The sequence below is a fragment of the Ruditapes philippinarum genome, unplaced genomic scaffold (assembly GCF_026571515.1).
Source record: "Ruditapes philippinarum isolate M1 unplaced genomic scaffold, ASM2657151v2 ctg1384_1_1_1_1, whole genome shotgun sequence".
Lineage (NCBI taxonomy): Eukaryota > Metazoa > Mollusca > Bivalvia > Venerida > Veneridae > Ruditapes > Ruditapes philippinarum.
In genome coordinates this window covers 2,658-291,015 of record NW_026852092.1, presented here as the reverse complement: position 1 = coordinate 291,015, position 288,358 = coordinate 2,658, and the positions used below count along the sequence as shown (strand labels likewise).

The following is a 288,358-nucleotide window of genomic DNA, read 5'->3' as shown; positions in this document are numbered from 1 at the left end:
TGATTGCGAATAGATAGATGGTTGTGTCCGGTTCATGACTTTGTCATTCATTAATCTATTTTGGAAACACTATGTAAATGTGTTCAGCATATAGATCTATTGTATGGCACGTTTAAAAAAATTCATTAATGTGTAGTGATGTTATTGTCCGGTCAACAATCCTATAATATTTATTTAAGGGGGTTTTAAAACAAACTTGCATAAATGTTTTAAATTTTTAAGATGAGACCAGGGTTGGACATGGCGCTTCCTGAGTCTAATACAGCTTATGCAGCTTTTTAAAAATCCAATAAAATTGTTATACTTGACAATATACATATATAACACATTCTGTGCCGGTCTTGTTCGGAGAATATATCTTGAAATGTACCAGTGTTGAAGGAATTTGATAAAAACTTCAAACAGTTATAGATATTATTAAGAGGAAGTGCAGAATACATAAATATAATTATACATTCTTTTATCTTTTAACGCATTGGTTTCTTATGTTTGATATCATTAGATTAACTTTTGTCAGTAAAGTTTAAAACGTGCTTTTAGGTCAAAATTCATTGGCTTTTTCTATAATCCAAAGAAAGATCCGAATGTCCCTCGTCGAAACCATTTGAAGGGGAATAATTAAATGCGTCCAATTCCATAGCGTTTTGTCCATTTTAATGAAACTTAATATGACTAGGAAATGAGAATCACTCTACCTATGGGTTTTGAGTTACGGCCCTTCGTTACTTATTGTGGTAAATATCACCATATTGTACAATTTTTTACAAAGGGTTGTAATAGAATTTGGCATGAATATAATTTTAATACAACATGTATTTGAAAAATGAAATGATATCTCATAAGTATATTTTTATTTAGAAGTCTCTTTGAACTTTTCTTTACATATCTAACATGTCGTGGTCTATTATAATTAGATGATAATTTAACGTCATTAATCCACGTTTAGAAATTCTTACTTGCTTATGGGTGTACATGTACTATTACATGTTTATGTTGCTACTAAAACGTACCTATTTCTTTTAGATATGATAGCTTTCACGTACAGATTCACCTGATACAGCAGATAGATCTCACTTCATTTGAAAATGCTTACATGTACTTAATTAAATGCGCAGTAAAAACAGTTTAAAGCCGATGAATTATCCAGATGGAACTTGAGAAGTGCAACTAATACTAAAAACTCCTAATATTACATTGTATAATGGGAACATAAGTCCCATGTAACAGCAATGCTCGTGTATTAATTGATGATAACTTCTTGACCAACAACTCATTTACTCGACAGTATCCTCTAAAATAAGTTGGTTTTAATTCACCATAATGCTGTTGAACAAAATTACTAGTAACAAGACAGTCACGTAACTCTAGCTTCCATAAACGCATGTGTTCGAATTAATGTTTGAAAATTTCATACAAAGTTATTTGGTATTGTATCCATTATGCATGTAAATGCATCGGATGATACACCGTTTTATGAGCAAATATAACATTTTGCTCTCGGTGGGGAGAGGGTGAAGATGACCTATTCCATATCAAACTGTAGATTACTGCCATACGGGTGACTTTCGGTCTCAAACTCTTTCCCAGGGTAAAACAACTTTACTCTTGTATTTTTTTATTCTCATCTATTTTTACTGTTACAGTACTGTATTAACAGTTTACCCAAATGTTTTTTCGGAATGGATTCTGAGGCTTCAAAAAGTGTGTACAGTACATAGAGGTCCATGGTGAGTATTTTGAAGGACTCTACTAATAATTTTCACAGGTATGACTTATTTATAAAAACGTGCTGCCCCACATATTCAGCAGTAGGGGCGTCCGTGGCCGAGTGGTTAAGGTCGTTGACTTCCAACCACTTGCCCCTCACCGCTGTGGGGTCGAATCCCGACAGGGACTTTGGATTCTTTCATGTGAGGAAGCTATCCAGCTAGCTTACGGAACGTCGGTGGTTCTACTCAGGTGCCCGTTCGTGTCTGAAATAATGCACGGAAGGGCACCTGAGGTCTTCCTCCACCAGTAAAGCTGGAACGTCGCGATATGACCTATACTGTGTCGATGTGACGTAAAACCCAATCAAAACAAAACATATTCAGCATATAAACATATTACTGTAATAAGGTAGTCTATTTAAGCATGTTTGTAGCATATATTGTATATTTTTGCAACATAGACGTATTACCTTTAATCCTTACTGATGCGAAATAATTTTCAGCCTAGTAACGAAGATCAAAGTAAAAGGAAATAAAAAAATAAGAAAACTAAATCTACCCCCCCCCCCCCAAAAAAAAAAAATAGAAACGAAGAAACACGCAATCATTTAAGTTGTTTTCAGAATATTGAACTGAAAGATAGTTTGTGACGGAAACACAAATTGCACAAGTTTTATTTTTGCACAATTAAATTCCAAATTGCACTTTAATAATATATAAAATTCTACTGGAGTCTGGAGTTGTTTCTTTTACTTTACATTATATAACACCAGAAAATGTGTTAAAGGCTCTAACCCTTGTAACGCTGCAAAAACTGCAAATATCAAAATTTAATTCAGCACTTTTAGTCATTTTAGTGAAGTTTTAAATTAAATTTTACATCTGTTATTCAAACTAGTCATGTTCAATGATATATATTGAAAAACAATAATACAAATACTTGTACAACATGAGTTTATTTATTCAAATCAACAAGCTATTTGCCACCTTTAACAGCACAACCAAGACCAGCTCAAGAACAGGCAGCGGCCACTTCCGCTCCACATAAAAGGCCACACAAACCCCCTGTGGCAACGGCACAAACAGCGCATCCACCTCCAATTAAACCGCAGCTAACTCCAGCACCAGTGCACACTGGGTCTCCTCGTTTTGCTAAGAAGCCTGGCATGTGTTTGTTCACAACATTATCTCCTAGCATCTTGGCAAAGGAAACTAGCTCGCTCTTCTCGTTTGGGCATTCCTCATACTTCACATTGCATGCCTCGCTGTTACTACTCTGACCAAAGGCAATGGCGTCAATGACCTTCGAAATGTGTGGATATTTTGCAAGGAGACCTTTAACCTTTTCAAATGCCAATGGTTCGATTTCTTGGTAGAGGTTTGTCAGGAATCTTGAGTAATGCTTTAGAGGATTTTTAGTTTCTCCAGCCATCTCAGTTTCCATAAGGCAGAAAAGTTTCTCAATGCATTGTGTTTCATCTTGGAGATTGAACAATTGTTCCATCATCATAAAGGAAGGATTCAGAAGACGAGTTTCTCCTCAACATTCCCGGAATGAATGGAGAACGCATGCGTTGAAGCAGCAAGAAATGCGACAAAAAGGAGCCCGGCGTTCATGATAGATCTATTGAAATGTATTAAAAAGATTTCTTTTTAAATCGATGAATATTTTTAAACAATACAAAAAATATATTCGGATCTAGTAAAATGTGTGTTATCAAAACATGTGCCATGCCCTCAATTCAGCCACTTTGTCTGTCGGTACATATGAAGAGAACAAACTCAAAAAAAATAAAATGGTACATTTTGGCTCTTTTGACCCATAACGCTGGCTTTTTATTCTTAAAATCAATAAATGTAGTACAGTGTAGGAATGAAAACACAAGGTATGTAGGTAAAATTTTATTTTTATTCACAAAGTGCGGAATATTCTATATTCATTTAAAGACCTGAACTATCGAGTATTTTTCCTATTCCTGTAGCAGTTGCTCATAAAACGTTGAAAAACGTAGTGTGAATATTACAAGTAGACATAAAATTTTCACCAAACAAATTATTCGATTACTTTTTTAAGTGCAGTTTATTGGCAATTTTGAACATACATCGAACGCTTTTATTGAAAAAGATAATTATTCTTTCAATGGAGCTACTTTTGAATGTTTCATATGACGATGCAACAATTATTCGACCGATTGTTGACAGCTCAATGTGCCCTTTAGGTAATTAAAATCTCATTTGAAAAAAATCAAACCATAGCTGTCCATCAACTTGTCAGTGCTTTGGAAATTTCAAACGGTTTAACAAAGCTCGCATAAGAATGTTTCTTGACAGTAATTCATCGTATATCCATATCAACTATTCAAATATATAAACTTAAAAAAAAAATCAATTTTTCAGAGCTGATTTACCTGCCGTACAAACGTATTTACAATAATGTCCGAAAATCCAATGTGATAAAATATTTAAAAATATTGAAACAGATTAAAACCGCCTATTAAATGACCTGATCATTGTAGGAAAATGCGAATGCCGCTCATGAAGAGAAGCAGTATTTTATTTACTCTATAAAACCACTAGTTATACTTTCCTGACACTGTACTACATTGTCATATTGTTAGAAATGATTATCAGAGCAACAGTTTTTTGGTTCCATAAATGTTAGATCATCTCATCTTTTAGTTTGCCGCCCTTGCTATTCAAAGAGAATCGGTTGCTTTTGCGAATAGAGGGAATATTTGTTTGAAACGCAGAATACCTTAAATCTGCTTTTATATTTAAGAAAAGATACAAATAAGAAAACGTGTATTAATAAAATAACAATTCATGTTTCGTACTTACTTTGGTTACAGGTAATCTTGTATAATATACCAAGACTTTGCGGGCATTATATATACTCATCTTCAGTATACATGTTTAGAGGTCTGTTCAAAATGTATATAAGAAGAATGAAATGTTATTCAAAAAATAAACAACTAGCATTACTGTTTGTATTTTCCTGACCGATAACCTGTTTCTTTGACCTATAACTTGTTTTCATGACCTATTAAAGTATCTAATCAAACGTTACGCAAGTTTTTTTTTTTTGGCAGGCCATACCTATTTTGGCCATGTCAACTGTTAAACTCTCACACTTAGTCTCCGTTTTAGAAGACTTTCCTATTGAAAAATGTATACCTTGATTAAATTTTAAGGACTTGCCTGCAGCAATAATCTTATCTTAGGACTTCCTTTTCAGTTTTAAACATTTTGGAAGCATTTTTTTTACCTTTGAGAAGCTCAAGAATAAATGTATATATATGATTAGGTACTTTATGGCCGTCCGTGAGTTAAATTGTGCTTTTTAACTTGTTCAGTTAAAATGAGGTAAACATACTTTTCCTATGTTTGAATATAAGAGTACATTTATATCACTCTAGAACGAATGAAAAGTTCGGACAAACTTTTTATTTTCAATTTCTTTACATTCATTTTCTAGCTATCTCACTTTTCATGTATTTTATATATTGCGCGAACTTTTCGTTTTTATGGAATTAAAAAATTAATACTTATTTTTTTAATATTACTACTGTATACAAGTCGAGAAAAGTCGAGAATTAACAAGTTATAATGCCGGGGCGCGGAGTGAAATAAAGATGTCATATATTCAGTATTGAACTTACACGAATTTGATATTCTATTTATCAAATACCCAAAATAAAGACCGTTTAAAGTGAAATAAGTGACGCGCCTATAGTTTAACGCTAACATTTAGAGCGTCTTTACACTAATGACGTCACGTCAAATAGAGAATAACATGCTACTGTCTTTTGATATCAATTTTATCAGGCGAGGCTGATATGGGCTAGAAAGGGCGAGGCTTGCCGAGCCCTTTCTGCCCATATCAGCCGAGCCTGATAAAATTGATATCAAAAGACAGTAGCATGTTTTTCTATTTATCATGTAACACATAATAACTGTCAAAAAGACAAAATAATCTACTTTTAAATAGCGAATTTCGTTAAAAAGGGGGATTTTTATTCAAAGAAATAATTCTTGAAAACAAATTCCTCCGCCCCTGAAACTTAGAATTTGTAATTGGCGGCCATTTTTTCTTTCGACTCGGATAAAATACAACAGAATGTAGCCCTTATACGATAACATTCTTACCTTTAATTTAAACATCGATCCAAAAATCCGCTTAGAATCACATAAACTAAACTTTACTGCAATTTTTGTCTTGAATTTTCAAATTCAAAAGTTCACGATAATTTCAATCAAAGAAAAGTCAAATCGGGAATCAAACACAAGCTACACAAACATGCGTCTTATTTTTTAAACGAAACAATTTGTTCACTTATTAAATAATAATCCAGCGAAATAAAGTAAACATTTACAAGTTCTCAAAGAAAATCGTCTAGCCTGTTTTGCCTGTTTGTTATGATTACATGTATAGTATGACGTGAACATCGATGATGTCATTTGCAATATAAATTATGACGTCACTTCAAACTATTCGCTATCTAATTTATTCGTAATTGAAATCGAAATAATAAATAAATAAATTTCGCATATTGATTCAAGACTTGTAAGGGTATGAGATTACATTGTAGAATTCACATGCTGATGAAAATGAGAATATAAGCAATTGAAAAAAGTCCGTTAAAATGGGCGGGGCTAATTTTTGATATCAGGTTACTGACGTGATATCAAAAATGATTATCAGGCAAGTGTTATCGGGCAGTTACCATAGCAGTTGCATGATAAAATATATGCACGGCCGTGCAATACCATATTTACGGAGTCTTAAAATCTGCACGGGTGTGTGATAAAATGTGGTACTGATAGTATAAATTCTTTCTCTCTTCAAAAACATTAAATTATTTAAAGAATTCAAATTGTCGCTTGAAAACGGTTATGGTTTGATAACTTTGCTTCAAAAAGTTTCCGCTTTCGAGATATGCTTTTTATACTACGGAATTATTTCATCCACGTTATATATAAACATATAGGAGGGAAACACATAAACAGCTTGTCGTTTTTTAGTACAATCGCAGAGGCCGGACGTACAGGATCACGGGATTTATCTGAAACACTGTTGTGCCACATGACCATGCTGAAACTATTTATGCCGACAACTGCGTTAGTAACGCAATATCATATGCAAAGAAGAAACGCGTAGTTGTATTAAATATATATTTCTATAATTGTGTACATTTTACAGTCTGGAGGCGAGTGGCTTTATCAAGTTCACTATATGAAATGACAACGAATGCTAGATTTATTTTATTGCATATATCAAGGAAAGTCGACACTGTTACGCCTGATTTGCACGTATACTTCTCAACGAATAGAGTTCTCTGGAGAGCTTTATTCATCGACACCTTACTACAACTGCAACGAATATAACCCTTTTAACATTTAATGTTTCCTAAAAAACGGAAGTATAACACCATTTATAAAATATTCCGTAAAGGTTTACGAAGGTTGGCTAAACTCACAAAGCATTGAACTCCTGATTTAAAAACATGAATGCGGGTTGTACATGTATGGATCATATACTCTTTTTACTAGATTGTGTAGTTTGTCAACCTTTGCCAAAGGAATTTTGTATGCTGAATATTGCAAATGAAATATTGAATTGAACATCTCTTTTCTCTCTAACTCAAAGGCCAATTTGTTTACAGGTAACGTTATCCAGAAAACAGCAGCTTAGTGTGACTTTAAGCAGTAATAACACATAATATAAGAAAATTTTAATTTTAGGACTTTATCAAAACAAAAACAAGAATGGTTCAAATGTGCATACATGTAAGCCCTCAGTTGGCTAAAATATCTTTTTTTTATTGAAACAGCAGGGTGTTAGAGATAAAAAAAATTATCGTGATATACAGAATATTAGATACACTGCAGCCCGTTTTAACTCTCATGTTGGGGTCCAAGGTACCAACACTGCGTTTTAACGAGGTTCTGATATATAACACTCATCTCGAAAGAAATTACCACATTACCCAACCCACCGCCGATACATTTAACGCTAAAGAGGGGGGGGGGGGCGGACAAGGCCTATTAATATTTTTAGCATTATTGATGGTCTATGCTTCATATGAGACACATGTTAATTCCACATTGTACATGATGATCATCATCATCAACAACAACAAAAACGACAATAGCACATAATTAAGATCATCATAAGATTACATTATCATTATTATCAGTACATAATCATCATCACCATCATCATTTTCATTATAAACAGCAGCAGAATGTGAAGGTATACAGTATCACCTTTATCATCATCAGAACATCACCATCATTAGCAACATCAGGATATAAGCACCAGTACACCATCATTATTCTCACCACAAGTTCATCATCATACAAAGATGAACAGTTGTTGAAAATGAGGATGATGATGATGACGACAACGATGATGATGGTGATGATGATGGTGATGATGATAATGATGATGATGATGATGATGATGGTGATGGTGGTGGTGATGATGATGATGATGATGATGATGATGATGATGATGATGATGGTGGTGGTGGTGGTGGTGATGATGGTGATGATGATGATGATGGTGGTGCAATTTAACAATTTCTTCGTGTCGCCTTTGTTTTTTTTCTCTATCCAACTTCATGCGGAGCTTTATTCGTAAAAGGGAAGCATCCCTTTTGAATGAATGTATTTTGTTAGCAAATAAAGATCCGTGAAGCTGGCGGGAGCATTATTCGTACGATTACGAATATAGCTATATGCGTTACAGCGCAATGCATAATGCTCCTCGGACTGCTATATTGGTTTAGAGCTTAATGCGGTATAACATGGTGCTTACTTAGATCATGTCAACTAAAGTTTAAAAATAATTATTTTAAAAAATTTATGCACCGTTTCAAGTAATGACTTGTTTGACTAGTCCTACTTCAATACCATTTTATATATAATGTAACTTTGCTTGACGTATGAGATATTATAATAGTTGTTTACTAGTACATGTGTATATGTATTTTTCAGGACCTCTTTTCCTGGCGGAAGAGTCAAGATGTAATACAAAACATAATATTTTACAGTTTAACTGAACACAAAGTAATTTAAACATGATGACGGAATGACATAGACAGATATTCCATTCTCTGTTTTCCGGGCCTCCGATGGTTTGGAAAGAGATGGAGCACTACGTCATATAATGTATGAATCAAGTAGAATCCAGAATTACCCGCAAGATATTACTGACTTACTCTTGAATACGTTGAGAAAAAATGGAGTGGACTGAAACTATAACAGCAACGCTTTCAAACCCATAGGAAAGGCACGGTGAAGTAACTGAACTGAAATTGAGATGTTTTGAGAAACTTAATGTTATATATGACTAGATTTTTTCATATACATTGCTGAAATCAGATTAATTGAAAGAAAGAGAAAAGAAACATATGTCAAGAGATGCAACTAAAAGTCTTTAGAAAAACATTTTATGTTTATTTTGCTGTATATTTAAAAGTAATTAAAAAGGAGGATTAATCCTTCCTTACTTGAATATATATCTTTTTGAAAAGGGCGGGCTGGTCCTCCCTATCGTTTTAATTTTATTTTGCTTTGAATTTGAAAATTAATAAAAAAAAAAAGGAGGATTAATCCGTTCTTTCATGTATTTGTTTTTCAGACTACTTAAAAGGCGGACTAGTCCTCCTTTTTCCTAATTATTTTATATTGTTTCAACTTTGACTGATTATTGAAAGAGGTTGATTAATCCGTCAATTAAGTTTAATAAGAAATCCTGAATATATTTAGTCTTTGGTTTGATTCCCATTATAAAAAAGGCGGACTAGTACTCCCTATTGTTTATACTTTTGTTCTGCTTCAGATTTGAAGTTAAAGCAAAATAATTAATCCGTCTTTTCATGTACTTTTTCAGACTACCTTAATGTATAAAGTCTTTTTTAAAAAGGCGGACTAGTCCTCCCATTTCTTAAATTATTTATATTGTTTCAGTTAGACTGATTATAGAAAGTGCTGGATTAATCCGTCTTTTCAGATAAGTCTGTAAGAAATCTTTGCTATATTTAGTCTTATGTTCGATTTGCCATGCAAAAAGGCAGACTTGTCCTCCTTATCGTCTTACCTTTTTCTGCTTGAGATTTGAAAGTTGATATAAAAAAGGAGGATTAATCCGTCTTTTGATACTCTTTCTTTCAGACTACTGAAATGTAAACAATATTTCTGAAAAAAGGCGGATTAGTCCTCCCTTTTCCTGATTTTTTAAATATTGTTTCAGATTTGACTTATTATTGAAATTGGAGGATTAATTCGCCTTTACAGATAAGTTTTAAGAGAAATCGTAAATATTTTTAGACTTTTGTTTGATTTAAATTGCAAAACGGCGGACTACTAGCATTCCTCCTTATCGTCTTTCTTTTATTCTACTTTAAATTTAAAAGTTAATAAAAAGGAGGATTAATCCGTCTTTTTATGTTCTTTTTTTCTGACACAATCTTTCTGAAAACAGGCCGACTAGTCCTCCCTTTTCCTGTTTTTTTATATTGTTTCAGTTTTGACTGATTATTAAAGTGGAGGATTAATTCGCCTTTACAGATAAGTTTAAAGGGAAATCGTATATATTTTTAGTTACATTGCGAAACGGCGGACTACTAGCATTCCTCCCTATCGTCTTTTTTACTCTACTTAAAATTTGAAAGTTAATAAAAAAAGGAGGATTAATCCGTCACATGTTCTTTTTTCAGATTACTTAAATATATATAATCTTTCTAAAAAAGCGGACTAGTCCTCCCTTTTCCTGAATTATTTTATATTGTTTCAGTTTTGTCTGATTATTTATTTAAAGAGGAGGATTAATCCGTCTTGTCAGAGAAATCCTAAATATATTTCGTCTTTGATTTGATTCCCATTATAAAAGATGGACTAGTTCTCCCTTTTTAAAACTTTTGTTCTTTTTCAGACTTGAAAGTTAATAAAAAGGATTAATCCGTCTGTTCATGTATTTTTCCATATTGGAAGTCTTTGGTTTGTTTTAGATTACAAAAAGGCGGACTATTCCACCCTATCGTCTTGCTTATATTTTTATGTAGATTTAAAAGTTAATAAAACGGAGGATTTATCCTCACGTTAAAAATACCCTATCTGTCCGCCTCTCTTTTCAGTCTCTTGGGCCCGCCAAAGCTTGCCGGGTGAGACGGATCACTGTAGATCCGCTCCAGATATTCGAACTTCGTCTCTTCTCCTACATGTTTGTTCCTCATCAGGTTCAATTTTACCCAGACGTTGTCTGAAGTGTTTTCCTGTATTTCAGTCCGGGGCTAAGGAGAACGTACCCGACGGCAGAGCTCAGTAGTGCTATCCACAGTTCTTGATTTGACCCGTTCTGAATCGAAAGATTCACTGCCGACAAGATAATGATTAAGTATATGGCAACAATCTGAGCGATGAATGTCACGCGGTTTTTCGGTAGCCTCTTGCCACAAGTGTCGCAGTCGCTAGAGGTCGACCGGCCGTCACGATGCTCTTCCCCCGCGCCAATGCTGAAGCTTCTGCACTCTGGTAGAATGTCTGAGCAAGTCGTGTTCAGTGAAATCGATCTTTCTTTAATGTTGGCCATTTTAATCTGTCAAGTTTTCTCCGCCAATAAGTAATAATGACTGCCAAATAGCACAGACCGGCTGTCCAAGCAACGGCATCCAGCAATTACTATGTCTTATTATTGTTATATATTATTTTTATTATCGTTATTCATGTCATGTATTGTGTGTATCGAACTTTATTAGCATTCCCTGACAATAAGGCGCCATTCATGTCATGTATTGTGTGTATCGAACTTTATTAGCATTCCCTAACAATAAGGCGCCATTTTTAATCTTATTTAAAAATAATTTGAAAGGCTTACCGCCATCTTTAATTTAATTTGAAAAGAAACTTAAAGGCTTACCGCCATTTTGATTTTAATTGAAAAGAGCTAAAAAGGAAATTGGCATCTCAAGAGCACTTGATAACCACGTCTCAAGTAGACATGATAAACACTTGAAAAGGATTATCCTAATTTCAAGCGGATTAATTACGTCACTAATCCCTGATCCAGATCCAAAAAAAAAACTAGAAACCTTTCGCTATCCGACTGCCACTACTAATAGGTTTGCGGAAATATTTCCTTGCGGCAAAAGTTTGATCAAAAGATGTGGTAACATTGTGTCGCATTTCTGCAAGTATATCGGGAAAAATACAAGAGCTAAATTGAAGTTTGGTTGTACTTTTGGAATAAGAGAGGGAATATTTGCCTTGAACATGGTACGAATTTATTATTCAAATACTAAAATATAAAACGAAAAGATAGCAAATACATTTGAAGTCATGGATGAACCAATGTTACCGTAAACAAATGTCATATGAACAGTCACCAGGAATCTGTTAAGTTACTGAGGGGGGCAATACACAGTTTTCCAGGCTTCTCGGCAAACAACTGACTGCTTCACAATCAGAACCTAACACAAAAGCCTGTAATTACACAACTGAAATAAAGGCATTTCATATTGTGTCTCACACCAAACAATTAAAAATACATGTCCACCTTCTAGTTTTCTGGCACCTAGACCTGTGTTTTTCATTGTTTTGGTCGCAAAAAAATATATTAACGTCACAAAATTAAATCACAAGCTGTAGTGTTTCTTCCGTCTTAAACAATGCACAATCTGAAAATAACATACAAACAGAGGGTCATGCAATAAATGTTTCCACTATTTTATGTCTTCTGCATAGCCTTTAAATTGAAAAGCTGATTTCCGAGTTAGCTTTATGGATCATACATTCGAATCTGACAGGTTCTCCCCAAAATGTATGCGTCAAACACCACAAAAATTAATTTTGATAACTGAAACACAATACTAGCCACTGTGACTTAGAAATATCCACTTTAATTACAAAATGGTCTCTTATTTGTAAATTTGACCAAGGCTAAAACGAAACTAAACAAGCAAAACAGTGTACTGCCTCCTGAGGCGACGTACAAGATAAACTCTTAGGGAAAGTTTATGATTCGAACAAATATATTAATGTAATGGAAACATGATTGTCTATTATAATGAATTTAAAGAATAAGTAATTAGGCTAAAGTCTTTCATGTTGAAAAGATGTGGTAAATGACCATGTACTTATTCTCGTACCTGAAAAGAAAGAATTAATAATTAGTATTGTAATCATTAAAAGGAAGTCACACTAAAGAAAGGGGAGTAACTCCGAATTAAAAAACGTTGTTACAAATGGCGAACGCCACTACTTTCTTCCTCACAATGTAACTGCTTAGTATTTCACGCAAAAGGGAATCATTATTAAGCAATTGCAATGAATAGGTAAAATAGATTTACAAAATGTAAAAAGATAAAATGTTATAAGCTATTTCTGTGTTCAATTGTGATATCACAGATGGTAACATTATAAACCAAACAAGAATGAGAGAATCGTTTGAAAAACATTTGACGTTACGGAAAATTTAGGAAAATATACTATACATATATGTTTTCCAGCATTCTATTAAAATACACGACCACATAGCTTTAATGCTACGTTTTAGGGAGGATGATTATTCGGCGTCACTTCATCGTACGTTCTCGTCATTTGGTATCCACATTTTGCGTCTACAGGAAAGTAGACACGACTATTTTCCTTGTACACAATTTGTATCAATTGTTGAGGTAAGTCTTAATTTCAAGATGTTATGGTATATAAAAGTGCAGGAATAGTGATAAATGCCTACTATGAAATGGTCAGCTTCATTGCAATGTTTCACAGTGCGGCGTTGTCTTTGTAAAAATCTAAATAACCAGTCCCCAAGCAATATCTGAATATGTGCCGTTTATTACAAAAATGACACATTGTTGAAGACACTTAAGAATATTTTTTCGCTTTTAAACGACTTTCAAGCATGCAGTAAATGTTTACATGTAACATGGTAAGTGTAGGAACACTCCTGGTAACTAAAAGGAAATTAGAAATCTTAAATTCAATTAACACAAGTCAAAAACGGTTTATCACAAGGTATTAAACTTACGCCTCAAAATCTATTTGCCCATTTCTCAAATACAGCTGATTAAGTATAAGTTGATTTTGCATTTGCGTTAAATAACAGAGACACATTTCGGTAAGTCTTTCTCCATATATAGATTGCAGACTTAGTTTTAGTATGAACATGAGGAGGGAGGTAGGTCTTTTACATTTAAATTCTATTCTGTTCAATGCATAATACCAAAATACTTGTGATTTAGCTATTCTAGCAGTAAAATATGCTACAGTGTGTAGATTTGTATTTCCTGACATTGAGATATTAAGAGCGCACACATAAATGATCCACAAGTATATCTTGTTTTCCATCAGTTTAAAATGGCAACTTTGGCAAACAAGATGTACTTGACTCCGATGAGAATGTTGATAATATCTTTAATTTCCTTTGTTTAAGGTTAACAAAAATTCGTTAACTAAAGTGTGCGTTAGAAGCATAGCAAATTAAGATTCTGTCAGCGATATTAGCAAACCATGAAAATAATGAAATAAAGTAACCTGATAGACATACAGGATTGTAAGTGAATGTTTGTATCAAAGTTCCGTCGAGTATCTATGTTTATTTCCCGATTATATTGTGCACCATATTTCACATAGCATAATGTACTTTGAGTCCTTAATACTGGTAAAATACAGAAATATCAGTGGCCGGATTCAATACATCTTAATAGTGAATTTTTAATAATTAAATATTTTCGTATTTGTCAATAATCATAATTATAAGATGTCTGTCACAAAAACAAGTTTCATGCTGTTAATGCACTTTAAAGACAATCAGTCATTTAAATCCAGAATGTTCACTATATCCAAGGAATCTTCATTAGTCATTCGAAGCGGTGGCGTTAATTAGTGTGGTGTGCTACCTTTAGGAGCACCATAGTATTGATTGTTAAACTTTATACAGACTTTTTCCTTCAAAACTATGCATATTTCAATAGATAGATAAATAAATAAATAAAATGATTTTATTTTGCTAGGAATTGTTTGCTTTTCTTAGTATGTACCTTTAATGAACAACACTGTTCCGTCGGCAAGCTTTTTAGTACTATAGTAAATGAAATAATTCCCGATGTAAAGTGAACACAATCTGGGTTTGATACTATCTATACAACTAATTTGCACACAAATATCCTTATACTATATGATAATGAAGAAATATTCAATAAATTGCCATACAATTTAATTGATACTCTAAAGCTAAAGCTTATAGAAATAGAAACACGTTTGCTGCAAGACAAGAATCAAAAACATATTTTGTTTATGACATTGTTTATAACTGACTCGGCAAAGATTAACTCAGCAAAGTCAAGAAGCTAACATATAGTTAGCAATAACTTCCCTAACTATTCATGATAAACGTAAGCGTTTCTACAGTGAAAACAATCATAAAATGGAAAAGTGCGTTATTATATCACATCACTCCAGACGAAAAGCACAAACGTAATAATCGTTTAAAACAGATCGCGAAGCAGAGTAAGTTTTTTTATTGTTACACTTAACGTAAATTGTATTTTTTATAAAAAGTTGTTGTAAACGTAAACTAGGTAAACACATCTTGTAACGTGTAATATTAAAAGTTCATTTTGAAACTTAAAAAATGGCTTAACATTAAAGCTACATTAAATAAATATGTAAAAATATTTTTGCCGTCGACCTAAAAACCAAGCATTCTACAGTTTCATTAACCTTTTTAACAGTATTGTTGAAATATTGTTCATAAATTAGGATTTTAAATGGAAAACCCCACGGTAGCATTAAAGTTCGAATTTTAACATGCAAATGAAGACTATAATTCGCTACGTCACGGTGTTTATTGCTGCTATCCGGAACACAGCAAATATAAGATTTTCTTGTGAAAACACACTTTAACCGTTTAAGCTTCACGGTGCACTAGGCATTGGGTTCAGAAAAATAATCTTCTCATAAAAAAACATTAAATTTGTATGAAAATATCCGTTACAATGCGGAAATATACCGTTAAATTAGAACTGCTACTTATAGTCATGTTTGTTGATTTAAAATTGATGTATGGAAGGCGGAGTTTCTCATGCAAACAGAAATGGTACTATGAAAAGTTCTTTTTGAAACTTAAAAAATGGCTTAACATTAAAGCTACATTAAATAGATATGTAAAAATATTTTTGCCAACGGCCTAAAAAACAAGCATTCTACAGTTTCATTAACCTTTTTCCCAATGTAAAATGAACATAATCTGGGTTTGATACTTTCTATACAACTTATTTGCACACACATATCCTTATGCTATATGATATGGAAGAAATATTCAACAAATTGCAATACAATTAAAGAATAAACTGGCTTCATGTGACACTACTTTCATAGCAACCAATGTTGCATTTCGCGCATGCGCATTCTGCGTAGGGCAAAAGCGCAACAGTGTATGATACTTTAAAAGTCGTGATTCCATGTTATATAAACCAGAAAACAGTAATTTTGGGATGACTTAAAGCGGTAAGTACTTAAAACGTCAATTGATATTAATAACAGATATAATTATTATGCAGGACTAAAAATCCAATGGTCAAAAGGCGCATACAAAAGACGTCTGTTTAAGGTATCATTAGACGACTTTTTCATCCGTAATTTAAATTTAAACAGCAGGGTGTTAAAGATGATATTTTATTACCCCTGTACAAGGCCGTCGTCGATGGTCCGGCCGGTCCGGCCTTGGTCGGACCAATATTTTGGCAAAAAATGAGTAAAAAAAAAAAAGAAAGAAAAGAAAAAACACGCATCGCATCACGCAATTTGGCACTTAACTGGCCCCTTATCCAATGCGCGGTAATATACAAACATGACGCGAAGAAACAACTGGACCAGGTATATGTAGGGGTCCTAAGAAGTCAAGTTCGAGAACTTTTTCGGTGTAATGCTCGCACACGACACCCTAGCATTGACAGACAACCTCAGCAAACTTCCTCAACAGTTTCACTGTCAGCATCCGAGGGCCAGCGGCTAGCAAAGTGGACTCTATATAGCTTGATAGACATGATGTCAGACAACAGTTTTGATTCTTTATGGATTAAACTTCAAAGTGAGAGTGGTCGCGTCGGTGTTAACGATATTAACCGAGACATCTTAGATGAGCAGCTTCAGCTGCTACGTTCACATTTTGACAAATCATAAAATAAAACTGTTACTCTATCCGACATTTTGAAATTTGCGTCAGAACAGTCGGTGCTAGAACGAGCACTGTTCTCTGAGTGCGTTGTGCTGTTTAAGATTTTGTTAGTAATGCCTGCTACTAATGCTACCAGTGAAAGGACAGTCTCGGCGTTCAGAAGAATTAAGACATACCTGAGATCGACAATATCTCAAGTGCGTTTGAACAATCCACAGGAACTTGAAATTCTATCAATATTAATCTGTTAATGATAATATCCAAAATATAACAGTTTATTTATACTGTATAGGGGGTACATTTTGGATATTATAATTAATATTGATAGAATTTTAAGTGAACAATCTAATGGTGTTAAATGGACAGATCCAATCAACGTACATGTAATTGCCGATGAGTTCATTACTACCAGAGAACGACGGTGATGTGTTTTTGGAAAATTTACATAAAATGAGACCCTTTGTTGTGTAAGATTATTGGTAACACAAAAAACAAGCTACTGCTAAACAAAAAGTGGTTATTGTTGACTCGTTATGTACTATTCTTCCATCATGTCATCGATTGTTATTAAAGCTTTTACTATTGTGTGATTTATGCTAAACAATAATCCACGTACTGTAATATTTCTTTAAACTCATCAGATAAAAATGCATCTAAAGAATTATAATAACATCAGTTATTGTTTATTTTTCATTTGCCAAACATCAATTACATATGCATGTACACCTGTCCGTCCGTCATGCGAACCTTAAATTTCATCCTTAAAACTTACGACGCACTTGAATCTGAAAACAATCGTTGAAATATGACTATAACATGTACTAGCGGCAGGCTGTAAACTGTGCCAAATATACGGGAAAACGCCCCTAATAGCATCCTAGAATAAAAAATTTTCCGGGGGAGCATGCCCCCGTACCCCCCTAGATTCTACCTTTAACCAATCAAATTGGCCGTACCAATCACAAAATCGTGACGACGGGCCTGCTGTATTACATAATATTACACAATGTGTATTGTACACTTCCTTTGGATTGGCCAGGCGGTAAGTGTCAAACAGATTGACACGCGACCGTGGTTGTTTGTTTCCAGCTAGATATTGTATTAATATCATTCAACCGGTACGTTTTAGAACCCACGTACAATTATGAAAATCGTAATTTAAGTAACTTTTATATATACCGATCTCATCAATGTTTATTAAGTTGTGAAGTGACAATTAGCTTGTTGACTTGCATTAAAAAAAATATTAACATGTATTACGAGGAACCGGATAAAATGAGAGTTATTTCACTTTCCTTAAAGATTGTGAAATAAAATAACTACTCAAAATATATTTATGTGACTTAAAAATTATCTGTTTTGCATCACAGTCAAACAAGGGATAAATCAGGTAAACTGAATACTAAAATGCATTAGTGTCCAACTTTATTCGTCATCCAATGGATATCGCTCCCGTCGAAGTTTCTAATTTCTGTAATTTCTTTTACCTTTTTTATGAACTATTTCAACAACAATTTAGTTAACTCCTATTTGAATAAAAGATATAATTCCACATTTTCTTAAAAAAATCTCAATGTCATGTCCGTGACCGTAAGCGGGCCCACCGTAAGGGGGAAGTCTTAAACATTTTTCTTTTCCATGCCTTTTTATGGCAATCTTGGCAACAATATTTCTATGTTAGACTATGCTTTTTTGCCCTACTGTTGTAGTTTTAGCTATGCACCTGGTTAAGGTTTGATTCAATGATTGAGTTTGTATGAGAATTGAGACCTCATTTTGTTGTATCAGACTGTGTATCAGTCTGGGAGATTTTAGTATAGTAACTCAGTCAACAGTTACCTGCATAAATTATGGACAAGAGGCCTGCAATTTTTGTGTTTAGGGAATTCAATCATTGGTTACCATCATAAATAGTCCAGGAATCAGTCTGTTTGTTTCTAGTACAGTTACTTGTCGTCATAAATATACAAGGCTTAAATTTGTCAATTAACACTAAGGTAACCTCCAAATATGGAAAGTCAAGGTATTTCATATAAATACTGGGACAAGATTTTCTGGGGGCATTCAAGTTTCTAGATTGAAGAGTCAAGATTCAGAATTCGAGATTGAAGTTTCAAGAATGAGATCTTAAGAGTTAGATATAAAATTCTCAGTGACTTATCGACCATGTGTGAGGAAGAAAAACTCTGTAACTTTAAATATTAATTGTAGATAAGACATTTAGGACACTTTCAAATAAAAAATGGTGAAATGAAACGGAAAACAGTTATTGTTTATTTTATGCAAATATGTGAAATTATGGAAGTAGTAGGAATTATAAATTACGAGAGAGAAGAATTTATAACACTACACAGATTGCGCATGTGCGGGGAAATACTACTTCCGGTCGATTTTTCATAGCAACGGACCGCGTCGTAAAAAGGTCAATATGTGAAAATTACCATTCTTCTTTAGCTGTCTCTTTTAGAATTAGTAGGCATTATCACTTAAAGCACATATCAGGTACTAAAATTCTTTTATACATTTCATAAAATATTTCTGGTATTTGAGTTACCCTTTTTAAAGCTGGTTTTCAAGTAATGAGTGTAAAATTTTTATGAAATTTCACATCATTTTGGTCAGTGTGTATTGTAGAGCATTTACAAAAAGATTAATGAGAAAAACAAACATTGAAAAAAATTAATTTTAACTCCTAATACATGACAAATATCACATAGCAATATTTGCTTGGCCTTGTAGATTGTTTGCTATTGCTTAAAGTGTGTATGTGATTTGTTTTCGTATTTGCCAATGATCATTGTGTATGTTACAAAAACAAAATTCATGCTGTAAATGTACTTTAAAGACAACCAGTCATTTAAATCCAGATTAGTCACTTTATCCAAGAAATCCTTCCTGACCATTCGAAGTTGTGGCTTCAATTAATTTGGTGTGCTACCTGATGCAAGTTTATCCAAAATTTACAAAAATGACAAGTGCTAAGTACTTACGCACATGTAGCGGGATTTTCGGAGCAAAGATTATCTCGACAAAGTCAAGAAGCTAACATATAGTTAGCAATATCTTTCCAAACTATCAACGATAAACATAAGTGTTTCTGCAAAAAAAACAATCATAAAATGGAAAAGTGCGTTATTATATCACATCACTCCAGAAGAAAGCACAAAGTTAACGTAATAATCGTTTAATTAGATCGCGAAGCAGAGTAAATTATTTTATTGTTACACTAAACGAAAATTATATTTGTTTAGAAAAGTTGTTGTAAACGTAAACTAGGTATACACGTCTTGTAACGTGTAAATAAAAAGTTCATTTTTGAAAACATGTAAACTAATAGCACAATTGTTTGACATTTAGAAATTTAGATTTTTTTTTTCACAACTTGGTTTTTGTTCGAGATAATGACTATCAGACAACTTTGCTGAACTTTATTTCAATTATAATTCTTAAAATTTTTATTATGTAGGCATATCTTTAATTTCACAATTTCACTTTTTGGGGATTTCATTCTGAAATGTATTCTAAACTAAAACTTCATATAAAAGGATAATCTTATTTACTTTTTCATTATCGTTGGGAGCTACAGTGGTAATATATGGTAATATGTATATGATAAATCTGTTACGGTTTCATATAGAAATAATATCCTGAAATTGTATAGAAAAAAATGCATCATTATTTTTGTTTGAAAGATCATGCTTAGAAAACAGATTTCAAACATAAAGACTTTAATTTGATATGATCAACTTTCAAATGAAGTATATTGTACAAGTTTTTATATAAAATAATGAATTGTAATATGGTATATAATTATGGTAGTTGTAGTCATCGTACAGTTGGTATTTGTAAATGTTTGTAATTTTGAAGAAGTGTCTATGGCCATCAGAATAAAAGGAAAGTTGAAAAGTGTTCTTAGTATCTTAAAACTTCATTGTGAATTTGTGTGAAAATAAAAACTGACCATGTATTTTAGATATTGAACATATAAATGATATTTAATTTCATGACCGTCACATGTTGCCATAGTTATTCAGAATTAAATCTGATTGTCATGAATGTTTTTAAACATCACGATTTTGAAATAAACAATATCATTCTTCTCAGACAGGATGATATTTAAAACTGCAATTTTTATAAATATGTAAAAATATTTTTCCGTCGGCTTAAAAACCAAGCATTCTACAGCTTCATTAACCTTTTTAACAGTATTGTTGTAAATCTCATCAAATATTATTCAAAAATAATGATTTTAAAAGGAAAACCTCGAGGTAATACTTCAGTTCGTATACGCATTTTAACATGCAAATGAATACTTTGACCAGCTCGTGTATGGGCTTCGTCACAGTGTAAACTTAAAAAGTAATAAATAGTAGTTGCTATCTGGAACACAGCAAACATGAGATTGTCTAGTGCAAACAAACTTTTACCGTGCATTAGAACTGGCGTTCACAAAAAAGTGATCATCACATAAAAAGGGATTAAATTTGTATGACAACATCCGTTATATAATTCGGAAATATACCGTTAAAGCCTGACGACAACTACTTTTCTATTGATCTAGTAAAAAATACGGATGACCCGAAGGCGGAGATTGTACAGAATTTGTACTTCCGATTTCGCTATAATAAAGTTGCAAATGTGTATGCTTATAAAATTCATTACGGTTGTCTGGACACGAAAATAAGAACAGGCGTCGATATGAAACCCACACTAAGAAAGAAATGTCGCTTTTTCTGTAGCGTGAAGAAAAAATTATAACCAGTCCGATAAAGTTCATAGATTAAAAAAACATATTGCAGGTCATTGCCACATAAGAAATGGACTTCGATCATCCATGTTTTATGGAATGAATATCCGAAACTATGTATATCTATAGGAGAAACTTTGTATTTCTTTTCCTTATATGATGTATGTAAACCAAGATAGAAAAGAAGATGAAAGATCATTTAACTATTTTCCTTACTGTAGATTTTATATCAGATAATCATGTCTGTTGAAATGCTCACCATTAGACTCAAAGAAAATTTAAAATATAAAATAACTTAATTATAGGCTACTTGAAACGACTACTAAATATATATTATTGCCTCTGTTGTAAGTCAGTGTCCAGTCTGACCCAGCAAGCAGATTTTAACTTTCATTAACAGGAGAAAAATTCATACGTAAGATATTATTGGCACGAATAACTGCAGCACTTATTTCCTGAATTCCAAACGATGACGTGAAGAGTTTTGGCTAACAATTTTCTACGTGTTTTCTGTTTCACACCGCATCACTTAACCCAAGTAATCATCATTAAGAAATTACCAAGTATTCTTTTGTTATTACTGGTATTTATGATTTATGGGAAAATACATCTGTTGCTACATTTACCGTCTTATGAATGCTGATAAAGACATAGTTTTCTTAATTTCGGTGCTACATATAATTATATAATTATGTATTATACCAAACATATATATTGTATAAGTAAATATTTGCTTTTTGTTCATACCTGTTTGTATTGGTTTTAATCTAGTTCTTATCTATTCTATCCCATCTAGAAAGCAAAAATAATTTTTAAAAAGTTAAATTCAAACATTGCTATCAGATTAGCTAGACATTGTACGTATAGCAGCTTCTTTTTTGAAAAAATATATTTATCTAGTTATTCGTTGGTGATTAGTTTAATAATATAGCTAATTCTATAAGGAAATTTCTTGTATAATATCTATGAATACAAACTGAGTGGACCTCATACTTCAAATAATTACCATCTTGAATTGTAAATATGTAGAGACAAAAATAAGTATAAAATATTCCCAGAAATATTACTGTTAATTACTATACAATGCACACTGATGAGTCGTATAGGCGAAGCATGTTCGGTTTTCTAATTCATAATCAAATAAGTAATTAAACGTACAATTTTCATATTAATGATAATTTTCCTAGACGTTCAAGTATTGTTCATATTAGGAAAGTATATTTCTAGAGTGCAAAAAGTAACTTAAGCCAGCCACAAACTGGTTAAATACAAATACAAAATTCGGCGGAAGTAAACAATAAATACATAAAACCGATATTCAAATTTTATAAAGCCAGCGCTATGCATCATTTCAATATAATAAGTGAAAACTTTTGAATACAGAGTGCGAACATGCATTACGCAACCGATTACAAAGATGCCCTATCTTGAAAGACATGATAATATATATAAATAAAAGATAAAATTGTCAACGCCCATATAATATGATATTTATGATTGCTAAAAAACGTTATTATGTAAAGTCTAACAGCTGATCTTAATGTATTTTGAAAATGATTTTTGCGTAATTCAACACTTTGACGATTCAACAATTAAAGATAATTAACAAGAGCACCGCTAGGCGGAGCATTAATGCATATGCCCGAAAGTGTTTTTTTTTAGTAAGAATGAAGCATTTGTAAGACATGGGACATGGCTGTTCATCCTATAAAATTTTACAGCTGTAGGTTGATTAATACTTAAGTTATTGAGCGGAAACTGTTTCCAGTTTTAAGGTAATAGTGATCTTGACCTTTGACCTTGTGACCCCAAAATCAATAGGGGTTTTCTACCCAATATGGACAATCATCCTAAGAAGTTTGAATATTGTGGACCAAATGGAACTTAATTATGCTCCGGAAACTGTTTTTGGTTTTTTGGTAAATGTGACCTTGACCTTTGACCTAGTAACCCCAAAATCAGTAAGGGTCTTCAACTTAATATGGAGAATAATCCTATGAAGTTTATATATTGTGGACCAAATGGAACTTAAGTTATGCTCCGGAAACCGTTTTCAGTATTTAGGGAACAGTGACCTTGACCTTTGACCTTGTGACCCAAAATAAAAAAGGGTTTTCTACCCAATATGGACAATCATCCTATGAAGTTTTAATATTGTGGGTCAAATGAAACTTAAGTTATGCTCCGGAAACTGTTTTCTGTTTTAAGGTAATAGTGACCTTGACCTTTGACCTTTTGACCCCAAAATCAATAGGGGTCTTCTACCCAATATGGAAAATCATCCTATGAAGTTTGAATATTGTGGATCAAATGGAACTTAAGTAATGCTCCGGAAACCAAATTGCTAACGGACGTACGGACGGACGGACAGACGGACGCCAGGGGGTATAACATAATATGCCCTTTCGGGCATATAATTATTATCATGTAATAGTTTGACAATGTAATCCCCTCAATATACATCTCATTCTATAGGCTTATAAGTCACGTGGTATAATGGCGGTTGTGTTTTTTTAGCGGACTTTAAAAATCATAGAAAAACAAGGATTACACGTTTATTTGTGATTATAAAATTAGTATTTTTGAATCAAAAGATTGAATATAGTGTTTTTTATATGTAACTTATGGGAAATAAACAGAAAAGCAGGCAAAGTAGTGATAAAAGTGGTGATCAAGATAATGGAAAGTCAGAGGAATCAGAATCATTAGTAGTAAGTGACATTTTAAACGAAACTAACAATGTACATGGAAAAGGTGATTAATCTGACATAGATATTGTTGGCATGTTGGCTTATTTAGAAATAGACGGATTGGAGAAGAAAGTTGATAGGTTCGATCTGGAGTTGAAGAAAATAATTATTGGCAGCGATGGAGGAGAGAAATAAATCATGAGATATTAGAGTTTCGGATGTAGAAGAGAAAATTGAATGTGTTGACTTTAATGTAGCTGAGCTTTCTAGTAAAGAAGTTCAGTATGAAAAAGAGAGAGATTCTTTGAAAGATGACGTCGTTTACCTCACTTCACAATCTATGAGGAATAATCTCATTTTTACAAATGTCGATGTAGTTTCACAGGAAGATTCCAAGAGCACTGGAGATATATTGAGAAGTCATCTGGAGAACCAACTTAAAATTGCCAGTGATATTGTATTACATTTGAAGTTCGAACGTGTGCATAGATTTGGGGATACATGTAAATATATTCGTATGTCTCACCCAGAGACGCATCGGTCATTGATTATTTATTTACCAGTGAGCGTAACTTTTCATCCATACAAAACTTTACTATTCAGTCTACAAATGAATGGAGTGACCATACACCTTTATGTTTTTCAATATCTTGTAAAAAGTATTAAAAAGGTGCGATAATAGTCACCGTAGTGGAATAATGACCGTAGAAATGAATTTCGCAGTGGTCTTATGCCTGAGTTTAACAGTATTATTGATAATATTGATTTGTCCAACCGTGACTGTGTAAGTAGTGTATAAGATAGTTTTACACCTGTGTTACGCAATGTAGCAGATCCATTATTTGGTTATTGTATCATAGTTTGGGGACCTTTCTGTTGAAATTTGTCGGAGTTAAATCGTATACATATACATGCACAGTGCGTTAACTGGAGTGCAGGTATTACTTACCCGCACTCCAGAGCATGCCCATTCATTGGCTCATTTTTCCTGGGGTTTACATATTGTGACGGCAGAGAAAGGGAAAGCGACAGAAAAATCATATTCAGATGTTCGTTCATTGGTTCCTTTTTGCTGAGGTTTCATATTGTGACAACAGTGAACGTGTTTTTATGTTTGACTATGATACAAAAGAGAAAGAACATCAAAACACTCGGCACTCTGATTATTACTCGGGGGCTACGCCCCCTCGTACAAATCAGATAGCCTCGTGTTTCGATGCTCTTTCTATTACATTTTGTACATTTAACGATGTCGTCTATTTTAGTGATATATTTAATGTTGTGTTAAACAATGGACAGAGGGAATTATTATCCCTCTTCAAAAGAAGGTGCGTACTGATGACGTCAATAACTATAGAGCCTCAACATTAGGAAGTTGTTTGTCAAAATTATTTACCACTGTACTTAATGTTAGAATATAATCCTTTTGTGAAAGTAACAATATCATATCAGATGCACAAATTGGTTTCCGTAAAGGGCGTTCAACTACCGATGCATTTTTTTTCTTATGTCATTCATTCAAAAATTTGTTAATGAAAATAAACGTTTTTGTCGATATGATGATATGTTTTTCACAGTATACATAGAAATGTACTATGGCTGAAAACGTATTAATTAGGAATAAAAGGTAAATTGCTGCGTATTATAAGAGACATGTATCTTGTGACAAATCTGGTTCGAATTATTCTGATTTTTTTTATTATGCTATTGGATTACGTCAAACGGAGGTAATTTCACCAATTTTATTTTCTCTCTTTGTAGAGGATTTAGAGTTATATTTGCAAATTGGTCATGAATCAGGACTGTCATTTGATGATGTTATGTTGATTTTATTGTTATTTGCTGACGATATGGCCATCTTAGGCAAGTCGCCATAGGAACTGCAATGCCATTTGGATCTTTTACATTCATATTGCTCTACGTGGGGATTAAAAGTAAATACAAGCAAAACAAAAGTAATGTTTTTTTCGAAAAAGAGGGGGGGGGGGGGTTATTACAAAATCAGAACTGGACCTATGATGGCAACATTTTAGAAGTTAAATTATTTAGGTACTGTTTTTAATTATACAGGCAATTTTTCGCTTAACCAGGAACACTTGGAAGGGAAAGCTTTAAAAGCGCTTAATGTTTTGTTTAACAATTGTAAAAAGTTTGATCTTAAACCTAAGATACATGTATTATGTCAATTATTTCATGCTTTCATTTGGGTCTATTTTAGGACATGGGTTTGAAATTTGGGGTTACACGAAATCTAAAGAATTGGAAAGAATTCACTTAAAATTTTGTAAACGTTTGCTAAATGTTAGAACGAATACTTGTTCTGCTCCAGTATATGGTGAGTTGGGGCGTTATCCGCTGTATGTGACTCGTTAAGTAAGAATTTTCAAGTTTTGGTGTAAATTGAAAAACACTGATAATATTGTTTTAAAAACTATGTATGAGGATGGTTTATTTTATTGTAATAAAGGACACCGCAATTGGGTTTCAAATGTTAAAAAGCTACTCTGTAATTTGGGTTTGCTGAAATTTTTAATGAAAATAACGTTGATGCAAAAGTGTTCCCTATCAGTTATAGACACTTTTAAACAAGAATGGGCAGCTACGTTAGAAAGTAGCGCTGTTTTGTTTAATTACAAGAATTCTAAGCTTAATTTTGGTTATGAAAGTTATCTTGATATTCTGCCTCGTAAATATAGATATTATTTTTGTAGATTAAGATTATTTGTACATCCTTTAAGAATACAGACTGGGAGATACATAAGGAATAATACACCTCGTGGTCAACAATATTGTTTATGTTGCAATACATTTGACATAGAAGATGAATATCATTTTATATGTGTATGCCCTTGTTTTAATAGTCTTCGAATGCAGTATCTTAAAAAATGTTATTATGTTAGACCATCTGTGTTTAAATTTATAGATCTACTTTCAACGCATTATTAAGTTATCAAAATATATCCTAAAATCTTTATCGTTGAGAAACGCAATCATTAACTCTTAACATAATTGAATTGTTATTATCTTCTTGCATGAAGTTTGTCCTCTTTAATCATTGTTAATCTATTTAAAAATGTTGTTTATAATTTGTATGTTTTCGCATGCCATGTGACTATGTTTAATCAAATCTTTTGTTAACAAGACGATGTACATATTATAAGTCTGTAAATAAAATTCTGTTATGTTCTGTTCTGTTCTATATCTCTTTGCCAAACAAAATGTTTTACATCTTATATAAGTTAGACACGTTTTCATCCTGAAGGGTTTATAGGACATAAAGTCATAACTGTTATTTAATAGTGATGATGAAACAGGCGTTTTTGAAACCCTGCGGTTTAACAGTTTTTTAACGAGATTGGAAGTATTCAGTAGCAATTTATGAAATATCTTAATATTAAGTATTTCCACATGTCATCCAATTTAAGCGTTGTTGTGCTTTTATCCTCTATTGTGTATCGAATAATCTGCAGGCAATTGAAATTAAGCAGGGGTTTGGTGTTACTTGGTAGTTAAAATATTGCTTGAAGTTCGTTCTATTCTAAACATCAAAAAATAATAATATGCCATGCAACTATACAAATATGTTCTGGCTTATAGAACTATCATTTCCGGAGGTTGGTCCGTCAAGATTATTACTTGGATTCTGTCAATTTATTTTCAATTATTCACTATATTCTGCAATAGTCAAAATATAATCGGTCATTTTATAATATTTCTATTTTTGCTGGTATGAGTACATGATGTCTTATGCTTGGGGTATTACATTCAGAGGCATTCTAGTAATATTTTCGTTGAAATGTTTTCACACACGATGGTTTATTATAACTGATTGTTATAACAGGTAACTGCTTATTCAAATTTAAGTTGGTGAAACCATTCAACATTTAAATGTTTATAACTACACTAAGATTACCATCGGGTGTTTGAATTTATGAAATTTAAAAAAACAAAGTCAAATTATGTTGTATCTCAAGCAACGTAAGAATACGAGGTAATGCAAAACTATATGTTTTAGCTATAGAATCTTTAAATTCTAAACCAGTAGATTTATCATTACCAAACAGTGTTTTTAAGTCATCAATAAATAAACTTATTTCTTCGGAATAGATATCATATTGGGACAAAGCTGTATTTAACAAGCTTCATGTTATCAATTATTGTCTTGAAAATTCACCATCTCTATCTCTCCTCAGCTGTCATGATTAAGTTGTTCGTCTTAGATGTAGAATTTTTCTATAGCTTGCAATGAATATTTTACTGTAGAACATTTCCTACATGTATGCCATGAAATTGCACATGTTCGTGATAGACTTTATCGAGTCAGTTTACTTAGAGATCTTTTTGACTCAGTTCCATCCAAAACTCTGACGGAAGTTTAATACCTTATGTACAGACTTAATCAAACCGTGTCTGCAATTTTCATGTAATTGTGTTGTGACTAATGCCTCCGACTCGTTTAAGATATACTCATTATAGTATCTGGCGCAGTATGACCAGTAAATAGAGGATATTGAATGAGTGTAAGTTCAATACTGAATTTATTGCACGAGTTGAATAAATAAATATTATGCTCGCCTATTGCACGAGTTGAATAAAATTATATTATGCGAGCCTCTGGCGAGCATAATATTATTTTATTCAACTCGTGCAATAAATTCAGCAATGAACTTACACGAATTTAATATTCCATTTATCACATACCCAAAATAAAGACCGTTTAAAGTGAAATAAGAGTCATTTTTCATTGACGCGCCTAAAGTATAACGCTAACATTTAGCGCGTCTTTACACTATGTTTGTAAAACGCTAAAGACGTCACGTCAAAATATATGCACGGCCGTCAATACCATTTTTACGGAGTCGGAAAATCGGCACGGGTGTGTGATAATATGCCAATCTTATCCGGACACCCAAACAAACAAACAAACTCAGTACATTTACTTTATTTATATTCTGTTTGGTTCAAGCTGAAACTGTAAAATGCCATGGCTACTTCAAATGAATTATTAATAAAGAAACTGAACTGTGAGTTATTCTATGCAAGACAGGGCGAGGTTGATGCTAAGATTAACTTATGTGTCGACAATGTTCTGTCGATGAAATTTATATCGCTAATATCTTCCAGATGTCAGAAAATGTATTTATTATTGTGCATTTTTTGAGAAGGTCAATAAACTTTTGACATGGAATTTTTGTAAGTCCTTTATAATTGAATTTTCAATATACTTTAAGATATTATAATCAATTTATTTTGTTATTTAATTTTATTTCCAGGCAATTTGCTTTGTCATGATGACAAACAATAACATTTTTAGATTTGTTTTAAATCTAGCAACTTTAAACAACGTTTATTGAGAAATATTCGTCTGATATAACTTGTAAATAGTCTAGTTTCAAACAATATTAAAAGCAAAGATGATTTCATCATGTGTCTTTTTAATTTTATTGTAATTTTGTAGTTACTTAAAAGGTAAAGAAACGATATTAAGTTGTCTGTTACTTTCATTACAATAGTTTGTATTGCGATGAGTGCAATACCAAAGTACCTGAAATGAAATAATAATGTTTGTAAACTTCCTAGATATAGGAAGCCGGATTTACAATATTATCACAGAACCTACGGAAAATATCAATATAAATTTTGTTAGGGAACGTTTTATTATTTTGAATTTCTGCTTTTTATTTAGGTTAAATAAACTTGTAGAACTTACTCCGAAAATTGCCAAAATAGTACTTTTCCATGTAGTATTTCGATAATAAAAAAGATAATACAAAATTGAAAATATTGCACGCTCGGTTTAATTTAGTCTGTTCATGGACGGTATTAGAAAGTGCAAGTAACCGTCGTCGCCCCATAGAATCGCCTTAAGCAGAATTCAACATTTTATCACGTTTAAAGTGAAATTTTAAATTTAGAAACATCCGCATAGATATACGTTCATACGGCGGTCATCATAGAACCTCCAATGTGACAAGTTCTTGCCATTCCTTGAATCACGGCATATAAACCCCAAGTAAAAGAAAAGCTGTGCCCTTAACATGAAAACAATGGGCGGAACTAAATAAAATGGAATTTTGACAGAGGGTTTGGGGGTATTGAAGCCTGCATATCACAGTCATGACGTCAAAAGACAAATTTAACTAACCTAAGGGTGATTAAATACTTGAACCAACCAAGTTGAAAATGGTCAAATAGAAGGAACTAAAACAAATAAACATGTTCATGTACACACAACAAAAATAGAATATATAGTGAACAATTTCTTCTGTGCGCAACTTCTCTTACATTTTACAAGGGATTCACAGAAGTTTTGTCATCAAGTGCCCTAGCGCATATTGTCGGGGTTTTGTTCTAATTATGACCCTTTGTTATACCATATAATGTAATATATAATGTAATATCCTTTTAATCACAAATACTATACTACATGTTACAAAAATTATATAGTTATGAATAGAAACCATTAAGTTTGATGCACGCTTGTAAGCTTATCTGCCGGCTTTTTGGTACTTTAAGTCAATGTAAATGTCAATGTAACTATTAATAGAGAATCTGTTTCCAATCAATAACTAGAGTAAGAAATGAAATATTTCGATTAAACTTGGTGTATAGCAAACCTATGTATATAGACCTTGCTTTTAATTGATGTTGGGCCTCCTAGGGTCAAGTTCATGGTAACTGTTACTTAAAATAGAAAATCGGTTTCAAGTCAATAACTTGACTTAGAAATGACTTTTATTTCTAGGTCCAAATCTTAGCTAATTTTATTTTTTCCATCTGCTGTTATTACAAAAACTCACTTATTCTTTACAATGGTGATAATTGAAAACCTCGTTTCGTGACATTACCATGTTTATTGTTTTGTTATAATATTAGCTCTGTGGAGTCCAATATAATATAGTTCTCAATAATGTATTATTAACTTTATTTCACGCTACCTTTTTTTGACATTTTGGCATAACTTTGTTATTTCAAGTGCAAGAAGGATTTTATATGGACTTTGGACGAATCAATTTAACACTAGGCCAGATAATGTGTGCTGTGCAATTGATATTCTAAAGCTAAAGCTTATAGAAGACGCGTCCGTGGCCGAGTGGTTAAGGTCGTTGACTTCAAACCACTTGCCCCTCACCGCTGTGGGTTCGAATCCCGACAGGGACTTTGGATTCTTTCATGTGAGGAAGCTATCCAGCTAGCTTACGGAACGTCGGTGGTTCTACTCAGGTGCCCGTTCGTGCCTGAAATAATGCACGGAAGGGCACCTGAGGTCCTGTTCCACCAGTAAAGCTGGAACGTCGCGATATGACCTATACTGTGTCGATGTGACGTAAAACCCAAAACAAACAAAACAAAAAATAAAGCTTATAGAAATGGAAACACGTATGCTGCAAGACAAGAAACAAAAACATATTTTGTTTATGACATTGTTTATTACTGACTTGGCAAAGATTATCTCGGCAAAGTCAAGAAGCTAACATATAGTTAGCAATATAGGTAGCAATATCTTTCCAAACTATCAACGATAAACATAAGCGTTTCTGCAGTAAAACCAATAATAAAATGGAAAAGTGCGTTATTATATCACATCACGCCAGAAGTAAGCCCAAAGTTAACGTAATATTCGTTTAATTAGATCGCGAAGCAGAGTAAGTTATTTTATTGTTACACTAAACGTAAATTATATTTGTTTAGAAAAGTTGTTGTAAACGTAAACTAGGTATACACGATTTGTAAAGTGTAAATCAAAAGTTAATTTTGAAACTTAAAAAAATGGTTTAACATTAATAGTATTTGAACATGTAAACTACTAGCACAATTGTTTGACATTTAGAAATTTAGATTTTTTTTTTCACAACTTGGTTTTTGTTCGAGATAATGACTATCAGACAACTTTGCTGAACTTCATTTCAATTATAATTCTTAAAATTTTTATTATGTAGGCATATCTTTAATTTCACAAACCTTTTTTGGGAGGGATTTCATTCTGAAATGTATTCTATACTAAAACTTCATACACAGGGATAATTTAATTTACTTTTTCATTATCGTTGGGAGCTACAGTGGACATATATGGTAATATGTATATGACAAATCGTCAGTTACATAATCACTGCGGTATACCGTACCCCGGATATTGCTCGATATTATGAGGACTTTCATCCCATTTCGCGACTTTGAACGGGGAACGAAGGTAAGTTCAGCGACGATATTTTCCAAACTAATGGCTATTTCATTTATTTCAACGGGTTTTATATATCTAGAGGTATTTTTGTAGCTCTAAAAGACGTAAAAGTATTACAGGTATTTGTAAAATTGATTAAACTACCCCTAAACAATCCGCTGCTCACTAGAAAATACTGACCACGATACTGTAGAATCGTTAGAAATTATTATATTACCAATATAAAAAAAATTGAATCGAGCAATTTTCTTATTCACAATCCAAGTATGATAATACATTAAGAAGTATTTAGTTTAAAAATCTTTATTGCATACATTATATAATCAGACTACAACATACACATATTTTAAATGATTTATTCGACTGAAATAAGTAATAAGTGGTAAATAACAAGTTATAAATAATAAGTAAAATATTATAATTGATAATTAGGTTAAACATATTAAGTAATAAATAATAAGTAATAAATAATAATTTTCCTTCCAGGGCTTCCGTATTATATGACCTTCTACAAAAGTTCCAATAAATATATTGTTTAATCTTTTTGACTCGTATGTACTTTCTGTTTTAAATTATGGCGCTGAGGTATGGGGTTATATAAATCCAGAGGTTATAGAAATAGTACATAAGAAATCTTGTAAATGGATACTAAATGTTAAGCAATCTACACATACTCTAGCTCTCTATAGTGAGTTAGGTAGATATCCACTCTATATAGAAAGACAAGTTAACATGGTTAAATATTTTCTGATGATTAATACCGTCAAGTCTGAAAATTGCATACTTAAGGCGGTTTTACAAAATCAAATCAGAAGTCTAGAGCTTAACGAATCAATAAAAAATTGGGTCTCATATATACGCGATATCCTTCAGTCTTCTTGTCAAAGTGAAGTCTGGTTATATCAAGAATCCGTTAAAATAAATGTATTTGTTCCAGTCTTACGTTGTAGGCTTAGAGATATATATATAAGTAATTGGAGAACGGGGTTGCAGATGTCAAGTTCCTTAAATATTTTCAGGGAGATACAAGATACGTTTGAGCAGACTTTTAGAAAATACAAAATTTAGAAACGCACTGGCTAAATTACGTCTCTCTTCACATAAACTTAACATTGAAGTCGGCCGACACTACAATATTCCGCGCGATGAGCGAAAATGTACATTATGTAATTTAAACGACCTAGAGGACGAATTTCACTTTGTTTTAAAATGTACAGCTTATGTCGATTTAAGAAGGCTCTATATACCCAGGTATTATTATACCCACACAAATATAATTAAGTATATATCATTAATGCAAAGTAGTTATAAGAAGATCATAAAACATTTGGCTCTATATTGTTTTAAAGCTTTCAAATTAAGAGATTCACAATTGTAATAATATAAATGTCGTTCTCAATCTGAAATCATTCCTTTTTTGTTAATTTTTTTTCCATGTAACTTTTGAGTATATATAAATATACTTTTTCCTTGTTACATTCTCACGATATATGTGTTTAAGGAAATAATAATTCATGTATTATATGTAAAATCTTATATGTCATACCAATATATATATATGTTCTTTTTTCATTGTTAACGACGATGGGCTTGTAATGTAAATATTTTTTCTGTTCTGTTCTGTATAAATGATGTTCTACTTCATCTTTTTCACTAATTGTCTTGATGTAAACTACGGAAGCCCTGGAGGAACATTTATTAATTAAAACTTATTACTTATTACCTATTATTTATAACTTATCACTTATTATTTACAGATTATAACTATATTTAGTATTGAAACGCGCCTTGTTTGGCAGGTAAAACTCTGTTTACATTAAGAGAATAGTAGGACATCATTAGCCCTGGAGGGACATTTATTATTTAAAATTTAGTACTTAAAATTTATTACTTATTACCTATTATCTATAACTTATAACTTATTATTTAAAGATTATGACTTATTATTTACATATTATCTGAACCGCGCTATATTTGGCGGGAGAAACAAGATGTTTTAATTGAGGCGATGACCGAAAAGGATAAAGTTGAAAATCAGTTACAGATGGTATGTATGATACATTAATAAGTCAATAATTAAATGTAACTGAGCCCTGGGGTCAAAATTTGGAATTGGGCCTGATCCTGGCTAGTGGTAATATGGACAAAAAAGCTTTGTATTATAAGTGACCAAATATTTTGAGTGGATGTCAAAATGTAAATTTGTTTACATTTTGCTATATCTAAGGTAAATTATGTATTACACTTCAAGCACATAATTATCTCTTTCCAAGTAATTTGCTAACATGCACTAAATCCATTCTTACATTACCAAACAAATTTTGCACTTTTTTAAAACAAATATTTGTTTTCATATCTGAGGAATATGCTTTTAAAGTAAATAAGATAATGGTAAAAAGAAGTCGCTACAATAAAGATCTTTTTGAATATTAAAGGATTATCTTAAATATTTTAAAATATTTAAAGTGACATTATGCCCATCCAAGAGTATATAGTGAGTGAACGGATAAAGATCAAAATAAGTTTTCATTTTGCCATAATACCTTTTAATTTAAACATTAAGTGCACATAAACAATAAATAACACACAGATCCAAACAAAATTTCTGTAAATATCTATTAGAACTTACCCATAACACTTAGTTAACAAGAGGGCTATGATGGTCCTAAAGTCGCTCACCTGTATATAGGCCCCCGGAGCGGGGCCAGTTTAAACCCCAGGGCTTTTATTTGAACAAACTTGGTAGACACGCATTAGAAAATGTTTCATGCTAAACATCTAAGGTCTACCTTGTTGGGTATTTTAAAAGAAGTTTTTTTTATGAAGCAGTAATGAATAATTCAATTTAATATAAACATACTGAAAACATGACTTAAAATAACATTTTTAGAATAATTTCTTTGTTCTCCTTTTTGCCATTGTTGCAATTAACCAAGTCTATAATAGATCTATAACTCCTACAAATAACAATTTAGTAACAACAAATAAAAGTATAGAAATAAGTAATGATAAATTATATTTACATGGCTTCTTTAATTTATAAACTAAATATTATTCTGTTTTTAGCACACGAGTCCTTATACTAGAAGTGGTCGTGGGCGTGGAAGGAGGTCAGAATACAAGGTGCCCATAGGTTGGCAACATTTTAGCAAAGGGAAATACAGAATTGTTATGCAAAGGACTGGAGGTGATACACGATATATATACAAGAATTCTGATGAAGAAGTAACAGTAGATGAAATACTCGTAAAAGGGAAAGCATTTTACTTTAAGGATGGCAAAAGCAAGTTTGGTTTATTAGAGGAAATGGCTGTTACCCTTGTGACAGCTTCTGGACAAGAAATTTCAGGCTTCACAGACAGAAATGGTCTGCCCTGTTGCTTCACAGTGTATGTTAAAGCTTATGGACTGTACCCCATCTCAGTGTCATTTATACTTAAGAACGAAAATCAAATCAGAATCCGGATACAGATAAATGTTTAAAAAACAAAAGAAGAAAGTCCGTGTTTTCTTGTAAACAACATTAAAGCTGGGTTGCTGGAAATATCATATGAGAAAAAAACACAATCTGTATATGCTGATACAGGAAGTTCCATTTTCATTAAATCATACAGAACTGCTATGTCTTTGGCAAAAGATGATTTGAAGAATACAATGTTTTCAATGATGGCTATTCAGTAATTAGTGTACAGAAAGACAATAAAGAATATTTGGTAGACAAGGAAAATGTTTACTATTTCCCACAAGTCAATTTTGATCCAAATCAAGTTGTTTGCTTCATTCATGGACCGAATATTATTCATGGGAGTGAAACTGACGACTTGAATCATCTTATTATAGGATGCCTGACAATATTTCATATTATTTTCAATATAACATGCTAAAGTCCTTTTAAATACAAAAAAAACTCAGCTGAGTTCCTTTAAGAATTAGCTTTTGAGCTTACAGAAATTATTAATACACACTCATGTTTATATACTATACTCGTTTTGTTAAAAACCTTGTGTTAAATAAAGGTATTATAAATTTCTACAAATATTTATTGTCATTTCTTAAGAGAAATTGTAACTACATTTCATTAAAATATTTATTCCCATTATTGCACTAAATCATCCCTTACGAGTGAAATATAAGAAAAGCTGAAAGAACTTTCGCCATACTGAAGTCATTTTATGGTAGTGGGATCTCGACTTTTAATGTTTAATTGTTTTGAATAGATTGTGTATTAATAATTTTTGAATAGATTGCAGATTATGTTTTGCTTGGTCGTGTGGGGTTGTGTTCATTGAACGCTGCCTTTCTTATTATTCTGAATTATATATTGTAGTTTTTATGTAGGAAAAGTTGTCGGTTACATTTCAAAAGCTTAATAAAATTTTAACTATCGATTTTTTGTGCTTTGTTACGAATGCGCTTTAGAGGCACTATCTAACGCTTAAGCTTATAAGTAAAAATTATGACAAAATTTAATAATTAAAATAAGTAAGTGAAAATTAGCGAAATATTTTTGTCTTCTTTTGATATTTTAAAGTAATCCTTATCACATGTACAAGCCAAATCTCTGGCATTTACGACAACTCATTCTGATCGCTGCATACTCTATACCTATCTACAGTCCTTAATCTCCGCATTTCTTCTCACGACTTGCAAATTGCCTCTGCCAGCACAGTGAGACCTGAAACATCTGTCATTAATCTTATATCTTTAGGATTAGAGACAATGACAATCTTATCTTCTACTAAGGGAATTGTCCTTTTAACAATATGAACAAAGATATTATCCCTCTATCCAACTAACTAACTAGAAAGCGACCATGAAACTGTACTCTTGGAAAAGTGCGACTTCCCAAAATTCAACAGAGACAGTGTATTAACGAATTATCACCACAGAGCATCCTTGTCAATCAAGCATCATTAGGGAATTTCATTTGTTTTATGCCATGATAAATATGAACCCTGACACTATGAACAATTAAATGCAACATATTTTAATACATCCTTATTACACACTTAAAAGTTTCACAGACTGCGAATTTATACCTACAAAAATAGTAAGAATAATTTCTAAGAAATAGACAGCAAAAGAATAAATAATTTTGTACCATGAGTACTTCCCCTTAACTAGATAAAACCTGAAACAAAGAACACCCCAAACAGAAATATTAATGGAAATGCTTCGCAGGAAGTTATTAACCCATGCAAAGTAATGGTAAAGTATTCATAAAAAGTTAGATGGCCATGTGACAGCAGTAATTGCAGAAAATCGGATAACTTTCAACATCCGGATACTGGTACACTTTGTAAAAACAATCATTCTGTGCAATAGATAAACGTAATATGGATAAAAACCAATAGGATAATCGTTTACAACAGTTCCAATACCAATCTTAATACTCATTTTTACAGGTGAACGTTCTTCTTGTAGGAACATTTGATTATATATAAATGAATTCGGGTTTTAGTATTGCCAATAAAGCTAAGGGACAAGCTGCAATTTCGTGAAAATAATATCACAATGCACATGCTTTTTACATAATGTTATTAAATACAAATATAACAACATATTAGTTTACTTGATTTTTACGAATCAAAAATAAAACTAATTAACACAACATGACATTAACTGCTTATGATAAACAGCTCCTTCCATAGGCCAAAATAAAAAGCATTTCATAAGAGACGACGCCGCTCACCGGTGTCGCCAATAAAATCATACATCTGAGTCTTGTACAAATTGAAGCATTACTCGTTTATAAACAGACTAGAGACCCTGGTCCGAATCCTGGAAAATTAAATTTATAATTCTTTATGCCACGGCCATATTTTGCGTTTGTGCGTGCATATGTTATAGTGAACTTAAAAAATCCTTTTGTTAAAACCCACAAGTCCAATTTCAACGCAACTTGCCATGATTGTTCCTTGGGTGAAGGGTGTCTAAAATTTATCAAAGAATTTTATTCCTGATAAGTTACAGTAAAACATAATATTTTTTAGGAAAATGCTATGTTCAAGGGGAGATAATTCTGAAAATATTGCATTTAGAGTTATGAACCTTAACACATAAAATGTGGTTGATGATATGGAACGTATGTTTGAAGTTGATAACTCAAGAAAAAGTTATAGAAAAAAATATTTAACTGCACAAAATCTTTAATCTGAAATCTGGACGCGGACGCCTGGCTGAATTGGACAGATGTCCATATACTTTGAATAGACGAGCTAAAAATTTAATACTAATAAAAGATTGAAACTCGGTTAAATAATCTTGCTGAATCAAGACATGTATCAATGGTTTAGTTGTATATACATGTAGAGGATATTGAATGAGTGTTTACAAGTTCAATACTGAATTTAATGCACTCGTTGAATGAAATTATATTATGCGAGCCTCTGGCGAACATAATATTATTTTATTCAACGAGTGCAATAAATTCAGTAATGAACTTACACGAATTTAATATTCTATTTATCACATACACAATATAAATACCGTTTTTAAAAATTGAAATAAGAGTAATTTTCCATTGACGCACCTATAGTATAACGCTAACATTTAGCGCGTCTTTACATTATATTTGTATAACGCTAATAACGTCACGTCAAAATATATGCACGGCTGCGCAATAGCATTTTTACGGAGTCTCAAAATCGGCACGGGTGTGTGAAAAATACATTTATGAAAATGATGCAATATTATCTTTTGAGATAAATTCCGTAAATATGTTAGCTAGTCGAATTTGGGTTACATAGATTCCAGTGTCTACAGACAATTGTTCATTTTTGGTAGTTGTCGAACAAAGAAACACTTACAATACAAAAGAATACTTCGTAACTTAGATATTAAATAACACAAGTACCATACAAAAGTGTATTCTTATATATCTCAATTGTCAGTAAAGCAAACCTTTATAATGCAAATAAAGACTAAAGTGAAAATTATAGTATTTAAGAGGCTGTATAGAAGTAATGTTAAGCAAAAAAATTGTGTCCATTTAATACTCAAGTTATTGAATATATCACAACTTTATTTTAAATTATCAAAAGACATTTATGCAATCATTCGTATATATATGTATATGTTCAGTATGCTACTCTTCATGCGCATATGCTAGTCACATTCTTGATCGTAAAGCGCATATCAATTCTTCATATAACTTTAAACCATCATTTGCATTACACGGGATCTGTAGATTTGGCTTAAGAAGGTATGCCAGTTCATGGAATTCTGCTCTCTCTTTTTGTTTGGAGGTAGCATACATTTCTTGGCAAAGATTTAGTTCAATATCTGTCAACACTTTTCCCCATTTCGTATCCACCAAATAATTCTGGAACGTAAAATAATATATCTGGCTTACCAGAAGGAAGTTCGTTTACACTTTTCTGAGGTCGGATATTGTGTAAATTCCAGTGTTTTTCAATACGGCCTAGTTCTGCTTGCAGAACATCCATAAGTCAAAAACGGACACACTCTATATGTATCGGATTAAGTGCATTAAATTTGCCAGTATCCACGCAAATCTTTCAGTTTATTTATCCACCAGTGTATTCCTTGACGTCGCAGGTAGCTCCACCAGGCTTCGATTCGTTGGTTCGAGGTACTTCTCCCAAACATAAAGCTTTTGGTTCCAAACATTGAATCATTGTGGTTCCGTCGAAGTAAGGGTTGTAAGAAAACTGATGTGTGTGTTTTCAGTGCCACAGTCAGCTCTTACAATACGAGGGACAAGTTTTAAAGTCTTAATCGATTCAATATAATAATCAGCGATGCATTTTGATCGCTATTACTGCCCAACTTCTAACAGATCAATTCTACGACTATACCGTCTATTGCTGCAATGAAATACACAAACCAAATTGTTTAAGTCTTGTTCGTATCCGTCAACGTGCCAATATAATTTGGGCCTTGTGCACAATATTTCCTTCTATTAGGCCTGTGGGCCTGCTCAAGCGTACCCCTTCAGGATCTATTTCTCTCATTAACCGCATTACATCTCATGCCTCTTAACTTTTAATTATAGTCGTACATTAAACGACGCCACATACTTCTATAGCCGATACAATTTCCACTGTACTTAAGTTCTTTCTCTATCAAATCCTTTAATAACGTCATCTTTTTGCGGTAAGAAACATCTCTCGGCGGCATAAACTTACTCGCCATTCAATAGTTTCGTCAGAGTGCCGTAGTCTGATTTTGATCTTGTGTGGAGAAAATAAAAGAAACGATTCTCAAGACTTAAAACCATCCTAAACTTATTCTTCACCAACTTAGTCAGACTGTTTATTTTGTTCACTGTGTGGTTTTATCGAGTTACAACAGCTCTGCAGGCTCTATACAGAAGTTTTGAGACAGTAACAAGCCCTTCATCCAATAAGCATTCCATCTGACTGCACTTTACAAAACAAAATTGATAAACCAAACTACATTAATAATGCCTTTTATTATCATATTCCCTTCCATTGTGTAACATGCATAAGTAGCACAAAGGATCGATAACTTGCCGATTTTCAAGTTTATTTTTACCTTATTTAACTATGTTATAAATCCATTACTTTAGAACCCAGCTGACTTATTTCTGGCATGCCATGAAGGCCGCCAGAATGAAAATCATATAGAAGTTGTAGAGTTGGTATAAATTGGCATAAAATTGATTTATCTATCTCCGATGTAAAAAATACTTAAATAAGACAGAAACGTACGATACTTGAAATAACAAGAGCAATCAGTAATCACATGTGTCGCCTCGTGATGGCCAATTTCATGTTGGGACAAATTTTGTGACAGACAGACAGACAGACGGACAGTGCACAACTAGACTTGGTACTGATCATTCCTGTAAAGTTTGGATAAAATTGCACCAGTAGTTTATGAGGAGTAGTCCGGACAAGCTTTTGCGTATCTGGCAACACACAGAAAAAAAAGACCTTTTTATCAAAGGGCCATAACTCGGCCAAAAATCATTCAACCGGAAAACCCGTGCAATATGCGCAAGGACTTGAGCTACAGATCAATCCTGTAACGTTTCATTGAAATTGCATTAGTGGTATAAGAGAAGTAGTCCGGACAAACTTTAAAATTAAAAATTATTAAAGGGCCATAACTCTGACAAAAATCATTGAACCGGAAAATGCTGACAATATGCACAACTAGACTTGGTACTGATCATTCCTGTAAAGTTTTGGATGAAATTGCACCTGTAGTTTATGCATGAGGAGTAGTCCGGACAAGCTTTTGTGTATCTGGCAACACACAGAAAAAAACACCTTTTTGTCAAAGGGCCATAACTCGGCCAAAAATAATTCAACCGGAAAACCCGTGGAATATGCGCAAGGACTTGAGCTACAGATCAATCCTGTAAAGTTTCATTGAAATTGCATTAGTGGTATAAGAGAAGTAGTCCGGACAAACTTTAAAAATAAAAATTATTAAAGGGCCATTACTCTGACAAAAATCACTGAACCGGAAAATGCTGACAATATGCACAACTAGACTTGGTACTGATTATTCCTGTAAAGTTTGGATGAAATTGCACCAGTAGTTTATGAGCAGTAGTCCGGACAAGTTTTGTGACGGACGGACGGACGGACGGACGGACAGACAGACAGACAGACGGACAGACAGACGACTCCGTAGAGGCGACACAAAAATGCATTCTTCATTATTTTTGTTTGATAATTACCATAGTGTCAGGAGGATGTTGAATAGAACAGCCAAATGTGAAAATTGGCAGCGGAAATAATATCCGCTTGAAAAAAAAGCCTCAATAATCTCCATTACTTTGCTCTTTGTGGTCATGTTAGAAACAAAATAACATCGATCTGAGCGGTCTTTATCGGCTATTAAACACCTATTTGTCGTTTTGATGCAAAATGTTACCACTCAGGAAAACGGCCTTCCTGGTTAATTTGGTGTTTAATAACCGATAAACACCGCTCAGACCTATGTTATTTCTCAAGTATATACAATGTAAGACCAAAAGTTCTATAGTACCAGCAGTGATCTTACTGCTCTATATATGGTAACATGTAACATTTAAGATACACCAGCACATATAGGATTTGATTTAAAAAAAAAAACAAAACAACATTACATACCCTCTGTTACTGGTTTTTGTCTTGTGCTGCGTAACAATGTAACTTTTCAAAGAAGTGTACTTTTTGACATCTATTTTGCACCATGTGTTCATTATTTCCCGCCACTGGCAGATAATAAGTTATAGATAATAGGTAATAAGTAATAAGTAATAAATTATAAATAACGGGGTATATGTGCTAAATAATGATTGTTGGTTTTAAGTAATAAGTAATAATTATTAAATAATAAATGTCCCTCCAGGGCTTCCGTACGTTTCAATACTAAATATAAGTAATAATATGTAAATAATAAATGATAAGTTATAAATAATAGGCAATAAGTAATATTTTCTAAATAATAAATGTCCCTCCAGGTCTTCCGTATGATGGTCATGCGATAAACAGTTACAGAATAAATACTCGGACTTTACCGGCTGATCTCGACGTTCGATTAATTTCCTATGATTGACCCTTTTTGTCGCCCCATGCGCTGATACCAGCCGGTAAAGTCCTCGTATATATTCTATAACTATTACGTGTAAACTTAAAAATAATAGCTATCTGTAACACAGCAAACATGTGATTGTCTAGTGCAAACAAACTTTTACCATTTTAGCTTCACAGTGCATTAGAACTGGCGTTTAAAAAAAGGTAATCATCACATAAAAAGTGACAACATTCGTTATATAATTCGGAATTATACCGTTAAGTCCGACAACAGCTACTTACAGCTCGTTGATTTTCTATTGATGTACTAAAAAAAATACGGATGACCCGAAGACGGAGATTCTCATGCAAACAAATATTGTACTTCCGATTTCGCCACAATGAGGTTGTAGATGTGTATGCTTATAAAATACATTTTGGTTGTCTGGACACACGTCGATATGAAATACAGTAAACGGAATCCCTAAAGAAAGTCCAACACAACATTATTGAAAATGTTGCAGGCTCGGTTTGATTGTTCATGGATGGTACTGGAAAGTGCAAGTCACCGTCCACGACCCCTAAACGAGAAAACAATGGGCGGAACAAAATAAAATGGAATTTTAAAAGGGGATCTGAGGTTACGAAGCCTGTATATCACAGATAAGATGTCAAAAGACAAATTTAAAAAGCAGGCAACATATCCTAAGGGTGATTATACAGTATTCAAGTAGGAATACTGGAACCACCCAAGTAGAAAATGGCCAAATTGAAGAAACTTAAAGTACCACATAACATGTATACACAACAATAATGTCGTGCTGAACGATCTTCAAGGATCGAAAAAATAACATCATTGATTAAATGTACGGGGAGACTGAAACCCACCAATGTCGCTTTTTCTGTTCTTATGAAATTTGTAAAAATTCAGCTTAAATAAGACTTTTTTTTCAATCCCCGCGGAACTATTGTCCAAATTTTTATTCCTAGAGGCCGTTCTGTCACATCTAGGTATGGTAGAGATGTAATGTGAAAAAAAAAATTGTAAACCAGTCCGATAAAGTTCATAAACTGGAAAAACATATTACAGGTCATCGCTACATAAGAAATGGACTTCGATCATCCATGTTTCACTTATTGAGAGGTATACCTAATAAGGACTATATTGAAGCATCTAAAATGGATTGAACGTCCGAAACTATGTATTTTTATAGGAGAATCTCTGTATTTCTGCTCCTTATATGATGTATTATAACCATGATAGATAAGAATATGAAAGATCATTTAACTATTTTCATAACTATAGATTTTTTATCAGTTAATTATGTCTGTTGTGCTGACATAGGTCGCAAAGAGAATTTAAAACATAAAATAACTTAATTGTAGGCTATTAAAGCGACTACTATATATAAATTATTGCCTCTGTTGTAAGTCAGTATCCAGTCTGACCCAGCAAGGAGATTTTAACTTTCATTAACAGGAAAAAAATTCATTTGTAAGATATTATTGGCACGAATTTCTGCAGAATTTATTTCCTGAATTCCAAACGATGACGTGAAGAGTTTTGGCTAACAATTTTCTACTTGTTTTCTGTTTCATACCGTATCACTTAACCAAAGTAATCATCATTAAGAAATTACCAAGTATTCTTTTGTTATTACTGGTATTTATGATTTATGAGAAAATACATCTGTTGCTACATTTACCGTCTTATGAATGCTGATAAAGACATAGTTTTCTTAATTTCGGTGCTACATATAATTATATATGTATATACCAAACATATACATTGTATAAGTAAATATTTGCTTTTTGTTCATACCTGTTTGAATTTATTTTATTATTTACTAGTTCTAAACTATTCTATCCCATCTAGAAAGCAAAAAATAATTAAAAATATATGAAATATGATAAACAAGTTCAACAAGGAAAGGCGGCGTTCGATGAACGCAACCAAATTTGCTATCAGTTTAGTTAAAAATTTTACGTCTTTTCATTCTATTAAAATTGTTGAGAAAAAATAAATTTATCTAGTTATTCATTGATGATTTGTTTAATAATTCAGCCATTCTATAAAGGAAATTTCTTGTATAATATCTATAAATACAACTGAATGGACCACATACTTCAAATAATTTCAATCTTGAATTATTAATATGTATAGACAAGAATAAGTATGAAATATTCCCAGAAATTACTGTTAATTACTAAACTACACACACTGATGAGTCGTATAGGCGAAACATATTCTATCTTTTCTAATTTATAATCAAATAAGTTTTTAAACGCACAATTATCATAATCATGATAATTTTCCTAGACGTTCAAGAATTGTTCTTATTAGGAAACTATATTTCTAGAGTGCAAAAAGTAATTTGAGCCAGCCAGAAACTGGTTCAATACAAATACAAAATTGGACGGAAGTAAACAATAAATACATAAAACAGATAATCAAATATTATAAAGCCAGCGCTATGCATCATTTCAATATATTAAGTGATAACTTCTGAATACTTCTGAGTGCGAACATTCAAAACGGTACCGATTACAAAGATGCCCTACCTTGAAATACACGATAATATATATAAATAAAAGATAAAATTGTCAATGTCTAAACTAAAATAGCCATATCATATGATATTTATGATTGCTAAGAAACGTTTAAATGTAAAGTCTAACAGCTGATCTTAATGTGTTTTGAAAATTATTGTTGCGTAATTCAACACTATGACGTTTGCAAGTAATTGATTCAACAATTAAAGATAATTAATTATTATCATGTAATATACTGAAACAAAAAAGAAACTTTCTCCAAGTTTGAATGTAGATATGTTAGTACAGTTTTTTTCAATCCTTTGAAACTCGATTTTTACGTTGAATAAACATATCGGGCTTTTATTCGGGGATTAGCTGACCGATTTTGCAAACAAAACGAGTTTTACAAGCTACTACATGTATATAAGTGTGTACATCTAAGTGGTACCCTTGAACAACTGGCACATACTTTGCGAAAGTTTCTTTTTTGGTTCAGTATAGTTTGACACTGTAATCCCCTCAATACATCTCATTCTATATCTCTTCGCTAAACAAAATAGTTTATATTTTATATAAGTTTAACACGTTTTCATCCTGAAGGGTTTATAGGACATAAAATCATAACTGTTATTTAATAGTGATGATGAAACAGGCGCTTTTGAAACCCTGCGGTTTAACAATTTTTTAACGAGATTGGAAGTATTCAGTAGCAATTTATGAAATATCTTAATATTAAGTATTTCCACATGTCATTTAATATAAGCGTTGTTGTGTTTTTATCTTCTATTGTGTATCGTATAATCTGCAGTCAAAAGAAATGATGCAGGGGTTTGGTATTACTTGGTAGTAAAAATATTGCTTGAAGTCCGTTCTATCCTAAACATCAAAAAATAATAATATGCAAGAAAGCTATACAAATACGTTCTAGGTTATAGAATTATCATTTTCGGAGGTTGGTCTGTCGAGGTTACCTCTTTGATTTAGTCAATTTAATTTCAATTATTCACTATTTTCTGTAAAACTCAAAATATGATCGGTCAGTTTAAATAAGAAGTATCTTTATAAAAGGTATCCGACCGAAGTAAAACTGGTTAGCATGCAAAATTATGCTATTTTTAAGTTTTCAATACAAAAAGAAATGTTAGCAGTGCTTGCATAACAATGACATAATTATTATTTCTTGTAGCTAAGAAAATGCCCATTTTGTAAACTTTTAAATTAAATTATAGCATATTTATATTGATGATTTTTCAAAGTAGGACAACTTCTGTTTTAGGTTTCTCTTTAACTTATTTTACGTTTGATTTGATAAATTGTAATAATTTACAAATTAACCAAAGAGTTGAAGAACTATCCTCATTCTTGTACATTTTATTTTAGAACTATCCTTAAAATTGTATTTTAGAATGGTAAGAACAACTCTTTACATTTAATTTTAGAATGGTTAGAACTGTCCTTTATATTTTATTTAAGGTTGACCAATGAGATTAAACGATTTCAGTTTGCAATTCTAAACTGACCAATGATAATTATTTTCGTATTCAGTCCTTTCCTGTTAATTTTACAGGAAGTCCAACTGACAACAGACGGACTTCGTCCGAAAAAATGTAATTTTCATGTGTACATGATATCTTAGGCTTGATGTATTACCTTCAGATACATTCTAGTAATATTTTCGTTACAATGTTGACGATGATTTTTAATAGGATGGTCCTGAAATCGCTCATCTGAATATAAAAACTCTCACGACAAGGAACAATTAATATTTAAACTCTAAACGAAAGCAGATATAATATCACAAACTTCTAATTTGTATCAGAAATAGTGCATGTATAAAAGCAGTACTGCTTTTATTTAAGCAAACTTGGAAGACACTCACTAGAAGATGTTTCATGCTAAATATCTAATCTCTAGCTCTTTAGATTTTTTCAATGAAGACTTTTTAAGTTTTTACTATATACATATAAGGCGTGACAAATCTTTGGGTTTTTTTTAAAGAAGGTTTTGTTGTTGTTGTTGTTGTTGTTATTGTTGTTTTTTGTTTTTTGTTTTGTTTTTTTACTATATACATTTTAAGGAAAATCAATGACCCCCAGGGTGAGGCCAATTTTGACATCAGGGCTTTGATTTGAACAAACTTGGTAGACATCCACTAGAAGATATTTCTTGTTTTATATCTAATCTCTAGCTCTTTGGGTTTTTTAAAGAAGACGTTTTAAATGTTTACTATAAACATAGAAGAAAACTCAATTACCTCCTTGAGCGTGGCCAATTTTGACCCCAGGGCCTTTATTTGAACAAACTTGGTAAGCAACCATAAGAAGATTGTTCATTCTTTATATCTAACCTCTAGCTTTTTGAGTTTTTTAAAATGAGGAGTTTTTAAGTTTTTACTATATACATATAAAGAAAATCAATGAGCGCCCATGATGCAGCCAATTTTGACTACACGGCTCTTTAAACAAACTTGGTAGACATCCTCTAGAAGATTTTTTATGTTCAATATCAAAACTCTAGCTCTTTGTATTTTTTGAAGATTTTTTTGTCATAATTATTTACTTATAAAGAAAATCAATGACCCCCCTGGGGCGGGACCAATTTTGACTTCATGGCTTTGATTTGAACAAACTTGGTAGACACTCACTAGAATATATTTCATACCAAATATCTGAGCTCTAGCTATTTGGGTTTTTGAAAGAAGAGTTTTTAAAGCAGCACGCCTCCAGATTCATGCTCATTTTCATGAAAATTTGAAAATGTATTTAACAGTATAATATTGTTAAGTTGCCAAAAGAATGCAATTTACACATTAATAATGGCACTTGCAACCTATAAAAATTACTGTAAAGATGACAAACTATGCCAAAATAGCCCTAACTGCGTTAGTAACGCAGTAGAAATATAGTTATAAATACTGAAAAATTTGGTCTTTATTCGCAAATTACATGTAAATTATTACTAGAATTTTGAATCTTTATACCCTTCCTAAAATCTTATTACATTTTTCTAAGGTTTGATTTTATCGAAATACTTTTGGTTATCTGGAGGCGTGCAGCTATATACATATAAGGGAAATCAATGATCCTTGGGCTGGTCAATTTTGACTCCGGGTTTTTATTTGAACAAACTTGAGCAGATGTTTCATGCTTAATATCTAAGCTCCAGCTCTTTTGGGTTTTTTTAATGAAGTTTTTTTTAAAGTTTTTACTATATACATATAAGGAAAAACAATGACACCCTGGACAGGGTCAAATTTTACCCAAGGGCTTTCATTTGAACAAACTTGGTAGACAAAATCTAAGCTCCAGCTCTTTGGTTTTTTTTAAAGAAGTTTTCTTAAGTTTTTGCTATATACATATAAGGAAAAACAATAACAACATGAACAGGGTCAATTTTTCCCAAAGGGCTTTTATTTGAACAAACTTGGTAGACAACCATAAGAAGATTTTTCATGCTAAATATCTAAGCTCTAGCTTTTTGGGTTTTTTAAAGAAGATATTTTACGTTTTTCTTTCGGTTGCCATGGCATGGAAATAAATCTTTGGTTTAAATATATAACCTCACTGGTAGTAACAAACAGCCATTTAATACAGGACGGCTCAAATATTCGTTGCAAATAAGGTGCAGCCGCCGTCTTTGAAGATCATTCATTATCTGGATTAAGACTACTTGATAAGGCATCTATATTTACTGCAGAAGCGTGCATTGTCATACGTTTTACAGCATAATGGTAAATAAAATGTTATTCTTTAGTTACTACATATTAGAAATCTCGGAAGTCGGATATTATGATTAAGAATCTATTTTTTGCGATTTTCATACTTAAAAAAGTCAGTCAAATGATGATGAATCTCGAGCTACGAAGGAGTACAAGGTAATGAAAAAAACAAAGATGTTTTGGCCAAAGAATACTTAAATTCTCAACCAGTTGATTTATCGTTACAAATAGTGATTTTAAATCCTCAAGAAGTAAACTCATTTCTTCTTCATGGAAATCAATTTGGAGCAAAGCTGTATTTAAAAAATATACTTGATAAGCCTGACCGTGCTCTCCCTTGCGCCCTGTCCTGTTTTTGTTTGGGATCCTATTTGGCTCCTTGCCACTGGTTCTTGTTACAGGGTCGTGTGGGGGTTGTCTTCATTGAACGCCGCCTTTCCCCGTTTAAACTTGTTTATCATATTTCATTATATCAAACTTTGACTTGATAAATCGCCATCTCTACATCTCCTTAACCGTCATGATTAAGTTATTCTTCTTAAATGTAGAATTGGAAATACTCGTGTTACACATGCTTACCTATTAACAGGAGACAATGCTCCATTTTGTATAACATGCTATGAATATTTTACTGTTAAAAAGTTCCTTCTTGAATGCCATGTTCGTGAGTCAATTCACTTAGAGGACGTTTTGTCTCATTTTTATCCAAAACCCTAATCGATTACTTAAAGGAAGTTAACTTTTATCTTAAAATTTAATCAACTCGTTTTAGGCCTACTTCTTATAGTGTTCGGCGCAGTATGACCATATATGTCAATATCGCCGTTAAACCCAAACAAACAAGCACAATACATGTACTATATTTATGTTTTGTTTGGTGCAAGTTGATGACGACTTTAAAGCATTAGTAATAAAGGAACAGCGTGAAATTCTAATTCTATGCATGAGAGGGCAAGGTTGATGCTAAAATTAACTAACGAGTCAACAATATTCTCTCGTCGCTTATAAATTCCAGATGTCAGAAAATGTATTATTCTGCTTTTTTTAGATAGTCAATAAAGTTTTGACAATAAAATTTATATGTCCTGATAATCGAATTTTTAATATACTTTAAAACATTGTATTTGTAATTTAGTTTCAAGGCAATTTGCTTTGTCATGATGACAACAATAGCCTTTTTATTACTCGTCTTAAATCTAACAATTTTAAAACACTGTATGTCGATAGATCTCGTCTAATATGACTTTAATAGTCTCCTTTCAAACAATATTAAAAGCAAAGATGATTACATGTATCTTTCTATTTTTATTGTAGTTTTGTAGTTCCTTAAAAAGTAAAGAAACGATATTGAGTTGTCTGTAACTTTCATAACAATAGTTTGTATTGCGATAAGTGTAATACCAAAGTACCTGGAATGAAATAATAATGTTTGTAAACTTCATAGAAATAGGAAGCCGGGTGTACAATATCATCACTAAACCTACGGAAAATATCAATGTAAATTTTTGTAAGGGAACGTTTTATTATGTTGAACTTCTACTATCTATTTAGGTTAAATAAACTTGTAGAACAAACTCAGAAAATGGCAAAAATAGTACTTTCCCATTCGTGGTATTTCGATAATAAAAAGATATTCCACGTATGGCGAGAATAATGTTTTCTCCCCAAAAATGAACTTAAATATTATAATATTGTATTCTACACCGTTGCCTGGTCTGTTTAGTATGATAAATAAGCACGTGTTTGATATGGGGTATGATATATCATCATTTTCTTCGATTTTATTGTTGAAACACTTAAAATAGAGAGAAACAGAAAGTGCAAGTAACCGTCCACGCCCACTAGTAACGCCTTAAGCAGAATTCAACATTTTATCATGGTTATAGTGAAAATTTGAATTTTTAGAAACATCCGCATATGTGTATATACGGCGGTCATCATAGAACTTTCAATGTGACACGTTCGTGTCATTTCATGAAAGCGGCGTATGGTCCCCAAATAAAAGAAAGCGTGAGCCCTGAACGAGAAAACAATGGGCGGAACTAAATAAAATGGGATTTTGAAAGAGGGTTTTAAGGTTATGAAGCCTGTATATCACAGTAAAAACGTCAAAAGACAAATTTAAAAAGCAGGCAACATATCCTAAGTGAAGGGTGATTATACAGTATTCAAGTAGAAATACTGGAACAATCCAAGTTGAAAATTGTCAAATAGAAGGAACCAAAACACCACAAACATGTACATACAACAATTATGTCGTGGTGAACAATCTTCAAGGATCGAAACAGAATCCCTAAAGAAAGCCCAACACGACAGAATTGAAAAGGCTCGCTGTGATTTAGGCTGTTCTTGGACGGAACTGGAAAGTACAATTTACCGTCCAAGTCCCCAGCACCGGCTTAAGCAGAATTCAACATTTAGTCAAGCTTATAGTAAAATTTTGAATTTAGAATTACCATACGGCGGTCATCATACAAAACTGTTTTTCATTCTGTATTATAGACAAGTTCCTTTGCTTGCCAAATGCCTGTGGCATAATAACAGATATACATATAATATAGATGCTTAGGTTACGTCATGGTCTGATGTATGCACTTTCCAAATATTTCATTCACATTTTGGCCTCCAGATCAGGTTGCATACTTAAAAATATGCGCACATATAGAGGTCGGTACGAAAACCAACGATGAATTTGAAATGTCGGATGCAGTAATGTTTATGCACGCAAAACTTGCAAGCTTTAATTTGTATTCAAAACGTTAAAGGACACAAAATGCTTAAATATACATATCGTACTTCAGTAGAACGAAAAAAAAATTTTTTTATTTATGTTCATTTTGCACAACATAATTTAACTAAAAACAATAATATTTTCTTGTTGCTAAAATATATGGTTTGTGAGTGTGTTAAAATAAAGTTTTAACAACGCTACTTAGTAGGTACATTTCGCGCTAGGCTGTAACACAATAATACAAAATACCATAGTATGTTCCAACACATCATTTTTAACATCAATGATTGAATTATGTTACTAATGTGTCCAATTGAAGCTTTGGCCCTTGAATAATAATGTTATGAAATACATGTAATTTGAGGGCAGACTTTAGAAAAATTATTTATAACGTCTGAGGGCAAACAGCCAAACATATATCAAAGAAAACGATACATTTCTATAACTATTTCTTGCACAATATTACAAGTTAAATTCTAACATGATTTCAGGATTTGCATTTTATAAACAAAGAAACTAACACGTTAAAATGAACATCATGGTTGATAAAAAAACACTCACCACAGATGAAATGTAAAAAGAAACCATGAGACTTTTCAACCTTTTTTTCGTACAACTGGCTCCTGTATTAATCTTTGTCGGATATTATGTGATGTTTGCACGAAGGTAAATTATTACAACATTATTTATGCTTCGAAATAATTCCCTTTCGTTGTGCCTTAAAGCGCGGATTGATTTCCCGTTTAGCCTGGATAACATTCTATACATACATTCATATGTAATATGTACCCCTTATTAAGTGTATGCGATAGCTTCGTAATAATTTTTAATAATTTTATCATTATAAATAAAAAACATTTAATCACATCGACATATCAGTATTAAGGTATATGCAATAAACATGATACTTATAAAATGTGGAACTCATACAAATAAGTCCTTTGTATTTATCCTGTCATTTAAATTCGTTCAAAATAGATCTCAAACAACATATGGTTTGGAAACATACTTGATTATTGTCGGAATATAGATCTTTAGACAATCTTCAATCATATCCGAAATTATTCACTCAATAGCATACATTAACCCATTACGTTATATACACGCCTTTTAACGCCTTTTCACCCCCTTTTTGTTGTCTCAAATGGTGAAAAAATGCCTTATTTAGGCCCCCAACACTTGTTTTTGTTTGAGAAATGTTGTTAAAAAAAGTGATCTCTTTTTCGGCGCGGCCCGCCGACCAAAAGATACATCAGGGGGTTGCCAGAAGGGGGATGTGCCCCCTTCTGTCTGTTTGGGGGGTTTGAAGGGGGGGGGGGGGCGGAGTCCCCCTCATCGCCAAGAAAATTTTGGACTTGTGAGAGGCTATAAATGACCCCAGATTGATCATAAGGTAACGTGTAACAAACGCTGAAAAGCATTTGACTCTATTTCAATCCACTGAGAAGTTGCAGCACTTTGAAATCAATTTTGATGGAAAAAATCAACGCAAAATAGTGATTTATGGCAATTTTGAGTTGCCATGGTAACAGAAAATTTAAGCCTGAGCATGTTGTTGCAAGGGCAATGGTCCAGTCAGCATTTGTGCCAAGTTTGATTAGTGTTGAAGCAGTTTTTATAGTATTATAGCAATTTGAACTTGTAACGGGAGACTTTTCAATGAAAACAGCCATTTTTCACAAAATGCTCATGAAGTAATGCGTTAAAATTTCTTCCCAGCAAATGAACGCGATATCAAATTATTAGAATTATCAAATTGATACTCAGTTGTGAAAAATTCATTTTTGCAAGGTTTTTTTTTTAACACCCAATTGTGACAATTTTATTGAAACAGTTTTTTTTTTGGTTCAGATTAATATATACACACAGTACATTCAATAAGATTAATAAGAATAATGTGAACTCGATAATGTCTGATATAAAATTTAACAAGCAATTATCATAGTATTGCAAGCAATCCATAAGTCCCCTACCGGTAAGAGCCCAAGCAACATTCTGAAGGGTCACTGGCCATTCACTTAGGTTCCTATGTTAAGTGTTGAAAAAGTTCTTTAAAAGTGATCACACAAAACAGTTTTTATGTACAGACAGACGGACTGAAGGACACTCTAAAGTTATTTTTTAAACATCCCTGTTATCAAAATATAACATTTTTAAAATCCTATCATGATTGAAGAAGTTGGAGTAAAAATTACCAATTTCTCAAAAAAAAGTCTAAGTTCAAAAGGGGCATAATTCTGGAAATAGTCTTGCTAGAGTATTGAACACTCACAAATGTTGAGTGATAATAAGAAACATTTATATGAAGTTTGAAGTAGATACATTCAGAAAAAGAAGTTATTAAAAAAACAATGTTTTTTTTTCATGAAAATTTTAAGTTCAAGGGAGGTAATTCTGATAAATTTTGTGCTAGAGTTGTAAACCTTGTCACATATGATGTGGTTGATGACAAGCAATTTATATTTAAAGTTTGAAGAAAATACCTTAAGAAATAAAGAACTTATAGTGAAAAAACTTAAAAACTAGAATCAGAAATCTTGAAATTCAGTCTATTTGTTGCCATAGCAACCAGAATTTTCAACATAGGAAGATAAGAAAAGAATGTGCATAATTTCTATACTGCCGTCTACCCATATGTCAAGTTTCATAAACAAATTTTCAGTACTTTTTGTGTTATCACTGGATCCAGGTTATGTGTAAAATCTGCCATATTTTCAGTCTATTTGTTGCCATAGCAACCAGAACTTTCAACATAGGAAGGAAAGAAAAAGACGTGCATAATCTCCATACTGCCATCTATCCATATATCAAGTTTCATAAAAATATTTTCAGTACTTTTTGCGTTATCGCGGGATCCAGGTTATGTGTAAAATTTGCCATATTTTCAGTCTATTTGTTGCCATAGCAACCAGAATTTTCAACATAGGAAGAAAAAAAAAAGACGTGCATAATCTCCATACTGCCATCTATCCATATATCAAGTTTCATTAAAATATTTTCAGTACTTTTTGCGTTATCGCGGGATCCAGTTTTGTGGACGGACGGACTGACGGACGGACAGACGGACGGACTGACGGACAGACAGACAGACGGACGGAGGGTAAACCTAAAGTCCCCTCCGGTAAACCGGTAGGGGACTAATAATACACGTCTTGTGGTAAATAGGTTATAAATGTGTTTTCCTTTCATAAATGAGTGCTGTGACGGACACAGTTTTGGACGTTCTGATTCTTTATTTCTCTCTTTTCTAGCTGTAGCACAAGAAGTGTTGTATTCAATGTATAAATTCATACGCAGTTAACAGAAATATCAGGATGCAAATAATTGTTCAATTAGAAGATGTTATAATATACTTAACTATAAAAGACTAGCATTGTATGCCATATCAATACAGTTTGTATTAAGGTGTAGGAGGCACCCGAAAGGACAATGTTAGTACACATGTATATCTATTTCAAAGGATAATTTAATACAGCGCAGATAATTTTCTTAAACTTTGCATGATTTAAGAGAATCACTATTTAAAGAAATTGATAAACAAAATGGGTACATAGGTCACTCACCTATATACATGTATTTAAGTTACCTGCCATTGAAAGTAATGTTTTGTTGTTTCAGGTCATTTCAAGAGTAGATAGAATAAAAATATGGCAAGCAACACCTCATTTGATTTTAAACTTTGCTGAAATCCTTTGCCAGAGATTATATTCGACAGTTCTTATTCGAAATGATAGACATTGTTAATTATTTTAAGAAAGATTTGTTTCAATTTTGCATAATGACTGAAAATGAAGTAAAGTAAATGATTTAAATCAAATTAAGTATCGGTATGCTTGAGTTTGAGTTATCTGCTACTGAAGAAGAGGTGCAGATTACTCAAAAGAAAGCATGGTGATGCACGTTTTTACAATTTTATAATGTTTTTTTCTTCATTTACATGTATTTGGTTTAAACATATTCATTTAAGCTCGATTGCGAAACAAGTTCTTGGAACTTATATAAATATCTCTTTCGAGTCCGCTTCCATCAACCAACCAGTACTTGTGTCATATGAAAAAAAACATGGTCATGACCCGATTAGGACTCGAACCCATGATCTCTGGATTGACAGGCAGACGCCTTACCCACAAGGCCGTCGCTCCCGTCTTACACAAGTGTAACATACACAAAACGGCTTTAAATTGTTCCAATTGTCTCGATTTAAACATATTTTAATAAAGCAGTATTATATCATAATATTTACACAATATTCAAATTTCTTGTACTTGTTATATCCATAAGCATTAATAAAATCTTAATTAGTAATGTCCCTAAACATTATAAAATGGCCGAGGATTGATTTATTGATAAAGAAGGAAAACATAATTTGAATTTGCTGTCAACTCTTCTTTTTTTCTTCTTCCAGTGATTAAATCAAATTGAGACCAATCGATTGGTTAGTTACAATAGTCATGTGTACATAATGTGTTTGTTTAGCACTTTATTAAATTACTAAATGCAATACTATATTATATTTGTTTATAGTTAGCACAGGTAAATTATATGACTTGCCAGGTTGATTTAATGTTCTCAAATGGATTGCCAAAAACGTTCAACTTTGCATTAGCATGTATGATAATTTGATATTTAATTATACAATTGATAGAAAAATTGACACAAAATATTTTGAAATATTTATAAACATTGTAATGCTCAGTTACATTTTTTGTTACACTTCTAATCGATATATACATACATATTTTTATAACATGCATGTATGTACTTTCTATTTCATATTTATTTGTAAATATATACATTTGTATTTCTAAAAACAAACACACCACATTGCAAAAGTTGTTCACAATATAATATCTGATAATGCTTAAATTTTGTATTAATTAAATATCATGTAACCCACTTTTTATTTTATGTTAAATCAGTCATATTGTTATTATTGTGACGTGGCTTCTAATAAAAGTGATTGTTGTTGTTGTTGTTGTTGTTATAATTGCTCCCAAAGAAATTGTTCATGAATTACTTAGAAACCAAAACCGAAAACAAACTATTTTGACAAAACAATTTAACTCAGAGACAGTCAACATCGTGTTTTATTTCTGATAATTGAAATTCATCGTTACAAAGTATACGTTGTCATCAATGTATTTAAGTTTCCAATTTGCAATGTCTAGACTGGTGTGAAACAAACATAAAGGTTATTTTTGTCTCAAATAATACAAATCAGTTTATTGTACATACATTCATGAAAACTTGTCAAAACCACACAACACATTCGTCGCGATCAGGGATAATATAAGTAAGAAATTCAACACACAAAAAAAAATTATGAAAACGAAAATATATATCTTAAGTCAAACGAATGGTTGACAATGCCTAATTTAACCACCGATTTTAAAACTTTAATTGTTAATTCATAACAGTTAATGTTTTCATTTCATTATTGTATAGATGTTTCGTTATTAAAATAGTGCCAGTGCCTCTTGTGAAGACGTTGAAACTAAAATACGTTTAGCTAGAAGGCTAACGACCGTGTAATACGTCATAAATACTGAATAGTTCCAGGAAGAGGACTCGAAAGTGTTTCAAATTAGGTATAAACTTTCTTCATTATGGTGTTCTTAAAATAGATTATGTTTCGACAAAGTCTTTCAGTATACGTGTATATATTCTGTCGAAGTTAATTATACATGTATTTATTTTTTTGTTTCCCTTTTTAAACACAATGATACAATCTGATCATTTTACTTTTAATAAGAAGAAACTCATGTAATGGTGACCATATGCCACTTTTCATGGAATGGCACTAACGTGTCACATTGAATGTTCCATGATAACCGCCATATGAACACATCTGCGGATGTTTCGAAATTCAAAATTGTACCAGTTCATGTAAAATGTTGAATTCTTCTTAAGCCGGTGCTAGGGGCGTGGACGGTAGTTTGCACTTCACAGTACCGTTCATGAATAGGCTCTGCAACATTTTCAATTTTGCCGTGTTGGGCTTTCTTTAGGGATTCTTAGTTTCTCTATTTGAACATATTGCAATACATAATCATGCAATGAATCTACGAGTATTAATATTTGTTAGCCCTGATGCTCAGAGACACCCCGAGATTTTTTTTCAAATCGTAACTTGAGAGTTTCATTTGATTTCATCACCTTTAAATATTCCAATCTCGTGATTCAGATATCATCATATTAGTGACAGTGATGTATCATTACACGTATGGTAAATGATAATTTATAAATTGCTTATTTCACATTTGAAGAATTTCTGTCTAAGGGAATTGATACCAAGTTCTCTGTATGCGAAAATTATGATTGTATGTGCTTATACATGTATAACATATGTCGTAAGCATACAGCGGATTTCATGAGATTCTGAGCAAAAAACATTGATGAAAAAATTGTAAATATTTGTTTGAAATTGATCGGTCGTTTAATATATGTTTATCTTTTATACAAATGTTGGAGTATTATCACTTGTAAACCAGCATATTGCACATGTACATAATTGCATCCAAACTTGTATGTTTCATTCATTTATTTTAATTGAAATTATATCAAACATATTCAATAATTTAATATTGAAAATTGGACATTTTTTAGTGTTTACAAAAAAGATTAACCTTTTACCCCATGAGCATAATTATTACGAAAAATGGCCGTTTTCATTGAAAAGCCTCCTGTAACAAGTTCAAACTGATATGAAACTATGAAAAATGCTTCAATGCTGATGAAACTTGGCACAAATGTTAACTAGACCATAGCCTCTGTAACACCATGCTCAATCATAAATTTCCTGCTATCATGGCAACGGGGGACGTCTCAAAATAGCCAAAAATCACTATTTTGCATTGTTTTTTTCCCTTAAAAGTGCTGCAATTTCTCAATGAATTGCGATAGAGTAAAAGGCTTTTCAGCGTCGGTTACTAGTTACTCTAAAATCGACCTGAGGCCATTTTTAGCCTGTCAAATGTCCAAAATTTTCTTGGCTAGAGGGGGACTACGCCCCCCCTTAACCCCCCCCCAAACAGAAGGGTGCAAATCGTGTATAACGTTATTTATCATAGCTTATACTACTTTGTTAAGTTTAATGTCAATTGAAAACTATTATAAACAGAGAAAATGACGGTACCTGGTTTATAAAAGCAGGTTATGTGCCCTGCACCAAAGATTTACAATTTTGAACACTTTCAAAAATGTGGTTATTTCTGCCAAAAAACTATGTTGAGTTTTTTTATTGCACCAAAGAGTGACTAAAATCAGGCTAAATCAAAATATGATTTTGTTATAGTTCAAAGTTATGCTGAACTTATCTAAAGTACACACTCGAATAACCGTTGCATTTTAAGGAAGAGACAATAAAAACAGTTTGTCATGTATGGTTGTTTTATAAAGACACACTTCTACCAAATTTTATCTTTATTCAAAAACAAATTTACAAATAATGTAAAAGGTCTACTTCTATTGGAGTTAGAAAGATTTTATATGATAAACAGATTAAATGTCGAGTGTACAAGAAAAGTTTTACCCTTGAGAGTGATTACAAAGTTTACTATAGACTAAAGTCTATATAACAACTGCATACATTCTGTTTTAAATTTCTTCAAATGTTTGCATTCTACAGTATATTCTAGTTATTTAAAAAGAAAAAAAAACAATGAGTAAAAGACATAATAATGTAAGATCATCTTCTAAACCAAAACTACGTAGAATGAAAATAGATTTTGAGGTTGAAGCAAATAAATATTTTCTATTGATTGAATACAGTCATAAATTCAAGTAAATTGTTTGTTTAAATTACTTTTTCTTTCCCAAATGAAAAAAGAGTAAGTAATACAGAAACATTATGAAGTAGAAACTAGGTTTATATATGATACTTTCGAAGTCAATACTAAATAATGGGTAAACATTAGTTAATAAATGTAAGATTGATGGTTGATACTAGAATAATGAATCCGTAATAATATATGACCATGTGCATTAAATAACACAACATCTTGTGATAGCTTTTTGTTTTATTTGACTGTTTTACCTTTTTTTAAAACACAGCATTCTTCGAGGAACAACTCAACTCCATTCATTCATACCAATTCATACCTCTCTTCCGTGTTTACTTTTTACACTAACGACAACGTCAACGCCAAACTTTAATGCAAGTAAAATGACCGGTAATCATTCAAACAGTTACATTGATATTTTACTATCAATGGCAATGCTGCGGATTGACACTGTATACTACTGTATTGAACTAAATAGCGTACTGAATTTTCCTTTACTTAATTGCTCCATAAATAAAACATTTAAAAACGCATGAAAGTACGGGGATAGAACTTATGGATCGATCTTAAGGCCGTCGAAGTTAACTTGTATAATTATATTTGTCATTTATTCAGAATTATACATATTACTAACATTACGCTTTATGTTACAATAACAAAATGTATATACATATCATAATGCACTTGTCTACATCCTTTTCCTACTTCGATACACATAAAAATATTCCAAATAAATTTATTATAATGTGTACATGGCAAAACAGCTTCTTTATAATGATTATAACAAAATAATCATAAACGTTTCTATGAAATCATGGTGAAATAATAAATGATTTATCAGTTCATGAAATTCTAAATCTCTAATGGTTATATACTTGGTATTCCTTGATTTGTTTCCCTTACATTATAATGGAAGGTAATGTACTTTTAGATAACTGCAACGTCCTTTCTTGCTTTCTTTGCTAAATAAGTATATGTTTTTGGCGATTTTCTTCGAATATAACACTAGCAGATACATGTTATTTTATTACTTAGAACTTTATAAGCGTTTAAATATGAAACAACAGGAGTAAAGTAATAAAGAACATTGTATAAAACACAGGTTATAAAAACTCAATGGTAATATCGAGTGTTTTGAAGTGGTAACAATATTAATGTGAAAACATGCTCCTTTTCATTTTTATTAAAATCGATATTAAATTTAAACCTTTACATTTAGAAGGATCTCCATATACAATCGTTTGATAAGCGGCTTGCTTTCATGTTCCAAAATGTGTTTCGGCAGCAGTATGTGAATACTATCGTTTGTCGGGATTTTATTTCAATGTGTTCGGAGTTACGGACAATAACATATTTATTTAAGCTCGATAGAGATGAAAGGTTGAAACAATGCTTCCAATAAAAGACCAGAGTCCATTATTCTGAAGAAATTGCTTTGTTCATATCTAAGGTACATTATTTGATTGGTTACAGACCAGTACAGAGTAGAGTGAACATTGTGCAGACAGGTCTCATGACAAAGTTTTATCACACCGACGGCAGTACTGGTATTTATGATGAAACGGTGTCGTGTACCAAAGTAGGGCTCTAACTCGCGCGTCAATATAAGTTAGTAAAACTGGGAGATATATGTTGAACATCTAAACTGATTCCATACTTTCTCAGATGATTTCAACATTAGCTTTTACGATTTTAACAGTTATCCCAATGTTATATTCACATTTTCCAATTTTCTTGGCGGTACTTTAAACCACATTTACAGTCTTACATTATTTTTTTATTTACTTTAACTTTACATCTATCATAAATTACTATTTATCCAACTTACTTTGCATACAGCATAATGTCATTGCTGTAACACTTTCAAATATTGAACAAGATTACAATTTCAAGATTAACCAAGACAACCAGCGGAGAAAAAAACGTTACCAGTAAAAAAACGACTTTCATCCGAATAATTATCAAACATATTCATTTAAGCTCATTTTGAAAACTATGAAAACTAGCAGGTCTTTAAAACTACTCTTTTGTCTTCTCCTAGGGACTAGCCCGTGAGAGAACATGGTCATCATATAGAAGCAGTTGATTTAATAACATGTAGAAACTGTGCAGTACTTGATGTTTACTATGTTGAAGTTTTTTATTTTATTATCATGTTGACATTTTAAATTTAATAAAGTTGCCATCATGTTGAAGTAACAGATTTATTGTCATGTTAAAGTTTTGTTTTATTATCTTCCATTTATTAATTATCATAGAGCATTGGGTTGATGATCATTCTAAAGTTATGCTGTTATTATCATGTGCAAAAATTAACTTTATAACAGATTTTTAAATATATTTTCAAAATTTTTATGAAATTTGCATGAATCTAGAGACATGCTGGTTTAAACAATATCATAATAAATCCAATGCTTATGAAATATTTGAGTAATATATTAGAGTTCTTGATTATTTTCCTGTGAAAGTTTGTCATACATGTATCACATTAAAAAGTTGATAAATCATTATCATGTATATTAGTTAAAAACCACTTCTGTATCTCCATGAAAAATCCTACAAGAAGACAATTTTAGAACATATAAAATAAACAACAAGAAAACAATGTTGTAAAATATTTTATTTTCAAATTGTTTTAACCCAAATATTTGTAACAAACCCGATTCATTGACATACATACATTACCTAGTACAAACAATCATGACAAAATGTTTATATATATATTCCATATATTTAGCATTCTTTCACTTTCATGCCTTAAAAATCTCATTAAAAATTTCTCATATATACAAACATTTTTTTTATATAAATTATCTGCCACAAACTTGAACATACATTTTTACTTAAATTTTAAACAATTAAAAAAAAAACATTCAAAGAATTTTAACAATTAGTCAATACATAATTCATAAAAAAAAGAAACAGTTATCTTTCTCAAAGTGATGATTTCAATTTTTTTTAAAAACAAGTTTTTCAAAACAAATAACTGAAGTTTTTTGATTAAACATAGCTAGTGAGGTATTATTTTAGGAAACCAAACAAAGATTTTAAGAATTTGATTGGATATTTCAAACAAACATGACTTGATGGAAAAAAATAATTGCTAGAAATGACAGATTGACAGCACACATGACTATTCTCAGAGATAGTCATATATTGAGATAGCCAATTATTGAGATAGTCATATATTTAGTAATTATCTCAGTTCAGAATCGAGGAAATTCTCATTAAAAACAATGCAAGAGTTATGGAGATTGTTCAGTTAAACAATTTTTACAAAAGTCAAACAAAAACTTTAATCAAGCAAGCATTACACTGGAGATCAGACAGGGGTATAAGGATATCTCCACTTTTATTTGAATATATAGCACAAAACATATTAAACCAATCTTAAATATACTGAAAGACCAAATCTAAGATTATTCATATAAAGATATGTAAATGTCTGATTTAATTCACTTATATAAGTAATATAAGCACATGTATGTATAATTGATACACATGAAATCCACATAAACAACTATCATGTGAATAAATGATAAAATTCAACTTTCATTATATCATACTTTTATAACCAGGTATCATTCACTTAAAAATCTTGCTTTTACCAGCTTCATATTATAAGACATTTATTTTATAACATATAACAATTACATCACACTGTCAACAATTCATAGAGATACTGTCAAAATTTTAATACACATAAATAAATGAATATGTTAAAACTTTTGAGTTTTTCAGCACTTTGAATGGATTAAGACATCATGAACTAGAAATGTGTCATCATGCCACGGATGCCCCCGCATGCAGCCAAAATTTCAGATGGTGCTTTAATTATTTTTTTCGTTTTAAGTTCAAAGCCCTTAAAACTTTTCAATGTTAACACAAACCATTTTCATACAATGTTCAAGGCACTGAAATTATTCAGTCTAAACCTTTTAAAAATAGCATATTGCATATTTGTAGCCAAAATAATGGCTAAAAGTAAGAGTGCTGAAAGTGAAAGTTCAAAATTTTTCCAACATTCAGGAAAGATAAGTTTGTCTTAAATCATTGAACTACAACCAAATTCAAACTTAAACTGCTTATTCCTAAGATGTATCTATATTATTTTCAAAGTGAAAGGGACATAACTCTGCCAAAAAATCATCAAACCATGACCAAATTCCAACTTGACCTGCCCATTCCTTTGACATATCCATATGTCAAATTTAAGTTGCATATGTAACACTGTTGGGTAGATAATGAACAGAAACTGTAAATTTCATATTATTTTCAAAGTGAAAGGGGCATTACTCTGCCAAAAATCATTGAACCATGACCAAACTCGAACTTGGCCTGGGCATTCCAAAAACATATCCATATGTCAAATTTGAGTTGAATGTGTTGTACCACTGGGGAGATAATAAACGGAAACTGAAAATTTCATATTACTTTCAAAGTGAAAGGGGCATAACTCTGGCAAAAATCATTGAACCATGACCAAATTTGAACTTGACCGGCGCATTCCTTCGACGCATCCATATGTCAAGTTTGAGTTGAATGTGTTGTACTTTTGGGGAGATAATGAACGGAAACTGAAAATTTCATATAATTTTCAAAGTAAAAGGGGCATAACTCTGCCAAAAATCATCGAACCACGACCAGATTCGAACATGACCTGTATTTTCTCATGACATATCCATATGTCATGTTTGAGTTGAATGTGTTGTACCGTTGGGGAGATAATGAACGGAAACTGAAAATTTCATATTATTTTCAAAGTAAAAGGGGCATAACTCTGCCAAAAATCATCGAACCATGACCAAATTCGAACTTGACCTGTATTTTCTTATGACATATCCATATGTCAAGTTTGAGTTGAATGTGTTGTACCATTGGGGAGATAATGAACGGAAACTGAAATTTCATATTATTTTCAAAGTAAAAGGGGCATAACTCTGCCAAAAATCATCGAACCATGACCAAATTCGAACTTGACCTGTATTTTCTCATGACATATCCATATGTCAAATTTGAGTTGAATGTGTGCAACCGTTCTTAAGATAATGAACGGAAACTGATGATGACGGAATGACAGAATGACGGAAGGATGGAAGGACGGAAGGACGGAAGGACGGAATGACGGAACAGGGTAACACTATATGCCCCGGCCATTACATGGCGGGGGCATAAAAATCAACATTTACTGTTGCTCTGTAATTAATTATTGATGAAACACTGAGCACTCCATTTTTCATTATAAGTATTGAATAGTAAGATAAAAGATGGTATAATTCTACAAAAACTGCCTGGCAGAATAACCTGTCTAAATAGTAAACAAGCATTTTAAAATTGAAGTAAATATCTTTCAGGGTTATATGCCCTTTACCAATAAATGCATTTCAGTTTTGAAATGAACAACAATTCAATGTTTAAAGTGTATTTGTTGATTTTTGAAATATTAATCTTACAAAAAAGGAAAATCTAGGCAAAAACAAAAAAAAACTTATTTAAAACCGGGGTGACTTTACAAAATATAATAATGAATTATCTGCCCTTGTGATATGGGATCACATTTTGATATAAACTTGTAAGCATATCAAGTTTAAAGGGAATAGCTTTGAAATGAACAAAAACTTCAGCAAAAACATTAACGATGTCCAGTCTGATGATGGTCTGCACTGGTTGCAAGTGTAGAATACGTTATCACCAACAGGTTAAACATCAAGTCTTTCAATACATGAATAGATGGAAAAAAAATCATCAAAAACAAAACATATCCTCAAAGAAAATAAACTTGAATTTCAATAGCTGTCAAAGGAAATAATTCCCTTCATAAGAAGTGGTCCTTCACTTTATATGCCTGTACTCTAAACTTACTAACAGCCACTTGTCATGTTTTTGCAACATAATATAAAACAAGAAAATAGAACAACTAATTAACTTATAAACTACATGTATGTAATCATTCCTATTGAGATCCATCCATTACACGACCTCCAAGTTGAAAATTAAAAACATAAATTAAAGGATATAGAAAATTATATCAGATATCCTACAATAAATTTATGTTGTTAGTTTGACAGATACAATAAATAAAGTGGTCAAATGATGAATGTTCATTATAAATTGATTTATTGATGAATATTCATTATACATGTAAATTGATTAATAATATTGGTGAACGTTCATAATTAATTGATGAATGTTCATTATAAATTGATTTATTGATGAATATTCATTATACATGTAAATTGATTAATAATATTTGTGAATGTTCATAATTAACTGATGAATGTTCATTATAAATTATTTAATTGATGAATAGATTCATTATAAATTAATTGATGAATAGATTCATTATAAATTAATTGTTGATGAATTTCTATTGTTAATTAATTCATTGATTAATATTTATAGTACATTTATTTTATATTTACTAAAACAAAGGTATTTGATAAAGCTATCATATTATTCTTCATATGTTATTTCTAGATTACTTATTTTTAGTTGATAAACAGTAAAAATGTGCCTTACTTCTAAATGAACATGTTATATTGTTTGCTTTCTTCAACAGTTCCTTGTTTATGTCAAAATTCATTTTCAGAACTGTGAATTATATTAAAGCACCTTCAAAAGAACAGCTTTTGTTTCTTAAAATCAATTAGGTACAACATACATGTATATAACCAATGCATAATTAATTAAAACAACAGAAAATAGATATGCATATTTAAGCCTTTATCCTGCTTTCAGGACTTGTCCAGTTTTCATAATATTTAGGTTCCATTATCAATCTTTTGTGGGGATATATATATCAATTTGCAAGCAATTGAAAAACTTGTCAGACTGCACATTAGTGGACTTAGGTTTCCACATTTTAACCCTTGCCATGCTGGAACTAAGTTATTAGCCTTTGCTACCAGTATAGAGCCAGTCTGGAAATTTTTTTTATAATTGGCTAACCTAACTTAAAGGCACATAATGTCTTAGAAATCCAGATTTTTTTCATTCTTGAAAAATATAAAACATGTGTTTAATAATGTTTATATAATGGATTTAAAGCATGTTAGATGTTTAACAACTGAATGTGCAGTAATGTGTCATAAAGGAAACAAAATGTAAACAAAGTAGTATTTAACTTCTATACAAAATACTTATTCACTATAATTATACCAATTATGAATAGAGCAAAACAAGCAAACAGTTATTTTCGGAAACTGTAAAAAGATACAAAAGAAAAATGTGAAATAAAAAAGATAGTATTTCAGAGGCATAATAGGCCTTTAATTTTGATATCGCCTTGTTTGATAATGGAAGCTGGAAAAGTCCATTTAAAATAGTGCAGGGAAGTCAGGGTTAAGGGGAAAAAATCTTAAAACAAAGAGAATCACAACAAGGCAAGGGTTTATAAACAAACTTTCTAAGCTCAAACTCAGACCTCCAGTATTTGACACAAGCACAGAATGTACACAAACCAATGAAAATCCTGAGATATGAGACTGAACTCAGAGAAAAAAAGATTTATAACCTTGAAGCCAGAACTGAAAATAATATTTCTACATTCTGTAACACAGTAATAATCTGCTGTGGACAAACATTAATACAATACTTTTACTTCAACAGCATCATTTCAATCAGAAATAAAAAATAGAACAATAACATATTAACAGCTTATTTCTCTATGTTACCACATTTAACATGGACAATTGTTTATCCCCATCCCCCCACCCCAAGAAAAAAACATTAGGTACTGTTATTCTCATATTTTCCCCTAAAGCTGCAAATAATTTTTCTTTGTTTTCATTGAAAAAAATTTAAAGGAAAACATTCTTGTTTTACTTCAAAGAAATAAACAATTTCTACACAAAATATGTAATGTTGTTCAGATATATTCTTCTTCTTTTATCTGATGTCCTATTACCCCAGGCAAACTAATTTACCCATATCATGCTGAATAATAATCAATCCATACAAAAGCATTTATCATTTTAAGGGAAAATTTCAAAATAAGTACCGAGTGAATCACAAACAGTTCCAGCCATGACCAGACAACATGTCCGGTGTGCTGACTTGAATCTTGGACTGTACTGGTCGTATGGGTAGAAGCAGTTTTCCCCAGCAAACTAACATTTTAAAATCGTGTTAACTATACTTTGACTAAGAAAAACACCTTTCTATACTGTCTTATTTTTGTCTAAAACATTTTATCTGTGGTATCATTTGGTATAAACACTTCTTTATAGCTGAGTTACCAAACAATTTTTAATATTTTCACTTTGTTGGTGTTTTTTTGTTGTTTTTGCTGTTGCTGCTGCTACAGAACATTCACCATTAGAAGATATTAAATTTAAATTTGTTACACCTAGTCAGTCTCACAGAGAAAAACAACACATTTCATAACTGTTGTTGCAATGTCGATCATTCTTTAAAATATTCAAGTTTCCATTGTTTTTGCAATGCAATAAGTACAGCAGAATTTCACTGTTGTTCCTTTGATAAAATAAGATGCCTCACAACATTCCTGATTACAAAACCAGTTTTAGTAACTTCATCAAAAGTAAAAAATCCCAATATGTTAATTTCTTAAAATTCCTTTCTTCGCACAAGGTCTTTTTCAACAGACAAAAGCTCGCTATTTTCTTGATGTGTCCAAGAGCTGCTCTTCATACCAGGCTGTATTTCAGACATTTCACTTTTGATTCCAGCACAGGGTTTTGTAAATGCATCTACAGAGTGTCTCAATCCAGCACAGGGTATTAACGATGCATCAAAAATACTGTTTCGTTCATCCAATTCCGATCTCAGTTTTTAAGTTTAATATGATATGGTTATATTTTCTATCTGTACACATCAACATGGCTCCCTCACCAAGGTAACACCTGAAAATATATGATGTCATAAAATTATGTTACATATTTAAGTAATAAATTCTTAAGCAAATATGTTTATTATAAACAATTCTAACACCACCCGCATTTTTCCCTATTGAACATCGAAGAACCGAAAGTGTGTATTATTATGCTATAAAATAACTGTTTCACGTTCTATATTTAGACATGTGACGTAATCATTATACATGTGACGTAACATCTACAAAATCCCACGCGCTGACACTAAGTACGGAAACAAATTAGGCACAATTTTGATAAATATTAGGTACAGCAACATTTATTTGTTTATGTCGTGTTATAATCGAAATAATATATCCAAATTGGTGATTTTATAGCTGGATAACATCACTGTTTGTCGTTCGGATGAGCATGGCTATGCCCTCATGATATAATTCCTCGCATCCGAACTCCAGACAGTGATGTTATTGAGCAATAAAATCACAGTTTGGGATATATTATTTCTTAAATCAACCTTGATCTGAAACTTGCATATAATCTAAGCGCATCTTGCTTGGTCTGAGGATTTCAAGTGTGACAAGTATGAAAATTGTTCTAAAATCCATGGCAGCAAATTACTATAGTAACAAGTTAATGTACTCATAAATCAGCTCTTACAATACATGCCTCAAATGTATTAATTAAAACTGTATATTCAATTATAATAAAATGACGTTTTGTTGTAGATCTCATTCCAGACTACAGTTTGTATACAATTTGTGTTTTCTTAAAGTCATAGATATAGCAGAACAGAAATGTTCTGTTCTGTTCTGTTCATTAGACTATAGCACAATAATAATGTACAAAAAGCTTACAAATAACATAATTTACTATTACAGTCTTGTTAAGATGGACCAGCAAATAAAGAGGATAGTCTTTTGTTGCCTGGAAGGTAAATCTCTCATTTTATATAATAAATATTGCTTCATATAATATATTGTTTAAATGGGAATTTGAATTGATAGTATACTGGTATTTAAAATAAGATTTTTATATCAAGTCTGTGAGGGTGGTTGAAACCTGCAATGTATTTTTATAAATATTTTCCCCAAATGTTTCCAATAAATGTGATGATATGTCTACATGTTTTGAGACTCACAGTAAAGCAAATTTTTGTGCTTATTTTTATGACTCATTTTTTGCATGAGATTTATCTTTAAACCTCTAACATTACTCAATATCTCAAGAAATTAATCTTTCTATATACTCTTGACAGGTGTTTTGTAAGGCATCAAAATAATGATCATAGTTTTTATTTGCTTTAATTTCTTAATTGCATTACTAATGTTGCAATTATCACTAATATTATGTTTTCAAACATTATATTCTACTAAAAACAGAAACTAAAGACCATTTCCTAGCCATTCAGAATGATAGAATTTATTTTCAGAACATTATATATCACTGCAAGAGCTCAATATTACAAGAACATGGCATATTCTGCCAACTAAAACATAACGTTTTTACATTACCAGAACAGCAGAAATGTACATTATTGCCAACTAAAACATAACAAATTACCAGAACAGCATAAATGTACATTATTGCCTACTAAAACATAACAAATTACCAGAACAGCAGAAATGTACATTATTACCAACTAAAACATAACAAATTACCAGAACAGCATAAATGTATATTATTGCCCACTAAAACATAACAGATTACCAGAACAGCATAAATGTACATTATTGCCTACTAAAACATAACAAATTACCAGAACAGCAGAAATGTACATTATTACCAACTAAAACATAACAAATTACCAGAACAGCATAAATGTATATTATTGCCCACTAAAACATAACAGATTACCAGAACAGCACAAATGTACATTATTGCCAAGGCACAAATGTACACTATTGCCAACTAAAACATAACAAATTACCAGAACAGAAGAAATGTACATTATTGCCAACTAAAAACATAACAAATTTACCAGAACAGCATAAATGTACATTATTGCCTACTAAAACATAACAAATTACCAGAACAGCAGAAATGTACATTATTACCAACTAAAACATAACAAATTACCAGAACAGCATAAATGTATATTATTGCCCACTAAAACATAACAGATTACCAGAACAGCACAAATGTACATTATTGCCAAGGCACAAATGTACACTATTGCCAACTAAAACATAACAAATTACCAGAACAGCAGAAATGTACATTATTGCCAACTAAAACATAACAAATTACCAGAACAGCATAAATGTACATTATTGCCAACTAAAACATAACAAATTACCAGAACAGCACAAATGTACATTATTGCCAACTAAAACATAACAAATTACCAGAACAGCATAAATGTACATTATTGCCCACTAAAACATAACAAATTACCAGAACAGCACAAATTTACATTATTGCCAAGGTACAAATGTACATTATTGCCAACTAAAACATAACAAATTACCAGAACAGCAGAAATGTACATTATTACCAACTAAAACATAACAAATTACCAAGACAAATGTACATTATTGCCAACTAAAACATAACAAATTACCAGAACAATACAAATGTACATTATTGCCAACTAAAACATTACAAATTACCAGAACAGCACAAATGTACATTGTTGCCATCTAAAACAAAACAAATTACCAGAACAGCATAAATGTACATTATTGCCAACTAAAACATAACAAATTACCAGAACAACACAAATGTACATTATTGCCAACTAAAACATAACAAATTACCAGAACAGCACAAATGTACATTATTGCCAACTAAAACATAACAAATTACCAGAACAGCACAAATGTACATTATTGCCAACTAAAACATAACAAATTACCAGAACAGCATAAATGTACATTATTGCCAACTAAAACATAACAAATTACCAGAACAGCATAAATGTACATTATTGCCAACTTAAACATAACAAATTACCAGAACAGCACAAATGTACATTATTGCCAACTAAAACATAACAAATTACAGAAACAGCACAAATGTACATTGTTGCCATCTAAAACAAAACAAATTACCAGAACAGCATAAATGTACATTATTGCCAACTTAAACATAACAAATTACCAGAACAGCATAAATGTACATTATTGCCAACTTAAACATAACAAATTACCCGAACAACATAAAAGTACATTATTGCCAACTTAAACATAAAAAATTACCAGGACAACATAAATGTACATTATTGCCAACTAAAACATAACAAATTACCAGGACAACATAAATGTACATTATTGCCAAATACAGTATAACAAATTTCCAGGACAACATAAATGTACATTATTGCCAACTAAAACATAACAAATTACCAGAACAGCCAACCATTACTAACATGATATGATAATGCTCAAAAACCATTATAATATTTTATTTGGTTTTATATGTGAGTTTGCTGTTCGAAAAGATGTTTAACCTTAAGACACCTGGCAACCACAGATTTTTTCTGTGTGACCACTGCAGACCAAGATCTGAGCCAGAACATCCGTGTCAGATGATCATGGTCATATTTTGACATTTTTCCTAAAAAAATGTGAATGGTTTTGTCTGTTTAAAAAGATGAAATGTTAAAAAATTACAAGTATATGAATATTCAGTCTTAGTTTGTATTAACAATGTAAAGTTTGAATATTCAGCACCTTTCTGAAACTCTAGTTTGATATTTTCAAAAAACTAAATTGTTTTCACAACTTGCAACGTGCAGCTTTAAACATGATATTAATAAGCTGAGAACAAAAATAAAATATAGAGAACATTGAAAAATAGATAGTGACATTATAGACATGTTAAGGAAAAGTAATTTTCCAACATTCAAAATTACAAAGAACCAATTTTCTAGAAACTGTGAAATGGGTAATCACTGATAATGATTCTCTCTCTTTTTGAAAAAAAAAATTCTGTTCCTATCTGTTAAAACGATGTAGTGGCTAATAAAACTCTACAATACAATTTCAATAGTATATGTAGGCAGTAATTTGTGATCATCAAAGTTTTGATGAACTGTTCTTACAACTAGATGAAACAGACTGGGAGGCAACTAAGTTAGAATTTAAGAACATTCATTTCTTGTAGACTGACAATTCCAGGAAAATCTCTGAAATCTTTACATGCAATAAAAAATCAGTTTTCTATAATCTTGTAGATAATAGACAATACAGTAACTTGCAGCAAATATATAAAAGTAACAATGCTGCTTGAAACAGAGAGAAAAATGCTGTTTGAAATAGAGAGAAATAGAATCATCAAAGAACTTCCAAAATTGCAAAGTTGAAAATGTTGCAGGGTCAGTTTTATTGAGCCTATTCATGGATGGTACTGGAAAGTGCAAGCTTAGGTCTTCCATCCCCATCCCCCCCCCCCCCTGACTAGCAGAATTACACATTCGACAATCATGAAATTATAAAATTTTGAATTTGGAAAAATCCAAGACTAAAAGAACCAATGAAACATAATTATGCCCTAAGATCAATTATAATTTTCTTTTTTGGAAAACCTAGTTAAAATATTGATCTCAATTAAACAATGATCATTTGATAGTTGATAAGAAAATTAGCCAAATTTTATATAACAATTGACCTGTTCTTCCCAATCTTTGATATACAATGGAAATGTGACACAGCAACAAATTCTAATATATTCCTATAAAGAACTGATAAAAATTTTAATCTGAATTCTCATGAAAAAATTAAGAAAGATATTATAACGATTAATACGATTAATACGGAAGGTATTCCTAAAAATTATGTACCAGGTGCAAAACAGGTAAGTGTTATAGAATATACTATATAATTAATCAAATAGCACTTTAATTTGTTTACTTAAGATTGTTTACATGGTTTTGCCAAGATTATATACAATTTACAATAACCAAAATATATGATAGAGGTTTTCCTATATACAAATATGATTTAGAATTTATTTATTACTTCATGGTTAGAACATCGCACATTCCTTTCTTTTTATTTATTTATTATATTTTATAGATAAGAATCACATGACAGATACATTAAAGGAACATATTTGAGAACACCTGGTTTGAAAAAGATGTTATCAGGAACTTGGCAAATGTGGGGTTTTCAAAGATGAATCCCTCCCTAAAGCAGGGCACAGATGGATGGATATATATATATACAAAGGAATGAAACCCAATGGTCTGTCTAATCCTTTTCTTATTTTCTTCTATTGAAAAGGGTCATTAAATTGTCACAGAATGGATCTCACTATGTTCTTTTAATCTGTTTACAGTTACATGTCTCTTATAGCCCAGAAACACAAATATTATACTGACTATAATTGAGCCGCGTCATGACAAAACCAACATAATGGGTTTGCGACCAGCATGGATCCAGACCAGCCTGCGCATCCGCGCAGTCTGATCAGGATCCATGCTGTTCGCTATCAGTTTCTTTACTTGTTATAGGGTCTGTAAGCGAACAGCATAGATCCTGATCAGACTGCACAGATGCGCAGGCTGGTCTGGATCCATGCTGGTCGCAAACGCACTATGTTGGTTTTGTCATGACACGGTTCAATTATGCTCTGCTCCTCTTTTTGGGGGTGCATAAAATACAAAGATATAACATAATTTTGACTACAATTCAAAAATAATATGCAAAATAAATTGATTACCATTACATACAATCAAATTAAAATTCATATACTTTTATATGTAAATAAAGCATAAGTTTCCGGATATCAAATACAATGGTATACTGATCAATATAAACATTGTATGTTTGAGAAGTAAAAGAAAACATATTCTTCCTTAATACAAGAAAGAAAAAAAAATGTCTGATTTTCTCTAATGTAATGTTTATATCTCTGTTCTAAATAAAGTATTATATTACATTAGGGAATTATAAGGCAAGAACTTCCTATTATCTATGAAGTAAATCTGACAATGTTCCCTTCTCAATTTTTCACAACAGAATCTTGATAATGCAATCTTTGACTTGACAGAAAGAAAAAAAGAAGCTATTTTCAATCTAGCCAAATTCAGATAAAAATTTTCGTTTTTAAGTGTTTAGTTAAAATGACTTGTACCAATGTCCCCTTAGTATGGTCAGAGACAAGCCAGAAAGGCTAACATCTACCCATCCTGACAACATATTTTACTATACATGTATATGCAACATTATAGTCATTTCATAACAGCAACATTAAGTCATTTCATAGCAACAACATTCTAGCAACTTGTAGCTTTATAAATGCTAGCAACTTTACTTTCATGCCAACCTTGAAAATAATTCCAACAAGTTTTAAAAGACCAGGTTGCTTCCCTTGTAATAGTTCACACTATTTTAATACAGCACAGTGGATAATCATCAGAGGCTTATAACAACTACAACAACAACAACTAGAACTCACTCACTGAATGCGATTCATACCCCCACCAATGTTCTTGACAGAAGATGACTTGGAAAGGTCACCCGGTTAAGGGAATAACTTTAATGGCACAAACCCCGAATACATAAACATAAAAAGAAATTTTCTCTGGTGAAAAAAAGACAAATTGTACAGCTAATAGTATAAATATATATTGTCAAATCATATATTGTCATCAGACATACTGACAGACCAAATTTAGAGGTGCAGCAAAGTGATTTAAGAGTGGCATGAGTTCTGCAAGCCATGTGACCTTGTTAGCGGAACATCTGAGAATTAAAGCCTCTACCCCCATCTATATGATGGGATCTATATAAATTATAAGCATTTAATGGTTCTGATAAGCTTGCTTGTAATTCTTTAAATATATTTCAAATTTCAAGTGAATATCTGTTCTAGTTTCAGAAACATTTAAGTATTAATGGTTATATCAGAACATTTTCTAAGCCTTAAAGGGGCATAACTTGTGTCATAATTCAATGGAATTGTAGAATTTTCGTCATCTGAGCTTGCTTGTAACCATTCATATAAATTTTAAGTTTCATTCTGGTTTAAGAAATATTAGAGTAAATAAATTTAAAACAACAATGACCACTTCCAATTAATCCACAACACCAGGACAACGGGAAGTTTATATTATTCAAATTAAGTAGTGAAAATGTTTAAACAAGAGTATCCATTCATAAATCAGTAATAAAATATCATTATATCAGTAATAAATAATGATTTGTTGTGAAATATATCTTGTACAAGTCAAGATGTTCATGGTTTTATGTCTTTAAGAACAAGAAACAGTTCTCCCTATTTTCCCATTATAAAAGCTGAATATATAGTGAACAATGGACATGAACAAAATGTAAAGTATACAATAAGGAAACACTATAAATTTGAGATGTTTCTTGTAATTGGATACAAATATCTGGCAGACAAAGAGAGGATGTAAAAATAATCAGTCTCAGTTTTCAATTTGTTTTCTCATAATTATAAGAATAATTTGTTGTCATGAGGGAATCATAAAACATCATATTCTAGAAGTTTTACTTCAACTTAAATCATGGATGCCATATGTACAGTATACAGTTTAATTTTATGATCATCATTTGTATGATAACTAAGGCAATATAAAATACAATACATATACATCACTTCAGTCAATATATAACTGAGGTATGTCAGTCAGTGTATCAGTTAAAAATGTATTTTAGTTAACAAAAATTATTTAGGTTTGACTGCACATTTTATGTTTATTAGACATAGTATTACATTAATTTACTATCACAAATTGTTAATTCATCAGTGACTTTTAAGTTTAGTTTCTTGTTCTTTAACTAAAGTTTGCTTCAGTTAGTTAGTTCATTAAATGGTCTTTTAGTACTTTCCTTATTTTTAGTCAATTCATTTCTCTTTTAAGTTTAGATTGTTTTGGTACTTTGTTGGTATTTAAAGTTTAGTTAAAACCTAGTTTAGTTTTAATTGTACACATGTCATTTATTGTTCTTAAAGTGTAGCTAAATATTTCTTAAATTGTACACAAAAGTTCATTTATTGGTCTTTTAATATTAAGTTTATATGCACCTTTATTGTCAGATATTGATTTATTTATTGTTAATCCTATTTCAAGTTTAAATCTGAGTTAAGTTTGATTGACTTTAATTCTTAGTTTGTTGAAAAGGCTTTGAAGCTGTATACAGCATTGTAAGCTGGCTGGAATGGGTTTTGTGTGTATTCTCTAATAGCTTATTTGAGGTTTCCCTTTGTTTACTTGGTATAAATTTGGCATAAAGCTTAGATGAAGGAATCTCTTTTTGAAGCATTCTTCTTTCATATGGTTTTTGTTCTCTTTGTTCCTCCCATTTGAATAAAATATGTCAAGGAGCTTTAATCATTATTTACAGACTCTTGTGACACAATTTCTAAATAAAAGCCTCTTAAAAGCATTTAATGGCAATATTCATAACATGCTATTCATTATTCAAACCTTAAGCTATTCAATATGAATAGAAACAGAAATAGTTGAGTTATATCATAAAAGACTGTTCTTAGAATCGTTCATGGTAAAGTCTCATTACTACATATTTAAATATTGCTATATTTAAGTGTATATTGACATTCTGTAGATATCCTCACAATACACTTGACAATATAAGGTTCTATATTCAAATTATTCCAGCCATCAAATGGTCTGACACCTACACATTGTATTACTTTGTAGTTAAATTGCTCAACTGTTTTTGCTCTTGCACTTTTATCACAATTAGTCAAAATAATATACATTTGATGAATTCTGTATATTCTAACTTAAATTGCTAAACATGCCTGACAAAACCTTCAAAAAAATGTCATTAGAATCTTAGCTTTTCATTATATAAGTTACAGTTCCAATCGTAGTTAGCAATGATGCAGCAATGCCTGTATCAAATATAATGATTTGCACCATATGCTGTGCCAATAAAATCATTATTTGATTCAATCTTATCGATACAGCCTTGTTTCACTTTCTTGTCCAAAAATTCATATCAAATGCATCAATAAGCTTCACTTTCATTTTCAAACTCTGAAATACCCATATCAAATCCATATTTGTATATACTGTTTTCAATGCTGCAAACCTAAACTGGACGAGGTAACACTTAGGTTTAACATCTATGAAGTCCTCCAGTCTTTAGTCAAGGACATGACCAATGTGCTAGGTTAATTGAATACAACACTTTCAATTTTTTTTTATCTTTGAAATATTGAAAAAACTTATTTGCTGCAGTATAAAACCTCCTTATACAATTGTAAAGTTACTATAAATAGAAACATAATACAGGTTCAATCAGAGAAAATCATTCCCAAGATGCTCTTAATTGTGTAGCTACATAGTTACTGACATTTGGAATTTTACTGAAATATTAAGTAACCAGACATTTTAAGGTGTGAAATATTGATTTTTTTATGACTGTTTTCTGTGACTATAATTTGTCATCTTCCCAGTGCAGTAATGACTTAACTCCAATTAAATTCAATAGGAGTCAACACTTTAATGCACTAAGGTGACAAATTGTTGATTTAATACATTATATATGTACACTTCAATGTATTGGGAATTTAATTTTGTTTTTGTTGTTGTTTTTTTTTATTTGATTTTATTTTGAAACCCCTCTGTCTTTAAATGATACATTTAAGAATGAATTATATATAGTTAACGGCCCATGATGCCCCAGAAATGCCTTTATTTTTGTTTTTCAAAAACATCATTCTTAATTTCTTAATTTAAGTGTCCGAATTACTTTAGTGATTACTCTTTTGCAAATTACCTGAACAATCTTTTGCTTCTACTAGATTATAATACTTTGTTTACATTTTACTACTTTTATGACAAATAATTTCACGTCATTAAGCTCTATTTTTCTGGTAATAAGCATCGAGCAATTACTCTTACACCAGTTTTGATATGTTATAAAACTCATATGACATATTTTTTCTAAAGAAGGAAAAATCTGTTTGTCTACAAGGCATTATGTGCCTTTAAACAAAAACATACAGATGCCTCCTCAAGCTTGGTATTGAAATACTGTCAACCAAGGGATTATAAGGTCAAGGCAGAAAATCAGCAAGAGAAATATGGATAAAGTATATATAACAAGAGCTGTCCGTAAGACAGCGCGCTCGACTTTTTTATTGCTTGCCAATAAAAAAAGTTTTTGCAGTAAAAGGCAATACAAGAATCTCTGTATTTTTAAAGTGAACTAGTTGTTTGATACCCTTGAATATTACAGCAATGTTTATATGACATAATTTATGGTAAAGTGAACAAGTGGATAGGAATGAATTTTTTTAGATTTTTTAAGTTTTTTAGTGCTTGCCTATAATACAAAACATTGACAGTTAAGGGCCATAATTCAAATAAAATCTTTGACAGAATTACCTTCTCCTGGACATGTTTGGGAATCATGATTGTAAACAAGTATTCCAACTTTCAAATTAATATCTCAAACAGTTCAGTCAAAAAGTGGACTGGTACTAAAAACTTAACCAAGATTCTAAGTCGATAAAAGGCCTTAATTTTTAAAACAAATCCTTGACAGAGTTACCTTCTCTTGCGTACAGATGGGGGTAATGATGTGAAATAGCATTAAAAGTTTCAAAGCAATATCTCAAAGGGTTAAGGCAATAAGTGGATTTTACCCATATTCAATGTATTTTCTAAGTCAAAAAGGGGCATAATTCTGTCAAAAACCTTGACAGAGTTATGTCCTCTTGTCTGTTGATGAAGGTCGTGATGGTAAACAAGTATGGTCAGTTTCAAAGCAATACCTCCAATGGTTTTGAAATAAAGTGAGGTGGTACAAAAAACTTAACCAAGCTCAATACACTTTCTAAGTCAAAAAAGGGCCATAATTCTGTCAAAAACCTTGACAGAGTTATGTACTCTTGTCTGTAGATGGAGGTTATGATGGTGAACAAGTATGGTAAGTTTCAAAGCCATACTTGTAATACTTCTGAAATAAAGTGGGGTGGTACGAAAAACTTAACCAAGGTGTGACGCCAACGCTAACGCCGACGCCGACGCCGGGGCGAGTAGGATAGCTCCCCTTTTCATAGAAAAGTCGAGCTAAAAATACATGTGTTGGACATGTATAGCACACATCACAAGTTATAATATCCAACATCTTTGTGGCCTGAATCAATAAAGTAAGAAGCTTATACACCCTTGTTGTATGATTTATATTAAAACAAATAAGACATATTTCCTGGTAATATTCATAAAGTATTCAAACATAATCTCACAAACTCAAGAGGATTTCTACATATTAATATGTCTTACAAAACACCCAATAGTTCCCCCCACAAGATAATTGCATATAACAAAATGTCATTCGAGATTGTTATTTGCAAAACAGAAGTTAAATAATTTAAACAAAGAAAGGGAAGTTCTCTCATTTTACTTTATATGATTTTATATCTTTCAATTTTTTTATTACATGATTACAGCATATTTCTTTTTTTGTATGAGACAGCTAGATAGCTTTTAATTGTGTTCAAAATTATAGCTATGGTGAAAAAACAACAGATTTGTTAAGGATTTAAGTATAGGGCTTTGTGTAATTCTATTTGGTAACCATCTTACAGTCTCATATAATACATTTATCTAACAAGGGTAAAAACATATCAAATCACATACTAAACAGATCAGGTTCCCAAATTTATGACTCCTGTCTGATCCTAAAGAAGTAAAACATTTATTTTTTGCTCTTGTTTTGGACCTTTTAACCATTTATTACCCACAATACACTTCATTTGTGGCACATGCCAGCCTACACAGTCAAAGACCGCCTAGGGGGAAATTAAAGAGATGCTTAATCCTTCAGAAGCACTCTGTCATGGGTGGGGTGTCATAAAATTCTTCTTAGGTTGCTAGATATATCATGTAACAGCATTCTTTTTTCTGCTTTAAAAGCCCAAACATAAATCTTTACTTATTTAGTCAGAGAAAATCACACTTATTTTATTGTTTGTTTTGTACATAACCATATTAAGATTATGATACTATTACAATGATTAATTACAGAAAAAAATTACAATTTCAATGTGTAAATTTCGACAAAAAATGTACAATTTTATTGTTTATTAATAGAAACTTAGTTAAATTTATTCTGTTTATTCAGTAAATTATATCATTACTTTTAATACATTTTAAACATTCTTGTAAAGTTTCATGACTCTATGTCAAATCTTTTTTGAGTTACATGCAACACAAGTTGAAAATTGCAAACTTTACTAAGTCAAGGGCAATAACTCTAAAAATACTAAATAAATCCAGACGAAAATACCCAGGTGCACAACTACACATGCTGATCAACATTCCTGTAAAGTTTCATGACTCTAGGTCAAATACTTTTTGAGTTACATGCGACACAAGTTGAAAATTGCAAAGTTTTACTAAATCAAGTGCAATAACTCTAAAAATACTAAATAAATCCAGACCAAAATACCCAGGTGCACAACTACACATGCTGATCAACATTCCTGTAAAGTTTCATGACTCTAGGTCAAATACTTTTTGAGTTACATGCGACACAAGTTGAAAATTGCAAATTTTTACTAAGTCAAGGGCAATAACTCTAAAAATACTGAATAAATCCACACGAAAATACCCAGGTGCACAACTGCACATGCTGATCAACATTCCTGTTAAGTTTCATGACTCTAGGTCAAATACTTTTTGAGTTACATGCAACAAAAGTTGAAAATTGCAAAATTTAACTAAGTCAAGGGCAATAACTCTGAAAATATTAAAAATATCCAGAAGAAAATACCCAGGTGCACAACTACACATGCTGATCAACATTCCTGTAAAGTTTCATGACTCTAGGTCAAATACTTTTTGAGTTACGTGTGACACAAAAGTGAACAGACGGACGGACATAACAAAATTTGATGTTTATTAGGCAAATTTAATGAGCTCATAAACACCACCTGGACCAACGTCCATAAGCAAAATAAGCTCATAAAAACAAAAAAATAGCTCTTAATTTGAATTTTATGAGTTTATGTTCTTTATTTAACTACGGAATGAAGCTCATAATAATTAAATGTTGGCTCGGAAGGACAGACGGACGGACGGACAAGGGTAAATCTAAATGCCCGCCACTAACGTGGGGGCACAAGAATGTACAATTTTATTGTTTATGTAGAAACTTAGTTAAATTTATTGTGGCCTATATGAAATATATCATTACCTTTAATACATTTTGAATACATTGTATATATATGTATGGTACAATTCCAAGTTAAATTTTAAAGCAAGTCTATGAGTAAGACACTGATTTGACTATTATTATGAGTAGCTTGCCTTGAAGATGGGAAAATGGTCAATATCTCAAGGGTATAGAAAACTAGAAATGTGTCATCATGCCACGGATGCCCCCGCATGCAGCCAAAATTTCAGATGTTATAATATTTAGTTCCAAATTTGTTTGCACAAATTATTTTTTTCATTTGCAGTTCAAAGCCCTTAAAACTTTTCAATGTTAACACAAACCATTTTCATACAATGTTCAAAGCACTGAAATTATTCAGTCTTAACCTTTTGAAAATAGCATATTTCATATTTGTAGCCAAAATAATGGCTACATACATTTTCACAAAAGTATGAGTGCTGAAACTGAAAGTTCAAAATTTTTCCAACATTCAAGAAAGATAAGTTTGTCCAAAATCATTGAAACACGACCAAATTCAAACATTCCACAAAAGTATGAGTGCTTATTCCTAAGATGTATCTATATTATTTTCAAAGTGAAAGGGACATAACTCTGCCAAAAAAATCATCGAACCATGACCAAATTCCAACTTGACCTGCCCATTCCTTTGACATATCCATATGTCAAATTTGAGTTGAATATGTAACACAGTTGGGTAGATAATGAACAGAAACTGTAAATTTCATATTATTTTTAAAGTAAAAGGGGCATTACTCTGCCAAAAATCATTGAACCATGACCAAATTCGATCTTGGCCTGGGCATTCCAAAAACATATCCATATGTCTAATTTGAGTTGAATGTGTTGTACTGTTGGGGAGATAATAAACAGAAACTGAAAATTTCATATTATTTTCAAAGTTAAAGGGGCATAACTCTGCCAAAAATCATTGAACCACGACCAAATTTGAACTTGACCTGCGCATTCTTTTGATGTATCCATATGTCAAGTTTGAGTTGAATGTGTTGTACCGTTGGGGAGATAATGAATGGAAACTGAAAATTTCATATTATTTTCAAAGTAAAAGGGGCATAACTCTGTAAAAAATCATCGAACCATGACCAAATTTGAACTTGACCTGCGCATTCCTTTGATGTATCCATATGTCAAGTTTGAGTTGAATGTGTTGTACCGTTGGGGAGATAATGAATGGAAACTGAAAATTTCATATTATTTTCAAAGTGAAAGGGGCATAACTCTGCCAAAAATCATCGAACCATGACCAAATTTGAACTTGACCTGTATTTTCTCAAGACATATCCATATGTCAAATTTGAGTTGAATGTGTTGTACCTTTGGGGAGATAATGAACGGAAACTGAAAATTTCATATTATTTTCAAAGTAAAAGGGGCATAACTCTGCCAAAAATCATCGAACCATGACCAAATTTGAACTTGACCTGTATTTTCTCATGACATATCCATACGTCAAGTTTGAGTTGAATGTGTTGTATCGTTGGGGAGATAATGAACGGAAACTGAAAATTTCATATTATTTTAAAGTAAAAGGGGCATAACTCTGCCAAAAATCATCAAACCATGACCAAATTCGAACTTGACCTGTATTTTCTCATGACATATCCATATGTCAAATTTGAGTTGAATGTGTGCAACCGTTACTAAGATAATGAACTGAAACTGATGATGACGGAATGACAGAATGACGGAAGGACGGAATGACGGAATGACGGAAGGACGGAACAGGGTAACACTATATGCCCCAGCCATTACATGGCGGGGGCATAATTAGTTAGGCAGTATGAAACACTTAACCAAAATTCTCAGTCAAAAAAGGGGCACAACTTTGTTAAAATCCATCACAGAGTTATGCCCTCTTGCCTGGAAATGGGTGGGTGACAAACAAGATCAGTATGTAAAGTTCCAAAGCAATAATACCTCAAAGTGTATAGGAAATGATTTTAGTCGACCAAACACCTGGATTGGTAGAATTAAACTCTCCCTTTAATTGTCAAAATCAAATATCAGTAATATAAAACATAAATAATCTTTTATTCGTTTTAAATGTATGACAGAAATTTTGGAAATTTATTAAATTATATTCAGAATATAATCTTACGATTTAAGTGAAGTGACATAACCCTCTCATTTGTTTCTGTTTCTTGTTTTGGTAAGAATCTTTGAAAAAAAAAATAATCATTTTAATTATCAGCAAAAAATAAGAATGTGATTGAAGGATATAATTACATGTAAAGACAGTGAAATTAATTTTCTTGTGGCAAAAGTGTCCATCATGTGGCAGGATATGTCAAAATTTATGAGAGGGAAAAAAATTACCTGTCTTACAACCGAGGATTTTTATGTAACATTTAAAATAAATTTACATAATTATTTGAATGCAAAAATTTTGTCATGTTTTCTAATTTTGCTGACATACAACAAAAAAATATATAGAAAAATTGCAAACAATGTAACAAAATTTATCTTTCATCATGATTCCTGTAGGTGGTGGTTTTTTTTAGTTTACATTCGGGACCAGATCAGTAAGCCACATTGATTTCACCAGAGCACAGTTCAGCTACTGCATCGCTTCCTGAAGCCATTGATTGGTGGATTTTAATGTTTGATTTTATATTGACATGGATTTACCCTGCTTTGAATTTGGAACATTTTATTTGAAATATGAAGGAATTTAACAAAAATTGAGTTACCAACTGTATTGAACATGGTCAGACTGAACAAAAGTTTCTTTGAATAGTTCAACCTTTTCATATAAGAAAATTCTATAATTCCTGACTGGTATTAAACTACCTGACTTTGAGGCCTTAGAAAGCTACAAAACTGTGAACATTCAGGTCACAGACTACTGTTTTGAATTATTTCCTGTCTGTTCAGACACTGGTAAATTATGAATTACAATCCAATATAAAAGCTTTAAAAGTTTAAATTTTCATTACATTAATAACATGATGCTCGTGTTGCTTATGAAATATTAATTTGTTTGATACCCGATAATATTGATATAAGATAAAATAAAAATTGTGTATAAATGAATAATCAACAAGGCAGATACAAAAATAGAAAACTACAGGAAATAAACTAATGCATTTTATTGACATATCCTGTCCATTTATGAAGCAGAGTGACAGGTTTTTTATAAGTTGCCTTGAAAAATTACTGCGCCCTTTTGTACAGCTGACTTATTTTTGACTACAATGTAAATTCTGAGGCCTCTATAGAATTTTTCTGGGCGACTTCCTTTTTCTTTTCAAAAAGTTATATATATATTATTCAAACGCTAAAAACTTCAATGAATGACAATTTATATAAGTCATTGTTTTAATAAATGAAAGCTTATGGCTGTATTTCAAATGACAAACAAATTCAAAGAGTTATAATGTTTGATTTATATAATGCATAAACACAGGATAGCCTATTTAAATATTTTCAGTCTAAAACAATACACCCTTGCACATAATAATAAAAACTTTAAATGGTTTATTTTACAACGCAAAGAATCCTTTTATAACCATGTTGATATAAGGTACAATTTATTAAGGGGTTGCAATGAACACTTATAGTCTGATGCCTAACAAAGTTACATGTTACGTTTCTTTTGCTATTGTGTTATAAAATAGGAGTCTTTCAATCATAATAATAACAAAAGGTTTTTGTACAGTTTTAATTCATATTATTCCTGGAGTCTGTATCTGGAACATAAAGAAGGAAAATCTACTTATAGCCTTAATGACCTTGACCATATTGGTCTGAAAAATCTATTTTTAGCCTTACTGACCTTGACCATATTGATCTAAAACATTCTACTTTTTAGACCATTTTAGTCTAAAACATCTATTTTTAGCCTTACTGACCTTTACCATATTAATCTAAAACATCTACTTTTTAGACCATTTTAGTCTAAAACATCTATTTTTAGCCTTAACATTCACGATCATATTGAACTAAAACATCTATTTTTAGTCTAAATGACCTTGATCCTGTTAGTCTGAAACTCTCTCTACGGGTAAAAGTCCATGAGAGGTAGGATATCACATCAAATACCTCCAATTTCAGTTAATATGACGTCATTGCGATATGAGAAAGTGTCAGTACCCTGATAAAATTACTTGAAACTAAGTTGAAAGTTGTTTGGAAGCTTTACTTGAACGGCATCAAACTGGCATGATATCATCTCACTACCCATGTTGTGATATTGCAGCAAAACATTGATTTACTATAAATTCTTTATAACCCCTTCTAGCTGATCTTACTAATTATCTCGTCAGGTTTCATGCTGTAAGCAAATTGTGAAACACTTTTAGTCAGGCAATAATAAAATTAGATATATTAGAACACGAGTAAGTCAGACATCATGAACGAGCATTGCAAGATGCTTTTAATTAGCAACAACAGTAAAATAAAACAAAAGTTATTGAGACAGCATTTTCTTATCATTTATACAAATCTTTTTCCTGGCTTTTAATTAATTCCCTCATCTGAATACTGCATCTCAACAATAAATGTGTTCATATTAAAATATGGTGTTGTGCTGAAGGAATTCAAATTAAAATAACAACATGAGGGCCATGATGGTCCTAGATTGCTCACCAAGGGTCCATTGCTAGAAAAATGGTTTTTCCAATGCAAACGTAGATCAATTGTCAAATTTTGATTTCACACTCTAACCAATGGTTCAAACTGAAGCAAAAACAAGTTTGAAAGTAGCTTCATTGTCATCATACGCATGTGAGTTTAAAACAAGCCATCTATAATGGAATAAAGAGTCAAATAAGACTAAATGAATATACATGCAGAGTTATCTGGCTCTAGTCTGAGGACAACATGCAAGTCTTACTGCTCCTTGCATTAATCATTATGATGACATAAAAACAAATCTATGTAAAGAGCCTATAATTGTGAATTTGAACGTTAGTGGTGAAGGAAGACCCCATATAACTTTCTTTGCATTATTTAGGAAATATTTGAGCTCACATTCAAATATCTCTTAATCTAGCTGTATTATAAATTTCTCACATGAAATCATCATATACTCCCTGAATGTAATCAAATGAACACTTTAAGGTAACAGATTCAAAACCAGAGACCTTTAACCATTAGTCATTGACCTTTAACCATTAGACATTGACTTTTAACCATTAGTCATTGACCTTTAACCATTAGTCATTAACCTTTAACCATTAATCATTGACCTTTAACCATTAGTCATTGACCTTTAACCATTAGTCATTGACCTTTAACCATAAGTCATTGACCTTTAATCATTAGTCATTGACCTTTAACCATTAGTCATTGACCTTTAACCATTAGTCATTAACCTTTAACCATTAGTCATTGACCTTTAACCATTAGTCTTTGACCTTTAATCATAAGTCATTGACCTTTAACCATTAGTTATTGACCTTTAACCATTAGTAATTGATCTTTAACCATTAGCCATTGACCTTTAACCATTAGTCACTGATCTTTAACCATTAGTGACATTGACCTTTAACCATATGTTATTGAGCTTTAACCATTAGTGTTTGACCTTTGACCATTGGCAATTGACCTTTACCATTAGTCATTGACCTAGTCATTGACCTTTAGCCATTAGTCATTGACCTTTAACCATTAGCCATTGGCCTTTAATCATTAGTCATTGATCTTTAACCATTCGTCATTGACCTTTAACCATTAGTCTTTGATCTTTAATCATTAGTCTTTGACCTTTAACCATAAGTCATTGACTTTTAATCATTAGTCATTGACCTTTAAACCATTAGTCATTAATCTTTAACCATTAGTTGTTGACCTTTAACCATAAGGTATTGACCATTAACCATAAGTCATTGACCTTTCACCATTAGTCATTGACCTTTAACCATTAGTCATTTCACCATTCAACCTCTTAAATAAATAAAAAATATTTATCTCTCCTAATCTGGTTAGACTGCTCAGTTATAAAGAATGTTTTCTTTTATTTTCATATTTAAAAAATTAATATAAACATTGTCTTCTTTTAAGATTCAAAGCAACTGACATATGAAAGTAATTACAGTTAATGTTTTTTTAAAAAGAAAATGATAATTTGGCCCATGTTAACAAAATCTGAAACATATGAACCACTCACAGCTTATTATAGAGCAGATTAGGTACATTATTCTCTATCTAATGATAATTTTGAAGCCTTTGTTAAAGGTAGGTTGTAAATTGCATAGAAAATGATCAAGACTTAAAGAAATATTTCAGTATACATGAATATTTATTTGTACAGAAAGCAAACATTCAGTTTTTTTCAGGATGTAGTGAAAGAAATATCTTTTTATTCTGGAAAATTAAAACCCATTCCAGCAGTTTCCATGTGACTGGAACAGTGTTGGTGTCACTTAAAACCCATTTTAGCATTCCAAGTTTGACATAATTTAGCGTGTCCCTAACACCCCTTCCATCATTCCCAGTTTAACCTTAATGTGTTGGTGTGACTTAAAACCCATTCCAGCTATCCCTATTTGGCTTTTACAGTTAAAACCCATTTTACCAGTTCCTAATTAAGTGACCAAAACAATTTTGGTATAACCAAACATTTCAAACCCATTCCATCTGTGTGACTCTTTTAATGTCAATATCACTAAAAACATTCTAGTGGTCACTGTGAGAGTTCCTTTACACATGTGTACTATTAATCAACCCATACTTAGGTGGTGCCCATATAACTATTACAGTCACTTAGCATACAGGATTGTGACCTTGAACACTGAAGGGCAGCTGTTATTTTGATAAAAACATACCTAAAAATGCTATATTAAAAGAAGTAATATGCTATGGTACATGCGAATGCATTGTTGTCTTATATTACCATATTTCATTTGGCTCCGAATTCTCATAGCTCATTCTTTAGCAAATAGTAAGTATAAACTATACCCATGAATAAATTGTAGCCAAAAAAGTATCATATCTTCAGGCTATGCATCAGCCAACAAAACATTATATCTTAAGACATGAATTAGGAAATAAAACATTTTCTGCTACAACAGATTCATTAACATACCTCTTTAAAACATGGTATTTTCTCATCATGCAGTCAGAAATAAAGACTAATTTCAATAATTGAATGTCAGTCCAAATGACAAAACTAAAAGAATTTTTGGCACATAAAATAGATAAAACCTAACTCAATTTACTTCTTTATTCTCTTTGTTGAAGATAAAGAAGGCTTTGTGTGCATTAAACAAATTGTAATGTTTCTGTTCTGTTCTATTGTGTATAATGTAACACCTGTTTTCAATCATATCTACCTTTAATCTTGTATAATCTTAGATTCTTAGACTTTCTTACTGCAGTTCAAAACCTGTTAGCTGCTTTTACAATACATGTGTAAATCACATGAGTCAAATAAGCCTCTTTCTGCTGCTGGTACAAAGTGACTGGCCATCCATGCAGTACGACAAGGCTCTATACTTCTGTACAGACTCAAGGCCAACAATTGTTAAATTTTCGTCAAGATATCCCCCCAAAATTTATAATGGTCATTTCAAAACTGGAGGCTGGATTGTGAAGTTCACTCAGGAAATTCAGAAGTATAAGGGTTTAAGGACAACAAGAATAAATGGCAACACCTGCAACAAGTGCTTTTTGATGTTGCTTTCACAAAGCTTAAACCATTGTCTTAATTACTGGAAAAACTAGACCATAATCACCTTACCTCAAAGGGAGTCATCATCTAGTCATGACCAACCTCTACACCAAATCTTAGAATTGTAGTCCACACCAAATCTCAGGACTCTAAACTTACATTGTCTAGCTTTTGGTCAGACATTAAGCTTCTAATTGACCTTGACTTTTTACCTTAAAATCAATAAGAGCTACCTACTGGCCATGGGCAATGTCCCTATCAAGTTGCATAAACTTAAGCCTACATATATTCCTTGTCAAGTTATTGAATGGACAAGGAACTTAGGTATGTAATTGTACCACAGACATATCCTGTCACAGTTTGCTCTCACTTTTATAGAGAGTGCAAAGAAATGATAAGACAGAATAACTGCAGCATGGAAGTATGAAAGAAGAATCTCAAAAACTATATTCTCAATAATTATCTGCTGGATATATTCTGGGAGGAACCTAAAATTTCTTTATATAAACTTTTCTGTAGTAACCTAATATGTCTTCAACAATTAACTTCATTTTGTGAATTTCTGTAAAAAATGCAGAATTACAAAGCCTACAATATCAGTTATAAAAAAAAATCAAGCTAATTACATGTAAGATTATACAGCTACTACAACTACTAATTATTTCCACAGACACAAATACTGTTTTACAAAATCGAGTTCCTAAGAAGCCATTGATTTGTTTTAAGACTTTATATAGCAGCTTGCTTAGAAAGCAAAAATAGAAATACATGTACATTTTAAAATTAGATAATTATCAATTGTTCCTATGTGTGTTATGTCAGCATAAAATTTCTTACTCAAGATATAAATTACAGAATGCACAATTAACCAAAACTGCAACGAGAATTTAAATCATTAAAGTAATAACCTTAGGGTGGGTAATCTTATAAATAAAACCTTAAAACTTACTAGCATCATAAATCAAATTACAATAGTAAAAGAAATATTCTTAAAAGACAAAACATGGGTTTGTAGACAGATACAAACATGAAACAACTAAAGACAATACTCACATATAAATTTTGGAAATTTGGTCAGTGCGCCAAGCTGCTTGCGGTCATTCTCATAGCCTGTGAGACAATGGGATATGAGACCAGTGATGCGTTCATGTCAATGTTCTGCGCCAAGCTCTGATTATTGGACGGTTGAAGCCCAGACAGGGTCTGTGGTAAGGATACTGGCACAATTGACGGCGGGTTCAAAGAAAGGGTGGCCGTGTTGAGCGTGGGCGGAGCAGCTATACTACACTGCGCCTGACCCCCGGTCAATTCACGCACCATTCGCTGTTGCAAGGCCTGCTGTTGCTGCTGAGTAATGGTAGTTAAGTCACTATTTAGAGCAATTTGCTGCGCGAGGCTTGTATTTAGAGGATTTAAAGTCGAAGCCTGAATTGCCGCCTGTACACCGGCAGCGTTTAGAGTCTGTATTATGTTACTTTTACTCACACGATATCTAGCATTTTGTTCCAGGAGCACCTCGTTAGTAGCAGTCAAATCTGCCACTTGCTTTTTTAACTCTTCAACTTTTTTACGCAGCATTGAATTTTCATCTTCTAATAACTGATAACTTAATGGTTTGGAATTTGGAGACAGAGGTGGGTAACGATTTTCAAATGTTCTAAATCCATCGGAAGGATAATCCGGGTCAATTCTCCTTCGTTTAATATCCTGCTCAAACTCATATCTTTCTATCGGGTGTTCCTTTCTGTACAGTTCATTACGTCCCTCTGATTTCCTTTGCAAGAATTCATATTCAGCACTTGATATGTGACGATATTTACATCCTGCCCCACGATGACAATCACCTTTCAAATTATCCTTACATATAGGTACACCACCTTTTGCAACCATTTCCGCATGATTAACTCCAATTCCTAATGCAGCTGCCTGCATAACACGTGAAGGTAAATCACCAGTTTGCCTCGCTTGTTCCTCTTCTTCACGTGTACAGTGAAGGAACTTACAGTTTGCTCGTCGGCATCCATTATTTTGAAAATCGTGACAGAATGTATATTCCGATATTTTCTTAAATTCACTAGTTTCTTGCTCACCTGGATGACGATATTTGCATCGCTTTCCACGCCTGCATACATTACGCAGAAAATCGCGGCATATGTCATTATTATTCCCACTATCGCTTCCGCTTTCACTATGGTCAGACATTTTCTCGCTACTTTCTGACATTGTTTTTTTTATTTTCTTTTTTGTAAATCACTTAAGCTGCATGTTTTTTTTTCTTTATTGTTAAAATCACTTAAGCTGCATTACGCGCTTTTGGGGAACACAAGTATAACACACAAATATCAAATGTATATGAATATAGACTGTTAGTACAAAATAAAGTCAGCAGCTCTGGTCATGTGATCAACTCCTCATAGACTGGCTTACAATCTGCAAAGAAAATATACTTATTTTATATATTATTCTTAAATAAATCAGTCAGCAAACCATTCTGTGTGACTTTTCATATTCTCTAATTTATTCCTAATTAAAACTGCTGCTTCTATATTTAATTTACGACTTTAAATTTTTGCATGAAAATGAAGTGACATTGTGTCTTACATCCTCTAAAGATTATGACATTTTATTTTGAAATTTCAACAAATCTGACAAAAAAAAGAGAACATCATTTATTCACTGTTTGTTCATTTTGTTTACTTTATGTCTCATTGCAAAATTATGCACGTAAATATGACATATAAAACTATTTTTTATTTTCACGATACCATTTTGTTTACTTTCTCATTTGCTCATTAACAGAGTAAGTTAAATCATGCTCTACGCTGTCCTAAGATTCAAGGAAGTTTTGAGGGTTCATTTTATCACTCACACATAAAATTATTATTGTTGTTTATGTACAAAATACTATCATATCTTGTTCTATATGTAAACACTGTCATATCTTGTTCTATATGTAAAACACTGTCATATCTTGTTCTATATGTAAACACTATCATAACTGTTCTATATGTAAAACACTGTCATATCTTGTTCTAATTATGTAAACACTGTCATATCTTGTTCTATATGTAAAACACTGTCATATCTTGTTCTATATGTAAAACACTGTCATATCTTGTTCTATATGTAAAACACTGTCATATCTTGTTCTATATGTAAACACTATCATATCTTGTTCTATATGTAAACACTGTCATATCTTGTTCTATATGTAAACACTGTCATATCTTGTTCTATATGTAAAACACTGTCATATCTTGTTCTATATGTAAAACACTGTCATATCTTGTTCTATATGTTAAACACTGTCATATCTTGTTCTATATGTAAACACTATCATATCTTGTTCTCTATGTAAACACTGTCATATCAGAAATTGTTCTATATGTAAACACTATCATATCTTGTTCTATATGTAAAACACTGTCATATCTTGTTCTATATGTAAACACTATCATATCTTGTTCTCTATGTAAACACTGTCATATCTTGTTCTATATGTAAACACTATCATATCTTGTTCTATATGTAAAACACTGTCATATCTTGTTCTATATGTAAACACATTTAAAAATTGTCTTATTATGTTGTGCTTAACATAGTCTACAGGTACAAATCTAATATTAAAATGCCATGGAAGACAAATAAAAAATCAAACCATAAACAAACATGCTTTAATCATAAAATCACCATATATTGTAACATGTAACTATAACTGCCAACATGAGAGATTTTAAATCTCTTTTTCACATTGACATAGTAAACATTTTGTTTTATACATAATACATGAATAATTTCCACCTTGGATATAATTCAACATTAAAAATTAATTATGCTTAACTAAAATTAATAGAGAAGTTACGAATCTTACAAATTTTATTCATTTTTCATAATTATAATCACATTATGTACTCTTGTAATCTTTTATAACAATCAGAATAATATGAATTGTTTTGTGACAGAAATAAAGAGCTGTTTTCAGATGAAATATATATCTTCATTTATTCAATTAATACTCCCAAATATTATATTACTGTTGTTGTTTTTTTCATTCTATACTTCAAAGAAATCATTAATACATGAAGTTTTTTAGACTTTAAGTATAAAGTTTGATTTTCTTTTCTCGATCTAACTAATAGTACAGAGTAATTGATGTACAATGTTTTAAAGTCATTACTGGGTTATAATAACCTGATTAAAATCTTTGAAAAATAAAGAAAATGGAACCAAGACAAAAGTTTTTTTATTTACAGAAATAACAGAGAAAATTTATGTTTAATGTCATAATTAATAGACATAATTATCCATCTGAACTTTAACACTGGTAAATTTTGAATTTCAAGCTGTCCACTTCAAACTGCTGTATTATTCATGGTGGCTATATTAGAGTCTGGTTTAAATGTTTACAGTTTTGGGGCTTAAATAAGCTTAAACTGCATAAATAAAGAGACACATAAAGGAATGTTAAAGATCATGTCCAACAATTGGCTAAATGTTGCAGGCTGCTTATTTTCATAATTTCGTGTAATTTCATGTTTCAATTATTGCAAAAAAATTGTGTTGTTTCCCAGCAGCCTATATAAATAATTTAACAGGAAGCATGATGACAATTGTGCTGGATTATTCATAATTACATGACAGGTGTTCTACCCTTACATAAAATATTCATGATTTAAAACCTAAGTATAAAGTTTCCAATAATTTTTCATAGGAAAAACCTCATACAACTATAAATTGTATCCCACAAAAGTCATTTACTTAAAAGAAAAAAACCTAACTACAAACCTATCTTTGATAGTTAAAATTATCTATTTCTTTATGATAATAATTATCTACCTATATCAACTTCAATATCATAATTTGTTGGGTTTTTTCCCCCACTAAACATACACTTTAAGTATCATGATAATAATATAATTCCAATAGTTTAAGGGTGATGAAATCAGGTAAGTTTATTTAATCCAGGAAACTTAGAACTGAGGAAGATCCTGATAATTAAATATTAGACTGTATTATAGGATATTATAGGATATAATTTTCCTAATAACCACAGGTGAAACCTAAAGTAATTAGATTTTACTACCATGTAGTATACTCTGACTCAGGCAGGCCAGCTTGCACCTCCATATAGTCTGACAATATAATCTGACTATAATTATATTGTTGGCTGACCTCAAGTTTTGTATTTTTGTTGTTTAAATCATAATAAAATTTGTCAGCAGGAAATATTCAATTAGCAAATAAAGGGTTAATTAGCATCTGGTTTAAATTTATTTGATTCTTTAAGGTCACAGAATCCCCGATAGTTCCCTGGTACATACATTGATAAACTTAATCACATAATATTAAATGTATAAAACATAGACAAAACATGTTTTTAACAATTCCAGCAACAACCCACATCTTAGATAGCCAAAATAACCTTTAATGATAACCTATTTTAATGATTTAATATTTTTTCCTTTTCCACTTAGAAAGTATATTTGTATCGTAATGATGAAATTATTCCAAGGATTTAAAGGTGATGAAATCATATAATAAGTTATCTAATCTAGAAGAAAGATTCTGTGCTGCTAATTAAATACAAAGTATATTCCTTTTTTTTCTGTACAGTTTATTTATGAAGTGATGGTATTAGGGTGGAGTGTTAAAATTGGGGGGTGGGCGATGAGAGAAGAGTAAAAATCATAATTTTCATTCCTACAGAATAATTATCTCAGTATATTAAAGGCTAAAAATTCTTTCAGCAAACAGAAACATGTGTTTTTCATTTAATACTATATCATTAGCATCCACATTTTACCTGTAATTACATCTGTACATTTGTAATTGGTTCACTTACAAATCTAGTAAAACATTACCGTTTCTTGTATGACTGAATTTATATAAAATCTTTATAAAATGACCTGAATGAATCTTCATACAAATGACCTGACCAAATCTCTATAAATTGTATTAAAATAACCTTACTGAACCTTCATAGAATTTTGGTGAGAGTCAATCAAAGCTACAGTTTGACATGGAAGAAACAACAGTAAGAAATTATGCTCATGCACAATGCTACATTTATATAATGGACTTCATAATCCTGTTTAAATCACAATAAGGAGAGACCCATACTAATGCCATATAGGCTGTTCATTATTGTTGTGATCAAGGTTTTCTTTCCTATAATTATTAGATTCCTTATTTCATCACAGGAATATTTCAACTTTATTTTTGCTTTAAATTCTGCCTAATGCATTTGATAATAATTATAAATTGAAAGGTTTTTTTTTTTTTTTTTACAAATATATATATAATTTATACATGTGCAAGAATTAACAGGAAACCATCCATCAAAAATGCTGGGATATTTGTCACATATACGTCATGATGACTGTGGCAAAACAATAAAGAAAACATGAATACCAATTTAGAATAGCTATATGAATAATAAAAATTTTATGTCAATTCAGTTTATGCATTTCTAAATAAATGTTGAGTACTGAAGAAAAATATATAATCAATGACTGAGATGTCTAAGCTCCATAATAACATTACTTGAAACATGACCTATTAACAATGAGGAAAAATACGAAAATATATATTTAGTAATAGTGACCTTGACCCAAATAAAGTCAAGAAATGAAAGTATAAACCAAAATCTGCATGCTACATCAATATTTTGGAAAATTAAGTACTGACAAAAACTTGAGCAGTTGGTGTGACAATGTGCTTGACAATTTTCTGTGTGTGTCTTAATATTAAATGTAGAATTTGCTAAGTTCAAAAAGTCAGTCATATAAATTCTGTCAAAATCCCTAGTTGAGCTATTATTTGTGCCTCAGAACGTGACCTCCTACTATGCTCTCATTAAAGCATTGTGTAAAGTTTCAACCCATTCCCTTTAGTAGTTTTAAAGATATCAACTTGCACCAAAGTGAGACAGTCTAAAGATGCACATGCCTGGGCAAGAAGTAGCTTTCTCTATTCTTCAAATAATCAAGCTGGTCAAATTAGACAATTTATTATAGGCTTTTAAGGTGCTGTATCATAGTAACTTGATTTGATTTATTCAATATGAAACACTTAATTTGCGTACATATTAAATGTTCCCTAAAACCTAATATACAACTAGCCTAAGACTTACGCATATTTTGAATTTTTAAACAAAATAAAATCTATAAGCGAGTTGAGTAACAGTGAAATAACAAAATAGAAATATAATACAATCTTCATGTATTGTGTACATCTTTTTCAAACTTTACATTTTGTTGTTTCCTGTCATGAAACTTCACACTTTTGACAGCCCTCCATCAATTTGACAGAAGGAAAACAGTGTTGGTGTCCTAATTTAAATGTTGATCACAATTTGCTAAAATGAAAATTAAAAACAAACAATTTATAATGATTTTATTTCATTTCAACAACATTATAAAACGCATGTTTTGCTCTCTCTACAGAACAAATAATTATTCATTTCTGATGCTCAATGTACCTATAAACAAGCTAGCCGTGCTGAAAATATCACAAGTCCATATCTATTTGTAACACTTTCTGAATATAAAAATTAAGAAACTCTGATTCCACAATGTTTGTGATCAAATTTGGAAAATGTCAAATGATTGTATTTGAAGTCATGATATAAATTATAAATTATATGCTATGTAAAAAAATTACATTTATACATACATATGCACATGTTTTATTGTATTAAACAGTAATGGGGAGACGTTTTATCATATTGTAATATTATAACATTTCTTTTACGCGCCAAATATGACATCTATTAACTAGACGTCTGTTTTGTATGTTTATATGTATCAACTGAGGAAGCTGAATAAAGCGAAACATGTTTTGATACTTAAATTTGTGTTGGTTTTTGATCCAATTGTCCAAGTCATGATACACTAAGTTATCATTTACCAAATACATGTAATTATTATGCTGATATTATGCTTTAACTCCTGCACAATTGAAAGCCAGACTATACACTGTCTTACAAAATACAATTCTTAAAAAGTTTTTTTTGTTTGTTTTTTTCTCTCCAAATTTCTCTTTTTTTTCATGGTTGCTATCACAGAACCATGATATTATAGAATCATGACAGATATGTGTGCTACATCTCAGTTAATTACGTCTTTTTCAAGTGATTTAGGGGATACAATTTTTTATTTTAAAGATTTGTTACGGTAATTCAGGTCACAGATTAGGTAAATTTTGATCTTATTACATATCTTCAATTTATATTTTACCAATTTGTGTAGCTCAGTAATATGTTGTTCATCATTTTTAAAAAAAAAATAAAGTTCCCTGAACCCAGCGTATAAATACATTTTCGATTGTACAAAAAAACAACAGCACCACTTGAAAATGAAAGTTTTCTAATCTGCCAAAGTCTACCTCAGCGAATCAATCACAAGATTAGCTAATATAATATTTCAAATTTCCAGACACTTTAAAAGAAATCAATATTAATCACAATCCTGAACAGTGATTCAATCCTGCCAAATATAAGACATGTTATTAATGGAAAAACTAATTGTTCCTCAATTTCAGCTACTTTACTCAAATACCGTGAAATTATTTTGATTATTTATTTTGATTGCAGTTTTGGCGAATAAATGATAGTTTTATAGATTTTTTTGTCAAAACATTAAACTGATCTGAAATAAATACCCAGACTTTAAAGCTGCATGCCTGGGCCAGATGAACCAAAATTTTTCAACAAAATCAAACTTGAGAAAAAGTAAAGAGATTTTTACAAAAGTAAAAAGATTCAAGATAAAAGTAATAATTTCTATGTAAAGTGCAATTTTTTAACTGATTTTTTGCAGTATTTTTCAACATATTTTCTATTGCGTTACTAATATTTTTTCTAAATTTTTCTCTTTTTAAAAACTAACTAACACATCTTGAGGCATGTCACTCTTAGAATTGAATAGATTTTTTATTATTAATTTTAATAAATTTAGACAGTAACTAATCCTTAAACCATGTTATTTATCTTAAATTTATTGATATAACAAAAGCAATGCAACTGGCCAATCCTAATTATGTCTTGTTGTTTATTATGTATAGTAGCTTTCAAAGAGAATAAATAATTTATTTTCATTTGAGCAAGCAAAATTAGAAAGTAAGTACCTTAAATTTGCCTTGTCCAGCTTTTAATTTTGATAAAAACGATGGAAATTTTTTAAAAATATATACCAATTAAATAGCTATCAATCATGCAGACCATGATCAGAGGGTATGGGTGTGCCAGCTGATCTTGGCCTGCACGGATCACACAGGTATATACTGTTGCTGCCAGCTGTCAAATTGGTAAACAAAATAAAACTGGGAGAAAAATTAAACTGAAAATAAATGAATACAATTAAACATAATTATAATGCTTCGTAACATTCCGCATTTATTGAAAAATATATATTTCCTCTTTATATCAAATTTCAAAATGAAACGTTTCTAAATTCATTCTTCCTTCTATCTATACATCAGCATCAATGATATTCAACATTTACACATAATTTAACTGCATGTGTATTCAATAAAGCGTCTCAGAAAAGTGTCGGCTCGACTTTTTCAGTGTAATGCAAAAGATAGTAATATCAACATTCAAGTAAAAAATATCAGGAAATAAAACAATTAAACGTCATAATTATGTAATATTACAACAATTAACATATGATACATTGTTGAAAAAAAATACAATGATTTATAATTAGTGCTTTAAGGTAAATATATCTTAAAATAAAGCATTATATACCATGAAAACATATTTATAAATCAAAGAACAGTGAGAAGATGTGTAACCATATATTCATTTCTCCACATTTTATACAACATACAGTCTAAATGTTTTATAACAAATCCTTATCAAGCAGATATAACCTTCCAATAACAATGTTATGATACAATTATAATAAGGATCCAAACAATAATTATTACGCATTCCCTAAAATCAACAAAACACCTATATTATAAGGCAAAAAAAACACTATCCAATAGAAATTCATTCAAAATAACTTCTCACATAGTCTTAAAGTTTGAAATTTCTAAATTAGCAAAAATTCAAGCTACAGTAATCAGCTACTTGAGTCGACTCAAGAAGAAAATTCCAAGAAAACACTTTTTTTGCAAAATGCCAATAAATTACCTTCCTTAGTCAGAATTAACCTGTTTTTATGAGACTGAAAAAACCAGGTTGAAACATCCCTTTAAAGACTTAAATGCCAGCTAATTAATACTCATGTGTTTTATTGACCAAATAACAGAAAAGAAACTATGGTGACCAATAAATCGTAATAATTACCTGCAGTCCATTATGATGGATAACAAATTTAAACCAAATCCGATAATAAATTATAATTCCCTAGTCAATTAACAGTAACAGAGTTAACCAGTATTCCCAAAACTGTTGTAATCTTCACAAAAACACATGTTCAACTGACGGGGATGTTACTACAGTAACTATAAACTGATTCAATGTAGTAGAAAATTTTCCTCCAATATTATAACAGAGCACAAAAAAAACAACACAATAATGATACTAGAATATCTTGTGCTGAATATATATCACCAGTTTACCAATACACTACCTCCGTTTTATCAAAGGCAGCTAAATAATACTGCCACTGAATTTATTCCTCATCTCCGAGTGTTTCAACGATTAAAGAGGCTAGTTATTTGAAATGAATCACTTACATGATATATAAAATGTTCATAATGTAACAGAGAATATTATTAAATTCAACATAAAATATAACATGGTTAAATATGTTATCATAGGAAAGAGTAACAAGATAAAATGTTCACATTCAAAATGCCAATTGACCTAACAACAACATAAAAATACAAAAAGAAATGCTGTGAAGTTTTGAGGAGTATAAAATTATCTTTTTTTTTTAAATATTTTGATTTTTTTATGAAAGGATAATCCTTCATATAACAATATCAAAATGATATACATGTATATAGTGTTAGACTCCAAAACATACATTTTGATTAAAATTGTTACTATGGACAACTTCGCCATCATTTTAAGAGTAATCACTGAACTATTTGAATAAAACCTTTGACCTTCGTGATTGGAAAGAACACAGTGACCTTGACCTTGTTTTAGAGCCATTAAGCCATTATAAATACAGAATCTTGTGAACTTTACATGTTCTTAAAATTAAATCTATTTTTTTCCTAAGGCTAATTTTATTAACCAGACATTGTAGATTGGTTAATCTTGCAGTAAAGTAATTTTCCTACAAATTACTCAGCACAGAAACACTTGCAGAATTCTTCTTTCCTTCTCTATACAAAAGACCCATTCTTTATCTTTGTTTCATGTAATCAGATGCTAGAAAAAGACTTGATCAAACAGAAATAGAACACAGTCTTTGTGCTGTCATTAATGTAAACGAAATAACTCATGCTTTTATCTTATATAGACACATACAGCATCAAAATATTATATCACTATCTATAAATGACCTTGACCTACGGTAAACAAACACTTGTGACTATAAAATACATTTAATCTTCTAGGCTAACTTAGTCATATCTTCTAAATTTGCAGTTCCTTCAACAGTATATAAAATACTGATATATTTCATACTGTTATGAGATCAAAGTAAAATATTTTTCTTTCAATTTAATTCATTTCAAATATTATACACTCATAATACATATTTACATGGTCGTTTCATGCATGTTTACAATTGTTGTTTAGTACATAAAAGTAGTATTTTAAAGAAGTTAAAACTTAAAAGAAACATGTTTGTATGAACAACTGTGACATTTTAGTTCACATTATGAACATAAATTATAACACAAAGTAGTCCAAGGCTTTACTTTGTCATTGAATATTAGGCAGGAATGTGCTACTGAATTAGGCAGTCCTTTGCTAATGAATAAGGCAGCCCTTTGCTGTGGAATAAGGCAGTCTTTGGTCATTGAATAAGGAGGTCCTTTGCCATTGAATAAGGAGGTCTTTTGCCATTGAATAAGGAGGTCCTTTGCCATTAAATAAGGAAGTCCTTTGTCATTGAATAAGGCAGCAGATCTTTGAGCTAAGTATTGAGCTGCCAGCTTTCTGGTTTTTGTCCACATGCTATTAGACATGAGACTCAGTTTACTCATTATATCAAGATTTTATAGTTAAAAGATTAGTGTAATCCCCTTTAACTTAACATGTCAATAATAAAAAGCAAAATGTTCATCGAAATGTTAAAATGTAACAGTATATAAATTACATAGTAACACAATCATCCACTCATGATAGGAAATCAATTGATATAGATGGTTCAACTCATTAAAATCATACAATCCTTATAATATCTTTTTGAACATAAACCTTTGTCAGACCGAACAACTGACATGCAGCAATTGTGTTACAAATTGATAATCTTAGCTATATTAACACAACAACAACAAAAGGAAACAGGTTAAAATAAGAACACTTCACTTTATTACATTAATCAACAGCATTACTTTAGAGTGAGGTCTGGGGGACCTGTAATTACTAAAAATCCTCTCAAAACTTATCAAAATCATAAAACGGTCTAATTAGAGAGTCTTACAAAGGTTTTAATAATCTGGATCCCCCTGGGGAGATCTCACGTGTGGATTTATTTTTATTTCCAGTAATAATAACAAAATAACATAATGTGGAGGGAGAATCAAAACAAACAAATGAACTGAATTAAGTGCTCTGGCATTTTTGTTCACCACTTAACAAGATAGGAGAGTATACTAAAAGATTTGGAGTAAACTCTATAGAGGTTTCCTGTATTTCTAATCTTTTTTTTTTTTTTACATGTCACTGGTGTACAACATAATGCACAATTATTGTGTTCTTAATGGGTTCTAATAATAATGTTAAGTTGTTGTAATTAATTGAAGAAATACTGGTGCAGTTCAGCACATCTTAATAAAATAATATTAGAAAATTATTATAAACATTAGTGTTTGAAAATTCATTTTTGTCCAATAGGAGTATTTCAAATGAATTGTAACACATTTACTTTGGTAAATCAGCAAACTGTTAATCAGTCTAGTAAATTGACTGTAAACATAATTTAAAACACTAAGCTGGTTAAAATTCATTAGTATGCATTTACAAGATTTACTTGGTTGCGTGACTGTGCCGCACCTGACCAATTTATAATAGGGATGTGCCAGCTGACCCTGGTCTGCACTGATTGTATGGGTAGAATCAGTTGCTACAAGCAGGCTATGTTAAATGTCTTTTGTGAGATAAGCAAGCTTAGAAAACTCAGAGGTAAGCAAAGCTTTGAAAACTGAGGTAAGCATGATATAAGTAAACATTGAGAACTGAGGTGAGTAAACTTTGAAATCTAAGGTAACTGAGGTAAGCAAGCTTTGAGAACTGAGGTAAGCATGAGGTAAGTAAACATTGAGAACTGAGGTAAGTAAACTTTGAAATCTAAGGTAACTGATGTTACCAAGCTTTGAGAACTGAGGTAAGCATGAGGTAAGTAAACATTGAGAACTGAGGTAAGTAAACTTTGAAATCTAAGGTAACTGAGGTTACCAAGCTTTGAGAACTGAGGTGAGCATGTAAGGTAAGTAAACATTGAGAACTGAGGTAAGTAAACTTTGAAATCTAAGGTAACTGAGGTAAGCAAGCTTTGAGAACTGAGGTAAGCATGAGGTAAGTAAACATTGAGAACTGAGGTAAGTAAACTTTGAAATCTAAGGTAACTGAGGTTACCAAGCTTTGAGAACTGAGGTGAGCATGTAAGGTAAGTAAACATTGAGAACTGAGGTAAGTAAACTTTGAAATCTAAGGTAACTGAGGTAAGCAAGCTTTGAGAACTGAGGTGAGCATGTAAGGTAAGTAAACATTGACAACTGAGGTAAGTAAACTTTGAAATCTGAGGTAACTGAGGTAAGCAAGCTTTGAGAACTGAAGTAAGCATGAGGTAAGTAAACATTGAGAACTGAGGTAAGTAAACTTTGAAATCTGAGGTAAGCAAGCTTTGAGAACTGAGGTAGGCAAGCTTTGAAAACTCAGAGGTAAGTAAACTTTGAGAACTGAGAATGAGGTAATTAGCAAGCTTTGAGAACTTAGGTAACTTAACTTTAAGAACTAATGTAACAAAGCTTTGAGAACTAAGATAAGTAAACTTTGAGAACTGAAATAAACAGGTTTTGGGAACTGAGAGGTAAGCAAGGTGTAAAAACTAAACTTACCAAGCTTTGAGAACTAAATGTAGAAATACAAATACTAGAAATATCAATTAGGTGTGTTCTTACGGACTACACCATATCTAGTTTGGCATGAATTTGATGTGAGCTTCTCATCTCTAGTAAAATTGTACATTGGCAGCATGCTTGTAATTATTTACAATGTTTCCTAAGCAGCATCAGACTATAAACAGCCTAAATAATACATCAAAACAATTTTACCATTTATGTATTTGAAATTCTTTTTGAAACAAGTTGTTAAGTTTTAGCCTTTTAAGATTTACAAAGATTATATTTCCAAACCTTTATGATGACCTAAAATTGTAAATATTTCATATCATACTCTAAACAAGGCTCATTATTACATGAAGCTTAAATACTCTGCAAGTGACTCGGTGCTTGTTCACTGTACTTGTTTTTAAACAATTCTTCTCGAACATATCTTTGGAATAAAAGAGTTGCATATCAAATAAACATGCTGCATTTTCAAAATATATTTTTTAAGTGTTTTATTACCATCCATGTTACTTAATAGGATAAGTCATTTGGGTATTTCTCTAATCCGAGGTCTAGTAGTAAAATTAATAATTTAATCTCTCAACTGAAAGAAACAGATATCAATGTGCATGCAGTCAGCGGTGATCCACTCTTAATTCCTATTCTGTCTGTGATATACTTGTACAAAATCAATTATGTAATTTGTAAGTTTTGATTCTAAGGAGGATATTTGTTGAGAACGAATTTCATTACCAATTTTAAAATGTTTGAAGTCTTACCCATGGGTATAATTGTAACTAAAGTGACTTGTGACACTTCAATAGTCGTAAACTGAACAATTCATTTAGTAGTTTATGAGCATTTAAAGAACTGTTGTTGATAATTGCTTAGCAATCACAATGAATCTGCAGCTATTCATCTTTTTTTAAATCTTGTTTCACATAACACATAAATAAAAAACTTAATATTTTTAAATGACAATTATTATATTTGTATATAGCTAATCATTGACTAACATAACAACTTGAATATGTTAAAAGGCAACTTATTTTAGATTTAAAACAGCCAAAATCTGAGACCTTTATGGCCATCCAATATAGGACAACATTGAAAATGTTGCAGATTCAGTTCAATGATTGTTCCAGTTCATACAGTCATAACAATGGGACCTTCAATGTGACACTTTCATCCATGAAAGCAGCAAATTAGACCTCAATGCAATATTAATTGGCAGAATTATGAAACATGCATATAACAGACAAAATGATGTTAATTCTAAAGTGTGATTTTCAGATATTTTTGGTTGAGTATATGGGGGATACCTTATTTCAAGGGCACCACAAGCGCATAAAATTGTCAGTTTCAACTTGATGGAGATTAGATTAAGTACACTGTCATCTGTTATAGGCTGCCCCTCTAACCTCATTTAAAATTGCTCCCAGGCCCTATAGCCAGCAGGCACCCCCTTCCCCACCAACCAATTGTATTTTTCATTTATCATTAAAGAGTAACATGTGGTATCCGGACAATTCCCCTCCCGGACGATTCCCCTCCCAGTAAATTTGAATGTTTTTTCACAACCCGGACATTTCCCCTCCCGTTATTTTTTTACGGCGGACAATTCCCCTCCCGTTCTTTTATCAACCCGGACAATTCCCCTCCCGTTCTTTTAATAACCCGGACAATTCCCCTCCCGCTGTTGTCAGAGCGGACAATTTCCCTCCCGTGGCTGTTAAATATGTATATTATAATATTGTTTATTTGAAAGGTATTTTCAATCGGCTTTAAATACATTTTGCTTATCTCTAGGGCGGACATGGGAATGGTATATCCCCAATTTTTATACATTAATATAAACAAAACAGAACGCATTTTTTAAATAATCTTTATTTCGTCAATACATTTTGCAGCGGCAAAACAATAAAAGAACAATTGATAAGAACAAATAAAGCAATTAAGCTGTAGATCCTTGCAAAGAATATATTATGCACATGTTATAGTAAATTGAACTGTCATCATCGTCATTATGATTAGAAAATCATATTCACCATATTGAATCAGTACATGAAGTCCTAACACAAAATATCAGTGATCATTGATTGAACACATTTGTAGGAATATTCCCCTTCATTTTTAATTGGTTTTGCAATCAAGGACACATTTAATTAAGGGCGGCAATGATTAAAGATTTTTTATTGACAGTTTGTTTATCTTAAGCAGCGGCGCCAATGATTAAAGGCGGTATAATGTCACTTTTGTGAAATAATGATTGTTAAAAGTTCCGATCTTTAACAGTTTATTGTTAAGAGTAAAAACTGTCATCTTTAATAAGAATGGTTTTAGATTTTTTTATACGCAATGGCGGCTATGATTAAGGGCGGTATAATGTCACGTTCCGCTCTGTGAAAAAACGGGAGGGGAATTGTCCGCTCTGCTAAAATAACGGGAGGGGAATTGTCCGCCCTGTAAAATTAACGGGAGGGGAAAAGTCCGCCCTATTATAATAACAGGAGGGGAAATGTCCGGGTTGTGAAAATAATATGGAAGGGGAATCGTCCGGAAGGGGGATTGTCCGGGATTCGTAACATGTATATAACATGTCATATCTGCTATAACAGTTGTCTGATGTGTTTGACAAGGACAATGAACAATGTAACAAGGACACTTGTAGGTGCAGAAGGTGTGAAAACATACACAACTAACTGTTATAATCCATCTATTGTTTGTTTTGACCTTGGTCATGAACTGCTCTTTAGAACAAAAAGAAGAACAATCAAAACAGCATCATTACATTCTCCTTATTTGCAAAGCAGCATAAAAGGGGATGACATTCTTCTCATTACAGGCAAAAAGCACAATAAAGGTATGAGACATTCTCACTGGCACTTAAAATGTTAATTATTAACCATTAAATCAGCATAAACAAAAACCTTCCTACCTGGTTCTATAAGTGTAGATTTCAGCTCTTCACAGAAGTAGGAATAAAACACCTATTATCAGATACTATTATATTAACCTAAAATTTCTAAAGAGCTAGAAATCTCCATGAAATATCTGAATTAAAATAAGCCAAAATTTTTTCTCAAACCTTCTATACAATGAATAAACTGTGGCAATCTTTCTCTCCAAAAAATCACCAGGGTGAATATCCTGATGGTACAGAGATATAGTTATATGTTTTTCTTCTCCTTATCACAAATGAACAACATTTTTTTCTGTATCAAAAACAGTTCTTACATTCATTTGTGTCCGAATGGCCAGAACATACATATCTTTACAGTGTTAATGAATTTACTGACAAGTCTAAAAACATGGAATGTACCGCCAAATTGTTGGTCTAATTTAATGATAAATAGTTGATTCACCCTTACAGTCAGTGAACTAGCAAAGAATTACCTGTTCATTCATAGTTCCTCTGTCCATGATTAAAAAAAACAACTTTTAAATCACTTATTTACTGTACAACTCAGGGCATCCTTGCAGTCTTCCACCAGGCTGACTATACTGTTTGGAAGCTTAATTTTAATATTTTTAAAATTAAAACCCTAGTTTAATGATTTGGATGGACTGTTCCGACAAATTCATTACACAAATTCAGCAAGTTGTGAATAAAATTATTTTTATAATAAAAATTATGAATATTGATGTTTGCTTTGATTACTCAACCATGATTAGGTATATCATGTCCTGACCATGGTCTAAAATTATGTTTATAGTACACCATGGTATTTCATGGTCATTTACTGTGAGTTATAATGCTTTAGTTTTTACCATTATAAGTCTGTAATTTTGTTACATGGTAAACCATGGTTTTTCATGATAGCTTACTGATAATGCAGATTGACCATGTTATTACATGGTCATACTCAGCACTAAGACCATGATGTGACCATGGCATTTGATGGTTTTTCACTGACGACCAGGAAATAGCATGTTCAGATACTAAAAACCATGAAATACTACGTTGACCATGGTGCTGTCATTAATATATATTCCACATACATCAGCATGTCAATAATTTAACAGGAATTAGGCTCTGTTGAATTTTTATAATGAATTTGTCATGCTTTGAATTTGGAAAAAGCTTCAAAAATTTCAGTGTCAATATGCAAAATTGAACTACCAACAGCAGAGATCTTAGTCAGACTGCACGGTTGTGCAAGTTACTGGCCTTACTATATTTTAATACTGGTGATACAGACTTATCACGTTCTGTTCTAAACGTTTAACCGTAACCTTAACACGATAACAAACTGCACAGTAATATTAACAACTATAATATCTAATACAATTGTGGTTTTTTCACATCTCCAAACTCTAACAAGATTTGTCGAACAATTGCGATAAGCATCTTTTTCTTACCATGAAATGCCAACATGTGAATAAAAAGTCTTTTTGTTCAGACAGCGTTATCAAAACAACACAAACACTGCATTTACTGTTTTATTTTTGTCTCTGACAAAGATCATTATCTTAGTATAGATATTAGAAATATATATCTATATAACAACTTCAACCAATAAAGATACTTAACTCATGTGGAACAACAACGTCATTTTGAAGACAATATTACGATAACATCAAATTCTTTCAACAGAATTCCGCAACACGTGAATAGAATACTGTATAGAAACAAATATTGTTCCGAAAATCAGATTCCTTCAGTATTTCCCTAAGAGACAGACTGTGTCTCAAGATTTTGTTAATCAAACTATAGTCAATAATTCATCACATACAACCAGTCCACGATGTACAAACTGATGTTAAGTCCCCATCAATTATTAATACCCCTTAGTCACATTAAGGAGAAAGAAGCTCAGAAACACGGAAATGTTACCAGTCATATTGAGTCTATGTGTTTGCTAACGGCAGAAATCATGTAAAAATACTAATCCCCATGAGATAAAATTATACATGTGTATATGTTTTATGCATGTAATTTACAGTATGACTTGAATAATAAACAGATTCTAAAGATCAAATCACTGTTATATTTGGTAGTAAATAAAGAAACAATCAAGCCTTGGAAGGCTATGGTCCTTGAAGACATTTAAATAAACACTAGATGATCATTTTCTTTCCAGGGTGGGATTAGGGTGTTTGGGGGGGTGGGAGGAGGAGTGTGCTGGCTTTCAAGAAGCAGCACTGTTAAGATCATAATTATGGTGATTCACCTGCTGGAACTTAGTGTTTTAGCCTTAAAAATGCCACTAGTATTGAGCCAAGCAAGCATACACATCCATACAGTCTGACCATGTTCTCGTAATGTTGGCTAAGCAAATTCAAATTTTTAACTCGATAACCCCAAACATTGATAAAAACAGAACATGGGAAAGTCTATTAAACAAATTCAGGAAATTAAGCGGTTAACTGGACAAGAATGAAGACCTTTATGCACTGAATAAGTTAAGACAATAGCTGAGGCAACAAACTTGCTTAACTGAATTCAAAAGTCTCTGGAAGAATTCATCCCATATTTGTGATGGGCAAGTCACAAATTCTAAGTCATATAGCTGCCTTGAAATTTCATCAGGATGAAATCTTGCATTTAAACACCATCATGCTGAATACTATTATATAAAATTATTCTCTTAACTAATCAGTCCCCCACATCAAATCTGTGATCTTCAAATAATCTACTACATGCAGTTCACTTCATCAGCTGAGAGAAAAAAATCTAGAACATTATAGTGAATGTTTTATCTTCCTTTGAAGTCAATTTAAAAAAGATCACTGGAACAGAAAATTCCTCACCGTTCCTTCTCCATTACACCAGTACTATAATTTTACCTCATTTAACATTTTCTAAGCTAGATGACATTAAAATGTCATTAATGCCATCAGTTAATACTCGTCCAACATCACTTTTATTTCTCTCATTACTATTTCTCAGTGTAAAACTATCCATATATTTAAGGAAGTACAGAAAATAGTATTGTGCTAGGATGTCAAAATATAGCAGCAAATTGCTTAAATGCTGTTTGAGATAAAAGAATTTACTCATATTTTAGCACTTGCTTAAAAGGTCATTCCACTGAAGATTTATGATAGGAATGAAAATATTTGTTCATGATTTTTTTGTGCTATTTGATGTATAAGACTTGACCAATAACTGAATATCTGCTAATTTTCAGCTCATAAACCCGAACCCAATTTTACCAATAATAATATTTATTGTGAAAAATGACGCAGAAATCCCAGCATTATCGCTCAAATTTGGCAAAGAATGTTATAAAAAAATTAATTTATTTGAAATTTCTTTGTTATCTTTTGCATAATTTTCCATTTTAAGTGTTTCATAAGATATTTTTAAGAATTACATTTTTTTAAAATAATTTTATTCCTTCGGACCTCAGTAGAGTTCCTTTAATTTGTAAAATGGGGGCCATTGCTGGACTTGCCTTGCTTTGTTTTTTGAACTTTTACATTGTTGTTTTAATAGGTTTAAATATAGAAAGCTTAAATTTAGCCAACAGTCAGACATAATTATACTGGTGGCAAAACTCAGGCAAGCTAGATGTGGCACTTTCCACTGATCTCTCCTAAACATAGTCTGCAATTGTCAACTATTTGTTTTTGATTTCATTTGGTGTCACAGAATCAACCTTTTCCAGAATTTATGCCAATTAACCTTTAAATTGAACTTGTCCAGCTTCCATTTTTGGAACTGATTTAAATGATATTCAATTTTAGCGATATTTGAAGACGAAAACTAATAATTTACACTGACCAGGCTCCTATTAAAACTGGTGACATTGAAGGGTGATCAATATGTTATGCTCAATATGTTTTAAAGTTATGCTGATACAGTCATATACATATATATGTATTACAAATGATGTATACAAAGTCATTTTTAAATTGGTTTCCTTAAATTCATAATTTTTTATCTGCATCACAAGACAAGCATTTCCTGTTTGGTTTTAAGCAATTTATATCTGACTTTTTTTATTATCCAGTACCTTTGATAGACTGATGCATTGGAATTGCAATATCCCAAATATTCAGGGGAAAAACAATCAGATAAATAATGACCAGAAAATAGGAGTTTGAAAGTTAAATCATTCATGCTCAGAATTGCAAAAATATTTCGATGTAACATAGCAACAATCCTTTTTTATTGGAACTGTATTCTGAAAAGTTGAGAACTTCTATTTGAATCAATTAGCACAGCACATCAAATTTCAAATCATGACATTTTGTTCAAAGGCAAGTTTATTCTTAACTATTGTGTAATAATTGCTTTAATCATAATCATTTAAGCTTGATAACCATGAATGCTTACAGATTGTTCGAACAACTCTCACACTTAAGACAACTTCCTGGAACAAATGCCATTTAAAAACACATGGTTATGACACCAATTAAGGAAATGAACTTACCAGTCGGTGCAACCGATGTTGGTTGAGAGGTGGACACCTTAACCACTTGTAAGGTCATCTCCCCTAAGTACTAGGGCTGTCATTTGAATAGTGTTGTATAGATATATAGAGAACATATTGATATATCAATTAAAATAGCTTTAACTGAGGAAATCATTTAAACATGTGTTATAGTCTGTCATTTATGGTAACTTATACATGCCTGTTGTAATTGTCATAAATACAACATTATATTTCATAACTAAAATAAAGTACTAAGAAACAGTGCCTTCTCCCTTCCATATATCAATATCATGATACTTAATGACATGAATTGAATAATGACAACCCTAATTTTTACTGAACATACTGAACATATATTTAAGAATGACAAACAAGCAGATACATGTTAAAGTCATTATTCTTACAGAAAAGTTACAAAGGAAATAAAAAGAATAAATCCTATTATAGCATACATAAAGCTCAGAGATAAAACTGGCATCAATGAAAAAATTAATTAATGAAAAGGTATTAAGATATGTATCTACTTATTTATCAGGTATTATTAACTCTTAACTTGCTGCAACAGAAAGTAACTATAAGCCTACATGTATGCCATCAAAGTTAGGCCAGCAGTTCTTCTGTGCAGCCAGGTCAGAGAGTAGTAGAACCCTGTGCATGTCACTTTAGTCATCCTCTTAAGTATTAGTTATTACCTTATTGATTTGAATTCAGTAATTCACTGAATGTTTCCAAATAATGATGCAATTATTTTCCTATGTTTGCTCAAAATAATTTGTGGGAGGTCAATAAGACCATTATATGTGTATTGCAGCTGCCTATAAATAAAAGATTTTCTTACGCGGACATGCAAGTACTAAGTTGACATTAGCAATATGCCGACAGACTGACCGGGTTCAGGCTTTTATCCTGTCAATTTTTTGTATTTTATTAACTTTGAAAGAACTGCTCAAAATTCTATGTATGGCAAATTTAATAACAGTTAATTTAATGTTGTAACAATTAGATGGCTATCAAAATTCATTTTTTAATATTGACCAAAACTTAAATCAAGGGTTAAACTTCATGAATGTTTGTCAAGTACTTTAATATTATCAATACTTTATAAAGTTTACCTGTGCTGCATATCATAGTATCTTATTGTCAATTCCTATAGTCATTTGTTATGACTGAAAGCTAGCTGTATCAATGTTCCATTTTTAATGCAAAAAATATTTTTTTCTTTTTTCTAGTCATTATGATGTTGTCTTAACTTGTACTCAGTTTTGATTATAGATTTTCCAAATTTATTCATAAAAATACTAACTGGTTTTGTCCAGATTGAAAGATAGACAAGTCCATTTCAAAAATTTAGCAAGGTAAGAATTAATGAAAGCTAAATGAAAGCAAGCTAAAAATATCAATATTAAACAATAGCTTGGGATTTGAAATCTTGTAATTTAAGGTTGAGAAAGCTTGAAACAGTATAATCTCTTAGTAACTAAATATTTCTGCTTAAAAAATATTCTCTTAATTGCATGACAAAAGATTTTTTTGGTATTAACTATCTAATTAACTAATTAATAATTCATTAAATCTAAAAAGAATATGCTGCAGATGGCTATAAGTGTTCCCATCTACATGTTAAATTCATCACATCAAAATTGTATTTTATAACTCTATGTATTACTAAATCTTCAAAGAAAATTAATGTGAACAAAAAATTACTAAAATTTATCATAACTATCACAAACAAATTCATAAAATTTAATAATCCCAGCATTTTAATATGACATAATGTCACTCTTTTTTGGCCTTTTCTTTTTATATGAATAATAAATTACATTTAACTTAAGATTTCAATGTAACACTGTCACATCTCAACTTCCTTTGAAGAAAACGATAAGACCATATTGCGATAAAAACTTCCAAATTTTACTTTCTAATTTCCTCCTCCTGGCAAGCTTCTCATTTCAGGTGTTCCTTGTTTAAAAATTATCTAAATAAACATTTGCCATAATGTATACATTGTAATCTATGTATATTTACAACAGATTGAAGTGTTTTATAAACAATTGATAATTTTCTATCTTCCTGACCTTCCAAGGCAACATTCCCCATGTAATGATAAGATACAACAATGAATTAGACAAGGTGTTTAATTGTTCATTTAAATTAAGACTTTGTTACAATAAATCTTAACTTTAAAAGTAAATATGATTAACTTTAGCAACAGTTTTCCCCCTATTTTTTGGACATTAAACTCCATCCTGCTCCCTCATCATTATCTCCCTTTAAAATTAAACCACCTGGGACATACCAGAAACACAATAATGGCTAAACCCTGCTGGCTTTAATGGTATTAAATACAATTAAAAAGGATATATATGACATGAATTTGAATTAAAAAATCAGCATGCAAGGGAAGCCTAAAGTAAAAAGACAGCTTAACTAAAACATTCATATAGACCTTTAAGACCTTTTCACACAAAAAGTACAGTAAAACTTCTCTCCTATCAGACCCTATGATGTTTTTGTGAGCTGCTTTTCCATAAAGCTGTCTTTATAGCTCAAAATTGAAACCTATCCTCTAAAAAATAGCTAGTTAACTTATCTTAATGTCTTTAAGGCAGAGCATATTCATTTTTCATGGAACAGTTTGTGAATGGTTAAAATGATAACAAAGTTCAAAAGAAAATTTTATTACAAGAAATCCTGATCGTAAATTCTAGAGCCAAGTTTGATAAATTATGCATCTGTCTATGTGCACAAATTAAATTGAAAAAAAAGAAGATTTTTTGTCTACCCTATATTAATTGAATCTATAATCAATTTAAAGTAATATCAAATTAAAAAAAACACTTGCTGCATTAAAATTGAAAAGTGGTTTTCTAAGTTAGAAAAAATATATATAAATCAGAAGCATAATCTTTCCACAGGCTTTGAACTAAGTAAACCTCCATCCTGCATGGCAGCAAATGATTCTTACCCATGTGATCAGTATGGTCCAAATCATTTGGCATATTTATGCCTAAGTAATGGCGCATTTGATCATAGTCTGTACTGTTTGCTATTCAGTGATCAGTTACCTTTTTATCCAGTATGAAAGATAGACAAGAATTCAGTCAGATATTTAGCATGGTACAGCTTAAAGAACAATAAAAAAACTCAGTTTTAAAGGTGATGCTAGACCTTACACATTTTAGAATAATAACCTTAAGATTAAAGACTAAGATAGACTAAAAACAAATAACAATTCTCATTATTATAAAGTCAAGGAAATTAATTTGAAAACAACAGTAATAAGTATTCTGTAACTTGAGCAATATTTTATGAAAGTTGACATAATTTTAATAATACCTCAGATACAAACAGAGCAAAACAAATATCATATCTGAAAATAGCAGAATATTAATAAATTATCCAGTACCAAGCCTAATTGAAAATGAAATGTCCATTCAAACCCTGGCAATCCCAAGATAAATGTTTGCCTTAATATTGGCATTTCTTTGGCGGAAAAAAATCTCTACATTTACACATTTTAATTTAGCATCTTAACAATATATAATGCTTGTTTCTTGTTGATATTTATTTCATAAATGCTGTTTCAATTGGAAATTTTTCATTTCATATTATTTATTTATTCAGTTATTAATTCATTAATTTATCATTTTATTGATTGCAGTAATTTCAAATAACAAAAATGTTTATTAATTTATCCCATCAAACTGCTTCTTTATTAATATTCCATTATCATGTTGGTTTGTTTGTTCAGGAAATGTACTTTATGAACTAGATGTTGATGAAAATAATTGATTTTGGCAAGGAGTTTTGTATTACACAGGCTACTAATATGAAGCTCCATAAAATGAAAATTTAAGGCAATAATTTCAAAATCATCATATGAAAAAAAAAACAATATATATTTTTTATATAGTGAAAAACAATATTGCTACAAAAAGTTATTGTCATTTTTATTAATCTTACATCTTCCTCTACATTTTTAACTTTTATTTAATTCACTTGATATTTCTTATTCATTATTTTTGCAAGTCTGAGATTTGGTAAAAATAAAAATCCAATTTACATGTGTTTATTAACTGCATGCTAAAAAAAAACAAGGAACATCGCAATGCGATGCAACCAGGTTTTCAGCAAAATATTTCACAGAAGCTTTGTCATGAAGGGGCATTTGTTTTTAAATTAAATTTTAATTGAACTTTTAGGAGGAATTATGGCTTTTTTAATATTCCTCAAACAAAAATGATTGAGAAATTTTATGTTGTCTATTCGCCTTTTTTTCCCAAATGTTTTAGAAAGGTAAACAGTACTTTATTTTTGCTTAATTTTTGCATTTTTGCGTCTCTTGTCATTTTCTTTTGTCAACAATATTGGCGTGTGGTGTTTTGTGCGATATCAAGAAAAGTATGTTCACAATTTTAAAACTAGGGCACTTGATGACAAAGCTTCTGTGAAAGTTTGAACAAAATCCGTTGAGAAATGTAGGAAGTGTTCAGCACAGAAGAATTTGTTCAATTCTGTATAAGGAAAAAAAAACAAAGGGCCATAATAAGGTCAAATATTATCCAATCACAAAACCCTGACAATATGCGCCAGGGCACTTGATGACAAAGCTTCTGTGAAAGTTTGGTCAAAATCCGTTGAGAAATGTAGGAGAAGTTGCGCACTGTAGAAATTGTTCACTAAATATTCTATATAAGGAAAAAAAACAAAGGGACATAATTAGGTCAAATATTATCTAATCGCAAAACCCCGACAATATGCGCCAGGGCACTTGATGACAAAGCTTCTGTGAAAGTTTGGTCAAAATCCGTTGAGAAATGTAGGAGGAGTTGCGCACAGAAGAAATTGTTCACTATATATTCTATATAATGAAAAAAAAACAAAGGGCCATAATTAGGTCAAATATATACCAATTGCAAAACCCTGACAATATGTGTCAGGGCACTTGATGACAAAGCTTCTGTGAAAGTTTGGTCAAAATCCGTTGAGAAATGTAGGAGGAGTTGCGCACAGAAGAAATTGTTCACTATATATTCTATATAATGAATAAAAACAAAGGGCCATAATTAGGTCAAATATTATCTAATCGCAAAACCCCGACAATATGCGCCAGGGCACTTGATGACAAAGCTTCTGTGAAAGTTTGGTCAAAATCTGTTGAGAAATGTAGGAGGAGTTGCGCACAGAAGAAATTGTTTACGCCCGCCCGCCCGTCCGCCCATCCGCCCGCCCGCCCACCCGCCCGCCCGCCCGCCGACATACCTCAATCTAATAACCAGTTTTTTCCTTCGGAAAACCTGGTTAAATATAACAACACCAGTGTAAATGTTTACCTTAAATAGAAATCATAATGTGAAAAATCTCAACCTGAGATGAGAGACAACACCTTGTGCAATAAGTCTGACACCTGACCAGCTTGAGCAGTATTTACTTGTAGAAGTATTGGAAAAGTTGATCTTTTATTAAGCAATTTCATTGCTTTCTTCTCATTATTGCTTTCTTCTCATTAAAAGGGTCAGAATAAAAATAAAATAAAACATATTTTCTCATATCATAGAATATAATACATTCCTAAACTATCTTAAGTTATTTCCGACATTGCAAGGTGCATTAAACAGACATGACGTGTTATGCTGAATGCCAATACTGATCATTTAATTTGTATCAAATGGTTTACTTCATCTTCACATTCTCCTGTTATTATACTGAGATTGCTTGGAGCTTAAAAGATTTAGCAACTGTTACTCCATTCTTTTCATGTAAGAAAATTGTAATGAGATTTGTTTTATGTCTTTAATCATTTTAAATTACAAACCTTTTCCCCAAATGCTAACCAAGCTATTGCCATAAGCAGTTAAATTAATTGCAAAATCTTTCTCTTATTTAGATGGGTTGGCAGGAAGATTGAGCAAAGATTGAAATCCCTTATATGATGGCATGGCAGAGCGTTTGAACAAACATTAAAAATTCTTAAGACAAAGGTATGGTTGAGAGATTGAACAGTGATTAAAAAGAAGAAGTCAAAGCTTGGGAATCTTATCTCTTAAAGCAACAGTTCAAATATTTATCAGCTATTTTTCTGATCAGCATTTCAACACTCCCAGAGGCAATTGTGGTTTATTTAAGATTTTCATTAGACAAGATAAAATCTTTCATTTTCTCAGTCATTGGCTACATTATTTCATCTCATTCAGTGTTTTTTTTCTTCTTCCTCTTAGTGTAGTTCTTTAATAATAGTATATTTCTTTCAGGATTAGACTGTTGTTTCTTTTTTCTCTTTTTCTTTCAATCAAGATCAGGAACAGCTAAAAATTGCAGATCTATATTAAGGTAGGAAGTTACTAGGAACCATTAGAGTTTAATTGAAGATAACAAGTTTGTTTTTTACCATATAGCATGACAAGGAACAATCTGCTTAAATTTTAATACCAGATAAAAACTTTCATTTTCAAAATTTTGTGTTATCAAAATTTTCATTTTGTTTTTATGTCTAATATATTAAATTAAGATATGGTTTAAAGCCATCATTAGTGAACAAAATTATAATTGTAACTGGATAGAATCTTCAGGGAAACAAGAAAAAATTGTACAATTCAATTTTTGTTTGCAATGAGACTGTAAATAATTCATAAGAAATGATAAAAAAAAAGAAAAAAGAAAGCATTGATATCTTTAAAATTTGAACACTGGAAATATCATACTTTGAAATTATTATTCTATTAAAATATTTACTAATGGTAATCATAAAAAAACAACAACAACAAAAACAACAGAAACACAAACCTTTTATCAATTACAGCCACTTAAACATTCACATAAATAGAAAATTTAAGTCCATTTTTACAAATCTCCGAAGACATATAACTATTTGTATATTTTAACTTTTGGACATAAAACCCTAAAAGATATGATATAAACACATAAACTAATATGCCTTTTCTCTAAATCCACATGATATCATCTTACATTTTACAACATGATACAGTTGTTTTTTTCCAGTATAATATCAATATCTCAAAGTAATATCAGGTGAGGTAATATCCATAATTATATTAAATCATATAACAGATAAAATGTCTGTAAATAAAAATGGGAAAAAAATGTAATGATAACAAGCGAATAAATAATTTACACAAGTGACAACTATCATTTATTTATTAGAATAAATATATTTCGTAAGATAATATCATATTACATCTATATTTTTTAAATAAAATATAATCCAATACCTTTTAGCAATAGTAATAGTCCCATACATTAAACAATCAACGGAGACAAAATGCTGCACTTGTATGCAATAATAATGATGATTCCACCAAACTAGCATATGATGTCAGCCTATTACAGCATAATATAGCTACTGCATGATATATCCCAACATAATACCATAACCTCAAAACTCTAAAAACAATATAAAACTTTCTGATCGCTGATTATTATGATCAATAAATGATCAATACAAAGGCCACAAAAAAGTTTTTTTTTCATGTCCTGCTTTTTTTTGCCCCCCGAGTTTTAAACCACTTTGGCAGTGACACAGTTCAAGTAATATACATTGCAACTTTCCCCCTTTTCCTGGAAGAGCTCCTCCTTGCGTTATTTCAAGAGAACTACAAACTTTTAATAAGATGATTTAAGCATCCTCACATCCACAATTTTGTGACAAGATTCAAAAACACATCAGTGAGGAACCAGGATTTTACAGTGTTAAACATTTAATTATAATCACTATAATGTGAACCAGATATTACAATATGATAAACAAGATCAACAAGGAAAGGCGCTCTCAATAAATGCAACCCCCAGCAACAAGAACCAGAGAGTAGGAGCCCAGGGGGACTCAAAACAAACATCCTTTCTGTCTATCAAGTTAGTGCATCCTGATGAAGGTTTTAGAGGACCAGTTAACAAATCATCTTGATGTTTATATTGTGTTCTCACCAACTTCTGTTTTGTTTTATTTTTTAACATTGTTAGATTGGATTTTGAAAGAAACCTAATATTTAAGTTTGATATATAATCTAAGACATCACTAATCTGGGTGTAAAATGATAAGATATTTTGTATACGGACTAATATCAACTATATTTTACTAGTACTAAAGCCAGGTTTTCAAGCTTTATAAGCTTTAGATATTATTCTTACCAAATTAATTAAACAATAAAAATAATCAACTCAGTTAAATCTCATTTAATAAAGATGTGACCAAAAGTGACTTGGATATCTATATCTTATGAAATTCTTCATTAAAAAAGTTGAAATGATCAAAAGACCCTCAATTATAAATATTTTACAAAAGCTTTGATAATATTTAGATTATCAAATAATTTAAACCTATAATTCCTGTTATTTCATTCCAACTTCAAATCTTTTGCTAGTAAAAATACAACAAATTGTTGCAGTTGACAGGGGTACATGAAACAAATAAAAACATAACATGCATTCTTGCCAAATATATCATCATATGACACTGATAATGACTATGACCCTTTTTTCACACTCAGTTGTCACAGAATAAACACAAAATTAGTTTAACTATAATAAAACATGATTGGCCATGGTAAAATGAGGGCATTAAATCATAAAATGACATACGAGAAGGTATTGATAACTCGTTAATGTGTCAATTTACTATACAGTAAACACTTCATATTGACCAAGGGAATTTAAATTTGAACAGTGCAGAATGAAAATTGTCCACTTGTAAAACCCAGCCACTTATGAGTCATAAATAACTTGATGTGCGCAGTTTCATAAATAAATATGAAAATGTCATAACAAATTCAAGTAACATGATGAAAATATAATTAATTGAATTTTTTTTAAATAACTAATTTTATGCCATTCCAAGAACAAAAGTTTCTATTATTCACATGTTAATTTACTATTATTTTGTTCGTCAGTGTGTTGGTCGGCTGGCTGTCTGCGGTTCAATAAATCTATCAATCAATCAATTGATTGATCCATCAATCAATCAATCATCAATCATATTTGAAATGAGTAGGCCATTGAAAAAAATTAACATATTACTGATTTTCTAATCAGACAGGGGTGCAAAATCTTTTATTTCTTAAAAAGTTATGTAATTTTACAAATTTTGCAGGATAATAGCACTAAAAATATGTATATTACCTGGATTCTGTGGTATATCTTTGTGTTTTAAAGACTTAAAATCAACAAAACATAACACTATACATGTATGAAATTTTGCAAAATTAATTTTAAGGTTGAATTATTTTTGTCAATTCAAGAAAGCCACAATTTGTAAATTCCTCACCTGTCTAATATCTCAGTATTTCTGTACTATATCCTTTTTTGTTAGACCTGCTGCTTGCCCCATTATTATTCTAACACTGAATATTATTCATCATATTTATATACTGATATTCTTTTGCTCAAATTCAAATAAAACACTGTAACAAGTGAGATGTGAAATCTCTAAAATTAGCTTCTATTCTACCTTTGTCAAATAATTCATTGTTAAATGTTACACAATAATGATCACCACAATAACAAACTATTGATTTAGAATTTCAGAGATATAGAACTGGCAAGAAATAAAAATAAAAAGGACTCTTGTTTCCCTAAATCTAGAAGTACTGAGAGTTTAACCCAGGGAACTGGGATACAATTTCAACAATTACTCAGATAAATCAGAAATTTCCTGCTCCGTTACAGCATTGAATGAAGAGAAATGGGGAATTATTGGTGAGAATTTAGCTCTAACTATGTGGTAATGGTAATTTACTGGCAGTGTTCACTTTAATTGTAAATCAATCACATCAATAAATTCATTCAGCTGCATAAATTCACATTTCCTGTGAAATATGTTCAACCGTTTTTTGCTATAAAAGCATTGCTTAGCCATTTTTTCCCCACAAATTATTCTTTTGATTTTAAAAGAAGAAAACTTTGATGTTGTATTTAATGACAAACTGTATAAAATCTTACTACCCAATGTTTGGATGTTGAGAATGTCAGTATAAAAGGTTCATAAGCTGTAAACATGTCCACAGTTTCAGATCTTAGACTGTTCAAACCAACCAGTTCAGACCAAGATCAGCAGGCACATCCTTGTTGTCTAATCATAGTTTGCTCTGTTCCATATTCAAAGATCAATTTTGATATGAAATAATGTTCATTATGTAACTACTTCAGATAATTTCGACTGGTATTTACTTTATCAATCAAAATTGATCTTCTCCAAACTTTTTCATAATTGTAATGTTAAATATCAAATTTAAGACTTATATCATATAACAAATATATTATAATTAACTTATATCTCATGCAGGTGTCCATTTTAAGTCAATTTATTATTTTGTTTGTTTTCTTGTTTGTTTTGCGGAGTTTTAATTGTATAACATCACTCAATCTAATATAGTTATTATTTCACCTGACTTCTTTTCATGGATATTGAATTCTAAATAAAATACAAGACATTTTCTTATATTAATGATTACTCTTAAGTCACACAGAATATAATTTGCTCGACTGATTTACATACTTCAGCAGTCTACAAGAAGGAAAATGCCCCGGCAGTCTCCAAAGCTGTGTCCATCCATGGAAGCTGAAAAGCAACTTTGCTGGATCTAATACACTAATGCACAATCCTTGTCAGCTGGAAACAACTATCTTTCTTACAATTAAAACATAATGTACCTATATAATTAAAGCAGACCCTGTAAAACGACACGGATTTCATAATGATATAACAATTTTAATTTACTTACTTTCTATGTTGTGCTAGAAGGTTTAATTTATTTACTATATTGTGCTTAAAGGCTAAGATATTTAATAAAAGAAGTGGGAGGAGCAAATTTCTAATGACAGCTGAAACTGACAACTAAGGGACACTCAGGTAATTCAATTAACTAATGAAAATACAAAACTAGTTTTCAAACAAAAAGTGGCAAGTTCCATAATTGTAACAGTCCTAAATTTTTGTAAACTAATGTGAATTTCATAAATAAACCATAGTTGTTAATATATTTCTTATAACAGCAACCCTCTAAATAATAAGTTTTAGCATCAAATAATTATCTTAAAGTAACTTAATTAATGATATGCTTAAGTTGTTGTATAAAACAACATACATTTTATATTAAACAGCTGAAAGTTGTGAGTTGTATAATATTAGCTGCTATTTTATTGAATTTCATTAACCAGATTTTCAGCCTTAATATATGTTAATTGAAATAAGTTTCATAAAATGTAAATTAAAAAATTACAAAAAAAATCAATACAAGAGGGCCATGATGGCCCTTAGGTCGCTCACCTGTATATAGGCCCCCCAACCCCCCAATGTTGCAGGGCCAATTTAACCCAAGGGCTTTTATTTGCACAATCTTGGTAGACACCCATAAGAAGATGTTTCATGCTAAACATCTAAGCTCTAGCTAGCTCATTGGGCTTTTTAAAAGAAGATTTTTTTAAGATTTTGCTATACACATATAAGGAAAATCAATGACCCCCGGGGTAGTGCCAATTTTGACCCCAGGGCTTTTATTTGAAGAAACTTGGTAGACACCTATTAGAAAATGTTTGATGCTAAATATCTTAGCCATAGCTCTTTGATTTCTTTAAAAGAAGATTTTTTAAGTTTTTACTATATGCATATAGGGAAAATCAATGACCCCCCGGGGCGGGGCCAATTTTGACCCCAGGGCTTTTATTTGAACAAACTTGGTAGACACTTATAAGAAGATGTTTCATGCTAAATATCTTAGCTCTAACTCTTTTGGATCTTTAAAAGAAGATTTTTTAAGTTTTTACTATATGCATATAGGGAAAATCAATGACCCCCCGGGGCGGGGCCAATTTTGACCCCAGGGCTTTTATTTGAACAAACTTGGTAGACACTTATAAGAAGATGTTTCATGCTAAATATCTTAGCTCTAACTCTTTTGGATCTTTAAAAGAAGATTTTTTAAGTTTTTACTATATGCATATAGGGAAAATCAATGACCCCCTGGGGCGGGGCCAATTTTGACCCCAGGGCTTTTATTTGAACAAACTTGGTAGACACCTATTAGAACATGTTTGATGCTCAATATCTTAGCCATAGCTCTTTGAGTTCTTTAAAAGAAGATTTTTTAAGTTTTTACTATATGCATATAGGGAAAATCAATGACCCCCCCCGGGGCGGGGCCAATTTTGACCCAAGGGCTTTTATTTGAACAAACTTGGTAGGCACCCATTAGAACATGTTTCATGCTAAATATCTTAGCTCTAGCTCTTTGGGTTCTTTAAAAGAAGATTTTTAAGTTTTTACTATATACATATAGGGAAAATCAATGACCCCCGGGGCGGGCCAATTTTGACCCCAGGGCTTTTATTTGAACAAATTTGGTAGACACTCACTAGAAAATGTTTCATGCTAAATATCTAAGCTCTACCTCTTATGGTTTTTGAAAAGATGATATTTAAAGTTTTTTCTTTTGGTTGCCATGGCAACCAGAGTTCTGCATGGAATTAAATTCTTTGAACAATTTTTAAGGTGACCACCAAAGGAACATTCCTGTGAAGTTTGGATGAAATTGGCTTAGTGGTTTATGAGGAGATGTCATTTAAAGTAAAAGTTTATGGACGGACGCCGGACGGACGCCGGACGGACGAACGGACGCCGGACGGACGAACGGACGCCGGACGAAAAGTGATCACAAAAGCTCACCCTGTCACTTTGTGACAGATGAGCTAATAAATCCTATGAACAGATAATTGTCTCTGAAAATGATATGAATTTCATTAACTGGCTTAAAAGATTTTGAAAATTATAAAACAAGCTGTTAGGTCTTTGTAAATTAAAATGAATATCTAGTACTTTAATTTAAATACAATTTTAGGCATTAAAGAGACATGAGCTAGCAAAGGAAGAAATTCAATTGCATTTTCAAAATGTGCATTTATTGAAAACAAGCAATGTCCCCAAAGGGCATTTATGCCCCGGGCACTACATTTGCCTTTCAAAGTGGCAATATTTACATAATAATGCATACTTCATGTAGGTAAAGTTTTACAAGAATACAATATATATTTATATACATTTCACAAACATATGACCAAATTTAGTTATAACTATGGCCTTGACCTTTGACCTTAAAATCTAAAAGGGTCATCTACTGGGTGCAGGTAATGTCCCTACCAAGTTACACATTAACCAGAGTTTATTCCTTCTCAAGATGATTAGATTGTCACTGTAACCTTTGACCTTATAACCACAAAATCTACAGGAGTCACCTACTGGCTATGGGTGATCTCCCTGCAAAGATTCATACACAATGTCTTTTCCTTCTTATCTATTGATCAAACTAAGTGACACTGTGACCTTGACCTTTGAACTAGGAATTATCTACTGGCCATGTGAAATGATCCTACAAAGATTAAAAAAAAGCCACAGCTTATTCCCTCTCAAGAAATTGAAAAGTTATATACTTTTGATTATGTGTCACTGTAACCTTGACCTTTGACCTAATGACCTCAAAGACAAGAGGGGTCATTAACTAGCCATGTGAAATGTCACTACCAAGTTCCATAAACAATGCCATAAACAATGCCAAATGTTCCTTTTGAAGTAAATGATTGAACAAGAATTTTACATTATGTGTCACTGTAATGCCCTCAACTTTTGACCTAATGACATACAAATCAGATCAGGTCATCTTCTGGCCCTATCAAGTTACTTACTTCTTAAGTTACTTATTTGAGTAGGATAATAGCACATCTGTACATAGTACATATCTGTATGTACATACACATTGATGTACCACCTCTTTACAGTATATTCACCACTTTTTGAGAGGGGAAAAGAAACAAAAAGAAAAAAAGAAGGAGGATAAACTGTTTAGTAGGATGATCTTCAGACAGTGATGTAATTCATGATCAGTGCACAATAAAAATCTTTCATGAATATTAATGTGAGCAATCCTTCATTTGTCTATATCTTACTTTGTCACTTTTTGCTAGTAAATTAGTATGTATTGTCATCATAAAAACTAACCTTAGATTGTTGACCACACACAATGACCATATGCTGGACAGCTGGTCTCCTTGCATATTATACATTGCTATCTCTGGTCTGAAAATACAGAAAATAAAAACATTGTAGAAATGATTATAATATTGCAGAATAACAAAAAAGACAAGGACCTGTGTCTTTATTCAATGACAGACAGTTTCAACTGTACAACTAGCCAATTATGAATAAAAAACCCCAAAAAATTGCTGAAGTAATATTGTATGAAACTGGAAAAATTTGATTAAACATTAAGGTTACAACAGGTTAACCAAAGGGGCACTGTTAATGTACAAAGTACATATTACAGAAGTGCAATAACTTTGACAGATTAACACTCACTGTTAGTACAAACTACAAAATAGCCTTCACCTTTGAATGTGTTATATTTATCTATTATTAAAATTTTAACACCTATACTCATATAAATATTCATTAGATAACATTTGATAACATTTTCATATTGATAGTAATGTGAGATAAATCAGTACAATTTTTTTAAACCTTTATCCCTATTATTTTAATCTTCACTTAAAACCATTGATTCATTTAAAGGGAAAATTTCAGAATATTTACTGACTGAATACAGAGCACAGTGCAAACCAATGATGTTTAGACGGCAGCCCCCAAAAAGTATCAAATGATTTTTGGCATAAGGCTAAATTTCCTTATAACAACATGTTTGCTATCACAAAATAGTTGTTATAATTTAAGTCTAAAGGATACTCTGGACCCTTGTATTTATTGTTTACATAAACATATTTTGTTTTTATTTATTAGTAATACATATACATGTATATTATACTCATTTATAATATGGACATTAAAAAAAGTAATAACATGTTTAGAATCAAATACATTATGGCCCTATTGATACTTTAATGAACATGACAAAAAAGACAATGCCTGGATTTAAAGGGCATCAAAGCAGATATAATTGACATTATAAAAAAGACTATTTCTCTTTAAAGGGCATAAAAACAGAAGTACTCTAGGGTACCACTTTAATTGACAGATTGCTTTAATTAGGCTGCTGAAGTATTCCACAGCTGTATGGTTTGTTCCTGACTTTTCCAATTATGTATTAATTAATTTATAGGGGGAAAAACAATTCTAAATCCCCAAATTCATTTGACTTGATGGGATGCAAGTGCAGTTAATTAAACATAATTGTTGGGCAAAACAATTAAGGTCAATTTAAATCTTACTTTCTGGTAAAAAATCATGGGCATCAATCTAAAATGGAATTGCATCATTGGTCAATTTCAAAACTGTCATAAAAATTAACCAAAAAGATTAAAGTTGCTGTTTAATTGATAGTTGTATAAACTATGGTTCAATGTATGTTCAAAATTACAATACAGAATTTATTGACGACTTTTTCTTTTTAGAAATGTAACAATCTTAGTCAGCAGGCTCATTTCCTAGAAAGTTTTATAGTTCTATCATGAAATTAAATATTCATTTTTTTTGTAGATTCATCACTAGAAGTCTAACCTCTCCTTAACCCCAGGAAAAAAATGTGCATAAAGTTCCATAAATCTTTCACCACTCAATACAGTAAGGCAGAGTGTGGCTTATTTCAAGAACATTTGTTTTTCTTCATTTTAACATTCATAACAAATACAGATATTACCTACATCAAAATAATCATACTCAATCAAGATAATTCACATTTGAAAAATGCCATTTTAATATAATCATACAATTTCTTACACAAGTCTTGAACAATCTAGAAGCATTTACTTCTCAATTTATCAAATGCATTTTATAATGGATTCACTCTGTCTAAGGTTTGTTTAATTAAGCTTTAAGCCTGTCTAAAAATGCACAATAAATAGTTCTTGAACATAGCACAAGAGTGTGTCAAGATTATCTGGGGAACATATTGCAGGTAATTGCAGGTGATAAGCTTTGACAGGTATGGGATATTTCAGATAGCACCATCTGCTACTAGATTTACTGGTCAATATCAAACTAATGTATCTCCCCAATATAATCAATATACAAATACAGCAGTTCTACATCAATCTCTAAAACAAGTTGGTTGTTTTTCTTGATGCAGTAATAGTACATATGAGCCGCGTCATGACAAAACCAACATAATGGGTTTGCGACCAGCATGGATCCAGACCAGCCTGCGCATCCGCGCAGTCTGATCAGGATCCATGCTGTTCGCTATAATTTTATCTACATGATATAGGGTTTGTAAGCGAACAGCATGGATCCTGATTAGACTGTGCAGGCTGGTCTGGATCCATGCTGGTCGCAAACCCATTACGTTGGTTTTGTCATGACGCGGCTCATATAATCTGACAACTAATCCTGTACAAGGAGAATTTCATTTACTCTACAAGTTTAAATAAACCAAAATAACAATCACTTATATACAGAACCTGAAGAACAAGTCACACCAGTCATGTAATGTTTACCTAACATAGTCCTTAGAAACCATTTAAGCTTATTGGAATTACAAGATTGTACTTAACCAACAAAACCTGTAGATGCCAAATCTAAAGTGGACAAGACCATCTGTCAATATGGATGATGATGTGGCAAACATTTCTGTCTATTTTCAGATTGCTCTGCACTTGAAAAATCTTTCAAGCACTTTGATACTTAATGACTTTCTAAATAAAGTTACAGATATTTTTATAGATTTCTTTACTTTCAAGCACTTTTCTATGAGAATATTTTGGCCATTTAATATTTTTTCTCTTAATAAATCAATACATGAAAAATAAAAATCAGCCCAAGTGCGAATTTGTTCAAGCATTTGAGGTCCACCATGTAATACATGGAGACAGGAAAGAATATCATTAAGCAATCAGTCTTGTACAAATTCAGGTATTATTGGATTTCCATAGAAATCTGTTTATTTAAACATTTGACACATTGATATTGTCCCAGCTATGTCTCACCAAACAAGATAACAGTATCTAGGGATTCAAGCACTCAATACTTGATGTAGTTGACCCTCACTTCTGTTATAATGTTTAGATCTGGATTGGTTTTAATGTTACACTAACAATGTTTAAGCCATTATGAGGGTCAGATAAACTACCTGCTTGAAAACACTAAATTCTGACAATTCCTGAAATCATAAAATTTAATGCTTTGTTGTTTTATTTTCGAGGAAGCACTGGTCACAGGATTAAAGTCACACATACACTGTTTCAGGTCATACAAGAACCAGTCCCAGCAACAAACTATCCATTAAACTTACCACTAGGTCAGTTACCACTAAAGCTGGCATATGATATATAATACCATAATGTCCTTAAAAGTTTCTGTGGGATTTAAAGTTCAACCATTGAAAATAGAAATGAACGATGATTTCTACTGACAGAAAGTGTTCTTCATATCCTATTATTTTGCTGTAATAACAAAATGCACTTTTGTCTAAATTCATTCCTGCACAAGGTCCATCGTTTACTAAAACTACAAATAACTTTGGTATTTAATAATCATCATACAATTTAGATCTGTTAGAGAATGCCAAAGATTCTGATATAGTTAAGTAACTATAATTATCAGTATGAGTGGTCTGACGTGGATAACCTTAATATACCCAACATTGTAAACACCCAAGACTTCATTTATTCAAATTATGTTTTATTGTAAGCTTCCTTGTAATATACCAGGAAACATCAGTTCCATGTAGTACTTAAAGACTGCTCTCAGCTGGACTTCTTTAATTTAGAATCTTGACTTGGTTCAACACTGTGAACATCATTATAAGACACTTAGATTCTAAATTTAAAGCAATTTGGAATATAATCTGAATATTGCAGATAAGATTATTGTATCACATTGTATCCTAGCCTGGTCTATGCTTTCCTTTCCTATCCTGTCCTATCCTGTCCTGACCTGACCAGACCTATCCTATCCTAACCTAACCTAACCTAACCTAACCTAACCTAACCTTACCTAACCTAACCTAACCTAACCTATCCTATCCTATATCCTATTAATAATATCTGTCATATGTTTCGGTTCGGATCGGAATATCCGTCCCGAGGTGACCCGCCCATTGGGCGGTAACGAGGCTTGCCGCGTTACCGCCCATGGGCGGGTATTTACCGAGGGACGGATATTCCGATCCGAACCGCAAACATATGTCAGATATTTTTTCTTGCATATTCTACCATATTCCATTATATTTTAAATTCTTTATCTTTATTTTCAATAGAAATTTATATCATGACAACCGTAACTACTTTCTTACAACAGCGTATGAAATTGCAACTTCATTCATAACGGTAAAATGACGTCATCCTAAGCGTGCCATTGTACAGCACGCGACTCATCTGGAACCCCCCATGCCAGATGAAATTTCCGGCATGGGTAAAACTAACGGAAACGCCAGTCTGCTGTGCAAGAATGTCCTATCCTAGCCTAGCTTTTAAACCTACCAATTAATTTTACTGGAATGCCATCCACTAATATAATGTATCTGCACATCAAGCCAGGAGTTGTAAATTCAAGTGGTACAGGAGATAAATCTGTACCCTTAATAGGCAGAACTGGAAGCTGGCTGGATAATATATGAATGATTAGCTTTCAACATCATCAAGCTAAAGAAAAATGTATAAACTAATGAAGTTTATGATTATCAGGAAATTACTATGATTACTATTTCAAATGGTAAAACAAACATCTGTATAGCCTGTTTACATTTTGTTTTATTTACCAAATCTTACATGTTATTCAATTATATATAATGAAATAAAGCTCATAAAACAAGCTATTATTCTTTCATTTATAAACTATAATTTTCAGCATGATTAGCAAACCTTACACCTAGATAAATTACTGCCATGATTCCAAGTAATCTGTAACATGGCAGTTTAATGGCCAGCAAAATATATACACTCATTATGTAATCTTACTTGAAACAAAAGAGTTCTTGTCTCTCATTATTTCTCTTTGGGTTACTTTCTGCTTTTAACAAGGGGTACATTGCATCAGTCTGGTTTAGTCTGATCTTTTGGAATGGAGCCATGTCTTTTCTTCCTTCTTCATACTTTGTAGTGCTGTTGCTTCATGCAGACACACAGGGGCAGCAGCGTCAATGTTTTATCAAGAATATACCATTTTCAACATTTTAAAATATTCATATTCTTGATAATTATATCTTAAATGCAGTTTTTTCACACAAAAACTACTCTAGAATGCAGGAAATCATTCTCACCACTCAATAAACAATGGCCAAACTTTTTTCTCACAAATGTTTAACTTTTATCATTGAGAGCATTTAAACTAGGTTTAAAAAGTTCATTCTCTCATCAATGTGAAACTGAAAAAATCTATTTATAAAAACTCTAGGTTAGTTACCTGAAATCAATCAAGTTGATTTCACCGCCTGATAATTACTCCCTAAAAACCAGCAATTAACAGTAATGATAACTCTATTTTTGTAAGTTCAAACTGACATTCAAATTGACAAAATAAAAGCAGCTGGAGAACTCCCTGGTATAAAGCCAGGTCAGTCTGCACATACACTGGTAGTGACTAACAGGCTTTATTTCAATTCTGGCATTTCTTTGTCAAAAACATCCAAAATCAGTTAAAATATTGGTAATTAAAGACACTTCCTAAAAGCTGGTGGTGTTCATGATAAACATTCAGCAAGGGGAAGAAAGATTTAGAGAGAAATGTTGGCTGTAACCTCATAACATTGATCGGCCCCTTCCCCAACACCCTAGTCAGAAATTAATAAAAATTTCAGCAAATGTTAGAACAACTTTGGCATTAAGATTTAAATACAGCATCCAAACAATGCTTCTGTCCATTACAGAAATTCAGTAGAGTTAACATTTTTCACATTATTATGAAAATCAAAAATCTAAGCACTCAAAATAGTAATTAAAAATAATGTCCCAGACCTCCAAGGAAATAACTTATTGCCAAGAGCTATACGTAAAACATAATACCAATGTAAAATACCTGGAGGACTGCCCTACCATAGTGTGATGATTGAAATTTGTTTGGGAAACAAGAGAAATGAAATGACTGATTGTGTTCCAACAAAAATTAGTATACCAGATGTTCGTACCCCATACACCAGTATACTTTTCTTCCATGACCGTAATCAAGCAAAATAATTTCCACACAATGAACTATGGAAATAACTAGAGTTTTTTTTTCTCTCAATGTTTTTACTCCTTTCTGCCAACTGGTTGCCTTTTGGTAATTAGTTCTAAATAGCTGGCATTGTGGTAAATGCATTAACAGTACTTGAAATAGCTGTTGTACTATAGTCTGTTTTTTGTATGATGCATCAAATTCATCAAGTATAATTAGCAGACCTGTTAAAATCCTGGCATGTGTGCGTATGTTTGTCTCAAAAGACTCAAAATTAAAAATAGGTCACAGACAAAGCAGAAGTTTAGACTTAAAAATCTCTTTGAATGTTTTCACTCTATTTATGCTTCACTATTTATGCTCTAGCAGTATATCAAGTTTAAGCCTGCATAGCGTGGCTCAGTACTCATATCACTTCAGGTCCAAAGTCAATGGAGGAAGAAAGGCAAACCCATAATTTTTTTTTTTATTAAGGTGTAAAATTTATACCCAAATATACTGGATTTAACTCATGACAATGTTGGAGCAGTGTACCTGTAGCTAGATGCTTGCAGAAATCATGATCACATAGTAAAAAGTAACACTTTTTTCCCCAATTTATACATTTTTTCATTCATTATCAGGTATAAATCAGTGTGGACAGATGAATTGGTCATTTTAGTGTGCATATATGTGAGTGAAAAGGGGAGATGTTAGTATTTTTTTTTTCGTGTCACTTGTGTGAAATAACCTATAAATCCTACATCAAATAGGGCATTATCAAGTTAAAGGGTATAGAGCTATTCTATAAAAATTTAAAAAAAGTAAAATTGTTGTTTCCATAAGTTTTTGGCTGATTCTTGAAATTGTTTCTGTTATTTAACACAATTAATCGTAAAGCAATGATCTTGACCATTTTGTACATGTGCTATTTACTCAAAAGAAAATATACTGCAACGCATTAATTTCATACAGGCATTTTTGAATATTTTTTTTTCTAATTTAAAAAAAAACCCTTTTGTAAACTGCAGAAAAGACACAGAGCTTTATACACTAAGAAATTTAATGTCAAAATTCAAAGGTATTGAAGCCTAGAGTCTCACAGGTTAAAGAAAACACAGGTGTGAATACTGGCCTTAGTCTATAAAACTTGTGGTATATGATTATAACATCAGTGGCTCCTAGTGTTCACAGATTATCAGAGATCGGAATTATTTTTATTGAATCACAGGTGATAACCATCTACTTAATATAAAAAAATGTTCTTATAGCAAGTGTACAAACCACCTGCTATAGGTTCTTTTATTTTATATATCTCATTTTAAGCTACAATATGATACTATACTATTCAGCCGGGGATTTATATCAAATTCCTGACATAAAAAATAGGAATCATATCAACTTCATATCATAAAACATACTTAGGTGACTCAGGTCTTGGTATAAATGAATTGAAATTGAAAACTCTACAACTTCATATGATTGTAACAACCATGGTTTACTTAGTAATCTGAGTGGCATCATTTTCCTAGTCTTTGCTGTCACCTAGAGCAGGGACTGACCTAGCTGCTCCAATATCAATATCTGACCAGGCTCAACAACAAGTAACTGAATTATCTTTTTTTTTCAGTTTGAAAGTGAATTCCCTTAGTGAAGTAAAAACTGTAAAACTGTTAAAAGTTTGGAAATTCCACGAACTGTTGAAAATTAGAAACAGTCTATAGTAAAATTTTAGGGGCAATTATATTAAATGTTATGTTTGATTAAACCCCCCAAGATAAAATTTTGAGAAAAACCCATATCTAATACCGAGTTCTAATATCTCTATAATAATACATGCAGTCTTCTACTTTGAATTAATGTGACAACAAACAACTAAAATTGAGCATATAAAATTAATACGCTTGCACAAAAAAGTTAGTCATGGTGACTCAAAATTCTTATCATGCCTGTCAGTGTATACAAGAAAACTGAGATAGCAGCTTATACAAATTTTTCCTCACCTGCAAAATGTGGTCTGCCAAAACATTGTAATACAAACTGACATGTTATGGCACTATGTTCTGTTACTTTTACTTGCATGCAACTCATACAGTAAACAAGCTGTATAAAATACAAGATATAGAATAAACACAATCTTCCCATTCTCTACTTTAAAACAAGTAATGAGCAATTTAAACATCTTATTTCTACACTTATTTCTTTTTATAGCAACATTTATCTTACCGGTAAGCAAATTGGCAGAGACATTCTCAATACTCAAAAATAAAATCATTCAATCAGTTGAAATGTAGGCGTGCAAAAAAAAAATAATGTTTTAGAAAAATTACTTCAGATTATTAAAGGCATAATTGCTGATTTTAAACATGTACATAATTATATAATCTATCAATTGAAGACAAGGTAACATTTCAAGCCAAGAATCTGGCAGTTACTATTGGATGCTCCTCAATATAATCCAAAAGAAGATGTGGGGAAATCCTTTTTTTGCCATAATGACCTTAATTCAATCAACCTGAATCCCCACCTAAGGGCAAAGGTACATACAATTAATGCCAAAAATCAGGAGGACAGTAATCTTGAACTAGAACTCCGCGAGTCGGATGTGTCGCCTTGTGAACAATGTAGTTTAGGGGAAATGGCCAGGACAAAAATGAAATACGAAAATTAACAAAGGGCAATAACTAAAAAAATAATAAGTGCAGAGCAGCAGTTTCTGTACACTGCACTTCTTATCAATAAGATCTATCATTCTATGATGTTTCAAGTCCATAGCTTTCATACTTGAGGAGAAATGACCAGGACAAAAATAAAGTAAGAAAATCAACAAAGGGCAATAACTCAAAAATAAGAAATGCAGAGTATCAGTTCTTATGCACTGCACTTCTTTTTAATGAGATCTATCATCCTATCAAGTTTCAAGTCCATAACTTTTATACTTTCGGAGAAATGGCCTGGACAAAAATTAAGTATGAAAATTAACAAAGGGCCATAACTCAAAAATTAAGAAATGCAGAGTACCGATTCTTGTGCACTGCACTTCTTAATAATGAGATCTATCATCCTATGAAGTTTCAAATCCATAGCTTTTATACTTAAGTAGAAATGGCCTGGACAAAATTAAAGTATGTAAATAAACAAAGGGCAATAACTCAAAAAATAAGAAATGCAGAGTACCAGTTCTTGTGCACTGCACTTCTTCTTAATGAGACCTATCATCCTATGAAGTTTCAAGTCCATGGCTTTTATACATTAGGAGAAATGGCCCGGACAAAAATAAAGTATGAAAATTAACAAAGGGCAATAACTCAAAAATTAGGAAGTGCAGAGTACCGATTCTTGAGCACTGCACTTCTTAATAATGAGATCTATCATCCCATGAAGTTTCAAGTCCATAGCTTTTTTAGTTGAAGAGAAATGGCCCGGACAAAATTAAAGTATGAAAATTAACAAAGGGCAATAACTCAAAAAATAAGAACTGCAGGGTACCGATTCTTGTGCACTGCACTTCACGTTATTGAAAGAAGCATGCATACCAAGTTTGAAGTCAATCAGACTTATAGTGACTAAGTTATGCTCCGGACAAGCTTTAGGGGACGCCGACAATAACGCCGACAACGACACAGACGCCGCCGACACCGCCGACAAAAGTAACCCCTATATGTCACCTTTTCAAGGCGACACAAAAATGAGATGTCAAGGTAGCAGGAAGGATAACCTGTCAATTATACACTTTTGTAACAGCAGAAAATTTTGAAAGCATATGTGTAGGTAATCTGAATATTCAACACTTAGTACATATTTTCGCTTGCAAGACAGGATATTTCCATTGCACAACTTTTAATCTTTTTTAATCTATGTTTTTCTTTAATTCAAAACATGTTTATTTGTCCATTATAACAAAATAATAATGATACAAAACAATGCATTGAAAATAGTAGTAATATTCCAAAAAAAATATTCATTACACAGTTTCATTAAATTTTCAAACTAAAAATGTACCAGACTGAAAACATTATTTATGAGTGTTACTTTTTTTTTACTAATGCAGTTTCAAATTCAAATAAAGCATGTCCATAATATATATTGGAACAAAAAACAATACCAGTTTGAAAACTCAAAGCATTGTATTTGTTCTGCAAGGTCAAGTACAATCATGTTACTCAACATAAATTGTGGAAGATTTTTAAAACAACCTTGACTTCGCTTATATAACAAATCGCCATTCATGAACCAGACAAGCAAAGCAGTAAATGTCTACTTAATGAAAGAAACAAAATTCCAATGATTCACTGCATACATTTTTGTTGCATCTACCTCAGCACTTACTTTTGACAAGTCCTGATTTTTATTCTGCATAAAAAAAAACAGATAATCATACTATTGTATGGATGATGGATTGAGCACAAAATTCAGAATGTCGGGTAAAGAAAAAGTGGGAGGAAAAAGCCGGTAAAAAGTCAAAACAAGTTATGGTGATAACACAGGTACTGACAAACTACTAATTGCCATCAATTAGTTCCCAGAAACATGCTCCATTAATATCTTTCTCTGTCAACATCCCCAGCTATAAAAGAATGTTACAGTCCTTCATATATGATTAATGAATTGGGGGAAAAAACATATGACTTTTCTATGCTTTAATTACAATTACTGAATATATTTATACAAACACCAGTGTTGGGAAAAAGACAAAAGTTGTTGTTTTTCACTATCTGAATTCCAGGCCCTCAGCAATCAGTTTACACCAACACTTTATATGGCTGGTAAAATTTGTTAACATTTTGTAAATATATGGTTTACAAAGAGATTCAATACAAAGATTTTCAACATTTGGTTTGTAAAGGGAATGCATAGCTTTCCAACTTGTTTGAAAAATACAAGTGTTCAAAATTGGTTAATATAGCAAATGTTTAAAAGCTTTTCAAAATTGGGTTAAGATCGAACATGTATAGGATTTCAACATTCAGTTAATATTGGGAATGTAAAGATTTTCAACATTTAGTTTACCAAGGGAATACATTTTGTTTATTCTGGCCAGCCCAGCTTTTGTTTTGTAAACATATTGTTAAAACACAAAAAGAATGTATTGGAAACCTTCACTTTTAGGGGGAGTGAGGGATGTTGCACGTGTTCATAATCCCTCATGTACAGACTCAATCAAACCGAGTCTGAGACTCTCTTGTAAGTTTGTTGTGATTAATGCTGCCGAGGGATCACTTGTTTCCAGAATTTTATACAGGCAATGCACAGGTTTTCAACATTTGGTTTAATAAGTTGCTTTGCCCATTTTTTGTTTTTGTTTGGTGTGCCCTACTGGGTTGTGTTTGGGAATCCATTCACTACATGCCTGTGACCCTTCCTTGGCAATTTTATAAGGGGAGTTATACATGACCTTTAATAGTACATATTTGATTGTACCTATAACTGCTTTTGTTTAAATTAAGTGCTATGTGGAAAAAATCTATATAATATGCATTACTAATGATCACTTGAACCTTTTTTAACACTCAGTTATTAATCTTGAATGCTAATGACAGGACTAATTATGAAGTATTATAACAATGTAATATAGTTATATCTATTGACAAAGAGCAAACAAACTATTTACAGCAATTGTTATCTAGTTTTTCTAGTTTCCATCCATTAACATCTTTATTTATTCAAAGTCTATTTACATCAAACAACAGTTACTATAAATAGTTAATGTATCATGTTCCAATGCTTGAAAGTTGAAATTTAGGTTCCAATTGATACCATTCTGGGTATGGTAACTTTAAATTTGTTTGAATATATAATTATATCATATCATATACTAAAATAGATGGAACCTGAGGCCTTCCTCCACCAGTAAAAGCTGGAACGTCCCTATATGACCTATAATATGTCGGTGTGACATAAAACACAATTAAAAAAACAAACAAACTAAAATAGATTGTTTAAATAACTTAAATTAACCTTGTAATAGAGGTCATATTATGACAAAATAATTAAAATCAAACCATTACATAACATTATCCTCCCAAGAAACTTTGCAATGATTTTACAATTTAGCAACTAAATATGATGTGGGGATTAACTCAAGGATGATTGAAATTTAGTTTGTGTGTTTGATATCCTCTGCCTAAAGCAATTACTTATACGCAGGAATCTGATTGAGTGCTACCAAATATACAGTATGCATTAATAACTTTGCTAATGCAATATGACCTGCAGTATTTAATTGCTTAATATGTCAAAGCTAGTTTAGAACAAAAACTCATAGAGACAGTACAACATCAGAACAACACAAGGTTGACTATACTGTTGGTGTTGGCAGCTCTATTTCTGTATTTTGATATTGAAATACCTTGAACTTTTAATGGACTGTTCGAAATTCAAAGCTGGGAAATCCAAGTTAAAAACTCAGCAAGTAAAGGGTAAATCAGCTCCATCTTAGGATTTGGGTTCATCGTGTACTTCAACAGTCCCTACTTGAACAGATCAGTATACAAACATAGCAAAACAGCAAAAAAAAAAAAAAAACAATGCCAAAGAACAAATCAACAGTAAAGCATCTTCACATCTTCAGTAGGTAAAGTAAAAAAAAAACACAAGTAGAATTTAATGTAATAATTGATACAACATGTGGTAAACATTCCAGAACATTAAATCACTGTAATATGTCAAAACCCCACTGCTTATTTAACATAAATGTGTATGTTTTTACAAGATAATGTAGCTAAAGCATTGCAATTGATTTGGCTTAATATCAAAAGAAGTCACTAGAATTTAGTGCAGTAAAACTGTAACAAAAGTTACTTGAAGAACAATTTATGATAGAATAACAATGAGCCTTTGGGGTTCAAATTGTGAGATTTTTTAATATGTTTTTTTTCTTCACAGCCCCAGGTGGTTTGCTGATAAAATACCTCCCCTTATATCACAAGACAGGCAATGAGTAGGCAGAAAGAAAAAGATTTATCTTACAATGAAGAAGAGAAAATAACAATCATTTCTGTATCAAACAATTTCAAATGTGCTTAAATTTTATTCTTTTCATAAATATATTCGTATATGATTACAGGCCAAAGCATGACTGTTATCAGCCTGACTCTTTCATTCTCTATTACAGCATAAACTGGAACGTTGGTGGTTCTACTCACCTAAAATAATGCACGGAAGGGCACCTGAGGTCTTCCTCCTAACCAGTAAAGCTGGAGCGTCGCCAAATGACCTATACTGTGTCGGTGTGACATAAAACCCAATAAAACAAACAAACAAACAGCATAAACTTCATCTATACCTTTACCATTGTAACAAAAATAAAATATTGATACCTATAATATCTAAAAGTTAGTAAACATTATATAAGATATAGGCACACCCGGCTGCATAATGACAAAGTCTCCACTCATCATCGGTATAAAATGTTGCTGGATAAAGCTTACACAAAGGAAAGGTTATGTATAAATCTATTGTGCCCCCCCCCCCCCAAAAAAACAACAATCATTTACTAAAACATATTCAATTAAGATATTCACAGACTGACATAACATTGTCAATTATGGTAAGTAAACCTGGCCTGAATCATCACCCCAATTCATCAACTCATACAAGCTAAACTACCCCACAATTAAATACTGCCTGATGCATATCTTTCTTCAGTACCAGGATGTAAATGTAATTATGAAAAGGAATTTGTTCAATGAAATATAACATTCAGCTATAAGTTTTGGAATCTATACTATGTTCTGTAACACAAATGTTGTCTATCACTTATTATATTAACATACCATGAGCGACAACAAACACATTTTATATTTTATAGGTAACAGATTATAGCTTTTAAATACACATACCTTAACATATTAACATCTCATTTTCAACTACACAGTTAAGAAGCTATAAGAGACACAATTTGGTATGATGTACCAATATGCAAATGTTTTCATACATTTATAAATAAAAAATCATTCTCTCTTTGTTTGATTATTAAGTAACATCTTACGTAACTGACAGTTAATTAAGGTCACAATTATCATGGTGAATTTTAGAGGAAATTTACTGCTGTTCCTCCATGCAATATTTCAGGCACTAGCTTTTACCTGAGTAGACATATTCTGTACCAACCTCCTGTAAGCTAACTGGGTTGCTCCCACAAAATCCAAACACCCTTGGGCATTTGAAACCAGGACAATGTCAGCGCAAGTGGTTCAAAGTCAGCAGTTTTATTAGTAACGACTCTGTTACCAGCAGGTGTGTGCATAGTAAATTGACAAAACCAAAAAATTCAGTTTTTCATTTTATCTTATAACTTCAAATTTCACAATTATTACAAAGTGCCTGACTGAGATGTCTGTAACTGTGTGTACAAATCCAACCCAAACTATGAACTACAGTAAATCAAACTTACAATGTGTTAATATCTAGATAATATCTTGGCCAGAGAATCAGAAGACCAAACAATGCTGGGACCATCCATCAACATAACTCATTTATTTTATCTCATGAATAAATAAAACAAATATTCAGAGATAAAAAATGTACAAACTTTTATTATCAGATTATTCTTGCAACTGTTTACAACTTTGAGTAGAAAATTATATCAAGGAATCCAAAGGTCTTCAGAGGTGAAATAATTGACTCCATCAAGAGCATAATGTCCACTATAAACAAACAAAACACTGGCAATTATTGACATAGATATATCTCATTACCAGAAATGAAAATCATCCAAATGTTCCTTATCTTTATAACAACTGACAAGGAAGTTGGAAGAATAGATGTCCATTGGCAAGCAATCAACACCTGAGGTCAAATATACTTCAGGTACAGACAGGTCAAGATTGTTCTTACCTTGTAACAAACCCTGTGATATCTCTGACAGGACAATAATGTATGGAGATTGCAAACCAGGATGATACAAACACAATTTGCCAGAGATATGTTAGCATACTGCTAACATACAATGCAGATAAGCCATGAACCCATGATATTCTACCGTGACACCAGCCAATAATGGGTGCAACCCATATATATAAACCATCATGTTTCCCAAAATAGATACTAGGAGACAAAGTCTTTAAAATATGTTTAGTTTAATGTCATAAACAGAGGCAAATGCCGTGAGACAAGATCCTGCCATGGCTGAGACTCCAACTTGCTTCCACCCACTTATAAGCAAAATATACATCACTCTAGACCACTGAGCCAACAAAATTGAATTCCTGATGCAGTTGTAATATGATGAACATTTTTTTAAGTTATGAAGGTAGGTAAGCGCTCAACTGTAACAAAGGAAAGTCAGTTACAAGATGTAATACAAACAACAGATAGAGATGAGATAGATTAAAATACACAAGAGGCTAATATATATCTCTGAAATGAAAATCATGAGAACAAATAAGACATAACAGATAGCTTTACTTGTTAATAGACTTCTTCATTAGTGTTTTATTCCTTACTTTTTATGGCCTTATATTATCTGATTTGATTCCAGGACTTTAATTTCACTACTTAAGTAATATGCCAAAGTATTATTTCAAGTTTTTTGAATAAGTATTTTTTCTTAATAAGCCCGCAGTCCTATTTCTGTGATTTCTAAACGAAAACTCTTTGTTGTTTTCTAAATTCTTATATACATTAAATTACTCATATTTCTTCATTTTGTACAAAACATTAATTCTACTATCAGTTAAAGTATTCATTTGTTTTTATTCTTTTTTCTCAATAACTGTTTTTCCTCAATAAACTGATTCCTGTCTTTTCTATTATCTACAAGATATATCTTTATTGTTTGTAATAAATATCTACTTAAATTCTTCCTAATTTCCCTTAATTGTTTTCTCCAAAATTATTTTTTTCATACTGGAAGGTGTGAATCTTTCTTAATTTTAAGCTGAACTTTTATTCATACAACTTATTTGACATTTCTTTCATGTAAGACTATTCTAACTCACATATTACTAAAGAAGTGGATCAAATGAGCCACATCATGACAAAACCAACATAGTGCGTTTGCGACCAGCAATTGGATCCACACCAGCCTGTGGATCTGCGCAGTTTGATCAGGATCCATGCTGTTCGCTATCAGTTTCTCTACTTGTATTAGAGTTGGTAAGTGAACAGCATGGATCGTGATCAGGCTGAGCGGATGCGCAGGCTGGTCTGGATCCATGCTGGTCGCAAACGCACAATGTTGGTTTTGCAATGACGCGGCTCAAATGGTTTCCCATGAAAGAGATTAAAGGGATAATTGCACCAGAACTATTTTCTCTCATTTTGAACAAAGAATTGCTTTTGTCATTAACAAAATGTACCCTTTATTCAATTACTCATGCTTTATGTCATGTGGGCAGAAACATTGACAAGTAAGATGGATTCTGTGTTTAACATGGTTGCAATGTCAAAGGAAAGAAATCAAGCATGTCACATGATATGGACTGGGAATTGCATGACCCAAAATTTACCTTGGTGTAGACAGCTTTAGCTAAATAGCACAAGATTTTGCCTTCAATATAAATACTTTGCAGATGTAAAATGATATTTCTTTCTTTCATTTTCTTTACATGCCATCAAAACAATAAACAATATAATATTTTAAATCTTAAGTGGTATTATAGTTAGAAAATGATAAATCTTTATCTCAGTAATAAGATGTTCAGTTCCTTGTAATAATTTGCATGTTTGTGCAATAGTTAGCATTTTCTAATCATTGTCTGTGACATCAATTTGACAGACATTATAATGATCCAAGAAAAAATAAAAAATGTCAAAACAGGACAATGAAATAACATGGACATATACAGAGATCACTTGTATTTCAGTGCCGTAAAAGAACTATTTTCAAAGGTCTGTCATAAAGTGGCTAATGTCGGCCAAAATGACTGTCTTAATTGAAGTTTTGGCTGCCTCGAAACTTGAAAAAAATTCTTATACCAAAACTGACTGCCTCAAATTCAAATCTCAGAAATATTTGTATGGCAAACCTGTTTTCAGTGTCTTAATGGAACAATAAACCAACATGGGCAAATATTGTTATAAGTAATTATGCAGATGCACAGTGACAAATACAAAAACAATGGCCAAAACAATGACCATCTTGAGAAACTAATGTATTAACAAACCGGTCTAAGTACTGCTCCTACTAAAACAATGTTTATATATATATTATAATTATATAGACAAAGCCAAAGACAATATTGGAACAATGAACAAACAATGACCACCTCAAAAAAGTAATGCATTAACATTGAACAAATACATCAATTTTTGCTGCTAAGTGCTGATGACACAAAGAAACATGTTACGAAATAATTTACTACACTTCCAATGAATGTTCTTGGTGATGAAGATGGGAAACTTAAACTTGAATAAATTGCTTGTATCATTAGCCTAAGGGCAAGCTTCACTTCTTCCATGCAGTCTGGCCAGACTTTATTCGGTTGGATGCTTAATTCAAGCAGTTTAACTTTGAGATCATTAGAACAAACAATTATAGGATGTTACAAAACAGGCTATGTTCAATCCACCAACTTAACACAAAAGTGTAAATGTATGTTAAGTGTTTTGTATTCAAACATGTCCATCACAATATTAATAGTCAAAAAGGTGACTTAGGCATCTTCTTGAGTGAAATATGTACACACTGCAAAACACTTTAAAACCAATTTCAGGAAATATCAAATTACAGACACATTAACATGATAAAAACCAAATTCAGGACATAATGGTCCAACAGTCCTATAAAACTATTCCCCGTAATGATCAGTGCATTAAGCAAAGTAGCTTCTACAGTTGTTGGGCATGCTATTGGGCATGTCAATTGGGCATGTCAATAGCATAACCTTTATTCTATTCTGTTGTTCTTATCATAGTTAAAAAGTAATGTCTGTACAAAATCTACTGTTCAGCTAATAGTACATTGATTACAATATCTCTAGAATTTAGTATGCAAATCATGGCCTTGTTTAATTTCCACCCACTCTGTGCTTCCAAAATGTAACCTTTCAGTAAACTAGCTAAGATAGCCCAGTAACAGTTTATGCACATTTCCATCAAAACCTTCGCCCTTTAAGAGACCAGGTGAAAATCAGTAATCTCAAGAAACAGAAGATCATTGGAGTATTAACAATTAAATATCAGCTGCTGAAACAAATATAAAACTAATAAAATCAGAGAAATGCATGTCTAATAATTTGCCTTAAGCAATTATAAATTGTAAACTGCAAGAAATGCAATATAAATCCCACACCTACTACTTTCATAGAACTTTAATTTATACTGTTGTTCCTTTTCTTTTTCTAATTTAAAATCATACATGTCTTTGATCATTATCTGCAGCAATGGCAGACATAAAAACAATTACACAGCTTGCAAGCTGGGGCACTGGAATTTTGTAACAAAAACAATAAATCTAGATATGTAATGAAAAATTTCAATGTCAAAATTTGATATGGTACTTTATTAAATTCTACCTATAGTCACCCATAGGTCTCCTTATATGCAATATTATGTTATTATGTTGTTTGTTATTAAATAGAGAATAATGATTGAGTGCAGATTTAATATTAACTTTATTGAACAAGTTGAATAAAATCATATTAATATGCAAGCAGACTGGCGAGCTTAATATTGTTTTATTCAATCAGTTCAATAAATTTAGTATCAAAAAGTATAAAAAAGTAGTGCCAACTGTACATGTACAGTTGACATGTATTCATTCAGTTTAGTATTCAGTATAAGGTTGTATCAACTAGCTAGATATAACTTTTGAAAATAAAAAAAAAAATGTGAAATTAGAAGTTAATAGAAATTAACACAACACTTCTTCATGTCAAGAAAAAATATATAACAATATTCTTATTTGATTGTTTATATACAGAAATTATTTTCATGAAAAAAGTACAATCCAAACCAGTCTTGCATTGATATTTAACTTGAACTCTGATTAACTGAAAACCTTACCTACTGAGTTATGCTGAAAGTTGGTAAATTTGCTGATATTTTAATATATATTGCAAGCCTGCATAACTTAAGATATTAAACACAGTATGGTAACTGTTTAATACACCGTTATATTGGACTTGACCACCGCCTCACTATATAATAATCCTAAATGTACAGTAACAGTTAAAATTGCGGTAGTTGTATTTGAAAATAAACAATACAAATTAGTTTTATTTGAGAACTTCCTGACCAGCTGGTTTAGTTATCAACCTTTCCTTGTATAACCACTTTTGTAACTCGCTTGTAAATGTTGATGATTAAATTGAGAGCGATTCATGAATCGAAGTCCCAATGTGTCAAAGTTTTTTAGCAAATCCCTTCATTTGACTTCGACTTACCAAAGTTCTACTGTATATATATAGAAGCACATTTTGTCATTTCATGATGAATGTTTATTCTACCTACATTAATTCTCGCATTGCAGACAATGATGTAGACATATCATTCCTTATTACTATTCCAACTGTGAAATATCATTGTAATAAATTACTTTCACATTACTGTAAACAAGGATATATACTCATATTATTGGGAAGATGAAAACAGGTGAACTCACAGATTTTGTATAAAACAATAACCATTATCAAACTGAAGATATGTTTGTAGAAGGCAATAGTGTTATAATAATTTTATCCAACAGTATTTAATAAATTACAGATAATTCATAAAACCTTAACATTGTTTAATTTACAAATAAAAAGTGTCCTGCTTTTTAAACAGTACCTTCTCTGTTTTAGGAATTATCATAATGCATAATACTATCTGGAATTTTCATATAGAATTTTGTCTAATATACTACACCAGTAAGGGAATTTGAAAAAAGGACTGACCCAAGAATAATGCTGCAAACCAAATTTGATCTATGCTCTGATTCATGAGGAGATGTCAAACTCTGTAGATTTTTCGATAGTTTTAGTTCTAAGTTAACCCTTTAAAGTAGGCAACCAAATGTATTTGAGCATATATGAAAGATCACTATATAATGTTTCAGACTAGGTAGGCAGATGATACATGCATTAGTTCATGAAAAGATATTTAGTATTTGTAATTTTATACTTGATCACCACTTTCATGGACAACCAAAATATTTTTTTCAGCAAGCTATTTTAAATTGTAAGATTGTATAAGGAAGATACAGGACAATACTTCAGAAAGTAAATATAAGAAATATTTTCATATTTTTTTAGCACTTCTAGTTGACTACCAAAAGAAGTCATGACTGTTAAATAATATGAGAAAAACTGCAAATAGACCATCGCAGAAGAGCAAGACCATAATTAAACTGGATGCTTTAACATTCCCTTTCTGGAAATTTCAATAGTTCACATTGAATTCTTATTTGTTCTGGTGAGCTAAAAAGACTAAGGAAAAACTACACAGAGAGAGAAATGAAGCTAGCAATACAAGACAAGACAAAAGTCTCAGGTATCAAGAGGAAGCAAAACTTAATATTGTCTTAGAACTATTTTTTAAAGAGTATCTTACATACTCCATCAATCTTATTCACATGCCACGTACAGTTTGGGCATTTAGCCTTTCTTATGATTCTCAGAGCAAGAGTTAGTTGTCTGGAATATTCAAAGGACTAAGTCATGTTGAGTCTGGCAGATGTTGAGAAATATTATCATTAAAACATTCTATCACTAGATGAGCAGTTTATTTGATGATGCATCAAGGAGGGGTATAGTACAACAAAGGCAAAGCACACCTAAAAACAGATGAAAAACTTATTATCTCTCCGGCACAAAGGTCATCTTTGGCGCCTAAACCTGTTTGTAATTAGTCCTTCTTCTGAATTTTACAGATCTGTTCCTCTTTTATATACAGTCTTTGTTCCAGCAGGGGCATTAATATTCTTATAATGAATAAAACATAGTTACAAAAGTATTTTTTAGAGTTCACTGTAATCAGTGTGTATTATAAGATTACAAAGTGTCCATGACTTATATTTTTCTCAATTAAAAAAGCTGCTATTCCTTACAGTAGAATTATAAGGGTGACATATGCTAAGGCACTGTGATGAATGGAAAAAAAACTTTGCAACTGTTTTCAAGCAGACCAGTCCTGTTTTCTTCCCCTTGCCACAGGAAATGGTTCTTTTAGTGAGAACTAAAGAGTTTCCATATGTGATAATAATATTTAATCTAGCAAAAAAACAAAATCACCTTCCATTGTTACATTTATTTCTGTGATTATTTTAGCATTTTCACTTACTGTATAAATGTTACACTGATTTGCTTTCAACTAAGAATATATATATCTTAAAATCTTTGTGAAAATTTCACATCATTTTCACATAATCTGTTAAATTTATTTTTGAATATCTACCAAAGTCTCCTTCAAATGTTAAGAGGATAGATCTGTTTAAAGCACTTAAATCTTTTTCAAAGTTTCAAAGCAAAAGTTTCCAATTTCCCACTTCAACTGATGATAAACATTACAAAATATGTCCACAGATTATTTATGACCTTGTGCATCTGTTGAAATGGTTTATTTTGATTTCTATAAACCTGTTCAGAGCAGCATATGCTCTCCATTACATAAATACCACACTTGAAGTTCAAGACTTTTGAAAATATCAGAAGCCATTAAGAGATAGGAATTATTTCGTACTCATTCAATCAAGGACTTACAGACGTCTTACGTAGTATCACAGTTAATACTTAAAATCTCAATCATCAAAAACCAAAAATATCCAAATATTAATTAACAATTATGTTGATTGAAAATTTAAAACGCAGGCCTGTATCCTATAAAATCGCATGATGAGATTTTAATAATACTTCCACCATTCCTGTTAAATAAATATATAAGTTATAAATCAGTATCAAAGAACTCTTAAATAGGAGTAATACTCTCTCATCTTTCTCAATTAAAACCCAATTAAATATACACACACCTAAGGGTATATCAAGGAAATGGAATATTACCCACAACAAAATAGAACTGATCTGTGTAAGCGATATGATTATTTATTTTGGAAGAAATTTCCTGATTTTTTTTAAAATTTGAATGATTATTCTGTATGATGTCTATTCGGGAAAGAGTAGATCTCTATAGAGCTGGTCAAAGACTGATCAAGCAGAAATCCTGACAGATGCCACTGCAAAGTCAAAGGCCCTAGAGTATTGAGTGGCGGCATGGCCAAGTGGTTGAAGCATCAGACTTAAGTAATCTAATGATTGCTAGCCACATGGGTTCAAACCCTGTCAGAGGCAAGTTGTTCTTTCCTAGAGCAAGAAACTTTACACTCATTGCTCAGTACTGGTTGGTTCAAGGAAGGGATTTGAAAGTGTGTCTATAAGCTTATAGCTTCCTACACAATCAAACTTTAATAAATTCTATATAAACCAAGTATAAGAAGTCACCAATTTTAGCTACCATAAGCAAACTTAAAAGCTTTTTATATAAGCAGGATTCAAACCTAAGCTGCTCAAGGCAATCTTAGAATCAAAACATTCAACATAAGTGACCTGCATTATAACAATTACAGGCTGTCAATTTTCAAAATATAGATAGAACAGACTTCTTGTTCTTCTTTAATGTTAAGTTTTAAACACATTTTTGTTATTATGAAGGCAATATGTCCACACATTTGGCTTTTCTGGATAACTTACTACTAGTCATTACTAATTTATTTGAAAGTGACAGAATACTAATCATGTATGATTTCTGAATCAGCGGTAAGAGAAAAATTGGTTACTATTAAAATTTTACTATAATATCTAATGTTGTCTGATCATTATTTGCTTAATTTACCTTTTCAGAAGTGTCTAAAATGGCCTTTATGGCTGAGTGGACAATGTTGCTGACCCTCATCACTATGGTTTCCAGTCCCATCCAGGACTTTACATTCTTTCATGTGAGGCAGATCATTCAGATATAACTTAAGGAAAATTAGTGGCTCCTACTTCTATATTCATAAGGTCCTCAATTAATGTTTGGAGAGATAACTCAATCAGGTCTTCACATGAAAAGGCACTACATGACCCTTTGAATTGTTCTTGTGGTTTGGTTAAAATCCAAACAAAGTAAGTGTCTGGAACCTTACCAACCTTTCATATAATTATACTGAATATAATTGTAATCAAAATCTAGACAGTTTAGATCAGATTCTTGGGAGGAAATAAACATTTGCAACTGGAATTGATGAAGATCTAATGATAAAATTATTATGTTTATTATAACAGTTCAAGAAATACTGAAATAAATACATGTACCTATGAATGATCTCTATAATTGTCCATAAATGAGGCAACATTTTAGATGTACAAAAACATAAAATAGCAGTGCAACTAAACTCTGAATGTTTGTTTGTTAAGTTTTAGGTTGTACCAACACTGTAAAGGCTATATATATAGTGACCCTCCAGCAGAAAGACATCAGATGTCCCTCTGTGCATTATTTCAGGCACAAGTGGGCACCAGTCAGTAGAACCACTGATGTCCCATTAAAGCTTGTTGGATAACTTCCTCACATGAAATTCTTGGCAGGGTTTGAACCCACAGCAGTAGGGGTAAGTGGTTTGAAGTCAAAGACCTGATTAATAACCACTCAGCTACAGAAGCCCTCTTGAAAACTGAAAGACCAATGCTGTCTGTTTGTTCATTGTCTGAAAATCATTACTTCTCATATACAATGCCATCTCAGTAAATATATAAATATACAACAATTTGTTACTCAGAGCATTCAAAACGTATCATCTGTTCAGTATGATCTGCTTCTACAAACTGACAAACATTGTGAAAATCACTTACTTTCAGCCTCTATATCCATTGTAGTCGCCCAAAATAACACTTTCCCAAAAGCCAAATGCCAGGAAAAAAAACCCTCTAGACAAACAATAAAAACAGAAAGTTATGTTTTTCTCATTATAACAGTAAAACTGTACTCTATGATTTCTCATTGCCTACCTGAGAATGTAGCGATTTATCACTTCTCTTTCATCTTCATGGATTCTTCCAGCTTCCAGTTGGAAATGATCTAAACAACAGATAGTCTACAAGTTGCATGTCTCATGAGGGGTGTTCAAATGTTCGTACATTATTTTGTACAAGGTATTACAACTAAAAAATTTATGAATAATTTAATTATTGAGAAACACTTGGAGTTTTTTTTTTTCCCAATGAAAAAAAAAGCAAAACAAAACAAGACTGCATTTGAGAAAAATGCTATGCCACCGCATTAATACAACACTAAATAGTAGTGTAGGAACAGATTTTTTTGGTTTCTATACAATTTTGAAGATTGTCATAATGCATAGATGCCTGGCCTATCTGATTCCTATTATCAGATTTAATTCAAAACAATCTTGATACAGGTCCACAAAACAATTATAATTTGAACAATCTTGGTAAAGGTTCCATATAAGGAAAACCTATAGCCCCAAGGGCGTGGCTAATTTTGACACTAGAGGCAAAATTTGAACAACTTTCGTAGAGTACCTATAGATGAAATCATTTAACAAATATTAAAGCTCTAAGCCTTGTACTTTCAGACAATAAGATTTTTGATTTTTTACTATATGTATATATTGAAAATCAATGACCCCCGAGGTGGGGGCAAATTTGACCCAAGAGCTATAATTTGACCAATCTTGCTAGAAGTTCACTTCACAATGTTTCATGCAAAATATCTAACCTCTAGCATTTGTCAGTTGCTAGAAGAAATTTTTTTAAAGTGTTTACTATAATAACATATATAAGGAAAACCAATGACCCCGGGGCGGGGCCGATTTTGACCCCAGGGCTATAATTTTAACAATCTGGGTAGAAGTCTACCTGACAATGCCTTATGCAAAATATCTAAGCTCTAGGCCTTTTGGGTCTTTACAAGAAGGTATTTTAAGTTTTTACTATATGTACATATAGTGAAAATCAATGACCCCAGGGCGGGGCTGATTTTGGCTCCAGGGCTATAATTTGAACAATCTGGTAAGGGTCTACCAGACAATGCCTTATGCATAATATCTAAGCTCTAGGCCTTTTGGGTCTTTACAAGAAGGTATTTTAAGTTTTTACTATATGTACATATAGTGAAAATCAATGACCCCGGGGCGGGGCCAATTTTGACCCCAAGGCTATAATTTGAACAACCTTGGTAGAGGTCTACCAGACAATGCCTTATGCAAAATATCTAAGCTCTAGGCCTTTTGGGTCTTTACAAGAAGATTTTTTAAATTTATTCTTATAATACCTTTTGGTTGCCATGGCAACCAGATTTCTGCATGGAATGAAATTCTTTGAACAACTTTGGAAGCCCTTCACCCAAGGATCAATCCTGCCAAGTTTGGTTGAAATTGGACTAGTGGTTTTTCACAAGAAGATTTTTTAAGTTCACTATATAATCTATATAACACACACACACACAAACAAACACACACACAGGTGAATCGCTATATGCCACCGCATCGCAGATGCTGCGGTGGCATAAAAACATCAAAACTTTATCGCTGATTAATAAGGGAATGTTAGGTAAACTTTTTAAACTGAATTATGAACAGTGGTGTTAAGATATTCTAATAATATTCAACATCATTTTGGTGCATTTTCAAAATCAATTAATAATCAATTTCTCAAATATCAGAATCTGATTATTTTGTTTTAGAAAATGAAAAACAGAAAGATATTTTTGGTAAATCATTGGCAAAATGCTGCCTAATAAACCCTTTTTTAAACACATGTTATGTCAAATCCTACCAGTAAATAATTATCTACTGCACTGCAGTGCTGCTAAAATCATTGTTGCAAGTGTTTCTACTTGAAATGACAAGAGTACTACTTGATTATATGCAATACTTAAGGATGTTACTAAATTATCTCCCTTGCCCCAAGTGATACCACATAATTTTACAGCAATGATAGGTTTTACAACAATTATCTCCTTTACACAATATTTCTACTTGATTACCTGTTTCACAGTACATACATTATTTCCCTTGTCCAGCAATTACCCCCCTTGCCCAGAGAGGACAATGAAAAACAGTGGGTTACCTCCCTTAACAGGGAGTGCTGCTATTTATTACTTGAGTAGTGCATACCTGTATACCATAATAAACTATTCAGGAGCATTTGATGGCAGCATTTGTCAATGTCAACATATATTCATAAGAAAATATATTCTAGAATATACATAAACCTGTCGTGTTATATGAGGTAACATATTAAAAGTAACAATAAATGTCAGTTTTAACACTCAAATTCCTTGTATATTTTGTAAAATATTAGTTTATTATTGCTGTTAAGAAGCAATTATGTTTTTTTAATGAATTATTTAGTTCCATCTTAAGAATTATTCCTTGAACATTTCATTTTTCACAGTGCAGTTGAAATAAAAGAAAGTTGGAAATTTGAAAGTTTTATAAATGGGAAAACAAAACATTAAGTATCATCAAAATTAATTTAATTTAAATTTTTCTATTCATAATTTAGAATGTTTATATATAAATGTTAAGAATATGCAAGGGTTAAAATGAAGTTGAATCTTTCAATGCAGCTGTCAATCATTTTTAACAGGATACTTAAGGAAGGCAGAAAATAAACTTAAATTTAATTGCTGATTCACATACTGTCACTCCACCCTTTGCCAATCAAGTTCATTATCTACAACAGGCTGCTCTTAATAAAAACAGCTTGAAATTTTGAATTATTTAATTTTTACAATTAGGTAATTTTTGCCACTTGCAGTTTTTCTCCAATTACAAGACTTTGAAATTTCTCAATTTGATGCAAATTGAACACAGGTGTAAACTATTAAAAAATATGAAAATATACACTGACAGTAAATGTTATGATCAAGAAGAATATCTAATGTGTAAATTAGATGTATACACTTCTAGATATCAATTTTTCAAATAACATATATCTTAAATACATGTAAACAGATTAAAATAAAATCTAAATTCATGTTTTCAACAACATTTGATACATCAAAAACCTTTTTCCCCCCTAAAGAGTTATGACAAAATTGTTTATATTTTTTTTGCTGTGCTTCAAATATTCTGCACATTTTAGAGTTATACTTAAGGACAGATATCCAGAAGTCATTGAATCACTTTAGTTCTCTTGATAAGTAAAGAAAACTATCTGTAAACAAATTCCATATTTCAAGATGTTTTCAGAGAAGAGACCACATGCTGATGGCATACGTGCATTAGAGCAGACATTATGCTACTGTATGTCAAGTGTTTATCAAAGGAACACTTACATGAAAGTGTTACAATTAACACTTCAAAATTGATCATGTTTCTACTAAGGATATATAAATCATCAGTTTAGACTGCTGTATGATGTAATGCATTGTTTGTATCTAGATTTTTTGGTATATCTACAAAAAAAGAACTTGTGCCTAAAAAAAGCATAATAATTTTTCTATCCATCTATTTTTACTTGCTAACATTATAAATCTTGATGAAATACATTTACCTGAAACTAAAAATACTTACAAGAGCTTTAAGAGTTTATATAATGCTAATAAAGGGAGTTAATTCTGAACTACAGTGTACATCAAGCATTAAAGATATGTCTGCTTTCCTTGTTCTTGCCACTAAAACATGTACAAACCTGTATGCATAAGACTTTTTAAACTGTAAAGATCAAATACCTTTGAATAATTATTATTAAGCATTACACTTAAGACATCTATATATTAGTCATGATATAGAAGTTAAGATAGGGTAGTCAAACAGTAAATCAAGGGCTCAACAAACAAACACTGAACTTTACAAACATGACAGCTGATGTTTAGATGATACCTCAGATTGTCTTATGTCTTACATCAGATTCTATATATTGTATTGTAAAGCACTTGGGAGCTAAAGGACAGATTTATTTTCCACTTCCTATTTTGGTATGAGTTTGTAAATCTCCAGTTTATATACAGTCATTCTGATATGACCAGACAAGGAAACCCCCTATACAGCAATAAAGCATGTTGTTTGTCTCTCTTAGAATTAAGACCAAAGCTTTAGAGACAGACAAATGAGGAAAATCTGACATTAACTTTCTGAAAAAGAAAGCATTCATAACATCTAGGCTTCTCATTCTTGGCATTCAATGATATATAGAAATCCAAATCCCTAAAATCAACAATGAACGGCCCCTGTGAAGATCCTGATAGAGATACTCCAAAGCGGGTTTTCCCCCATCTTATCCAAGGGTAAAAAAAAACCTTTTACAGTTACACCTTACACCAATTATTTGCACATCAGGTTGATCACTCTGTTTTGAAGTGAATTTTAACAGTTAAAGTATGTTTGTACCTACATTTGCTGAGTTCCTGATAACATCTATTAGAATGCACAAAGGAATGGTTTATTAGATTAAAACTCAAATTTATCTGCCTTAGAATGAACCACAACTTAAGTTAACAGCTTAACTGCAATTCAATAGCATTTATTTAACCATTCATTTAAACCTTGTCACATCTATCTGTAAAACAAATGTCAAAGACCTTAGTCAGGTGTTATAAAGAGAAATGTAAACATCTTAATTATGACCTTTTTTTTGAGCTATTTAAATTTTAGCTGGTCAAGGGTTAAACTTCTAAGGGACAGTTCCAACAATTCATACCCCTGTGAAATGAATGCTTACAGTTCATGAATAATTCATGAAGTATTCATTCTAGTTCATGACCTAGATTCATGAATAGTTCATGGGATGTACATGAAGACAAAATGGCACAAATTCTTGAAAAGTTCAGAAGACACCTAGTTCTTGAACTGTCCCATGCTCTTGATCAGTTCATGACTCAATAAAACATGAACGTTTCATGAACTGTTCTTGAACAAAATGCAATGAAATGCTCATGAAACTGTTCACTTACAGTAAATTATGAACTGTTCATGAATTTTTCCTCTACATGAACTTTTCTAGCACTTTTTCCAGTGCAAATTCATTGTGCCATTTTATCTTCACGAAAAGTACAAGAACAGTTCAAGAACTACAGTTCATGAACAGTTCCTAAACTTCATTTACATTATTTCACATTCATGAAAAATGCAAGAACAGAGCAGACAGATGATACCAATCAATTTGCGGACTGACAAGTCTAAACAATATGTACTCAACATAAGCTCTAAGTTATATTGTTCAAAAGTAAACCACAAACATGTAAAACTGCTTGTAAAATTTAAAAACTACACATCTTTGTTTAACAAGAACTAAGAAATAGTTTCTTCAATACAGCTTGCTGATTTTCAAAATTGCAAAAATCAAGAACTTGAAATTAAAACAGTTTTCCAATGTTTCACTTATTTTGTGATTTATTTCCTTCTGATGACCTTTTGTAAAGTCTCTTGTTTTTTATTAAATACTTCTTTTGATACACCGGTTTTCCTCCTCACTAGTCTTTCAAGATTGCTGAGTTTCGAGGGTTCAAGTGGTGGTCTCGGGGAATCCTTACACTTATTGGTCATCTTTCCAGTCCTAGAGTGGGTTCTAAGTTCCTCCACAGTGAAGATAGTCTTTGCTATTGTAACCAAGACTTCTTGAGTATCACTAAGATGTTCCACTTCTTATAATTCGTGGTCCTCCACTTTTGTATTCTGACTCTCTAAAGCAGTAATTGGCTCCTCCATGCGTCGAATCTTTCTACGCAGGCTTCTGCACTCATCCTCCCATCTAGTTTGGAAATAACAAAAAAAACCAAAACAATATAACGTCTTGTGTTTGAAATGACAGTTTTAAACATCACACAAATGTTACGAAAAAATGCGTTTCCATAGTACCCTTCAAACCTATTTTTATACTCCGATATCAGGGTATATCAGTTTTTCATTAATATTTAAGAAGAAAATGCTAATTATAAATGAGAATTTTAATACTAGTGAAATTAGACTGAATTAAAATTCTAGGAATTTTGCCATGCAAAAATATCTGGTTCTACTGTAGACAATTGTAAAATTAGGTCCTAATGTAACCTCAACTATATTGCTTACCCGTCAGATCTAGCCTCAACCACACAACCCTCAGCAGTTCCTGCATTTTCGATGCACTTTCACATTTTACACTGTCAGCAGGACCTATAAAATTATATATATAGAGAGATTAAATCCAACACACCCCAAAAAAAAACAACAACAACAAAAAAAAAAACACAACAACAGAAAACGTGATTTCTGTTCCAATTAAAATTTTGGATGTAGATCTTATTTGCTTTAAAAATACAGTCAGTCATGTGTTATTTTCCTTGTTGATCATATTCCATTATAAAACTACATAAATTAATGGTGATATAAAAATATTGTCTCTTTATGAAAAACTTTTTCTGATATAAAGGAAAATTGGCTAAGGTAGTGAACTGTCTGGGGATAAAAAAGACTTGCTGCCATGCATTTTTCAAAAAACTATTTTAAACTAGATTCTATCTTTTAGAAGGCATTGGCAAATAATTTCCTGCAGGGAAGCAGAACCATGTTCAATCTTCAACGATGCTTTGTTTTTGATTCATTTTATATTGATCCTGTTCAACAACAAAGAAATAAATAAAAACGGGTCGCGAAAATATGTGACAAATGTCCGTTTACGCAATATTTCCAGTAAGGTTGAAGTATCTAAACTGTAACTAAGAATGAGCTGGAAATACAATTATTATTTCTATTGTTACAGTCGGCAAATTGTTACAAAATAATGCTTTTAGAAGTGAAGAAAGTTCATTAAAATAATTATAAACTCTTCATTTTTTTCTTGGAGTCATAAACACGCCGGCTCTGTTTGGAAAAAAATCAACGGGTGCATTTATGATAATACTCACAGTGAATTTCACCGATTGCAGCTTTGAAGGTATTCTTCTGATAATTTGCTTGAGCAATTTCACCTTCCTTGTTGTATGTCTTTATTGGGGAGATGATATCAGATATGAGACGAAGTTTTTGCCGTCTTTGAATATTGAATATTGCGCGCTCAATAGACCTGTGTACTACGTAAAAAACTTGTGTACTACGTCAGCAACATGTGCTCGATTCTCATAATTTCGTGTAATTCCGTTGTTTTTGCCGTCAATACAATGAGTCCATACATGCCATAATTTTTAGACTCATTTCCGGGACACTTTTCATTTGAAGGTGGGGCATTGATCAGCAAACGTATTTTTTTTTAATTTACATAGTGGCATACAACCTATAGGCCCTATTACCGGTAATTACAACTTGCAAATTTAATGACACCATAAACAAAGTCAGAATGTCAATAATTATTAACAGTTTTTCTATCTTTTTAAGTATTTAGGCATCGACAATCAGACACAGAATAGAATAAAGCTATGTTAAGTAATGACAATTAGCCATGTCGTTTCCCTGAAACATTCCCTAAATCTTGTAGATTTTATCACCTCATATTTAGCGGGTAATTTTCACGGTGTTTGACCACTAATAAAATTTAATTTATAATGGCCAGTTGGCCAGTGCATGACACCTTCACTGGGGTAATTTATCTTTTATTTGATCAAAATTATTGCCGATAATTGTTAGTTGGAAGGGGCATGTTGATATACCAATCAAAGGATTAGTGTCACCATTGCAAAGCTGTTAGGCCACTTAGGGGATAATCGTTCCTTATTAGCGTTCTAGATAAGTTTACAAAAACTTGACAATAAAATTATATAAAAATGTAAAATTTCTTGCTTCAATGTAGATTATTTTATATTTTTTTACCAGGACATAAATCATCTCCGGGACAGACACCTTATTTCCGGGATTGTCCCGGACACACGGGACGTTATGGCATGTATGACAATGACTGAATAATTTCAATTAAAACAATGAGGCCTACAAATTTTATTTCACAAACCTATATTATTTTAAGCCCAACAGGCACTTGAATTTCAAACAAAGCTACCATTGTTTCCAAAAAATTTGTGTTGCTACATCAGTATAAGTATCCAATATATAGATAGATGAGTTGGTTGATTAAAAAATGGGGAATTTCATTAAAGAAGTGACTGATTGAATTTCCATGGTCAAGCAATAAAAAAAAATACTGATGTCTTTATTTTATGCAAAAAAATGTTTTGGGCCTGTGCTAATCTACCCAGGTCGTTATCTTTTCTTGACCAGTTATCATTCTATTTCTGTAGTTATTTAATAACAATTAAATCATGAACACATGGTCTTCATCAAAAGTTCTTCAGAAATTCATTAACCAATGTATTTAGGTCATCAAGTGTTCTTGAGCAGTAATCATTTCTATTTCAGCAATTATTAAAGGACAAATCATGAACTCATGGTTTTCATCAAAAGTTCTTCAATAGTTTGTGACATTATTAAAGGACAAATCATGAACCCATGGTTTTCATCAAAAGTTCTTCAATAATTCATGATCCTAAGTTCATGAACCTTTAAAGAATTCGGTTTTGTTCTTTTTATGCCAATGAACAGTTCATGAACAAGCTTGAAGAACTGTTCATGAACATAAGTTCTTGAACAATCATTATGAACTGTTTAGGACCAGTTCATGAACTGTTCTTAAATGTATTGAAAAGTTCATGATTTCAAGAACACTATTTCACAGGGGCAAACAGAACAACTCAGTTACAGAAATTCTTGCTCTGTTCATGAACATTTTGGTATGTTCATGAACAAGCTGACAATAATCATGAACTTTAAAAACAAATTTGTCTTTACAATTTTAACCCATGTGAATACTTTTTAGTGTTAGAAAAAATTTCAGTTCATGAACTGAAAAATTTCAGTTCATGAACTGAAAAATTTCAGTTCATGAACTCTCGTGAGTTCATGAACTCACTGATCATCAACAAGAGTTGGCTGACCTTGGTAACACCCATAATGCAAAAGTCAACATGGCCGCCAGAAACAAAGCTCTACATGTGTTTTAACAAACTTTCGGTGCAAACTTACTTAAAAATGGAATAAATAACAATGACTTAGCAAAATGAAGAAAAAGTGATGTATTTACATAATGGACTATATAAAATCTTATGGAAAATTGTGTCAAAGAAATAAATTGAAGAGCAAACTGGCAAGTCGTGAATTCTAATGACAATTCAATTTGTACTTAGGGAATCATTGAGCACAGTGTTTAACAAGTTTCATTACCTGTGTAATGGGCTTTTGTGTTTTGTATTTGTACTAAAACACTGTCTATTGTGCATTTTATGGCTGGTACAAATCAGCAGTCTTAGAATTAAATGAAAATTGATTGTGATGTCACATTATTATGACCCCTGGGAGAAGTTTTTGAATTGTTCGTGAACATATTCATGAACAATTTCATGAATGTGCATTTGAACAAGTTCATGAATGTGCATGAACAACAAATGAGACTTTTTTTCTTTCATGGACAATTCATGAATCGATATATTCATGAATGTTAACGAACATATATTCATGAACATGTTCATGAATATCTTGATTCATGAATTGTCCGTGAACTAAAAAAAGTCTCATTTGTTGTTCATGCACATTCATGAACTTGTCCATGAATATGTTCATGAACAGTTCATGAATTATTCATGGAATTCTCGCAGGGGTTAAATACCACATTCTTAAACTTCATTCATGTTTTTCTTTAAAACTCAACATTGTCAAAGAAATAACATATTCTGGCCAGAATCATCATAATCAAGGAGAGGATTGTATCTACTTGAGATTGGAATGATTCAAAGTTCTTTAAACCAGCTAACATTATCAAACCCTACAAAAATATCAATATAGGGTTATGGCCCTTGTGTGTCAACAGTTTCACTTAATCTGGTTAATAGTCAGTACTTAATGTAAAACTAAAAACATAAATATTTTTGACGATATCAATCAGGCCTCAAGGGGCTGGAATTATCAATTTTCAAATACATATTATGTGATCAATATTTATATAAAATAACAACCCAATTGTCAGATACAGAAAATATCACTATAACCAGCTGACTTATATGATTATAACATTGTCTAGAATTAAAGAATAACTCACCCAGGTCTACAACTTATCTTTTATTAAATTCCATCTATCATACAGGAAATTTTATTCAGTATTTGTGCTTTAAATAACAACATAAATATCATGAATGAACAGATTAAGCAGATTTTCTTCATACTATATTTAATGAAGACTAAATTACTCAAACATAAATGAAGTGGCAGCATGAGAAAATTTGTCAATGTCAACAATTTGGGACATATCATTTATTTTCTAAAAATAGCTAAACCTGTCAAAGTTCATCAGTTTTAAAGCAGCATGCCTCAAGGTTTGTGTTAATTTTTATGACAACAGTTGTTCTTATGAGTAAAAGTGTAGTTAAGAGAAAATTAAGTGAGTTTAACAGCCTAAAGCACTATAACTACAGTGAATTCACTTAATTTCGTGGGCATGAAATCTCATAATTGAACTATTTTTATATGAAACCAGATTGCTTAATTATTAGAATCTTACAACAACAAAAATTTATGCTTATTTTGACCAATCTTGCTTAATAATCATTCACTTCTTACTCTATATGTGCTCCACCTAAATATCTACTCTTATAAAATATATAAATAAATATTAATAATTCCTTACCATGTAAATATTAGCAAAGATGATTCTTGATGGAATTAGATTCTGGAATTTTAAAGTACAAAAACATAAAGATGACTGTACTTTGATATACACCATTTCCTGAAGTAATTACACAGCGTTTAGATAAACTCAAGATTTTATCACTTTAATATTTTGACATGCTACCTCAGTAAAATATTTTTGAAACAAAACACATTCGGATTCATCAAACAGCAGGATCACTGCAGTAAAATATAAACCATCAAAGATTTTCCCCGATGATCAAAGTTTGAAATTCTGTCAAGATTTGCCAAGAATAACATTACAGATTCTTGAAATTATAAATCATTTCAAACAGTTTATATTATAAATAAAAGTGTCTGCATCATAAATGATGGTTATCATAATTTAATACCTATCATATAATGATAAAATAAGTTTGTTATAAGAGTTTCTTAATTGGGAATTTGAACGTGAGCTAGAGAAGTCTATAATCTTTACCAAGATCACATTAGACAGTACAGGGAATTTTGAAATAAAACTGAGTCAAATTCGTTGAGTGTCAAATACAAGTCAAAGACCAACCTGGTATCTTTAACTTACAGTATATCTCTTCATATTAATATAATAAGCTTATGTGGATTGTTTAAGGCCAAGATAGCATACTGGATCTTGTTAAAGTGCAGATTATGGCATTAGAATCCATAGTTTAAAGTGAATTGGTCCTTAATGGAAGGTTTTATAGAAATGTTCTATAAAATATCTAAATGATACATTTCTATTGTTTTTATCAATATTTGAAATATATATGAAAAATGTGCCCACTATTGACCAATTCACTTTAAGATCAATGTATTCTGATAATTAGGACAATTTTTTGTGCCTTAATGTATAATGTAAGTTTGAGTTTAAATGTGCAGGAATATTATCATGAAGGTTGATAGGCCCAAGTAATTGGTCAATATTATTATAACATAATGCAAGAAAAATTGATATATATTTCCATTATAACATATGCTTATGAAACAAAGAGAATTCACCATACTATAACCTGGGTTTGCGACTTTGCAACCTGGCCTGAATCATAAGTTTTGACCAGGCCATATCTGATTACAAATTGTAATCAGACGGTGACCTTGTAGAATAAGAATTTATTTTCTTTTTACTTAAGCAGAACAATGATAAAACAATATATACATGTACATCTAACCCTATATGTTGCAGTATTAACAGCTGTATGCTTAATATAACCCAAGCCTAAGGGCTACTGGTCTTTGATAGGTAAAATTTTGCTAAAAGTCTGTAATTGGCCAATCAGTATGAAATCATATAAAATACTAAACATTTAAAAAAATTTCACCAGTGAAATATCATTTGTAATTATCATCACTAATTGATAATCATGTTCATTTATTTAAGCAAACATGAATGATTTATGTTACTCCTCATTTAGATTCTTGTTTTGTTCATGTAAGAGCCTGAGTACACTTAAATAAGCCATCTATGTAAGTAGACACTGATATAGACAAAGTATATATAATTATATATATGACAGCTGGTAGGCCAGACTGTCTTCCTGTTACATAATACAAGTCACATTTGCTTTAGTCTTTGCCCTACTTTTTCATCCAATGAAAAAACATAAATTTGAAATTTTCTGAGTCTATTTTGTATTAACTGACTTCAATAGCATTTATTTAACCATTCATTTAAACCTTGTCACATCTATCTGTAAAACAAATGTCAAAGACCTTAGTCAGGTGTTATAAAGAGAAATGTAAACATCTTAATTATGACCTTTTTTTTGAGCTATTTAAATTTTAGCTGGTCAAGGGTTAAACTTCTAATGGTCAGTTCCAACAATTCATAAACAGAACAACTCAGTTACAGAAATTTGGCAAGTTTTTATGGTTACATTCATTCAGTGTGAACTTTTTTGTGCTCAAGACCAAGAAATTCTTTTAACACTTGGAGATTTCGAGGCTTATTTATATTTACACTGTTTAACATCATAGAAATCTGTAAGTTACACCAATATGGTCTGATATAATCAGACATCCAAACTCCCAATATGGTAATAAAATACATACTGGGTTATTTAACTGACTAGATAAATATTGAAGCTTATAAAAGTTTCTACATGACAAGATTTGGTATCTTTAAGTCTTATTTTTAAGTCTGGAAATATAAAATTAAGTCAGTTAATAAACAGATAATTTCTTGGTACAGAAATTTAATTTTGATAGCACAAAGAACCTGAGAAATGTGTCCATGGAACAGAGATACCCCCACAGTCCAATGACGGCATGACAGATGGGCAAGGACAAATCTTATCCCCACCCATCCTGGCATAAAAATAGACATTTCTTTTTTTTTCAATTAAAACAAGACAGACTGATATAACAAAGGTAATCTATAAATGAATGCAAAAAGGAACTAGATGTACATTATTGGTGGATGTCTTACAAAGATCAAACTTAGGGACAAGAATAATTCAATATAACCCATCTCACAACTATCTTCAAATATAACAATTACAAAACTGACAATACTTTAGAGACACGATATGATAAATGAAGAAACTAATATTCCTCACTATAGAGCATAAAATACAAAACATGGTCATTAAATAAATTTTCTTGTTAATTTATTTTTTTTTTTTAGAAATGACCGATATATCAGCTTGCAGAATCATAGAAAACTGTCAACAGAATAACAATTAATCAAGCAAAACAATAAATGATACCCACGCTTTCTCAAAATATTAATATTGCCTTTTATACCATAAATACTAGTGTCATGATTTCATGCCATCACATTTCTTAAGAAAAATTCCTGTGAACAAGGAATTACATAATAAGTCTACAGGCTGGTACAGAAATAGACAATTTATTGACTTGATAGAAAGACTTAATGCCCTTCTGATGCAAAAGATGGGTAGGTGTTAAAAGTACAAATATCCCCAAGTTTTAATCTTCAATCAGTCCCCATGCTGCTATAGGGCAAATTGTGGCAGTTTAGGCACCGAAATGGCCAGTGGTATGTCCAATTTAAAGAGTGCAATTATACTAAGCTTTTAGCTGTGACTCAAACATCTCATTGTCCCTAGTGCCACAAGGTTTGGATTTTACAAAATCTAGAAGTCTAAGGCATGGAAATTAAGTAAATGAGCAGTGGTTACTGTTGACTAGTTAGCATAACTTAAACATGTCTGTCACTTAACATTGGAATATATATAACAATTATTTAGCTACATGTTTGTATATACAGAATGTAATTCTACAATAAGGGCTGTAACTCAAGCCATGGTAGATCTTTCTCCAATAAAAAAGCTAGAAAATCATCATAAAATTATGATCTTTACAGAGTATTAGTAACATAAAACCAACAAAAACAGCAGGATTTATATTTGCCCTATCAAGGACTTTCACAGTCTCAGCTGGCAACACAAAACATTTTAGCCATATCATAATCATTTACCACAAAAAGACTTCAAAGTTCTATTAAAATCTGATATAACCAGACAATCTCAACAAAAAATGGTAATATCAAATAATTTCATGAATTCTAGAGACACAAGTGAGCAGAAACATCAAAACCACAATAGTTATAAAACTATTTAATGAATTGTAAGTCAATACACAATCAGACAGTTATAAAGGTTTTCACTTATTAATTTAACAAATCTGTCATACACAAATTCAGGGATGGGATAATTATTATCTTTTCAGAACTACAAAGTTTGTCAATTCTAAATAGACAAATTCTTACATTATATCATGTGTCTTGCCATATTTTCTAATGTACAAATATTTATTTAATTTCAGCTCTATATCACAATTATTTAATTGGCAAAAACTTACAAATGGCAAGCAGTGGTGTCATGGCATGAAGGTTAAAAGCATATGTCACTGGTATCTGTTTGAAAATTCCATTAGTAAGAGAGTCCCTGGTGACAAATATGTCATAATATTTCTGTCAAATTGCCTTATTTAACAGTTATGTCAAACTGAATTAATCTGTCATAAATATATATGGTTGATAAGAACGTATGGGCTTTTGTATAGTGCCTGCAATCAGATCAAGACAAAAAACTAAAATATTCCCTCTCTGTTACAAATATTAAAGGCATTTTATTTAAACAAACTAGTCTTCTTCACTGTGGACTTTAATGTCCATTTTGCAATTTGGACAAAACCAACAATGAACAGTGCAGACAGCTGTGATATGCCAGCTGATTTTGATGTGCATTATGGTCACAATAAATAATAAATATAAATATCAATAATATAATAATTATCAATAAATAACAATAAATAAGCAGTTCAACAACAAGGTTTGTCATCAACCTAAACATAATAATAAAATCAGATAAATTCTGATAGAAAAGAATGGCTTATAAGGTGTCAAATGCATTTCTTGTAACTCATTTCAAACAGCAGGAATTGTACCTACATTAACAAATTATTGTGAAAAGATTTATACATACCTTGTATCTACATGATGTAAAGGTTTCAAAATTAATTGGCTGACAAAAATATACACATCTGAAAATAGAAGACAAATATCAAATATCAATTATGTCCTATCATAGTGATTCTTTTTAACTGAAACCTCTCACAATACAATAATCATATCAAATTAACTTTTTTTAAGACAGCAGCTTTATTTCATAATCTGTCATTGTCTGCTAATTGTAACCAAGCAGAATATTTGGCTTCTGAGTAACTGTTTATGGTTTTATTAAAACAAACATAAGACAGAAAATTCTAACATTAATTCATTTGAACACAATCACCACATTGAGACATTGCTCAATTACTTTGAACACAATGTACACAAAGGATTTGTGCTCTGATAATTACTTTGAATCCAATAACCAGAGAGGCAGGACAAGGCTGCTCATTCCCTTGAATCCGATGACCACAGGGACAGTGCTCTGCTCATTCCCTTGAATCCAAAAATGACCACAGAGACAAGACACAACTGCCCATTCCAATGAATCCAAAAATGACCACAGAGACAAGACACAACTGCCCATTCCCTTGAATCCAATAATGACCACAGAGACAGGACACAGCTGCCCATTCCCTTGAATCCAATAATAACCACAGAGGCAGGACACAACTGCCCATTCCCTTGAATCCAATAATAACCACAGAGACAAGACACAACTGTCCATTCCCTTGAATCCAATAATGACCACAGAGACAAGACACAACTGTCCATTCCCTTGAATCCAATAATGACCACAGAGACAGGATACAACTGTCCATTCCCTTGAATCCAATAATGACCACAGAGACAAGACACAACTGTCTATTCCCTTGAATCCAATAATGACCACAGAGACAAGACACAACTGCCCATTCCCTTGAATCCAATAATGACCACAGAGACAAGACACAACTGCCCATTCCCTTGAATCCAATAATGACCACAGAGACAAGACACAACTGTCCATTCCCTTGAATCCAATAATAACCACAGAGACAGGACACAACTGCCCATTCCCTTGAATCCAATAATGACCACAGGGACAGTGCTCTGCTCATTCCCTTGAATCCAAATATGACCACAGAGACAAGACACAACTGCCCATTCCTTGAATCCAATAATGACCACAAAGACAGGACACAACTGCCCATTCCCTTGAATCCAATAATAACCACAGAGACAGGACACAACTGCACATTCCCTTGAATCCAATAATGACCACAGAGACAAGACACAACTGCCGATTCCCTTGAATCCAATAATAACCACAGAGGCAGGACACAACTGCCCATTCCCTTGAATCCAATAATGACAACAGAGACAGGATACAACTGTCTATTTCCTTGAATCCAATAATGACCACAGAGACAAGACACAACTGTCCATTCCCTTGAATCCAATAATAACCACAGAGGCAGGACACAACTGCCCATTCCCTTGAATCCAATAATAACCACAGAGACAAGACACAACTGCACATTCCCTTGAATCCAATAATGACCACAGAGACAAGACACAACTGCCCATTCCCTTGAATCAAATAATAACCACAGAGGCAGGAAAAAACTGTCCATTCCCTTGAATCCAATAATAACCACAGAGGCAGGACACAACTGCCCATTCCCTTGAATCCAATAATAACCACAGAGGCAGGACAAAAACTGTCCATTCCCTTGAATCCAATAATAACCACAGAGACAGGACACAACTGTCTATTCCCTTGAATCCAATAATGACCACAGAGACAAGACACAACTGCCCATTCCCTTGAATCCAATAATAACCACAGAGACAAGACACAACTGTCTATTCCCTTGAATCCAATAATGACCACAGAGACAAGACACAACTGCCCATTCCCTTGAATCCAATAATGACCACAGAGACAAGACACAACTGTCCATTCCCTTGAATCCAATAATGACCACAGAGACAAGACACAACTGTCCATTCCCTTGAATCCAATAATGACCACAGAGACAAGACACAACTGCACATTCCCTTGAATCCAATAATAACCACAGAGGCAAGACACAACTGTCTATTCCCTTGAATCCAATAATGACCACAGAGACAAGACACAACTGTCCATTCCCTTGAATCCAATAATGACCACAGAGACAAGACACAACTGCACATTCCCTTGAATCCAATAATGACAACAGAGACAGGATACAACTGTCTATTTCCTTGAATCCAATAATGACCACAGAGACAAGACACAACTGTCCATTCCCTTGAATCCAATAATGACCACAGAGACAAGATACAACTTCCCATTCCCTTGAATCCAATAATGACCACAGATGCAGGACAAAACTGCTCATTCCCTTGAATCCAATAATGACCACAGAGACAAGACACAACTGTCCATTCCCTTGAATCCAATAATGACCACAGAGACAAGATACAACTTCCCATTCCCTTGAATCCAATAATGACCACAGATGCAGGACAAAACTGCTCATTCCCTTGAATCCAATAATAACCACATTGACAGGACACAACTGCCCATTCCCTTGAATCCAATAATAACCACAGAGACTGGACAAAACTGCCCATTCCAATGAATCTAATAATGACCACAGGGACATCATTCTGCTAATTTCCTTGAATCCAATTACCACAGGGGCAGTGTTTAAAGTTTTACTTCATAGAGAACATTTTACAATTGCATGACTAAAAGAATCACAATAGGGAAATTTGTCACAGGATAGGTCTTTTAAGCATGACACAGACCTATTAACGAAATGTCTCCTGTACTGATACAGTTATCTTTCTCAGTCAAAGGAAATAATCTGCAATTTGATAACTGACACAGCTGATAGGAACAGATTCAATAAAGCAGACAAAAGAAAATCCATGTATCAAATTGTTCTGTCAGCATTGTATTGAATACCCTCACTGTGTATGACTTTTTTTCCATCAATTAAGGCAATTAAATATGAAACCAAATGTATCATATTAAGCCATACATTATTTATGAGTACAGAAATTATTTGTTATTCTGTAAAGAAACATTTTCATCAAATTTACAACAAGCTCAGGTATTTGCTGATCTGAATCAGTCCAGCATCACTTCACATTCATTGGAAAGACTTATCTAACATTCAGTGATTGACATTTCAACTCTGTCTACTCACACTCAAGTATTGAACATAATACTTCAGGTACATGTGGGCATGTTGGTAATGACTCTGACCTTAAATAGAATTAGTCCATCATCTAAGGTCTGTTGTACCATAAAAATTTATATTGATAGTATTACATGTGTGACCAAACCATGGTAGAATTATAATTATGTGAATGTTATTGGTGTGAGATACATGATCTGGTATTGCTTATCTATAAATGGAAGATAATACAGTCTAACCCCGTTTATTCGAAGTGCCTGGGACTGAATATTTACTTCGAATAATCGATGGGTTCGAATAATCGAAATCGGAATATTGTGATAGACGAAAACTACTCCACTTTGACCAATCACCACAAAACTACCGTTTACAACACACTTGCTTCCTGTAATCAATTGAGAAAAATAGATATTAAAGAAAAGATGCGTAAAAATTATTGTATTGACATTGAAGACATAAATACTTGCATTTTATTCTACATTATGTATCGTTTCGTTTCGCGTAAAGCCTTGATAATGGCCGTGTCGTCACTACGGTTTTTACAGCTAAACTCTGGTATTTTCGATTAGGATAAATTAAGGCTCTCATGTAGCGTTACAATTAATGAAAAAAATCTTTTGGATGTTTTGACAAATTCACATATACGGAATGTTTAAAAATTATTGCTGTCATCTTAAACAAAATCGGACACGGTGCATAGCTTTTCATTTTCGTTAATTAAAGTTGATTAAAGAATACACAAAGAGTTATTATCATGATTGTCTAATTACACGCATGACTGTGGATATTTTTCACAAGTCGACTGGTCAGCGAGTGGATCTGCGTCAATTAGTCTGGCTTCGAATAATAATTAGGCTGGCTTCGAATAATAGGTGTGAAATTCTTTCGTAATTGTATAATCGGGACCGAAATTTTACTTCGAAAAATAGGAGGTATTCGGATAATGCATTTCGAATAATACTGTCGTATTTATATTGTTTTATATAGAGATTAAAACGGGACCGGCGAACTACTTCGGATAATGCCGGGTATTTGAATAAAGGGTTGTCCAATAACCGGGGTCAGACTGTAAATTGTTCTAAACAAAATACTATTATTCATCATAATTAAAGTTTACTTTAAATCACTAAAAATTCTTATCACCATTTTTTCAAGAATTTACATTTCAAATAAAATATAACAAGAGCTGTCATTAGGACCGCATGCTCCACTATTCTAAGTGCTTGATAGTAATAGAGCTTTGATAATGTAAAATTTTGTAAGTTCACAAAAGGGCCAAATTTTTTTTTTTTAATCCATATTATAGAACTTGGAGAGAGTCCTATTATGCGAGCTAAAAATTATACATTTCTAATATTTTTCTCAATATTTTAAATAATTCTGGAAAATGTGCCCATTGTAGACCAATTCACTTCAACAGCCAGTTAATTATTTTAAGTATTATGTGAGTCATTCAGTAATGGCCTTTGCATAAAAATCTTCTGATAATTATTATCGAAACATAGGTCAAAGGGTTATAAAGAAATTTTCTATAAATGTACTCAAGTTAAGATCTCATGGTATTTGATTGCTTAGAAAAACCAACACAGAATGTATATTGACCTACCTAAAGACTGTGGAACTCTTAAAAAAAAAAAACTTATAACCTCGAGGCCTCAGGTACATTTTAACTATCTTAATTATTGTTAATACATAGAAAAACAAGTATAACTTCTAGTCGAAGGCGTCAATTGCTATAATCATGATTTTGATGGAAATGTTATGTACTTTTTAAAACTTTTTATTTTATTGTATGCAGATGACACTGTTATTTTGTCAGAATCTGCTGAAGATCTACAAGTCGCTCTAAATGTTTATGCAGCGTATTGTGATAAATGGAAATTGGTTCTTAATACTTCAAAAACAAAAGTTATGGTTTTCGCAAGAGGTAGACAAGTTCAACACAATTTTACTTATAATAATGAAAATATCGAAATTGTTAATGAATACAAATATCTTGGAATTATCTTTAGTAGGAGTGGATCTTTTTTAAATGCAAAAAAGCATATAGCCAAACAAGGAACAATAGCAATGTATAATTTAATAAAAAAGGCTAAATCACTATACTTACCAATTGACATCCAAATAGATTTGTTCAATAAAACTGTTAAACCAATTTTGCTCTATGGATGTGAAATTTGGGGTTATGGAAACATTGACATGATAGAAAGAGTTCAACTTAAGTTTTTAAAATATATTTTAGGATTAAAATCTTCTACCTCAAATACAATAGTGTATGGTGAAACAGGTGTAACACCGCTCTCAGTAGATATAGAATCAAGATTAGTTTCTTTTTGGGCAGATATAGTTGTCCCAAAGACTTTTAAACTAACGCAAACAATGTATTATTTTACTCTTTATAGTAGTAATTTTTTAAATACACAGCAAAGCAATAATTTTATGTGGATAACGTGTATTAGAGATATACTCGTCAAATGCGGCATGAACAATATTTGGGACACACATCTTTTTCCAAATCAAAAGTGGTTGACCGCAACAGTTAAACAAAAGCTAATAGACCTGTTTCTTAACAGCTGGTATTCAAACTTAGAAACTTCTGGAAAGTGTAAAAATTACAAGTTATTCAAACACAAATTCGAATTTGAAAAGTATATCACAAATACACATCCTAATTTACTTAGATATCTGATTAAATTTAGAACAAGAAACCATAGATTACCAGTAGAAACTGGATCTTGGCATGGGATAGAACTTAATATGAGAAAATGTACATTATGTAATTCCTCAGTTGGAGATGAATTTCACTACCTTCTAGAATGTAATTATTTTGATCGTCAAAGAAAAAAATACTTAGGACCCAATTATTACATTAGACGAAACATTTATTCTTTTGATAAACTTATGAATATAAACAACCATAGTAATTTTGAATATAAAAAAATATGTATGTTTATTAGGGATATAGTTGAAAAATTTATATAATGAAAATTAAATGCATATAACAAGTGTAAATTCATTACATGCAAATGCTTTGTATGTTAAAAGTACCCAAGGTACTCTCCCTTTACATGTATTATATATGCTTATATTTTTTGTATGCATTCTATTGAGCCTCGAAACTTTGTTAATATTTATTTACCTCATGTTGTCAATGTCTTGACCTGAGAGAAATAAAGATATTTGTATATTTATTTATTTGTAACTTTACAATATGGCAATACAATGTAGAAGAATAAGAAAATCACAGATTGATTGAAAGGGGTTTGCATGATCATTGACTTGTATTGTGAACAAGCTGACTTGGTTCTAGACATAAGGTGAAGTTAATTAGTTCTCAATCAATAATAGTTTGATAGAAACACGACCATAAATCATCAGGTGATTTCTTCTTTTGTAATAACAACTAATGAGACCCTGCTCTTAACAATACTGAAACATGCAAGCTTCTAAGTTTCTTGTGTATAAGGTCTAATAAATGGACTGATTAGTGGGTGTATTTTTTTTTTGGTTTCTTTCTGTTGTTGGTCACACAAGGAATCACAAACATGTATGTACTCATTTAAGATCATGTGGTAATTTAAAAATAGTAAACTATTGGAGGAAATTACTGGGTGTCCTGCAAATTATTTAACTATGTTTGTATTGTTGGAATTTGGTTAAATTTATATACCTGTGACCTAACACAATAAAAAAGATCAAATAAGTCCAAAAGCCTAAAATGTCAAATTCTTACAAAAATCAACTTGGACACTGAAAATGGAAACAATATGCAAAATATAAAAGAATATTTTTTATGTGTGATGGTATTTAATAACAAGAGGGCCATGATGGCCCTGAGTCGCTCACCAGAAACAACTTCTTTTCAGTGTTGGAATGTCAATATATTCTAATATTAAATTTGAGCATAGAATATGTTTAAACAATAATTTGAAGAAATGCCATGACCTGGGGTATTTAAGCTTTAGCTTAAACAGGGATAATCAAAATAATATGAGCAAACTTGATAAAAGACTACCTAAGAATGCTACAAAGTTTGGTGATCATCTTTCAATTATTTCAGTAGGAAATGATGTTCGAAGGTTTTTTTCTATTTTTAGCTTTAGTGGCCACTAAGAGGGGCTAATCAAATAAATATAAGCAAACTTGATAAAAGAGTACCCAAGAATGCTACAGACAAAGTTTGGTGATCATCCATCCATTAGTTCTGTAGAAGAAGATGTTTCAAGGTTTTTCTATTTTTAGCTTTAGCGGCCCCTAAAAGGGGTCAATCAAATTAATATGAGCAAACTTGATAAAACACTACCCAACAATGCTTCAGACAAAGTTAAATGATCATCCATCCATTAGTTCTGTAGAAATAGACATTTAAAGGTATTTCTATTTTTAGCTAAAGTGGCCCCTAAAAGGGGCCAATCAAAATAATATGAGCAAACTTCATAAAAGACTACCCAACAATGCTTCAGACAAAGTTTGGTGATCATCCATCCATTAGTTCTCCAGAAATAGACATTTAAAGGTATTTCTTTTTTTTTTAGCTTAAGCGGCCCCTAAAAAGGGCTTATCAAATTCATATGAGCAAACTTGATAAAAGACTACCCAAGAATACTGCAGACAAAGTTTGGTGATCATCCATCAATTAGTTCTCTAGAAATAGACATTTACTGGTATTTCTATTCTTAGCTATAGAGACCCCTAAAAGGGGCTAAGCAAATTAATATGAGCAAACTTGATAAAAGACTACCCAAGAATGCTACAAAGTTGGGTGATCTTCCATCAGATAGTTCGTATGATTTAGATTGCAAAGATCAGAAAATACCACAGAGCTTGCAGCCCTTTGATTCATAATGGTTACATTCATTCAGTGTGAACTATTTTGCGCTCAAGACCAAGAAATTCTTATAACACATGGGAATTTCAGGGGCATTTATATTACACTGTTTTACATAGTAGGAATCTGTAAGTTACACCAATATGGTCTGATATAATCAGACATCCAAACTCCCAGTATGGTTATAAAATACATACTGGGTTATTTAACTGACTAGATAAATATTGAAGCTTATAAAAGTTTCTACATGCCAAGATTTTTTTAAGTCTTATGTCTTAAGATTTGTGGAAATCTAAAATAAAGTTAGTGAATAAACAGATAATGTCATTCCTTGGCTCAGAAAATTTAATTTTGATAGCACAACGAACCATAAAACAGAGATACCCCCATATTGCAGTGACAGATGTTCAAGGGCAAATCTTACCCCCCCCCCCCAATCCTGGCATAAAAATAAACATTTCTTTTTTTCAATTAAAGAAAAAAAGCAGACTGATAAAACAAAGGTAGTCTAGTGTACTATAAAAGAATACAATAAGGAACTAGATGTGCATTATTGGTGGATGTCTTACAAAGATCAAAGTTATAGGGACAAGATTAATTCAATATAACCCCCTTACACTATATCTACAAATATAACAATTACAAAACTTACAATACTTTAGAGACACGATATGATAAATGAAGAAACTAATATTCCTCACTATAGCGCATAAAATACAAAACATGGTCATTAAATAAAATTTCTTGTTAATTTAATTTTTTTTTTTAGAAATAACCGATATATCAGCTTGTAGAATCATAGAAAACTGTCAACTGAATAACAATTAATCAAGCAAAACAATAAATGATACCCACGCTTTCTCAAAATATTAATATTGCCTTTTATACCATAAATACTAGTGTCATGATTCCATGCCCTCACATTTCTTAAGAAAAATTCCTGTGAACAAGGAATTACATAATAAGTCTACAGGCTGGTACAGAAATAGACAATTTATTGGCTTGATAGAAAGACTTAATGCCCTTCTGATGAAAAGGAAGGGTAGGTGTTAAAAGTACAAATGTCCCCAAGTTTTAATCTTCAGTCAGTCCCCATGCTGCTATAGGGCAAATTGTGGCAGTTTAGGCACCGAAATGGCCAGTAGTATGTCCAATTTAAAGAGTGCAATTATACTAAGCTTTTAGCTGTGACTCAAACATCTCATTGTCCCTTATATGCCACAAGGTTTGGATTTTACAAAATCTAGAAGTCTAAGGCATTGAAATTAGGTAAATGAGCAGTGGTTACTGTTGACTTTAAGTTAGCATAACTTAAACATGTCTGTCACTTAACATTGGAATATATATAACAATTATTTAGCTAAATGTATGTATATACAGAATGTAATTCTACAATATTAGGGCTGTAACTCAAGCCATGGTAGATCTTTCTACAATAATAAAGCTAGAAAATCATCATAAAATTATGATCTTTACAGAGTATTAGTAACATAAAACCAACATAAAAACAGCAGGATTTATATTTGCCCTATCAAGGACTTTCACAGTCTCAGCTGGCAACACAAAACATTTTAGCCATATCATAATCATTTACCACAACAAGAGCTGTCGGTAGGTCAGCAACGCTCGACTATTCTTAGTGCTTGATAGTAAAAAAATGCTTGATAGAGTTACCTCCTCCTGTTTACAGGTTGGGGTCATGATGGTGAACAAGTGTGCAAAGTTTCAAAGCCATATGTCAATGGACTTTGAAAATATTTGAACTATTACAAAAACTTTAACGTAAATTCTAAGTCGAAAAAGGGGCATAATTCTGTCAAAATGCTTGATAGAGTTACCTCCTCCTGTTTACAGGTTGGCGTCATGATGGTGAACAAGTGTGCAAAGTTTCAAAGCCATATGTCAATGGACTTTGAAAATATTTGAACTATTACAAAAACTTTAACGTAAATTCTAAGTCAAAAAAGGGGCATAATTCTGTCAAAATGCTTGATAGAGTTACCTCCCTCCTGTCTACAAGTTGGGATCATGATGGTGAACAAGTGTGCAAAGTTTCAAAGCCATATGTCAATGGACTTTGAAAATATTTGAACTATTACAAAAACTTTAACGTAAATTCTAAGTCGAAAAAGGGGCATAATTCTGTCAAAATGCTTGATAGAGTTACTTCCTCCTGTTTCCAGGTTGGGGTCATGATGGTGAACAAGTGTGTAAAGTTTCAAAGCCATATGTCAATGGACTTTGAAAATATTTGAACTATTACAAAAACTTTAACATAAATTCTAAGTCGAAAAAGGGGCATAATTCTGTCAAAATGCTTGATAGAGTTACCTCCTCCTGTTTACAGGTTGGGGTCATGATGTTGAACAAGTGTGCAAAGTTTCAAAGCCATATGTCAATGGACTTTGAAAATATTTGAACTATTACAAAAACTTTAACGTAAATTCTAAGTCGAAAAAGGGGCATAATTCTGTCAAAATGCTTGATAGAGTTACCTCCTCCTGTCTACAGGTTGGGGTCATGATGGTGAACAAGTGTGCAAAGTTTCAAAGCCATATGTCTATGGACTTTGAAAATATTTGAACTATTACAAAAACTTTAACATAAGTGGTTACGCCGACGCCGACGCCGACGCTCGGGTGACTGCAATAGCTCTACTTATTCTTATCGAATAGTCGAGCTAAAAAGACTACAAAGTTCTATTAAAATCTGATATAACCAGACAATCTCAACAAAAAACAGTAATATCAAATAATTTCATGAATTCTAGAGACACAAGTGTGCAGAAACATCAAAACCACAATAGTTATAAAACTATTTAATGAATTGTAAGTCAATACACAATCAGACAGTTATAAAGGTTTTAACTTATTAATTTAACAAATCTGTCATACACAAATTCAGGGATGGGATAATTATTATCTTTTAACAACTACTAAATTTGTCAGTTCTAAATAGACAAAATTCTTACATTATATCATGTGTCTGGCCATATTTTCTAATGCGCAAATATTTATTTAATTCTAGCTCTATATCACAATTATTTAATTGGCAAAAACCTACAAATGGCAAGCAGTGGTGTCATGGCATGAAGGTTAAAAGCATATGTCACTGGTATCTGTTTGAAAATTCCATTAGTAAGAGCGTCCCTGGTGACAAATATGTCATAATATTTCTGTCAAATTGCCTTATTTAACAGTAATGTCAAACTGAATTAATCTGTCATAAATATATATGGTTGATAAGAACGTATGGGCTTTTGTATAGTGCCTGCAATCAGACCAAGACAAAAATAAAATATTCCCTCTCTGTTACAAATATTAAAGGCATTTTATTTAAACACAGTTTGATTTCCTTACTAGTCTTCTTCACTGTGAACTTTATTGTCCATTTTGCAATTTGGACAAAACCAACAATGAACAGTGCAGACAGCTGTGATATGCCAGCTGATTTTGATGTGCATTATAGTCACAATAAATAATAAATATAAATATCAATAATATAATAATTATCAATAAATTACAATAAATAAGCAGTTCAACAACAAGGTTTGTCATCAACCTAAACATAATAATAAAATCAGATAAATTCTGATAGAAAAGAATGGCTTATAAGGTGTCAAATGCATTTCTTTATGTAACTCATTTCAAACAGCAGGAATTGTACCTACATTAACAAATTATTGTGAAAAGATTTATACATACCTTGTATCTATATGATGTAAAGGTTTCAAAATTAATTGGCTGACAAAAATATACACATCTGAAAATAGAAGACAAATATCAAATATCAATTATGTCCTATCATAGTGATTCTTTTTAACTGAAACCTCTTACAATGCAATAATTATATCAAATTAACTTTTTTAAGACAGCAGCTTTATTTCATACTTGTATATTATATCTTTAAGACAATAAAAATCTGTCATTGTCTGCTAATTGTAACCAAGCAGAATATTTGGCTTCTGAGTAACTTTTTATGGTTTTATTAAAACAAACATAAGACAAGAAATTCTATGGAAACACAATCACCACAGAGACATTGCTCAAGTAATGTAATTACTTTGAACACAATGCAAACAAAGGATTAGTGCTCTGATAATTACTTTGAAACCAATGACCAGAGGAGGGACAAGACTGCTCATTACCTTGAATCCAATGGTTACAGGGGGAGTGCTCTGCTCATTACCTTGAATATGACCTGAGGGGGGACAAGACTGCTCATTATCTTGAATCCAATGGCTACACGGGCAGTGCTCTGCTCATTATCTTGAATCTAATGACCACAGAGGCAGTGCTCTGCTTATTCCCTTGAATCAAATGACCACAGGGGCAGTGTTCTGCTTATTCCCTTGAATTCAATGACCACAGGGGCAGTGCTATGCTTATTCCCTTGAATCAAATGCCCACATGGGCAGTGCTCTGCTTATTCCCTTGAATCTAATGACACAGGGGCAGTGCTCTGCTTATTCCCTTGAATTCAATGACCACAGAGAGGCAGTGCTCTGCTTATTCCCTTGAATTCAATGACCACAGGGGCAGTGCCATGCTTATTCCCTTGAATCAATGACCACAAGGGCAGTGCTCTGCTTATTCCCTTGAATCCAATGACCACAGGGGCAGTGCTCTACTTATTCCCTTGAATCCAATGACCACAGGGGCAGTGCTCTGCTTATTCCCTTGAATCAAATGACCACAGGGGCAGTGCTCTACTTATTCCCTTGAATCCATTGACCACATGGGCAGTGCTCTGCTTATTCCATTGAATCCAATGACCACAGGGGCAGTATTCTGCTTATTCCATGAATCCAAGACCACAGGGGCAGTGTTCTGCTTATTTCCTTGAATCCAATGACCACAGGGGCAGTGCTCTGCTTATTCCCTTGAATCCAATGACCACAGGGGCAGTATTCTGCTTATTCCATTGAATCAAAGACCACAGGGTCAGTGTTCTGCTTATTCCCTTGAATCCAATGACCACAGGGGCAGTATTTTGCTTATACCATTAAATCCAAGACCACAGGGGCAGTATTCTGCTTATTCCCTTGAATCTAATTACCACAGGGGCAATGCTCTGCATATTCCCTTGAATCTAATGACCACAGGGGCAGTACTCTGCTTATTCCCTTGAATCCAATGACCACAGGGGCAGTATTCTGCTTATTCCATTTAATCCAAGACCACAGGGGCAGTATTCTGCTTATTCCCTTGAATCTAATTACCACAGGGGCAATGCTCTGCATATTCCCTTGAATCTAATGACCACAGGGGCAGTGCTCTGCTTATTCCCTTGAATATAATGACACAGGGGCAGTGCTCTGCTTATTCCCTTGAATCCAATGACACAGGGGCAGTGTTCTGCTTATTCCATTGAATCTAATGACCACAGGGGCAGTGCTCTGCTTATTCCCTTGAATCAAATGACCACAAGGACAGTGCTCTGTTTATTCCCTTCATCCCAAGACCACAGGGGCAGTGTTCTGCTTATTCCATTGAATCTAATGACCACAGGGACAGTATTCTGCTTATTCCCTTGAATCAAATGACCACAAGGACAGTGCTCTGTTTTCCCCTTTCCCAAGCCCACGGGGCATTTTTCGTTTATTTCCATGAATTTAATACCAAGGACGGGCTCGCTTTTTCCCCTTGAATCAAAGACACAAGAAAAGTGTTTGTTTTTTCCTTCTTTCCCAAAAACCCACGGGGGGAGTTTCGCTTACCCTGAATAATGACACGGGGGGCATGCTTGCTTTTCCCTTAAAATCAAATGCCCAAGGGCAGTGCCTCTACCCTTAATTTAATGAACGGGGGCATCCGCTTATTCCCGAACAATGACCACAGGGGGTGCTAGCTTTTTCCCTTGAAAAAATCCCCAAGGGGAGTGCCTGCTTACCCTTGAATTAAGAACGGGGACAGGCCGCTTTTCCCCCTTGAAAAAATGACCACAAGGGGCTTTTTTTTTCCCTTATTCCCAAGCCACGGGGAGTTTTTCTGCTATTCCATTGAATAAAATGGCCACAGGGACAGTATTCTGCTTATTCCATTGAATCAAATGACCACAGGGGCAGTATCATCCTTCTTGAAGCAAATGACCACAGAGGCAGAAAACAACTGCCCATTCCCTTGAATACAATGACCACAGGGGCAGTGCTGCAAGTTTTACTCTATAGAGAACATTTTATAATTGCATGACTAAAAGAATCACAATAGGGAAATTTGTCACAGGATAGGTCTTTTAAGCATGACACAGACCTATTAACGAAATGTCTCCTGTACTGATACAGTTATCTTTCTCAGTCAAAGGAAATAATCTGCAATTTGATAACTGATATAGCTGATAGGAACAGATTCAATAAAGCAGACAAAAGAAAATCCATGTATCAAATTGTTCTGTCAGCATTGTATTGTCAATACCCTCACTGTGTATGACTTTTTTTCCCATCAATTAAGGCAATTAAATATGAAACCAAATGTATCATATTAAGCCATACATTATTTATGAGTACAGAAATTATTTGTTATTCTGTAAAGAAACATTTTCATCAAATTTACAACTAGCTCAGGTATTTGCTGATCTGAATCAGTCCAGCATCACTTCACATTCATTGGAAAGACTTATCTAACCTTCAGTGATTGACATTTCAACTCTGTCTACTCACACTCAAGTATTGAACATAATACTTCAGGTACATGTGGGCATGTTGGTAATGACTCTGACCTTAAATAGAATTAGTCCATCATCTAAGGTCTGTTGTACCATAAACATTTATATTGATAGTATTGCATGTGTGACCAAACCATGGTAGAATTATAATTATGTGAATGTTATTGGTGTGAGATACATGATCTGGTATTGCTTATCTATAAATGAAAGATAGTACAGTCTAACCCCGTTTATTCGAAGTGCCTGGGACTGAATATTTACTTCGAATAATCGATGGGTTCGAATAATCGAAATCGGAATATTGTGATAGACGAAAACTACTCCACTTTGACCAATCACCACAAAACTACCGTTTACAACACACTTGCTTCCTGTAATCAATTGAGAAAAATAGATATTAAAGAAAAGATGCGTAAAAATTATTGTATTGACATTGAAGACATAAATACTTGCATTTTATTCTACATAATGTATCGTTTCGTTTCGCGTAAAGCCTTGATAATGGCCGTGTCGTCACTATGGTTTTTACAGCTAAACTCTGGTATTTTCTATTAGGATAAATTAAGGCTCTCATGTAGCGTTACAATTAATGAAAAAAATCTTTTGGATGTTTTGACAAATTCACATATATGGAATGTATAAAAATTATTGCTGTCATCTTAAACAAAATCGGACACGGTGCATAGCTTTTCATTTTCGTTAATTAAAGTTGATTAAAGAATACACGAAGAGTTATAATCATGATTGTCTAATTACACGCTAGACTGTGGATATTTTTCACAAGTCGACTGGTCAGCGAGTGGATCTGCGTCAATTAGTCTGGCTTCGAATAATAATTAGGCTGGCTTCAAATAATAGGTGTGAAATTCTTTCGTAATTGTATAATCGGGTTCGAAATTTTACTTCGAAAAATAGGAGGTATTCGGATAATGCATTTCGAATAATACGGTCATATTTATATTGTTTTATATAGAGATTAAAACGGGACAGGCGATCTACTTCGGATAATGCTGGGTTTTCGAATAAAGGGTTGTTGAATAACCGGGGTCGGACTGTAAATTGTTCTAAACAAAATACTATTATTCATCATAATTAAAGTTTACTTTAAATCACTAAAAATTCTTATCACCATTTTTTCAAGAATTTACATTTCAAATAAAATATAACAAGAGCTGTCATTAGGACCGCATGCTCCACTATTCTAAGTGCTTGATAGTAATAGAGCTTTGATAATGTAAAATTTTGTAAGTTCACAAAAGGGCCAAATTTTTTTTTTTTTAAATCCATATTATAGAACTTGGAGAGAGTCCTATTATGCGAGCTAAAAATTATACATTTCTAATATTTTTCTCAATATTTTAAATAATTCTGGAAAATGTGCCCATTGTAGACCAATTCACGTCAACAGCCAGTTAATTATTTTAAGTAGTTATGTGAGTCATTCAGTAATGGCCTTTGCATAAAAATCTTCTGATACTTATTATCAATACATAGGTCAAAGGGTTATAAAGAATTTTTCTATAAATGTACTCAAGTTAAGATCTCATGGTATTTGATTGCTTAGAGAAACCAACACAGAATGTATATTGACCTACCTAAAGACTGTGGAACCAGGGTCTTTCAAATAGAATTCTATTTGGAAGACCCTGATGGAATTCAATAAAAAAACTCGAGGCCTGGTACATTTTAACTATCTTAATTATTGTTAATACATAGAAAAACAAGTATAACTTTACAATATGGCAATACAATGTAGAAGAATAAGAAAATCACAGATTGATTGAAAGGGGTTTGCATGATCATTGACTTGTATTGTGAACAAGCTGACTTGGTTCTAGACATAAGGTGAAGTTAATTAGTTCTCAATCAATAATAGTTTGATAGAAACACGACCATAAATCATCAGGTGATTTCTTCTTTTGTAATAACAACTAATGAGACCCTGCTCTTAACAATACTGAAACATGCAAGCTTCTAAGTTTCTAGTGTATAAGGTCTAATAAATGGACTGATTAGTGGGTGTATTTTTTTGTTTCTTTCTGTTGTTGGTCACACAAGGAATCACAAACATGTATGTACTCATTTAAGATCATGTGGTTACAATTTTCAAATACTAATAGTAAACTATTGGAGGAAATTACAGCGTGTCCTGCAAATTATTAAACTATATATGTTTGTATTGTGGGAATTTGGTTAAATTTATATAGCTGTGACGTAACACAATAAAAAAGATCAAATAAGTCCAAAAGCCTAAAATGTCAAATTCTTACAAAAATAAACTTGGACACTGAAAATGGAAATAATATGCAAAATATAAAAGAATATTTTTTATGTGTGGTGGTATTTAATAATAAGGTAATGTGCTGATAATATAATTGTTTACAAGGGTATTTCTAATATTTTTGATAATTTTTAAAAGAGCAAACTATTATGCATTAACTGACTTACTTCTTGTCATGTGTCCATTTTATAATATAGAATAAACAAACAGAACACACAAAATGGCACAATTAAAAATATTGCTGCCTCAATTTCATTGAGCCTGTTCAAGGACGATAGTGGTTATTGCAAGCAGTACAGTGTCCATGCCACTTTAAGCAACAGATTCAAGCAGTATTCAACATTTAAACATGAGAATGGTGAAATTTTGAATTAATTCTATAGTACTGCGAAATCTAATTAAAACTGACAAAATTTTAGATTAGTGTGCCAATTGTATCATCTGACTTGCTTTCTTTTTCTGTAAAAAGAAACATGTGTAATGACACTCTTGACTATAAATATAATTAAAACTTGCCAAAGTGCTCAATTAACATTACAGGTATATTAGGTGTTCCTGTAACAGTTTCCATCTTGATTAAGTTGGAAATTGTTAAGTAACCTCAGAATGTTGTAATTTTCACACACCTTTTTCTAAAATGTATCATTTTTTTCCTGTCATCTTATTAGTTTACTGCCACTAAACTTTAAGAGGAGCAGTTGTTTATCTCACATATTCTGGCTTAATTAATAACTATATCTAGTGATTTTACTTTTGGCACATCATAAGGTCTATGACAGGTCACTCTGTAATCTAAGTATATCACGTGACAGAGGTATAACTTTTTTGTGCACAAAACTAGTATATTAGTAGAATATTATAAAACAGTTTGAATTTCAACAGTAACTGAAGACAGTGAAAGCACAATGTAAATTAAATACTACCTCTTAAATGCTCAAACTTCGGTCTGGCCATACTAAAGTCTTAAGATATTCATTACAAAGTAGCTTTCTAAGGCTTGGAATTTACAGAACCTATAGTGTCAACCTGGTGATAGTACAGTATGATATAATAAGATGGAATACTGAATACTTATATGGCTCTATAGTATAAAATACTTCCAAGAAAGTTGGTCATTGATACACAACATTCTTCTATACTTGTTGATATAAATCTTTGTATAAATATAACATTGTCAGTATACAGTAATAATTTGTACAGAACATTTAAGCTACTGAATGTGATATGTTTCAAGTTATGACACAACCAGAGGAACTTTTGTTCAGAACCTTTAAATAATTCAACAAATAACAATTTCAGTCTGTCACATTATACAATGATATGTTAAATATGGTCAACAAAAGACTTAAATTAAAAGTGAATCATTTATTAATTGAAGTTAAAAACAGATTTTAAATGACGATTTTCAATGAAGTTGTAAGTTTCAGTAAATATACTGTTTGAGATATATTAAATATCAACTGGCCTGTAAATCTTTGTTTAAATATGAGACACAAAGAGAACATAAAATATTATATATTAAATTATATCCAATAACCATTTACCATTTACCTAAAATACTTACCACAATGCAATGAATACGAAATATTGACAATGACTCCATCCCCTATTGTAACACATTTCCTGTTACTAACAATTACTTCAAACAAAGTTCTCATTCAAAATTCATTTCAAAACCTCATAATTTTGTGTCAATAGACAATTTTTAGCATATTCTTTTTGTCTGTTTTAAATTGTTCTGTTTCCAAAACAATAAAATCTGAATGACACAATGAATTTTTAATTATCAGGTCACTTTCAGCTTATATAAATAAGCTTTGATGTTAACATCAACATTTTTTACACATGGCCAGTCATGTCAAAATTTGTTAATGCATTGCCAGTCATGTCAAAATTTGTTAATGCATGGCTAGTCAAGTCAAAATTTGTAAACACATGGCCAGTCATGTCAAAATTTGTAAACACATTACTAGTCATGTCAAAATTTGTTAACACATGGCCAGTCATGTCAAAATGTGTTAATGCATGGCAAGTCATGTTAAAATGTGTTAACACATGGCAAGTCATGTCAAAATGTGTTAACACATGGCCAGTCATGTCAAAATTTGTTAACACATGGCAAGTCATGTCAAAATTTGTTAACACATGGCCAGTCATGTCAAAATGTGTTAACACATGGCAAGTCATGTTAAAATGTGTTAACACATGGCAAGTCATGTCAAAATGTGTTAACACATGGCCAGTCATGTCAAAATTTGTTAACACATGGCAAGTCATGTCAAAATTTGTTAACACACGGCCAGTCATGTCAAAATTTGTCAACACATGACCAGTCATGTCAAAATTTGTTAACACATGGCTAGTCATGTCAAAATTTGTTAACACATGGCCAGTCATGTCAAAATTTGTTAACACATGGTCAGTCATGTCAAAATTTGTTTACACATGGCTAGTCATGTCACAATTTGTTAACACAAGGCAAGTCATGACAAAATTTGTAAACACATGACCAGTCATGTCAAAATTTGTTAACACATGGTCAGTCATGTCAAAATTTGTAAACACATGGCCAGTAATGTCAAAATTTGTTAATGCATGGCTAGTCATGTCAAAATTTGTTAACACAACTCTAGTCATGTCAAAGTTTGTAAACACATTGCAAGTCATGTAAAAATTTGTTAACACAAGGCCAGTCATGTCAAATATTGTTAATGCATGACCAGTCATGTCAAAATTGGTAAACACATGACCAGTCATGTTAAAAAAATTGTTAACAGGTGGCTAGTCATGTAAAAATTTGTTAACAGGTCATGTCAAAATATTAGTCTCAATGTCTGAACACATGAATAGATTAAAGCATTCACAATGTATCAGAACTGTTTTGTGATTAGTTTGATTTTAAGTCACACCCATGCAGTTACAGTTAAATGGATTGCAACTTTCCAACTTTCCTGGCAGAGGAAAAAGGTCTCAGGGAAGTGAAAGTACAAATGTTCAATTAATATGAGCAGTTTTTTTTCAGTAGATCTATAAGTTCTTAGAAATGGCATTATTAATTCTATTAAAACCTGAATGACACCAATCCTACCTAAATTATAAATATACTAACTAATATCAAAGCTGCACTAAATTGAAAGAAATTTTATCAAATTTAGCTATGACTGCAAAGTGCACTGAATAAAAATTCTTTGTATGAATGTGTTTTTTTTTGTTTTTTTTGAAAAACCTCTGTATATAATCCATTATCTCACAACAATTCATATCAACAACCTCTGTTATGTCAACATCAAAGTGTTTTAAAGCATTGACACCCATTCACAAACTGTTTTCTATAAAAACATTTTGTATGCAACCTATTGTTATTCTTGCTGACAGAAGAAATATTCTGCAATTTAATAATGGCCTCAGCAGATGTGAAAATGGATATCAATTAACAAACAATGAATATCCCAGGGGGAAAAAAGATGGACTGTCTAACAATGGTGCACCTAAATGCATTGTGTCTACTTATCAGTGTAAAGTAATTAATAGGAAACTGTAAGACATGCCTGAACTTCAAATAAATGCAAAAGAAATGGATATCGTTGAACATGTAAATCTTGACAAATTTTTACGGAGTTTGCACATTTTACCATTAATAGTGCATATCAACATCTGAACTAGTTAAATTGTATTGTAGTCTTGATATCAGGACATGTCAAGATCTTAAAAATGGTTGTTGTGATTTGAATTTATGGATTTACTACAAGTCATTCAGGTTTACTATATAGCACTCCTGTGTGAAATCCCTAATGAGTAATATGCAATATTACTTTTAAGCAAGAAATATTTAGCATATTTTCTGCCATGTTTTCTACAAATGTATATTTGATATGGTTTCTTTGGGTATATAATCATTTGGCATATTCTACAGCATGATTTCTGACAACATATATTTGGCATATTTCAGCCATATTTTCTGCAAGTACATGGACATATTTAGCATGTCTCCAGCCGTGTATTCTGTAAGTACATGTACATATTAAGCATGTCTACAGCCATGTTTTCTGTAAGTACATGTACATATTAAGCATGTCTACAGCCATGTTTTCTGTAAGTACATGTACATATTTAGCATGTCTAAAGCTATATTTTCTGCAAGTACATGTACATATTAAGCATGTCTACAGCCATGTTTTCTGTAAGTACATGTACATATTAAGCATGTCTACAGCCATGTTTTCTGTAAGTGTAACATGTACATATTAAGCATGTCTACAGCCATGTTTTCTGTAAGTACATGTACATATTTAATAATGCATGTCTAGAGCTATATTTTCTGCAAGTACATGTACATATTTAGCATGTCTACAGCCATGTTTTCTGTAAGTACATGTACATATTAAGCATGTCTACAGCTATATTTTCTGTAAGTACATGTACATATTTAGCATGTCTACAGCCATGTTTTCGGTAAGTACATGTACATATTTAGCATGTCTAAAGCTATATTTTTCTGCAAGTACATGTACATATTTAGCATGTCTACAGCCATGTTTTCTGTAAGTACATGTACATATTTAGCAGGTCTCCCACCATGTTTTCTGCAAGTACATGTTCATATTTAGCATGTCTCAAGCCATGTTTTCTGCAAGCACATGTACATATTTAGCATGTCTACAGCTATATTTTCTGTAAGTACATGTACATATTTAGCATGTCTACAGCTATATTTTCTGCAAGTACATGTACATATTTAGCATGTCTACAGCCATGTTTTCTGTAAGTACATGTACATATTTAGCATGTCTACAGCTATATTTTCTGCAAGTACATGTACATATTTAGCATGTCTCCAGCCATGTTTTCTGCAAGTACATGTACATATTTAGCATGTCTCAAGCCATGTTTTCTGTAAGTACATTTACATATTTAACATGTCTACAGCCATGTTTTCTGTAGGTACATGTACATATTTAACACTTCTCCAGCCATGTTTTCTGTAAGTACATGCACATATTTAACATGTCTACAGCCATGTTTTCTGTAAGTACATGTACATATTTCGGATGTCTCCAGCCATGTTTTCTGCTAGTACATATTCAGTAATAAAGTGATGTTCAGTTTAATTTTTCATCACAAGTATCTTGAAGCCTAATCAAACTGTCTGTACTTAATCATTCATGCAAAATAACACCTTTCATGGCATTATAGTTGTAAAATATAGGGAATTAACATTAAGGAATTAGAGTGTAATAGGTACTTCACCTCTAATTACAAGGTACAAACATGGTTCACAACACTTCTATAAAATCTTACCATTAATTATTAAAACTCATTACACAACTAATGTAACATTATTTCAAAAAGTTACAAAAAAATTTCAGATTGAATTAGTATAATTAAAAGGCATCACTTTGTTGAAAATGTTAATGATCAATATATATATATATATATATACTGTAAATTAAAAAAATTAACTAGAAATGTGTCCATAGGACACGGATGCCCCCACACGCCACTGTTCTGTCAATCTTATTACTCTAGGTCAAATATCTTTTAGACTACATGTGCCACAAGTTGAAAACTAAAAATCAACAAAGGGCCATAATTCTGTAAAATTTGGTTGCGGCAAAAATTCCTTCCTTTACTACCATCTACACATTAAGGTTGTTCATCCCTGGAAGTTTAAGCAAAATCTGCCATCCGGTTTAAGAGGAGTTGCGTTCACAAAATTTCTACATAGTATATAGTGAAAAAAATCAACAAAGGGCCATAATTCTGTTAAATTTGGTCACAGCAAAAATTCCTTCCTTTACTACCATCTACACATTAAGGTTGTTCATCTCTGTAAGTTTAAGCAAAATCTGCCATCCAGTTTAAGAGGAGTTGCGTTCACAAAATTTCTACATAGTATATAGTGAAAAAATCAACAAAGGGCCATAATTCTGTTAAATTTGGTCGCAGCGGAAATTCCTTCCTTTACTACCATCTACACATTAAGGTTGTTCATCCCTGTAAGTTTAAGCAAAATCTGCCATCCGGTTTAAGAGGAGTTGCGTTCACAAGATTTCGGGACGTACGGACAGACAGACGTACGGACGGAAAGACGGACGGACAGACGGACGGACAAGTGCAACGCTATATGCTCCCACTTTGTGGGGGCATAAAAATGCTACAAAACAACAATTTTTCACTAAAATAAGGTGAAAGGCCACATGTTAACAAAGAAAAACAAATTTTGGGTAATTCCATGGTTTTTCATCAATTTTGGTTAACCCTTTACTTCATATAGACGTGTTTTGACGGCTTTTCGACCCCCCCCCCCCCTTTTGAGGCCTCAAACAGTGAAAAATTACCCTATTTAAACCCCAAACACTGTTTTTCATTTGGGAAATGTTGCTAAAAAATGATCACTTTTTCAACGCCGCCCCTATCAAAAAGGTACATCAGGGGGTTGCCAGAAGGGGGATGTACCCACTTCTGTTTGGGGGGTTTGAAGAGGGGCGGTAGTCACCCTCATCGCCAAGAAAATTTGGACTTGTGAGAGGCTAAAAATGACCCCAGGTCAATCAAAAGGTAATGTGTAACCAACGCTGAAAAGCCTTTGGCTCTATCTCAATCCATTGAGAAGTTGCAGCACTTTGAAATCAATTTTGATGGAAAAAAATCAACGCAAAATAGTGATTTTTGGCAATTTTGAGATGTCCCCTCATTGCCATGGTAACAGGAAATTTAAGACTGAGCATGTCGTTACAAAGGCAATGGTCCAGTCAACATTAGTGCCAAGTTTGATTAGTATTGAAGCATTTTTCATAGTTTCATAAGTTTGAACTTGTAACAGGAGGCTTTTCAATGAAAACGGCCATTTTTCACAATATGCTCATGAGGGAAAGAGTTAAATGACTGGCAAAATATGAACGTGGCTTTGGATCAACTTTTGGATAACATTTGGTTGCTTCTTCTTCTTCTTTTTTTAAAAAAAAAGATTATTCTGACTGACACAGTCCAGGTCATAATGGCAAAAGGTGGTGGTAGTCAGTCACAGATTTGTCTGTCTTTAAACTGAGGGATCACTAAAGGTTTGTACAGCTATGGAGGTCACATTTTTGCGACGGACGTGCCCTCAGGCGCGTTCAGAGCTAAGTCATCTACACATGGGATTTCGTTGGCTACACTCGCGCAATGTGTCCTAAACCAATTAACAGCCCAAGAAATAGTACATGAATTTGATCCTTCAAAACTCCCATACTTTGTCTGGATATCTTAATGTCTTCCATATTTAGCCTTTTCAATTTCAAATTAAGTTATCCAAGTTAAAATATGAACGTAGATTTTGATGCGCCTACTGATGAGTTATTTTCTGAATTGAACTGGATGAAATTCTCTGATAGAGTGAATTATAAAAAGGCCATTTTAGTATACAAGTCCCTAAACAATCTTCTCCCTGATTATATGCAAAATCTTTTTACAAATACAGAAAATAAATCATTAAGATCATATGAACAAAAACTTCTTTTAGTCCCCAAACCAAGAATTGAATTCTGCAGAAAATCCCTATCATATTCAGGCTCAAAATTTTGGAACTCCCTCCCTTTAAACATAAGAAATTCTTCCAACTTACAAACATTCAAAACAAATTATCTTAAATGGTGGTTCTCTGGTGGGCACCAAATAATCTAGCTATGTTTTAATATCACATATATACATGTATGTCTCATAAAATGTACAATTTCATACTTTCAAATGTTTGTATTCATTTTCTTATTGCATTTTTCAATTACTCAACTTTTCTTTGTTGTATAACTTGTATACATTTAGTTTTCTTTCTTTGTTTATATAAGTCTTTGTTTGTAACTGTATATATGTACATTTTTGATAGAGGCTCATAGGGAAGACTGGGCTTGCCTAACTATGTTGCCTCTTTAAATAAAGTCTTTATTATTATTATTATTATTATTATAAAAACGTTGTAGTCCCGTAGTATTATTGCGCAATATGCAAATTACTGCTGAAACGATTTACCGCTGTCGAAAAAGTAGGACAGCAAATTATACTACAATAAAGGTGTAACCTCTGAGTTCCAAGACAATATTAGTAGGAAATAAATATTTCTACATTATACAAAACATTATTATTAACAAATCAAAAGTTTTTCGTGACTCTAGGATACCTCGCGCATTAATAAAAGAAGAACTTTTTTCGTGACTCATACCGCGGGTTTAGCTGAATATTCAGCAGTTATTAATATATTAGATACAGTACAATGGCTAGTATAAATATCTATTTTTGGGAATGCATGTAAGACACTTTACCGCCATGTAGTCTTTCATGGTAAGGAAGTTTTAATATCAGTTCTACTTCCGATTCTTGTGGTTTGTTTACATATTTTACTAGGTCATGATATGAGTTAACCTTCGCTATTCTAAAAATAGATTCTGCTTCACCTGTTCTGATTTTTGGACAGGCGATCAGGAAGTACACATTAAATATGTAATTAATAAACCAGCGGATTGTAATGCAAAACTTTTAGAAATGCTATACAATTGTAAGAAGCAAACAAGTTGAAAATGGAATTTAGTGTGAAGTTGAAAAGGACAACTAAACACTGTAGTGCTTAAGTGACATTTAAATTAAAATAAAAACGATGTGCTCTGGTCTCTACATCTTTACCTTGTAAATAAAAAAAATCTAAGAAATACACTATTAATTGCTGATGATTTTAACCAATTTTTTTTTTAATGAGACATATCCAAGAGAAATAAAAATACAAATGACTTATATTTTATTGTCTGTATGCCCACTATGATATAACACGAAGCAATTCTAAATAGCATTCTCAAATGTATAATGTATTATGTTTGAAGTTTATTTGCCTGGATTTATTCTAGAAATATTTCGTTGATAGTTTTTTTTCTATTAACATATCATTTCTTAGAATAAATCGATAAGGACACTGATTTACAAGTTTGACCAGAGTTTTTAGGCATAAATTTCATTCTGTATTTAAGTGCTTGAAAGTAGAAAATCTGAATTATATCAATTTGGGACACAAAATATATTGCTCTACAAATCTCGAACTTGTATGGAACAAATTTTCTCTGTTATATATTTTGTGTTTTGTTTTTGTTTTGTTTTTGTTTTCTAAAAGAAGCCTTAATGTCTCTCCGGTTGCATGTCCGTCGCATTCAGTGCTGCAGCACTTTGATTTACCATATTAGTTATAGTTAGTTCCAGGAAGCAGGCTATACAATGTGAGGATTCAAGTAAGTTAAATGATTTCTTAACAATCAGCTTTAAATTTAGTCAGTGATATATCCTTAAAAGCTCATCCACTATTCAATCAAACACACTTGGAAAATATTCCCATCAGAAACAGAGGTGACCTGAAAACTGCTGCAGCTTTTAGTGAATTAATTAATATGCTACATTTAATGCACAAGGAAATACAAAATATACTTTTATAGATATTTAATAAAAAAGTATATTTCATTATAATATGAATGCACCAAACATTCTGAGATACACATAAAACAAACAAAACATTAACAAATGACATATGCAACTCCCAGACAATACAGGAAGTGCTTTCCTGTAATACATTTTAAGTGTCAAGGCGGTACAATTCTATAATAGGCCTACAATAAACATTAAGATGAAATCATCAAATCTTTAACCTATAATGGTACAGAATTGATCAAATCTATTGAAGGCTTTTTTTTTAGATTTTTTCTTTTAATGAGACAAAGTGCATCCATTATAATTATAATTAAGTGTTGTTTAAAACCAATACTCCTCTTAGTTTGTTTATTGTAACACATACTTTTTTGTAGAGTCTCTGTGACCAATCTTGTAAATTGTCATCAATGGTATTCCCTCTACTCTCCAACTCCCAATTTTTGTCCTCGAACCCCACCTCCCACCTTTCAAGTTCCTTGCCCTGTCCTTGTCACTTTAAATTTAGCATCCATCCCTTTGATTTATTCATTTATTTTCCAATGATCTTTCTAATTTAATTGTTGATAAAAGTTGAATAAATGCCACATTTTTGCTTGGCCCTTGTGCCCAGTCTCCAGTTTCTTGTTGGTGCCTAAATACTGGCTGTTGAATCTGAGTTTAATCAGTGTAGGGCTGCTGTCTGTGAATATTGCTGTGAATATTGCTGATGGTAAGTACGTACAATATATATACAATATCATTTTAATAAGCATACTAGAAATGTGTCATCATGCCACGGATGCCCCCCCATGCAGCCAAAATTTCAAATGTTATAATATTTAGTTCCAAATTTGTTTGCACAAATTATTTTTTTCATTCTAAGTTCAAAGCCCTTAAAACTTTTCAATGTTAACACAAACCATTTTTATACAATGTTCAAGGCACTGAAATTATTCAGTCTTAACCTTTTAAAAATAGCATATTGCATATTTGTAGCCAACATAATGGCTATATACATTTCCACAAAAGTATGAGTGCTGAAACTGAAAGTTCAAAATTTTTCCAACATTCAGGAAAGATAAGTTTGTCTAAAATCATTGAACCACAACCAAATTCAAACTTAAACTGCTTATTCCTAAGATGTATCTATATTATTTTCAAAGTGAAAGGGATATAACTCTGCCAAAAAATCATCGAACCATGACCAAATTCCAACTTGACCTGCACATTCCTTTGACATATCCATATGTCAATATTGAGTTGAATATGTAACACTGTTGGGTTGATAATGAACAGAAACTGTAAATTTCATATCATTTTCAAAGTGAAAGGGGCATTACTCTGCCACAAATCATTGAACCATGACCAGATTCGAACTTGGTCTGCGCATTCCAAAAACATATCCATATGTCAAATTTGAGTTGAATGTGTAATATTGTTGGGGAGATAATAAACGGAAACTGAAAATTTCATATTATTTTTAAAGTGAAAGGGGCATAACTCTGCCAAAAATCATCGAACCATGACCAAATTTGAAATTGACCTGCGCATTCCTTTGACATATCAATATGTCAAATTTGAGTTGAATGTTTAATACTGTTGGGGAGATAATAAACAGAAACTGAAAATTTCATATTATTTTCAAAGTTAAAGGGGCACAACTCTGCCAAAAATCATCGAACCATGACCAAATTTGAACTTGGCCTGCGCATTCCTTTGACGTATCGATATGTCAAGTTTGAGCTAAATGTGTTGTACGATTGGGGAGATAATGAACGGAAACTGAAAATTTCATACTATTTTCAAAGTGAAAGGGGCATAACTCTGCCAAAAATCATTGAACCATGACCAAATTTGAACTTGACCTGCGCATTCCTTTGACGTATCCATATGTCAAGTTTGAGTTGAATGTGTTGTACCATTGGGGAGTTAATGAATGGAAACTGAAAATTTCATATTATTTTCAAAGTAAAAGGGGCATAACTCTGCCAAAAATCATCGAACCATGACCAAATTTGAACTTGACCTGTATTTTCTCATGACATATCAATATGTCAAGTTTGAGTTGAATGTGTTGTACCGTTAGGGAGATAATGAACGGAAACTGAAAATTTCATATTATTTTCAAAGTAAAAGGGGCATAACTCTGCCAAAAATCATCGAACCATGACCAATTTCGAACTTGACCTGTATTTTCTCATGACATATCCATATGTCAATTTTGAATTGAATGTTTTGAACTGTTCGGGAGATAATGAACGGAAACTGAAAATTTCATATTATTTTCAATGTAAAAGGGGCATAACTCTGCCAAAAATCATCGAACCATGACCAATTTCGAACTTGACCTGTATTTTCTCATGACAAATCCATATGTCAAATTTGAGTTCAATATGTGCAAGGGTTATTAAGATAATGAACGGAAACTGATGATGACGGAAGGACGGAAGGACGGAATGACGGAATTACAGAATGACGGAATGACGGAACAGGGTAACACTATATGCCCCTGCCATTATATGGCGGGGGCATAACTAGTCAGATATAAATTATCAAATCTTAAAGCTATATTATTTTTAGAATTGATTTAATCCATTACAGCCCATAGATAGCTAATAGACTATTATTTACTAAGACAGGTTTATTTCCAAGCTTTAATACAAAAAGTATACAAAAGATATTATCAATGGTGTTTATATTAAGTGCTTTTTCTAGTAGACTGAAGTGCTCTATCATTTTACAAACACACCAAGATTGAAATGTTGCATGTCATCATGTCATTAAAGTACAGAATGGCTCCTGTTTTACTGGACCACAACTCCAGTCTTGTTCTACACCTATCTAATCTAACTAATTTCAAGACTTCTTCTTTCCAAATAACTTACTAATATATTCCAATAATTATAGGCATGTGTATACAAAAATCATGCCTTTTTTCAGTACTTGTATGGTTGAGCATTAGCAGTAGTGTATGTAAATCTCAATATGAAGTCTTAAAGGCGAGGAAATGTTCAAAATGTTATTCAAGTCCAATATTATTAAAATGCATTATTAATTAACTTTTCAAATATTATAAGGCACTTTTTCACTTCAAATGTAAGGCTAATATGAAGTTCACCATGACATAATGAACATAAAACAAGGCCATTATGCAAAAAGTACTGCTTTTATGAGAAACTTGGCTAATACGAGATTGGAGAATTTTGACTGGCTCTCCAACTCCGCCATTATAAATCTCCTTTTTTTTTCATTCAAAAAGTCACCATTTTGAATTGCTGCAAGGTACCTTAGGTTTCTAAGACATTTTCAAAACAAGAATCTCATTTGCAATACCTCACAACTACTGAATTTCACATAAGTTATTTTTTTGTTCACTACGTACTTAAGGTGACAACAGAGTCAATTATCACTGAAAATACCTAAAATGAGATTTTTTGCTTAGTATATTTATCAACCTTTTCTGAACACATTCGTGATTTAATTTTGGAAGCAGTTAGTCCAAAAAATGTGTTTTTAAACGTTTTAAAACGGTACCTGTACTATTTTTATCTGCTATCGCGTAACCTGTCAATTATCGATAACGCTCCGCCCCCTGTTGAGGCATCAATGAGGAAAATCGGTAGTTCCATATATGCGTGAATTACCGGTCCATACTGGTCCATACTTCTCGTAATTCAAGTATCGTACAAATACCGTACATCTTTTATGAATATCGTCTACCTTTTATTTAGCCTTTTTTATAAAATAAGAAATTGTCGGCCAATGTACGTAACATAATGTATGAAACATAAATAATTAAGCATAGCGACAAATCGCACGACCACGGGGTTGATTAAAAATATAGTTGCTAAAATATCCATAATGTGTGAAAATAATTTGTCTGTCCCGTTAATCTGATAGATATTACATTGAGTTTATGGACTTTTGTACGGATTCAAGGGCTTGCTTTATATTCAACCTCGTTTTCTAACAATGTCAAGTAAAACAACAACAAAAACAGACAACATTTTTTATGTGAACGCCTATATGACTTGTGGTAAGGTCTCCCTGACAAATTCTAAACCATTTTAGGTTGTCTAAGGATGATTATTTCTCTATGAATCAATAAAAAAAGATAATAAAATAAATTATCAGTGAATGCTTTGAATAAATTGTTCGCTAGTAAATCGAACACAGTACTAATAAACCTGGGAGAAAGTTTGGAATTTATTGTATATCCCAGTAGAAACTGGATCTCTATGCCGTGCATAGATGATTATCATGATAATAGAAGTCAAGAAGGTCAGATCATAATGATCGAGTGATACCTTTTATTTCTATTAAAATATGTGAAGCATTTATATCAATTTGGAGGAAAAAATATACAAAATCCCGTTCTTATTTGTACATCTACCATGGACTTTATAATACTGTCAGAAGCTCAGTTTTTTTTGTTATTTTAATTTATATTTTAACGGAATTTCATACACGAGTACACAGATAGAGTGACACTGGTATAATATAATAATAATGCTGATGATAATAATAATAAACTTCAAATGTGAAACAATTAAATACCCCGCTAGCGTTGCACAAATACGTCCCATTTCCCCCCGCCGAGTGCCTCAAATTTTACCGAAAGTCACGTGACATGTGCAACCGATACCAGACTAACGGTAAATCACGTTAAGATGTGAAGAAATTTCTGTTATAAACTGATATTAATCAGCAACTTTTTAATTGGTCAGATGTCACTGGGTCATAAAATGTTGTTAGTGTATGTTACCGCAACTTGTGACCCTCTCTGGTGCGATATTTGTGTATTATGTAATTATTTAGCGTGAAACGTAGGGGTCCGAGAGAGAACAGCCAATTTATGACACTTCGTTTGATGCGGATCGGACTAACTTTGAATCAGCATAACTTTTTTAATAATCAAGCAATTAACATGCGGTTTAAAGCACATGAAAGGGAATTCATTTACGGAGGGAACCGTGTCAGGGATTTTTGTTTGCTCAATCAGCGACTTAATTATCTTTAATTACGTAATATGTATGGTGAAAAAAGTCGCATAAAATGTTTGACGTTACGTAATATTTTTTTGAGAAAAGATAGACAAAATTTGAGACACGGTTCCCCAGATATTATAAGTATGTTTATTTTCCAAAAGTTTGATGACAAAAAAATAGAAAATGACTTTGATATGACGATTTAAAATTTAGGATTTTTATTAAAAATCAATCATTTACAAAGACATTTTTTTCAAATATGTTAGTTTTTATGATGATCAACGACATTTAATGCACAAAGATTAAATAAATAACAATTATTACTAAAATAAGTTGGTTTAAATGACATTTATGTGATTACCACGGAAAGTGTCTGTTGTCACCTTAACTTTTTTAGATTATGTGTAGTTAATCAATAAAATTCATGGCCAGGTGATTTTGATCACTTGCCTTAACCTTTGTAGGCCCGAATTCTGCCAGGAACTCTGGATTCTTCTATGAGAAGAAACTTAGTATAATCTAGCTTAAACTGGTGGTTATTCATTCAACTTGGGTTTCTGATTTATAAGTTGTATGATTATGATGATGAAAGGGATCACCTGAGATCTTCCTTTGCCAGTTTAGCTTACCTGATGGCCATTATTTAGGTCCCTGAACATGGTAAATCTTTTGTTTTTTCTACAAACCCTTGTCGATAAAGACACCATATGACAAACAGCACATTAATTCAGGTATTTTGGTACCACAAATCTATTGATCAGGTTTACAAAGAGATCAAAGCTGATATTTTGTTTGAAAATTATGAGAAAAAAGTATAAGCAGATATGTTACTGACAGATGAGAGAATGCAATTAACTCCAGTCAGAGTGGGTATATCTATCAGTAGATACAATTTTACTACTTGTTGTTTAGGTGTAAATATCTCAAATTTCATTGCATATTCAGCATTGTTTTGTATAAAATGCCTAAAAGAATTATGTTTCTTCAATGTAGTTTATGAAAGACAATAACGATGGATGAACGCTTTGAGAAATGTGGTAAAACTAGATAACTAAAATCCTAATTTTTTTTTCTTCATGTTTTTAAGCTGATTTTGATACATTTTTTCATACATATCAACAGTAATGATCTACTTCTAAACCGGCTTTAATGGATAACCAACCAGTAAATACCAATTTCTCTGCAAGTGACTGAAATCTGAAATCAGTAAGAGACAACTGACCATTAAACTCACTGTCAGAGATCAATGGTCACACAGAAATTATGTCTCATCAATTCTGTGGATTGAACCAGCAACCACTGGATTAGTTATTCCATGCCCTCCCTATAGAGTTAAGCAGGCAGACTTAAAATCCTAAGTTCATTATCATAAAAATACAGCAATCAATGGTAACCACATCCCCCTCCAGCCTTAAATGGCATTACGTTGGGACTTTAACATTTGTATTTTCAAACCCCATGTAAAAACTATGTCCTGCTGGAATAATCAGAAGGCATAATCTCACTGGCAGCCATAATTATGCTCCAATACTGTTGGACATTATCTAACCCTACTTGGCCACAAACCGAAAAAAAAACTAAACCCAAGAAGCAATGCATGGACAACTTCTTGCCTTTAATTACATACTTCACAAACCACTGGCAGCCCCCTCCTCTTCCCTACGAAACAACAGCTGTTGGTAGGACAGCCAGCTGTTGGTAGGACAGCGGTAAAACAAGAGCCTTGATAATGTAGAAAGTCCATGTAAGAGTAATGAGTCTTACACAGTGACCTCCAATTACGCTCTCAAATAAGTGTGTAAAATTTCAACCTAGCAGTTATAAAGAAAACAACTCGCTGCAAAAACTTAAAGTATGATGCTGATGCTTGGGTAAGAACAATAAATCTCCCTATTCTTTGAATGATTGAGCTAAAAATCATGATTTCTTCAATAACAGGCTTTCATTGGCCACCATACTGCCAACAAACAAATCACATGATAATTATTTCAATACCATTGGCATTTCAAGCCCTACCTAAGCACTAAGAAACAAGGCTTTATGTCACTTTGTAACCGGCTCTAATTAGACACCAAGCTTTATCAGACCATTGAAGTTCACCAACAAAGAGTAAAGCACTAGGTAATGATTGATATACCTGACACAGGGCTAATTGTTTTTTCTCATCCATTATAGGTTTATCTGCTTCAGTTTCTTCATTTAATCCTAGAAAATATGAGCTCAGCTACGATTCCTTGGTGAGAATTAGCTGAATGTAAAATCAAATCAACAATAGTCGGAAAATACCAATTAATTGAAATAAGCTGTATAGACCTTTAAGACTTTCTTTAGTTTATTGATAATGAATTACTAATAAAGCTGGTAAATCCCACCTTCACAGTAAATTATAGAAAGTGTATTGATTTGCTTGTTGAACCTTTAACACTTTAAATATCTAAAAAAAAGCCTTGTCCATCTTTCAATTTGGACAAGACAGTACATCATTTTTTGAAAATTATTTCATAATATGTACTGACTGAAAAAAGGACAGTACAGATGTGCCAACTAATCTTCATCTGCCAGCCTTTTTTTTTTAGATATCTAGAGTGTTTTTTACAGTTCCGTTTTATTAGTCTTGGAAACATAGTGTAGTGGCCTTATTAGAACATACAGTATCAGCCTAAGATATATGGGGTAGTGATATTGAATACACAGGGTAGTGGCTTTGGAAACATAGTGACACTGAAAGCATATTTTATGGTAGTGGCTATGGATACATAGTGTAGTGGGCTGGGAGACAAAAAGTAATGGCCTTGAAGACATAGTGTAGTGGGTTGGGAGACAAAAGGTAGTGGCCTTGGAGACATAGTGTAGTGGGCTGGGAGACAAAAGGTAGTGGCCTTGGATACATAGTGTAGTGGGCTGGGAGACAAAAGGTAGTGGCCTTGGAGACATAGTGTAGTGGGCTGGGAGACAAAAGGTAGTGGCCTTGGATACATAGTGTAGTGGGCTGGGAGACAAAAGGTAGTAGCCTTGGAGACATAGTGTAGTGGGCTGGGAGACAAAAGGTAGTAGCCTTGGAGACATAATTATATATAATTATTATTATTTGCTTTGGATACCTAGTAACATTGAAGGCATATGGTAGCAGCCTTGGCTACTGAGTGTAGTGGCCATTATGGCAAAGGATAGTGGCCTTGTATACTTAGTGAAGTGGCCTTGGATATATAATCTAGTGGCCTTAGTGACAGATGCCTTGTGTACATAGTGCTGTGGCCTTGGATACATAGTGTAGTGGCCTTGGATACATAATGTAGTGGCCTAGGTGACAAAAGGCAGATGCCTTGCGTACATAGTGCAGTGGCCTTGCAGACTAAAGGTAAAGGCCTTGGATACATAGTGTTGTGGCTTGCAGACAAAAATTAAAAGCCTTGGATACATAGTGTAGTGGCCTAAGAGACACACAAGCAGGTAGTCACAAAGCTGAAATACAAATTTTTCAAAAGAAATGAATGCAAGTTCTAACATAAACGTTATTAGTAAAGAATTCTGCCAAGTGGTTAGATATGATAGATGTACAATAAAACCTGTGTTGTGGTCCAGTAAAACAGGAGCCATTCTTTAGTTCAATGACATGATGATCATGACATGCAACATTTCAATCCTGGAGTGTTTGTAAAATGATAGAGTACTTCAATATTCATGTAAACACCATTGATAATATCTTTTGTATCGTTTTTTGTAATAAACACACCCAGTTATCTAAATGTTAGGCTTTTTGCTATTTATAATAGTGATTAACCTTTGCCAGAAATATAATATAAAACTGAAACTTAGTAATGAACACCAGCAAAATCTGCATATATGTATATTTTGACCAGGCTCCTACATTATTTTACAGTAAAACCTTTGAGAAATTATGTCCTTTGGTAACATTATTAGTAACCTTTATTAATAATGAATGTAATTTTGCAATAACATAAAAGTAAATGCTAAGAAAAATGAAATGGAAAAACAACAATATTGTCACTATTCAATTTTTTACTGCACCCAATATTATTACTGTTTTGTTCAATATAACAACACATAAAATACTAGGAAATAGAAATTAATCAATCTATACTGTTGCACTTCCTGTCACCTCTTTTTGCTCTTTAGCCTTATGCATGAAATACAGTTTCCATTTAATTGTTTGTCTGTTTACAATGAAGCCAATGAGCTATTGAGATTACCTTTTACTTATGCATAGGAAAATCTTAGTTTTAAGTCTGCTAGCAGCAAATTCTATTCAGACCTCGTTGATCAGTATGCATAAAAGCATAATCACTAATTTAATAATGAAATAATTCATAAAATAAAGCAACTTATTCCTTTTGTTGCACCAATACAGCTGGAAAGTTGCCAATATCATTACCATATACCTTGACAATACCTGTGAGACACTTTATAATACAGGGAAAATGTAAATTGCCTAGAAAAGACTATAATTACCATTACATCTCTCTCCTGATCATAATTAATCTTATAATTTCTAGTCAGGTGTAAAATATACTCCCCACATACACATTTCTTTGAAATCATTAGCAATGATTTGCAGATTTATTTAGCAATTAGTTAAGAAATCATAGCATGTAAAACAGAGTACAGGTAAAACATTATGTACTTGATTGCCGTCTTTGATCACTGACAATAGTAATCACAGGAAAAGGTGTGAGAGGGTCAACCTTATAAATATATCAATATACTTCACCAAAGAAAACTGTTGTAACTGATTTATTGAGAATGTTTAGATAAAACACTTTTGCTTTGTACTCCTGATTAAAACATATTTCAAAGGAAGCATGTAATTTGTAATAAAACTGTCTTCTGAACATGCAAAGAGACACATTAGAAAGGGATAAAAGGCAGTAAAATGAGATAAAATTCCCCATAGTTAAATGTTTCTCTCTAATGCTGTCTCAACATGCATGCAAAAGAAAAGAAAATCTGTCATTGTCTAGTGGCTTCAATATAAGTGGGTGGTCTCTAAAACAAGGGGTTATTAAATGATCAATTAATAGTATAATTGAAGCAGCTATTCTTATCAATGCAGCATAATTTTATAATAATTAATAACAAGTATGACAGTGATAAAAATTATTGTTTAGAAATTGATAAGATATTAAGTCACATCAACATAAACTCAACCTCAATTGATTTCTTTCCATCAATACATATGGAGAAGACATCAGGTGCACCTCTAGGTCATATTGAGGAACACATCAGGCGCCCATCTAGGCCATATAGAGGAAGACATCAGGTGCCCCTCTAGGCCATATAGAGGAAGACATCAGGTGCCCCTCTAGGCCATATAGAGGAAGACATCAGGTGCCCCTCTAGGCCATATAGAGGAAGACATCAGGTGCCCCTCTAGGTCATATAGAGGAAGACATCAGGTACCCCTATCCCCTAGGGCATATGAAGGAACACATCAGGTGCCACTCAAGATCACTAGGTCATATGGAGGTAATCATCAGGTGCCCCTTTAGGCCATAATTATGGAACTTTACATCAGGTGCCCCTATAGGACATATGGAGGAACACATCAGGTGTCCCTCTAGGCCATATGGAGGTAAACATCAGGTACCCTGCTAGGACATATGGATATGGATGTTAGCATCAGGTGCCCCTTTGGCAATATGGAGGAACACATAAGGTGTCCCTCTTGGCCATATGGAGGTAAAAATCAGGTGCCCTGCTAGGAAATATTGAGGTAGATATCAGGTGCTCCTGTAGGCCATATGGATGTTAGCATCAGGTGCCCCTCTGGGCCATATGGAGGAAAACATCACGTGCCCCTCTAGGCCATATGGAGGTAAACATCAGGTGCCCTTCTAGGAAATATTGAGGTAGATATCAAGTGCCCTTTTAGGCCATATGGAGGTTAACACCAGGTGCCCCTCTAGGACATATGGAGGAACACATCAGGGGACCCTCTAGGCCATATGGAGGTAAAAATCACATGCCAGATAGGGGATATGAAGGTAGATATCAGGCGCCCCTTTAGGCCATATGGAGGTAGACATCAGGTATCCCTATAGGCTACATAAAGGAACACATCAGGGGACTCTCTAGGCCATATGGATGTTATCATCAGGTGCTCCTCTAGGACATATGGAGGTAGACATCAAGTGCCCTTTTAAATCATATGGAGGTACACATAAGGTGCCTATCTAAGCATTATTTCAGGCATCAAGCAGGCACATAAGTAGAACAACTAACCTTCCATACAGTTACATGATAGCTTTTCCACACAAAAGAATCCAAAGCCCCTAGTGGGATTCAAACCAAAAGCAGCAAGGGGAAATCATAAACATTACTTAACATTGATTTGACACTATAACAGAGCAATGGCATAAATAACTTTCAACCCTTTCACACAATTAAACATTGATTGGACACCATTGCAGATGACATCAATAATCATCAACATTTTTTCACACTGCTAAGTATTAATTGGACACTATAACAGATGGCATTTAGAATTATCAACATTTTCACACTGCTAAATATTGGTATAACACTTTATCTAAGTATCAAAATTTTTAAACTGCTAAATACTAATTTGACACTCTTGAAGATGACTTCAATTATTCTTAACATTCTTACACTGTTTTACACTGATTTGATACTATTACAAATGGCATCAATAATATACATGTATAAATCTTTTTACGCTGCATAAATTCAATTTGACACTTCTAAAAATGAAATTCATAAATTGATATCAACTTAATTACACTACTAAATATTAATTTGACATACTTTATAAATAATTATCAACCTTTGCAGTACAAAATTTGCCTAATTCATCTCACTGCTTTAATTAACATTGATGATGACATAAATTAAAAAAAACCATACATTCTGAATTCAATTAAATGATATTTAGAGCGTTGAACATCATTGTAAAATATCAATAAAAATTAGCATTTTATCATCTGAACTTATATCATAGTCAATCAATTTTAATATATAAATGTATAATTGAAGAAAATAACTGACAACAAGGATAAGGCCCATCAGCTTTCAGATCTGATTCTTTTTCATGCATTTCATGTGTTGTAAAGTTTTATTTGTAATTAAATGTGTATACTTGTTTGAAATAAACTGAAAATTGCTGACAGTCAAACTTTAAAATGAAGGACATCTGTTATGTAAGATCACCTAAAAAAATCTTGTAAAATACAGACCGAAAAATCCAACATTGTAAACAAGCAACTTAAACATATAGCAAAATAACCTGCTTTCATAGACCTTAAATCTCAAGAAAAAAACAACAACAAAAAATGTACAAACAAAAACAAAAAGCACCATTATTTTCACAAATCTGATATAATTTTTAAAATTTCCTGAAAGGCACGTATTTCACAATGTCTGCAATTTGTCTGCCATTTTTAATTTGTTCAAATCTTTTCTTTTTAAAAAAAAATATATGCCCAATTAACACTTTTGAAAACTCTTGGGATAATTAAATGATAAATTTCTGTGACCAAAGGTTCTACTGTAAGCATTTATATATCAGGCACAAATGAACATTAATCTGGAACCACAGACATTTTGTAGATTTTACAAGCTTGAGGGAATTCTTCGAACACACAGCCACATCAGGTGCAGGCAAGTATGATCTAAACTTCAAAAACAATAATTCTGAAATTCTGATTATAACGCTATTGTTTTCTAAATGTTAAAAGTCATCCATGTAAGATAGATCTGAGACAAATTAAATTCCAAAGGTCTTGCTGAAACATTTCATAATTTCATGAAAATGAAAACCAAAAAAAAAACGCAATTGGAAAGAAAAGTCACTGATGATAACATTATACTTTATACTAAAATCTTCATACAAAAACGAAAACGTCATTCTCTACGAACTTTAATTCATAATAAAATACAATATTTTATAAAACTTACCATGAAAATAGATAATGCATAAGACAACAGATCATTTCAACAGAAAATATAACATACCTTTATTTGTAATTCACGATCAGTTGCACACAGAAATCTGAAACGATAGAAGCATACAAAAACTGATAAATTCCTTAATTCCACAAAATATCTGTATCACTGCCTTGAGCATAAAATTCAATTTGACTTCAGTCTCTTTAAAATAAAGTCACATGAATACTTGACAAGCCTTTGTCTTGCCTGACAGTTTCATTGCTGTAAAATTTTGTCAATACAGAATGCATAAATTGTTTTAAAGATGAAGAAAATTGTAGGAGATAGACCTTGTTTTTCACAAATTGTTTTTGCTACTGTGAAAAAAGATTCTTCGGATATTTACTAATAGATTCGTCATGGAGATATCTCTTCAAAATAAACTGTGGCCGTAGAAAATAAGTACAAACTACTAGTAGTCTTAATACATTGTTTAATGTAATATAAAAATAAAAAAATGATGTCTTCCCTCATTTTATTTTCTATTAGTGTCAATATTTTTCACCAGGTTTTAAATATAAATCAAACTGTAACTAAGGAAACAAATTTATCAGTGTTATCAGAATCATACAATGTCATAAATTAACAAGAGCTTCTCCTGTCAGAGATAATACATTCACAGTATTAACTATTGTAACATGTACAATATTAAAATGTGATAGAACTCAACTGAAAAACAAATAAAACATAGAAACAAGTGACAATTATTGATCACATAAGAATTTAACGCAATCATAATTGTCACCTTGACCTTTGACATATCAACCTCGAAATCAGTAGAGGTCATGAACAGTAACTTGCTCTGCCCAATGTCCTTACAAAATAACACAAACATAGGCTTACACCTTCTCAAGTTTTTTTTAATCAGACAAACCTTTACACTAAATGCCACTGAGATCATTAAACTTCTTTTACCATATGGTCTCATAAAGATCACTAGAACTCCGCGAGTCGGATGTGTCGCCTTGTGAGCAATGTAGTTTAGGAGAAATGGCCCGGACAAAAATGAAGTATGAAAAATAACAAAGGGCAATAACTAAAAAAATAATAAGTGCAGATCAGCAGTTTCTGTGCACTGCACTTCTTATCAATAAGATCTATCATTCTATGACGTTTCAAGTCCATAGCTTTCATACTTGAGGAGAAATGACCAGGACAAAAATAAAGTAAGAAAATCAACAAAGGGCAATAACTCAAAAAATAAGAAATGCAGAATATCAGTTCTTATGCACTGCACTTTTTCTTAATGAGATCTATCATCCTATGAAGTTTCAAGTCCATAACTTTTATACTTTCGGAGAAATGGCCTGGACAAAAATTAAGTATGAAAATTAACAAAGGGCCATAACTCAAAAAATTAGAAATGCAGAGTACCGGTTCTTGTGCACCGCACTTCTTCTTAATGAGATCTATCATCCTATGAAGTTTCAAGTCCATAGCTTTTATACTTAAGGAGAAATGACCCGGACAAAATTAAAGTATGAAAATAAACAAAGGGCAATAACTCAAAAAATAAGAAATGCAGAGTACCTGTTCTTGTGAACTGCACTTCTTCTTAATTAGACCTATCATCCTATGAAGTTTCAAGTCCATGGCTTTTATACATTAGGAGAAATGGTCAGGACAAAAATAAAGTATGAAAATTAACAAAGGGCAATAACTCAAAAAATAGGTAGTGCAGAGTACCGGTTCTTATGCACTGCACTTCTTCTTAATGAGATCTATCATTCTATGAAGTTTCAAGTCCATAGCTTTTTTAGTTGAAGAGAAATGGCCCGGACAAAATTAAATTATGAAAATTAACAAAGGGCAATAACTCAAAAAATAAGAACTGCAGAGTACTGGTCCTTGTGCACTGCACTTCGGGTTATTGAAAGAAGCATGCATACCAAGTTTGAAGTCAATCAGACTTATAGTGACTGAGTTATGCTCCGGACAAGCTTTAGGGGCCGCCGACAACGACGCCGACAACGACGCCGCCGACAAAAGTAACCCCTATATGTCACCTTTTCAAGGCGACACAATAAACTGGCCATGGGAAAATGTCCCTACCAAGTTCCACTTACATAGGCTCTTGTCTACTTGATCAGAAAAGGATTTTATACAAAAAATCAATATGACCTTGACCTTTGACCCTATGGCTTTAAAATCTACTGACCAGAAGAATGTCCATAACAAGTTTTACAAACCTTAGATTCAGGTCTTTCTAAATTCATGTTCAAAATTCAATTAATTGCCACCTTGACCTTTGATGTCAGAATCAATAGGGGTCAGCTACAAACTAATGTTCCAATCAATTTTCATATTACTTGGCCTACTTGCTCTCAACTTATGGAGAGGACAATGGTTTTCCACTAAGTGCCAATGTGATCTTTACCTTTGACCCAATTGGAACTCAAAATCAGTAGGGGTCATTCAATGACAATAGTGAATGCCCCAAATATTATAATTAATCTTCTTAGACTGTCCACTACACTGTCCTCATTGGATATAATGAGATCATAGGGACTATGCTTAATTCCTTGTTATATGGACCATTCCAGTGTTTACAGTTTTATGAAAATTGGCTTACTTGTTATCCAATTTGTACACTGAGATAATACATAGCCACTGGTTGACCTGGTTTGCACAAAAGAACACATGGTTTTGCCTGATACTGCTTGTGAGCAGTTGACCTAGCAATGAATTGAAAAGGTGTGGCTAAATGTTCCGCTACAAAAAACCGGAAAGGTCAATTGGTGACCTCTTGTAATGGGACCAAACATATTCAAAAATCCATAAATTTCAGGCTATTTTTTTTCTTCTTTTGTTTTAATTATCATACCTTCTAGAGTAATAAAGGCTGGTAACACTGAATTTTAATGCAAGGATATTGCTTTTTTTAGTAAGCTTTCTAAATTTTCGTTTTTAAATTTTCGTGAGTGCTTAGCATGTACTTTTCATGATTGTGCACACAGCATAACTGGTGTGACATTTTTGATAAACACTTATGAAACATTTCATGGTACATTTCATCATCTATAGCACAATTTAGCCTGTAGAACAATTTAGCCTGTATACTAGCCTAACAATCCAACTATTGATCAATTATTATTACTTTGATCATTTGCAATGGGACAAACTGGCACAGACAAGGTGCGAAACACCTGACCTTGTTATAACTTGTAAAAATTGCTCATGGAACAATGAATATACCTTACCTAAAACAGATCCTCTTATAAACAAGGGAAGTAAAAGGGAAATGGCCAAGACTCAGCAAAATTTATAAGTGATGTACACTGTACAATGGTTTCATGGCCTTACACTTTTATAATGGTGGCATTTTGAGAGTTTTAAATCACAAAATGTACAGAAAATGTTGCAGAAAGAAAATAACTCTTTCAATCACAGAAAGCCATTATTTATCTTCCTCCAATCTACAGCCAATCATCATGTAGGGACATGGTGTCTGTAAATAAGAAAAAACAATCACTCTCTGATATTGGTTTATCAAATTTGATGGTGTTACAATAATCTATCTTATTTTCACCATGTCAACGAGACAGAGAAACAAGAATTACTTCAGTCTCATTGACATCTGAGATTGATTACAAAATGATAACAAATATGGTCACTTAATTCTAAAAATCCGGCAAGGATTTACTGAATGTATCCTGACCACTTGAAATTTAACCTTTTATGTTTGATGCAAACATTACAATGCAATTAGATAAGTTTAATATAATTAATAAACCTTATATTTTCCAACTAAATGTAACCTTCCAACTAAAAGTTAGTTTCCATCGTACACTTCATTAACCATTTACAAAAAGTACTGTGTTAATTATTTTTCCTTTTTTTTTTTGTTGTTTGATCATTTTTGATTTTACATCATACAGACACAGTTACTTCAAATGAAAATAAATGATAACTACAATTATCATAAACATTAGTAATATAACTAAGCAGCCAAAAATGTATAGGAATCAAAACACTTGGTATTAATTAATGACTGAAAATTGGTGGACAGATTTTCAAGGTGTCGAGGGAATTATTCTCAAAATTTGCATAAAAGTTATCAGTCTAGACCAGATAGATCAAATGGTACACAAATCTCGGATTAGTTCCAGTCATGTCAAAAACACCTCAGTGGAGTCCCTTTTAAGTTGTTTTAAGTCAAAATATTATGTTCATATAAATTAGCAATTTTCAAAATATTCTATATCATTCAAAGGTGGTAAATTAAAACCTCAAAAGAACTTTTTTACATTTTTATTTAAAGTGTATGAAGTTTTATACTTGCTACCCATGGATTGTAAATATATTATTTCTACAGTGATTAAAATGATTACTGAATACTTAAAATGAAAGAAACTTGTCAGATTTTTTTATTAAAAGCAAGAGGGAGCATGCATGAAATCATCACCAAACCTACTTAAACTTGCAGCTGAATATTTAGCCCAGATTTTTTTCCTGTTTTACATACATTATGTTTGTCAAATTACAATGGCATTCATCGTTTCAAGTTTTTCAATAAATGACTATAGGATTAAGAAAACAATATATACTGTTTTTAAATTGTTTATAAAATATTTCATCTGATAATTAGCTTTAAATAATTACAGTATTATTCAAAATCAGAGATATATAAACATGTACTAATTATATAGATACATAATTATCAGAATCAGTTGAAAAAAAAACAACATAATACATAATATGAATAGGAACTTAAATTTGAAGTACTATAAATAATTAAACTTTAAAAAAAGAACTGATTTTTTTTTTATCCCAAAAACAAAATAATATTACCTTAATGATATTGCAGAGAAAGCAAATTAGACATAATTCCGAGGAAAACATTGTAACTCTGTTATGTAAATTGAACGGCCGTTCAAAGTAAAGTTACAATTACATCGAAAGATTTTATGCATGACACACAATAAGCAGTGTTTTCAGTAACAACAATTTGTAAACAGACCATTGTCATCTTAGCAGACAAGAGGAAAATATTCAACAATTTAATAAAAGTGTTATCTCATGCGAAAACCTTTTCAATAAGACTAAACCATAGGAATCCAAACAAGGCCCTTATTTCATTTCTTGTAATGAATTCAATAGATAAAAAGTACTTTCTATGCCATGGTAAAAACAATTTTTACTGAAAGACGTAGGCAATTAGTCAATAATTACCGGAAGACGTAAGCAATAAGTCAATAATTCAATATATATAAGTACAAAATAAATTAAGTACATTATACAATTAGACAATATTTAGACAGTTTAAATACTGAAAGATCATGACTATAACATGCTGCTCTATGTACTGTTATAAGTTCCTTTTTTTTTTTTAAAAATTCCAACAGTACAAATGTACTCAATATAAAGTAAAAGTGAATGTTTTGAGGAACTGCAATTTTGTTTTGTATCATATAAAGCAAAGAAGGAAAATAAGGAAAATTTAAACTTACTTAACTTAAACTAGCGCAGAGTTTTCTGAATCTTGGCAAGACTAAAGAGAATCATATTTGATAAAAAAAAAAACATTAAGGACGTTTTTAGGAGTAATTTCATATAGGTAAAATTAAAACTGTTCAATAGAATTTCTTTAAACTTGGCATGTTGTTAGAATATGATAACAGAAACATTTTAAACGAAAAAAAAAATGGTGTCACTCTTCTCATTTCAAGTATCCTAAAGTAAATCTTAAGTAGCACCAACCTCACTCTTTGAGTTTAGGCCCCCTGCAATGACTTTAACTATTTTTCCACAGCAGAAAACTCAAAATCAAGCATGATCCTTACACTTGCTCTTATTAAAACCAGTTGCAAAATAATGCTACACATAAGGATCTGACAGACACCAATGCCAGGTCACATTCTTGCGACTTTATAATCAGCCAATCAACAGCCAGCTTTCATGTTTCTGTAACGAATTTAGTTTCTAATTTTAAATGATGGGAAAGGGTAATTTTTAAAGATATAACAAGTGAACAAAAATAGTGGCACTTATTCTTTCTGATTTTTTTTATTGATTTTTTTTTATTTAAGTGTTTAGATCACAAAGCTTTCACTAAATTTTGAACAGTTTAAAGTTAAGGTAATTATAACAACAGTGAAAATGAAAGACAAAATGCAATAATATGTTTAATTCCATTAACATGTGTCTTATAACACAGTGAATTTTAAATTAGTGGGAGGTCAATGAGGGTAAATTTTGTAAATCAGTTAAAAATATGTATAATATTTGAGCAGCTTTAAAGCAGCACACCTCCAGATTTATGCTAATTTTCATAAAAAATTTAAAATATGTGTAAACATATAAAAATGTGTAGTGTCACCAAAAGGAAGCAATGTACACCTAATTACTTGCACTTACAACTCATGTAAATTACTTAAAAATAGGTAAAAATGTGAAAAAAGGCCTTAACTGCATTAGTAACGCAGTAGTAATATAGTCATAATATTGAAAAATTCAACCATTAACCACATATAACATGTCAATTATTACTTGAATCTTTAATATTTTTACATTTCTAAAGTCTAAGTAATATTTTTAAGTCTGATTTTATTGAAATATTTTGGCTTATCTGGAGGCATGTAGCTTTAAAGTATATTTCACCTGAAATGATACCAATTATGTTTATTTAAGATATTTCTTGTTTTTCCTTCATTATCAAGAGATTGATTTCTTTGCACTTCAAATTTCCTGATATTTGAATAAAAAAGTAGTGTAATAGCTAGAAAATAAACAAAATTTTAGAACAAATGCAAATACACTTAAAATCTTTAAATGGATTTTCTATATTTCAAAAACAAATTAAAGTACCATCTTTGGTACGGGTGCTCTTTTTTAAGCACTTGTATATTCTTATACATTGTATAATCTTATACATTTACTGCATCAATTGTTATGAATCTTTTACAGTATCTCTCATGTCAATTTCTACTGTTTGTTAAATAACATGCCATTAATACATGATAGAATATGTTCATTCCTGACAAAATTTCCAATAGCCACTGTAGAGAAAACACTGTAACTGTAGAAATTGTTCCTGGTTATCATTATTGGTTTCTATGACAATGATTTCTCAAAACAGTGTATAACTTGGAGAAACAAGTATTAAATTCCCACAAAAATCAGATTAAACAAGATAATTTGAAATAATCCATTTAATAAAAGGCTCTATTTAATAAAATTCTCTAATCTAATAAACAAAAGAGTTAAAGTGGAGCATTGATCTAACATTCAAATATTGTCTGATTGCTGATTTAAGGGATTAGATATAAACAGCCTTTCAGATAAGTGTTACTGTGAGCAGAATTTATATCAGAGGTTACATTTGTAACTATATTAATCTATAGGCATGCACAAGTAGTGGTTGACATGCATTAAAGATCAACCACACCAACAATGAAAAGGTTATGGCAAATGTTCAGCATGACCTCAGCTGCTCCTACTTTATGCATCAGAAAACACCATTATATTAGTAGCTGTAACCTCATCAATGGATAATGTCATCATATGAAAGAAACTAGATTTAAACCCATAGCCTGATAAATGGTCCTGAGAAGTGAATCCTTTTGGAAATTATCCATAATTAACAATTACTGTTTACACAAGAACATTATTTACTCTCCAGATATCAATACATTATATTTATTTAAGTCAGCATGTTGCATTAATTTGTCTTTGAATAAGACAGTTTTTTCCAGTAATTTAATAATTGGATTTTAAACTCCAGGGATTTATTGTTTGGCTTCAAATTCTGTAAAAAGATTCTGACAATGACAAAATTAATAATTTACGTTCTATTTACTCAAATTAGCAATGAATGTTACCAATTAATTATTGTCTTAAAAGTTACCTCTGAGTGTTCTTTGACATAGAAAAATTATATGATTGACATTTATAAAGTACTAATATTATCAGTTTAAATTTTTGTCATTACTAATTCAGGGCAAGTGTAATGTAAAACAAGAGGGCCATGATGGCCCTAGATCGCTCACCTGACTTATCAAACTCATCCAAACAATTACCTAGACAAGCATTCTGACCAAGTCTCATGACAGGTGAGTCAAAAATGTGACCACTACAGTGTTAACAAGGATTATCCATATTTGAGCAGTGCGACCTAGTTTTTTACCCAGGTGACACATATTCAAACTTGACCTAGAAATCATCAAAACAAACTTTCAGACCAATTTCCAGGATACTTGGATCAAAACAGTAGCAACTAGTGTTAACAAATTTTTTCTATTTTTAGCTCCGGTGACCTAGTTTCACATGCGATTTCGAACTCATCCAAGCAATTACCTAGACAAGCATCCTGACCAAGTTTGATGATAATTGAGTCGAAAATTTGACCACTAGAATGTTAACAAGGTTTTTCCATATTTGGGCGGTGTGACCTAGTTTTTCATCCAAGATGACCCATGTTCGATCTTGACTTAGAAATCATCAAAACAAACTTTCAGACCAATTAACAGAATATTTGGATCACAACAGTAGCCACTAGAGTGTTAACAAGATTTTTCTATTTTTAGCTCCTGTGACCTAGTTTTTCATCCGAGATATTTCCCATGTTCGATTTATTCCCAGCAATGACCTAGACAAGTTTCCTGACCAAGTTTGATGACAATTGAGTCCAAATTGTGACCACTAGAGTGTTAACAAGGTTTTTCTATTTTTAGCTCCTGTGACCTAGTTTTTCATCCGAGATGACCCATGTTCGAACTCATTCAAGCAATTGACTGGACAAGCATTCTGACCAAGTTTGATGATGATTGGTTCAAAAATGTGACCACTAGAGTGTTCACAAGGTTTTTCTATTTATAGCTCCTGTGACCTACTTTTTCATCCGAGATGACCCATGTTCAAACTCATTCAAGCTATCAACTAGATAAGCATCCTGACCAAGTTTGATGATGATTGATGCAAAAATGTGACCGCTAGAGTGTTAACAAGGTTTTTCTATTTATAGCTCCTGTGACCTACTTTTTCATCCGAGATGACCCATGCTCGAACTCATCCGAGCTTTCAACTAGATAAGCATCCTGACCAAGTTTGATGATGATTGAGGCAAAAATGCGACCGCTAGAGTGTTCACAAGTAATTGTGGACGTACGATGTATGACGGACGACGTACAACGGACATTCACCAATCCTTAAAGCTCACCCTGAGCAAGCTCAGGTGAGCTAAAAAGGTTTACAGATTCCCTGCTACATATATAAGTACAAGGAACTTGAATAAACTTACATATAGAAAACAATTCTATTTTAACCTTTTAACCTATAAAGGTTATGTACACTGTGATTAAAAATGTCAAACAAGAAGAACAATTCTTAGGAGCAAAAAGCATTGCATTGCTTGGCTTCATTTGCCACACCTGGTATTATCAAATAAATTTAGACAATCAAAATGTGATATTATAGTAACTATATCATATGCCTCAGTTTGGAGAGGGAAAAAGAAGAACTGCTAGAAGAACTGTTAAGCTTCATTGACATATGAAAATTATGAAAATAATGTTACTGCAGCAGTAGAGGAAATAATGTAGAGGGGATAAGTCCTGTATGAAACATCAAATTTGCCATTAGTTTTTCATAAACTGACAGACTCTTAAATGCTATGTAAAGAATACCATTCAACAGTTTTATTTTAATTTTTAGTATCAGTCACCTTGACCCTAGATCATGGGTAGATGTCCACTTAAGCTTGCTACATATCAAGTATGTATTAAGTTTGATTATAAAAGATCTTTCCTAACTCTCTGAGTTATGGACTCGAAACAGTTTTTCCATTTTTACTAGCAATGACCTTGACCTTTGAGGCTCAAAGCATTCCTAAGTGTGGTGTCCACATAAACTTGTAATATCTCCAGTTTAATTACAATATCCCATTTCTTACTGTAGTAATCAACTGGAAACACTGGTCTCCTGTTACAAGGAACAAAGAACTTGACACTTACCCAGTTCCCTGGATAACTTACCTGTAATTACCAATTTCTTCACAAATGGCCAATTTAACTACTAATCTCACAAGACTTCTTATTAAAGTGGTGAGAGACAAAAAATCCAAGACTCAATATCCTAGATAAATTTTCGCAGAGAAATCATGCCTCAACCAAGGATCCAACATGTGACCCCTGGATTGCTAATCCACTGCCTAATCCTTACTGAGCTAAGTGGGTGCTATTAGTTAAATAACTAAAATCTATTTTCATTCTATTTAATTTTTACAAACTATGCATTAGGACAGTATAAAGATCCATTTTCATTTTATGTAATTTGTATAAGCTAGAGATTATGACATAATTAAAATCCATTTTCATTTTTGGCGTCTGCGCCAAAGCGCAATGCCCCTTATGGAATGAAATAAGATTTTGTGAAAGGGCGGTAGAAACTTCTCGGGCCATTTCGTCGTTCATAATAGCAGATCATTTCGATTGGTATGAGGATATTTGATTATCAATCAATTAAAGTGCTGCAGCACTGAATGCGACGGACATGCAACCGGAGAGACATTAAGGCTTTTTTTAGAAAAAAAGCACAAAAGATATAACAGAGACAATTTGTTTCATACAAGTTCGAGATTTGTAGAGCAATATATTTTATTTGTTATTTGTATAAGCTATACATTATGACATTGTTAAAAGTTTCATACTATGTCATTCTTACAAGCTATGGATACATGTACTTTAAATTAGCTGAAGCATTAGGACACAATTAGTCTGGTGTTAACACAATATGAATGCAAGAAATTCAAGGAAATATTTCTGCAAATCTCACATATTATAGCACAATTACCACATAAAGACTGTAATTATGTTACCATGGCATTCAATATCAATTTTAATAAGCAAATAAAAGAGAAACATCTTAACAAGACAACTTATATTTTCATTTAATAAGAACATAAGTAATGTTAAACTATTTTGTTATGCTTCTTTTGATCAAGTTTATTAGAATGTCTGTAATATTGTCAGAATGTTTGTTAGTATATAAATTAAGTTATTAAATCAAAGAATGTTTGAAAATATCTAAGAGATATTGAATGTGTCTCTTAGTGGAATAATCACTTGTATTATCTTCAAAAAGTATGTTCTGTTTTCATATATAATTCAGTGGTGATAAATATAAGGGATTAAAAAACTCTAGATAATGACCATTTAGATATGAAAACAACATGTTAACTGGTCAAAAATTTTTCATTGTATATTTTACCACTTCACAGTTCTAATCTAGTATAAAGTAAGATATTGTCTGTTGCATAATTTTATATCTTTGTGAAACATAAATGTTCTGAAGTAAAAAACTTATTTGTAAATCTAATAAGAAAGTAACAAAAATCATAACTGTACTTAAGAAAACAGATTTTTTCCACAAAAAGAATGTTACAGAATGAGCTTTGAATAGTTATTTCAGACTTGGAATAACTGAGTCAGTGCTTTATTCACAAAGATAATTACCTTAAAATCCATCAATTAACAAGCATAAATTGTACAAATCACTAATAATGTTTATACTAAGTGCTTTCTCTAGTAAACTGGAGCTAGCTGGTTTTTATTTTATCTAGAACTTCATAGAATGATTGCATGTGAACATGTCATGTCACGCAATTATCCAAAAATGTCAATTATTTCCTACAGGTTTAAAGGTTTTATTAATGTGGCATAAAACAAAAAAAAGCTCATTAAATAATGAGCACACTAAAGGACTGCTGTGTAATATCAACCGCAGTATCTGACCTTGACTTTGAAGCTGTAACAGTTGGGTTTTTAGTGTGTCATCATTGAACAATGCTTCTTAAAAGAGACTCCTTCAAATGTTAAAGGAAATAGATGAGGCAGAAAGTATGAACATTAATATGAAGTATGGCCTTGACCTTGTCACATTCTCTGTATAATTTGACCAAATAAATGTGTCACTAGACCACTCATGATCCCCATTACATTTCACTTTTAACATAATATGTATACACATTTTAAAAATGTTAAGTGTTTATATCAATAAGCAAGATATACATAAATAGTTTACTTAAGTAATACATTATGTAATTGATAAATTTCACAAAACTATGACTGAGGATCCTCTTCTTATAGATTACACAAGGATTTTACTTCAAGTGTCACTCTGACCTTGACCTAATGACCTAAAAATCAATGGGGGGTGGGGGGGTGGGCAATATCTCTTTACAAATGTCAACAAAAGTAGGCTTATTCATTCTCAAAATTTTTGAGAGAACAAGAGTTTTACATTGCCATTGTGACCCTAACCTTTGACACCTAATGACTTCAATATCTACTGGCCATGGGCATAACGCCTCTCAAACCAACCATGGTTTATTCCTTCACAAGTTATTGATTGGACAAGGATTTTTCATTAATTTTCACTGTGACCTTGACCTTTGACCAAATAACCTAAAAAAAACCCAAAAACAGGTAATCAACTGGCCAACCTAGTAATATAAGCCATATTAGACTAAGCTTTATTCCGTATCAAGTAACTGAATGGACAAGGAGTGCACCGTATCACTGTGACCTTGAGCTTTGACCTAATGACCTTAAAATGTCCCTATTGAGTAAGGTCGGGCAATTTAAAATCTGATACCTTGCATAGCCATGAATGAAACTGCTGCAAGGAGATTTTGTGCTGAATTGATGTCACAGAAAGCATTTAAAGACTCGGGACGGTCGCCTTTTCCTTAATAATAATCTGGGTAGACATTCTTGCCCAACTATAAGGAATTCACAGATACATTTTTAGGCAACTACATAAAACTCAAGCAGCAATTACAACAAACTCAAGCTGCACAATCGCCGTTCAACAAAACAATGACAGCCCGGAGCTTGTTCATCTGGGGATCCGGCTATAAACGTTCGAAAACTGGTGTCGATTCGGGCACAGGGCGGTTGCCTTTAAAATCGAATGGTGTTTTCATGTAAAAAAAAAAAAAAAAATTGTCCAATCCAAAAAACAAAAACAATTATCATTGATAATTGTTGTTACTTAGTTCATATATAGAAACAAGTGCATTAGTAACTTTGCAGATTTTTGCAACGTAAAGCATGAATCAAAAAACTGTCTAGTTTATTGTTTATTTTTTATTATATTAGCCTAAAAAAATTCGTAGAATTAATGTAAAATTTTGTATACGTGACTGTTTTTGGATTCCTTTTGCAGAATCTATAAAAATACCTGGGGCTTTTTACTGCATTATAAATTTTCTTTTATCTCTATTGGTTGTTTGGGGTTTTCTGAAAATATTTTCACAGCAGCCTGATCCATTAATACGTTATAGAATATTTTCATTCTCACCAGAAATTACTAGTCTTCAAACAAAAAAGTTGAGTTAGAGAAAACATTTAAGTTAATGGATGTCATGTTTTAAATGCTTCCCAGTTATCATTATTGGTTTCTATGACAATGATTTCTGTAAATAGTGTTCTGTAAAGTGGAAAATCTGAAGTTCTGAACATTATAATTGCTATTATATGTGTATATTATGATAATCTATTAGTTTTTTTTATAGTAAAAAACATAATGTGCAATTGGATGAAAATAACATTTTCACATACAGGTATTCTAGGATACAATTAAAGTTTTGCATCACTTTAGTTAATTAAATCACCAGCCAACTACTATAAATAAATCTAAAAAAAATAAAACATTTGAACTTGTCTAATTGATCTGTTGAAGGTTTGAAGTGAACTTTGATTAAAATATTATATGTTTATATCATAATAATAATATTTCAATATTTCATATTTTGTAATATTTCATAACATAAATCATATTGCATCATATATTTTCATAATTGAGTTAACCATAGAAGTATAGACTATCTTGCTATAAGGCAAATCAATTATGATACACATTAAAAGACAAGAGTTAAGCATGGCAATAAAAAAGTTCTGCAGTAATAATGCACACACCAACTGTTTTGATTTTCATGTTACAGCTAACACTTAAGTTGATTGAATTAATTAATTCTCTTAATTGAGTGTCATCAACATTTATTTATGTGTCACAAGGGCTTTATGATGATACAATTTCTAAAAGAGAAGCATTCAAAGGTTAAATATCATGATTTATAATATTACTATTACATTTATTAGCAGTTATAATAATCTCTCAGTTTACAGTTGCTGAAGTCATTAATCAATTTATTTGTTCTGACCGGGCCTTACCACCCTAAATATCATTAATAGACTTGTCCAGTTTTCAGTCCAGATATAACCATTCATCATTTTCAGGGAAATTTTCAATGTTTGTACAGAATGAACATTGAAAAGTGCAGATCAGGATTAGATGACATGGACATACCGCTGATCTTGGTCTGCACTGGTTTGAGCTTCTTAATGGACAGCAGTTGTAAATTAATGCTTGCTAAGTAGTAACCTTCTACACCCTGTAGCACAGGCTTTAAAGCACTGAATTTAACATTTAGACATTTTTAGAATCATCAGCAACTGTGTTCATACCACAGTTATCTTTGAACCTCATAATTATGAAACACATACAGACAAGTGGTGTATGGTCCCAAAATAAAAGTAAATGCTACTGGCTCCATATAATATACGTTGTATATATATTATCAAATCAATCATTGCAATTTATTTAATTTTACCTATGAAATATGTTGCTATATCAGTCAAACATATCTCATATTCTTTAAAATAAATATGAAAAATAAATATGAAAGTGGGCGGAGTCAAAACTCATATCTCTTTTAAGGGACTTCTTTCGCCATTTTGTTTGAAATACATAACAACTTTTTGTTGAATTTTGTTTTGAAAACTATCTAGAATGATAGAAAATCGTCTAACTAAGGAAATAAATCCGAACACGAATATCTTTAATTCAGTCATTAATGCTGTACAGACGTTTAAACAGTTGTCACAACGTAGCGTTAAATATCGTGTGCAAAACATTAAGACAATAATTATATTACTGCGCGCTGTACAATTGCAGTTGCGTAGCAAGCGAGGGGTTTCGTAACCAATTTTCTTTGAATGATGAAATTAAATAAAAAGGTTATTTTTCCGTTTTTCGTGAAATATGGTATATATTTTCACTCAACATGATAAAATGCAACATATTTCATGCAACATATTTCGTCCCGGCTCGTGAAAATATGCGGCATTTTATCATGTTTCCTGAAAATATATTTCATATTTCACTCAAACGAAAAAATATCCTCTTAATTTTACTCATTTTGTCAACATTTTTTGCAATAATGCAAATACAGAGTCTGTTATAGACCACAACATTACACAGCTTCTGCAACATTTCTAAACAAACATAACATTGATATCATTCATGTTTTACTCACTATGTCAACATTAGACAGGAAAAACAGAAATATACCTGACAGTAGAGATATATTACAACTGCAGTATAGACATGATCATAAATATTTACCTAAAATCATTTCATGTCCATGCCTCTAAATGTCCAATAAATTGCAAGTGCTGCTTAAAAAAATACTTCCAAATGAATTCATGTGTAATCTGTTTTGCAAAAACAAAAAATCTTTATGTTGTAATGTGATAAAAAAGGTGTGTAGAAAATTCCTTAATTGTTAATCAGTGAGTTCATTTTGTCAAAGAGCTGCCTTTTGGTTGACAATGTTCTTTATAGGTCTTTGACTTCATTTCTAAATACCTGACTTAATGCCTCTAAATTGTTAGACCAATCACTTTAACCAGCAGATAGATATTATAATTCAACAAAAAACCCTGTACTAGTTCAAACCTGTCATTTTGCAAGAATCTTCTAGCACTACAACATAAATACTTACAGCAAAGATGGAGGACATTTTGCTCAGAAATAAATGTACCTCATACAGAACTTGAACTCGTAACGCCAACCTCTGTAGACCAGACAGTTTCCATTTATAAAGTTAGTCTAGCACAACACCAACATATTGTCCTTTATTGAGGTTTTCATACAGAAAATTTGTTTCATTATCAACAGTTTTGGAATTTGTCCTTCACTGCAGGCATTGAAAAAATATTTTGAGAGTCACTCACTCTGTAGGACACGTACGTAGCTTCTAAGTCTATAAAGGTGCAGGCAACATTTTTCTACTAGTCCTGCATTGAATTCTCTAAAATTCTACTTGTAATTACGAACAGAATAGTGGAATTTTCGACATTATATTCGACATATAATGCTCCTCAGAATAAAGAGTTCTCAAGTTTTGAGTCTTATTGTGGAGTGATCAACAAATCAACCAGCATTAATTCACAAATCAAATAAGAGTAAATTGCTAAAATACCACAAACATGCATTTAATAATTCTCTGGGCTACAATGCAAGCTCCATACTATATAATAGAGCTGATTGCTTCCCTAGAAAGTTGACAAATGAAAACCACTGGCCCTGTCACAAGCAGTAATGCTATCTATATTCCAAAAGTTTGTAACTTATTAAATAACTTGTCTCCATATGACCACAATTTAGTCAACTCGTTATGATAGTATAACTGCATGATAATATGTCATCTATACTCTGGTAATTTATTTCGAATTATCATTTCTTAAAACTTTATTTATTTGGGCAAATTACATCAGCTTTGGCAATTAACAAGGATAAACAACAAATATAGCCAATATATCCAATAAAATTTCAAAATTGGCGACATTATTATGACAGCACTATACTGTTAAGTAATAAATGAATGACAGAGTACATCATTCTCTATTATAATTTACATGTTGTATTAACAACTTCTATGACAACAATAATCACAACAGAAATGAGAAAGCTGACAACCTGACATTTTGTCCTTAAACTTTACTATATCTATATAGTAGGTTTAATATACCTGCTAAATCTTGAAATTTAAATTTAGAACAGTCCATGAGTCACTTCCTTTATACACATATAAACCATTATACACATATAAAAAATCTAAATTTCAGAGACATGATAATTATAAAGTCTGGTCATACTAAATAAATTGTGCAGACATTGAGGCGGGCCTGACACATAAGTAAACCATCAAGACCTACAGCAAAATGAAACATCAATCCAAAAAAAATATATATTTCCAGTCCCGTCATGTCAAAAAACCTCTCTGTAGTTCTTTTCAGGCCTTTAAGTTAAAGTAATATATACAAAAATACCATAAAAATACAAAAATACTGTTAAAATATTTCAACAAATACAAATCTTTCTATCAACAAGGACTTTGAACTAAAACTAACAGAGACAAAAAGAAGATGAAGATTAAATCATAGAATAAATTTCTATTATTATTCACCATAGGTTTGTTAGAAAGCATAAAAGTGTATTATCAATGATTATTTATGCAAAGTGCTTTCTCTAGCAGACAGAAGTTCTCTATCATTATATAATCATGACCTTGATTGAAATGTTGCATGTTGTCATGTGACGGCAGTGTTGCAATGCTGCTACCATCATTCTACAATTATATACAGTTACACCAAAAACAACAATCTCTTTTAAAATAGCTAAAATTGGAATTCTATAGGTTGCATGTGGTGCAAATGATATAGACCTGATTGAGCTTGTTTAAAATGGTAGTGGTTTTCTGTGCAAATTTTGGTCCACCCTCTCACATGGACCTACTGGTATAACTACAATAGCTCTACAGTCAAGCTAATAAAAAACTTGTAGCTTGTAGTTTTATTTTTTTGGTGTAAATATTACCCCTTGCTTTTTAAAGCAAGCAATGTGCTAAATTCAAGTGTTCTAAGTGATCATTTCAACTATTCAGATACAAAAATATATTAATTCAGAGATGTAAATAGCATCTTATTTATGTCTTTGACTATTAGATAATTATTTAAATATTAATTAGGTATGATGCGTAGTATTGTGGGAGTAACACTCTCAAATGGTTACCTACTGGTAGCTACAATAGCTCCACCTATTCTTTGAATAGTCAAGCTAAAAAAACATGAAAATTTATTTATTTATTCATTCATTATTTTTAAATAAATCCCCTTGCCTTTTTAAGTTCATACTCATTGCAAGCAATGTGCTAAAATTCAAGTGATTTTCAAAGTTGAAATAAACTGACAACTAAGTTCAAAGTGATAATTTAAACTATTCAGATACAAAAATATATTAATTAGATATGAATTAGTTATGATGTGCAATATTGTGGGAGTAACCGTGCATGTTTCCAATTAGTAATAGAGCAGAATACATTAGAGCTCTAATTACAAAATGAGGTAAAAATCAACACAAGATTAATTGACTTCCTGTGATCAAATCAACCTTAACTAATTGATGCATCACCTTAATTAACCTATGTCCTTCCTATATTTATTGAATGGATTTGTGCTGCCTTAATTTTTGGAATTGTCCATTATCAATTATGGGGATATCAAAATGAAAACTTTAGAATGGTTAGCCAATGGTATGACATGGCAAGGCTGTTTTAAATATTTTGGTATGTACATGTTTATTTAGGCTTCATTTTGAAACTAGTTTTTGAAAGCTATTATTTATAATAAATAATCAATTTTCAATCTGCCTCCTAGAACTTAAACCAGATCATCATGATAAAATAATTATGCTCATGACTACCCCTGGTTGAGTCCTGGACATATAGACAGACACCTTATTTTCACTGTTCTACCTAATAATGTAAACATATTTTTTGAGTTCCAGCAATTTATAACAGATATTATAAAACAAATCATGTGCAATTTCAGTCAATGAGCTTTCATGTAAACTTGAGCAAGACAAATCTGACCAGTCAATGAGCTTTCATGTAAACTTGAGCAACATGAATCTGACCAGTCAATGAGCTTTCATGTAAACTTGAGCAACATGAATCTGACCAGTCAGTGAGCTTCATGTAAACTTGAGCAACATGAATCTGACCAGAAAACTTGAGCAACATGAATCTGACCAGTCAATAAGCTTTCATGTAAACTTGAACAACATGAATCTGACCAGTCAATGAGCTTTCATGTAAACTTGAGCAACATGAATCTGACCATTTGATCACATTTGTTAAACATTGTTGTAAAATTAAAGGGAGGGATATCTGCATATCAATGAAGAAATCATGGAATCTTACCTGTATTATAGTGTCCTTCTAGTTTCATGAAGTTACATCCAATTTCTAACTACAACAGGCTCCTGTAAGGTCTATAAAGGTTTTATGATATTCTTCTTTTACATCAGAATAACTTGAATAATCCTGAAAACAGAAAAAACTAGAACAATAACTAAAGGTGATTAATACCCCCACCAGCAACTTTGACTTTCTGAAAAATAGGTGGTCTGAAGCAAAATTTGATCTTAACCAGAATCAACTGTGTACAAATAATTCTAAACTAAAGTTATCTTCCGAAAACCATTATTCTATTTTTAGTAACAGTGACCTTGACCCAGGGGTGTCCAGAAGCAAACTGAGTCGGGGTCTTCATAATAATCTTGCTAAATACCAAGTTTGATTACAATATCTCATTCCTAACTCTAGTTATTGTCAGGTGTTACAAACTTCAAAGTTACACAAGGGCTCAAAACCACCTTACCTGCTGGAGCTATGAGATGCATAGACTCCAATATCAAGGGTAAAACTATGTCAAAATACAACTGAATTGTAGAAATGGATGGCTTAATGTGCTTGCTTGTAACACTAAATGTCAGGTTTCAAATTATTACTTCTTCTGGATAGTAAAAGTAAATTTAAAGATTTTCTTTAAGTAACAAAGGGGCATAGCTTTGTCAAAATGAAAAAAAAAATGTTGGAGACTTGCATCATAGAAACATGCATGATGCATGATGACCTGAAATAAATAATATATTTCCTGGTTTCAGAGATATTCAAATAAATGTAAAAATCACATAAGGTGCATTAAGAACTTTGTCAAAATGCAAGGAAGAGTCATAAACTTGGACCACTGAGCACCCTTGTGACACTTCAATTACAAGTGAATACCTAAACTGGTTCATAAACTTGGACCACTGAGCACCCTTGTAACACTTCAATTACAAGTGAATACCTAAACTGGTTCATAAACTTGGACTACTGAGCACCCTTGTGACACTTCAATTACAAGTGAATACCTAATCTGGTTCAAATAGTCAGAATAAGGATAAGACAAACTGATTTCTTAAATATTTATTTATAGTGCCTCCTTCACACTGTGTGATTGGGTTGTAACTTAGTGTGCTTAATACTAAATAAAGCAATAACCTTTCTTTATGAGAAGGGATGTTTTTCATTTGTAGCTCTACTTTACCCAAAACTTTTGTTTTCAGGTGCCAAATAAACAGTTTATCATGTCTGCATTCACATGGTTGGATGTCTGCATTCACATGGTTGGATGTCTGCATTCACATGGTTGGATGCAAAAACAACAACATCATCAACATATCCTCTGTGATACATAAACATGATTTTAACAAGAGGGTGTATGTCAGAGATGATGTGGTAATTTATCTAAGCTGTCATCCCAGATGGTTATTTCTGTTTTCTCTGTCTTGTTGACATAGTGGGAAAAACCTGATAGATCAATGTTACAGTATCAGATTTGTTTATAAATGTCCCTAAACCAATATAACTGACTGGTTGTAACTCTCTGCTAGACATGCAGACCAATTCAAAAATACAGAAAATATAAGTATAAACCAAAAAGGAAATAACCACCCTATATCCATGCATTAACTGACATCAAGGCTCATATACCAGCAAGACTCATGAAAAAAATAGTCTCCCATATTACCTATTTTGTTTTACAAAAATGTTATAAATATCGTGTTTAAAACACACCTGCATGTTATGGCATAATTATACTGGTTTCTGATTGAAGGCAGTAATATAATGTACATCTTATTTTTATATACTGTATACTAAATGTTTGACCTTCCTTAATTTAAATCTTAACAAATCCTTCCATATAGACAGTGTGCTCCACTATTCTCAGTGCTCAACAGTAAGAAAAGGGGCATAACTCCGTAAAAAGTTCACTCAGAGTTACGGAAACTGTGCCATCAAGTAAGATAATCACAGAGAACCAGTGTGTCAAGTTTCAACCCATACAATTAAGTTTTGGAGTAACTAACTTGTACGCAAAAACTTAATCGAAGAGTGACAGTAATGCAAAAGTGCTGACACTAACACAGATGCCAATAAGCTTACTCCTGACTCTCTAAATAGTTGAGCTAAAATTGCCTTTCGTTTTCTATAAATTCAAATTATCTATGGACTTCTTGAACAAACCTCAAATTAATAACATTTGTAGCAAACCAACTTACTAGTTTAACATTTTAATTCTAGACAGAGTTATAATTGCTGCACATTGAGTGCTTTTACTTAAAACTTTAAGTATTACATACAGAACACTTGAAATCATCTTAATAGATGATACCTCATTTATTCTTTTTACTCTTTTAACTTTTTTCTCTTCTTAATATTTACTGTTTTTGGAAATGATTGTCATGGAAACCAATAATAATAACAGAAAAGCATTTAAAAAATAACATCCATTATCGAATAAATTTTCTCTATTGTAATTTTTGTTTAGAATGAAAATATTCCATAATGTACTAATGGATCAGCCACTGCTGTGAAAATATTTTCAATAAACAAGCAATAGAAAATGAAAGAAAAGATGTAAAACTATTGATGCAGTAAATACATTCAGTATTTTATTCTGCAGTTAGGGAAATGATGCTGTTAAGATAATAGAATGTACATTGCTGTGATAAATAGAAATTTCTTTGTGCATGGAAGTTGTTTTATTGAATAATTAAAATATATTTTTTTGAGAATTTTAATGTGAAAATTATGATAAGTAAATGAATAAACAATTAACCATAAAAATATGTCTTACATTAATTTTTATCATTATAATGTTTCATACCATACATGTACTTGTGTTGCATTAGTGTTTTAGTTTATTTTCCAGCAGTAGATCAAGGTCTCACACCATAAGGAATATAAATTAATCAAATGTCAATCTATTGTAACCTAATACATATTACTTTCTTCCATTTTCAGTAAATTTAACAAATAACTATGGTCCAATGCCACTATAAATACCCAAAGCAACTTAATATGGCCAAAAGTCAAATAACATTAATCCAATGTCAGTTCCAAATCTACACAACATTTTGGTCCAATTAATATAATGAAAAATTTATCATACAACTTTAAATAATGGTCCAATGTCATAATTATTAAATGTAACAAATAATTTTGATCCAAAATATGTCAATCTAAATTTAACGAATAATGCTGGTCCTTTATAATACATTGTCATCTTTAATCTTGCATCCATTATGTCACTCTAAACAAGGAAAAGTGGGAAAATTTACCAATGACTGATCTTTGATCCATAATATTGCCTTCCACATGTGTTTATTAACATAAAGCTATTATTGAAAGTTATGCAATAAATGTTTTATAACTCTCAGAAGATTAACAACATATATCATAATTAATCAAATATTTCCAAATATGAAATACTTAAATTAATTGTCTTGTGCCATTAAATTCATACTTTACATCTAAATGATATTATATATATTCCGCATGTTTTGATGGCATTTCCTCCAAATACAAGTGAATCACATTGACACATTATAAAGTTAATGATGTTGACATTCTGACAGTAGTAATGCCCACAGAGGCCCCATTATTATAAATAAAGCTGCAATGGCTGGCACCAAATCATTGGACCATTGAAATTATACTAGCATTTACATGAATGATTTACTAACATAAATTGATATTTGGAATTATAAAAATTGATATCGAACACATAATGTGTTGAGCTTACATCAATACAAATAGCTAAAACCAGGAGTAAATTAAAGGCCTATTTAAGCCTCAAAAAATCTTATCTTTGATTTTTCAAAAGCATTTACATTTGTGTTGTCTTGTGACAGTTTCAGGACAAGTTACTTGTTGTCCTGAGATACCAAAGCATATGTTGCTAATCTTCTGCAGTTTGCAATGTTGACTTCATGATTTATCAAACCCCTAATAGAAGTTGTACTCTGCCAGCACAGTCAAATTGTAGAATCTCGCTTAAAAGCATTGGCAATATAAGTTTAAAATATCCCAATTTATCTTTCATCCGAAACCAAAACCACATTACGGCACTGCCCTGGGAGTTTGAGGCCGAGGTACATTTGTCAAATGGTGCATACAATATCAAAATAACATAATTATTAGAGCAGTGCATTCAACAGTTCATTTAATCACTTAATTAAAAAAATTATGTTCCACTGTGAACCCACTCATTATCTGTTATATTTCAACAAATTCGTTCAGTCTTGTTCTATATCATTAAACCATTCCTGGTAAACATTGTTTTGTTATGGCTTGTTGACACTGCTTTCCATAATTATGAAAGACAGGGATTTAATTCTGTATTGGATTTCAATAGTTTATACTTAATAAATCAGTTGTCACATGATGTAATACTAAATTATTAAATTGTTGAATATTTTCTATTCTTCTTTGAACTTCAACAATGGTCTGTGTTCACCATGTTTCTGAAAATAATTTTGTCATTATGGCTGTTAAACATAATATCATATCAGTGTATAAATCTATCTACATAAGTCATAAAATTATAACAAGTACTCTATATAGAATTCCTTTCTTTTTAAATATAACATGAGCCCAGATGAGCATATAAAGGTTATGGTATTCACAGATATCAGTGTTAAAATTCAAAGAATATTATAAGTAACACAAGTTCTAAATGGAAAGCTTACTCAATTCAAAGCATTCTGTTAATGATTATAAATAAATCTACTGTACAGACTCAATATTTTACCATTATGGGCAACTTAAATCTGAGCAAAGTGTTGGCTTGCTAATCATGAAAACACTTGCCGGTCAATTGTAACATCCGGTTTATCAGCCTACCCCAATCCTGAATTCCCATCCCTGAGGCAATGAAAGAGTATCTTGGAAATGATCTTTACTCTGTCCTTGCACTGCCAAGTCTTCACCTGGTGGTTTTATTTTGGCTCCAAAACAACAGATGCAGTGTTGAAACATTTAGCAGCCACTGTGACCTTTGTTATAGTTAAAACATGTGCCAGTGCTTGACATGAGATGTCTTTCCAATAAACAGATTTTTGTTTTTATTTAATGAGGCTGGAATAAGATTTTGCACATTATTTAAAAAAAAAGTCTGCGAAAAATCTCAAACTTTAGGAAATACTTGACATTTTTGGCTAATTATATCATCTGACAAATGTTGGTGTGCAATAGTTCTATGAAGTTCTAGACAAATTTTATTGATAGGGTAACTCTTGATTACTTGGGGAAACATTTAGTTTAATGATTTGACTGACAAATTTATATATAGCCAATAACTTTTACTTGATGTCAAGGCAAATAATGGCATGTTTGAAGTATTTTTTCTGAGTCCTTAATACTTGTTAAAACTAAAAAGCCAATTTTAAAGATTTTTTTTAATTTTACAAAAGAAATTGTATGATTTAAAAATGTAACCAGTATAATATTAACAGCAAAAAGGATTAAACAGTTTAGTTATTTACTAACTTAATATTTTGTTGTATTACCAAATTCAGTTGAACACATTAAACAGAGTCTAAACACCCTTAACCCTTTCCCTCATAAGCATATTGTGAAAAATGGCCGTTTTCATTGAAAAGCCTCCTGTTACAAGTTCAAACTGCTATGAAACTATGAAAAATGCTTCAATACTAATCAAACTTGGCACAAATGTTGACTGGACCATTGCCTTTGTAACAACATGCTCAGTCTAAAATTTCCTGTTACCATGGCAACGAGGGGACATCTCAAAATTGCCAAAAATCACTATTTTGCCTTGATTTTTTCCGTCAAAATTTATTTTAAAGTGCTGCAACTTCTCAAGGGATTGAGATAGAGTCAAAGGCTTTTCAGCGTTGGTTACACGTTACCTTATGATCGACCTGGGGTCATTTTTAGCCTCTCACAATTCCAAAATTTTCTTGGCGATGAGGGGGACTACCGCCCCCCCTTCAAACCCCCCAAACAGAAGGGGGCACACCCCCCTTCTGGCAACCCTCCGACGTATCTTTTGGATGGGGGCGGCGCCAAAAAAGTGCTCACTTTTTTTTAAATTTGTTTGTTTCGTTTGGTTTTAAAATGCACCAACACAATTGAGGTTAATATTAGCGCCAAAAAAGGAAAGACGATTTTGGCTTAACAGAGGTGTTTCAAACTTTTGCTTAGGTTTGTGCTAGTCAGTCTGTGCTAGTTTGTCTGGGTCAGGTACCTAAAATGCACCGTAACATCAATACCATCAATGAACAAGCAATCTGTATATACCATGTATTTAGAATTTCTCTATTTTAACACTTTGATAACTTTCTCCAATGCTTATTTTTACTGAATACCATGTTAAATGCTGTTGTATGATAAATATAAATTATAACTGTACAAGTAAATCATAAAGAATATCATAATATATATTTGTTGTAGTTCATGAGATATAAAGTAGCTGCATTCATGTGCTGCTCTCTTACACTTTAACTCATTGTCTGAATGAATCCCAACAGACAATACCTATTACATTTTGTAAACAAACCAATCAAAAAGTGCCTGAAAATGTTCTAGTTTAAATGCCTTGATCAAATGATACATACAAGCTGTTTGTGAAAACAAAGTAAAAGAAGTTTCAAGTCACAGACTATGTTTGATTGCTTATGGTAATTGTTCATGCATACAGTTTATATGTTCAATAAGGCAATTTGACAGAAATATTATGACATATTTGTCACTAGGGACACTCATACTAATGGAATTTTCAAACAGATACCAGTGTCATATGTTTTAACAATACCTGCCATTTAAGGTTATTGCCAATTACAATAATAATTGTGATATCGAGCAAGAATCGTCTGTTTTTAGTTTTATGTAAAAGTAAATAAGAAACAGAGATAGCAATAAGAAGTAGCTATATTTAAATAACATGATAATAAGACTTTTACAAGAAAGTGCAGCAATATGGAAAATTCATTGACAGCTGTTCCTGGTGTGTTGTAAAAAGTTAGGTTTTTTTTTAAATCCTTGAGTTTATTAGTAGTTATAATGTATTTCTTGTGCCAAGTGTTTAGTTATTGATAATGCCAAATTATCACCTTGTTTGTGACCTTTATTCAGAATGTTCTTACTGAACTGTCTGTAGGGACAATTTTTATTTGTACCAATAATTATACATGTAATGAATAAATCTCTATATCTGCCGACTGTAATTTACACAATGATTGTTTTAACTTTTTAAAAATACATATATGAAGGAAATATGTTTGTAATATGCCCTTTAAAATGGAATTGCTCAAGCATTAAGTCACTGCTACAATAATCATGTGTTTTAAATAAAAGGGACATTACATGGTGTGTCGATCATGCACATTTTTTTGTGTCCTAAAAACCAAAGCTGAATTTGAACAACAACTTGATGACCTGCTAATCATGTTAGTGGTACTATTACAGTTATATAACTCTATTGACATATTAGGGTAGAATGATATCATTGTAAAGCTATCACTTTGTAGTAATGAAGAGCCAATTTACAACATCAAGTTTTGACAATATTTAATTCTAGAGTTTCGTTCAGTATTTTTTGGTACAAACGAGTACTTTTTACATGGATGGATACTGTCTAGAATTATAGAAGATACATGGGGGTGTCCCGTGAGGAGCTGGGGGCCTATATGTAGTATCCAGGACAACAATAACAGCAACAGCCAAAATGACTCATCTGTAAATTCCAAAAAAAATATCAACTTGTTCAACAACTGCAAGAAAATACGAGTTGTGGTAGCTCACCTACGTTATAATTATGATTTTTTAATTTTCAAATGTTAAAATCATATTGCACAGATGCATTAAATGTTGACTGAGACTCTCCCGAGTTAGAAACATGAAGGTGCTAAACCCTGTTATCTGACATGAATTATTAATGTCAGTCATGATGTGATATTATGTGATCAATTGCCTCCCTTTCTTCCCTAGTATCAATGTCTTGTAGAATGGTCTTCTTAATTTGCTTTATGAAAGAAGCAAGTTTTTGCACTGATATGGAAATTCAAAAACTGTGAGAAATAATTGACATTTTTTGGGGCTAATTGAGAGATCTTGCACTTTTTCATTATCCCTCTTGTACAGACTCAATCAAACCAAGTCTGCAATTGTCACGTAATTATGCTGTTTTTAATGCTTCAAAGGGATCACTTTTTCCAGATAGAAATACAGATACATTATATTGCCACACAATATGGTAAGACTACAAAAATATGACTTACTTTAAGTGAGGAATTTATTTTCAATTGTCATATGAATAAGATTAGCAGTGATAGATTGCTGAATATAGGCTGATTATTTTCTTCTTCTATTTTATACTTATATATATTGAATTATTCACTGATTGTCTGATACTGTTGGTGAAAATTGTTTTGTCAAGGATTAAAGAGAATATATTTTCATCAATTGTGGAACCTGTGGAATAAAATTAAAGCCTTATTTGGATTTCGAATGGTATATACCACAGATTAATTTTTTGCATGAGGTAATGCTTTTATGATATGATTAAATTATTGAATATTTTTCCCTTATCTGCTAAGGTTCCGTTACATAATATTTATAAAATAAACATTAGTCCTTAAATTGATGCCATGCATTAAATCTTTTGATGTAGTTGTTATGTAACCGTATCTCATTTTCAAATTAAAATTTTATGACTTTGAAGATAATTAATACATTTAAAAAGTTTCAAGTAGCATGAATAATTATGTTTATGACATAATTTTTAAATTTACCTGCAGCAACAAAACAGACAAAAAAGAGAGACATGACATTTGATTATTTATATAGGTCAATAGTCTTATCCAATAGTTGATTATTGTAGTTTAAGCTATTTCACCAAAGCATGAAAGTCATCATTAGCACAAAGGGTTATCCATTACACATTACACTGTATCAAAAATTTTGAAGTGTTTACAAGTCTTTTGAGCACAACAAGGCAGCTCAGTGGAGAAGTGCAAAATTCACACACAAATAGTATGAGGTTAATGAGCCCACCTTGCTGTGTTTGCATCATTTGAGTGTGTATTTGAAACATATTGCCTTCCATTTGTTTCCTATTTGGAAATGGTTGTAAATATGTAAATTGTGCAGCAATATCTGCTGCACCAACAGGGCAAGTGAATGAAATGATTTTGTGTCTAAAAGTAAAAAAGAAAAGAAAAGAAAAAAGACAAGAGCAAAATAATAAAAAAATAACAATGTGCATCAGTAATGTTTAAAATAGTAAACAAAAATAATATAGGTCCAACTACAACTTGATTATGGACAAAAGTGGCAAAATTTTTTTGTCAGTTGGCTATTTCCAACAATCTAATCATTTGTACTTAATAGACACATGTGAAGGTGTTACCACCACTGCGTTTCAGGCCATATACCTTCCAAGGTCTGATCAAACAGTGTGTAAATTTTCATAATGCCCTCAAGACCATGTTTTATTTGTTAATTATACAAGAAAATAAAAGGTATTTGGTAAAACTAGAACTGCCACTATCATGGCATGAATACCCCCGCATACCACTTTGTCAGAATCAACAGTGGCCATTTAGAGCTCAAGCTGCCAAATCTGAGGTTACTAAGCCTTATGTATTCTACATGCTTCAAATGTCAAAATGTCAAAATCAATACATTGCGGACAGGACATTCTTAAGCAATTGAGAAGAAAAGCTTTTTCCCTATGACCTTGACCTTTGATCCAGTTACCTCAAAATCAAAAGGGGTCATCTACTAATCATGATCAACATCCATGCCAAATATGAAGACCGTGAGTCAAAGGAATCTAAAGTTATTGGGCAGACAAACTTTTTGAAGTCAAAGTCCATGTGGCCTTGACCTTTGACCTGGTGACCTCAAAATCAATAGGGGTCATCTACTAATCATGACTAACCTCCATTCCAAATATGAAGACTGTGGGTCAAAGGAATCTTAAGTTATTGGGCGGATAAGCTTTTTGAAATCAAGGCCCCTGTGACCTTGACCTTTGACCTGGTGACCTCAAGGTCAATAGGGGTCATCTACTTATCATGACTAGCCTTCATGCCAAATATGAAGATTGTGGGTCAAAGGAATCTTAAGTTATAGGGCGGACAAGCTTTTTGAAGTCAAGGCCCCTGTGATCTTGACCTTTGACCTGGTGACCTCAAAGTCAATAGGGGTCTTCTACTAATCATGACTAACCTCCATGCCAAATATGAAGACTATGGGTCAAAGGAATCTTAAGTTATTGGGCGGACAAGCTTTTTAGTCAAGGCCCTTCTGACCAATGACCTATTGACTTCAAAATCAATAGGGGTCATCTAATAATCATGACTAACCTCCGTGCTAAATATGAAGACTGTGAGTCAAAGGATTCTTAAGTTAATGGGCGGACAAGCTTTTTAGTTAAATCCCATGTGACCTTGACCTTTGACCCAGTGACTTCAAAATCAAAGTGGTCATCTTCTAATCATGTCTAACCTCAATGCCAAATATGAAGACTGTGGGTCAAAGGATTCTTAAGTTATTTGGCGGACACACCTTTTGAAGTCAAGGCCTCTTTGACCTTGACCTTTGACCTGGTGACCTCAAAATCAATAGGGGTCATCTACTAATCATGACTAACCTTCATGCCAAATATGAAGACTATGGGTCAAAGGAATCTTAAGTTATTGGGCGGACAAGCTTTTTGAAGTCAAGGCCCCTGTGACCTTGACCTTTGACCTGGTGACCTCAAAATCAATAGGGGTCATCTACTAATCATGACTAACCTCCATGCCAAATATGACGACTGTAGGTCAAAGGAATTTTAAGTTATTGGGCGGACAAGCTTTTTAAAGTCAAGGCCCCTGTGACCTTGACCTTTGATTTAGTGACCTCAAAATCAATAGGGGTCATCTACTAATCATGACTAACCTCCATGCCAAATATTAAGACTAAGGGTCAAAGGAATCTTAAGTTATTGGGCGGACAAGAACAAACCGACGGACGGCCGGACAGCCGGACGGACGAACGGACAAGCTGATTCAAGTATACCCCCCTTACAACTTTGTTGTGCGGGGGTATAATAATAGGCGTAAATGTTTATTAAGCCACAGGATGATATCTGCAAAACAGTCAGGTTAATATCAGGTTAATATTAGTTTCAGCTATAACTACAAATTTTTATTTCAATGTCTTGTTGACATACAATGCAGCAAATAAACATGTCAGATGAGACAGATTAATGTAACAAATGGTATCAGGTCAGTAAATTATAATAAATATGAATTGCCAATCAAAGATTAAAAGTCAATGTATTGTAGTATTACAATAAATTAATCAGTATCTATGATATAACAGTAGTTGGAAAATAACTATGTCTGATATAAAATTTCACTACAAAGGAATTGATCAATAAAACTGCAAGGGTCTATCCAAACAGCTCCTGACATTTGATGACAATAAGCACTTTAATTAAAATTTGACAATTTTTTCCTTGTTCAAATTTCTATTCAAATAAATGTTGCAGACATATATAATCAGTTGATATGAAATTGTTGTCAATCAAATGATAAAAGCATTGACAAGAATTGGTTCATATAATTCTAGGATATTTGTCCCTCCACCTACAACATTTGCCCACCCCCTCAGTTGTGTTCCTCTTAATTGTTTTATGATGTTTATAACATTACATTTTTAACATGTTTATGATTAAAAAAAGGCCTTGAGCCACAGATAAACCATTATATTGGTTGTTAAGTTGAGCTGAACTCAGACTACTAGGGTATAATTTATAATTTCAAAAGATTGACAGTTATAATGGTGATTGACCAACAGTAGGTGTTGAAAAGTGTTTAGGATAAAATACAAATCTGTTGATGTGTATATACATGATGATGTACTATATGCCAATCTGAATAAATTATCTGTTCTTCTCTTTCTGTAGACTACCCCACACTTTTTATAAATTGAACATCACAGGTAAATTCCAATGGATATAATTATACAGAAATTTCCGTGGGCCTTGTAAGTTATTAAATTATTCCAAAATGTTAACTTATTTTGACTTTGACCCGTTCACTCTGACATACCCTTGGATGGACATAATGTCAATTTAAGGGCAGGTGTTAAAATCAATACTTAAAGCTAATTTAAAACCGTAACCATTTTGTAACAGCTACAGTCCAACCTTACTTATTTTCCTTCCTTTTTATTGTTACTGTAAGAGTTTAAAAGATCCTGTAACACAATTTTTTCATGGTTTTATTTCATAAATATGATGCTCAAATTAAGATTTGTCAATCTTGTAAGTTCAAATAAGCATTATCTATAAAGATATTACCCAATTGAACATTTCGCGTAAATAAAGGGAGGTAATTAGAAATTTATTTTCTATAAATTCTAAGTCAAATTTTCCAATAAGAAATGAATGCATGTAACTTATTGATTAAATATAATGTGCAAATATTTCAAGTACACATTTTACATATTCTTGGATGTTTGAAAATTGTTTAATTTGCATAATTATATACATATATAATATTTTGCAAGTGTGGTATACACACAGTAACACAAAACATATAGGATCTTTAATGTTGGCATATTGTATTGGTTGCACAGTTAACTTGTGCTAAAATATGAGGAAAGAAGAGGAAAGCAGAGAAAATATTTTAGTTTTTTTTGTCTTGATCTGATTGCAGGCACTATACAAAAGCCCATACGTTCTTATCAACCATATATTTATGACAGATTAATTCAGTTTGACATTACTGTTAAGTAAGGCAATTTGACAGAAATATTATGACATATTTGTCACCTGGGACGCTCTTACTAATGGAATTTTCAAACAGATACCAGTGACATATGCTTTTAACCTTCATGCCATGACACCACTGCTTGCCATTTGTAGGTTTTTGCCAATTAAATAATTGTGATATAGAGCTGGAATTAAATAAATATTTGTACATTAGAAAATATGGCCAGAAATAGAATTCAGAACAGTTTCATAATAAAAAACACCAAAGTTATCATTAGGTGTGTTTTAATCAGTCTTTGCATTTATTCCCTCAAATTGTTTCTCGACACTTGTTTTTTCTTAGGGGTGTTTATTTGATTATGGGAAACTGACAAAAAGCCCTTGCAAACAAAAGCTTGACAAAACACAGTAAAATAAACTTCCCATGAAATTTACTGGTAGGACTGAACTATTGACACATTACACAATTTTCTCCTCTTTCACTTTGTGAAAAGACCACTTAAAACAGTATTATTCAATATTAATGTTTTTCAACATTTAACCCCTGAGAATCACTTAACAGTCTTTTATTATGACATGAACAGATGCAAAAATGTTACTGTCTACTAGTGAGGTATTTTTGACAATAAGTTAATTTCTAAGTGGAAATGTTGATTCAATTCATCATACAATAATACAAAAATTGAACAGTCAATGTTGTATACACTGATGGCTGGTTTCGGTATTTTTAGCTGTATCACTAACACATGTAAGTTGGCATTCGGTTGCCATAGATTTGACACCAGAACTAAACATATCTCCAAGACTTTCTGCATCCTTCCCGGTTCACATCTGTTGCCTCATTGCGGACAACTTTGCCATGCTATCTTATGGCAAATCCTGTTCTTGAAAAATAGGTGATAGAAAGATACAACAAGGTTACCTTTCGAAATGACCCTTTGTAGGATCACACCCTCCTAAGTTATGACAGGTCAACCAATCATTCCAGGTACTTAGGATGACTTGACCTTGACCCACTGTTTGCCTATTCTGTGATGTGCTGCATCAACAGGGCAAGTGAATGACAAGATTAGAGGGGTTTATTTCTTATATTCTAGATTCAAAGGCTATGTAATCACTTTAGTTTACCAGTTGAGTGAGGGCTAAAATGTTAACTGGTAAGAGGAGCTAAACATGTAAATAAGTGATGTGACATTATCAGGAAATTTATTACAGTTTCACAAAAAGCTTTTTTAAACATTTAGTGTCTCATTTCCTAAGTATGAAATAACAACAATACAAGAATATATTAGTTTAAAATGCTATATATTTTCAGTCACAACTATAAATTTCATGGTTTTCAAAATTTTAGGAGGACATTAAAATCTTGTTTTAAATGTTACACTATTTTTTATATTTGTCATAACATTTTTTTCAATGTTGCTCTCTCCAGTTAGAAACATGAAGGTGCTAAACCCTGTTATCTGACATGAATTATTAATGCTAGTCATGATTTTATGGGATATTATGTCAGTTTGATAACAATTTTACAGCTTTGGAAAACATGATAAAATTGTAAAAGCCACTTTAAAAATTCATATAAATGTTTCAAATACCAAAATTAAATGGATTCTAGTGGAGGGGGGAAGTAAATATGTAAATATTTTATTCAGATATGATTGGTTATTATGGACCCTAAAACTGGTCTAGAATTCTCTTAAAATCTTTGTCTAAACATGACTAAATCTTGATAACAGGATAAATAATGCTCCCGTAACCCTTACCATGCTAAGTTACTTAAATGGACTAGTCTATCTTTTAATCTGGACAAGACTATTCATCATTTTTAGGGAAAATATCAAAATATGTACCGACTTATATAGTGAACAGTGCAGACCACGATCAAACAGCAGAGATGTTCAACAGTTCTTCAGCTGCAATGGTAGCATTGGCAGATCAAACAGCAAAGATGTGCAACAGCACTTCATCTGCAAAGGTGGCATGGGCAGATCAAATGGCACAGATATGCAACAGCTCTTGGTCTGCAATGGTGGCATGGGCAGATCAAATGGCACAGATGTGCAACAGCTCTTGGTCTGCAATGGTGGCATGGGCAGATCAAATGGCACATATGTGCAACTGTTCTTCATCTGCAATGGTGGCATGGGCAGATCAAATTGCTCAGATGTGCAACTGTTCTTCATCTGCAATGGTGGCATGGGCAGATCATATTGCACAGATGTGCAACTGTTCTTCATCTGCAATGGTGGTATGGGCAGATCAAATGGCTCAGATGTGCAACTGTGCTTCATCTGCAATGGTAGCATGGGCAGATCAAATGACACAGATGCGCAACTATTCTTCATCTGCATTGGTAGCGTGGGCAGATCAAATGGCACAGATGTGCAGCAGCTCTTCATCTGCAATGATAGCATTGGCAGATCAAATGGTACAGATGTGCAACTATTCTTCATCTGCAATGGTAACATAGACAGATCAAATGGTACAGATGCCCAACAGCTCTTTATCTGCAATGGTGACATGGGCAGATCAAATGGCACAGATGTGCAACAGCTCTTCATCTGCAATGGTGGCATGGACAGACCAAATGGCACAGATGTGCAGCTGTGTTTTTTTTTTATCTGCAATGATGGCAGGGGCAGATCAAATGGCACAGATGTGCAACAGCTCTTCATCTGCAATGATGGTATGGGAAGAACAAACAGTACATATTTGCAACAGCTTTTCATCTGCAATGATAGCATGCACAGACCAAATGGCACAGACGTGCAGCTGTTTTTCATCTGCAATGACAGCATGGGCAAACCAAACAGTATATATTTGCAACAGCTCTTCATCTGCAATGGTGGCATGGGCAGAACAAACAGCACAGATGTGCAACAGTTCTTCATCTGCAATGATAGCATGCACAGACCAAATGGCACAGATGTGCATCTGTTTTTCATCTGCAATGATAGCATGGGCAGACCAAACAGTACATATTTGCAACAGCTCTTCATCTGCAATGATAGCATGGGCAGATCAAGCGGCACAGATGTGCAACTGTTCTTCTTCTGCAATGGTAGCATGAGCAGATCAAAAGGCGCAGATGCTCAACAGCTCTTCATCTGCAATTGTGGCATGGGCAGATCAAAAGGCACAGATGTGCAACAGCTCTTCATCTTCAATGATAGTATGGGCAGAATCAATTGCTGCTAGCAGTGCAGTATTAATGCTATGCCAAATCGGTTCTCAAGTAAATGCTATGGGGAAACTTAAATCTATAGTTTTTCTAAATTCATGTTCTGACATGCATGTAATTACACAGAATGATCCCTGCACTGTGAACTTTCATATAAATGTCCATATATTACTTTAAGTAGAACTTACACAAATGTGAATAATAGAATAAGGGAACATAGGTCTTTGACACAACAGAAATTAGTGTAACTGTATCAATTCACATGTAATCAAAAAGGTGTTACAAGGATATATCAATGAAAGTGACTTTTATAATGATTCTTTAATATCATCCTAAATTGTTTTACTCTCAGTCACTTTCTCATGTGGGTAATCAAGGCAAAGCTGTATATTAGAATCTATTTTTGTAGCACAAATAAGGCTATTCTAATCAAGAAATTTCCAATTTGAAACAAACATTGCAAAGTCACATCAGATCAATCAAATTGATCTTCTAACATATTTAAAAAGAAATTAAACATATTGATGATACTGGAATAAGAAAATTTATCATGGATGAAACTTCTTGAGATTTCTTATACAAAACAAAGGATCAGAGACATCTGTGAAAAGAAAGAAGGATCTTCATAGAGATCGTAACCTCATATCACTATGACTGTCACATGGAACAATCATGAGATCTGCTTTACATCTGACCACAACCAATCAACCTCCGAAACATGGAAGGTAGAACTGGTATTATACTGTCAACTTTACAATACACTTAGGTGATAAATATTTTCTTGCATAAATAATTAACAATTATAAGAAAGAACTGATATGGATGATCACAAAAGCTGACCTTGTCAGGTGAGCTAAAAACTGGACATTTTCTCCACATTGATGAAAAACAAGCTTGAAATATTATCTCTTATTTTTGTATTTAAATGTTGGAATTCTGACAAACTAAATCAGGACAACATGGCAAGAATACAAGAATAGTGGGGTGGCATATCTTTATTGTTTTGCCCTTCACTGAAGCTGATAGCAGGAAATAGCATAAAAACTGAGGAAAACCAGTCTGCATATCTGTTTGACCTAGACTGCTACCAGTAAAATAGATAACTAAAAAGTTCATTTCTTTGTCAATAAAGAAAAATCATTATAGATTTTAAACAAAATCCCCTATCAAATACAATGTAATAGCTATTTTCGCCTTATGACTCTGTATTACCCAGAGCCTGCCTATAAGATTTGGAAATTATTATAAACATGTACATGTTTAATTAAAATCGGGCTACTATTAAAGAATTTTTTTTTTACATGAATGTAAAATACACTTATTGTTTGTTTTGTTTTGGTTTTTGCTCATGATTTTTTCACAAAGAGTTACATTAAGTTACATAAAGTCAAAACTTTGAAACAAGTTGATAGATAACTTTGAAGCATGAATACTATGAAAAATACAAACACATTATTTTGAGCTTCAAAAGGCGTTGTTCAGTTTGCCATTGAACAGAGGCTTGCCTGTTAATACCTTTAGCTTTTGTAAAAATATGTTCAGGCACTCGCCAAAGAAGCATTCCATGAAGACATGCAACATTTCAATCATGGGTCTATAGTTTAATTACTCTATTCTTTAAACTACCAGAAAAAGCACTTAGTTTAAATACCATGATGTTATTTTTTCACTGTATGTCTTGAAAACAGAAAACTGCATGCTGCAAGACCCGTGAATAAAATATTTGTCACATGTTGATCATTTATTTATTATTACGCAACTTGTGTAAACTTAGTTGGTCACATGTGTAAAAAGCAAAGGATAAAAAAATGCAAATTTTGTTTTTCACTTTTCACTTCCAGACCTCAATGCTCTAATGAATGTCATAGTTAAAGAAGAACAACAAACAGGTTTGTAAGGAAGTGCACAGTGTAAAGCCATTTATTCTATTAAAACTTTATAATTATATAAAAACATGTCAATATATAGCTGACCATACCAAAATTCAAACTGTAAAATAGGGAGATAACTGTAGGGGAACTGGTAAAGCAGTTATGTTTAACTTGCCAGACTCATGATCTTTGAATTGGTAAACAAAAAAGCCACTGATACTTGTCTTGCATGGACCAAAAGGCATAATTCATCAGCAAGGCTACATTCCTCATATATTCCACATTTATTTAAATTGTAATATATTAGGAAATAAAAGACTCATTATACTTGTAGTAATTGGTAAATATCTAAAAACAAAATTACATGTAACTAAACACAAGAGCGATCAGTAATCACATGTGTCGCCTCATACATAATGGCCAATTTCATGTTGGGACAAATTTTGTGACAGACGGACAGACAGACGGACAGTGCACAACTAGACTTGGTACTGATCAATCATGTAAAGTTTGGATAAAATTGCACCAGTAGCTTATGAGGAGTAGTCCGGACAAGCTTTTGCGTATCTGGCAACACATAGAAAAAAACACCTTTTTATCAAAGGGCCATAACTCAGCCAAAAATCATTCAACCGGGAAACCCGTGCAATATGCGCAAGGACTTGAGCTACAGATCAAACCTGTAAAGTTTCACTGAAATTGCATAAGTGGTATAAGAGAACTAGTCCGGACAAACTTTAAAAATAAAAATTATTAAAGGGCCATAACTCTGACAAAAATCATTGAACCGGAAAATGCTGACAATATGCACAACTAGACTTGGTACTGATCATTCCTGTAAAGTTTGGATGAAATTGCACCAGTAGTTTATGAGGAGTAGTCCGGACAAGCTATTGTGTATCTGGCAACACACAGAAAAAAACACCTTTTTATCAAAGGGCCATAACTCGGCCAAAAATCATTCAACCAAAAAACCCTTGCAATATGCGCAAGGACTTGAGCTACAGATCAATCCTGTAAAGTTTCATTGAAATTGCATTAGTAGTATAAGAGAAGAAGTCCGGACAAACTTTAAAATTAAAAATTATTAAAGGGCCATAACTCTGACAAAAATCATTGAACCGGAAAATGCTGACAATATGCACAACTAGACTTGATACTGATCATTCCTGTAAAGTTTGGATGAAATTGCACCAGTAGTTTATGAGGGGTAGTCCGGACAAGTTTTGTGACGGACGGACGGACAGACGGACAGACAGACAGACAGACGGACAGACGGACAGACAGACGACGGAGAAGTGATCCCTATATGTCGCCACTACTCCGTAGAGGCGACACAATAAAGTGCACTTGGGAAGGCTTGTACTAAGTTATCCTATTATCAAATTCAGTCTCTCTGGCATGGAATAATTATTAGATATGTAAAGGATTTGTTTACTCAGTTGAAAACTTGACAGCTCTTTTTCAAGATTAATAAAAATTTTACCACAGGAAATTGAATACTCTAAACAATGGCTGACAAAGGCTTTAATTGAAGTTATGACCCAGATTATGATCTTTTGTTCAGGTACATTTCAGCATATTTGTTTTTATTCCATAGGTTACCTGAAAATTTGAATATTTTATAACCTGTCCTGGTAACCCTGTAAATAGTGGTAATATGGTGATGTTTTTCTGGTTAACTACATCCTGAATAGTAAAACAACCAATCTAATCCTAGCTTCCTCACATGATAGTTTCCAATAATGATTCAAACTCAAAGGAAAGGGACAAAGTACTTATGGACACTGCCAAGGCATAAAATTTGCCAATATCAAGATTCATGCAGATTTTGCAATAGTAATACTTCTATACAGATTTTTATGTTTATATTCTGCTTCATTTAAGTTATCCGGACATTTGACAAGTAAATTAATTAAATTTTACACGCCATTTAAAGTACAACATACTGATGCAAACCAATGTCTAAGACAGGGGAAAAAATCTTCCTGTAATAGGAATAATCTGGCTGCTTTTAGATATTGCATTTATTGCAATGATTACCATGCCAGTGAGGACATTTAACACAAGCTATATTGTATGACAGATTGCATGACTGCCAAAGCTATTGTTGACAACAAGTCTATTTTTATAGACCTCAGGGACGGTTAATTAGAGTCTAATCAATATGTTTTGTTTGAAAGAATGTCCATTAATCATATCTTATTTTTTATGATATTTTCACAAGAACAAATGAGATGTGAATAAGACCTTATCTGTCACAGATTATGCACAGTGCTCATGGAAGGGCAGATTTTAGTTTGATAAAATTGTAGAGATAATACATGTATGTCTAAATAACCAAATTACTCAATAAGTGCCCCCTTGACTCTTAAGTACAAATAATGTTCTAACTTTGTAACAAAAAAGCCGAGACATGCATTGATTTGATTTTTTACTTGTCAAGCTTATATACAATTCTAATTCTCCTGACAGAAGTTATTTTGCTATATTTACAATTTGGATACTTTTTATTAACAAATTTTATTTACATTTTCGATTGTTTTTGTTACTTGTTTACAGAAAAAAAAATTTAGACAAACTAGTTAGAATCATCTACATTGGCCACGTCTCTATCTTAAAAGTAAATTGCACTACTAAACTTGTATCAGCAATGCAAGGTTATAATGTCATTTGAATTCTTTGCAATTATAAGGAAGAATAAACAAATAATGAGTTCCATTTCATTGGAATTTTTTTTCAGTAGCATAAACACTATGAATGCAAAATGACCACTAAATTGGTCTGTGTACTGTTTATTTAACCATCATAACATCTTAAAATATCTAAAATCACCAACCTTGAAGGATAACTTACTTTATTATAGCTTTTACTCACATTAAAGTATTCTACGTGACCGGGCATATCGGATTCCCACATCATTAATAAGTGACTCTTATATTGGATCATTGGAAAAATTAGCAATTAGGAACAAATTTTAAATGCATCAGGTAATAGTTTGCTCTACTTATTTTTAGTTGTACAATGTATGTACCAAGGGAGTAGGGATTAGATTTTTTAAAGAATATTGGTGATAAAATGTTGCTTTGTAACCTGACCACTCTGTCATATCTTAAAGTAGTTTTGACCTCAGGTGACCTTGACCTTCACCCATCAACTCACACCTTGCCCTTAACATATAAAACATGTACATAACTATCAAATGAATATAAAATGAGATACATATAGTTTATGTAACAAAGGTCCCACCCCTCCTCCCACAAACAACATTTCTAATGCTTTGGGGGCATACAAACTGAAATGAAGAAGTAAAGAATTACCAGAAGACAATTTTCTTAACACGAAAGACAAGATCTTTGAAAATTTGAAATACTGGTACATGTAAGGCCCTTTTCATGTAATGAACTCTATTTTTTTTGCCATTGAAGGTTTAATGGCACTGAATGTGGGCTTGAAATTTTTCAATCAAGTTCTGATTGTATAATAATATAGTATTTCAGTCAAGAGAGAAGAAAACACTTAGTATAAACATAAAAGACAATATTTCTTGTATGTTCTGGAATAGACCTCTGTTGCTTAATTATAGGGTTATAAAGAACCAAATATAAAGAGTTTGGAAATTTTTGAGTCGCCTTACAAAAATGCTCTTTTTTTTAACTCATCATAACATTTACAACATTTTCTTGATTTTTTTTCATAAATTCTTAACCTGCTGAATATGTGTGTAATTTTAATTTTTTAGCAATTGTCAAGCTCTGACATTGGACACTGTGCACCTATGGGGGTAATAGACTAAGTTTCAAAGCCACATCTTTTTCAGAAAAACTTTCAGTGTTTCCCTACACCTACCTAGAGGTATACTGGTAAGAAAACCAGGCATTATCCTGGCATATATCAGCGCTATACACTGGGCATGTAAAAGAACCATGGGATCTATTCAAAAAGAGCTAGGGACTGGTTGCCTGATTCCCTTATATTCATGGATGTCTCTGGACTCTGCTGAGGTAAGGACCCTACTGGAAACAAGAGCTGTCGGTAGGACAGCAATGCTCGACTATTCTTGTCTTGATAGTAAAAAATAATGCTTGATAGAGTTACCTACTCCTGTTTACAGGTTGGTGTCATGATGGTGAACAAGTATGCAAAGTTTCAAAGCCATATGTCAATGGACTTTGAAAATATTTGAGGTATTACAAAAAACTTTAACGTAAATTCTAAGTCGAAAAAGGGGCATAATTCTGTCAAAATGCTTGATAGAGTTACCTCCTCCTGTCTACAGGTTGGTGTCATGATGGTGAACAAGTGTGCAAAGTTTCAAAGCCATATGTCAATGGACTTTGAAAATATTTGAACTATTACAAAAACTTTAACGTAAATTCTAAGTCGAAAAAGGGGCATAATTCTGTCAAAATGCTTGATACAGTTACCTCCTCCTGTCTACAGGTGGGGGTCATGATGGTGAACAAGTGTGCAAAGTTTCAAAGCCATATGTCAATGGACTTTGAAAATATTTGAGGTATTACAAAAACTTTAACATAAATTCTAAGTTGAAAAAGGGGCATAATTCTGTCAAATGCTTGATAGAGTTACCTCCTCCTGTCTACAGGTTGGGGTCATGATGGTGAACAAGTGTGCAAAGTTTCAAAGCCATATGTCAATGGACTTTGAAAATATTTGAACCATTACAAAAACTTTAACATAAGTGGTTACGACGACGCAGACGCCGACGCGGACGCCGATGCTCGGGTGACTACAATAGCTCTACTTATTCTTATCGAATAGTCGAGCTAAAAAGTGTTTGCGTAGGTTATCCTTATTGTAAGTGTACATCATTAGTAGATAATATATCAGCGGAAAGATTGAATCTAGAATAGAATCCTATACAAACCTGCTATATAAATGCAAGTGCATGCAGGAGTCATAAATCTGTATCTCTAACAAGCTGCCATCCCAGCAGTAAACAACATCAACTCTAGAACAGGTGATCTATTTGTTGTAGGTCCTCTTACAAACACCTGGAAAAGATAAGGAAAAGGATCATTTTAATGAAACACAAAATAAGCTTTATGATACAACACAGTTTGTTATAAGATTTATTATATAAAATACCAGCTGTAGTAGTATCAGTACAAATTACAGGTATATTCCACAAATATCTAAAATATCTGGATAAATTTCTAGTTGATAATTTTTTATTAAAAGAGATAGTCATTAAACTGTTCATTCTAAACAAAATTTATTTTAAATCAAAGCCACTGACAAGCTAATTTCTATATCACATATTCTTATTACCATTTCAAATTCTTATTAACCCAAAAAACGTTAACAGAATTGCCACCCCTTGTGATCTCACCTCATATTTAACTATCTAAAACATGCAAAATGGCACAAAACTTTTCAATAAGAACACTGAGTCAAATTATTAAAAAAAAAATTCCTGACAATGTAATCATTGTCAGAGGAAGTATTTATAGTGATCAAAGATGAGGCATGTTGACACTTATTTGTAATAGTATGATTAATACAAGATGAAAGACATAATTATAATGTCACTGTTACTTTTAATTAGTGCTGCCATTTTCCAGTTCTCTTTACAAATAAGCCATCTTTGAGCATAATGGTAAATTATATTTTATTGATGACAATTTATATTCAAACAAGAGCTGTCCGTAAGACAGCGCGCTCGACTTTTTTATTGCTTGCCAATAAAAAAAGTTTTTGCAGTAAAAGGCAATACAAGAATCTCTGTATTTTTAAAGTGAACAATGGCCATGAGCATTAAGATATTTAGTGAAGAATTATTTTATTATGACATAATTTATGGTAAAGTGAACAAGTGGATAGGAATGATTTTTTTTAGATTTTTTAAGTTTTTTAGTGCTTGCCTATAATACAAAACATTGACAGTTAAGGGCCATAATTCAAATAAAATCTTTGACAGAATGACCTTCTCCTGGACATGTTTGGGAATCATGATTGTAAACAAGTATTCCAACTTTCAAATTAATATCTCAAACAGTTCAGTCAAAAAGTGGACTGGTACTAAAAACTTAACCAAGATTCTAAGTCGATAAAAGGCCTTAATTTTTAAAACAAATCCTTGACAGAGTTACCTTCTCTTGCGTACAGATGGGGGTAATGATGTGAAATAGCATTAAAAGTTTCAAAGCAATATCTCAAAGGGTTAAGGCAATAAGTGGATTTTACCCATATTCAATGTATTTTCTAAGTCAAAAAGGGGCATAATTTCTGTCAAAAACCTTGACAGAGTTATGTCCTCTTGTCTGTTGATGAAGGTCGTGATGGTAAACAAGTATGGTCAGTTTTCAAAGCAATACCTCCAATGGTTTTGAAATAAAGTGAGGTGGTACAAAAAACTTAACCAAGCTCAATACACTTTCTAAGTTCAAAAAAGGGCCATAATTCTGTCAAAAACCTTGACAGAGTTATGTACTCTTGTCTGTAGATGGAGGTTATGATGGTGAACAAGTATGGTAAGTTTCAAAGCCATACTTGTAATACTTCTGAAATAAAGTGGGGTGGTACGAAAAACTTAACCAAGGTGTGACGCCGACGCCGATGCCGACGCCGACGCCGGGGCGAGTAGGATAGCTCCCCTTTTCATAGAAAAGTCGAGCTAAAAATGAAAGTGTTGCAGTTTAATTTAAGCCTCAGTGTTTGTTAGTCTACAACCCCCAGCACCCATTTCAACAGAATTCATGCTTATTTTATGTCTGTTAGTGGTGATATTTTAAAATCTTTCGAATTATTAGATTTTATGAATCCCTGAAAATTTTAAAGCACATAATTTAGAAAACCCTATATCTTTTTATTTATTTTTTCAAATGTAATATTACTTCCTCTTTTTCTCATGTAAAAAGAACATTTTTGTTGAAAAGCACTGTCCCAATAAACAAGACCACTCTAGAAAAGACACTTTTTAATGAAAGGAAAACCCTGTAAATTAAACAAATACACCCAATTAGATAAGCATCTGATGGCAGTGTTTTAGACTAGGCAGCTGATACAGGGGAAATTGTCTGATAAATCAATTTCATTATCACAACTGAATGTCTCAAGAAACAATCTATCAGCTATTTCTGCCAATTTATCTTGTTAATACAATTATTTTTCTGTCACCATTTTATACACCCAGCTCTAACTGATAAACATTAATGGAAAAACTGTCTGAAGATATTTTCTTTCCTCTTTGATACTTGATGGCCAGAAGATTTTTTCCCTTCTAATTTTAAATTTTCAAATTAAAGCCAAACCCTTTCCATCAAAAGTTGCAGACAATTTTTCTTCTAACATGCCTTTTTCCAGCATAACTTGAATTCCATCATTATTCGTTATATTGCACATGGGTTAAAATGTTGAAATAAAATTTGTATCAACAGTTCTATGAGTCCTACATCCATAACTGCTAAATGGAACTAATGTACTATGTGGAAGAAAAATGTAGAATGAACACAAACTATTTGGAGTATCAAAAACACTTTATATAATACAAGTACATTGTTATTAATAAAAACAAAATTTAAAGTATATCATAACAGAACTTTGGCATTTCCTAGATTTGCATTTAAAAATTTTACAATTTCTAATTACAATCTAAAAAAGAAAAAAAAAACTTTAGAAAGAAGCACATTAATAGATTTCAAGAAAGAATGGAAACTTATCAAAAAATAATTTTTCAGTTTTCAGGATGCCTCAAGTTAATTAATATATAAATTCTAAATCTGCCTATAAGCAATGAAATTCTATTTACGGTGCTTTATAATCAAAATAGGGCAATTCTTTTTTTTATACACATGATCATTGTATATCAAATAAATGTCTATTGCTATTACTTGTACTTGTATACAATGCAATATCATATATAAAATGATATTGTGATGCCCTTGGTCATTCATCAACAAATGATGAGGACTTTACAAATATATTTTCTTGTAATTTGAACTTGTAATGAAGAAACAAGGCCATCTTTGCAGTTCAAAGAACTACAAATGATATATTCACAAGTCTGACAACTGGCTGGGTGTAAGGTGTGTCTTCTGAGTGTAAGGTATGTCTATTGGGTGGGCATTTGTCCAGGGTGTAAGGTGTGTCTACTGGATATAAGGTGTGTCTTCTAGGTGTAAGGAGTGTCTACTGGGTGTAAGGTGTGTCTTCTGGGTGTAAGGTGTGTCTACTGGGTATAAGGTGTGTCTACTGGGTGGGTATTTATCCAGGGTGTAAGGTGTGTCTACTGGTTGTAAGGTGTGTCTACTGGGTGAAAGGTGTGTCTACTGGGTGTAAGGGTGTGTCTACTGGGTGTAAGGTGTGTCTACTGGGTGTAAGGTTAATGTCTACTGGGTGGACATTTGTCCTGGGTGTGGGGTGTGTCTACTGGGTGGGCATTTGTCCAGGGTGTAAGGTGTGTCTACTGGGTGGGCATTTGTCCAGGGTGTAAGGTGTGTCTACTGGGTGGGCATTTGTCCAGGGTGTAAGGTGTGTCTACTGGGTGGGCATTTGTCCAGGGTGTAAGGTGTGTCTACTGGGTGGGCATTTGTCCAGGAGGAGCATCAAATAGTATCGGGAGGTGTTTTCCATAAGAAAAACATAATAGATAATTAAAGTGACGAACCTAAAATAACTTTTGAAACATTTAAAGCTTAAAACTATGCAAATAAGCCTCAATGTTTTAAATTGATTACTGGTAAAACAATGGGGAAAGTTTTTATAGGTTTAATTTTGTTTCCAATTGTACTCTAAAAATTTCCCGTAAAGATCAAAAATCGAAACTCTCACAGACAATAAAAATATAAGACCCCCAGCCCAAATATTTTCATGTATCATTTAAAGATTTATAATATAGACTAGGCTCGTTGGGAACATTCATGGGCAGGTTTTTTTGTTAGCTCCCATAAAAAATACAATGAACTAACACATCCTGATAATTTATCCCAGGTTTTTGTTAGTTTCAACCTAGGGGTTCAGAGGTGAAAAATGTTTTTGTATTTGATTTAAGCTGCCCTGAAAATGTCAAGAAATTTCCAAACAATTTTTCCCAAAACAGGTTTAAATCATAAGCTGGTTACAACCCTTCCTGGTAAAATTGAAACTGTAAACATTTTTAACTGTCAAAAATTTAGCCTAAAGGTGTTGGGCTTTTTACAGTAAAAAAAACATTCCCAAACTTAACATACAGTATGGGAAGTATTGGAAAACTGATATCAAATCTCATTTAGCAGATTGCCAAGGGGGTTTTTCCAATATATAGCAGAATATTTTAGGAGAAAAAGTCAATGGCTCCCCAAAGATAAAGAAACAGCTAGGGCTTTTAAAAAATTTGGGTTCACTAAAATTATTCCCATTTTAGCAGAAATACTAGGATGTTACCAAAAAGGGCCCCACCGGGATTTTCCCCCTAAAACCCCAGCTTTTTGATTTTAGGCCAATGGACCCCACAAATATTTAGCAAAAAAAAGGCTTTTGACATTTGCCATGTAAAAAGCAAAAAATTACATTTTTTTGGACCAAGGGAAAAAAGTTTTTTTGCTGATATGGCTATAAAGATGTTGGTCAATGGGTCACAAGATATTTAGCAGAAATGTCTTAAATTAATTGCTCACCAGATTTTCCATATTTCCCTCATAATTATTTAACCTTTCTGCTAATAAAGCTGGCAAAAACAAGATTTGAAAAAAACAAAAACTATAATGACCTTTGCTATTTGTTTCCCATGAATAAAAGAAAATATTAATGAAAAAGAAACAATACTGATCAATCTAAAAATCTTTTTTATAGTTTTCCTGAAACTTGAACATTTCAAATGTATTTAAAACAGAACTAAATAGTTTTTTTTGTTTTATTTTTATGATAGAATAAGATACTTTTACAACCCTGAAAACAATAAGATAATTGAGTTGATTTAAGTGAAAACTGTTGCAATGCTTTTTAATTATACGTCATTTTTCACAATTAGAATATTATTCTGGAAAAGCTGAGTGAGCAAAATAATGATAATTGAGCCGCGTCATGACAAAACCAACATAATGGGTTTGCGACCAGCATGGATCCAGACCAGCCTGCGCATCCGCACAGTCTGATCAGGATCCATGCTGTTCGCTTACAAACCCTATAACAAGTAGAGAAACTGATAGCGAACAGCATGGATCCTGATCAGACTGCATGGATGTGCAGGCTGGTCTGGATCCATGCTGGTCGCAAACCCACTGTGTTGGTTTTGTCATGATGCGGCTCATATGAAATTTTACACACAAGTTATTATGCCCTGATCACATATTCACGGATAATGCCACGGAAGAGCTACGGTCTAATTGTTCACGGATTACTACGGAAATGTGAAATTCCGTAGTCCGCTACTGTCCCAGGACGGACACACAACGGTATGAGTACGGAGTTTGACGGATTTACCACCAAAAGCCCCTGGAGAGACACCGAATGTTATAAATCCGACACGGTTTGATACAGAGCGACACGAATCAGGACGGACGCACTACGGATACACTACGGGGTCTCTACAGTATAAGCACGGGTTAGTACGAATAAGTCGGTCTGATACGGGGCAGAACGAATTGATACGGAGAAGAACGGATTGCACGGATCTATACGGACCTAATTATATCCCGATCACAACCTCTTGCATGCTCATGTATCACAAGAAAGAACACCTAGAAAAAATTGCGAGTTCAATGATTTTTGGCGGAAGGATTCGGCCTCATCGCGTTTGACCCCGAGACATATCAGGTCCATTATGGTGAATTTCTTGAAGGACGCCGGAATCCTCAACAAGTTCGGCCATGAGAGCCTCATACTCAACATGAAGGGGTCTTCGTAAAAGCCCATCTCTAGTCAACCATCAAATCTGTCTTCTCTTACCTGATTAGATATGGGGCTAGTAACTCATTAATGAAAAATGTTGATTATCAATACTGACTTTCTCTTTTACTTTCTAAAACGTGCTGTTCAGTTACATATTACATTAGTTGTCGTGAATATTTATGTTTTAAACGAATATGTAAAATGGCTTGTTAATTGCATCTTAGTATCACTCAAAGGGCCAGCAGTCCGAGAACTTTATGAGACATTTCGTTTCATTAGCATATTTACTCCAATTTTCACAATTCAATGTTTTGCTAAAATATGTAACATTAAATGTTATTAAATTACTTATGCATTGTTGTACGATATTAACAGGTTATTTTTTTTACCTCTAGTGCATGTCATCAAGTAGCTTCGGACCACTGCCTCCGTATTCTGAGCCAAATCATTTATTGACATGTTCACACAAATATTTGCGTTTTAACAAGCAGGAAAAAGTAACATGATACTTAATTTATCCGTACTAAACAGATGGTGGACCGTTGTACCATTCCGTACCGTTTCGTGAATGCAACGCAATTAAACCGTGAACCAGGGACCGTGCTAATCCTGGTCTCTCCGTTAGTATTATGACTTGGCTTTCCGTTGATAATGCCGTTTAATCCGTATTAAAACTGTAGCTTATACTTAGGATAACCGTACAAATACGTAGTTCTCCGTACCCAAACCGTGGAAAAGTTGTGGGCCTACGAATCAGTACGGACTAGAACGGATTTCGTACGGACCAGTACGTATCAGTACGGTTTAATACAGACTAATAGGGATACGCTACGGTTGATTTTTCCGTAGCAAATTTTTGTGCATGTTCAAAAATTGTCAAGGATCACTACGGATATACAAGGACTACTAGATTGATCACGGTTACAATACGGAGAGCTACTGACCAGTACGGGGTAACTACGGAGGATTGCCCGAATTAATCCGTGGCTCTTCCGTAGGCGTTTTCCGTGAATATGTGACCGGGGTATTACTCTAGACCCTACATAAAAAAAAAACATATTAAATTTCGAAAAATTATTTCCAGTACCATCATGTTAAAAACCTCAGTGGAGTCCCTTTAAGGTTTTATTTGTGATTATGTTGGTTATAAAAAACCTTTAGGACACATTTGTCAGTAAATTTTCTTTTACAGAAACAATCCAAAATTTAAAAATTTTTATCCCAATCAAATTTTTAAATAACTGAAAACCATCTTAAAAAGGGCCTTCAAATTTTTTATTTCATCAAAATTATTAAACCTTTACTTTTAAAATTTTGTCTTTTGACAAATTGGGCCCCTTTCAGTACAAGTTTTCATAATTTTTTTTTTTGGGGGAATTTCTTTTTTGAGAACAGTGTATTGTTAAATATCTTGATTTCCAATTCTAGAGGTCAGAATTTATAACTAAGTTTTCACTGTCTAAAAAATGAAACTAATCTCTTTTAAACCTTTTGTAATTGTCTGAAAACCTTTATTGAATTTAAAAGTATCTTGGATTAAATATTAAGATTCCCCTGGCATGGATTTGTAAAATCAGGTAATGTTACTGTATGCAAGATCACCCACCAACACAAATGTCCTCTAAATCATACTTTAGAACATTACCTATAAAGCATGTTAAAACAGATAGCCTGAGCTTCAAAGATTTACTTATATTTTATGGTATTTCAATAGTATTTAAAGCATCATTTTAACACTGATTAATTTCATATCACAGATGTTAGATACTGATTTCATTAAGACAATCCTTATTAATTACATGCCATTGTAATCTTATTATTTCTCCAGTGCAGCACAAACAAGAGCTGTCTGTAGGACAGTGTGCTCCACTATACTCAGTGCTTGACTTAAACTACAGCCAGGAAACATAGATTTTCTTAGTTCAAAAAAGGCTATAATTTGACAATATCTGTGTTAAGAGTTTTGGGCCTTGAATAGTGACCTATAATGCTCACAAATACGAGTGTGGCGTTTTCAATAGTTTTCGAGATGCAAACTTGCATGTAAAAACATAATCATTGCATGCAAAAACTTAACCATTGCATGCAAAAACTTAAACAAAGTGTGACAAGGGCACTGTCATCCATCCCCGAGCCACTACAATTGCCCTCCCTATTCTTTAATAGTCAAGCTTAAAGTGGAAAGAAAAAGAATCAACACAAATATCATCATGAACTATAAATATTGTTTTGATGTTGTAAAGCATTAGCAAATTATTTATCAATTATTTTCTCTTTCTGTTATTCCATTAATTAGCAATCCTGTTAATGTTCCATTTATTCAGAGAATTGTCACAAAACAGTATGCATTCTTATCTACATAAAACATTAATAATATGAAAATAATGAAAGCTTTTTACGTAAATGAATTAGCTGTGCGTTCCATGCAGGTTAATGTTTTGTTTAAAACCTTATAATGACGACAACATACATTTATGATAATTGCTGTGAAACGAAACCTAAATTAAATATGAGACTCCATTATGCCAGTAACAAAGTGATACTGCAACTGTGTTTTACTTTATCATTAAATAATCTATCAAAGATGAAATGTTTGGCTTGATCTGATAAGTTGGCATGATTAATTATAGTTAATTAATACTTAATTATAGTTTAAATTAACTTTTTATAGTTTAAAATGCTTTAATTTTTAGTTTAAATTAAAGCTTAATTTTTGTTAATTATACCCTTATTTTTTGAAATACAAAAATGTAAAAATCCCAGTTAATGGCCTCCCCAAAACTTAAAAATTTAAACACTTTCAAAACTAAGCTTAGCACATTTTAATATTAGTTGATCCCTACAATTTTAAATTTGTACCCCCGCCCAAATGTTTACTGATATTAAGTTATTATGCATTAATCTTACATAATTATGACATAGCCAGATTGCGAATTAATTTTTGTCATTAAGTTATGATTTCATTCTTAACTTAATTAGTGTTTAATCTAATGTTTTAATTCACATACAATACAATGTTTTACCATTTTTGAAGCCTTGGAGCAGTACATGTTTAAACAGAAAGTTTATTTATTTTGTTGATTTTAAATCACACTGACACCACTAAATTTCTGGAACAACCTAATGACAACCCTCGGCGGGGAAAAACCTTTAAGCTTTTTTAACTGTGATTTATTCTTGGAAAAAATTAAAGATTTAAAGTTTGTTACAGACATTTGTATTGTAAGTTTTAGAATGATGCCTTTTTGGACCAAGGTTAACCACAGCAAAATCAATGGTCAAGTTATGTTGATAAATTAGTGAACCACAGTGAAATCAATGGTCAAGTTATGTTGATAAATTAGTGAACCACAGCAAAATCAATAGTCAAGTTATGTTGATAAATTAGTGAACCACAGCAAAATCAATAGTCAAGTTATGTTGATAAATTAGTTGACCACAGCAAAATCAATGGTCAAGCTATGTTGATAAATTAGTTAACCACAGCAAAAATCAATGGTCAAGTTATGTTGATAAATTAGTTGACCACAGAAAAATCAATGGTCAAGCTATGTTGATAAATTAGTTAACCACAGCAAAATCAATAGTCAAGTTATGTTGATAAATTAGTTGACCACAGCAAAATCAATGGTCAAGTTATGTTGATAAATTAGTGAACCACAGTTAAATCAATGGTCAAGTTATGTTGATAAATTAGTTGACCACAGCAAAATCAATGGTCAAGTTATGTTGATAAATTAGTGAACCACAGTTAAATCAATGGTCAAGTTATGTTGATAAATTAGTGAACCACAGTTAAATCAATGGTCAAGTTATGTTGATAAATTAGTTGACCACAGTAAAATCAATGGTCAAGTTATGTTGATAAATTAGTTAACCACAGCAAAAATCAATGGTCAAGCTATGTTGATAAATTAGTTAACCACAGCAAAAATCAATGGTCTGCATGCAAGCTATGTTGATAATCTCTGATAATGGTCAATACTTGAACTATGATTTTGTTTCCTACTGAAATACATTCATTGTCAATCTTGCTCAAAAGCATTTATTCTTCACCCATGCTAAGCAAATTAGGTAATGTTAAACGCGACTTTTAATTTGCAGTTAAACCTTACTTGTTTTTCAATCAAAGTCTCCATACTTTTCCATATTTTTTACATTTACCCTGCTAAATTTGTAAAATGGTCCTGTCCTACTATCATTTGTTACTGTGATGTCAGAAAGTTTTGATATTACAAAACAAACCTTACTATATAGGCAGCCTTTCACCAGCATGATCAATATACAAATGTAGATGCAGACTGGACTGGCCCAGTGTTCTCTGTGACGTAAGTATTTACTTTTATAGCTGCTATTATCGAAGATTTAATTTTTTGTTCATATGTATCATGATGGATATTGAAAAAGTTATACCTTAACAAACTTTTACCTGCTTGAATTTCACTGTTCATTCATTCTAATCCTATTCTGAAACCCAAATAAATATCCTAAATGTGGTTCTCCATCTTTCAATTTGGGTAAAACCATTCACCATTGTTGGAGGAAGTCTCAAAATATGAACTGAATAAGCTGAATTCGAAACAACACAGAAGATTGTACAGGTAGAATCTGTTACTGACAGCAAACTTAGGGTTATGGTCAAAACCAAGGAAGAGTAAAAAAAAAACTGCGACAGTCTAGTCTTAAACATTTTACCCTTAAACTCTTCATTTGTACATCATGAGTATTTTTGTTTTTAATTTGGAACTGTTGTCCACTGTTTTCATATCAGTTTCAGATATCAAACAGCTTAACTGAGCCTGGGTCATACTACCTATTTGTTGTGTTGGTAGTCTACCCTCACGATCACTGCAGTAAACCACTTTGAATACACCAGAGCACAGTTCAGCTAACGGAGTGACATTGTTTGTTGGCATAATGTCAAGCGGACTTTACCAGTACTAGTGCCTCCACTTTTGCAAGTAACCGATAACTAATGTACAATATGTCAGCAGAGGTACAGTGCAAATGACTGTAGAAAGAATTTCATTAACAAAAACAATGAAAGTGACCAGCACTGTCTAGGAATTGATTATAGGTTGCACAATTCTCAGTGCAATGCTCTACCTCTTGAGCTAACTGGACCATTTGGTACATGGATGAAGTAGACAAGTCTGAAACTATATTAACGTGCTGGCACAGGCATTATCATTATCTGCAGTAGCAAGCACAGAGTTAAGAGCAGTAACAATCACAGAGTTAAGAGAACAGTCTCATTGGGCAAGATAAACCACCAATCCTCACAGGACTGCTGTAGTCTAGTGATTCAGATAGCTTATGGAATCTCTACAAAATGTCCTTAAAACATCTAGCTAACTTTAAGAATATTACAAAGTCTTCTCAGATTTGCCGGACTAATTTTACCTAAAACAAAGCACAAAGTGGCATCTTGGGTTTTCTTCAAATAGTTAAGCTGGACACTTGTTTAACCATGCACCTCTATCATTTAAACCTAACCAAAATTACCACAAAATAACAGTAACTTTTACTTCATCATGGTCATTACCAATGCATAATGAACAATTGAATGAGAAAGCCAATTAACACAAAGTTTGGTCCTTAAACTTTTAAAGTCCACAGGTCCCATGAAAATCTCTAAATATACGAGGGTTGTCCCAAAAGTCCGTGACAAATTTTATAGACGATTCATTTTTAACGCTAATAGAAAATAATTCACACATATAACCGTTAAGTTTATTATTTAACATTACAACAAATCATTTACAAAATATTCACTTTAGTTACTTAGAAATTTTCAGTATTAAAGACATTGGGTTGAGTTGACGGCGCACGTCAAATAATTTGCATTTTGTTATAAATAGGCTAAAATTAATTACGTATATTTCAAATATCTGATGATGTATCTGCACCATGTCACGTTGACTTCCTCTGCTGCTATGTTTACATCATCTCAGAAAATGTTAGTTAAATAAATTAAGAAACGAAAAAGATACGAATAAATGAAAATATCTCATATAAAATAGGAAAGTTAAAATGGCGACGTTTTAAGAATTTGCGGCGCAGTGAACAGGTCACTCAGGTCTCATGACTATTTCGAGATGACACATGTTACGATTTTTAACAAATATACCAAATAGAACAGTTTAGCAACATATCCTGAGCATTTGTTTACTAAAGGCGTGAAAGGAACCAGAGTTTTGCGCTACAAAATGCGAAAATAAGGAAAACACGGATAGGAAGACCGATCTTCGTCGCCTAAAGCAGGTGCAAGGAGACCGGAAGTTCGCGTATAGCAAAAATTAATGTATGTCATCCAAACATGCAACAGACATTAAGAACCACATGATTTAAGTCTGTAATTGACGATTTATGGGTAAAGCTGCACCATTATTGCGTTGAAAGCCATTGAGATTATTTGAGAAAGGCGTCTGATATAGATTTAACGTCGTCTTTGACGTTTGACGTGCGCCGCGATTCAGTTAGTTGCCATGGTGTTTATGGCATAGTTTTGTTGTTTATTGATAGTTTGCTATGTAAATTTGTGAAAATGTTTCAATTATATGGGCTTATAACATGTTAAAATATCAAATTCGTACCTATTTTATTTAGCTTTTAAAGAATCTTGTCACAGAATATTGGGACAACCCTCGTAAGTACAACAGCACACCTCACCTGTATTTTCTGCCTTAGATTCCATTAGATTTCCTTCTCCTATAAAGCCCCATGGTGTTCTATATCAGGACAATTTCCTCAATTTCCACTTTTAGACATTTGTACACTGGTTGAGATAATACCCAGCATCCGTTATTGATTTCCTCAACAATAGGCACCTGTATGTTACGGCATACGGATGAAGAGCGAACATAGTCCATTAAGCACCAAGCATTAACCAGCCATGTTTATCTTACAATATCAATTTATATTAGCTAATCAATACCTTGAAAATGACAAGAAATACCTGAACGCAAACTTGACTCATTTGTCATTTCCTCTTACGGAATTGTATATTCTTCAGACTTCTTTAAACAGAGAACATGAACAATTTTTATTGCCATTGGTCATTAATGTTGTTTTTGGTTGATTTTTCTTCTGTCTTCAACTGAGGATAAATTATGTTTGAAATTTTTTTTACATCTTTTAACCTTACCAACATAAAATAATCTAAATGTTCCTCTCTATCTATATCTTTCTTGACAAAGTTAATTTCTGGGACAATATTTATAAAACCTAAGCCAGTTCTTAGCAGTGACATTACTGAATCTACACATCTGTGCCATCTGACCATGCTCTGTACCTTTGGTATGTGATTCAGTCAGTACTTATTTTAAAATTTCCCTAATGAATAGGAAGGACGAATTTGTAAAAATTGAAAGATGGACATTTAGTATTGACAGCAAGGTTTCAGGGTGAAAATTTTGTCAGTTACAATTTTTGAAAAAATCTTGAAATTTGTGCTTTATAAAAGGAAGTAAATCCTGAAATTCCAGAATATTCCTTAGAATTTTTACACATGACAGTCATTCAATATTATACATGCATTGTATTTTAAACATGACCGACCTCCTTTATGACACTAACAAATAACATAATTGTGCCAATATTTAACACAGGACGTGATTTCAATAATTATTACATAGCAATAAAAATTGAGAAAATATTTATTTTTGAGACCACAATAGTGTGGCTCAACACAATTACTGTCTGAACCTCAACAATGTAACCTAAGTGAATCTAGACCTAGTTGTGTCAGTATTTATTTACCCTTGAAATCATAGTAAATAGCAGTCACAATGAAAACTGTCAATATTCAATTAGATAAAATTATCTTCCTATTAAAATAGCCAATATTAGAGGCAGAAATCAGCATTTAGGGCATTTCCTACTCCTACAATTTACTGTTTTAATTGACAGCTGGCCTTCACATACTTTAACCTAGATTGTGATGAAAATTTTAACATTTCATTTACATTGACACTAGTTTTGTTTGTTGTTCTTTTTATGTTCTAAAATTATTCTTAAACTATGTTAGAAGCAATATTTCACGGTGGATTATCGTGGTGACACACCCAGTTGCAAACAATTAAATAGAAACATCAATCAAAAGCGCCTGTCAGCATTTTGATAGTAACTATGTGTTTTATAAGTTTCAAAAAGGACTCACATTGACTATGATCATATTACCAGTATTTTATAAAATAGTTTGTTAAATTTCCACTTGTTCTATCTGATGAAAGATTTCATTTTTCTACCCATCCTTCTTCAAAACTCAAATTCTATTCCTAACTCAAAATGAGTGGACGAGAGGAATTTTCAATCTCTGCATATAATTATGTACATAATGGGCCTGTTTATTATTTAATCTTATAAAAAATACTTGAAATTACAAATTAATTTCTATTAAAAACATGTACTGGATTTTTTTTTAGTTTTTTCCTTAAGATTGCATTTAACATCATTGTAGGAGTTCAATAATTATTTCTCAGAATCTGCATTTACTAACAAACTAATGTTATGTTCTATCAAACACTACACCCTCTATAAAGCTTAGGGTCTAGTTCACAACAATTGTCAGGATTTTATAATTGTTATTTAACTATTTCAATCTCAAACAATAATTAGATCAATAGATCAATTAGATCAATATTTCAAACAAACCTTTTATGCTAATTATTGCATCGGAATCAATAAGTGAACCTGAAAAAGACTTGAAGATATGAGGAAACTTAACAAATTTTGCATGGGTGAAAGCAGAAATGATCTAAAGGTAAATGAATAAGAAGTAACATGAGACAGTTTTGCATTCATCAGTCAATGTTAAATCGATGGGAAATGAGAATTTTAAGCAAATCAGGTCAGAAATTATTCATTGTTAACGATATAATTTTAGATTCTGATCAATGTGAAACCTTTCAAAAATAATTTTTACACAGGAAATCAGCAATTTCACTTATAATGTACTCTCTACAGGACAAGGTATGAAACGACAGAAAAATTCTTACAGTTCAATAGGAAAATCATGTCGAACAAGATACCTGTTAAACAAAATGTCTACCATTTCTGTAGCACTACCTGGAACCAATTAAAATATGGTGTATACTTTCTGCTGATGGACAAATTGACAGACAACATAATGCAATTACAGAAAAAAGATAGAATGAATTATTGATTCTGAATGAATATCTCTATTTTATGCTAATTTGAATCTTTTTTAAAATGACAGCTGCTGAGACAATACATCAAAGGAAAATATTATTCATTTATTCTCTCCTTAACAACAAATTTTATGCTTTATATTAAAAAATAAATTAACAACACTGAAAATAATACTTTGTGGGCGTTACATAAGGTATTTATCAATTTTCATATTATATCATTTTGGTATAACTGACAGCTATTAATTTAATACATGAACAAGTTAATTATAGAAAATTAAAAAAACTTGTTATTAACAAAAGATTTATCACTATTAACAAAATTGCAATTCATATATAGGACCACCCAAGGATCAGTCATGTAAGTATAGTTTCATCACTATTGGCCAGAGTGGTTTTAAGTATAGGTTAAAGTTTATTAGTAATTGTATTTACAAAATTATATTGGTCCAGTGCGGGACAGCCCTGCCACCAATTTAATTTTGTAAATATGTACTAATAAACTTTAACCAGCTTAGTGTTTTAAATTATTTTTATAAACACTTGATTTACAAGACAGTGATTAACTGTTTGCTGATTTACCAAAGAAAATGTGTTACGATTCATTTGGTATACTGCAATTCTATTGGACAAAAAATAAATTCATACACTTAAAGAAAAGAGATGTTGTTGAGGATAATGGACATAGACTCTATAAACAATACTCTTTAATAATGTACTTACTTAACTCACTCATTCTCACACACTTTCTGGACACTATTTATTAATATTTTAACAACCCAAGAAAATGTATAATGTAATATCCATCTGGGACATATAGAAATAAAGTAGTAATAATCATAAGCTATTAAACATAATTATATTCTTTCATTACTAGTCCTTAAATTGTATTTAATCAATATTTTGTAGCTATTTTTACAATACATATATAATTTATGAAAGTGACAATATCTATGGGTCTCGTCTAAGGTTAAAATAGCCTTTGGTATTCTGACATAGTGAACTAATAAAAAGAAAATGGGTCAAAGACAGAAAAGGCCGGGTTGCATTTGTACACCAAATATCATGAGGCTGTGATGTTAAGAAAAAAATTAACCACTGACCATTAATGTTGAAAATTTAACTAAGTAGGTAAACAGGAAGTGGATGAGCGACAGACCTGAAATCGGATCTCACGATATGGGACCACGTGACAATGCTGTATGCCAAATATCAAGAGGCTGTGATAAGTAGTTGCTGAGAAAACTGATACGAAAATTTCCTACCATTTGACCATTAATATTGAAAATTTAACTAAGTAGGTAAACAGGAAGTGGATGAGCGACAGATCTGAAATCGAATCCCACCGTATAGGACCATGTGTCAATGCTGTATGCCAAATATCAAGAGGCTGTGATAAGCAGCTGCTGAGAAAATTGTTATGAAAATTTCCTACCATTGACCATTAATATCTAAAATTTAACTAAGTAGGTAAACAGGAAGTGGATGAGCCCGCCTGCCTGCCCGCCACCCAACATTCACCATACTATTACCGAGGTTTGCACCAGTGCAACCTGGCCACAAATAAAATCTATAAAAATTTGAATATTTATGCAGCAGAAATATTGGTATAAATGAATTCTCCTGACAAACCTAAAATCAACTGACATTTCAATGATTTAAGCATCCGAGTGACCTTACAGCCTTGATCCAAGCAAAGTAAAGGTCCATGGAAGATACTTTTTCATTTAAAACTATCCGAGATAAAATCAAATAAAGGTACCAGTATCATACCAGTGTACAAACATGTGATGAATAACAAATTAAGAAATCCCACTGAATGGGTTTGGTGGTGGGGGGTGTTGGGGAGCCAGATTAGGATGAACTCCACTGCCATGTTACTCTTCAAAGTGTTTGTTACACTAAAGCATTATTTTCATTAAGCATATATCCTCACATGTATATACTTCATTTTTCCTAATGCTTTTATAGTGTGTAATGGCATTTCAACAGAATTTAAACATCATGGAGCAAATACCTATGAATTTGGCATCATCAACTTTAAACACCATCCAGCACATACCTGTGCAATGGCATATCAATAGAATTTAGACACCATCATGTATGTGGCATTTCAACATAAATTAAACACCACTGAGCACATATCTGTGCAGATACTCTCAGAAAGTTTTTGGTTGATTTACTCACCAAATCTCAACATAAGAAAGAGAAAAATGTACAATAAAAAAGCATCATACTGATAGCCAAGAATATTATCAGCAAAGGGAGGAGGGTATATACATGCTGAACATACATGTTCAATCCAATTAGGCCCTATATCCTGCACTAAAGATTTGATGAGGAAACACAAAACTCAACTTCCTGAAAAAACTTCATGAAAAGCCTTAAAACATCTTTACTTTCAGCATGTCTTATAGGCAAGGATCAAGCTTACTTTCTACATTAATGTAGACATTTCCTGGTAGACAAGTCCCAGTCCTATAAAAGTATAAGAGGTTGATGACATGAAAAACAATCTCTCTAGTTATCTGTTTATGTCTGATAGATAAATAAAGATTGTGGAAATATTGCTTCCAATCTTGTAACCTATAAACTCCCAGATGATTAAAGTGAGATCATTCCAGGATAAATCAATTTACCATGAAATCAAATTAAAACTTATACTACAGATAAGAAAATTTTGATTGCTTTTCTTCACTTTCAATAAAATGAAATTCAAAACTCTTTTCTTCAAATGACAAATACTATGTCTGATAAAAAATTCACATTTATGGGTTATCATTAAACATGTCTGTGGTAAGCTTTATTGTATAAGATATCAACAACCAATCAATTAACAATTCTAATGTAAACTGTGATGGTTACAATCTACTAGTATAATTAATAAATTCAAAACAATTACACACATGCAAGTTAATACTGCATATTAAGAAAAGTAAAAATCTGCTAGCTTTAAACTTTATAAAAGATTTAGGGTTTACGAGGACTTAGCTTAAGAACCAATTTCTTGATGTTGTTGTTATAGAGACTGTATCATAAAAGTGATGGAGATAAGGGTACACTTCAATCTGAATAAAGTTCAGATCTACTTAACTTATTTATTGCCTTAAACCCTTAAGGTTAATTAGAAGCTGATTTTAATTAGATAGGGTACTCTTGTAACTTTATAAAATATTATAGTGTTGTTAGAATGAATGAACATGAATGTTGACCTGGTTCTAGTACACTGGTGACAACTGTGACGCAATAGACACTATAAAAGCTATATATAAAAATATAGAAATACCTGATGAATTAAAATCAATATAATAATAATAAAAATGCTTTTGATCTCTGTTTATATTTCAACCTCATTTCATCATTTGTTCAATACATTAAAATAAAATATTTATCACAGAACAATATCTCAATAGTTTTCAAATCAATAAGTCAAGGGTTTAATTAACACAACAGTGTCATAAGTCAATGAACTAAACAAAAAACAGTGTGGACATAATTCTCTTCAAATGTTTTAACAACTCAATGTAATATCCTTTCTCCTCTTTCTTATAAATAATTTGTTGTTTTTTTCAAATTGTTTCATAAGTATAGTTCAGGCTCTTAAAAGGCACATTATGCCCCAAAAACAAATACATTTTATTATTCTTCCTCTATAGATTGGACAATGGCACTTGACTTACAATATATACTTCTTTGTAATGAAGTCCTAGTCAAGCTACTAATTGTCATCTAGAATTAAAGTGTATTTTCCACATTTTTAGGATGAGTGACCCCTGTTATATGATGTCCCACGAAGAGTATAATTCCACTACAGAAGAGCTGGTGCTTCATCAAATCCTATTCCACTCTGGGTCACAGATGCTCATGAGAGTTATCTCCCATTTTTGGTAGATAATGAATTCTTCTAGAAGTTATTTAGCCTTAACATATATGTGCATGAAGAACTCCAGGAATATTTTTTTAGGAATGTCTTTTTTATTTGTTTGTTTGTTTCATTTTACGCCTTTTCCCAACAGTATTTCAGTCATATAGGCAGGTAGTTTCCTGAGAAGACTACCTTCCTCCGACGTCTTTTTTTAAGTAAAGTATAAGATTTGTTATACTCAAGAGGGGCTGAATGTGATTTATTCATGCTTTTAATCCAAATATTCATCCTTTTATACATTTATCATAACTATTGATTAACATTGTACTTGGTAATACTTAAAATACTACCTTCTATACTTGCTCAGAACACTTAAAATGCCTGCAAATAGGTACCTTTTAGTAGATAATTCAGTGCAGATATTGTAATGCCAGGTTCCAGATAGTGGAGAAGTACAATACTCCATACAGTCTCTATTGCACTATGATTAAATCTATACAAATAATGCTGGCTATATGGTAATACATAGGAATAATAATCATGTGACCAATATCTTATTAAATGGTGAATTCTTAATATCAAATACAGTCAAACCAATGAATAAAAGGACACTTACCATGGCTTGCATGCTTTAATGAAATTTCAACTAGAAATGTGTCCATAGGACACGGGTGCCCCCACACGCCACTGTTCTGTCAATCTTATGACTCTAGGTCAAATATTTTTTGGACAACATGTGCCACAAGTTGAAAACTAAAAATCTTTTACTTAAGTTAAGGGCAAGAACTTTACAAATACTGAATAAATCCACAAGCAAGTATAAGTACACATGCTGACCAACATTTTTGTAAACTTTCAGGCCTACAAGTCAAATACTTTTTGAGCTATGCATGAACAAGTTGAAAATTGCAATTATATACAATGTACTACTGTAAGTAAAGGGCAATAACTCTACAAATAATGGATAAATCCACAAGCGAAACCCAAGGTGCACAACTACATTTGCTGAGCAACATTCCCGTAAGGTTTCATGACTCTATCTCAAATCCTTTTTGAGTTACATGCGACAAAAGTTGAACATTGCAAATTTTTACTAAGTCAAGAACAATAACTCTAAAAAACTAAATAAATGCAGACGAAAATACCCAGGTGCACAACTACACATGCTGATCAACATTTCTGTAAAGTTGCGTGACTCTGGGTCAAATACTTTTTGAGTTACGTGCGACACAAAAGAGAATGGACTGACGTACATTGTATCTGAAGGATGGATGGAGGAACGGACAAGGGTAAATCTAAATGCCCACCCCCCCCCCTAAAGTAGAGGCACAAAATATTCTAAAGTTTGTTTCTCTGATCTAAAACTTTCAGTAAATTTCCATGCAGTTGATATCAAAAGGAGTAAGTGCTTTTCTATGAAGTGCTTAGTCTTCTAACACACACAAAATTGGTGTAATTCATTCAAAAGAAATGTTAATGAGATAACAAAGACCTACATTTGTGACCATATTAAACAAGAGCCATGTCAACATGGCCATCCCCCTGCCGAATATGTTTGCTCATTGGAAGAATGTGTATGTAGTAGAGCGGAATAATTCCATTTTAAGAGGTCTTTTGGTAATGAAAACTGATGGCTATAGTGATTACAGATTTGAAACCTATGTGAATACTGATGGCTGAAAATAACAAAGGGCAATAACTGAAAAATAATGCAGGGTAGGTTATCATTCTTGTGTGCTGCATCCCTCCTCAGTAAAATCTATCCACCTATGAAGTTTCAAGTTGATACCTCAAATACTTTTTGAGAAAAAAATTGAATTGAAAAATTAAGTATGAAAAAGAACAAAGGGCAATAACACAACAATTATAAAAGGTAGAGTTATCATTCTTGTGCAGTGCACACCTCCTGAGTGAGATCTATGCACCTATGAAGTTTCATTTTGATATCTCAAAGGCTTTTTGAGTTATGCTCTGGACAAAAATTAATTTTGAAAAATAACAAAGGGCAATAACTCAAAAATATGCAGGGTAGAGTTATAATTCTTAAGCACTGCACTCCTCCTCAATGAGATCCATCCACCTTTGAAGTTTCAAGTTGATACCTCAAATACTTTTTCAGATAAGCTCTGGACAAAATAGCATGAAAAAAAAACAAAGGGCAATAACTCAAAAATTGTATAGGGAAGAGTTATCATTCTTGCGCACAACATTCCTCCTCAATAAGATCTATCCACCTATGACATTTCATGTTGATATCTCAAACACTTTTTGAGTTATGCTCCACTCAGGTGAAAAATTAGGTATGAAAAATAACAAAGGGCAATAACTCAAAAATTATGAAAGGTAGAGTTATCATTCTTGTGCACTGCACACCTCCTGAGTGAGATCTATGCACCTATGAAGTTTCATGTTAATATCTCATAGGCTTTTGGAGTTATGCTCTGGACAAAAAATCAATTTTGAAAAATAACAAAGGGCAATAACTCAAAAATCATGCAAGGTAGAGTTATCATTCTTGTGCACTGCACTCCTCCTCAATGAGGTCTATCCACCTATGAAGTTTCAAGTTGATAACTGAAATACTTTAAGAGATATGCTCCGGACAAAAATGTCGGACGAACACGGCCGGACGGACGGAAGGACGGACGGAAGGTCGGAAGGACGGAGACTATTTCTATATCCTCCGCCGAAATTTTTCGGCGGGGGATAATAATGATACATGTGTGAAATTTCACCCACCACGAAATGATGGTAATCTACTGAGCTTCTTTTGAATTCTCTTTATCTTCAAGTGCTGACCTGATATCAAGTTATTTTATACCCTTTACCAGCTGAACTTTTAAAATGAATTTGCAAAACTTTTAATTTGAAACAATCCATAAAGCTGACTTCCAAACACTCCATTCAAAGATTCAGGAATAAGAAAACAAAAATTACGTATAAAGCCATGTGAGACTACACTATTAACTGTACAGATTGCCATGCTCTATACCGATAAATGAAAATGAGAAAAGTCAAAGATACATGATATTGTTTTACAGTTATGGCAGCTCTTGTATTGCTAGAAAAGATATTACATAATTACAACATATCATGGTGTGATAGATAAAATTTAGACTTAGATGTCGGTGAACTTTATTATTAAGGCTATTGCATGCAATACAATATGTATGTCACCAATACCATTGACATTTATATAAGCAAATATCTCAATATGGAACACAACTGTTTGAAATTAGTACAGAGCTTTAAAACAATGATTTATGGTGCCCTGATTTTTTAAAAGGCCTTATGTCAGCAGTATGCTGTGATATTACTACCTTTATGGGACTACTTTTTTCTTAAAAACTATTTTTTCTCATAATTTACAGTATATCTATAACATTTGTCAGTTAATTAAACAAAAGGAAGAACAATTACTAGACTACTAGTATCTACATGTACTTAAATTTCACAGAAAAATTTTCAGAGCATAAAGTCATAATGTTACAAAAACCTTGGGAATCTTCTTATGTTAATTGTATACATACATTGATCAAATATGCATCCCCAAAATTTACTCCAACATATTTCAAGTTATTCAAAGTTATGGATATGTCAATAATCTGATGAGTAAATTTTTAATAAAGAAGATAATTCAGCCAGTTAAGCCCTCGAGAGCAATAACTAACTTTCGTTTCTCAAATATCTCCCCTGGAGATACACACAGCACCAAAGGCATGTTTGTCCTGGAGATACTACACAGCACCAAAGGCATGTTTGTCCTGGAGATACTACACAGCACCAAAGGCATGTTTGTCCTTGAGATACTACACAGCACCAAAGGCATGTTTGTCCTGGAGATACTACACAGCACCAAAGGCATGTTTGTCCTGGAGATATACACATAGCACCAAAGGCATGTTTGTCCTTGAGATAGTACACAGCACCAAAGGCATGTTTGTCCTGGAGATACACATAGCACCAAAGGCATGTTTGTCCTTGAGATACACATAGCACCAAAGGCATGTTTGTCCTTGAGATACTACACAGCACCAAACGCATGTTTGTCCTTGAGATACACATAGCACCAAAGGCATGTTTGTCCTGGAGATACTACACAGCACCAAAGGCATGTTTGTCCTTGAGATACACACAGCACCAAAGGCATGTTTGTCCTGGAGATACTACACAGCACCAAAGGGATGTTTGTCCTGGAGATACTACACATAGCACCAAAGGCATGTTTGTCCTGGAGATACACACAGCACCAAAGGCATGTTTGTCCTGGAGATACTACACAGCACCAAAGGCATGTTTGTTCTGGAGATACACACAGCACCAAAGGCATGTTTGTTCTGGAGATACACACAGCACCAAAGGCATGTTTGTTCTGGAGATACACACAGCACCAAAGGCATGTTTGTCCTGGAGATACACATAGCACCAAAGGCATGTTTGTCCTGGAGATAGTACACAGCACCAAAGGCATGTTTGTCCTGGAGATACACATAGCACCAAAAGGCATGTTTGTCCTGGAGATACACATAGCACCAAAGGCATGTTTGTCCTGGAGATACACATAGCACCAAAGGCATGTTTGTCCTGGAGATACTACACAGCACCAAAGGCATGTTTGTCCTTGAGATACTACACAGCACCAAAGGCATGTTTGTCCTGGAGATACACATAGCACCAAAGGCATGTTTGTCACAGAGCATACACACAACACATGGAGGTCAATTCCTATTATGTACAAGGAGTGGTGACTTCATGACCTGTGTCATGACTTAATACCAAAAAAGGTGTGGCTCTACAAGAACACAGCCTTGGTTGTCAACCCCCCAGAGATATTCGGAACAAAAGAAGAGATTTTACATCAAAGAAATATTGCATAACAAGACACCAATTATGGTTTACTTTAAGGGACCGGCAAGGCCCCAGATACTCTTGCCAATATGGGTTTATCCCTGCGGCAAGTATAAATAAACCCATAAACATCAGAAATGTTCAGAATGCATCACTATGATAACAGTAAATCAGCTTGAAAATTAATGAGTACAGCAATAAATCCTTATATTATCTCCTAATATTTTTCCATACCTTGATTTCTTTTAATCAGGCCAAATGAGATAACATTTTGATTAAATTTACATTTATAGCACACAATTCATGGATGTTTTATTATTTATTGCTAATCAATTTAATTAATACCTCACATTATTACAGATTCATTTAGACAATATTCTGCCAATTTTCTCTTATTGCGGTAATATTATTTATTGTTGTGCATTCAATTAATGGAATGCTAGCTTGTACAAACAAATTTTACTCTGTAAATCAGGAAAGTGTTACATAGATTCCACATAATACAATTAGATGCTGCAATTTGATTGGTATAAAATGTTTTAGATGTGTAAAAAAGTGTACAACATTTTTAGTAACATAATTAAAGTAACAAGCAATGGGGTTTGTAAATTATAAAATGATGTAAACAATTCAAATCTCAGAGAAAATAAAACAAATTGTTGAATTATGATTCAATTCTAATAAAAGGGGCTTTAATTCACTCCAAAAAGTTATTACGAACAAACATAATTCAGCTTTGGTAAAAATACTAAAATTTAAACAAGGGTGCCATAGTCACAAAATACGCCCGTTTACGAAAGCTTTAGATGGAGATGGCCCGGCATTGTGGATAAGTGTTATCTAGCAAGCAAGTTTTTATTCTTGGCACTGTGTTGTTAAATGAACCTTAAAACAAATCAGGAGGGAAGATATGCACAGGATGTGTGACCTTGACCTTGGTCGCAGGGACCTGAATTTTATGCACGGCACTCAGCCTCACAATGATGAACATTTGTGCCAAATTATTTATTGAAATCCCTCTATGCATGTAGAAGTTTTGCTCCAGACAGCGTTTTTCTGATGAGCTCTAACTGTGACCTTCACCTTTGACCTAGAGACTTGGTCATTGTGCAGGGGGCACTACGTCTCATGGTGGTTGAACAATTCTATAAAGTAACATTAAAATTCCTCCATGCATGTAGAAAATATGCTCCGGACAACATCTGGATATTTAATCATCTCCAGTGACCTTGACCTTTGCAAATATTAACCTAAATTAAATGTGTCACACCTGTTAGTCCTGATAGTTACCATTTGTGCTACAAATCCATCAATAAATGATGACTAAATGGTCCCTATACACATCTTCAAATTTTTATCTGAACTTTGACCTCTATGTGTAACCTTGACTTTGGTCGCAGGGATCCTAATTTTTCGTGCAAACACTCAGCCTTACAATGGTGTGAACATTTGTGCCAAGTTATATTGAAATCCCCCTATGAATGTAGAAGTTTTGCTCCGGACAAGCTTTTTTCAATGAGCTCTAAGTGTGACCTTGACCTTTGACCTGGAGACCTGGATCATGCATGGAGCAATACATATCATGGTGGTGAACATTTCCATAAAGTATTATAAAAATTCTTCCATACATGTAGGAGATATGCTCCAGACAAAATCTGGATTTTTCCCTTGACCTTGCATATATTGACCTAAAGTACATGTGTCACAGCCGTAGTCATGATAATGACCATTTGTGTTACAATCCCTCAATAAATGATGATTAAATCGTCCCTATACACATCTTCATATTTTTATCTAAACTTTGACCTCTATGTGTGACCTTGACCTTGGCTGCAGGGACCTGAATTTTGTGCGCGACACTCCGCCTCACAATGGTGAACATTTGTGCCAAGTTATATTGAAATCCCTCTATGCATGTGGAAGTTTTGCTCCGGACAAGCGTTTTTCAATGAGCTCTAAGTGTGACCTTGACCTTTGACCTAGAGACCTAGTTCATGTGCGTGACATGGCTTCTCATAATGGTGAACATTTCTACGAAATTTCATTAAAATCCCTCCATGCGTGAAGGAGATACAATAAGTACAATCAGTTACAATAAGGTGATGTTTATATGATCACAAGAGACATAATTATATAATAACCACAATAACAAGTTATAAGCCCTTTGACTTAATTGACTTCTTAAAAAGTTAAGACAAAAGACAAAATTATAGAGGATGACTAGGCACGTCTATTAAATGTGTTGCCTCTTTAAATAAAGTCTTCATTATTATGATCATAATTCAAGGTCTTGGGTCATTCTTTGTACCAAATTCTAATCAAGTTATGTGACCTCTCTGGCGTGGGTTCGATCCCCGGGAGATGCTTTGAGTGTTTAGCACAGAGGAAGGTAGTCTAGTACTGGTGTTACTCTCCAGGAACGATGGTTAGGAAATGTACATAGTTAGGAAACTACCCGCCTATATTACTGAAATACTGTTGGGAAAAGGCGTAAAATGAAACAAACAAACAAACAAACAAAAGCTTCTTTCATTATGAACCATAGAACATACAAAAATTTGTTAACCTTTATTTTAAATTCACAGATTATGTAAAAATAAACACTCTAATTTTTAAACTGCCATTATAAGTAAAACATTAGAGTGAATGAATACCAAAACATTAAAATAAGATGTCTAAGACTTTCTGGTCTATGTCTCCATAAACTTGAGGAATACTAACAAATACTAATTTGCTAGAATTCATATCGAAAACTAAAATAAAATATAACTAAATCAAAATCCACTATTAGCCCTAGCATACATGATTTTCAAGAAGAATTTAGAACTTGCAAAGTTGTTCTCAACTATTATAACATATACAGGTTTATTATGTCACAAAAAAAGTGCAAAACATTTTCTTGATTTAGCATTATCTTATAATACCATATGAGCGCAAATATCTTATACATTACAGCACAGAATTATTGTTATTATAAGAATCTTCATCATAACAAATAACTTGGATAATTTATAAAAATGAAAACAATTCCTCAGATCGGTGGACACTAACTAAATATTGGTCAAATTTCTTCTGTCATAAATTTACTTGTTATCCAACTAAATCAACAAACAATAATGAAAACTGCCCTTTAATTAACAGAAAATGACATCCAATCAGATTCACCCAGTGTGTGTGACAGATATAAATTTTCCACATGGCTAGTGAAACAAAAAAAGAATTTTAGTAGCATATAATACAACAATGGTAAAAAATCGTCATAATCAAAAAAGTTGATAAGCAGTCGATACAAGAGACCACATCATTTGCTATTTATGAGCAATATGATATTACTTTAGCGGGACAAAATATTGTTCAAATAATTGTATCCATGTAATAATGTAAGAAATGGTGAAAAAAGATATGTACTATGACAATAAATGTCTGTTGTGTAATACTAATATAAATCACTGGAGCTATATTGGAGTGGATGAATTTACATTTATGGGAACACACAGACAGACACTATAGATTATAGAAAATAATAACCATATACTATATGCAGTCTGCAAATTTAACACTAGCCCGCTATAGCCCCATGGCTTTATGCCTGTAAAATTTTAAAACTAGACTGTCATATAAATAAGCAGACCTTGTTTGACAGACTTTCAAATGCCCCGTGGAACAACTAATTTACCCTTGATTCAGGGAATAGATTTACAAATAATATCTGCAATTAACTCATTCATCATTTTTCTTTCCACTTTAACAATTTTTTGCTAGTAAATATCTAACTGGACTTCGAAATATATTGCCAACAACTATAGATCTAATTAGCTCCTATATCTTTTAAATGATATATAAGCTCTTTGATGTAAACATTGTGTTTTCGAATAACAATGATACAATTTACATCATTATTGTAACACCATAATATCATAATACAGCAATTTTCATTAATTGTATTTCAAATATTGTATTAAATAATGATTATGTGCTAATTATTTTTCCAAACTAATCTCCCCTTTAAACAGTGTCTATTCTAGGAAGGGTGGATGGGGGATTCGCTCACATTTTTGAGAATTCCCCCCTATTTTTTCAAAGACAGGGGGGAAATTTTACAAAGAGAAGGAAGGAAAAAGATCACCAAATGTTATAAATTGTCACTTTTTGATAAAAAATACCTTGTTTTCTCAAATCCTAGAATAAACACTTCTTTAAATATATTTCTTCTTAATCAATCTTGATATAAATACATTGTACATGCTATATAGAAATGATGAAGACATTATGAAACTTATACCAAATCATTTTGTTCATTCAAAGGCATCCATCAAGAACAAAAAACAACAACAAATCATGTTTCTTTTTAACTTAAGTGAAAATAGTTTTCCATATAAAGTATAGAACCACAGTGAAGCTGATAACGGAGATTAATGACTTATCTAAGATTGTGAAATCAGCCGCTGAACAAAGAGAAATGTCAGAAATTTTGACTGGTTTTTGAACCAATTTATTCATCGAGAAATTCTGCACTCTTTGGAATATTTCACTTAAATATCAATTTTCTTTAAATGTTTATTCCAGAGAAATTCTTGCAAATAAATGTGCTTCAGTGTCTAATGTTTGCAATATTTCTTTAATGGCCCAATCTAAGTTTTGAAATATTTATTAAAAACCAAGAAGACATATAAAAAAAAAATCTCTAGGATTTCATTAAATTCAGACAATCACAGGCATACATATAACAGTAATCTCTGATTTCAAACATTTTCATTTACAATGACCCTGGAATCAAAGATTTTATATTTTCTACAGGTCCAGTTTGAAATATTAGTTAAGGTTTCCTTAAAGACCCACCCATTTCAGGTATATAAATATTCTTAATAGTCTCAGAGTCTTAGAATAGAATAGAGTCTCAGTTTTAATTTTTTTTCTTTAGCCAGCTGGAAGCAAAAATAATAAGCTTTTGCCACCAGTATTATATATGACCAGACTCTATACTGTTGGTAGCTTAAATTTTCATTTTTATATTGAAAAACTGACTGCTCAAAATTCAAAGCTCCACAACAAATCCATTACCTTAATTCAGCAAGGTAAGGGTTAAAGACCCAGTCTAATTGAATAACTGTTAACAAATTCTTCTATATGTCATCACTTTAATACTTTATAATGGTTTCACCTGGCTACATTAATGATCCTTTTCTCACTCAACTTTATGTACTTAAATTTTAATATACAGATTAACAATTAACAAGCCCTAAATGAAAAATATATTAATATCCTCTTTTTCTCAAATAATTGCTATAACGCCTACTAGTACCTTTATATTGTAATATTCCCCGAAAGAAAAATATGTTTCACCAGTTGTAAAATTGTATTATTAATAGAGAGAAAAAAATCCTCTAAATTACATTAAGATATACTGAGAATAATTAACATAAGCCATTTGGAATTATCTACCCATCTTGTTCAAAATACCTTCACATTTAATGAGAATTTAATTTTACTTTTGGGATGTTCATGTGTAAGGTTAGCTATAACCTTGTAAATAATAAATATGTTTGTAATAAATAAGTAAATGAATATATAATTATACAAATGTTACAAACAACAAGAGGGTCATGATGGTTCTTGATAATCCCCTTGAGGTAAAACCCAAAAATCCTAAAAATTTTTTTCCCTTAAGTATAAAAAATCCATCCCCTTTTTAAAAAAAAGCTACGGGGTGTATAACACTATAGAAAAATAAGCAAAATTAATTTAATTTGTTTTTTAAAGGTAATGCCCATTGATAAGAAAAGGGCCCATAATTTTTCGGTAAATTTAAAGGGGTTCTTCCCCAAAGGTTTATTATTTTTTTAAACATGAAAAAAATTTCCATTCATTTTGTTTTTCATAAATTTTAATTTTCAAAAATAAAATTTACTGCCAAATTTACAGTAATTTAATTTTTTATGTTAAGAAAAAGGGAATCTTATAATAGCTTGTATTGATGCTTTTGGATCCTTTTTCAGCATTGTATATCATGTAACTAATGATTGTATGTAAAATGTATTTGTATGAAAATGTTTGAAATAAAATATGTTTTAACTTAACTAATCCATTTATAAATAACAAAGTAACAGCCAATTAAAACAAAATTCAAGCAAAATTCGAACATTTGACCTTGAAGGACAATGTCATCTGGAGTGAAGGTCAAGTTCGGTGCAGTCTACTTGAAGGTCTTATCCAAAGGGCTGTTGTGTCCAAGTATGAAGTCAATCCATTGCTAAATTAAACAAGAGCCACCGCCGGGCGGGGGCAAAGCTCAACTTTTTACTAAAAAGCAAAAAAGAAATGTTTGAACCCAAAAATTTAACCGTTTCCCTTTTATAAAATTAATCGGTCTGTCTTGTCAACATTAGTTTTTGTCTATAATTTTGTATATATAAATATACTATTTATAATATATTAAATAAATTAGGAAAACATTGCAATTCTTATAAATAATAGAAAATTCTAATATAATGAAAACACACCAAATTCTATAAAAATAAAAAATTTATAAAGTAAATAGATACACGTGGTGGAAAGTCACTTGGTGGGAACACCTGGTGGTGTACATGGTGTCACCATGGTGGATGGTTTCATTGTGGTGGAGGCAGGAGGTTGTGGGAAGTTCCAGGGTTGAAGTGGGTTGGTTGTGGTACACGTGGGGTGAAAGTTTAATGTGTGTGTCAACGTGGTGGAAGGGTCATGGGGGTGGTGTCACGTTGGTTGATCAATGGGTGAAGTCCACATTGAGTTGGGAAGATGTGGTTTACATGGTGGTGGTCACATGGGTGGTGTCACGTGGGTGAAGTCAACGTGGTGGTGTCATGAGGCGATCAGGTGGTGAAGTCAATATAAACAACAAGGTCTTGTCCTTAAGTATGTTTCGTTATTAATATGAAATTAAATCCCTTCAATAAGCAAAGTAAACCTGAGTTACACAGCCAAAACAATGAAAAATTTCATAATTTGAACTTCAAGTCAAGGTCATTAATGAGTGAAGGTCAAGGCTGTCTGGTTATTTTTAAGAGTTATCCTTGAAGATTATTATTTTCAAGTTTGAAGAACTATCCATTCAAAATACAAAAGTTACAGCAATAACCGCATGAACAAGTAAAATTTGGACTTTTAACTTGAAGGTCAAGGTCATTTATGGATGAAGTCAAGGTTAGTTGATGGTCCTACTGAAAGGTCTTGTCCAAGGGGTTGTTGTGGCCAAGATATGAAGAAATACACGAGAATAAAAAGTTATGATCCAGGTACAAGTTTGCGGATGGGCAACTGGCAACGCCGCCGCGCTATAGCAATACCTCTACTTTACAAAAAAAAAAAAAAAAAAAAGTCGAGCTAAAAATTATGGCCAACATTAATGTTTTTGACAGCAATGGCCATCATCAACAACATGACTGTAGCAAAAGCTCTTTCTTTTCATCTAAAAAGGTTTGTGGAGGCTTAAACCACATCAGTATAAGGCAAGTGAGTCATGACCTTCACCATTTGACCAAAGAAATTTTTTAGCTCTTTAAAAGTTTTTAAACAAGAAAACAAGAGCTGATGGTAGGACAGCAACGCTCGACTATTCTTAGTGCTTGATAGTAAAAGAGCCTTGACAATGTAACATTTTCTGAGTTAATAACAATTTTTCTTTAAATCAATGTTACAATTATAAGCCTCCTGTCTACAGGTTGGGGTTATAATGGTGAACAAGTGTGCAAAGTTTCAAAGCCATATGTCAATGGACTTCGAAAATATTTGAGGTATTAAAAAAACTTTAACATGAATTTTAAGTCGAAAAGAAGCCGAAAAAGGGGCATAATTCTGTCAAAATGCTTGATACAGTTACCTTCTCCTGTCTACAGGTTTGGGGTTATAAGGTGAACAAGTGTGCAAAGTTTCAAAGCCCAATAAAGTGTCACTTCGATATGATTGAATAGTCAAGCTAAAATTACCCTTCTTTTCTTTTTCTCAGATTATAAAAAATTATTAACACAGTTATGTCATTAATGTTGGCTGGATTATCCAATTTTATCTTAACAGTTTTTTTTTTTTTTACCTTAAAATTTTTAATAATTCCCCTTATGAAGTTTTGTGCTCATTCCCTGAAGCAATTATTGAGAAAAAACTGTAAACCCTTGTTCATTATTTAACTGACTGTTGCCTAAATAAAACTTTTAAAATTTTTGTTTCCCCCCCTTGACGCTAAAAGCGAAATTTTGCCCCTACCCAAAATTTTTTTTCGGGTTTTTGGGGGATGACTTTTTTTTGGGTTTTTTTTTTTCAGGTATTGAATGATAAAATTTAATCTTTATTTTAACGTAGAATATTTAAATAAATTTTTTAAAATGTCATTTTGGTGAAAAATGGAAATTGCATTTTACTTTTTATATTGCATTAAAAAATTAATTTTAATAGAAAAAAAATTATCATTAGGGCAGTTTTTTTTAAATTTGAAATTATTGAAATAAAAAATTTTCCCCAAAATACCCCCCAACCCTTTTTTAAAGGGTTTTTGGGAAGGGGAAAAAAATTTTTATTTTTCCTTTTAAATTTTTTAAAACGTTAGAAAAAAAAAGATTCAGTTGATATTTAGCTGTTACGGGTTTAAAGAAAAATAAAGGGCCCATAAGGGCCCCTAAAATTGGGCCCCTATCTGTATATAGGCCCCCAGAGCGGGGCAGTTTAAACCCCAGGGCTTTTACTTGAACAAACTTGGTAGACACCGATTAGAAGATGTTTCATGCTAAACATCTGAGGTCTAGCTCGTTGAGTTTAAAAAAAAAGATTTTTTAAGTTTTAAAAACTATACCCACACAGTTAAAAGCAATGACACCCTGGGCGAGGCCACAGTTTTTGACCCAAGGGCTTTTTATTTGAACAACTTTGAAGACACTCACTAGAAGATGTTTCTTGCTTAATATCTAAACTCTAGCTATTTGGTTTTTTTCAAAAGAAGATTTTTCTAAGTTTTTGCTATACACATAATATAAAATCAATGACCCCCAGGGCAGGGCCAATTTTGACCCAAGGGCTTTTATTTTGAACAAACTTTGAAGACACTCACTTCAGAAGATGTTTCATGCCTTAGTATCTTAAACTCTAGCTATTTGGGTTTTTCAAAGAAGATTTTTTCTAAAGTTTTTGCTAATTTACACATATTAAGGAAAATCAATGACCCCCGGGGCAGGGCCAATTTTGACCCCAGGAGCTTTTATTTGAACAAAATTGGTAGACACCCATTAGAAGATGTTTCATGCTAAATATCTTGGCTCTTGCTCTTTGGGTTCTTTAAAGAAGATTTTAAGTTTTTACTACATGCATATAGGGAAAATCAATGACCCCCTGGGCGGGGCCAATTTTGACCCCAGGGCTTTTATTTGAACAACACTTGATAGACACTCACTAGAAGATGTTTCATGCCAAATTCTTAGCTCTACTTCTTTGGGTTTTTTAAAAGAAGATATTTTAAAGTTTTTTTCTATTGGTTGCCATGGCAACCAGATTCTGCATGGAATTAAATTCTTTGAACAATTTTTAAAGGTGACCACCAAAGGAACATTCATGTGAAGTTTGGATGAAATTGGCTCAGCGGTTTATGAGGAGATGTCATTTAAGTAAAAGTTTATGGATGACGATGACAGACGGAGCGGGGCGAAAACGATCACAAAAACTCCTCTGTCACTTTTGACAGGGGGGGGCTAAAAAAAAACCAAAAATTAGTAAAAACCCTTAAAATTAAAAACCAAATTGGACAAAGATCTGATTTTATTAAATACCTATTGCAATAGTTATGATCTTGCAAAAATTTCTCCCCCCATTTAACATTTAAAAATTTTAAAGGGGCCCCCCAAGGTTGAAAAGACGGACTTGAAATAAATTTTTTTTTAGATTTATGCCCATTTAGTTTATGTGCAAAATTAGTACAGTAACCAGTTTCAGTTGGTTTTAAACCCCTGATTCCCCCTGGGTTCCCGGTTTGTTGGGTTTTAAAAACTCTAAAATTTTTTAAAGACACTTTAGTTTTCCCCTTGCCAGAAAGGACTGGTGAAACCCGGTAATCCTTGATGTATTAGTGTAACCGGGGAAGAAAAGAAATAAAGGTCTTTTAATTAGAGCTAGGTTCTCTTGTATCTCGATCAAGCTTGCAATTTTGTACGTTATCCTTAACCGCCTGGTTTAAAGAAATTCTTAATTCAATTCACTCTGATTTTCGATACTAATTATTTTAATTCTCAAAAAACCCAAAACTGAAAAGTGTTGCATTGTATTTCAATTGAATCAGTCTAACAATAGCACCAAAATACAATTTCGCTCTTAATTGTGAGTATATTTTTATTATCTTTTGCATATCTGTCTGTTTTAAGTGCCCATGCTGATTTTTTTAGGCATTTAGACCATAGTGGATTTCCTTTTCGGTTTAAGTGATTAAGCATCATCATGTAAAAAACCAGGTTAGAGCAAATATACTTCAAAAGTAGATTAAAAAAAACCTGAATTCTCATATAATCTCAGTAAATCACAATTAATCTTCAACAGACTGTTGTCAGATATATATTTTACAATTCTTGGTAGAAACACATTAAAACTGTGCTGGTATTACTTTGAAAACTCACAAATGGGGTAAAAGCATGGTTATGTCTATGCTAGAGTTATTGGTCTTAGTAAGTGGCAACAATAATTATGTCCCTGATTCGATGCCAATGATTAGCCACATAAAATATGCTGTACCATTAAACTTTAGAGCTGTTACAATCACTGACTCCTTTAATATTCCATCAAGAAATTTCCTGTCAAAATTGTAGGATGACAATTAAACTTTATCATGCATATTAAAATGAAGCAAATTATTCAGTTCAATTTATGAGTATGTCTTTCAAATTTACCATAATACTAAAACATGACTACTAAAACATGACACACAGAAAATCTAATTTCAGTCCTATTTGAAATACCGATCATATTCTTATGCTTTCTACAGATAATTAAATATATATAAAACTGTTGAAAAGTCATATATAATTCATACACAAAACTGTTCCCCCTTGACTGCTTGTTTAATACTTTAACTTTAAAAAAGCCTTTCAAATTTTCAAAGTTTTTATCTGTATAAAATATAAAATATTTATAGGTCTTATGCAGTATTTTGATCATGACAATTCCATTTTTATTTTATTTTTAAAATAGAAGTGACACACTCACCAATGCAAATATAATATTCAATTTGTAAAGCACTTCTAGCGAGAGTCAGTCATGTTATCACCTCTAACTCTCCCCTGAGTGAACCATTTCAAATGTTTTCATTTGAATCAAATTAGTAAATTTGTCATGATTACAATGACACATTTGCAAGGATAATATCGACCCTTTGGCATCATGCTGTATGGATATATTGGAGAGAGAAAAAACAACTGGCCTACTGAAAGCTACCTTGACAAATTATTCAAAAACTTGTCACTACAGAAAGAGCCTAGAGAAGAAACTTCTGTGACACATGTATATGTATGAACAGTGGCTGTATATTTGATCCCCAGCTACTTCACACAGGAAAATATATAAACACTGTATTCCTAGAAAATTCCCGGCAACTTTCAAGTGTGTGGAAGACTCCATTACAAAGATAATTCTACAGGTACAATATGAATGGGTAGATACGAATAGCCAATACTGTACAATATTGTTCTCTTAAAGCAATCACCTCTATAACTTTTTTTGTTGAGTCTGTTTCAAACACATTAAATGTCATTGGACAATTTTCAAGCTCAACTGGTGGAGGAAGACATCATGTGCTCCTCTATGTATTATTTCAGGTACAAACAGGCACTTGAGTAGAACCACTACCTCTCTGTAAGCTAGCTGGATAGACATGTTTAACAGGATACTAAGATAAAAACATACAAAAACTTCATCTTTTACAATAAATTCTTGCATGATTTTAAATTTGCAACAAACACACATTTCAATTTATATATCCTCGAACCAGTGAACTGGATTTTTTTCTCTTTCATCCAAAACATAAATCAAATGACACATCATGAAGAACATGTTCTTGTTATACAAGCAATCAAGTTTTCTAATCTGATGCTAGTTTATAATTTGATTTCGTATGAAATTGATTCATCCTGGAATAGTCTCAATTTAATCATCACAGAGTAAAGAGGTTACAAGATTTGGAGGCAATATTTCTCAATCTTTATTTATTTATCACAAATAAATAGATAACTCGCTGCTGCAGTGCGATAGATTGATTTTTCTGTCTTCAGCAAATTTCTTATTTGTTAGGCTTTGATTATACATAAGTTCATGTTTACATTTTGCTCATTTAGTTTTTATTGATGAAATAAGTAATACAATGTATCTAACCCTATCTTTACCAATAATAAGAAATTAAAACATTAGACAGTTAGGGATTTTATTAAAACCCAAACATTTGCAAACATTTTCTTCAAAAACAAATGGAGTTTGGTAGGAAATCAAATTAAATACAGTATCAGAAGACACTTCAAGTAAATATAATACCCTACATAGACACTATATTTAACAGCGCAGCCTTTTTATCATACATGCCTAGGTTAATTTGTCTCATCAGTCATTTATAATTAGATTTCTATTGCATGTTTAATTATTTAGTCATTGCACAGCTAGGTTGTACACCATGTCTCATCTATCTATGCTTATTGCAAGAATTAACTTTAATTAATAAATGTCTTATATTTCTAGTAAAACTTAAGAGGTGTACATAATTATGATATATAAATTTTATAATAAAATTACTCCACAACATAATAAGGTATCATCACTTGCACACACGAAAAAAAACTTGTAAACTAAAACTAAATAGTTGTAGTAATAACTGTTGTTACTTTTGACAGTTATTTTTGTAACAGATACATTGCTTTAAACACTTTAATATGAAAATAATGATTATATTATATATATATAATAGAAAAAAAATGAAAGAGGATGCTGACTTTGTTAGTTTAAATATACATCTGTATTAAACTTCAATCATTTTAGAATTAATCTGAAATTCTTAATGCACATAAAATATCCCCTGCATATATCTAGGGGAAATTATGCAAGGTTATTTTGATAAAAAAAGAAAACTCAGTTGTCTCCCTTCAAGAAAAATAATCACTATAGTTCTAACCCTAACCCTAGTGTCAAATAGAAATAAGAGACAATTTTGAAATTGAAGTGGACACTTGGGCATAGTTGCTATACAGGGCTTTTTTCAAAGGTAGGGAAAGAAGATATGAATGTGATTAGAAAAATATCATCCTATTACATGAAAGAAATTAATAGTATCCCACTATACCCTTGTGTATTCCTGAAATCCTTGAATAGAATTGTGTGAAAAAGAATTAGATTTATATATACACAACTATTCAAAATCAAATGGCATTTTTGCAAAGGAGAAGAATTAAAATGAAATATGAAATGTATTATGTATTGATGACTTCATTGGTTCATTTACTAAATGGATTATTATGATGGTTAGCTGAACACAATCTTCATTGAACTTTGACCTGCTAAGGAATTTAATTACATGTACACATGAGCAAGTTGTAATGGATGCTACAGTAAAACTCAAGGGGAAAGGCCACAATCTGATGACTGATCATTATATTGTCTTATTGTCAAATATTTAACTGTTGGAGTACCAGATAGAATGCATATTAGAATATTTACACATTAAAAGTTATGAAATATGCATCAACATTAAACTCCAGGTGTGCCAATACATTTCAAAAATATTGCGTACATTTTTAAATCAATTAGAAATGTGTATCTGGTCAAACAATGTCAAAAGAATGGTCAAGCGCTGTTTAAATGTCTGTTAAATGTACATGATTTAAAATTAGAATATATTTAGAAATAATATATTATAAAAGCTCAATCCTCATGTCTGTCAAAATATATATTAACTAAATTGGCCAAAGAAGGGGCATGTTTGAGAAAGTGGAAATGAAATTTAAATTGCCTTTGGTCTGTTGTTTTCACTTATGATGGTCCAAGAAATTCCAGATATTTAAATGATCACAACATTGAAACATGATTTTTTTTTAAAACAGCTTACATTAAGATTTTCTATGATACATATATGATATTCTGAACCTGAAAAATCCTCAGGTGGTAAACAGGTTTTGAACTCTATGGTACCATTGTTCTTATTATTTCCAGCAAATTATACAAATAAAAAGAACTTGTATTTACTATTTTATTAAATTGTGTTTAACTGCCGAAACTTGACTTTAAAATACACATGTCCTACATAAAATAACTCAATGATTTAAATTAGAAATATCTATGGACAGTCAGCCATGTTCTGAATGAGAGCTTAAACAGAAAGCACTATGATACCGTGGTATTTTAATTGATGGCCCTTTTTTTCAGTATAAATTTTTTCAATAGAATATGACGTCACTACAGTTTCAGCAGAAGATCTTCATTTGTCAGAACATGAAGTTATCAGTTTAACAGGTAAATATGAAGTAAAATAAAAAGTGTTTTCAACACTTGCGGGCAGCTTTGGATTTTCCTATTATTGAGAGAAATTTACTTGAAATGAAAATATTTCCAACAATTTCTATCCCAATTAAAAAAGCAGCACTTCCACTTTCATTTTAATGGTGGAAAACAGTATTTGGTGGCATTCAATGTGTAAAGAACAACATTTTCTGATTACACCGGAATGGGCAATGATGTGGTACCCATGGGGAGCGGCGGCACAAAATACCCAAATACACCCAAATAGAGCAATATTTATTTTTGTTTGTATAAAATATAGATTATAATGAGAAATAGATAAATGTTTATAAAAAATATGACTTAACCTGCTATAACTTTCATTCATTCCGTTGAAATGGGCAGATAAGATGTTGTAAGAAAATAAAGTTGTGACAATTGCTTATCTACTATAGCATACATGCCATAATTTTTGGACAGCTTTCCGGGACACTTTTCATCGCGGCAATAATGGATGTGTAGGCAGTTCTGGAAAAGGGGGGGGGGGGGGGTGTCAATCGTATAACGTTATTGAATAAGGACGACTTTCTCCAGAATTTTAATGATAAACAGTTAACTTACTAGTTTTATAAGTTGTCTTTTAGGTCGACATATATATCATTTTAAAAGTATTTCTTTATTTAATTTATTATTCCCTAAAAGCAAGTAAGTTGTAAGTTATAAACCCGGTGAATGGGCGCAGCCATGTTGTTCACCCGTTATATCTTAAAGTCATGATAATTACTACATGTCACGTAATGCAATTCTTCACGTCATAAAAACAAACACAGCAAGGTGATTTATTTGACACCTTTAATTTTTTTATTTGATAGATATATTTACAATGTTTGTAATAATTAGACTTTCGGCAAGTTAGCGATCGATCTAAAAATTAATGATTATCGGGGATTAACGATAATTGTTAAGGGCCGTAAACAATTAATTAACCCGACCATTAAACACTGCCGAATTCAACAGAGAATGTGAATTGCCGATGCATGAAGAATCTATTGCCGAGGGGAATCGACAGTCGATAATTGGGGGGCTGTATATTGTAAACTTGTGTCAACGTTCCTGTGTATTATGTGTACCAGGTCAGATTCTAGAGGTGAAATGTGCGAGATTTGATTTAAGAAAATTTATGAAAATTTTGCAAAATATCATGATTTTTTTTTCCGGGATCAAATCGATGCCCGGGACATCTCCGGGACAGACATCCGATTTCCGGGACAATCCCGGGCATCCGGGACGTTATGGCATGTATGACTTTAGGTTCTTTATGAATGTACTTGCAAATTTAAATCAAGATATGATATTTGTTGTCTACACTTACATTTTAAGGTGTAATTTTGTAGAAATTTCATATCATATACAAGTGTCCATGTTATTTAAAAAAAATATAGCTTTAATGGAGTACATTATTCCTTATTGGCCGTAGACAGACAGTAGTTGTGGATAGTGACTGCTCATCTGAAGTCCCAGTTACCTCTGGAGTGCCCCAAGGCTCTGTCCTAGGGCCCCTTAATGTTTCCTTCTATATATCAACAAGCTACCATCTTCTGTCCTTAAATCCCAAGTCAGATTATTTGCAGACGACACTGCTGTATACTTAACCATCAACTCCTCCTCAGACCCCCCCAACTCTCCAACATGATCTAGACAATATGGTTCTGTGGGAGAAGCAGTGGGACATGGAGTTTAACCCTTCAAAATGCCAAGTCATCCATATCACCAAAAATAAAACCATAATTAAACACAAATATATGCTCCATGGCCAAGTCCTAGAGTCTGTTACAAATGCTAAATATCTCGGACTAGATCTATCTGCTCACCTTAAATTTAATACACATTATGACATATATCTCGAATAACTTCCAATGCAAACAGATCCCTTGGCTTTATTAAAAGAAATGTCATTACTAAAAATGAGAAAGTGAAAGAACTAGCATACAAGTCCCTGGTCCGCCCACAGGTTGAATATGCCTCAACTATTTGGTCTCCTTACACTAAAACCAATATTGACAAAGTTGAGATGATCCAGATATCATAAGATATACCATAACCTAGTTGGAATTAATCTCCCAACTTATGTTCAAACCCCACATAGATTAACCAGACATATGCATCCCTTATCCCTACGCCAAATACAGGTATCCTCTGACTACCATAAGTACTCTTTCTTCCCTCATACTCATAGCATTATACTATGGAATAAACTTCCTAGTAACATTGCCACCCTGCCCAACCTGAGTCAGTTCAAACAGGCAGTGGTGGGTTTGCAGTACTAGTCTTACTCCCAGTGTTTTTAAACTATTTTATCTCTTATCATCTTGTTTCACTATTAACATTTTAACCATGACTAGAATACATTTTCAGTCTCACCTTCCAAGCATGTCAATGTTTGGACTTTTCTTTTTTAGCTTTTCTTTTCACCTTTTACTAACAATCCGAAATGCACTAAAACCTGCCTTTAACACTCGTAAGAGGGGTTGGCAGTATCCAGAGATAGATAGATATACTGTACTTTGGTTCAAAACACAATGATACGAAAATGTATATTAATTATTTGGGTATGTTTGATTATATCTTGGTAAAAGTGTATATTGTATTCATGATTAAAACAGCACTTTTTTAGTATAAAACATCTATTTTTAGTATAATTGGACAATATTTGGGTATATTTAGGCAATATTTGGGTATATTTGGGCAATATTTGGGTATATTTTGGTATATTTGGGTATTGCGTGCTGCCCACGGGAAGAACTATAAATCTTTTTGGACTTTGAGCTACACGCTTAGTGTCTGACTCTGGGTTCAAAAACAGCCAAAGCGTAAAAAAGTGAAGTGCAATAGATAGAGTAGGGTGAACGTTTCACTTTACATCCAAAACGCACGCACTTGAGAAAAAAAACACGCGTTACACGCTAAAACAGTTGATGCCAATGATGGCATGTTTTTTCGTCTGCTCTCTTTAAAAAAAAAAACAAGCAATTGAATATCTTCAGTAATGTGCAAAAAAACTTCAATTATTTGCACTGTGCAATCAAAATATCTAACAATCTAAAATCAGAAATCAAATTGCATACAATACATTATCATACATGTACATCAGATCTATACAGTTGGGTACTGTCCGAATTAATTCTGTCCGAAGCTACTGCATCTTGAAATGAATCTCAATGGAAAGACATAAACAATAGGGCGTAATCGCCAAAATGAAAAGGACTTACTTCAATTTGTATTTCCATAAACAGAAAAAAGTGACAATCAATCAAAAACGAATATCAAAATACTTAAATATTTTAGAATAGCCTTCTCTCTTCTGTTGTGATTTCTGAAACGAAGCAAACGATTCCAAATGAGCGAAAAGATTTTAAAGAAAAAATGTGCGAAAAGATGCTGAACTAATTTTTTTTACAGAATTTATTTCAGTTCGATTGTGTTCGAACCAACCAGTAAAAGCAAACAACGACATGCCCCTGACAATGTTTACACCCAGTGGCCAGGGATCATTAGATTACTAATCCGACACAAACACTCGGCCATGCCGCCACAAACTAATTGTTACCAACATGAAATGAAGTGTGTCTTCCTTTTCTTCTATAATAATGACAACGTTCATTTTATACATTGATACATGTACGTTTTGACTTATGGTCATGCATGGGGCTTAAAGAGAATAGCGTGATAGGTTAACCCACTAAGCTAAAAACCTATCAACAGTTATAAAAAAGTGTAAAATCCTAAAACCTAAATAATGCCTTTAAGACTTAAATATATACAGAGAAATGCGTTGTGCAGAATGTAAGAATGTTAGTCAGGATAAAAGCAGTATCTGCATGTTTATGATGTGATTATCTATGGTTTGAACACCGATGCAGCCAGCGCTGATTAAAATCCTAAGATCGTGTCAGCGCTAACTATACATACGACGGCAGCGTGTTCCATTGAAGGAAAGAATGAAAATTTATGGTAATCATGGTACTACTAGGTATCTGATATACCATGTGATGATGAATTCTAATTTGTCTATTATATGAAGTGAGATACATGTAGTGACTGATATTGAAATCAACATTTTCATATACTATCGTATAGAAAAAAATAAGTTTCCATTGTCGCCTTCTTGATTGCAAAGAGTGTCATTTTAAGTCTCGAATTATATTTGAGACTGTATCCTGGGTCTTCCTGTATTTATTAGTCATAAATCTAGCAGCTTGCCTTTGAACATTTTGAATTACATCAATACCCTTCTGATGGTTTATCTTGAATCCCATACACTAGAAATATATTCTAAAGTTGGTCTAACAATGCTGATATACATGCTGCTTTAGTACAAGGTCTGGGGAAATGGATGTTGCGTTTTAAGAAAATATAGAAAAACAGAATCCCTAAAGAAAGTCCAACACGACAAAATTGAAAATGTTGCAGGCTCGATTTGATTGAGCCTGTTCATGGACGGTACTGGAAAGTGCAAGTTACCGTTTTTTTTTTTTGTTTTTTTTTTAATGCGTTTATTTAAGGTCGCTGCCGGAAAGCCCATATGGGCGACCGTACACTCAAGTCGGGCCATCGATCCTAGAGCGTCCCGCCGAGATTTTTTCGTCGATTTTTTTTCCCAGCTTTAATAGTTGGAGGAAGACCCCAGGTGCCCCTCCGGGCATTATTTCAGGCACGAGCGGGCACCCGGGTAGAACCACCGACCTTCCGTAAGCCAGCTGGATGGCTTCCTCACATGAAAGATTTCGACCCGAGTGAGGATCGAACCTACAGCGGTGAGGGACCTGTGATCTCAAGTCAGCGACCTTAAACACTCGGCCACGGAGGCCCCGCAAGTTACCGTCCACGCCCCTAGCCTATATAAGCTCTGACTGCCTTTACTAGAGATCTGTAAAAGCGCGAGACTTAAGCTACAGTCTCACTTACATCCCGGCGGAGCCCCGGCAGAGCCCCGGTAGACGTCCGGGGTGATCCGGGAACGACCGGGGTACGACCGGGAACAACCGGGGTACATCCGTAACTCTGCCGGCAACATCCTGGATGATCCGGGATGATCCGGGAACATCCGGCATTCGACCCCGGATGGAATAAAATATTTAA

At 32.2% G+C, this 288,358-nt stretch overlaps 2 protein-coding genes across 9 annotated transcripts; both read right to left on the bottom strand.

The window, feature by feature from the left end:
* Positions 1–2,648: 2,648 nt before the first annotated feature.
* Positions 2,649–4,613, bottom strand: LOC132749012 (uncharacterized). The gene is made up of 2 exons (XM_060738683.1): positions 4,548–4,613; positions 2,649–3,333 (listed from the first exon to the last, which is right to left on the bottom strand). Exon 2 carries the CDS (start codon positions 3,217–3,219, stop codon positions 2,722–2,724), a length of 498 nt encoding a protein of 165 aa, XP_060594666.1. The 5' UTR covers positions 3,220–3,333; positions 4,548–4,613; the 3' UTR covers positions 2,649–2,721.
* A 62,932-nt stretch (positions 4,614–67,545) lies between these two features.
* LOC132749031 (zinc finger CCCH domain-containing protein 10-like) lies at positions 67,546–286,607 on the bottom strand. Of its 8 annotated transcripts, none has more exons than XM_060738713.1 (8): positions 286,489–286,607; positions 244,938–245,064; positions 222,298–222,420; positions 203,280–203,316; positions 163,972–164,029; positions 124,927–125,004; positions 90,415–91,791; positions 67,546–68,637 (listed from the first exon to the last, which is right to left on the bottom strand). In XM_060738713.1, exon 7 carries the CDS (start codon positions 91,582–91,584, stop codon positions 90,436–90,438), a length of 1,149 nt encoding a protein of 382 aa, XP_060594696.1. In that variant the 5' UTR covers positions 91,585–91,791; positions 124,927–125,004; positions 163,972–164,029; positions 203,280–203,316; positions 222,298–222,420; positions 244,938–245,064; positions 286,489–286,607; the 3' UTR covers positions 67,546–68,637; positions 90,415–90,435. The 8 variants fall into 8 exon arrangements, with proteins under 8 accessions (XP_060594696.1, XP_060594710.1, XP_060594689.1 ...); XM_060738727.1 differs by lacking the exons at positions 163,972–164,029; positions 286,489–286,607 and adding exons at positions 175,646–175,703; positions 257,552–257,569; XM_060738706.1 differs by lacking the exon at positions 286,489–286,607 and adding an exon at positions 257,552–257,569.
* Between the last annotated feature and the right edge of the window lie 1,751 nt (positions 286,608–288,358).

Excerpts from the sequence above, each read along its gene's own strand:
- LOC132749031 (XM_060738713.1), bottom strand. The coding sequence starts at position 91,584 with ATGTCAGAAAGTAGCGAGAAAATGTCTGACCATAGTGAAAGCGGAAGC.
- LOC132749012 (XM_060738683.1), bottom strand. The coding sequence starts at position 3,219 with ATGATGATGGAACAATTGTTCAATCTCCAAGATGAAACACAATGCATT.